We start from the raw sequence: 239,634 nt of genomic DNA, 5'->3' as shown, positions 1-239,634 counted from the left end.
CTCATTCTCCACCTTTCCAGCACATACCTTTAATAATGGGGAAGGCTTCACTTGCCAATTTTCTGAATGCCCTACATCTGTTAAGCATGGGAACCCTGCTAGTAGCAAACATTAGCAGTGCAACTTATTGTTAGGAGAGCAGTGAACTCTTCCCTAAAACAAGGACAGAATAAAGTCTGCTCGTGTGCTTTTTAGCAGCAGCTGGGTGCACAAAGGTTGCAAGTGAGGGTTTTCACACCATGGATTTTAGCACTGGGTGGTGGAGGCAGGGGAGAGAGAAGCTTTCCCTGTTACTAAATTCTGTATGTTGGGCTGCTGTCTTTAATGTGAAAATTCTCTGTTGACGCATGGAGCGACTGGTCCAAGCTTGATCACCCCATCCTATCAAGGGGAGTGAGGGAAGTAGGTTGGTCATTATTCTCTCTCATTTTAAGGACTGATCTCCCCACTTTTTTATTAATTGATTTGCCCTAAGTAAAGAGAACTAACTTTGCACATCTTCTCAGTGTGGAATACAGCTTAAAGACCAATCATTTCCCACAACTTTTCTCCTGATCCTCAATACCCTTACTCGGAAGCAGATTCCCTGTGATAAATGAGGCTGATGTCCTAGCAATGTCAAAGAGGTTGTACGTAACAAAAGAAGGAAAAAAATCTGTCCATTCCCATCCCATCTCAAATGCAGCATTGAGGATAATGCTTTCTGATGCAAATAGGCTTGCCTGCATCGTTAATTTTAGGCTGTTGAGTAGCTAACGACTTTTATTAATGGATTCAAAAGCAAAGATGTAGTGAACTGTTTTAAACCTGATAACTAATTATCCCTTTTGAGCATGAATGCATAGATAGTGAAAACTGTTGCATAGCTGGAAGCAAACATGCATCGGGAGGGGGGGTGGAGCAAGGGTGTGTCAGTTGGGGGCTCCTATAGGAGAGGCAAATGATTGGTGGAAGGGGCTGGGTTCAAAGGCTGCTCTTTGGTGTATTTATTATTAACAGTGAAATCCTATGCATTCCTTCCCAGATGTAAGCTCCACTGGCTTAAAGGGAAATTATTTCCAGGTATTTATGTATAGGATTGCTGCTGTCAGTCAGAATGGTCAGTACTGAGTTAAATGGACAAATAGCTTGCCATGTTATAAGGCAGTTTCCTACAATACCATTGCAGAGCCCAAGATTTTCAGGGATTTGAATTGCAACCCTTGTATACATCACAGAATTCTGGAGCAATGCTTGTACAATTCTGATCAAAGGGTGCTGATGAAATTCAGTTTTTAAGTCCATAGGTTTAAGCATTTCATGTGCTACTTAATTAAAGGATAGCTTTTTCTACTGTGGCCCAAAATCTAGGTAACGCCTGTCTTGCTAATAATTTCCCTTGTTCCTAATGGGTGATCCTAGGCAGGGGTAGGCAACCTAAGGCCCATGGGCCGGATGCAGCCCAATCGCCTTCTCAATCCGGCCCGTGGACGGTCCAGGAATCAGCGTGTTTTTACATGAGTAGAATGTGTCCTTTTATTTAAAATGCATCTCTGGGTTATTTGTGGGGCATAGAAATTCATTCATTATTATTTTTTCAAAATATGGTCCGGCCCACCACATGGTCTGAGGGACAGTGGACCGTCCCATGGCTGAAAAAGGTTGCTGACCCCTGATCTGGGGCCAGGATGCCTTAAGGGCAGGCTTACACCCCATGAACATTCCCTGTTACCTGCATAAGATTTTGAGGCCCTGCTCCAGATTTCCTCGCTGTCTGATTTGTAGTGGATGACAATCCAGGACATGGCCTTATTGGTGGTGATGCCTAGATTATGGAACATATAGTTTTATGATATCACACCTTGACCAGTGTGATCAGCAGTGTGCATAGCTGCAGCAGAGAAGGCCATCAAGAGCATTAGAGTCTAGTTGTTAGCCTTTTCACAGTTGACAGTTATGAAAACTCCTTGCCCATACAGTTTGGTGTAAGGTGTTTATTGTCTCAAGACACAATACAAGTCAAACACACTATACACATATGCTGAAGAGATACTGGTGCATCATGAACTATTACTAAGTACGATTCTCTGATCTTAGAGGTTGAACTGTAGACATCCAAATATACAGAGAGATCCACTCACTTAATCCAAACTCCTCACTTCTAACTGCTTGATGAATGCAGTCTTGGCTTTATAAGCATGCACACACATTCTTTTGGAGAAAGTGAGGGTGGATAGATAATGCCAGAGGCCAGTAGCCTTGAGCTGTTTCTAATAGCCCACCACAGCTGGCATTCTTCCCTGAACAGAATTCAGATGTGGGGATAAGGCAACTTCTGGCAATGTTCCTGAGTAATTAAAAAAAGGGAAGAATTGACTTATCTATTAAAAAAAATTCCACCTTCCAGACCTAGCAGTTAGTGCAATTTCGCCCACATTTCCAAATTACACCAATGTGTAATTACCACCTTCCAAAGGAGGCTCACACAACTCCCTCACTAATGGGGTTCAGATGACAAGTTAGACCCTGCTATTTGGGGGGGGGGCATTTCAGATGGTGGGAAATAAACTCTTCCTTTTTATGTCCTCATTCAGCCCTGTGATTTCTACTACTGTTCATGCTGTGACTGCATTGTTTGATCCTGTTTTAATATAGTTTGGTTGTTATATTGTAGTTAAGAGGCCTTGCAACATCAGCTTGGATGGAAGGTGGAATCTTTTTATTTTTTATTTTATAGATAAGTCAATTCTTCCCTTTATTTAATTACTGAGGAGCATTGCCAGAAGGTGCCAAACTAGGGTAGTAAAGTTCCTCAACTAGTAGATGGTGCAGTGTGAGAGGGGGATGCAAGCTTAATTTATCACAAAAAAAGTCAATTCAACTTTAATTTCAACTTTGCCACCAATGACTGGCTTACCGTATTTTTCCGTGTATAAGATTAGTTTCCCCCCCTAAAAAATAATATCCAAAATTTGGGGGTGTCTTATACACGCATAGATCTCCCCCCATTTTCTTAAATCGGAGTCCCCCGTCTTATACATGGGGGCATCTTATAGACGAAAAAAATAAAACACGGTAATTGTAGCATTTTTCCCATTCCCTGTTTTTCTGAAGTGCTAATATGGAAGGGATGGGAGGAACAGTATCAGTAGCTACCACTGGGAAGTCAGTTCTAAGAGCACCAGATTCCTGGAGATGATGTAGGATTTTGTGTAGAAGCAGCATCATGGGCCATATGGGGAGACCCACGAGGGACCTGGAAAGAACACTGACTCTTCATATTTGACACCTGTTCATTGCACCAGTAGCTGAAATTCAGTGTGGATCCACAGCACTATTTGTCAGTTTCCATGTGTCTTTTGTGGTTAGCCCTGTTGGGCATTGATATGCTGCCAGATACTGTGAATTGCTCAAAATGCCTATGGCATGAATTCAAACTGTGGGCCAACATTAATCCAGCTAGCTGACTGCTCACCTGGTCTCCTGTAACCTGGGCATATATTGTGTTGGATGAACAATTCACCAAACCGGGATGCAATCTTCAAATGCTGGCAAAATAAATTCCCCAACCCCCAATAAAAGATAATTTGAGGAGTGTATTGCTGAGAACATCAAATTTATTTAAATACAGAAGCAGGAAATTAGCCAGGGAATTGGTTAAATGCCAAAGATGTTAAAGGTTTAGCAAAGGAGGCATGGGAAATTGCAGAAAGGTTTAATTGTTTGCATCTCTATTCACTATGGAATATTTAATTATGTAGTTACATATTTATTAGTTCAGTTTTATAACTCTTCCTTCCTTCCCAAAGGGGGCCTAGGGTGGCTCATAATAGTAAATTTACATTAAAGTGTTTTAAAACAATACTGTAACATATTTCAGTCAACAGTTAACATCAGCTTTATAAGAACTTCATAAAACTCTTTGGCCTGGATTAACAATAAGTCTACATGCTTGCTGAATGTAGCTAAAGAGAGGGATCCCTTGGGAGGGAATTCCATAGCCAGGATGCTGCCACTGAGAGTGCCTTGTTTTAGGTCCTATGAGTAGAATCTCTTCCACAGCTTACAAATTTCAAGAGGTCTCAATGTATTGATGAAAATGCCAAGTACTTGTTTCCCAAGTCATGTGAGGTTATATTATCTGCTGCTAGTACAGTGGTACCTCGGGTTACAGACGCTTCAGGTTACAGACACTTCAGGTTACAGACTCCGCTAACCCAGAAATAGTACCTCGGGTTAAGAACTATGCTTCAGGATGAGAACAGAAATCACACAGCGGCAGCAGCGGGAGGCCCCATTAGCTAAAGTGGTGCTTCAGGTTATGAACAGTTTCAGGTTAAGAACGGACCTCCGGAATGAAATAAGTTCTTAACCTGAGGTATCACTGTACTGATGTTTTGAATTGGTCCCAGTAACTCACAAATAGCCAGTGGTGTGGCTTAAGGAAAAGAGATAATAGGATATTCTCTTGTTACACCATAAAAGGTAAAGGTAAAGGACCCCTGGACAGTTAAGTCCAGTCAAAGGCGACTATGGAGTGTGGCACTCATCTCACTTTCAGGCCGAGGAAGCCAGCATTTGTCCACAGACAGCTTTCCGGGTCATGTGGCCAGCATGATGAAACTGCTTCTGGTGCAATGGGACACCACGATAGAAACCAGAACACATGGAAACACCATTTACTTTCCCTCCGCAGTGCTATCTATTTATCTACTGCCACTGGTGTGTTTTCGAACTGCTAGGTTGGCAGAAGCAATGGGAGCTCACCGTTGTGCTGATTCAAACCACCAACTTTCTGATCAGCAAGACCAAGGGGCTCAGTGGTTTAGACCACAGTGCCACCCGTTCCCTCTTACACCATAAATTAATCTAGCAGTGGTATTCTATATCACTGGTAACTTTTGGACTGCCTTCAAGGATAGCCCCGTGTAAAAGGCGCTGCAGTCTTCTATCCAGGAGATTATTAGATCATGGATCACTGAAAACAAGCTCTCATTCAAGGAATTGCTGTAGCTGGTGACCCAACCAGAGCTGTTCAGTACTTAACATCTGAAACACTGTTATGAGGAATAATGTCTGAAGGTTTAATTGACAAGAAAGGGATTCAGGAGTGAGCAAGGAAATCACCTTTTTCCTGTTCCAGGTGAACTGTAGAAAGTGTTATTCAAGTTTAATGTTTAATAATTATGTTTTGTAACATACAGATGGAGTGGTTAAGCTTTGACCCTCCAGGTATAGTTGGATTCCCTACTATCACCATTCCTGACCATTGACTGTGTTGGCTGGGGCTAATGGGAGTTGGGATCTCTGGAGAAGGCTGGATCTGGAGTTTAGCCATGTCTGATACAGGAGAGCAAACCTTAATGTAAGTATTAGCATGCTTTCTTCCAACTCTATGATTCTATTAACCCCTTACCCCTTTCAAATCTCTTTGAGAAAGTAGCAAGTGAAGAACAGGAAACAGAGGCCAAGCAGAGTTTCATAAATATAGGGAAATAAGAGGGGGGGGGGGTTCCCAAAGATAAATTTGGGGACTGTTGCTATTTGAGATTCATAAATGCTCTTGAGTTAGGAGTGAGCAGCCAGGATGGGATTTGTAATCCAAAGCATCTGAAAGGAACCATTGATCTTCAGCTGGTGGAGAGGGACTCACTACTAGCTTGCAGTCTGATCCGGGATGGGTTGTGATAGCAGCAGTCAGACATACAAATATGTGGTTCAAAAAAATAAGATATGGGTCCCCAAATGCATGTTTGGGTTAAAACTAGATCCTAGTTTTCAAAACCTTGAAGACTAGTGTTCCAAGCCTCACTTTGGAGACACACGCAAACCTGCATGCCCATTCCTGTGTGGAATGTAATCATTATTTTACTATTTTAGATTACCATTTTAAATAGTACCCCCCAATCTCTCATTCTGTACTGAATTGCGGGCCTCTTGCATCTATCTCTTCAGTATAGTGGTGTAAGTGTGAATGACAAGACTAATAATCTCAGCCCCGCTCTTCCTGGGCCCAGTAGCAGGTGTCCCAATACTTTCACTGAATGCCACCTTCCCCCCCCCAAAAAAAAATTATCAACAATCTTCCTTCAACAATGATTTATTATTGGCATAATTTGCCTTGGTACAATGAGCCAGCGAACATATTTCTGCACCCGGGTGACAGCCAGTTGATGGCTCTCCAGGCTCCTGTTTTATTTAGTGTTGAACCTCATATGATTTGGTTACATTTCTTCCCCCCTCCCGCTTCTCCCTCCGCCCCCCACCTCCCATCCTCCCCACCCAACCTTTTCTCATTTTGTTTTGTTTTGTATGAGTGTGTGTTTCGCATAACCCTGGGCCGGCTGACAGCGCTTGTAAAAACCAGAAGTCGATCTTGCCGTGGCTTTTCACCATTAATCAAGCTGCCTGGAATTGGAAAGTAACACTGACAGGCTTTTATCTTGGAGAGAAGGAGGATGGCAGATGTATTTTATGGTGGATGAGCCTTCACAGCTTCTATTAGGCTGGGACTTCAGTGGTACAAGGTGGTGGTTTGAAAGAAAGGTGGGGGGGGGGGGAGACAGAGAGAGAGAGAAAGAGAGAGAGATGGGAAGAAGGGACGTGGCGGTTTGGAAAGGGGGACGTGTGGTGGGGGAGACCAGCCGGGAGAAGCAGGGAGAGGCCTATAGATAAATAGATCCGTCAGTCAGGCGATGTGAAGGTCTCTAGGCGGCCAGCCATTGTAGGTGACAGAAAAGGCAATCAAAGACAAAACAAATCAAAAGGTACATCTTATCAGCAGCAGGCCAGCTGGACTTCCACAGCACTCACAGGCCCTGCGGAGGGCAGGAGAAATTAATCGTGCTGTCGAGGCCAGAGAAATTGTCGCCGCTGAAGGTCCAAGTTCAGGCAAGCAGAGGTGGCCAACATTAAAGGAGAAAGAGAAGCGGGGGTGGTGGTGGTGGTGGGTGTTGTGGGGGAAGAGGAGAGAGAGAAAGCAAGCGGTGCTGTCCCACCAGCTCCCTCCTTCCTCTCCCACCCCCCTCCACCGGCCGCCTCGCTCTCCTGACAAGTGCATTCATCGTGAGATGATAGCTGGGCACCTATGATTGGTACCTTTAATAATATAGCCCTCGCTCAGCTGTCACCCTGAAAGAACAATTTTTCCTCCCGCTTTCCTCGATGCAAAGATACATTCATAATGAGAAGTGTGACAGAAAGTGGGAGCGCAGGGAGCCAGGGAAAGTTTGGAAGAGCATTAATCAAAAAGTGAAGCCGGGGGTGATGGCGGCTGCCGGGAACGACAGTGCCATCAATATGGGGTTTGTGGATGGTGTGCGGACCTTTGGGTTGAAACTTCCTGTTACGTTTGAGCCACCTCAAAGTGAGGATGCTCTCACAGTGGGGGAGGAGTGACTTTCTCCTTCCTTCCTTCTTTCCTTCCTTCCATCCATCCCACAGAAACATCAACTTTGGAAACTTTATTTCTCTTCTTTGCCAAGAGGCTGTGATCAGAGCCATACTTGGTGAGCTAAAGCTTATGCTTTCATCTCATTGTAAAATCACAGAAACTCAATGTGTACCATTGGACTATGAGCATAATCTAATCCTTACAGCTACCCTTTTCTCCATTTTCCTGTTTCATGGGGGCAAGGAGTGTCCTCCAGGAAAGGTGTCTTCTATCCCCAGAGTCTCCATTTTCTTAATCCAAAGCTTTCCAAACTTTTCATGTTGGTGACACACTTTTTAGACATGCATCATTCTGCGATGCAGTAATTCAGTTTTACTAGCAAACTGAAGGTTAAACTAAGCCCTTTCCAGCCCCAAGAGGAGTGCGGGGAGTGTTCGTGCAACACACTGACACGCTAACATGTCATGACACACAGTTTGGAAAGCTCTGTCTTAATCCCTTCTTGCTTCACCCCTTCCATAAATGTTGGTTCAGAAGTTATGGGGCAACTTGTAAGGTAACCCTTTATCACTTCATTCCCATGGGAATGAGTGCAATGTTGGGTGCGCAGATCCATAGGCAAGAGTACTTCATCCTCGCAGTGACATTATGACAAATGCAGGTTGTGCAGTGTTATTCTTACTGTTGGGGTTTGCCTCAAATATTGCCATTATATTTTCCTTGCTCTGTTAAACTGAATCAGAATCCAGGCAGTATTATGCACGTTATGATCCTATTGGTTTAAATGGCAGAGTTAAGCACATTCTTAGCTGGCTCCCATAGAAATACATGGAGCTTAGAGCATAATCTTTGCATGTTTATATGTGTTTGTGTTTATAGTAGGACATGGGACATGCTCCCATATAAATGTGCATAAGATTGCAGTTTAACTTTGCTTGGTACGCGTACTTAACATTTCTTCTACAGTGCTACTGTCTCTATTATGGATCCAGTGAAATAGTCTCTAAATCTTAGGTAAAGGTAAAGGTACCCCTGCCCATGTGGGCCAGTCGTGTCCGACTCTAGGGTTGTGCGCTCATCTCACCCAAGAGGCCGGGAGCCAGCGCTGTCCGCAGACACTTCTGGGTCACGTGGCCAGCATGACGAAGCTGCTCTGGCGAGCCAGCACCAGCGCAGCACACGGAAACGCCGTTTACCTTCCCGCTATTAAGCGGTACCTATTTATCTACTTGCACCCGGAGGTGCTTTTGAACTGCTAGGTGGGCAGGAGCTGGGACCAAAAGATGGGAGCTCACCCCGCTGCGGGGATTCGAACCGCCGACCATACAATCGGCAAGTCCTAGGCACTGAGGTTTTACCCACAGCGCCACCCGCGTCCCCTTTCTAAATCTTAAACTACAATAAAATGGTTAATTTTTAAAGTGCCACAGAATTCTGATTTTTGCCACAACAGACTAATACTGTTCCTTTTCTGGAACAGACCAAGAGTGACATTGTCATTTTCCATTTGCCATATATATTCTTTCATAGATTAGTGCTGAACTAAGAGGTTGTATTGTGTCATCTGACACATCAGCCTGTTTTTTTGTTGGCTGGTGTATCCAGGATTACCTTAATGTATTTAGAATTTTCTGCTGCCTTCATTCCACTCTTGAAGTACTGAGATCTTGTGGAGATATTTACATGCAATATCAGTGATAGGAAGATCACATTCCTGCAGCCTCAGATTACTATGGAGAGAATGACATATGTCCACATGACTCGTATGCTTTGTGGATGTAATGTTTGCTATTCAAATTATTATCTAGAAAGAGCTCAAGACTGACTCACATAATGTTAAGCAGGAACTAGTAAAGCTGCTTTCATATATTAATGCTTAAGAGAGTGAGCAAGCTTGGTCTATAGCTTGGTTCTACCATGTCAGAGCATTTTCTGATCAGCTGTAGCTCAGTAGTAAACCCTGGAGAGTTGTTGCCAGTCATTGCAGCAGACCCTCCAAGCGTTGCTATTTTCCAGGGATGTCCCTGATTTAGAGAAGCTGTCCCGGTTTCTGATTCTATCCCAGAATGTCCCACTTTTCCTTAGGACAGGGGTCAGCAAACTTTTTCAGCAGGGGGCCGGACTATATTTTGAACGGGAAAAAAGAATGAATTCCTAAGCCCCACAAATAACCCAGAGATGCATTTTAAATAAAAGCACACATTCTACTCATGTAAAAACTTGCTGATTCCTAGACCGTCCGCGGGCCGGATTTAGAAGGCGATTGGACTGCATCCAGCCCCTGGGCCTTAGTTTGCCTACCCATGCCTTAGGATGTCCCTATTTTCATTGGGAAAATGTTGCAGGGTATGGAGTTATCCAACCCGCGATCCGTCTGAAGGCAATCCTGCATAGGGAAGTTTTTTAAAATGTTTAATGTTTTATTATGTTTTTATATATGTTGGAAGCTGCCCAGAGTGGCTGGGGCAACCCAATAAGATATGTGGGGCATAAATAGTAAAATTATCATTATGGAATGGGACGTCCCTGTTTTCATTGGAGAAATGTTGGAGAGTATGGTCCACATATAGAATATCTGTCTCTTGTTTTATAATAACTCATTAGGAATAGAGGAAGGCGGAGGGGAGAGTCACACCCCCTCAAAAAATGCACCCTGGCCCCCCACGCTACTCCACTGTCTGTGCACACAATGGAACTTCTTCCTCACCTGCCCCCTCAAAACCAGCTTTTCCCAAACTTGTGTTCTGAAAAGCCATGGGCCTCATTGGAAATTTATCAGGGGATTCTTCACTGGTGAGATCTGTACTGGTAGACAAGTTATATTGAAATAAAGTTTTCTCACCACTACTGATTTTCCCCTGAGTGGGCAGCTCTAGAAGACAATTGGACCACTGCCCATTTACTGGAGGCAACGGTTGAGCTCAACAGGACCTGGCAGTGCTCTGAGCAGGGCACACAGTACATGCCCCACAATCTTTTGCAATGTGCAGGAATTTTGTGGCTGATGAGAAGGTATAAAAGTAGTTGCTGAAGGTTGAAAATTTTGAAAACCACTGCTTAAAAATTGAACAGAAGACTGACAGTGTGCTTTGCCCTCCTTCCATTCCCCACCAAAACACCTTTGCAATGTAAGAAGCGATAAATAAATACACAGCCAAGATACCTAAATGGACATGTTTGCAGGACCTTTTCATCTTCCGGTCACTGCCCTATAATACTGTACTTTCTCAAAAGAAATACAGTGTCAGAATCCTCTAGTTGTTGCTGTTTCTTGGATAGCTTTCCATAAGTATCTTCCAAGCACCAGCAACTTTCCATCTGTAAAATGGAAACGTGTGTGTGTGTGTGTGTGTGTGTTTGTGTGTGTGAAATGATGAACAAGATAAGGAAATGTTATTGCTTCAGCCTCAGGCCGAGAATCCAATTAAACAATGATGTTCTCAGTCCCTGGCTTCTGGTGTTCACGTCCCCAGTTTTCCTAACGGACTTGGAGTTTATGCTGTGGGTAATGACAAATCATCAATCACCCTCATAAGCTGACACTGAGAGGGCCCTGGCAACATCAGAATCTAGTGTTATTTCAGTATGTAACACAGGTTTGTATTTTTAAAGGCTGAAAATTAAGTAGGGCTGATATGGTCTACATTTGGCTGCCCAGTGCTGTTACTGTGGCATGACTAAAGGTGATAAAAGAGGGTGCTGATCTCCAAAGCAGTAAAGCTCTTGCTGGTTACCTGTCACATCCTTGTATGCACCTGAGTTAAATTCCTAACGTTTACATACAAACTGCTAATCCTGTCCCAATAAGCCTCTTTCTGCCTTGAACCATCACCACAAGACAAGCTTTCCTTATTAGGGAGGGATTTAACGGCCACCCCAATCCAATTAGTCCAGTAGAGGGGGCTGGATGCCATAGTCCTTTGCCCCAATCCGAGGAAGTGACACGTGTGAGTAATGAAAGGGCGGACAGAACAAAGTTTGCTTTCTGATTTTTCCACAAATCCTACTGCTGAAGAAACAAGCCGATCCATTTAAACAGCTACTAGTCTCTTCAGCAGGAGTAGGAAAAATAGAAGCAAACACAGGAAAACACACGGCTCCAGTTTAATGCAGCGTTCTTTCTCCACTTGTTGCACTGTGTGGATCCCAGCTTATATTAGGGATTGATACAAAACGCCTCAGCTTTCTGACCCCTTTCCTCTTCAAAGTGCCCTCCCCAAGGAGAAACCAGAAGAGTCTTTCTTTTAAAATCAAATTTATTACTTTAAAAAAAGAAGAAAAAAAGCTTTTACCATTCTGGCATCACAATAAAGAAGGCTGCATGGGACAGTTTGGTGCAGTATTTAAAAAATAGGATTTTTTAAAATAACCAAACATCTGTGTGTGTGTGTGTGTGTGTGTGTGTGTGTGTAAGGGGAGACAACTCCCCCTCTAAATGTGTTAGCCCTGGCATATGGTATTGTTTCCTAACTCTAACTGTTCCCTGTCTTGCAGACATCTCTGGTTCTCTTTATTGTACAACATGTCTTAGGGATGATGCATAAGGTGGGTCAGTCTGGTCTGCACATACACACACCTGTGGTGCTGTGGTCTAAACCAGAGTCTCTTGGGCTTGTTGATCAGGTCAGTGGTTCAAATCCACGTGAGGGGGTGAGCTCCTGTTGCTCTGCCTCAGCTTCTGCCAACCTAGCAGTTTGAAAGCACACCAGTGCAAGTGGATAAATAGGTACCACTGTGGAGGGAAGGTAAAGGGTGTTTCAGTGCGCTCTGGCACTCGTCACAGTCCTCCGTGCACCAGTAGCAGTTTAGTCATGCTGGCCACATGACCCGGAAAGCTGTCTGTGGACAAACAGTGGCTCCCTTGGCCTGAAGTGAGATGAGCACCGCACCCCAGCCACCTTTGACTGGACTTAAGTATCCAGGGGTCCTTTACCTTTTTGCCTTACCTTACTGCACCAAAAAAGGCAGGGCACAAATTGAGCAAGTGAAACAAAATCCTACCTGGGTGCAGTAGAATGCATTTGACCATGGTGGCCAGTGTTCATTGGGATTGATAGGGCAGAAGGCAGAGAGTTCAACAAGGTGGAGTCACAGCCAATGATAGGCAGAGCCAACTAGTGCAAGTATTGCCACCATCCTCCTCCTTACTGAGCTATTACGGAGACAGCTCTGGGACTAAGGAAGAGGATGCTGGGCGCCAGTGCCACTCCCTAGACTGGATGAGAAGGCAGGTGGGAGTGGACTGGCTGAAGGCAGACCAAGGTTGGTGCCCCATTTGTCCTAATGAACCAGCCTCCACTGTGTTTAGATGATTATTATCCAAACAGCCAGCTTTACAAACTCCACTGAACACAATAGGTGTGGATTCCAAAAGTGCCTTCAAGTGATCAGAAAGGCACTTCTGCTTGTATTTGGGGAGGTCCTGAATTTCTGCCAGTAAAATGTCCCAGTCTGTGCCAATCTGGGTTTGTTTTTTTGTGTGTTTCTGTGCTAGGAGTCTGCAAGAGGAAGTGTTCTTTGCTCACAGAGGTTGGGATCCAAACCAGTGTGTGAATACTGTCTAAAAGATAAATCAAACCTGTCACAAATTTTTGTCCCTGCTATGCTTAAATGCAGGATCGGATTTGGATAGCAGAGCCGAATTTTGAACAATTTAATTTTGCATATTAATATATAATATTGCAAACCTTTTATGGTAACCTGCACTTTTGTTGTAGCTTCTCTCTCTCTCTCTCGGTAAGGCTGAAACACTTCTTCTGCATTTTTAACCTTTGGAAGAATGAGAGTGACCTGAAGTGCCTCGAAAAGCTTTTACATTAACAAAAACATCAAGCATGGGGAGAATGCAATTTCAGCACTTCATATTGATATGGATGCAATCATCCTTCAAGCTGCTTTGCCAGTGCACACTGTGCCATTTGCATAGGGGGCACGTACACTGGATTTATGTGTAGTCACTTCCTTAGGGCCGTATCCCAGTAATGACGAGACCCGCAACCTGAAGGGAAATCACCACTGCTGAGCTTATAATATTCAACTGGTTCCTGCAGCTCCCATCCACCCCGGGTTTAATATTAGAACTATTTTTCACACCGAAACTGAAATAGTACAAAATATGGGCCTGCTGTAATTGTTGTTAGATTATGTGTCACCCTGATAAGATGTAACAAATATTTTCCTACCCTGCAGGGCCCGTTTCTCTGTGGTTAATGGATGGCGAAACTTCTCATAGTCTGCAGGCAATCAGTCGTAAAAACTTCGCTCTGAAGATTAATGCAATAAGTGCAGCACTTCTGGAAAATGGGCAGAGCTGAATTAAAATAATGCAGTTATTTTTTTCCAGATTTAATAAGAAACCTTAAGCAACCGAGATGGGATTTCCCCCTCTGCTAGATCATCATGTCCTCCATATATAAGAACACTCTTATTTCGATTGATTTTAAAGGAGAATTACAGCTATAGTGCGTGGTGCTGTTATTCTTTCAATTGAACTGTTTATCAGTTATATGACGGCCATTTTCATGGGCAAAGCTTTGACACCAGTAATTCTGATGGGAATCACTTAATAGACCAGATAAACATTCAGGTACAATTTAGCATTCAATGGTTGCTGTTGTTTTAATCCTTTATATTACAGCTTGGTTGGTTTTCCTGGATTTTTAAAAAATACCTGCTTTTTATGAAGCATGGTGCCTGTCTCTTTGCAAACTGTTCCACAGTAAAATAAAATATACGGAATGGAATCAAACAGAGGCGAAATCTGATGCCACCATCTAGCCCTTGTGCTGCCTTCTCAAAGCTGGCTAAGTGAAGTGCTGGGCTTTGGGAAGGAGGCATGAGTACGGTTGCCACATGTCCAGGATTTCTCAGGCATATCTGGAATACTGCAGTTGGCAGCAGTGTAGAAAATAGGAAAAATGTCTGGGAAAATCCGGACATATGGAAGCCCATGTCGGCAGTGCTGCTTTTGCCGATTTCCCATAAAAATAGATCAAGAACGGCTAATTTTGCTCAACAACTTTTCTGTCCCAATTTTCAGTTTGAAATATGGCACCCCTAGGTGTGAGACTTTGGCAGGGTCCTAGATCCCTCACACCTCCTTCCCAAACCCAGTGCCTCTTTACCCGTCTTTGGGAAAGCAGCACAAGGGCTGCAGGGGGGGAAGGGTGTTGTCAAATGTTGCTGAGGGCTGCCGAGAAAGGCTTTGAGGGCTGCATGGTATACAAATTTAATTACTACTACTACTGCTGCTGCTAATGCTGAACAGCCCTGCTCTAGCACAAAAATCTCCGCTTGCACAATGGAACTTCCCTCTCTCCTCACAAGGGTCAGAGGGAGATCCCAGGTGCTCATTGTACATGTTTGCAGGTTCTGTATTTAACAACTTTGCTATACAAGAAAACACATGCTTGTTTCCAGGCCAGTTCAAGGTACTTACATTTAAAGCCCTAAATGGCTCAGGCCCAGACCTTCTAAAATAATCTCTCCTCTAATTGCATTTATATAATTGTTTGGATTTTTACGTTGTGTAGATAGATAACATTTGTGTTGTATTTTGTAAACCACTTTGTTTTCTGCTGAGAGGTGTTATATAAATTAAATACACAAAGAAACAAAGACCACTCTACCTGCTCCCTAAGATCCGATTATGAATTTCAAATACGTTACTTGTGTGTGTGGTCCAACAAGCAAATGAAATCTGATTTATAAATGACTCACATTTCTGACTGATGCAGAAAGGGAAACTTATATGACCTTTTTTTCTTAAGAAAAATTAATCCTTATCATTTTATGGGGAAGGAGCAGGTGATGTTCAAGTCCCTCTCTTCGTACTGTACTTAGATATACAAGTGACTTGTGCATGTACTTTTTGTTTTAGGACGCATGAAAAGTTTTGAGAAAAGTACTTTGCTCTGGGAATCTCCATGTACCATGAATAATTATGGTGAATCAGTTCAACTTCTCAGGCAGGGGTATTCCTTTTAAAAAGCAGTAAAATAGATCACAATAGTATCATAAGTGACAAATTTACAGGAAACCCCACCATACCCAGAAGCAGATGATTTACATAAGAGTTGTTCAGAACAAACAGACTTCAATACACTGCAGTTTTTCTGGCGAGGATTTTTTTTACTGCAGTTTATTTTCACTATCATTCATTACAAATTTGATCTGCTGCCATTTAGCTTTAGCTGCATGAGGAAGGATCAGGGGCAGATGACTTGATCATAAGAAACCATTAGAGCTGTATGACAAATGAAAGGGGGATAGCCAATGGTGATTGTCCTCTGCCTGTAGGAAATCCATCAGCAGAATGAGGCAATTTTTAGCTATTGCCATAAAAATCCTATACTCCCTCTTATATCTGCTCTGGAGAGTCCCTCAACCTTTTGCTGAAGTTTTATAGGGGGCATGGAGTGCTGCAAAGGGAAGGAGAGATTGCCAAAAATCCCACTTTGTTCCATCTGGGAACACTCACCATTGGATACTGGTTGTTATATTTTTGCTATAAAGAATGCATTAGGTTCTCAAAGGGCTTAGCTGGCAAAGCCTGATTAGAAGCACTGCTAGTTGCATCAGAAAAGTCTACACAGACCTAGGTTTGGTACATTCAGCAGCAGCACACACTTCACAGAGGCTTCCATTCTTTTGTTTAGAATGAACTGTGTGTGTCATAAACTTCACAATTTTGTTACATTCAAAATAGTAAACTGGAAGTTCAGTTTTAATTTGGGTTTGCATACATCATACCAATCATTATTGTTGTGAAGGTTAGCCTAGTGAAAGACACACAAAGCAACAACTATGGAGAAGAAAGTGTAGTGTGTGTAAGAATTCTTCCGTTTCCATCAGTGCCAAGGTTTTTGAAGTTATTGGCTATAATCCAACGTGGGCTTGGGCGTAAATGTGTTTTGCAAACTGTTGCTTGCAATCATGTTAGAAAACAACAATTTGAGTGAAAAGTTGGTATGAAACACATTGTATAAACTTCATGGAGCGGTATTAGATCTCTAAAGGAATTTTGGGTTGCAGCGACTAAACATGGCCCACTAGTGCAAGGCCCCTCACGCTATCTGCACTCTGTAAGCATCATTCTGTGATGCTGCTGGTCTCTACTCAAGTCACACTGAGAAGGAGCAGGGGTTAGAATTAAAGGCCTATTTGTTCCCCACCAACTCTAATTCCAGACAGACATACTCAGTGCTTGTTGCAAGACTGGACACCAGAGTGTTTACTCTTTCTAGACAAGATCAGTCTTTTAAATAGCTGTCCAGGAGGCAATCTACCCCATCACACCTCCACTTGCCCTGCTCTTCCTCCCCTGGTGCTACCGTACTTGAACTGTAGGTCCTGGAAACAGTCACCCATGCGTCTGCCATATTCCTGTAATTAATACAGCACAGATATTTAAGACTATACATGCAGGTGTATTTCCTCTTACACGGGGAGGTACATGTACAGTTTGTCGCCTGGGAGAGTGACAAACTGTGCTACATCCAAGTTTGGTTATTCAGCAATTTAACTTGGAGAATTTGGCCCACCTCTCCAAAACCAAGCAAAAGCCTAGAATCCAAGTGAATGCACCTTCAAGTTTTCATTCCTGAGAACAGCATCACTTTTACTGGGTTATCCATCCTCTGTTGACAAGGTTTGAGGGACACTCCAAAACACCATTAGTCTGTCAAACTTAAAACATTTTAAAAACAAGTTCACATTTATTTTTAAACAAAACCAACAATGAAAATAAATTGTCTTTTCTAAGCAACTTAGCAATCAAATCTAGAAGAGGAATATAAGGGTATGCCAGCCTGCATCCATTTCATATAGGCACTCAATATATGAAACAAGAAGACACCACAGACATCGAGATGATTTCATTCCCTCTCGGTGAACTAAGAACAAAGGAAATGCTTCTTCTTGCTACAAAACAGTATTGTGATATTTAAGAACTTTTCAGTTCCAGTGAAAGTTAAAACCTGGAGAATGTTAAAAGAGGCTCTGAGGACTAGAAAGGCTAACAAACTTCTTCACTTCATGTATTTCTCCTGTTGATCCGCCAGTATTTTTGCCGAGGATTTGGCATCATAGAAGAGTTCATTTATTTCTTCAACTTGTTCCTTTTCTATGCTGTCTTTCCCATTTATCTTGGCTAGCAGATTGGCTGGGGTGAGTAACTGCACAGCATACCTATGGCCAAATAATAAGAGCATGTGTCAAATTAACATGCCAGCTACAAAGTAGAACAGAGAAAACTCCTCAGAAGAGACACTTACAGAAATATTCCACAGGGTGAATAAATGAACCTAGCTTCCAGAAATGTCCAATGCACCTTATAGCTGAGGAAATTAAACATTTAAGCCAAGAGCCGAAGAGGCACTTAAAGCACACCCACCAACTTGACTCTTCCCACTTTGAGCAGTGATGCCACCTCCCATACCAGATGAAAAAACATGAAGAATTTCAAAAGCTATTTGTGATGTGGAAATGAGGCTGTGGTTTGAGAAACACAACTTCATAATTCCTCGAGTTGCATGGAAATGAATGCAGTTCTTTAGACCCTGGTCCCCTCCCCCAGTGACATTCGCAATAGTACTAGAATCTATTTTCAGGACTCCTCATTGCCTTGCAAGGAAGTTGTAAAAAGAATCTGCCGGCCACACTTTGCACATGAATCTATTCTATTATATATCCTGCTAGGATTGTTACAGAACTCTATTGCAATGGCTATTTTCATGTGGTCTGGAACTTACTAACTCTTGCAAAAATGTCACTAGCCTTGAAAGTGGGTAGAATCAATTTTGCCAGCCATCAATGGGTGGCTGCAAAAGACACTGGGCTCCCATGTCCAAAATTACTGAATGTATCAACCTGCAAAAATGGCAAGGAGCAGTCAAACAGTTTAATAGTAATATGCAGTCCATTAAAATGACCAATCATTATCATACAACTATTAATTTCTGCAAAGGATTTTCACTACTATAATTTAGCTTGTCTGTAAGTTATGTATATGCAAGTATTTCTTAGGTTAATAATAAAGAGGAACCACCTTTGAATGAAATTGAATGTCATGAATAAAAGTGGATTATGCAATACTGATGGAACTCTGAGCTTCATCATTCAAGCAAATTAGTATTTCACCAGAAATCCACAATGGCCTGCTGGTTACCCCCTAGCTACCTGTTTCTGCCCATCTTCATACCATTTCCAAAACCAGTCATTATCTGACATTTATAGTCAACATGCTTACCTTAATGTTGTTTTGGTGCCTATTTCTCCAAGATGATTCAATGCCTCCTCACTAATATTAATACTCTCTGTCTGGGCACGAAGCTTTATGATCTAAAGCAGAAAAATATATATAACACAGTTTGGACTTTAAAAAATGCATTTCTTAAAACTGTGTACACACCTTAGCATCACATGCAAACCATATACAGTATTAAAACATAGTTTAAACACGGGCTGGTTTATTTTAACATCTGCTTTCACTGCATCCAATTTAGAACTGCGACACGGTCAGGGATCCTTTCAGGTTGCAAATGGAATAATATTTTGGGGCATTCCTCAAGAACCTTTGTAACTCCTAAACTATGAGAATGATATGGAATACACATATAGTGACCTATAGAATCACAGATCATCAGTACCCCACCTGGAATAAATCTTCAGAACAATTTGCTTGGAAAGTCTCAACTGTCCTTTAGTTGCTCAAATGCATGCCAGACATTTTAGCCCCTTGACAAATAAGATGGTAAAATAAATAAATAAGTAAGTTTTTCTGCAAGGTTCACCTACTCCCACAAAACCTCTCAGATAAATCTAATCTATCAAGAACAGTCTCCAGCTTGTACCAGTTTGAAGATCTTTGTAAAGTTGAAGAAGAAGATATCACCAATAAGCCTGAGCACATAGAGCTGTAACAAAAGTGGCACCAGGCTCCCTGCAGTCCGTATTACCAGCTGAGTGATAAGGGGCAGACTGGATAATGATGTTGTGTTGTAGTGTTGAGATAACTCTGGAACTGCGAGTCTCATATAATACAGGTATTTTTCACTTTGGCAGCTTTGTAAACAAGATATCAAGAAGCACTCGTTTAAATTAAAGCCATAAAAATGCACCAAGGGAATCAGAGTGCGGAAGAGGGGGAAGGGGGATGAGCACAGAATTGGGGCTTCACGTACTAGGCAGCTAGTTTAAGGAACATTAGAATTTGAAGTTGCTCTTGGGAGTGTTCAAATTTGACCAAAATATTAAGGCTAATACTTCATTTTGTTTATTAAAATATTTAGACTGCACTTCATACAAAACTACCAGATGGTGTTCAACAAAATTTACAAAAAAAAACCACCCATAAAAACAATAAGGAATAATCATAAAATGACTCGTTAATCTTAAATACTTTAAATCATACTGAACAGTGACATAAATAAAAGTCTTCCACCTGCTAGAAATGTATTCCACAGCAGGGGACTGGCAACACTAAATGCCTGACTTCCAGCTGAAGCTAGTCAGGCTTCTGAAACACAAGGAGACAATTAACAGTGCTCCTACAGAAAAATGTAAATTTACAAGTATAATGTATATGTAATATTATGTAAACATTTTGTATATGTATTGAGATATCAATAAATCAATAAAGAAAAAGAAAAAGAAAAACAGTGCTCTTATAAATGGTCTCAGTCATCAAATTTGAATATAAGTACATCAGACAAATCCCCCCACCAACATGGAGTTTCTAGCTGATATTCAACTTGGCTGTGATCCGAAGAACTGTGTGCCCAAGTTGGCTTTCGAGTTGTGTCCCTTGATCAGCAACCCACAATGTATCATGTCAAGTCGTAAAAATGGCTGATGATTAGGTACTGGGTCAGGATAAATCAGAAGTCCTCTGAATGTGCACAGGCCCTTGAATGAACCTGAACTAAAATCTCTCTTTGGCTCCCAACCCTTAAACCACTGCAACCCAGATAAAGACTAAACCTGAATATAATTTTTAAAGGCCTGTGTAATACTTTCTTCTTTGGAAAAACAGATAAAGAATACACAATCCAGTAAATCATCTCTGTAGCCAGTTTATGGGGTGCCATAGTCAACCCAGAATATGTAAAGCACTCTAAGGCTACATGCAAGAATCAAATACCTATTTGGATTATTGAGTCACACCATATCACATTCCCTACTTGCAAGGTAGTGTTCTTTGTGCAGGTACATCTATGTCAAAATAGGAGAAATGTCTGGAATGCAGGTGGTCCCTACAGTATGCACACAGTCTTCTGGTGGTATGCATGCAAATCTTACTTTGGTGGGGACAGGGACAAAGAGGCATTTTTCAACTGGTAAGCACCTAGAGGAATGCATAGAAATGCATTCTTGGAACTGGTCATTCCCCATCTCAGCTGCAAAGAGCTGGTCACAGAGAGGCATGCCAAAGGATCCTTGAAACCAGGGGAGGGCAACCTTTGGTTCTCCAAACGAGGTGGGACTCCAGCCAAAGGTCAGGGCTGATGGGAGTTGAGAGTATAATAACATCTGAAGGCACACAGGTTACCCACTGCTGCTGTGAACTATAAGGGTGGAAAGCCCCACTTGCAGGCTGTGTGCAGGGAGAAGAGGTGTAACTGCTCTTGGAAAACCCCAAGCCCCATTTCCTCCTCTCCATAGGGTCATTTAAAACTGGGGGGGAACAGAACTCTTTAGCAGGGTCAGGTGAGGAAGCACCTGAGGAAGAGGGGAAGCTCAAGGGAGAAAGAAAGAATCCTATTCTGTGCCCTGCCTTTCCTCATCCGCTGCGGACAATGTTTATTTTATTTTATTTATTGAATTTATATACCGCCCTATACCCAGAGGTCTCAGGGTGGTTCATAGAATAAAATCAAAATATAAAAAAACAGAAAATAGATAATCAAAATAAAAACGACAACCCAATAACCTCCCCAATAAAACCCACATTTTAGAAGGTCATAGGATGTCAATCAAATCAACCAAATGCCTGGTTAAAAAGGAACGGTTTTTGCCTTGTGCCTAAAGGTGTATAAAGAAAGTGCCAGGTGAACTTCCTGGGGAGAGCATTCCACAGACAGGAAGCCACTACAGAGAAGGGCCATTCTCATGTTGCCATCCTCCAGACCTCTCAAGGAGGAGGCACATGAAGAAGGGCCTGAGAAGATGATCTCTGGGTCCAGGATGGTTCATATGGAAAGAGGCAGTCCTTGAGGTATTGCAGTCCTGAGCCATTTAAGGCATTATAGGTCAAAACCAGCACTTTGAATTGGGCCCAGAAATCTTTACACAATTGCAGAAGGGAAATGTTTAACTCATCTGTTAAAACACATCACTAAGCAAATCTAAACCCTGTCCAAATAAGATGCAAAAGAGGGGCAAACTGCAGCATATAATTAATTAAAAGCGGATAAGGAACCAAGGGTCATCTAGTCCAACCCCCTGCAATACAGGAATCACAACTAAAGAAACCCCAAAAGACAGCCATCCAATCTCTGCTTAAAAACCTCCAACGAAGGAGAGTCCACCAACTCTTGTGGGAGTCTGTTCCACTGTTGAACAGCTCTTACTTTCAGAAAGTTATTCCTAATGTTCAGTATCAAACACTACCAAGGGGTTGATTGAGCAGAATCAACAGGGTAGCACTCTATGATAAAGGTCAATAACTAGGATGGACCAAGGCTGTTTCAGTGCCATACCCAGGTCTGAAGCCAGGCAGAAATTGGTCTAGATAATCCCTTTCACCCAGGCACAGCTGCAGTTGGCCACTCTCAATTACTTTGTCCAACGTTAATATTATAATACATAGTATTATGCTAATATTGAAATGAAAACCTCATTGTACAGCTGTATCCTCTAGCCACCTTTGCTGTAATCTATATCAAGGTGCTACAGCTATCCTGTCAGGTACACAAAAACATCCCAAGTATCAATACCACGGCATGTTTTGAAAGAAGGCACCACACAAAAGCTTCCTCATGCCAAAGGAAATGAGCCTTTGCTGGTACGTTTATATTCAATAAATGCCTCTGCTTCACCTTGGCACTTATCCAGCAGCAGAGACTATTATCTGGTGACAATGCTTTCCGCCATTGACACTATCTCCTAAATAATACAAAGAATTGACATGATAAACCGTAATGGCTCCTGTATGGTGTCAGCCCACAGCACTGAGACACTAATGAGGGGGGATCTTTGACAAGATGCCTCATAATGGCACCCAAGGATTATAATCAATGCTCCTTGCACCAAGATGAGTCCTGCTGCTTACTGGACTGTTGCTCTAGCCAATCACTGAAAAAATCTCGTCTAGATCAACTATAAAATGGATCCAAGAATACAGTAAGCAAATCACTGATGGAATACGAACCCCAGGAGTTTACAAATCCACATACTTCAAATACTAACATGGAGTGGTTTCATTTCAAACTGAGCAAATATTGAAAAAAAATTAAGATCTGGAATTAAGAAACACAAAAAATGTAAGCGGGACCGCCCTTTCAAGCGAAGTGTAATGAAGATCTGTTCCCATCACATTTCTATTATGATGAATTAAAAAATCAGTTCACATGGAGATAAATATGGAGACTGGAACAGTCTTCATACTTATTGGCATTTTTAAAGCACTTTTCCTGTTGACTTATGGGTTGTTTTTAAACAGATCTTTTTGTGGGCTGTTTATTTACCCATTATTGGAGAGCTGTTCTGATTTTATCAGAAGTTGCAGGTTTTTACTTTTGTTGCGAACCATTTCTGGTGATGTCTGAATAGAAAAGAACGCAGCAGACATTTAAAAATAAAATTAAATAAAACATAATAATAATAATAATAATAATAATAATAATAATATCTTAAAGAGGAAACCATAGCCTTCATAGTTTCAAAGCCAGAAACCTGCAGGATGAATTCCTACTTGGATGAAATTTTCCTTCTGGAAAGGGCCATGTATATTACTATATTAAATATTTTTCACATTATTGTAAGCCACTCAGAGAACTTTGTTATCAGCCAGCATATAAATATTGTTTAAAAAAATTATAGGACCCAAAAACTTTCTAAAAAACAAATCCTGCAAACGAGTCATGTTATAGGTAAGAAGCCAGTACTGTTTCCCACTCCGCACCACTGGCTGAGGTTCTAGAGAGGGACCTTTGCTGCCTGCCCCGCAAGATATTACATAGGAAAGAGAGTTACCTGCTTCATTTCTTGTGGCGTGTATAACATGGTTCTAATTATCATCACCCTATCCAGAAGATCCAGAGGTATCCCATGAGGAGAGATTATATCTTCTGTACCTCTGCAAGGATATAAAGAAAAGTTCAGGTTTATATTTAATTATCACCTTAATAGGGTTGCTGGTGGGAAGCTTTTCTTCTAACATTCAAAGCAACACACTAAGAAATTACATTGGTTGGTGATGGCTTACGTTGCACTGTCCTAAGAGGCAGACTTTGACATACCTCTCCTGAAGAGTGGCTTGTATTCTACGTAAATGAGCTAGGCAATAGAAAATCTGGATTCAAGAATAAGCTTGATGAAACTCACAAGGTACCTTAATTTGCACTCTTAGTGCAAATGCTGTGAAGTATTTGACTGATGAACAGTCCTGCCTTCCACTCCCACCAATATATTGTACCTATGTAAAACAAGAAAATGACTTTGCCCTTTTAAAATGTTTTTTTTGGGGGGGGGAGGTTATTGGGTTGCTGTTTTTATTTTGATTATTTATTTTGTGGTTTTATATTTTGATTTTGTTCTGTGAACCACCCTGAGACCTCCAGGTGTAGGGCGGTATATAAATTCAATAAATAACCAATAATAATAACAACAATATCTTCTGTTCTCCATTAGAGGGCACTCCAGTTTCATCTAAAAATATTTCTTATTCAGGCAATTACTAGAAAATCATGATCCTACTCAGTTGTGGTATATGAGGAGCAGAGGGGAGGGAGGAGCAGAGCATAGGACTAGAATGTTAATCTACCCCCCCCCCCCCACATAATAGCGGCTTCCATTTCTAATAATAGAATCATGAACTCAAAATTCTTTCAACACAACATGAAAGACCACTGATACAATTTTAGTCCTGGTTCATAGGAAACTTCTGTCTACAAGAAGGTGCTTTCACTGCACGGGGCCAAAGTATCTTTTGCAAAAGCCGAGGAAAGATTGGGTGTGATACAAATTGTAAGGAGGAAGACAGGCTAAGAGTCTACCGATAACACTGTGAGCTGATGAGGAGAAATCACCCAACAATTACCAGAAGCAGACTGTTCTTTAACTTTGAGAGGTTCACTTTTAAAAACTCTTCTACTGTTACCTGGCCTAAGGAGAAACATATTGACAAGATGACTGGAGGTGTTTATGGTGTGGTAGGCCTTAATTCCAAGTATCTGGAGACAACACTACTTCACAGTAATTTAAGTTTATTAAAAATCTATAGCATGCAGAGCCTAAAGTGCAAGTAAGGCAAGAGAAAAAAAGTGGACTGGGTCTCTTCTCCACTAAGATAAGAGAATGGATCTGGGCATGTTCTTTTCTCTACCATCCTCAACCCTTTTGTCCAAATGTACTGCCTAATATTCTGATTTGTGGATATTAAATCCCTTCCCCAAGCATCTTAAAAGTGGTTGGCTAAGTGGTTTAAAACAGAAAATAAATAGTACATATTCATAAATTCACTTGCTTTCCTGCACCCTCCCCTCGCCCCCAATAGTTGCTCAATTAAGGGAATGGGATGGGAAACTGGGGCGGGGGGCACACTACAGTGGGACAAGAAAATTGGCAGAATTTGCCTTGTGGAAGAATCTTTCCACTTGCACAAGACACTTTTGGATCTAAGCCAATGTCTTTTGCACACAGGTTGCAGAGCAGGTGCCCAAGCTTGTATAAAATGTTGGTGGGCAGCAAAGAATGTGGACATTCAAGAAAAAGCCCGCACTTAATTCTTAGAGGTCCCTTATACACTGGCAGGGCCTCCCTCTTCAGCAAATATCGGTGTGTGTGAATCATGCAATAGTGGAAGGCTTTACAGACACATGGACTAATGCTGCTTTGAAATACCTTTTCTAAGCATTGGTCTCTCAGAGGTATTTTCTGTCCTATATGTATATGCAAGTGTGAGAGATGCATTTCCCATCCCAATCGAGTGCCAGAAGGGGCAAGTCCCACCATTTGACATGTTTTCTGTGGCAAATTGCTAGCAGTAGAGGAAAGAGAAGGTAACAACCCTCAATGCCTGAGAAATCGTCATTTTAATTATTTTTTCAATTTATATCAAGACAAGCACAATTTATTCCATTGTCACTGTTTTACACAATGTGGATTTTGTTAGCTGCCTAAGAAACGGTGAGATATGTATTTAATAAGTGAAATAAACCAAGTTTCAGAAAAAAATGCTGTAGGCAGACTAAGAAGTGACACAAGAAGTAGACAACAGTAATGAATAGGGATGAATCTTTGATGAGTACAAGTAGTCTTGTAGTAAAGGCAGAAATAGCAGTAATACCTGAAAGCCACCAGTCTGGCATTTAGCTGTTAACAGTATACAAGATGGGATCCAGCTAAACTATAAAAAGGGAAAGCAGGTAGTGGCATTGCTATTATTATTTCTAAAGCACCAAATGCTTTTTTAAGTGCTGGAGCAAAAAATCAATAAACAAAAGCCATTGCCCACCCGAAATCTAATGAACATGCTACAAAAAGAAACAGAAAGGGAATATTTAAACAAGACATTTATTTCTTTTTATTAAGGAAATGACATTGCATAATTCTTTTTATTCAAGTGCAATATGTAAACTTGTTCACAGCAAAGCAGCGCAGCTCAAAGCCGTTTGGAGATACAAAACCTAGTCCAAATTATTAAAAGAAGACAGATCACCTCTGAGGGTGATGCTGCCATTATAAAAAGAAATCTGACTGTACGGGATGAAAGATGAGCAAGTGCAAAGACTGCCAACAGATGAAGCAGTATAGGCGGATAGCTACAGTGCTAAGGAAAAAAAAAGATATGAAGAAGCGGTATTTGAAACATCATGGGGAAGACAAGCAAAGCAACTGTAAAGGAACAGATCTAGGGATGAGCACAGGGGGAGAAAAAAAAAATTAAGATCCTGAAAAACCTGACTCTAAAGAAACTTACTAATTCTTGGTCATCGCAGTGTGAAGGTTTTTCCTGCAGTGAAGCCCTTAAGCAGCCCTGCAGCAACAGATATGGTTGTGACCCATCAAGATGATTATCACAGGTGTATCAGCACCACGGATAAAATGCTCCCAAAGATCATAGCTCTTTGTGCTGAAGCAGCTAACACTGAGGCTTATGGGAAGAAGAGAACCATGCAGGACTAAGCTTTAAGCACTGTACCTGATTACACAGTTCCCCCGGTTGGAAGCAAAGATGACAATCGGAGCAATAGAAGATTCCAGCGCTCGGTGCAAATATGTGAAGCACTCAATATCCAGCATGTGAACCTCGTCCACAAAGAGAACTCCGGGGACTAACTCAGCAATGCCTTGATCAATGTATTTATTCACCACCTTGTTGATCTCTCCTCGAAGCTTGTCTAAGGGAAAGATAAAGGTTAACAACCTGATTTATTTATAATGAAAGCTCCAAGACAACTTACAATAAAAGAGCGGCCCCTTTTTCACCAACTTATTAGTATCCTTTTCTGAACTGATGCACACACAAAAATCTTATGCATAAGGAAATTTAAATTAAATTAAACTCCTTTAAAATGGATGAGGCTGAGACAATGGTTTTGCATAATTATGGATTCAAGTCAATCATTACTCAACTGCTTATTTTGGATGGAAACCAAAATGGCTTTTTGACTAATGGCTTTTTCACATTCAATATTTGTAAATATTGCTGTTTTGTCACAAGATTGCACCAGGTTTTTTTTTTAAAAAACAACAAATAAATGAAAATTGGTAAATACAGTACAAGCCCTTATTCTAAATTTAGCGAGTCAGACAACTTTGTTCATCTAGCTCAGTCTACAATGTAAACAATACACTGTCTTGCAATGACTCTCCATGGCTTCAGATAGGGGTTTTCCAGTTCCAGCTGGAGATGCTAGGGATTCAATCTCAGATCTTTTGCACGCCCATTATTTGTTATCTGCCAAAACTCCAGGATTCTACTTTTTTGTGCTATCCATCCATGCATACATTCAGTAAGGTGAATTCTCATCCTTGCAGTTTGTGGAAAACATCAAGAAAGGCTGTATAACTTCTGAGTAAATGACTAATGACTGATATTTTCAGGATTTGATAATGTTTTCAAAATGCTGGATGCTGAATGTAGGGCACATGCTACACTGCTCAACTATACAAAATTGTAGGTCAATAAATGTAAAACATACTATGACTAAAGCTTGTTTAAAGAGTATAAGAGTGGAGTAACAGCTGATGCATTGATGCCTGTTCTGCTGGTGCCCCATTTGAGGAAAGGAAGCAACACCACCAGATTCTGATCAATACTCAACCAGATGCCCTATGTAGCACTTCTCAAGTGTTACACATGAGTAGTCACTGAACTGCTGGAACACAATATTCCGAAACCCATTCAACTTTAGCAGCACTGTGTAATGCACATCACGCTTCCTGTATATTCCAACTATCCTTCCTTCTGCCTTGCTGAAAGCTTAAGGATGCAATACTATACACCCAAGTCTCACCATGTTCAGTGGGACTCACTTCCATATAAGCATAGGGGTCAGGCTGAAAGTGAGACAACTATCGTACCTGTGATTTCAGTTTTCTTAGGCTTCATCAACTGTCCCATCATGGAGAGGATATCCTGCCCACCCTAGAGAAAACGAATTTGAAAATTAAGGTTGTATCTTTTTTTGTTACTGTACAGTAAAAGCTATGAAAATTTAATTTGGTCAAACTAAAAATAAAGGGTTGAATTCAAGGTAGCATTAAGCAACTCTCCTCCCCTGACATAACCTGTTGTGGGCAGATCTGCAGAAGGCACAGAGCACCTATAGAGGGATGGAGCAGGGAATCCTGCTGCTCTAGTGCTAATTTTGCACTATTAAGTTGAATATGGCCCATAATTCTTATTTCAGTTTTTTAAAACAACATTGAAGTTTCTAATATCAGACAACTACTTTATAAATTCACCACTTTTGCATTCTAAGCATAGTGCATTAGTATATATATATCTGTTAAGCCTCATTCTTTATGTGCACTTTGGAACATGATGATGCCATTTTATTCAGGTCTCAGTAAATTTCGCAATGTTTCAGAACAATAAAATTACTCAAGGAAAATGCATGTATGGAAATTATATCAGTTACAAACATGTTTTTATAATCCTCTGCTAGCTGAGAACTTGGAATTTTGTTTTCCTTCGCTATATAATTTAAAAAATCTTACATACATTGTTAAACAAGAAAATGCTTGTTTTAGTTTTATACAGTATATTCTGTAATATTTCAGCTTGGGAAGTTGATGGTCTTTAAAATTATTTTTTAAATGTTTTTAAAAGTCTTAGAAATAAGTATTGTTAACATTAAGAATTAGGAGGTATTTCAGCCAGCCAGAAATAATCACACCCGGGAAAACAAATCCTTTGGATTAATTTCATGCTATGTACCAGCTATATGAATTAACACTACAGCATGTAGTCACCATTATTTGGCTAGCATAGCAGCCCTTCCTCAGGACCATGTATATATTATATACTCAATGTGGAGATATCAGTTCATACAATTGGCATTTCTCCACAACACCCAGGAGCCTCATTTTATTTTGATGAGGCCACTTATTTTAAAATAAAGATGAATATGTTTGTGTGGATATGCTGACAATATGTTATTGTGAGCATAGATGACATTATCCAAGTGAAGACTGCAATAATCAAGCTTGCATCAACATAGCCTTGTTTAACCCTCAGAACTGACTCGCTGCAATTGGAGAGAGAGATTAATCTGTTTGCAGCTGCAAACACAAAAAGCCTTCACTGTAACACAGTGGGGACTTTAAGAACTTACCTAACATAGTGGAGCATTCATACAGAACTTCTCTAAGCTAAGAGACAAATTGAAAGGGCCATACAGTGGTACCACGGGTTACAGACGCTTCAGGTTACAGCTAACCGCTAACCCAGAAATAGTACCTCGCATTAAGAACTTTGCTTCAGGATGAGAACAGAAATCGCGCGGCGACAGGAGGCCCCATTAGCTAAAGTGGTACCTCAGGTTAAGAACAGTTTCAGGTTAAGAACGGACCTCCAGAACAAATTAAGTTCTTAACCCAAGGTACCACTGTATACTGAGGGGAGCTGACAGTACAAATTCTCATAAAAGCAACTTAATCTGTCCATGGGCATTTAACAAAAACTGGATAGATCCATTAGATAGTTCCAAAATGTATCTAGACACCCTGAGTGTAAAGCAGATTAGTTTTAACAATGTGTCAAATACCACACACAGAAAATGCTTTTGCCAAAGGTTTTAGGAGTTCTCTATATTCCACGTCTCTGCATGACAGGTATCAGCTTGAGTCATTGATCCCTGGCAGAGTTGCAATATTGACTTTCCTGCTACATGTGTGCCTTAATGACTTTTCAAGTATTCACTTTTCAAAACCATGTAATTTGAGTTTAAAAAACGACAAAAATGTTTTCTGGCTTCTTGTTATTAGAACCAGTAAAAGAACAAAAAAATCTAGACCTGTCATTGACCCTCTATCTCATGGAATATGTTTACATTTTAGTTAAACTATCATATAATTTACCTGTAGGTTCAAAAAGCCTCACTGTACTAAAATACGTATACAGTTTAGGATGCAGTAGAAATTACTGGTAAAAGGCAGTGAATATTATTAGCACCAAAAATGTTTTCCATTTTCTTCATTGACCTACATGCAATAACCACCCTCACTAATTCCCCCAAAACAAGGTTGGTGGTTTTTAAAACTTGCAAATATTGGTAGTCAAAAACTTTTGGAGACGGCTGCAAATAACCCACAGTTCTACTGGTAGATCCTGATCCCTGTTTTAAATGAGTTTGTGTGTTTCAGGAAAGCCTGGCTTACTCCATACTGCAGCAACAAGGAAAAATAATGGATAGAACTGTGACAGTACTCCTTGACCCCAGGTGCCGGCACACTCAAAAGGGAGGCAAAGATCTACTGTTAGATTTTTAGTGGATTGGTCCAGATTTCTTCCGAGGAAAATTCCACTCCAATTCTTGCTGATAGAATTCCTTTCCCCTGCAATCCTATACGCCCCCTGAAAATCTGCTCCGGAGGATTGTGGGAGAGCCTCTGTAACAGCGTGGGGGATGGTACGGAGGGTTGCAGAGGGGAATCCACTGTTTCTTCCCTTCTTTCCTTAGTGGGAGCCTTTGCAGGATTGCTGCCTATCCTGCAAAAGCACGACTTCCTTCTCTTCACAAATCTGAAAGTCTGGATGCTTCTGTCAGTATAGTTGAATACCTGAGGTCTAGCATTGGCCACATCCAAGTCATGAAGAGTTACATCCTGGATAATCTCTTTCTTCTTGTGCACATCACCTTTCGGCAAAGGAACATACTCTTCAGCCTCAAGGTCAAACTCTGTCGCATAGGTGTCACACCTGCCTTGCCTCTGCGAAGAGGAATTTGGAAATCACATACACTATATTTATAATTAATGTTATTGCCAATATTGAGAATGACATACAGCTGATAAACAAAGGTCTTGTTTTACAGTGACAACACCAACAGGCTTCGTCTGACAGTTTTGAAAATGCCATGCTTGTCCTTGGAAAACGAACGACTGATCAACCTATGAAATCGTACTGAAAGCACCTGGTATTTTCTCCATTCTTTTGAAAGAGCGAAACTCTTGCTAAAGGACAAATCCAGCAGATTAGCTGGAGATTGGAGAAAACTGTCCTAGACTTCTTGGGACATAGATGATTTATTGTATGATACAAAATATTATGCTCATCCATTAAACACCAAGTATCTCCCTAAACTACATTTTAAATCAGATACGAAGAACATGCTAACTAATGCAGTATTCCCTTCTAGATGCATATATCTTATGGCAAGAACACCAGGAAGATAAAAGATTAAAGGCTCTATGCATTTCTTTTTAGTACGACTAGTTATTTCAGGTCTTCTCTCTTCACTTATATATCATATATGAACACGAACACACACAAGCATGAAGTTAAATATTAAAATGAATAAGAAAACATTTAATAATCATAATCATAGTAATAATTTATTACTTATACCCCACCCATTTGACTGGGTTGTGCCAGCCACTCTGGGCAACTGTAACCAGAGCTCTCAAACCAGTTGACCTTACTTGTGAATCAAATGATTCCCCTTTAGAGGTGGCATTTATTTCATGAATGATCCCCTTCAAAACAAAAAACACCTCTCTCCTTTCCTGAGGAAAACCACAGCTATCCTAGAAGGGATTGATAAGGTTTTTGGGACACAGACTTTTGACAAAAAGTTGGAAAATCCTGAACCAATACTATGTCAGAGGTTCAACTGTTGTCTTTGCTTTACCTTGACAGCGCCACTGTTTGCTTCAATGTAAATCACATCACCAGCTTCTACTCTTTCCTTCTGCAGACTTTCAAAGATGCTGGGGTCCAACTACAGAGACAATAAATAGAGACCAACTATATTAAGACGCAACTACAAAGAAAGAGGTTCCAGTAGAAGTGTGTTAGCTTTTATTTCTTCATATTTATTTTTCTGGGCAGCTTTCATGAGCAGAGTTCCGGCTAGCAGAACTTGTCTTAGTCTGCAGCCCACCCCATTCAGCTGAGTTCCTGACAGTACAGGGGGCTGCTGTGAGGAGGACAGGTATGAAAGCCAGCTTGAACCAGCCCTGGTAAACACTTAATTCTGGACTCAACGCAATGTGTGAGACAGATTTCCAGTTTTTGCTTTTCAATGATAACAATTTGCAATTTGGTACTGTCGCATTAGGGACGTGGGTGGTGCTGTGGGTTAAACCACAGAGCCTAGGACTTGCCGATCAGAAGGTCGGTGGTTCGAATCCCCATGACAGGGTGAGCTCCCGTTCCTCGGTCCCTGCTCCTGCCAACCTAGCAGTTTGAAAGCATGTCAAAGTGCAAGTAGATAAATAGGTACCACACTGGTGGGAAGGTAAACGGCGTTTCCGTGCGCTGCTCTGGTTCTCCAGAAGCGGCTTAGTCATGCTGGCCACGTGAACCGGAAGCTGTACGCCGGCTCCCTCAGCCAATAAAGCGAGATGAGCGCCGCAACCCCAGAGTCGGTCACGACTAGACCTAATGGTCAGGGGTCCCTTTACCTTTACTGTCGCATTCATTAAAATAGTTACGTTTTACAGTAATTCCAGTTTCACTGAAACTCAGCATACATTCCTATCTGTACTGGTAACATATCAATCAACTGAATTAGTTCTAACAGTGCAATCCTATTCAGAAGTAAGACCCATTGAGCTTTGTAGGACTTACTTCCAGGGAAGTATCACAGAAGTGTTGAAGATCCTGCATTCTGCCAGATGTTACTGGATTCCAAACTCTCAACAGCCCCAGTCAGTCTGGCCAGTGATTAGGAAAGACAGGAGTTGTAGTTCAACAACATCTGGAGGGCCACAGGCTTGTCACTCCTGGTGTATAGTATTGCACCCTAAGTGCTTTACAAATGGTTCTGGACCCAGACAGCTTACAAGGCAAATAACGCTTAGCTTCAGCAGAACTGCATCACCTATCTCCAAATCATTCTTGGAAGCAGGAGTGGGCAATATCTATCAATTTATGTGGTGAAGTGGCAAATAACCTAGAGGACCTATCATGCGGTGAAACAGAAATAGCAAAATAAATAAATTCTATTGCTTAAAAAGTACCTTTAGTCAACTGTTCTCCTGCCCCTTTTACTGACATGAGGAAGTGCTAAGACGCTGAGAAATGTGTGAGAGATAAGACCCCACCTACCTTGAGCTGTTTAGTTCCTTTTGCGGTTTTGAGTCCGATAATCACATGACTAATGGTTTTGCCATATCCTCCCATGGGATTCTCAGTCTCACATGGAGTTAATTCTGTGACTTCACCTTCATAAACTTCCTTGGTTTCTTTAATCCTCAAGCCTGTAAAATATTGATTATATAAGCTATAAAAATAATTGCCATTTATAATGGACTGCTCTTGATATTTGCCACCTGAACTCATCTTTGCCATCTCCAATACCATCAGGAAATATTTATGTAAAACCCAATAAATTTAGTAGCACTGAAACAAAAGATGAAGAAGGGCCATTTGTTACTCTACCACTTAAACGAAAACTATGTCATGAAAGAGAAAAAACCCATTACAGATTCTAGAGTTATAACCAGTAATACATATTTATCAAATAGGACATTAAAAAGACTGACAGTTTGGTTGAAAAGAACTGCTAAGTAGTTCTTATAATTGCCACCTAGAATCTGACTCTGAAAAGGCGTAAACATTAAACGTTATTATTTACTAGTGGAAAATTGTCTGTTTTGTAAACTCACTAGTAACAATGAATGAATGCCAACTGCAAATAAAATTAAGCAAGTTTGTAGTTTCAAAGTCCTTAGCTTTGTTTACTAAAATACATGGGATAAGCTTGCTAAATTAGATCAATCTACAGAGAATAAATTTTCTGATGCAAATAAAATTTTGCAAATTACCCAAATTCATATAGCAACATTTTCTGTAAACTCACATGACTATGGTGCACATGTGAAGACCTCCCTCAGGCTTTCAGATTCTGGGAAAGCTTTCCCCATCTACAACTGTCAAGACCCCCTTCCAGACGTTCATTCTATATGCATGAATGTTGGTGGAGGAGTGCACAGCTTTGAGGACTGGGCTATTTGTCACAACCCCACTCCCTTGCCTTGGTGTTGCTCAACAGAGGAGTAACGAATGACCAAATAAGGCTATACTCATAACCCTTTGGCACTCATTTCAGAGTCTACTGGAATGTCTCTGCTATTGCAACCCTAGAAATATCCTTTTGAGAATTCTTAATTTGAGAAAGAAAATCTGGATGATTGGACAAGAATTAGAACATGTTTCCATTAAGCAGAGTAGGCAGTTACCAGTTCTGAAATATGTCTGGATTGTTATAGGTATTAATGGAGAGAAAACCATTTCTCAGAGGAATGTTTTAATAACTTGGGTTAGATAAAATTCAACAGATGGGAGGAGAAGAATTTCTATCTTTCACTAACACCAAATACTTATTTAGAAGCATCTTCATGCTGACATCCAGGGAATGTGGAGCACCAACAATGTGGCTGGCTGTTAAATTATTGCTATCTCTAAGAATGACAACATGGATGACACAGGTTTCAACTGCTGGTTCAAGTTTCCAAATCTGACAGGGAACTTCATCACATCAAGGAAATATTGCAGACTGCGCCCTCTCCATCTCTCGGCTCTCTCCCCCTCGACCCTGCCAATTTAACAGTAACTTAAAGAGCACAGATGATTGAGAGTCTCTTTCTTACAGAAATCAATGGGCCACTTTTTTCAGTTGCAAGAACTGATGGAAATGTTTCTTCACCTTAATGCCATTCAATACTAAGATGAAGTCTGTGGTAAATCATGATACAGAGCCCTGGGGAATTAATGGATGTTGGACGCAGTAATAGAAACAATTAGGGTATCTTTAAGCAATCCAAAGGTCTGTAAAGGGATAGTTCTATCAGCTGTCAACAGTAAGTAAACTAGGAAGATTTTAGATGCTTAATGTTTTGCTTGCAAATCCAACTCTTCCTCTTGACAAACTGAAACAATTCAATTGATAAATCCACAAGTACTAAAGAGAAAATTAACCTAATTGAAAAGCTACTCATCTTGTTAGCTACAAATACCTTCCTCTATTTTGTCCAGCATTATGCAATGAGAATGCAGAAAGGCAGAGTATCACTCTTGCACTGTTTGTAACTGAATCAAGAGTCAACTAAAATGCCATAATGAAGAAAGCATTTATAGAGCTTATGCAAATATGCTAGCAAGAGATTCAGTAATTCTGCAGTAATATTAAAAACTGAAGCAAGATATGATTTATTAATCAAAACAAATGATAACATATATGTTATACGTTCAACTGAACAAAAAAAATATAACCTTGCACTGATAACTTAGTTTCTTGTTTCAAGGTACGTACCAATTGCTCTTCTGAAATTTTCCATCAAGACCTCTGTCTTCTTTATTTCAGTAGAGTAAACTTCACTTCCAACCATAGGGCAAAAGGGAACCTTACTACCCAACTCCTGAGCAATAGCCAAAGCCAAAGCAGTCTATGAAAATAAAAAGTCAAAAGACTGAGCAATTATATATTATACTGAAATCTCAAAATTTCAGAGAATTTAAAGAAATTAGACAGCCTATCAGGTTTTAAACTTAAATTTCAGTAGGCCTACACTGAGTAGGATTAACTTTGGATACAACCTAATGTTCTTGTAAGTGGAATATTGCTTAAAGGATCTTCCCACTGGAGGAGGCAGAGGGGAGACCATTTTTAACATTTCCTCATTTTCTGCCCCGTGCAAAGCAACTCCATGAGGGAATGTTCCAGAATAGTGGAGTATTGGAGGATGCAGGGAGGCCATTTTAACAGGACCATATTTATCAAAATAGGCTAAGGAGGCTCTTGCCTAAAGATCATGATTTCACAATGTAGTGCTAGAATAGTCTACTATTTTTTCCAGAGAGATTTACCAGTTAAATAAATCCTTCTCTAGTCTGGGGCTAGATTTCTATAATATGGTGCTGGTTTTAATGATGATGGAAAGGGGGGGGGGGATTAATCTGCTGAGATATGCAGCAATTTTCAAATGTTCCATGAGGGTGGAACAAGTTTAAGAACTACTGGTTTAAAGCTTTTTAGTAATTTGTTAGTTCTAGCATGGCTCCTAAAGGCTTCTTAGAAATGTGTACAGAATTGCTGCCTAAATAAGTATCAGTAAGTATCAAATAACTAACTACTGTTAAAAGGTTGCATATTCACATAATCTTTCACCTAGGACAAGCATACTAGTTTATTTAAATATCTCCATTAGGTGCCATCTTTAGACACCAGGAAAAATGTTTCTCTTGAACCAGGCATTTGGCGGATTAACATTCTATGGCCTTTTAAATATGTGTGTGTGTGGGGGGAGGATTTATCGGTTTGTTTTGCTTTTGTTTTTTAATGTATTCTGTGTTTTCATTTTTATGGTATGAATTGCCCTGTGTCCTTCGGTTGAAGGGTGACATACAAATTTAATAACTATAATACTCCTACAATACAAGGATCAAATGTTCTGCAGTAGTTCAGTTCTCCTCCCATTCCACTGACCAAATGAGTTTAGAAGGTCTGATGCCTATGTGTGTACCGTACTCTTTGCTATACTCTTGTTGACACCTGCTGAAAACATTTGTTAGGCAAGCCCTTAAAGGCATATAAAAGTTACATGTGCTTTATTTCTTTTTAGCTGCTGTTTATTTTAATGATCTTTTGAATATCTTAATTTTTGTGATATTGTTAATATTTTATTATTTATTGTTAATAATAATTATAAATAATATTGTTTATTATTTTATTTCTGTAAACCAATTGAAGATTATTATTATTTTTACAAACAATCAGCACATAAATTCTGTAAAATAAAGTATGTATAAGCACAAATGTACAAGCTACTGGGAAGTAAAAGGTAAGGGAAAGGACCCCTGGACGGTTAAGTCTAGTCAAAGGCAACTATGGGGTGCGGCGCTCATCTTGCTTCAGGCCAGGGGAGCCAGCATTTGACACAAGCATGTGACCTAAGACATACCTTTCCAGTTCCAGGAGGTCCTGCCAATAGCACAGCTCTGCCAGCCATCTTCTTGCTTCTGATCAATTCTACAATAACACCGCAAGCCTAAAACATTAAAATACTAGGGTTATAGATACTGGAGGGTTTGGGGTTTGTTTGTCTTTTGCTTTTTAAAGTCCTCGTTGAGATTAGGAACAGAAGGCATTTGCAATAGCATAGGACACCTATCATTTCACAAATACAACAGCTATATATAATCTTCTGGCTTGTTTGAGTAAATCTACTCAATATCTTGCACAATCACCAGTTTAAAATGATGAAAGTGAGGGATTTGGCCAAGATCTCCCACCAAGCTTGTATTGGCAGAAGAAAAATGAGAACTTCCGAGTGCTCTTCTTTTTAGAAAGTTTCTTATTAACAGCTCACCTGATGTTGAAATGGCTAGTTTGCAGACTGGTGGAACGTTCAATGTACTAACACTAATTTTAAAATGTAGGCATGTCCACTCAGAAGGGCCACTGTGTTCAGTGGGGTTCACTGTTTCAGATTATATCTTTATATATATGTCTCTGAATTCAATACAAACCAAAGAAATATGAACTCTGAAAAGGCCTTGTTTTTAATACAGTTCTAAGCTAAGCACCAAATTTTAGGAAGCTGATGAAAGGTGTGCAGCAAGGCTGCAGATGCAGCTATGGCTTTGATGCTCCCTAAAGCCCAGCCAGTCAGATTTGCCCCTAATAATGACAACATGGAGAAGCATGTACACCACCTTGAGTTCCTTGAAGGGTGGAATAGACGTGTAAGAACAAACAAACACAAATAAGCTACATCTCCAATGATACACCATGCATTTCTGATGCTATGTCTATCTGACAAGCAACTGCTCAGTTTGATCTCACTTAAGACCCAAAATTAATATCCTTGAACTGAAGCAGATTTAGGTTAAGCATACAGCAGAGATTCCAAGCTCTGTATGAAGATCCCCTTCCTAGAATAGCCACTTACCGTATTTTTCGCCCTATAGGACGCACCGTCCCATAAGGCGCACCTAGTTTTTTGGGGGGGAAATAAAGGGGAAAAAAAATTTTCCCCCCCAGGCGCGGGGCTGGGGCGGGGGAGGCCCGAGCTTCCCCCGACCCCAGCCCCCAAACAGGCAGCTCTCTGCAAGCCGTGGGAGCCCAGCGCTGGCTCCCGCTGCTTGCGGAGAGGTCCGCGAAGCCTGGACGTGCTGATCTCAGCGCGCGCAGGCTTCGGCATGCAGGCAACTCTCCACAAGCAGCAGGAGCGCTCCCGCTGCTTGCGGAGAGGTCCGCGAAGCCTGGAGAGCGAGAGGGGTCGGTGCGCACCGACCCCTCTCGCTCTCCAGGCTTCAGTGAAAGCCTGCATTCGCCCCATAGGACGCACACACATTTCCCCTTCATTTCTGGAGGGCAAAAAGTGCTTCCTATAGGGCGAAAAATACGGTACTTCATAGTTTATGACAAAGTTACACAAGGCAGGTATATAGGATGCCTAGCATTTGGTTGAACCTAATCTGATTTTTTGCAGGGTGGATGGGGAGGGTGAAACTTGTGACCCTGCATATGTTGTTGGCCTCCAATTTGGGTCAGGCAGAGGGCCTTCTCGGTAGTGGCACCCGCCCTGTGGAACGCCCTTCCACCAGATGTCGTAGAGAAAAATAACTACCAAACTTTTAGAAGACATCTGAAGGCAGCCCTATTTAGGGAAGCTTCTAATGTTTAATAGGTTACTGTATTTTAGTGTTCTGTTGGAAGCCGCCCAGAGTGGCTGGGGAAACCCAGCCAGATGGGTGGGGTATAAATAATAATAATAATAATTATTATCATTATCAGCACCAGCCACAGCATGATGTGCGCAGTAGCCCATGAACATTCAGGGGTCTCTCCGTGGCTTAGATGAACTCTCCTAAAGCGATTTTTTTGGGGGTGGGGGCCACTCCTAACTTTCAATCTGCTTGACCACGCTCGTCTCAAACCACAACTTATTTCATGGCTTGAAACGGAACAAGAAGCGAAGGTGGATCCCCACTCCTTATGGCTCTCTTTCGGCTGCCGCCTTCCCCCCTCAGAGGTTCCGCAGCTGCACCAGCGCCTCCTTAGGGAGACGACGGGCCCAGGGGGCTCCTGCCCGGCGCCTCCGAGTCGAAGAGCCCGAGGAGAGGACAGGCCGTGACGCGGCCGGACGGGGCACCGCCGTGGCCGTGGCGCCCCGCCAGCGCCGCCCTCACCTCCCGCGCGTTCTCCTGCCCGACCAGCCCGGCCGCCGCCGGCTTGGCTGCCCCGCTGTCGTCCAGCCCCAGGCCCTTGACATGGCTGTGCGCGGCGATGCGCTGCGTCTTCGACGTGCTCTTCACTTCCTCGATCTTCATCCCGCCGCTGGCGACCAGAAGCAAAGGAGGCCCCGGGAAACTCAGCCCGCCGCCTTCTCCTCCTCCTCCTTCTTCTTACCGGCCGCACACGCAGTTAACATGCGGCACCCGCGCGTTACCAAGGTTCCCGGCGCTCTGCCGCCTCGTCCTTGCCCCCGTTCAAATAACTGGATAACGGGAGCGAGCTCTCGCTTGCCATTGGGCAAATCTGCTGTCAATCAGAGGTCGTAGTTTTCTCCCCCCCTTTAGGCACCGCACAGACAATTCAGTTTAGTGCACCTTCGAAGACGCTCCGGTTTCACCCGGCAGTTGTAGAAATAGAGTACCGGCAGAGAAGGGTTGCAGCTGGGAAAGAGCCCCCGGAATTTTTGTATGGCTCGTTGTTATTTTCTGGCATTTTAGCAATGCAGTATTACTGCTGATCAGTATGTGATCTTCGGGTGCAGGGCGGTATATCAATCTAATAAATGATAATAACATCATCATAAAAAGGATATCATTAGTATTTACAGGGCAGAGTCCTTTTCCTTTGGAGTTAAAGCTACAGGAGCGAAGAAACAACGAGGATTGTATTGTGCGCCCTTTCTTCATGGACGTCGGGATGTTGTTCCTCACAACAACACTGAGAGAGGTTGGGCTGACAGATGGTGGCATCCTAAGCCATCCTTAATAGCTGAGCAATTAACCTGAGTTTTCCACACTTAAGCCTCAACTTTGTAATCACTCCACTACACTGCGTCTCAGTCTGATACCAGATCTCTAATCATTAAAAATATCATCCACACACAAAGGAGTGTCCTTTTGATATTCCGGACTCGTTCACAATGTCTTTCCATTTGACTACTGCAATTCTTTATGTGTGAGGCCTTCAAGCGAATTTGACTCAAAAAGTTAGAAATTCAGAAAGTGGAGGAACTATTTTCTTTTGCAAGTCACTTATTAATATTTCATTCCAGAATATCCCTTTTATTATTTATATGTTCATTATTACTTTATTGCATGTATGATAGAGACAGTCAGGTCTTTAAAAAACAAACAAACTGATCAAGGGTTTTTTTTTTTTTTTAAATGATATTTATTAAAGTTTCTAATAAAAACAGAACACAGTAAAAGAAAAAAAAAGAAAAATACACAATACAAAAATGCACAATACAAAATACAGAAAAAACAAAACAAAAGAAGAAACATTAAAAACAATACCACCTTTTCATCACCACTTTTGAATTTACTTATTTTCTGGACCTCCTCGTACCTCCCTCTTTTGTATTCCAGTTCATTTTGTTTGTCCAGCAATTTCTTTCCCTCTTTTTTAATCCCAATCCTTAATCTTAATATGGTATAACATTAAATTCTTATCTATTAATAACCAATTTTCCATTCTTTTAACCTTTTTATGCCTAATCCTTAATCTTAGTCTATATATAACTTTAACGCCTGTACAGCTAGAAACCACTTAATTTCAATCCATCATCACTCTAACATTCTTTGATTTTGCAATGTTTCTGTAAATAATCTTTAAATTTCTTCCAATCTTCTTCCACCGACTCTTCTGCCTGGTCACGGATTCTACCAGTCATTTCCGCCAGTTCCATATAGTCCATCAGTTTCATCTGCCATTCCTCCAGTGTGGGTAGCTCTTGTGTCTTCCAATACTTTGCGATGAGTATTCTTGCTGCTGTTGTTGCGTACATAAAGAAAGTTCTATCCTTTTTTAACACCGATTGGCCGACTATGCCCAAGAGAAAGGCCTCTGGTTTCTTCAAGAAGGTATATTTAAATACCTTTTTTAATTCATTATATATCATTTCCCAGAAAGCCTTAATCTTTGGGCACGTCCACCAAAGGTGAAAAAATGTACCTTCAGTTTCTTTACATTTCCCACATTTATTATCGGGCAAATGGTAAATTTTTGCAAGCTTGACTGGGGTTATGTACCACCTGTATATCATTTTCATAATATTCTCTCTTAAGGCATTACATGCCGTAAATTTCATACCTGTGGTCCACAACTGCTCCCAGTCAGCAAACATAATGTTATGACCAACGTCTTGTGCCCATTTAATCATAACAGATTTCACCGTTTCATCCTGAGTGTTCCATTTCAACAGCAAGTTATACATCTTTGACAAGTTCTTAGTTTTGGGTTCTAACAGTTCAGTTTCTAATTTTGATTTTTCCACCTGGAAGCCAATTTTCTTGTCCAAATTAAATGCCTCCATTATCTGAAAATAATGAAGCCAGTCTCGCACTTTGTTTTTTAGTTTTTCAAAACTCTGCAATTTCAGTCTATCTCCATCTTGTTCCAAAATTTCCCAATATTTCGGCCATTTGACCTCCATATTGACAAACTGATCAAGGGTTTTAAATGCAACTCAAGAAAAAGAAAAGGGATCACTCAAGCAAACTAAAGCCTGGCAGAAAGACAATCCCCACTTTGTAGGATTCCACTGCCTTCAGTAGTCTTACCACCTTTTCTGAGGCATATACGGATTTCTTAGGACTGTTTCAGAGTTTATGTTGGGACTCGGAGCACACAGCAGTAGAACTTGGATCAATAGCTCTACCTGTGAATGCATTTGCCCAAGATAGTATCTGAACTAGCCCTTCCTACAGTCCTCTTTATATGTAGTCATGGAAAAAAGAAAGTGGCATCATAAAACCAAATGTAGCAGAAAATGGTATGAAACTGGTGCAACAAATAATTATTTCTTATGGCACTATTAGGTGAATCCCATTTTGGAAAACTTATGAGATATGTTGGAATGCATTGAGTTGTAATAAATTAGATAATTTTGAATGCACTTGTAGTTGCTAGTCTAGTTTATGGTCCTCTTTGGACATGTAAAGAAATACAGTGGTACCTCGGGTTACAGACACTTCAGGTTACAGACTCTGCTAACCCAGAAATAGTATCTCGGGTTAAGAACTTTGCTTCAGGATGAGAACAGAAATTGTGCGGCGACGGTGTGGCGGCAGCGGGAGGCCCCATTAGCTAAAGTGGTGTCTCAGGTTAAGAACAGTTTCAGGTTAAGAACGGACCTCCAGAACGAATTAAGTTCTTAACCCGAGGTACCACTGTACCTGTGAAGAAGAATGGTTGAAAAAATTGTGAGACATTGCTATAAATCTTCAAATGCATTTGAATGAGTTAATGAAATATGTTGCTCCAGAAGATCAAAAGGACATAACTTGGACAAGTGCTTAAAATGGTCAAAGACTAAATACATTTTAAAAAATAAATGGACCATGCCGTGCAATACTATAAAAGGTAAAGGGACCCCTGACCATTAGGTCCAGTTGTGACCGACTCTGGGGTTGCGGCTCTCATCTCGCTTTATTGGCCGAGGGAGCCGGCGTACAGCTTCCGGGTCATGTGGCCAGCATAACTAAGCCGCTTCTGGCGAACCAGAGCAGCGCACAGAAACACCGTTTACCTTCCCGCCGGAGCGGTACCTATTTATCTACTTGCACTTTGACGTGCTTTCGAACTGCTAGATTGGCAGGAGCAGGGACTGAGCAACGGGAGCTCACCCGGTCACGGGGATTCAAACTGCCGACCTTCTGATCGGCAAGTCCTAGGCTCTGTGGTTTAACCCACAGCGCCACCCATGTCCCTGTGCAATACTATATTTACTAATTAATCTTACAAACTTGTTTATTTAACTACATATAAAGAGGACTGTAGGAAGGGCTAGTTCAGATACTATCTTGGGCAAATGCATTCACAGATAAACAAACTTGTTTATCTAACATGGATCCATGTAAAGGGCTGTATGGATCACAGGTTCACAGTATGAACCTATGCATGTGTACTGCTTTTCAGTTCTATGGAAATTACTCTCATGTAAGTATATAGGATTGCAGTTCCATATTGCTTGCACTTTCCTAAACAAAACTGGTTTATCCAGTGTGTCAATGATAAGTCCATTTTATAGCGATGATTTCTTCATGTTACTGCTATCACATACCCTCCAACATTTCTCTGATGAAAATAGGGACGTCCTTTTCCATAATTAGAATAATAATTTTACTATTTATAGCAAATTTCCCGAGCCACTCTGGGCAGCTTCCAACATATATAAGAACATAATAAAACATTAAACATTAAAATATCTTCCCAATACAAGGCTGCCTTGAGATGGCTCGGTGGTTGGATACCTCCATACCTTCCAACATTTCTCCAGTGAAAATAGGGACATCTTACCTTACGCTTCAATATTTCTCTGATGAAAATAGGGACATCCCAAGGAAGAAAGGGACATTCAAATCAGAAACTGGAACGGCTTCTATAAATATGGGACTGTCCCTGGAAAATAGGGACACTTGGAGGTTCTGCTATCAATAATATTGTTTCAGACCACACAAGTTATTGTTCATTTGCAAAGTGAAGCTTTGAACAGCTTATTCAAGGACCAAAAAGAACTAAAATATAATTAAAATAACCAACACTCCCTGCCTCGAGACATCCATTGTGTGCTATTTTTGGTGTCTGCTTAAAACTTTTTTACTTAGGCAAGCCTTTCCAGATGTGTATTTATTTCATAAAATAAAATGTATTTAATAAAATTAGAAGTTAGATGCTTTATTTCTTTTTAGCTACTGCCAATTTGATACATCTTTGAATGTTTTAGATACCTGTTTTTAAATTTATCAATAATATTAATGTTTTCTTTTATATTTTTGTAAACTGCTCAGAGGCTTTTACAATCGAATTATAACTTTTTTTTGTTAAATAAAACTAACACTGATGTCTGATGCAAGTTAGCATATGTAGTTATAATACACCATCATAAAAAATACTGAAGCCTAATACTCTCCTTGCTCTTGACTGAGTATACCATTTATACTGAAGAGAAACCACGGAGGAAAGTAGGATTAGTTTAGAAGGCAAACATAAAACCATTTCTCTGCATTGTCAACACGTTATTAAGAAAGGGCTTTTTTGTTTCTTTACTTAAAGCATTTAGGTATAACTCAATATTCCACTAACCAGAAAAATAATACGACTATGAAAATTTGAGCTATTGGTCTTCAGGTTTAATCAACTAACTTTGCCAACTTCTCGTATGCTATTTTCTGTTCGTACCAACCCATGGGGTGGAGGGGAAGGAAAAGTTGTCTGAACAGCCAGTCTGCTTTTTAGCACAGACGTCATGTGATACCCAAGGAGGGAGCTGGAGACTTCAGAGTAGTTTTTTTTTAAATAGACTAAACGTTTGAGATTACAGGACGTAGCCTAGTTTCACATAAGCTTCCAAATTTCAGTGGGACATGCTGAACCCTGAAATTGTCAAATAGTATATTATTTTTGGAGAGAGGAAAATGTGCAAGTCTGTGAATGACCTTTACATTTTTAACCCATCCCAAAGGTCTGACTTCCTGCCCTTGCTCCCATGAGGTTTTGTAAACTCTAGCAATTAATAGCAACATTTTGTGAAGGAGCAGTTTAATGTATAGAAAAGGAAATTGGAGCAATGGGTGTTACATCTAATTAACAAAAGAGGGGGAAAATGTTTTTGTGCCCTCTTCTGTTTCTTTATTTATGAAGTGCAAAGGGTTGTATTTTTGTAACCTTGCCAATAGCAAGTTGGGGGTTATTCCCCACCCCACATGCAGGGCTATCTTTCCTGGAGGTCCAGGAAAATGAACTGGAATGTTCCCAGTCTTCTTAAAATAGGAATGTTGTATACAAGATACATATATCTTTACTTCCAATTCAGCAACAACAATAACAGTACAAAAAAGGTACATTATCAATTTAATTTATTCACATTTACTAACTGCCTTAAGTTCCAGTTTAATTTTTTGAATTCAGAATGCACTTTTCATGTTCATGGGCCCTTATACTATTGATACAATTGTGCATTTGTTTCATTTTAGCAATGTTCACCAGAGTTTCAGACAAACAAAGTTTTCCAAACCTTACAGAAAATAAATCATAGGCCCCTGGGCCAAACCACAGGGGCCTGCCTTTTCCCAAACACAGGGTAGTATAGGTCCCAGGATATGGTCTGAAGGTACATGAACCAACTATTTTTCTGGAGCTAAACAGCGCCTAAGTCAGCAACTGCCTAGGATGCACATGTACACCACCTTGGCTTCCACGGTGGAAGACTGCATATAAATGCAAGAAAATGTAAAAATAAATACATAAAGTCCCCTTAGTTGGTAATTATTTGGCTTACTTGCCAACAAATGAAAGGTTGTGAATTCATACAAATCCACTGAAGTAAAGAACTGAGGTAACAAACCTCTTATTTTCCTTTAGGTTGGCTTCTTTACCACTACTGAGCTGTTAATTTAGATATTGGCATTTTATGGATTGTTTTTCCTAGCAGTTGTTTTATGATTACTGAATTTCTTACAAATGCATGTAGCTATCCATATCTATCATCTATCTACCTATCTATCTATCTACCTATCATCTATCTATCTATCTGCAAATGTAAACAGGGGCCTATGTTCATAGGAAGGAGTACTGTTTTTGTGTTGAAGCTCGATATGCACTTAGTGGGAATTGAATGTGGTATTAAAGTTTCTAGGACAGCTAGTGGCCTAATGATTGGATAGAGGAAGGGGAGCCACTCTAGGAAGCATGGCAAGCAGCAGCCACTCTTCAGCTCATTGCAACGTGGAAAACCCTTCTACGAAGCAGAAAAGATAGACTACAGCATGAGCCACCTTTTTCAAACATAACAAAATAAGGTAAGCAGCAGGCTGCCCCTGCCCAGCATGCATGCATACGCACAGTGTGGAAGAAACCCTGCCTTTTCCCTAACCTTTCTTAAAAACTTTTATAGAGGTTGGCACAGACCTCTATAAAAAGCCTTTCAAGAACAGTTATGGCCTCCATGATCTCTCTCCTCTCCTACCATCTGTAGCCTCTTCCTTTGGACCCCACACATCAGTCCCCACATAACAGCACTGTCATTATGCACGACAGCTGGGAACTCCTAACTATGCCTAATACAGTGGTACCTCAGATTACATACGCTTCAGGTTACATACGCTTCAGGTTACAGACTCCGCTAACCCAGAAATAGTACCTCAGGTTAAGAACTTTGCTTCAGGATGAGAACAGAAATCGTGCTCCGACCGCGCGGCAGCAGCAGGAGGCCCCATTAGCTAAAGTGGTGCTTCAGGTTAAGAACGGACCTCCGGAACGAATTAAGTACTTAACCCGAGGTACCACTGTATACTCTTTTAATGCAAGCATTGCATCCTTTCTGGTTTGTGCTCTGGTAAGAGCACTGTATTTTCTGCCTTGTTCCATCACAGTAAACGGAATAGCCCCCTCTAGCATTGCATGTGCAAAGTTGTTCAAGGTGAACAGCAGGTGCGAGAGTTGTTGCGGACTTCAGAACTGCTGGGTCTGTGAGGAGGAAGAAATACATACTTTGTTTTATCAACAGTTTTTTATTTTACTGAACTTTCTAAAATGATGCAAAAGCCTAGTCAAACGATACAAACTAAATCAAGATGTGTTCTATGCATACAATCAAGTGGGAGATGGGGAAGGCGGGGGAATGGCTAGATCTATACGAGTCCACGCATCAGGGAAATTCTCATCTTTCCTAGGTTTAAAGAATGTCACCTTCTTATATGCCACCAACTGAGGGGAATAAAGGAAACATACACACACACATTCTTAACTAGGGGAGGAATGCTTCCTCCCTCCATAGTTCTCTCCTATATACACACACAACACTAGGGCTGGATTTAGGTTTGATGAGGCCCTAAGCTACTGAAGTTAATGGGGCCCTTTATATGTCCAGCTGTCCTCTGACAACAACAAATTGTCGCTGTTTTTTGTGTTGAATATATGCTATATGGTAATTTATGGACCTAATAGGTATCTAAAGCCATTTGCACATAACAAAGTATGTATTAAATCATGCAGAATGTAGGCACCCTATGTATAGAAATGCGCAAACCAGTGATATTTTAGTGAGCAGGCTAGCAGGTGAGGCCCATTACTTACATCAGAGGAGCCTACACAACACAAAACACTGTTGCTGGTTTTATTTACAGTATGTAGATTTTATTTGTTTTTTATCTTATATTTTGGAAATATACATTCAGGTTTTTCTTCCTTCTTTTGGGTCCCCCAAGAGAGTGGGGCCCTAAGCTATAGCTTGTTCAGTTTATACATAAATCCGGCACACACACACACACACGCACTTAAGCATTACCCGGCTGTTTGCTCCAGTCTCCCTAACAGCGTGGGCAATCCCAGTGGGCAGCTTTGAGGCGCCCTTCTGGCCCCGCTAAATCTTCCTTGTGCAGATCCCCAAAATTTGGCTTGTTCCTCTCAAGACATTTCCCCACAGACGCCTCTCTCCCCGCTTGGGGTCTCCCCCTCGCCGCCCACCCCTCGCCCCTCCTGCATTTCCCACTAGCATTTCCAGGCAAGGTGTGGGTCACCTTCATTCAGGCACAGACAGCGGGAGGGGAGGGAGGGGCTTAGCAACGCCCCCGGCCGGGGAAACACAAAGGCCGGTTCGTTTTGCCGCGCGCAGAGAAAGAGGGAAAACTGTCTCCGCAATAACTTCTTTGCTCCCTCTCCCCTGCATCAAGCTCCATCTCCAAGACAGGGCGGGGGCGGGGCAGGGAGGAAGGAGGAGGCTTTGCTCTGGAGGACACCCTATTTCCCCCTCCCTTTCCTCCAATTTCCTTACTCTCTAGGAATCCGTCTCTTTCTCTTCTTTTAACCCTCTCTGAGCCAAAAGCGGCGAACTCTCGCTGCCGCTTACTTTCCAAGCAAGCGGGCGGGTGCATTCGCAAGGATACCGGAAGCGGAGGCAACGCGGGGCGGAAGAGGAGTGAGAAGCCTGCAGGGGGCGTGGGCTGGGGCGGGTGGTTGAGAGAGTAGATTAGGGCAAGGGAAAGCAAACCGCAGGAGCGTGGCCGGTAAGCGAATTTAGGGCTGTATTTGTTTGTGTGTGTTGTATGTGTGCCTTAACTTCGGATTTTCCCAGGGATCAGGGGAAGCCGAATTGACTGTAAAAAAAAAAAAAAAGCCAAAACAGAAAACCATGAGGTTGGATGCTGCATCAGGAAAACGTCACGTGGAGGACACCCACAAAACTGAGGCTCAGGCAGCCTCCAGTGCACAGTCAATGCACACGAAAGCCCCGGGTGGATAAGCCCCATGGGAGTCCCTTTCTGCACCGCAAGGGCGGGAGGGGGGGAGGAGACATGAATCATTGTAACGAGTGAAAGAAAAACCAGCCCCCTTTTTTACCTGAATGGTGGGTGAAGGGTGGCGGGAGAGAAAGTAGCAAGGGTCTCTCCCCGCCTCCCGAGCCCTGACAGTGCACCTGAGGACGGCACTTCCCAGTCTGGTGCCCAGCATTCCCCCCCCCCCCCATTCCAGCCATAATGATGATGATGATGATGATGATAATAATAATAATTTATTATTTATACCCAGCCCATCCGGCTGGGTTTCCCCAGCTAGCATTTTTGACTGAAGTTTCATTTTATAGATTTAATTGATTCTTTTTTATTTTATCTTTGTAAACCGCTTAGAGACTATTGTAGTTAAGCGGTGTGCAAGTTGTTTAATTTAAATAAATAAGAAACTTAGGAAGCCACCTTAGCCTGACACTGTGTGCACACTCTTGTTTCCTTCTGCTCCAGTGCACCCACACCACTGGTGTTTGAAGACGTCTGTACATGTGACATCAACCACACAATCCTTATCCTGCAGTTTCTTGGAAAATAATTTCCAGCTTCCACCTGGTTTTAAAGTGTAAACTGCAATTGTTTTGCGGTTAAGCACTTGCAGACCGCTGTTGCACAGGTGCGGATAACAGTGCATGCGCACATGACAACCTCATGAATAGGAGTTGAGGGGTTGCTTTATGAAAAAGACAATGGTGCATTGGGTGAAGACATCCCTGCCCCCTCTCTGCTGTGTAGAACACCATGCAAATGTGACTTGAAGTGCAGCAGGGGGAAAGGAACTCGCTGCATTTTAGCCACTAATGTGTACACAGCCTAGATCAGACCATAAGTCCATCTAGCTCAGTATTATCTATTCAGACTGCCAGCAACTCTCCACAGTTTCTGACAGGTGACATTCCCAGCCCTACCTGGAGATGCCAGAGACTGAACCTGAGGATAAAAAGATGCTCCACCACTGAACTATGGCCCTTCCTCTAACTCCAAATGGTTTGTGCTGCAGTCCCCGTCATCCTTGGCCATGCATTCTTGGGCTGTTGGGAAAGGCCAGTCTAGGTCTATGTTGTGTGCATAGTAATGTGGCATTTCATTTTAGAATATGGAGAGAATGTAAGGTAATTTGTACAGCTGGGTGACATTGGGGAACTGCTTTGTATTCAGGATGCTTATAGCAGAGTGAAGCAGAACTTCCTACTCATTCCCACAGCTCACCCACCACTTTTTAAAATTAGTGTTTCTTTTACAGTTTCCTGCAATTGGAACAGTCCCAACCTGGCCTGTGTTGTCACAGGGGTGGTGTTGCAAGCAGGACCGCCTTGAAAGAGAAAAGAACTGCTTTCAAGACATCCATGGCCTGTGCAGCTGCTATTCCCCCTGCCCCAAAGCCCAACACCTCTCATCGACTGAATATAAATGTTGGTGTCCTGGGCCACATCGACAGTGGCAAGACTGCTCTTGCGCGGGCCCTTAGCACTGTTGGGTCCACTGCTGCCTTTGACAGAGCCCCGCAGAGCCGAGCTCGGGGAATCACCCTGGACTTGGGCTTCTCCTGCCTCTGTACAGAGTTGCCTCCACACCTGGGAACCGAGCCTGGCGAGCTCCAACTGACCCTGGTGGATTGCCCAGGACATGCCTCCCTTATTCGCACCATTATTGGAGGTAAGAGGCAGACAGAGGCAAAACTGCAGGGGTGGGTGGGTTGCCTGCCTGTGCTCTGCAAAGACTGTATACTGATTTATTGATTCTGGTAGAGGACTGGTCCCCCTCAGCTCAAAGCTCCCTGTCATTCCACCACTTACAGAGACAGAGTGAGTGAGTGAGCAAGCAAGCAAGCAAGCAGAGGCAATCATTTGCATTTCTTCTTTCTGGTTGCTTGGCAGGACCTGCAATAACAAACCTTCCTCGTCAAATGGTTGGAGGAAGTTGCTGTGCTGTTGTTTTTGCAGGAGCCGTTTTGCCCTCGTGATGTTATGGTGGAGAGGGTTGAATGTGTGGCTTGCTTGCATGCCTGTGCAAGGAAGGTAAATTGGGCACGGGTGGGAGGAATAGGCTTTCCTCCCCAATGTGCTTCTGTTAGTGCAAAAAGTTGCCCTCCACCACACACTTGGTAGTCAAATTGGCATGTGAGGTTCTTACTACGTGTAAAAGTGAAGCACAATTCTTTCTTTTTCAAAAATAGAGCATAGATGATGGCTGGCTGTGGATGATAAGAACAAAAAGCAATTGCATTTAAAATAATTTTAAACTTAAATGTTTAATGTACTTGTATAGTTCCTTTCCTTGTACAAAATAGTGTTTTGTGACTGACAGCAAAGGAAATTGTGCCTGAAAGCTCTCCAGTTACGATTGTGAGTGTATGTTTTTCCAATTCATTCTGTTTGGCAGGTTTTAAGATGCACAGTTTAGGGTAGTATGAAAAATGTCCTGGAAGTGAATTTGGCTGCATTTCCCACATTCGTTATTTGCAAGGTGCCCTGCTAAAGGCAGAGGGAAGAAATAAAGATAAATTGTTCTGGGATTGTGGCCTTGATCCAGCAATTTTCTTTCATTCATTCATTCATTCTGCATAAAGTGACTAGTAAAGGTAAGATATTGTTCTGCCTAGGAATTAATATTGTCTAGAGAAGCACTCCTCAGTGTTTCACCTTTGAAGAATTGTATTTGTTGTTGTGTCTGGCCTTCTTCATGGTGGCACCCTGGTTTTGGACCTCCATGCTCCTTGATGCTCATCTGGCTCCTCTGTTGTAGCACTTTCGTTGCCAGCTAAAAACACGGATGATTCAGTCAAGTGTTCAGCCCTTTTCTGAAATTTACTCATCTGTGAGGGGTGATGTATGATGTGGTTTTATGTATTGATCTTTAGGGGTTTTTCTGCTACCCAATCTGCTATTCTGGCAAGAGAGCAGGATGCAAATAAATAAAAATATAAGCTCATAGCATATAAGCAGTCTTGTGGCACCTCAGTAAAATGACATCTACTTTGATCACAGACACAGGTGGAGCAACCAGAGAGTTTAAAAATTATATTTCCATGCATATACAGGTTCTGGATGTTTGTTTGTTTGTTTCATTTATTAGTGGCTTGCCGTGAAAAATCCTGAAGCAATTTAACAATAAAAATATCAACAATAAAAGTTTATTTAAAATACAGACTTGGATAAAAATCTTCACTTAAAAGGCTTGTTGGGAAAGGAAAGTCTTCAATTGCTTCTGGAAAGATAATAGAGATGGCACCTGTTTAAAAATTATATTTCCATTTCAGTCCTGGTTCTGAATGACACGATCTGTTTTGCAATCTGTATATCAAAGCTGATCAGTGTTGTGAAACATTTTTGATAGGCACTTCGTCAAATGCAGATTGCTGTTACTTCATTGGTGGAAAAAGGCCTGCTTAAATGCAGATGCCCGTAATCTGATGTGCCTTATAGAGAAATAGCTTGTTTGGTTTTCAGCGGGATGTCAAGATTGTTTATTTTGCATATAGAACTAAAGGTTCTTGGTTTTAAAAGGTTTTTGTGTATAGGTGTTCAATCACATTCTCACGCAAGTTGGTTGAATTGTATGGATGCTTCTCAGGGTGGCAGTTTCTTTGCTTGAAGTTTTAAACTAAAATTATATCCGATAAAGTAATGTTGTGTCAAGATAGTTTTGCTAAATGAATTTTGTATAGCAGGATCAATCCTATTATGCTGGGCAATATCTGACCTTGTAGGTACTTTGCAAGAGAACACACTAAAACTTAAGGATAAAACTTTTATGTTTTAATAAATGCAGAATATTTGAACAGTAACAAAACAGAAGAGGAATGGAAGATGGAAGTCATATTTCATTCTCTGTGCTTACATTTTTCTTAGAGACTTTGCCCTTGAAAACAAAGCATATCATGTTTTAAATCAAAATAATTTTTTACCTACATGCTAGGAATAGAGAATGCTACAGATCGTTCCACCCCTGACATTTCTAAAAGGTTGGGCGGTAAGATTAAGTTGGTAGTCAAGGTTGGATTTAAATGGTGGGTTTGGACTCCAGTTTCTTCCTCACTGCATGTCTATCAAAGTTTTTATTATTATTTTTAAGATACACTTTAAATGGCCAGTGCTAAAGTGTATTGCAAGACCAGGCATGACTGTCAAGGTAAGGTGTTCTAGCCAGTCCCGTTTTCATAATTATTCTGTACATTCTTGCAAAATGTCTGCATCTCTCCAATTAGGTGCTGAGCAGTTTCTGCTAGAGTTCAGTGATAGGGGAAGCCTGCTGAGAGGTTATACAAGTTAATCTTTCAGAGGAAATCCAATCCCCATATTTTATTTTAAGGCCACTCTGCGTAGCAAAGTAGTTTAACAAGTAGCAGATTTTTTACTTGCTGATAGTTAATTTCATGCCCTACAAAGGGTCAGCGCACTAATAAAGGAGAACATGATTACTTCACCTTACCCTTTCTTCCCTCCTGCTCCCCACACACAGAGCACTGCCTGCGGAACTGTTTGTTTTAGGTTAAACTGTTTTTAAGATGCCCGTTGTTTTTGCTGACTTTGTATTAGCCGAGAGAGCTTCTGCAAGAGCAGATCAAGAATATATATTGCCTTTTGTTCTTCATGGAAGTACGAAAGCCGGAATAGACTTGCAGTGTTTTAATTCGAAAGCTCCTGCTTGATCCAGATTGTCTAAACCTGTGGGAGGAACGGAGACGAACTTGTAGTTTTGTAATTCCTTACACTTGTCTGAACCTTTGACCTTTTTACTTTTGACCGGAGCTTCATTGTCACCATTTGTCCCTGCAGCTCGTTTCAAAGACGGCTGCCTACAAGTGTCTGTTTCCACTTTGCTGCTGTGTTCTTTTAAGGAAGGGTATTAATTCATACCTGATACATTGAAGGGCCAAGACTTTTGAACTCTTGCAAGGGCTGGCGGGGAGGAGGAGAAGCTGAATACAGCAAAAGTGGATTTTGCTGATGCAAATAACTACTGTTAAAGTCATGGAAGATCAAGAAAATTGTGGAGTTATTACTGCTGCCTTAATTTTTTTCTCTTATTTAGATTATTTGTAAGATTACCGTAGTAGGCTTCCTGGTTCTATATAAATACTTGCGTTCACCTATTGAGCTGTCCTTCCTAATAAAACCATTCTTGGCCTACATATCCAGTCATTTATAATTAGGGTGTTAGAAATGATGGAATCGTCCCCCTCACTCCTACAGAGAAGGGCAACAGCTTATTGAAGATCTCGTTCTTCTTCTGTAGTTAGCATCATGATGAAAATGGCCCATCTTAGGCTCCTTTTTTGCATTTTCAGCATAGGCTAAATTTCTACAGGCTACTGGAACTGTAAAATACGTCTCATGGAGAAGGACCATAGCTCAGTGATTGAGCATCTGCCTTGCAGCCTTGCATGCAAAAGGATCAGAGGTGGGAAGAGCTACTACCTGAAACCCTGGAGAATAACAGCCAATCAGAATAGACAGTATTATGCTAGATAGATCAATGGTCCAAATCAGCAGAAGGCAGCATATCTATTGTCATCTGTGGAAAACGTCTGTGTCAAGAAATGGGCTAGTGAAATACAGTGGTACCTGGGGTTACATACGCTTCAGGTTACATACGCTTCCGGTTACAGACTCCGCTAACCCAGAAATATTACCTCAGGTTAAGAACTTTGCTTCAGGATGAGAACAGAAATTGTGCAGCGGCAGCGGGAGGCCCCATTAGCTAAAGTGGTGCTTCAGGTTAAGAACAGTTTCAGGTTAAGAACAGACCTCCAGAACGAATTAAGTTCTTAACCTGAGGTACCACTGTATTACCTTTGAAAACAAAATGGAAAAAATCATTTTAAAAAGGTCTGAAATTCTGCTAATGTGCCATTTGACATTTTCAAGGCGTTTATTTGAAACAAGCTCAGTGTGCTTCTGATTGGAGGCAGATCCATGTAGAGAACTGTTGGAAAAAAGAGAAATAAACATGTGCATTCCTCTGTAGGACCAAACTAGTTGTTAGGCAGCAAACACAGGACTTGAAAATGGAGTCACTGTTTATTTCCTGAAAAACAGTGTATAAGGAGTGTGATTTTTCAGGTGAGTGATGGCATGTGTCCTTAATTCCCTGTGCCTTCTGCTTTTGCCTTCCATGTACCCCTTTCCCAAATTTAGTTGTTCTCAATTCACTCTTTGTCATCTAAAATTGAGGAGACTGCAGAGGGAATGTGACAGGCAAGGACATGGTCAAGCACCCTACTTGCCAATTTTCTCTGTGGAAATCATAACCCACTCCAGCTCGTGTTTTCTGCCAGTCGCTTAGTTCAGTCCTTTTTGCAATGAAACACCTCTTCAAGAGTGCAGTCCTAAATGCATTTACAGGGGAGTAAGCCCCAGTGAATGAACAGCAGTGAAACCTGTTTCTGAGTAATCACACATAGGCTTGTTCTGCTCTGTTGCAATCTTGTGCAGACACACTTTTGAGTAAGCAGGCTGTAAAATGCATTTCCCATTTATCAACACTTTGGTTGGGCCAGAGTTTCTGTTTTGCGTTTTGTCTGTTTTTAACTTGTAATACATATTCCTTGATGCCTAAAACAAAAATGGATGAATATATAGAAATCTACTGTTGGCACTACGCATTTACCTTTAAAAAGCATACAAAATCCCTCTGCTCAATATGCTAGTGCACAAGAGGGCAGTGTTTGCTTGCAAAGTAGGATCTTTAGGATAGATGTGTAGGGTAACAGGTCACTGAATTAGAATTGGGAGAAAATAAAATGAAGGGCTGCATAGCTTGAAGTTCAAACTCTAATTCCGGTTCTCCTTTTCAGTGACCCCCACCTCCCTTACTTGATTTAAAACAAAAAGTGGAGGACACTCTGTCTGATGAATTTCCTCCTTAAAGTATGCTGTTAACCTTGTCTGGAGTCCAGGCACCTCTCTTTTCATGGGAGAAAGAATCATGTCTTATGCTTCATTATGTAAATACTAGGTAGTGTGACTACTAAGTCACCTCTAAGTCTACTAAGTCACACTCAGAGAAGACTAATTGAAATCAGTCAACCTAAGGTAGTCATTACTAACTTAATTCCATTGATTTGAATATGTCCATTCTGCATATGATATAGTAGTTGGATACTACCCATCACTGTTGTGGTGTAAAATATTTGTTAGTTAGGAAAATAAATCGGTTGCTCTTCTTTCACTTGCAGATAAGGGGTCAATATGTTTAATATATGTTTATCTGAGGGTTTAGTATATGTAATATCTGATTTGTGAAATTAGTGCATTGCAGCATTTAGTACAGTACTGTTACATGCATTGATGTGTTAGGGAACATCCCCTTATAGTTATAGCAGAAATAAACAAAAGAGAGATAATTAAACACCATAACTCCCAACTGTCTTCTGACTCTCTGCATCCCCTCATATTGCATTTTTGGTTCTAAGGCCTTCAAGTAAGCTAGCAGCGGCAGAATTTAGGAGTGGCATGATGACTGTAGTGTAAAATATCCTTGGACTTCTTACATGTTAAAACCATGAGGGGGAAGGAGGGGGAGAAAACTGGAAGATATATAAATTCACAAGTAGTAATGGCCCCACTCTATTCAGTTTAAGAAGGATATTGATGCACTGAGACCCATCCAGAGGAAGACAACAAAAAGGATGAGGGTTTAGGAGATCAAATCCTTTGAGGAAATATTGAAGGAGTTCTGTATGTTTAGCTTGGAAAAGAGATGATTGGGAGGTGATATGATAGCCATCTTCAAATACATAGACAGCTTTGAGGATCTTTCTTGCAATCAAGTGGTATATCAGTTTTATGAAATGAATAAAATAAATATGTGAAGGACTGTCATATGAATCAAATTTGTTTTCTCTTGATGCTCCAGGGCGTAAGACTCAATACAGTGGTACCTCAGGGTAAGAACTTAATTCATTCTGGAGGTCCGTTCTTAACCTGAAACTGTTCTTAACCTGAGGTACCACCTTAGCTAATGGGGCCTCCCACTGCTGCCACACCGCTGCCGCGCAATTTTTGTTCTCATCCTGAAGCAAAGTTCTTAACCCGAGGTACTATTTCTGGGTTAGTGGAGTCTGTAACCTGAAGCATCTGTAACCTGAAGCGTATGTTACCCAATGTACCACTGTAACAACAACAACAACAACCAGTTTCAAAATACAAGAAAGGGTTTAAAAATATTTATTTATTTTCATTACCTGCGTGAAATCTCTCTGGGTGGCAAATAATAATAAGATAATAATAATAATAATAATAGAATATAAAATTTTAGCTACAACAAAAAAGAGCACACCGAACACCCCCTGTTTAAAAACTGAGAGACCCATACTACATGAGTCTTACAAATGGTCTGGGTAAGCAGAAATTTCTCCCCGGTGCTGAAAAGACCATACTGTGCTGTCAGACACATATCTAGAGCATGGCCTCTGAAGCAAATCTTAATACAGTGGTACTTCGAGTTACAAATGCCTCAGGTTACAGATGCTTCAGGTTACAAACTCCGCTAACCTGGAAGAGTTACCTCGAGTTGAGAACTTTGCCCCAGGATGAGAACGGAAATTGTGTGCCGGCAGCGCAGTAGCAGCAAGAGGCCCCATTAGCGAAAGCACGCCTCTAGTTAAGAACAGTTTCAGGTTAAGAACGGACCTCCGGAACGAATTAAGTTCGTAACTAGAGGTACCACTGTATTTGGGTAGGTAAATATGGAGAAGGCCAAACTATGGGAAGAACTTCCTGACGGTATGGGTTTTAAAAATAGGAGAATGGACTGCCTTGAAAGTTGTTGGACTCTCCTTCAGTAGACATTTCTAAGCAATGGCTGGATGATGGCCTCTGAGGTAAGCTGTGGCCGCAAATTTCCTGCATCAGCAGGGAGACAGATTATATGACCTTTGAGATCTTTTCCAACTCTATGATTCTGCATTTGTTGGTGAAGACATATTGTCTGCCTGACTACAGTGTCTTAAAATGGCTATTCCAGAAGGCCCCCTAGTTAGATTCATTAAGTTAGTTTGTGCCAAGTGCAAAGCATATCAGAATGCACTAAGATGTTGCTTATATATTCCAATAGCTTTTTAAGTACAAACTGAGTATGTGTTTAATATAGTATACCTCCAGAATTCTGTCTAATATAGTAGTAATTATTGTTATTCTACCCCCCCCCCATTACAGATAATTCTAACAGGATCTAGGGATATACTTTTCTTAAACAGAGTTTTCTAGGCAGAGATCCAGTTTTTTTGGCCTGTTCTTATGTAGACGGCATTCCATAATCTGGATTATTTGTTGCTCCTTTTTTTACATTTATTCCAGATTGCCTACATTCTTGTTTCCAAGAGACCTCCATTTTGAGACAGCCATGAGCAAGCCAGGGAGAGGAGAATCAAACCTTCTCAGTGATAATTTTCAGTTGGCTTCTTGCATGTATAGTGTACCTTGGGTTGCATCCTATAATGGAGAAAATTGAGTGAGATTCCTGCAATGAAAAACAAGAACAGCCCAGAGGATAGATATGATGGGAAAGATATTGTATATTCTGTGAGAAAATGTTTTCTGTGCTGTCTGTAAATTTCAGACTAAATAGCCATTCTGAAGTGCCGCTTTTCTAAACAGTTTGCTTCCGTAAGCATTACAGGCAGAGTAAATACCAATAATTCCCGTTCCCCGTGTTCTTATCTGCACTTCTACCAAAATGTTCTCGCGCAGCCTATCTAATCTTTTCAAGTGAACATCAAATGATTAGTGTCGGGTCCCAATTTGAATTATGATTTCTGTTTCAAGCCCAAGCTGATTAGTTCTGTGTTAGATTGTGATTATCAGCATTACCAGTATCTGGCGTGGCTGCAGCCCACCATAAGCTTATTTGTGTGTTTGTGTGCAAGTGTAATACAAACAGGCGCATGCCTATGACTATTAGAAGAGTTTGGTTAGAAACTACTGTTCGGAGGTATTTTACTATTACTGTAATATGAATTTTTGCAGATGGTGACTGATGTGAACTACAGGCTTTCAATCTTAGTAGGATTAGCACATCTCTTCAGCCTGCTTTCCGAAACACCCCCCCTCCCTGCGCATTGATAGTTTATTAGGTGCAAGCCTTTAATTTGGTCTTCTTCTTCTTGGGGAAGCTGGAAAACGGAATCTTCTAAAGGATAATCTTATCTGTGATGCCCCAAAGAAGAAGTTTTTATTCCTGCATCTGCTTTCAGGTTATTCTTTTCTCTGGCTTTAATGAGACATCCTTTGATCTCCGGTCCCCTAATCTAGAGTAAGAAATAGGCAATATTATTGAACCACCTTTTGCTGATGAAAGCACATGCAGGCTTTGGTGTTGCTTTTATACGTTCGCTTGGAAGTAAGCTTCGTGAAGAACTGTTCCGTGGTAGCGTGGTTAGCATTGTACTCCTTGTCAGGCAGAAATGAAAAGCAGATGCCATTGGTTTATTTTGCTTTGCTTACAGATGGCAACCAAATAGGCAGTTCTGTTTTTCTAGAAAAAAGAGGTGCTGGAACTCACTACAAACACCTCCCTCCTTCTCTTAGAATGGCAATGTTTCCCACCTGAGAGTTGCCGGAACTTCAGCAAATTCGGACTGGAAAAGAAATCCCTGCTCATAGGCTTTGTAAAGCTTTCTATTCCAGGCTTGTAAACAGTTCCTTCTTTGGTTGCATGAATACAGAAAGAATCTTCTTTCATAAGAAGGAAAGAAGAAGGAGGCAGCCGCAGCCCAGCAGGTGACAGGGTTGGAAGCTTTTGTAAACTACAAAACAATCCTTCCACACCCTGCTTTCAGTTAACCTGTGACACGCTGATGACTTGCATGAACCTGTGCAGACAGATGGATTTTTTTTTTACTGTTGTGGACTTTATTGGAAGGTTGTTTTGGTATCTTCTACATGAACATATGTGAAGACTTATGTTGTGTCTGCACATGAGCTTTGGGAAGCATGTGCATGAAAGAGCCTATTTTTTGTCGCTGTCACTGTTTTTGTTCTTTAAGTGTACTTTCGCTAAACAAAGTCCACCCCTTATTTCCATGGTGGTGCTGCGGACAGCATTGTATTTCACTGGACAAGAAAGTCTTCAGAAGTAAGGAAAGACTGCTTTGGAACAAAAGAAAGAAATTGTGCTGTGTCCGGGCATGTATGTCATTTACAAGTGGGAGCACTACAGATTCCTTATATTTGACAGCTGTTTTCTAAAGACAAAGCATAGTCTCTAGCTGACCAATGTTGTCATTGGGTCTTCCCCACCCCCATCCTCAGAGCAATTTTATCTCTATTGAGAGACCTCTAAACCCATTGGCAGGTCCATGGCTTGTGATTAAATCTCATGCTTGGGCGAAATTCTAATGAGGGTAATTGTTTCCTCTTTTCAAGTCTGTGGTCCGCTCATCAAAGACCAATACGGAAATTATGCATTTCTGTTGTAAAGCGGGAGGTCACAATTACCTGAACCTGTGGTTGACTTTGGAGGATTCTGAGTGGTGTTCGGGCAGCGGTTATCCACTCTGACATTCTAGTATGTGAAATGATTTAAAGCGTGGCTTTTAAACAGGCAAATAACTACCGCTGGTATGCCTCAATCTGCTATGGCATTTGCTTGCTGCTGTTGTAGCATCTTGACTACTGTTGGAGAAGGGCCATGATGACTATGCATGGTTTGGTTTCAGTATAACCAAGGGTGGAATAGTGAACAAGGGTTTACATCACAGGGTTGGGCTTCTGGAGGAGTTTGTACCTACGTGTTGGTCTATGAATTAATACAGTAGGAGCAAAAGTGTGGAATAATACTGTGAATGACTGTTGAGCTTCTGTTGCATTTGGGTCCCCTGCATTTGGGTCCCCTGTATACAATGACTTCCATAGTACTAGTGGTTTGATAGTGTTATATTTTGCAGAAGCGCATCTTGTGGCACTGGATATAGAGAGGAAATGTATGGATGAAACAACCTAGTATGCTTTTCCAGAACCCAAAATTGATTTAGATGGTGTGTCCAAGCCAGCAGTTTTAGTGCATTTTGTTTCATTATGTGGTATTTCTCTCTGCGTTTCTGCCAGATTTGCAGGGGGGTGGGGCTTACAAGAAGTTAAAATTTCAACAAAGCAAATACATTAATGCAAGTATTAAACCATTACAACGTATAAAAGAAACACAATGTGGCATAACAGAAATGCAGAGAAAGTTTAGGAACTTGGGAACATAATAAGGCCTTTGTAGGGACACGGGTGGCGCTGTGGGTTAAACCACAGAGCCTAGGACTTGCCGATCAGAAGGTCGGCGGTTCGAATCCCTGCATCGAGGTGAGCTCCCGTTGCTCAGTCCCAGCTCCTGCCAACCTAGCAGTTTGAAAGCATGTCAAAGTGCAAGTAGATAAATAGGCACCGGTGGGAAGGTAAACGGGTAAACGGCGTTTCCGTGCGCTGCTCTGGTTCGCCAGAAGTGGCTTAGTCATGCCGGCCACAGGACCCAGAAGCTGTACGCCGGCTCCCTCGGCCAATAAAGCGAGATGAGCACCACAACCCCAGAGTCGGTCACGACTGGACCTAATGGTCAGGGGTCCCTTTACCTTTACCTAGGTCATTGATTGGATACCATTGTCCAATAGTACTCTTTCCCTGGGGCCCAGGCCTCAGGTAACGGTCGCACCTGAAGAAGGAACGTGGTCGAACATTTTAGTTCATGAGCAGGTAAATGTGAAGGCAAGTGGTTCTTAGGGATCCCAGTCCCAAGCTCTGAAGGGCTTTAAAGGTTGAAATTAGTACTTTGAAATGAGCCTTGAATAAACTGGAGCCAGCAGAGTTAATGAAGCACAGATATAATGTGGTCATAGCGTCCAATTACAGCTATCTTTCTTTCCACCATTAACGTTTGCACACTTTAGTTGGTAGAGCATGAGGCTCTTAATCTCAGGGTTTGAGCCCCACCTTAGGCAAAAGATTCCTGTATTGCCTAGCGGCGCGCGCAGTTTGATCCATCTTTTAGATTTAGGGGAGCTAGTCTCAAACGTTTGTTGGGGGAGACCTAGGTTTTTTGTGGGGGGAGTTATTTGTCCTGTCTTCACGCTTTTTATGATGGAGGACCGCTGTAGCCACCCCCAACGACACGTTCTCAAGATGGAGGGGGAGGGAACAGCTGCAGTCGCCTGCGGTTCCTGCGCAATGTTTGCCATCTTGCCAAAGGTTGCAGGCAGCTTTACCTGCAGCAATTGCATGTTGATTGCCCTCTTAAAAGATAAAGTCCAGCAACTGGAGGAACGTGTAGCTACGCTCCAAAGAATTAGAGAGCTGGAGCTCCTCTTGGAAGCAACAGAGCACACCGTCTCCACCAAGGAGAAGACAGGGGACTCCCCTGAGAAGGAGGCTAGTTCACCAACACAGGAGCCAGATATATGGAGAAACGTGACTCAAAAAAGTAGGAGGCCCAGGGTTCGCTCTGATTGTTTAGAAATACACAATCGCTTTGAGGTCCTCTCCCCTAGCATGGAAGACGAAGAGCAGACTCCATTTGAGGATCTCTCCCTCATTACAGTCGATCAGGTATATGAAGACGAGCAGCAAAGTCAGTCATCAGGTAATGTGCAGGCGACCTTGGAACGGACAGCTCACGGAAGAACCCCAACCAAACCTAAGAGGAGGCGTGTAGTGGTGATAGGGGATTCCCTACTGAGGGGAACAGAAGCAGTGATCTGTGGGCCTGACAAGATGTCTCGGGAAGTGTGCTGTCTCCCCGGGGCTAAGATCCAAGATGTAACTGAACGACTGCAAGGAATCATAAAACCCACTGACAAATACCCCTTCCTCTTGGTTCATGTGGGAACCAATGACACTGCAAGCAATAGCCTCCAGAAGATCAAAAGAGACTACGAGGCTCTGGGCAGGAAATTGAAGCAATTAAATGCACAAATTGTCATCTCATCTGTCCTCCCAGTTGAACGACGTGGCCCAGGGAGAGAGGGGAAAATAGTGGAAGTGAACAGCTGGCTTCGCAAATGGTGTAAACAGGAACGGTTTGGATTCTTAGATCACGGACCGCAGTTTCTTGAAGATGCACTTCTGGCAAGCGATGGGCTGCACCTCACAACGGTTGGGAGAAATGTTTTTGCCAAAAATCTCAGAAACCTCATCAGGAGGGCTTTAAACTGACTAATGTGGGGGAGGGAGACAGTGCTCCTGAAGGTAGGAGTCTATCAATTGATGAAGATGATCATCCAAATGTCATAGACCAAATGGAGCAAACAGCACACAGACCTAGTGGTGGGAGGAAAAAATCCTTAAATAAGAGACATGGGGGAATGATTAATGGACTTCAATGTCTGTACACTAATGCGCAAAGCATGGGAAATAAACAAGATGAGCTTGAGCTCTTGGTACAGCAAACTAAATATGACATAATAGGCATCACTGAAACCTGGTGGGATAAGTCCCACGATTGGAATGTAATAATGGGGGGATACAATCTATTTCAGAGAAACAGACCAGTCAAGAAAGGAGGAGGAGTGGCGTTAAATGTCAGGGATGTGTATACCTGTGAAGAGATCCAAGATTTAGAACCTCAAAGCCAAAGTGAGAGCATTTGGGTCAAAATTAAGGGAGAGAAGAATAACAGTGACCTCATTGTGGGAGTTTACTATAGATCCCCAAGCCAAACGGAGGACATAGATGATGCCTTCCTGGAACAGATGGCCAAGCATGCAAAAGGAAGGGAGATAGTAGTAATGGGGGACTTCAACTACCCGGATATTTGTTGGATGTCAAACTCAGCCAAGAGCATAAGGTCAAACAGATTCCTCACTGGCCTTGCAGACAACTTCATTGTCCAGAAAGTGGGAGAAGCAACAAGAGGAACAGCCATTTTAGATCTGGTCCTAACCAATGTTGATGACCTGGTTAGTGGGGTAGAAGTGGAAGGATCATTAGGCGCGAGTGATCATGCTCTTCTGAAGTTTACTATACAGCGGAAAGGAGCAGCCAAGCATACTAGGACTCAATTTCTTGACTTTAAGAAAGCCGACTTCATAAAACTTAGGGAAGTGCTAGGTGAGATCCCATGGACAGTAATACTAAAAGGAAAGGGAGTTCATGATGGCTGGGAGTTTGTTAAGAGGGAGATAGTAAAAGCACAACGTCAGGCAATACCAATGAGACGGAAACATGGAAGGTGCCTAAAGAAGCCAGGGTGGCTATCTAAAGAACTTTTAACTGAGTTAAGATTAAAAAAGGATGTGTACAAAAAATGGAAAAGGGGGGAAACCACCAAAGAGGAATTCAAACAAATAGCCAGCACGTGTAGACACAAAGTCAGAAAAGCTAAAGCACAGAATGAACTCAGGCTTGCTAGAGAGGTTAAAAGCAACAAAAAAGGCTTTTATGGGTATGTCCGTAGCAAAAGGAAGAACAAAGAAACAGTGGGGTCACTCAGAGGAGAAGATGGTGAAATGCAAACAGGGGACACAGAAAGGGCTGAACTCCTCAATGCCTTCTTTGCCTCAGTCTTCTCCGATAAAGAAAACAATGCCCGACCTGAAGAATTTGGAGCAAATGATTCAGCAAAGGAAACACAGCCCAGAATAACTAAGGAGATAGTACAAGAATACTTGGCTAGTTTAGATGTATTCAAGTCTCCAGGGCCAGATGAACTGCATCCAAGAGTATTAAAAGAACTGGCAGATGTGATCTCAGAACCACTGGCAGTCATCTTTGAGAATTCCTGGAGAACAGGCGACGTCCCGGCAGACTGGAGGAGGGCAAATGTTGTCCCTATTTTCAAAAAGGGGAAAAGAGAGGACCCAAATAATTACCGCCCAGTCAGTCTGACATCAATACCAGGGAAGATTCTGGAGCAGATTATTAAGCAAACAGTCTGTGAGCACCTAGAAAGGAATGCTGTGATCACCAATAGTCAGCATGGATTTCTGAAAAATAAGTCATGTCAGACTAACCTGATCTCGTTTTTTGACAGAATTACAAGCCTGGTAGATGAAGGGAACGCAGTGGATGTAGCCTACCTTGATTTCAGCAAGGCATTTGACAAGGTGCCTCATGATATTCTTGTAAAGAAGCTGGTAAAATGTGGTCTTGACTATGCTACCACTCAGTGGATTTGTAACTGGCTGACTGACCGAACCCAAAGGGTTCTCATCAATGGTTCCTCTTCATCCTGGAGAAGAGTGACTAGTGGGGTGCCACAGGGTTCTGTCTTGGGCCCGGTCTTATTCAACATCTTTATCAACCACTTGGATGATGGACTCAAGGGCATCCTGATCAAATTTGCAGATGACACCAAATTGGGAGGGGTGGCTAACACCCCAGAGGACAGGATCACACTTCAAAATGACCTTGACAGATTAGAGAACTGGGCCAAAACAAACAAGATGAATTTTAACAGGGAGAAATGTAAAGTATTGCACTTGGGCAAAAAAAATGAGAGGCACAAATACAAGATGGGTGACACCTGGCTTGAGAGCAGTACATGTGAAAAGGATCTAGGAGTCTTGGTTGACCACAAACTTGACATGAGCCAACAGTGTGACGCGGCAGCTAAAAAAGCCAATGCAATTCTGGGCTGCATCAATAGGAGTATAGCATCTAGATCAAGGGAAGTAATAGTGCCACTGTATTCTGCTCTGGTCAGACCTCACCTGGAGTACTGTGTCCAGTTCTGGGCACTACAGTTCAAGAAGGACACTGACAAACTGGAACGTGTCCAGAGGAGGGCAACCAAAATGGTCAAAGGCCTGGAAACGATGCCTTATGAGGAACGGCTAAGGGAGCTGGGCATGTTTAGCCTGGAGAAGAGGAGGTTAAGGGGTGATATGATAGCCATGTTCAAATATATAAAAGGATGTCACATAGAGGAGGGAGAAAGGTTGTTTTCTGCTGCTCCAGAGAAGCGGACACGGAGCAATGGATCCAAACTACAAGAAAGAAGATTCCACCTAAACATTAGGAAGAACTTCCTGACAGTAAGAGCTGTTCGACAGTGGAATTTGCTGCCAAGGAGTGTGGTGGAGTCTCCTTCTTTGGAGGTCTTTAAGCAGAGGCTTGACAACCATATGTCAGGAGTGCTCTGATGGTGTTTCCTGCTTGGCAGGGGGTTGGACTCAATGGCCCTTGTGGTCTCTTCCAACTCTATGATTCTATGATTCTATGCAGGGAGTTGGAAGAGATGACCCTTCCATCTCTACAGTTCTGTGATTCCATGATTTTGCATACTTCAAATGCTTTCTCCTTATCAGTTCACAGACTTGGATTTCTTACTTTTTTAAAACTTTAATTCGCATAGATTCACTGCTTACAAAACAAAACAAAAACAAAAGCTCTAATAATGGAAGATATGGTATCTCCGTAGTGATGAATACAGTATTATGTGGGGAAGAAAACAAACTGGAGCATGAAGATTGCTGTGGAAATTAGCTGCTTGTGGCATAGAGTGTCCGTCTCCTCAGTTGCAGTCAGGTTATGAAAGAAACCCTTCTAGTTGGATACTACTTAAGAAGCAGTGATAACACTCTAAAGTCATGTGTCCTACTGAAGTATCATAGGAGGAGTAACCGACTTGGATTCCTGCATTCTTTTCCCCCTTGTGCTTCCTGAAAAGCCTCTCCAGAAGTTGGGGAATTATCCTGAGCTGCAGTGGGAAGGAGGAATCACCCAAAGTTGGGTGGAGGCAGCATGTGCAAGCAGAGCTTTCCTCATGCAAGGTGCTTCCAGCCAATTTTGGATGCTTCCCCTCTCGCCTGCATTGGTCTGTGCTCTATCCCATTCTGTTCAGAAGGTCCTCTGACCTTCTGGAGAGGCATTTCATTGGTGATGGGGATCACAGAGGGTTTATTCTTTGCAAATATAAGACATTTTTAACATCTGGGGGAGGGGGCTCCTATGGGTCAAAATCTAACCATGCATGCCCACTGGAAAAGAAGGCATTGTGCACTTAGCTCCACTTTAATCTCAGGGCCATGGGTTTGAGCCCCCACCTTGGGCTCCCCACTTTTAGCTCCACCTTGGACCATGGCTATAATAAAGTGTCTACAGCAATTCTCTAGGTTGAAGCAGTACTTAAGGGAAATGCAATATCTGCCAAAAGCAGCATGTAGTCAGTCAAAGCAGCATACAATTAAATCAGCAATAGAAAGGTTGTATGTACTGTGCAGCTTTTGGAAAACTTGGAAATGGGGTTAAAAACCAGACATTTGGAAGCGGTGATGTGAACATCATAAAAACAAATTTTCAGAAATAACTTCTCTCCAGTTTCGTGCAGACAAAGGTGGTTTCCTATGCAACAACTGATATGAAGAAGTTTGCATGTGCAATCCTCTGGTGAGGATTGCACATAAAAGTAAAAGTAAAAAAGTAAAAAAACCCACACACACCAGAGTTTTAATTGCCTCTGGACTTTTATATCCTTGACCACCCATGCTGCGCTATTTTGTTATACTAATTAGCTCTGCCCTGTTAAGGCAATGGGAGATGTTAGAGCTCTTGGCTTTCACAGGAGGCGCATTCCAATTTTCACGAAAAGGTTTTGAATGATACTTTTATCTTGTCATGCATGCTGTGTCTGCCAATTTGATCTTATGAGAGGACTAGGTGCAATCCAGAAACTCCTCACTTGGCAGAATGTCCATGAAAGGCGTTGGGATTGTTCCATATTAAACAGTTTGTTGATTGCGGCTTTAGATCTTTATTAATTGAATTCCAAACGATGAGTTTGAATTGAAATTTCCCTTCAGGAAGGGAAAGAGAGTACATTGGTAGCACTAACACAATGAAATAATCCATATTTTGAGTCCCATTCTTGGTATTTTGGAAGATACTTTCCATTTGAAATCATGCCACTTTGATGTCTCTAGATGTTTCTTGCTTCTATTTATATTACAAAATAATCAACCCACATTTAATTGTGTCAAAATTGCTGGTTAAATAGGTTCTTCCTCTTGAATTTGTTATTCCCTTCCATAATATTTCAGTTCCTTTTCTTCTAAGTATATGGGTTGTACAAGATCACCAGATGCTGCAGCTGAATCATAGATTTGTAGAGTTGGAAAGGGACCACAAGGGTCATCTAGTCCAACCTCCTGCAATGCAGGAATCTTTTGCCCTTTTTTCACTTGTGTAGGGCAACTCCACATGTGCCCTATGATATAAATAATCAGCTGTGCTGCCATGGCTGAATCTGCATAGGATTGGCAGTTGATCACGGCCAAGATTTGTACACTTACATGCCCCAAACTGAATAACTTTACATATAGACTGGAAGGTTCTGCAAGATTAAGTGAAATACGCTTCATAATGGACTCATTTAAATGGTCTAAAATGTACTATACAAGCTATGCTGCTAAGTTAGAAACCTTACAAGAATAATTACAAAGCTCTTAAGGCATTCTTAGTTTTGAAAAGGGTTATGAATTTTTCTTTATAGGATGCCTTGTGGAAGGGGTTGAGGAGAGGGGGTGTTATTGGTTTGTGTTTTTTGTGTTCTTGTTTTTATAATGCGTTTTGTGTTTTAGACTGTATTTTTATGTTGTGAACTGCCCTGAGATCTACAGATTAAGAGTGGTATATAAATCTAATATTAATAATTATTATAATAATTTGCTGTACAGTGTGTCTGTAAGTTGCTCAACCTTTCCTCATTCAATCCAGATCAGATAATGATTTAATTGTAACTATGCTACTGTAAAGATTTGGCATCTTTATCCTATTTTTCTTGTATATGCAATTTTCAGTGCATTTTCTTAACTCTACAAATATGTTATAGGAGGCTTAGAGAAGCAAACAGGCTTTTTGATGAGGAGAACAAATGGCAGGCGTCTATTCAGCATGATTGCAAGAAGACTGCAAGTGCAAGTTTGCATAGGATTTCCTGAATGCTTTTGTAATGCTGTCATAGTAGTTAAGCAATAAGAAAATATAGCAATTAATTGTTCTTAGTTCTTGGTTCATAAGTTTATTGTTCTGGCCAAAGGCCATGACAAACTTGTAGCAATAATAATAAAAAAAATTGTACAGAACATCCATCCATAATACAAGCCAACATCCATGATGTAAGAGAGAGAAGATGTCAGAGACACCAACAAGCTTAAATCTAGCTTGATTTCAGATTAAACATCCATATCACCAAAACAGCTTACAGCGATTTTATCTAACTCATTTTGTAATTACTATTATAACTACTGAAGTACTTGAACTTGATGCTGATATGGAACAAAAAAGGTGCAATATAATACAAGGACTGGTAAACAACTTTCTCTGATGTAATATTTGACTATAATAAAAGTTACCACAATTCCTAATCAATTTTGGGAACTGTAATTTTACCCTTCTTTGATGGAGCCCCAGGGGGTTCTATAGCTTCAGCAAGGTTGTTGCATCATGTGCCTTCAGCCCATGCCCTGGCCCTATAGGCTTGAACTAGAGGTCTTCTTCAAGTATTTGGCCGAAGTGACATTTTTCATATGATTTTTCTAAAGACATTTTCTTGCCTGCCCATCACACAAGGGTGTGGTATCCCTCACTCTTTGGCATAGTAGGGAGTGATGCACACAGATAGAAAATAAGCTAAGTATGTAATTGAAAAGCCACCCGAATTCTTCCAAAAACGTGGAAGTTGTGTAGCGAAACCAGCCTTTCGGTATAAGGCATTTCAGGGAATCTTGAAGTATATGTGTATGATATATTGTACAGTGGTACCTTGAGTTACAAATGCTTCAGGTTACAAACACTTCGGGTTACAAACTTCGCTAACCCGGAAGTAGTACCTCGGGTTGCAAACTTTGTCCCAGGATGAGAACGGAAATCGAGCAGTGGCGGCGTAGCAGCAGTGGGAGGCCCCATTTGCAAAAGTGTGCCTCAGGTTAAGAACAGTTTTGGGTTAAGAACAGACCTCTGGAACGAATTAAGTTCATAACCCGAGGTACCACTGTATGTTGCTTAAGTGATATCCTGCTAAGTATGCCCTATAGATTTGGGTGCATATCCCAATGTCCATTGCTTGACACAGAATTTTGGAACCTTTGTTTGAACCAGCAGGGCAGTTTTGTTGTGACTCCCAGGAGGCAATGGCCTCAGTTCTCAGTAAGTTTTATTTTATTTTGATAGAGGGGCAGGAAATATATATTTTTGTTATAGTTTTTGGATGTGAATGAGTAAAATCTGTTTGAGTTGTTCCTCATAAAGAGCCTCAAATATACCGGTACCCATTATAGAATAGAACAAAGTGTTCAGTGAATGGGAAATATGAGACACTGGTTAAGGGAGAATGTGATTAAAGGAGTAGTGTTTGCAAAACTAATTTAAGTAAATTTTAGGGGTCAAGCAGAGCATAGCAGTGTATAAAAAGTAACTGATGTCAGTTCAGCTGAAATGCCACATAAGGCTTTGCCATAGAGCGGTTTGCAGTAACCAGCTTGATGAAATCTTGAAAGTTGGTAGTAGAGTAAAGCACATTGATGTCAAATGCCAGTTTGCCCTGCAGCAGGAAAAATAATTAACAGATTAATTTTCCAAAAATAAATGTATTCATGGGCACACTTTTTTCCTCCTCCATATGGAAATGAGACTGCATGCTTCTTGAGAGTCTCTCAGCTGTTACATCTTTTGCCCTCTGTGCTTTTATGTACCAAAAACTTGAGCTTAAGCAACTGCTTGTTTCTACATATCCAAGCTCATTTGGTGGTTTCAGCATTTCATTAAAAGCGATCAGTACTCTTTAATTAAACATAATTTTATCTTAGCAAAGCATTTGCTGTTAGGGGCTGTTGTTGGTTTATTGAATTTGGCCCACGCTTAGCTATTTCAGCAGGTTTCCTTGTCTGAAAACAATTAATATTCAACGATGTTCGAGTGAGTTGAGGAAGCAGGAATGTTGCTCCATCAGTATTTTTTCCCCCATTTACTTGTCCCTTTTGGAAGGTAGTCAGAGATTCCAGTGGAAGCTTCCAAAGAGCCAAGGTCTTTAACCAATTCTGTTAGCATATCAACCTGGCTGACTGAGATGTTTAAAGGTCTTTGGATGATCATAATCATATTAATATTTATTAAACCACAACTCCAGTTACCCTGTTGTGATCAGTGTTTGATCAAGGGTGTAATCCAGATGGAGTCAGGTGTCCCTGTCTCATTGAAACTGAAGAATACAGGCACTTGTGCCCTGTAGATTTCAGATATTTATGTATTTTACTTTATGATTATATTTAATGATGTTTTAATGTTTTTATTGTACACCCCATGAATTTTTAAAATGAGCTGGTGGTTTAGAATTTTTCATTTATTTATAAGAATAATGTAACTCCTGGACTGTACTTTGACCAGCTTTAAGAGTAGTAAAAAAACTCTATTTTTTAATGTAGATTTTGTAGGATTCAGAAGTACCAGGTTGTTTGAGCTGCCTATGGGAACTGACTGCTTAGAGCTCCTTGGAGGAATGAAGCAAGATTTGAATGAGCAGAGGACATAAGCTACAGAAGAGGGTTAGAGAGAAGTTAAATGGGCAGTTTGTTGGGAGAGACTTGGCTTAAAATGAATGCACCCCTTGACCATGCATAGAACCCTTCACATCTCATAGAATCATAGAATCATAGAGTTGGAAGAGACCACAAGGGCCATCGAGTCCAACCCCCTGCCAAGCAGGAAACACCATCAGAGCACTCCTGACATATGGTTGTCAAGCCTCTGCTTAAAGACCTCCAAAGAAGGAGACTCCACCACACTCCTTGGCAGCAAATTCCTTTTTTTTTTTTTTTAAAGCAATTTATTAGGTTTTACAATAAAAATAAACATAATAAGCAATATAACATTGATCTTAACATATTTTCACATTTTCTTTGGACTTCCTCACATCTCCCGCTCCCACTTTCATCGTTGTAACATTTTGTCAGCAATTTATCATCTTATTTAAATTCTTATATCCCTTCTATATTTCATAATCTTATAATTCTCAGAAGGAGCTAAATTTCACAGTCTTACTTATTTTCTTAAAAACTTCTAAATTTAGTGGTGCTCAGTTATTTTGATCTAGCATCTTATTTAGCATTCACTCAAATTACAATACTTTTGTAAATAGTTCTTAAATTTCTTCCAGTCCTCCTCAATCCTCTCTTCTCCCAGGTCACGGATTCTGCCGGTCATTTCAGCCAGTTCCATGTAGTCTATCAGTTGTATCTGCCATTCTTCCAGTGTGGGTAGATCTTGAGTTTTCCAATGTTTTGCGAGAAGTATCCTTGCTGTTGTTGTTGCATACATAAAAAATGTCTGGTCCTTCTTTGCCACCCCTTGGCCGACAATACCCAAAAGGAAAGCCTCTGGTTTCTTAGTGAAGGTATATTTAAATACCTTTTTCAGTTCATTATAAATCATTTCCCAGAACGCCTTCACTTTAGGGCAAGTCCACCAGAGGTGGAAGAACGTTCCCTCACACTCTTTGCATTTCCAACACTTATTATCAGACAGGTGGTAAATTTTGGCAAGTTTGACTGGGGTCATATACCATCTATAAATCATTTTCATTACATTTTCTTTCAGAGCGTTACATGCAGTAAATTTCAATCCATTACTCCACAGCCTCTCCCAGTCCTCAAACATGATATTGTGCCCAATGTCCTGTGCCCACCTTATCATAGCCGATTTAACCGTTTCGTCTTGTGTATTCCATTTCAACAGCAAGTTATACATCCTTGAAAGTACCTTAATCTTTGGTTCTAGCAATTCTGTTTCTAATTTCGATTTCTCCACCTGGAACCCTAGTTTCTTATCATTTTTAAAAACTTCTTTAATCTGAGCGTAATGTAACCAATCTCGCACTTTGTCTTTCATTTTCTCCAAACTCTGCAATTTCCAATTGTCTCCATCCTTTTCTAGTATTTCCCAATATTTTGGCCATTTAGCCTCCATATTGGGTCTTTTTCGGGCCTTGGCTTCCAAAGGTGAAAGCCACCTTGGTGTTTTATTTTCCAGCAAGTCTTTATATTTTGTCCAGACATTAAACAATGATTTTCTGACAATATGGTTCTTAAAGGCCTTATTTGCTTTAACCTTGTCATACCATAAATATGCATGCCATCCAAAGGCATTGTTAAACCCTTCCAAATCTAACACATCAGTGTCTTCAAGAAGTAGCCAGTCTTTTAGCCAGCAGAACGCTGCGGCTTCATAATACAACTTTAAGTCTGGCAGGGCAAAGCCCCCTCTTTGTTTTGCATCGGTTAAAATCTTAAACTTAATTCTGGGCTTTTTGCCCTGCTTGGCAGCAAATTCCACTGTCGAACAGCTCTTGCTGTCAGGAAGTTCTTCCTAATGTTTAGGTGGAATCTTCTTTCTTGTAGTTTGGATCCATTGCTCCGTGTCCGCTTCTCTGGAGCAGCAGAAAACAACCTTTCTCCCTCCTCTATGTGACATCCTTTTATATATTTGAACATGGCTATCATATCACCCCTTAACCTCCTCTTCTCCAGGCTAAACATGCCCAGCTCCCTTAGCCGTTCCTCATAAGGCATCGTTTCCAGGCCTTTGACCATTTTGGTTGCCCTCCTCTGGACACGTTCCAGTTTGTCAGTGTCCTTCTTGAACTGTAGTGCCCAGAACTGGACACAGTACTCCAGGTGAGGTCTGACCAGAGCAGAATACAGTGGCACTATTACTTCCCTTGATCTAGATGCTATACTCCTATTGATGCAGCCCAGAATTGCATTGGCTTTTTTAGCTGCCGTGTCACACTGTTGGCTTATGTCAAGTTTGTGGTCAACCAAGACTCCTAGATCCTTTTCACATGTACTGCTCTCAAGCCAGGTGTCCCCCATCTTGTATTTGTGCCTCTCATTTTTTTTGCCCAAGTGCAATACTTTACATTTCTCCCTGTTAAAATTCATCTTGTTTGTTTTAGCCCAGTTCTCTAATCTGTCAAGGTCGTTTTGAAGTGTGATCCTGTCCTCTGGGGTGTTAGCCACCCCTCCCAATTTGGTGTCATCTGCAAATTTGATCAGGATGCCCTTGAGTCCATCATCCAAGTCGTTGATAAAGATGTTGAATAAGACCGGGCCCAAGACAGAACGAAAGCTGGTGAACAATTGATGAAGTCTTCCATTAACTATAGTTCCCTGTTCCATTCAAACTGGGAAACTATGGCTTAGAGCTTTGGAACAAGTCAGGATGTTAAAGCATAGTTTGAAGTAGGCATAATGTTCTGGTATAATCTGCAGCAGTTAAGTTTCCTGGTTTGGATAAAACAAGAAACAATAGTTGATGGAACACTTTCTGGCATGTTGGCTCATTCCATGGAGGAAGGAATGATGGAGTTGTATGTACTGCGAAAAGGCTCACCCATATTTTGGCTTATTAAGCTGGGATGTGGCTGTTCAAACATTCCTAGAATATCTGCAGCAGTTTTCAAAACTAGCTAGTTGTTGTGGCTCACAAATCAAGGAATATTTGGAACCATAATTATGTGAAGCTGCTATGGATCTCTTAACAAAGATTTCTCAGGCTATGTATGCATTTGTGACTTAAAATGTAGCAAGGTTAATAGACCTTCGGCCTTTTATTTATGTTTATGTGGTCTGTACTTCCTTAGCATATGAAGGCAGGCACTAGGGTTTGTTTATGTAACTAGTTACTGTATTTCGTTATGCTTCTGTTTATTGCTTTATTTTTCCTCCTTTATAAAGCGTATTGGATCGTTCACCTCTCATATATTGTTCAATTGTTCCCCTTGTTCTTCCACTTGCTCGTTGCTGTACACACCAGAGAAGGAGTGGAGATGGTTTTACCTGAAGCCCATTAACAGCTTGGTTTCCCTGCCCCAGGTGGTGCTGTGGTCCAAACCACTGAGCCTCTTGGGCAGGGGTCAGCAAACTTTTTCACTAGGGGGCCAGTTCACTGTCCTTCAGCCCTTGTGGGGAGCCGGACTATATTTTTTGGGGGAAATTAACAAATTCCTATGCCCCACAAATAACCCAGAGATGCATTTTAAATAAAAGCACACATTCTACTCATGTAAAAACATGCTGATTCCCGGACCATCCGTGGGCCGGATTTAGAAGGCGATTGGGTCGGATCCGGCCCCTGTGCCTTAGTTTGCCTACCCATGCTCTTGGGCTTGCCAATCAGAAGGTCAGCAGTTCGAATCCCTGCGATGGGGTGAGCTCCCATTCCTCTGTCCCAGCTCCTGCCAGCCTAGCAGTTAGAAAGCATGCCAGTGCAAGTAGATAAATATGTACCGCTGTGGCGGGAAGGTAAAGGTATTTCCACACGCTCTGGCTGCCATCTCGCCAGAAGTGGTTTAGTCATGCTCGCCACATGACCTGGAAAGCTGTCTGTGGACAAATGCCGGATCCCTCGGCCTGGAAACGAGATGAGCACCGCAACCCCAGAGTCGCCTTTGACTGGACTTAACCGTCCAGGGGTCCTTTACCTTTACCTTCCCTGCCCCTGTAACCTCCCATACTCCTATTCATGAAGCTGCCATCTGCATGTGCACAATGACTGTCTTAGATGTATAGCTTAACGCAGAATGAATGTGACTTAGGTTTTCCTTTCAGATTGAAGCTGTTTTGAGGGGAAGAACACCAAACAGTGCAGTATTTCTTAAGAAACTGCAGTGGTGCCCCGCAAGACGAATGCCTTGCAAGACGAAAAACTCGCTAGACGAAAGAGTTTTCCGTTTTTTGAGTCGTTCCGCAAGACGAATTTCCCTATGGGCTTGCTTCGCAAGATGAAACGTCTTGCGAGTTCTTGCGAGTTTGTTTCCTTTTTCTTAAAGCCGCTAAGCTGCTAAGCCGTTAATAGCCGCTAAGCCGTTAATAGCCGCTAAGCCGCTAATAGCCGCTAATAGCCGCTAATAGCCGCTAAGCCGCTAATAGCCGTGCTTCGCAAGACGAAAAAACCGCAAGATGAAGAGACTCGCGGAACGGATTAATTTCGTCTTGCGAGGCACCACTGTACAGGATAAATCTGTAATAGTGGATAACGTGTGTATACTGTACATGGATTCAAAGGCATCAGTGGGAGCACCCTGGAGCCAGTGTAAAAGGTAACGTGTACAGAGCCATAGTATTCTCACAATAGTAAACTTGCCAGAGTTCTGGGAGAAGCCATTATTATTAATCCTATTTTAGAGCCATTTTAGAAGATGGACGCAATCCATTCAAAAATTCTCCTGCTTAAACCCTGTTATAAAGAGGCACGTGCTGCTACCTTCCGTGCAAGGTATGGCAGGCTGCTTTTGTGCAGCTGACTCGCAGGTAGAACTGCCAGTACAATTTTCTAAGTGTTTGGTCTGAACATGTGAGAATGCAGAAGCAGGCCTGAGTTTTCTCCCTTCTAGTAACCAGGTTATGCCAAATCTGAGCTGTGGGTAAGAGCGTGTGCAAGCAAGAGCTCACCCGAAATGGCACAAAAAGAAAATGTATTTTCCAACTAACCTTACAGCTGATAATACAAACAGTTTGGGACTTGTTGGAGCGCACGTGAACAAGCAGCAACATGAGCAGAGACAAAGACATTGGGGAAATTTATTATTTCTATCTCCGGAGTGTCAGGAGAGGGTCTGTCCAGCAGAGAAAGGGACTCAGCCAGTCTTGTGGAAATTTGCTCTACTCGAGACACCTGAAATTTGTTACAAACGCAGAGAGGATTTGGCAGTTAATACTTGCCAACAAACCAGTGAGGTGGTACAAGAAGCATGAATGGGAACAGTCTCCTTGTTGGTTCCTGTCTGATGTGGTAACACCATCTTCTGTATTAAGAGAGAATGTTTGGGGTGTGTCTTGTTCACTTATCTTCAATGGTGTAGAAAGTTCCTGGGGTGAAAGTAGGATAAATAAATAACAAATAAAATTACTTAAAGGATCAGTAGGGTTACAGCTGGTTCTTTGGCTGCAAACTGTATTTCAGCAAATCACATCCTTTGTGGTAGAGATGTAGATTACATAGGATGAAGGGTCTTTGCATGATTCAGAGTAGTGAATAAGCTCTGGGATTTAGTAGATGCTTCAGCCAAGATGCTTCTGAAGTGTCAGTGAGTTTGAAGGGTGGTCAGTTAAGCTGTTAATTTCATGGCATGTGCCCTTTGCAAGTGTGGGTCTAAGCTAGTAAAATAAACAAATAAATAAATCCATGTCCCTTTTAGGGTTGTAGTAAAGCATTTCCATGCACCCTCAGTTTGCTTCCATCACAGCACAGAAATAACTTCAGAATCATTTTCTAACTGAAAATTAAATTGATTTAAATTGGCTCTGTATGTATGTCCTCCAATCTCTGACAAAGGAAAATTGGTATGTTTATTTTATGCAAACTTGGGTTTTGTGCTAGTGCTGGTGAGCAAGCACAATGAATGTAACCTTTTTTATAAAGTTGTGCTAGGCTCCAGCTAGCGGAACTCCTTAGCTGAGTCCAGCCCATCGGCTGCAAACCTCACACAAATGTGTCGTGAATACGATTCACATGAATTTTATTTTCTTCTTTTGAATCTTTGTGTCCTCTATTTTCTATTTCAAGGAGACAATTTGATTCAAATTTTTCATCTGGCTCACAAGTTCAATTGCTTTCTTTCTAATTTGGATATTTTCATTTGGTAAAGCACAAGCTGCTAAGTAAATCAATGGTTGTGGAGTTTGTTGTGCTTTGTTCAGAGCAAGTGTTGGTTGCTTAAAATAGCCGGTTGTCTTTTATGTTGCATATATTTAAGTACTAAAATTCTAAAGAATACAATTTTGTACAGAAAAAGTGTTTTATAGCATGTTACTTTCTTGCTTATCTAGGATTCTTAATTTGGCTGTTTACTGTTTCCCATCAAATAACTTGAATGATGCTAGCATTCTTCAGAGCCAAGTCACATGAGCTAGGCAAAACAATGTATGTCCTGAATAGACTCTCTGTGTGCACGCACGCGTGCGCATAAACACAAACAAGTTTTTTCAGTTCCCTAGAGATATTGCCACTCTCTGTTTCAGAATCCAAATTTAGATTTGGAGGAGGCAGCAAAAGCAGAAATTGATTATGAAACGAAAGTTGTTGTATAAAGTGGGATATGAGAGAGTTGTTAAGTGGAGGGAATGATCTTGTGGCGCAAGAAATTCTCATCATTGCATTTGAGTTTGTGTGACATTTTAGGTTGGGCTGCCTTATAGAACGGAACAGAACAGAATAATGGAGCAAAATATTAAAAACCCACTTGTTATGCAGCAGATATGCAGTGGATGCTTAAAATCCACAAAATACTGGTAAACAATTATTTTAATACTTCTTTGTTCAGTATTATGATTTCTGATACAGGCATTACTGCCTGAAGTGTCTCATGCTTGAAACAGAACTTTCTCATCTCCTTTTCAGCCCAGGAAAAACGGGGGGAAAGGAGTTCTTATGGCTTTACCTTGCAGCCCCTTTGCTTCCAGCATTTGAAACCTGAAACGGTAAATTAGACTGGCAAAAACATTGGAAATATGAAAATATTATCTCTTGTCACAGAAGACAAACTACTTTGTTAACATATGAAACTTTTCTAACATGAGCAGTGCCTTTCACATCTGTCTAGAAAAATGTTTGTACAAATATTAAATATTCAAAATTGAGATTTCTTTGCATATCTGCTGGAAATGGGCTTTAATAGCTTTTAATACATAGGAGCCTCTTAGGTAGCACACATGTTCTCCTTGACTATTGTGGCCTTTGTAACTTACTCATTAATTAAATACAGCACAATATTTCCCCTCCATACAATTCTCCCTCCAAGAGAGAAAGTAGATTTGACTCATAAGGAAGAGTTTGAAAAATTCTGATTACCTGTTCTTCTACAAATTTGATCCTAGCCTCTTAATATGTTTAGGAGGAACAAGCTTCCTATTCCTAATCCTGACAGGCCATTGGAACACGAGAAAATCTGGACACAAAAGTTGTTGAGCTTTATTTTATTTTATTTTATTTTATTTGCAACATTTTGCAGAAAATCAGCAAAATCTACACTGCCGACATGGGTTGCCATACACCCAGATTTTCTCAGTAATTTACAGCCAGACACTGCTAACAACGACCGAATCCTGGCTATGTCTGGGAAATTTCGGACGTACGGCAACCCTATATTAGAACTATAGCAGGTAGCAAACAAGGAACAGTTGTGAATTGGGGAAATTACGGTGAAATCAGTAGCTCTTTTCCTTATTGTGAAATAGTCTTGATGAGTTCCCGGGTCCTCATTGGTCTCCCAACCTGAGCTAATGGAGGTGGTCTTGGACTTTGTGTTCAAGACACTCAAGAAGATGTTTCCAGAGGATCTCAACATCCATACTGAGATCAACAGATCCAGCCTAAAGCATGGCAGTAAAGCTGGCAAAGAACCATTTTTTTCCTAAGCTACCGTTGTACCCTCATACTGTCATCCAGTTCAACTTCTCTAACTGGTTTTGGAACTTTCTGTTTCTAACCAGAGATCTGGTGGGTAGATAGACAAAAAGAAAGGGACTTTGGTTGCTACCTGGCTATGCTTTTGGGTTGGCTCTGGATCAGGGTGGGGCCATCCCCCACACTACCTGTCCATGTCTTGAAGTCATTAGCCAAGGTCCTTTTGAGTCAACCTTCCCACCACTCCCGGACCTGTTCTTCCCCCGCCCCCAGCCCCTTGCCACCGCTCCTGCAACTGTTCTGGGGGCTGGGGTCGGGGGGAGCTCGGGCTTCCCCAGCCCCACGGCTAAAAACAAATCCCGCTCGCTGCCTTGGCTTCTGCCAAACCCGTGCGCAACCTCTCTAGCCGGGAGAGGTTGCGCGCGGCTAAAAACAAAGCCTAGACAGCGAGCGGGATCCATCTCGCTCGCTGTCTTGGCTTCTTTGCTCTTTGGGGCTGGGGGTGGGAATAAGATTTTTTTTCTTGAATTCCCTCCCTAAAAACTAGGTCCGCCTTATGGTCCGGTGCGCCTTATGGAGCGAAAAATACGGTATATAGTTCTGTAAATATACTGCTTTGCATTTTTAATTTAATTCATGCTGCAGAGTTGTGCTCCTCTGTTGTTTTTAAAGTGGCTTTTTTTACTTCGTTTTGGCCCTGTATCTTATTTGCTGTATATTTAATTGTAATTATGATTATTTTAACCTTTTTTTATCTTGCATGTCACCCAGTGAACCTCTGTTTTAGGGTGACCTATAAATATTTATTATTCATTCCAGCTGTGAAACAATGTTAAAGTGTGGAGAAAGACTGGTCTATTTGAAAGCTGTCAGATGCTTCCAGATTTTGTTTAAACTGACCTATTATTTTAATTTAACCATATTTAGGTCACATCCCTCCCTTGCCTGAGAGGTGTCTTGAAGATCAGTGGTACTGTTGAATTAAAAGAAAAGAGTCCTAAATGAACTTCTTTTTACAAATGAATCACATTTTCATTGCTTCCTGCCAGCTCCTTTACTTTCTCCTAATATAATGAAAGTTATAGAACTTGCTGATCTGCTGAGAAAGTGAAGGAAGGTCTAAATTCACATTTTTAATGCTTTCCAGCTCGTTTTCTTTCATGCGATTGTACCAGGCATTTAGCAAAGAATTTGTCTTAAGCAGTATAGGGCCCCTTCCCTTGTCCTTCCATTTTTTCACCTTGGAAGCTTAGTTCCCTTCTGTGAGTTCTACCTGCAGCTTTGAGATCCATTTTCCTTCCATCTCGAAGCAGTAGATGGGAAAGGATGAGCTTCCCAAAAGGAATAGAAGTCCTACGAGAGAGAAAATGTATGAGAGTAGCAGAAAATTATTGCAAGCAAGAGAATTAGGGCTGTTGAGAGATAAAAGATGTTTTAAATCAATTAACTGTGTGGCTTTTAAATGTTCTGTAATATATAAATTTTAATTTATTGAACCTGAATGAAGATACCTTTTTGAAGAGTCTGAAGGAAGGTGAAAATTCCCCTTCAGCCTGGGAGGAAATAAAAGCTTCCCCTCACTGTTGGAAGGAAATGCTCTCTCTTCATATCTCTTCTCTCATCAAATTTAGGGATATGGAATATTTCCAATTATAATAATACACCAGAGGCAAAAGTAGGTTCAGAAATGTACAGGTCCAAAGCCTCTCACTACTGTGAAAAAGTGTTGGCTTTAAAAGGCATGTTGACATATTTTAAACTGAGCACTGCCTGTGGTTTTCTGTGGTAGGAAGAAAGCCACCATGGCTTCTCATCGTATTTGTCCTCTTCTTTCAAGGAATCCATGATCCAGCCAGGATGCAAGGAGTCTTGTGTAGAAGCAGGATGCATTCCTGTGCACAAGTCAGAGGGGGCTAAAGTCCCCCTTGTACCACAAGGGTTGTTCTGGAAGAACTTCCCATCTCTAGGAACAGTTTTCATGGGGGGTGTCAGGGAAAGCCCTGATCCCCAAGGCTGTGTGTTTGTGGAACACCACGCATGGCCTATTCGATCCTAGCCCTTATATCTTCCCTCTGTATCATGTGGGCTTCTCTCCTTCGCCGCCATTTTCTTTCTTTCTTTCTTTCCAGAAATTCATTTTTTCTTTCCCCCTTTTGTTTCCAGCCTCAGTTACATAACTCAGTTAGTAACTAATCCAGAATGCGGCAGCTAGACTGGTGACTGGGAGCGGCTGCCGAGACCACATAACACCGGTCTTAAAAGACCTACATTGGCTCCCAATACGTTTCCGAGCACAATTCAAAGTGTTGGTGCTGACCTTTAAAGCCCTAAACGGCCTCGGTCCAGTATATCTAAAGGAGCGTCTCCACCCCCATCGTTCTACCCGGACACTGAGGTCCAGCACCGAGGGCCTTCTGGCAGTTCCCTCACTGTGAGAAGCCAAGTTACAGGGAACCAGGCAGAGGGCCTTCTCAGTAGTGGCGCCCTCCCTGTGGAACGCCCTCCCACCAGATGTCAAAGAGAACAACAACTACCAGACTTTTAGAAGACATCTGAAGGCGGCCCTGTTTAGGGAGGCTTTTAATGTTTGATGTAGTACAGTATTTTAATTTTTTTTTTGGAAGCCACCAGAGTAGTACAGTATTTTAATATTTTTTTTGGAAGCCACCAGAGTGGCTGGGGAAGCCCAGCCAGATGGGCGGGGTATAAATAAATTATTATTATTATTATTATTATTATGTAACACTCACCAACCCTGCCCGTTATATCCTCTGCTGGTTAGACTCAAGTAATAGGCCTATTCTTCTCACAGCTTAAAGGTAAAGGTAAAGGGACCCCTGACCATTAGGTCCAGTCGCAAACGACTCTGGGGTTGCGGCACTTATCTCGCTTTATTGGCTGTAGGAGCCGGCGTACAGCTTCTGGGTCATGTGGCCAGCATGACAAAGCCGCTTCTGGCGAACCAGAGCAGCGCATGGAAACGCCGTTTACCTTCCCGCCGGAGCGGTACCTATTTATCTACTTGCACTTTGACGTGCTTTCGAACTGCTAGGTTGGCAGGAGCAGGGACCAAACAACGGGAGCTCACCCCGATGCGGGGATTCGAACCGCCGACTTTCTGATCAGCAAGTCCTAGGCTCTGTGGTTTAACCCACAGCGCCACCATTGTCACCTCTCACAGCTTAGACCCACGTAATTGAACAGTTTCCCTCCAGAAGTAGATAGGAGTGGGCAGGAGCTCTGGAGATTGGCTGGGGTTTGGAGGGCATTGCTTGCCTTTCTTTGCTTTATTTTACATTCACCGAATTGACAAAGAGGAGGAAAAGGAGGAAGGTAGAAGCACAACATCTCAGTGTTTTGGAGTCATGCAGTGCAGAGAGAAGGGTGATATCAGATTAGAGAGTTAGCATGTTGGAAATAATTATGGTATGCATGGAAAACAATGCCAAATTAGAATTGGAATTTTACAACTGTGTAAGCATTGTTCTGAAGAATATAAATGCAGTACAATTTCACCATAATGTTCAGTATGGATGTGGGTTTTTCTGATACCATGTTTCCGTAGAGCATAACTTATAGCAGAAGTGGACAGAAGGTAGTTTAGGCTCTATTAGTTGATTTCTGGATGATTTTGCAGTATGTTGGATTCTGACTCTCAATTGTTTAACAATAGCAGCAAAAAGAAGACCCCCTCCCAAAAAAATGTAAGCTGTTAGAATTCCTGATCTGTAGTAACTCTGATGTAAATTTGCATTTGTACATGCATGTCATGCAGCGCTTGACATGGAGTGCCGCAAAGAACTGACTCTTGAGCCACCTTTTTGCATCTGGCTTTACTCCCATCTCTCTTAAGCCACTATTTTGCATCTGATTCTGGTTGATGGACCTTTGTGTGCTAATAAAAAAACAAAGAACATCCCAGAAACCTCACATAGACAGCCTTGTATTTAAGCACTCAGCTGATAACCACAGGTAACAAGGAACTGCATGAAGGCAAATGAGAAGACTAGTGGAGGGAGAGATGGATGCCTAGCAGGTTACCAAAGGAGAGAATAAACAAGTGGGTTGCCAAAGGAAGGAAGCCCTCATCTTGACACCAGCATAGAAATGCCCATCACCAGTCCCCAACAGGCCAGGAATTTTGCAGACTGAGAACTTACGTATCTGGTTGTAGGAAAGCCTTTATTTCCTAGCACAAGAGTTTCACAACATATAGGATGAAAAATAAGCAAGTGGGAGGGGGAAAAAAGCGCATTGGTCCCATGTTGCCTTTTTAAATCTTTGCTGTGCCAAACTCTCCAGATTTGCAATCCGTTTTGTGAATTGGCTCTTCTCCCCCTTGGCATTGAGAGCAAGCCATTTTTATAGCTGTCGTCTAAACCACAGAGCCTAGGGCTTGCCGATCAGAAGGTCGGTGGTTCGACTCCCCGTGACGGGGTGAGCTCCCATTGCTCGGTCCCTGCTCCTGCCAACCTAGCATTTCAAAAGCACCTCAAAGTGCAAGTAGATAAATAGGTACTGCTCCGACGGGAAGGTAAACGGCGTTTCTGTGTGCTGCTCTGGTTTGCCAGAAGCGGCTTAGTCATGCTGGCCACATGACCCGGAAGCTGTACACTGGCTCCCTCGGCCAGTAAAGCGAGATAAGTGCCGCAACCCCAGAGTCGTTCGCGACTAGACCTAACGGTCAGGGGTCCCTTTACCTTTACCTATCTTACTGAGCAAGAGTTCCTTCCCATAGAATCCAGAAATCCCATTGACTTGTGACTATGGCAGTCTTCTCTGCCAAGACCATGGTTTGAATTGTCTCAATATTGTTTTCTCCACATACATGGGAACACCTTCCATTTGCATAGGCCCAAAGTTTCCACTTAGTAAAGTAGCAAAAGTTCAGATTGCCAGCTTGCACGTTCCGATCTGGTTCTCTTCATATGTATGAGGACTTTTATGAAAGTAGCAAAAAGTCCAGACTGCCTGCATCACAGGTCCAGCTTGATGGTCTTCAGCCTTCCTGTAATCACGACCCCCAAAATAAACTTAATTCATAATTCTGGAATGTGGTTTCCAGGCGACTACTAAAGCTTTTTTGTTGTTGTTCTTGAGAAGTAACTAAAAGTTCAAAATTCAATATCTTCTAGCAAAAACTAAGCTTCAGACAAGGTTACAGTATAGAATTTTTAAGGTTTGATGCATGTTTTTAACAGCATTATTTGTAAATATATAATAAAAACATTATACATAAATAAGCGGGATGCGGGTGGTGCTGTGGTCTAAATCACCAGGCCTTTTCGGTTTGCCGGTTGTAAGATTGGCAGTTTGAATCTGTGTGATGGGGTGAGCTCCCATTGCTTTGTCCCAGCTTTTGCCAACCTAGTAGTTTGAAAGCATACCAGTGTGACTAGATAAATAGGTACCGCTGTGGCAGGAAGGTAAACGGCATTCCCATGCACTCTGGCACTCGTCACAGTTTCCTGTTGCACCAGAAGTGGTTTACTCATGTTGGCCACATGACCCAGAAAGCTGTCTGTGGAAAAATGCTGACTCCCTCAGCCTGAAAGCAGAGATGAGCACCATAGCTCATATTCAAATTTGACTGGACTTAACCATCCAGGGGTTCTTTACCTTTACATAAATAAGCATTAATGGCTCTAACAAACACCAACTTCTTAGGTTGCCAAATACACAAGGTGGCCCTAGTGTGTCCTCTTTTTTTAGGGTTGTCAGTTTACATAAACAGTGTTTCAAGATACAATATGTGTTTTAACTGTGACAAGAAGACACTTTTGTTTCAGAACAGTGCAGTTCCTTAATTGTTTTTTCTTGCAAATGTTGTTACTTGGGCCAAAGTAAATCTATACTTTGGCATTGTGCAATTCTTTTAAAAACTTTAAACAGCCATGGGGGTAGAAGGCTGATGAAAATTAGAAATGTAGTGGGGGGGGGGATTAATTCCCTTTCTTACATATTGAAATTAAATGACACCCCCTCCCATGACAGTGGCCAATGGCAGCTTCCTTCCTGTACTAAATAGCAGTTTACAAGGGGATATCTTTTCATTGGGACACCTTCCACATGTGCTGCGTCAGGAAGATTTTGGGCATCACATGACATGACAGTGTCAAACAAAGATGTGCTTTCCTAAGCCCAAATTCCCAGCATGTTTGTGCTCCTGTCTCAGCAATGCCTACGCTGCCTTGGCCATGTCCACAGAATGGAAGATAGAAGGATCTCCAAGGATGTGCTTTATGGGGCACTGGCACCAGGCCAACTTGCTGACCAACTCTATGTTACAAAAAATGTCTGAAAACGTGACATGAAGGCTGACAACATTGACCCCACCATGTGGAAATGTCTTGCTGATGACCACAGTGCCTGGAGACAGTCAGGTTGTATATCCACAGCAAGGACCAGAGGAGGAATGACTGCAGAGAGAAGAAACACCATGGTGCTTCTGTAACAGCACAACCAGACGCCATCATCTGCCCCAGCTGCAACAGAACATGTCTGTCCCATATCAGTCTCTCCAGACGCATCAGATGATGTTGCTTTCCAACAATTTGACTTCACCCCCAAAGGTGCCTTCCTCCATTGTCTCCTGAGACAGACAGATGCCAACCAACTAACAGTAGGAAATCTCTGCATTTCCTGTAACATATAGTTTGGCCCTTAGGGTTAGAGTGGGTGCAGTGCTTCCTCCCCTCCCCTCTCCAGCACTAATTTCTTCCCATTTCACCTTAGCCAGGGCTCACTGTTCTCACTATTTGCTTGTGTTGGAAGCGAAGCTTGAGATGAGGGATCCTAAGGCTGGCTCCAGAGCACTTAACCATTATCTCTCAATATCTGCAGTGGTTCTTGGAGTACGCCCTCCCTGGGTAGAATCAATTTGATTAATTTTCCTTTGCTCCAACATCTAATCTAATCAGCTCTTATCAAGTTAGAGCAATTATTATGGGCTCTTTTCATCATAGACCAGCTTTCCACAGTATAGCTGTGGGTGGTTCATTCTGCAAGTTAGTAGTGCCCCTTGGCTTCTTGGTAAGTTGCCAGGGGAGCCTATGGGCTAATTGTAGTGCCTCATTGGTAGAAACTGTTGACCATTTATCCTGCCTGCTGACAATCGCCTGCCTGCTAGACTAATTCTTGTAGCCTTGATTTGGAATGCATGTCTAATGTGTTCCACTCGGACCTTCAGTCTTGTTCCATAATGTTACGTTTAATGGACTGTTTCAAAACTTTCATGTACAATTTGGTTGTACAAGGTAAATTACCACCCTGGTCACATTTTCCTAAGAGTAAGAAACAACAGAGTATAGATCTAACCCTCCTCCTCTCCCTGACTTTTACTGGTTTGCCCTTGGGCTGTTTTGGAGACAGCATGGCTTTGGTCTTGGGGAGCAACATTTCCACTGTTTTAACCTTTTGAAGATTGCTGTTTTGATGTTGGTATTAATTTTGGAATGTCATTCCTAACTATGAACCTTTGGGTTTGTTGCTAAGTGGAGGAGAGAGAGGACGGACGCTGTCATTATATAGATAAGGATAGCTCAAGCTGGCTCACCGTGCTTGTACACAGCAATATCCTGTGCCAGGCAGACATGGCAATAAGTCATGTTGTGCCGCCCTTTCTCCTATTCCAAAAGGTTGCCACAAAATGTTAGATTCCAAAAGTTCCACTGATGCATCTGTTGCTGAAATGCTTTTAAGGTTTTTGCACTGAAATCATGAACGTTCACCGCCTCATGCATAGCATCTGGTGGTGTTGGCTTCGCTGGCATTGCAATACAGATCCATGCTGCTCTTTAAACTTAACATCCTGTATTGGCTCATAAAACCTCACAGAATAATTTTTGCAGGTGTAGTCATATGTTTGTACAATTTTTCAAATACTTGTTCAGTAGTGTTTTTCCATGCATTTTTCTCTTTCCTACGACTTCTCTGCAAAGCACTCCTCTTTATCTTTTAATAGGATGCCTCAAATGCAAGAAATTGTTAAATTTAAAATGTGTTTACTAATGCCTAATTGTGAAATAATAATGACAACAATAAAATCTGAACTGTGGCATCATGCTTGTTTTCTACTTTTGTAACCCTCCCCCCAAAAAAGGGTTATTTTTTGTTTCAGGGTTCTCAAACATTACTTAAACCCAGCTTCCTTCCTTTGGGTTCAGCCCCTTCCTCCCCCGAGTCCCCAAGCTTTTCCCTTTTAAAATTAATTATGAAAACATTTTGAGGTCTAGACTTTGCATTTTCTGCTTTCCAGGTTTAGTTCTGCATTTTTCTCTACTGCTAAGCAAACCATTTTTTTTGGGGGGGGGGGGGGTTCCTCAGCTGATCCAGCCCTAAAAAAAGTAAAAGCAAGGCCACAGATAAACCTTTGAGCAACACAATATGAATTTAACTTTGTTTTAAACTGATGAAAATGATTTCAAATAGGATCTCAGGAACCTGATTGTTCCTAATAAAATCTAAGTCATAACGCTCTGTATTAAATAAATTATTATTAAAATACACTCATCAAAAATATAGTGGATTGCATGCTATACTGCACAGACAGAAGTACATAAAAATGTGTACATGGCAATACATTTTATGCTTTAGGACACAAATGGATCTGAATGCTCCTTAATTTGTGTTACCGGTAAGTTGTTGATGCTTTGAGTAGTTTTTCCCCTTCACGGAGTTTTCTCCAGTTTCATGAAAGGATCAGAGTTGGGAGAGACAGAAGAGGTAGCTTGGTGATTCCTACCTGACTTGCATCATTAAACATTACAGGAGGGGAAATTAAGGCATAGAGTTGAAGTCTGTTTTTTTTTTTTTTTGTAAATCTTACTTTTGATGGCAAGGCAGCCCTGTCGCCAGTGAGTCCTGCTTTCGTAGACTCTCCCCCCTTCTGTAAAACAATGAACACATTCAGGCACAACTCATGTTTTCAGTTATTAAAAAACAGAGCCGTCTGTCTCTGCCTGTGACTTTAATCTTTAAGCCTTTATTCCCTGTACCCCACCCCCTCTTTCTTCCCCCAACCTTTTGTTTGTGAAGTACAGAGCTACAGGATATGTGGGCCCAGAGTTGTTGTTTTTTTAATGTATTGTACATTCTCTATGTGAGTACAGATGTTTATAACCCGGAGTGATGTTATTCCAGTGTTGGAGATGGTGGGAAGCTAACAAACACATTACTGGCGTCGCCTCTAAGCAGTGTTTTTGGCTTTTCATTCTTATTTAAAAGGTTTGTGAGAACTTTATGGATTGATTAACAGTTTCTTGAGACTGTTCACTTGAAGAAGCCATTTGTTTTAAAGGTTAGCAGGCTCTATGAGTAAGAACGTTAACTTTCTGCATTGTAAATAAAGGTAGCAGGTACATGTAGCTGCACATAGGCCACACACTTTTTAAGGGTTGCGCTTTCAAGGTTGAACATTTACAATGCAGCTAAATGGAAAATTATTATTTCTATATTGCAGTTTCTGAGCATCCACAGTGCAGATTTTGTATTCGAGAACATATATTTCCCTAGTTAATCTGTTAATTGCTGTGTGGAATGTGGTTAATATCTCCTTGACATTGTTTGAGAAGGAGACACTCACATTTTCTAGTCAGCATCATCATTTTGCAAACCTTTTCTCCTCAGTTTTATTGAATATCTATCTATCTATCTATCTATCTATCATCTAGTAAGTAAGTAAGTAAGTAAGTAAGTAAGTTTTTATTTATACCCTGCCCTCCCCGGTCAAGACAGGGCTCAGGGCGGCTAACATCAAATATAAAATACGTTAAAACACAATCAAACAATTGATTAAAATACAGCTTAAAAATTAGAATCAGGATAAAATTTAATGACTATCATCTATCATCTATCTATAATCTCCTTTGGAGGCTGTGCACTCCTCCTTTCCTGCATTGCCACACAATAAACCATATTTTAATTGAAATAATGGGGAATAGAAGTATGAGTAGCAAAGGTTCTCTTTTCACACTTTCTGCAGATCTCAAGTTGTGTCTTGGTAACCAGCTCATCTTTGATGCTGGTTAGTGGGTCCTGAGTTGTCTGATGTGGGTTGACTTATAACAGAGAAGGCCATATTCTTCTATAGCGTCTCACATCCATCTTTGGACCTAAGTCTTTTCAAATTCTCTGCAACGTTCTCTTTTGTTAGCTTGCTGCATCTACATAAACCCTGTTGTTACTTTTAGACCAGGGATGTCCAACAGGTCGATCGTGATCTATTGGTAGATCCCTGTGAGGTTTTGGCAGATCGCTCCGCTAAAACTGACTCCTGCCATGCCCCCACACCCCGCCCTCCAATGTTGTATGATCTCTGGAAGGGAAGACGGAACTTTCTCTGTGCTGCTGTTTTGATCCATAGCGATTTTCGTGAGTGACTTTACCCCTTTGTCCCTTGCTTTTAACCCCCCCAAAAACGGAATCCCCCCCCCAAGCTTTTTGTAAATCCCTAAAAAAAGTTCAACAACTTTGAGCTGAACCCCCAAAAACGGGGGTAGATCACTGCCAGTTTTTAATTCTGAAAGTAGACCACAGTCTCTTGAGAGTTGGCCACCCCTGTTTTAGACCATCCACTCATTACATAGGTTGTCATCGCCTTGGTCTTTTTAAAATTGTAGGGTCTCCACACTAGTACTGCTTTATTCCTCTCAAGTCATCTCTTGCCACGTGCCCTTCACATGTCCATTTTAACTTTGCAGTTTTAATTGTGATAAAATACTATTTGTGGTCTTGTGAGGCATTTGCTTTTAAGTGTTAGCTGTTCAGGGCAGGCGATTTCCCCTTTCTGGTCCATCTAGGATATATTCACTAAATGGAGTTCGCCCTATTTTCCTGTACACACTTATTAGAAAACTTCACATAAATGTGATGTAAATTAAGACAATACATTTAATAAAATTAGTTTTTTCTAACCTATTTACATTTCAGAACTCTTTTTTTAAAAAAAAGTTTCACTGAGTCACAGATGCCATTTATGGTCAGCTGTGTAAGGCCCAAGGTTAAATGCTAAGTTACAGTTAATTTTCCAAAGCATTGCATGAGCACATATGGTCTTGATACCAAAACAAAATACCTCCCAACAAGAGGACTGAAGCTTGAACTAATCACACTTCTGCTGAATATTCAGAACCAACTCAACAGGCCATAGGATAATCCTAAATTGCTCTGGATATGACACATTCTCTGTTTGAGAAAGCATGTGTTTGCACTGTTTTTAGTTTGTGTGCCCTGCACAGGTGGCATTTAAAAAAGGGTTTTGGAGTACCTCAGTGATGATACAAGTGGGAAAGTAGGCAGCTGGATATAAAGATAAATTGATTAGAATTCATCTTGAAACACACCCTGTGGCATAGAGTGCATGTGGATGTGATTAACATGTTAGCCCCATTCCCTCCATTTCCATTAACATAATGGAAACTGGCAGAAGTAAATGCCCAATATATGCTTCTGACCCCTAGTCAGCCACCAGTGAATTGCCTTTTCTGCATCTTCTTCAGTTTAAACTGTTTGGGACAAATTTTGTTACTTTCCTCTTCATGAGGACCTGCATTGCTATTTTAGAAAACATTTTACACCCTTAACACATTGATCCTCAGCAGATTCACTTGCAAGCAAGTCCCATTGATTTTGGCATGGCTTAGTTTGAGCACTGTATGTTTAGAAGTGCAACTTGAATCTCATTTATATATTTCTAAATTCCTGAATTGATTCCAGTCTTTAAACCAGGCTTCCTCAACCTCGGCCCTCCAGATGTTTTTGGCCTACAACTCCCATGATCCCTAGCAGGACCAGTGGTCAGCGATGATGGGAATTGTAGTCTCAAAACATCTGGAGGGCCAAGTTTGAGGAAGCCTGCTTTAAACCTTGGAATAAGGTGTAGTTTCTCTGTTGGATCCATAATGAAAGGACTATTCACCTAAGATATTTTAAGTCTATACCTGTAAGTGTAGGATATGAGCATATCAGATGTGCATATTGTACTTCTCAGGACGACAGGATCGGATGCTTTGGTAGTCAGACATGTGTTAGACTGTGTAATATGTGAAAATGGCCCAAAGATAGAAAAAGAAAATAGATATGGGTCAATTTATGTTTGTGAAATAGAGACATATGTTTTGTTTTGGAGGCTTGAATTTGCTAGAAATGAATTGCCATTGTGTTTTTGCACCTGGTAGGTATAAATCAGCCAGCTACATGACTTTAGTCCTCTTCTTCCATGCCCTTGGGCTCATATGCTCCTCATTCACCTCTTTACTTTAGGTACAGTTGCAAAAAGACATTATGGCCATAAATCCAGGCCTCATGCATGCGATACTAAACAATGGTTTAGCATTACGTACAACATACCCACTGTTTTGGTATTGCTTTCCTATAGCATTCCTATAACATTTTCTATACTTGAGTTTGGAGTAAGAGTATAAAATTGACATGATTCAGGTAGTCACTTCTATAGCCTCGACATCTTACCCAACAGAGCTAAAATTCTATAATTGCAGTTTCATTAAAGTTGTCCAGTCCTGTTTCAAAACCTTATTTGTTTTGCCATGTGATGTTTATTATTTCCCTTAAGTAACTGAAAATGAGGTCCTTTATTGCTTCAGTGGGAGAGAGGGTGGTGACCAAACAGGACTCAAGAGGCTAAAATATATTTAGAAAGATTTATTTTAAATAGTCTAGTGAATTCATTTCCATTTGTGAAAGATTTGAGCATAATAATATCAAACAGTAATCAACAATTCATTATTGATGAATGAATATTTGGGGAGAAAAAAACAGTATATGCAGGTGAAGATTATATGAAAAAAGGATATGAATATGCAACTTAACTCCACTGGGCTAGTAATATTTGAGAAAGGAGAATATATGGGCTTGAACGTTGATGGGAGCAGAGATTAAAGAGCCATTGGGGCAGTGAGATCACATAACATCCCCACCCACAAGTGTATTTTAACACCTATTGCTTAGAGGTTATTTTGTTCAAACAACAACAGTGGTCTGATTGAAAGCATTGCTTTAGGATAGGTTTTCAGTGAGTTTTCAGTTAGGAAATTTAGTTAATGTTCATGTACATTTGCTATTTAATTTTGCACTATCAATTTTGATTGGCTGCTACATTTTTGTTAAGGCCATTTGCATTGAGTTCTAGCAATGATTTCAGGTCTGCAGTCTTGGGAATGGGTTATTTTGTTACAGCTGTTTTTACAGTTGTTTCAGCTTCCACTCTTGTTTTTAACCTTCTTCTGTTTACCCCCTTCCACAAATTTCCATACTGCTATGAGACGAATGGTGTGCAATTGAGGTACTTGGGGTTTTCATGGAGTTAAGTTCAAGTGAGTGTAAAAAGCCCACTACATCCAGATAGCATTGACAAGCCTTGATTAAAGTTCTAGTTATAACTCCAGTTTTGATGAAAACTAATTATTTTTTCCCTATGGAAAGAGGAAATGCTGTGATTTGTTCTGCATACTTCGACTCATGTTTCTTTTTTCTACCCATAAAAAGTCATGTGAAAAATCAATCTTGCTGCATATGCTTATTCTAGTGGATTTAAATTTCTTTTAATAATAATTTAAATGATAACTTCTTTGGGAGAATCTACTGTATATTTTGAAAAGTGGTTTGTCTGTCTGTCCATCTCTATAAGTTTGGCTGTCACTTGAGATACTGTCACCAAACTCAGCATGATGGTTCCTGAGGTGGGGACAGCAATCATTGTTAACAATGGTCCACTGCTCACCATTTTGAATAAAGATGGCAGATCAAAAGTTGTAGTCTAGCAATATCTCGATGGCCGCAGATTCCCCATTTCTGCTCTGAAATCAGGGAACCCCTTCCCCTTCTGTTACTGAACATACCACTATGTGTTACAGTATTCCAAAGAGGGAGTTCTTCGTCACTCTTAACGTCCTGAATCCTTGGCCTACCTGGCAGCAATTCCTGCTAGCATATACAGTATGCTAAGTCCAAAGTTCACCAGTCAGGAAACACGGTCCAGGGGTCAGTCCACATAAGCAAAATCCGAAGTCTAATGGACAGGAAAGGTAAGCCATGTTCAAAGTCCAGCAGTCAGGAAATACAGCCTAGAATCAACCCTGAAGCACAGTCCCATAGCCGAGTATCCTAGCTGAAGTCTATCAACATAGGCAGTTGAGCAGATCCAGCACCTCAGCTCTGCTTCCCAGAGCGTACTTCCTGCTTCTCCCTACACCTCAGAGTCTGCCTTGTTCATAGAGACGGAGGCCTCTCCCGTTCTGATGAGGAGTACTCCTCTTCTGGTCCCTGCGTTCTGACCCCCATCCTCTTGCTGTCCTGTGTCATCCCATGTGAACTTTCCGCGACCCCAACCTCTGCTCTTCCATCCCCAGCTTGCCCTGGTGCCCAGTCATGGCTGCATCCCTCACTGGGATCCTCCTCCTTGTTGTCCTGCCAGTTTGTGACACTTAAGGACCAGTGCAAAGCCCTGTCATTTTGGTAGGTGGGATGCATGTGAAGGGAAAGCCTCCATCTTGAGTGATTCTGTCACTAAGTGCAGCACTTCTGCTGTGCCCTTAGGAGTGAATGGGAGCCATTCACTTATATATGAGAAATGAGAAGTTTGCACTGAGTGGCACTTTTCGCTTGGGGACAGTAACTGCAGCCCAAGATACCACAGCATGCTGCCCCCAGAAGGTGGCTCACGAGAGAATGTGATCGTTGGCCTGAAAAAGATTCCCCATCCCTGATTTAGGGCTTTACAAGAGTGTTGGCCAGGAAAGCTACGGAAAACTACTGTGCCTTGTTGTAACGTTAGGACTCAATGTAACTTCTGGCTATCTAGAAGCACGGCAATTTTCTATTCAAGGGTTTCTCTAATCAAATATCTTGACTCCTGCGGTGATCGGTGTTGGGTTTTTGTAGGAAGCAACACAGAAATTAAGGAGTGACTGATTCCCTGATGTTCACCCCTGACATCCGGCCACCAGGGTTTAGTGACACCTTCCATATGGAACAGCATGCCTCAAAATACTTATGGGATGCTGGAACCACATTGGGAGTTCCTGTTTCTTTTCAAAATGTTGTCTGTCCAAAGCTCTGGTATCTGGTTTTGATACATGATTTGCATTCGTTTACAGAGGGTTTTTTCATGTATAGTTCATGCACTCTTGGCCCCCTCCCTTTAGTGTGGGATTTTGAAGGTTTGCATATCCTGGAAAAATCTTCCTTGTTCACCCCATCAGCTCCCCAAAGGTACCTACAAAAATCCTGTATGGCTTGTAGTATCTCCCATGGTGTTACTATATATGAAACAGAATAATTTACGTACTTCTGAATGGGGATTTGGAGCAAAAAAAAAAAAAAAAGTTAAGAGAGGGTGGCGGGGGAAGTTTCGTATGCGCTGCATGAAACAGACAATATTTCCTGAAACAGGAGATATTAACCTCAAAGAATTTAAAATAAAATATTTATTTTATGATTTTTTTTTTTAAAAAAACTTTAGTATAGAAGGAGAAAAGAGTAGAATAGTCAGTCTTTTTATCCTAAGTGCAGATGAAATTGATTAAACCTTTTAAAACTCGCCTCAGTCCACCCGGTTTATTAATTGAAGAATTTCCTCTTTCCCCAGAATGGGAAGTGCATATTAAAACAGCTTTGCCCCCGAATAGCAGTGATACTTGAGAACAGCACATTTTCTCTTCTGTGCTAGAGGAAATCCTAACATGGTAAAAAGCCATATATATTTTAAAATACATTCAAGGAAATGCTATTTCATTTTCTTGTAAAGCATGAAATCAAATTATAGCCCATGGCCCACAATTATTTTATTTCTACATTTTAAATTCCATTTTCTGCCATTTGCAGTGCCTGTGAAGAGGGGTTGTGCTGTTTGTGCAAAGAGAACTAAAGAGATTACCTAAACAAAAACAAAAAGAGAACACAGCAGTAGCTTAAATAGGCAAGTAGTCAGAATGTTGTGCTTATGTTCAATCCTCCTGTGACATGTGAAACCTTTTAACTCATTCTCACTTGGACCCTCTTCCCTTTTCCTCTACTCGCTCAATTTTTATTGTGTTTGGAGATCAAGGCATGTACAGTTTTTGATATTGATAGATACTGATGGAGCAGTCTGATCATGTGCCAAGCTCAAGGCACCTCTTTTAGTTTTCATTTTTAGGGGGCAAAAGTTCATATGCTTTGAAATGAGTAGCTGGAAATTCATCTTTGGTGTTTGCATGCACTTATAAAAACACCTGGACATACAACACATGCCTGGAGTATTGTAGTCTCACTGTTCTAGTTGTGTGCAGCAAGCCTATTAAAAATAAAGCAACAATTCTTTCGATTCCAAGAAATGGAAGGGGAGGTCTATAAGTGATCCGGTCTTGACATTTGTAGCTCACCTAATTGAATTATTGTACCTGAGTTCCTATTATATATTTGGGCTATAAAAACAAAAACATATTATATTTCCTGTTTAGGTATCCTTTTATATAGGGTACCAGTTCTACTGGAAAGACACATGATTGGTTCTGTCCATGTGGGTTAAATATTTATTATTATTATTATTATTATTATTATTATTATTATTATTATTTACCACCTGCCCTTTACTCTAAGTTCCCAGGGCAGGTCACAACTGTTTTAACTATTAAAACAGTTTAAAACAAATTACAATCACAAGAATAGAGTGGGTCTTAGAAATATAAAGGACAGGGTAAAGAGATGCATCTTCAACATACAATGAGAGCTGTATAGTGAAGGTTCCAGGTGTACCTCTGGGAGGAGAGAATTGCACAACTTATGAGCTGCTACAGAGAATACCTTCTCCTGGGCCACCACCAATGCAAGATTCTTAGCACAGTGGATCTACCAAGAGGGCATCTTAGAGCTCTGCAATGGGAGAACCCATAGAAAAGTATCTTTCACAAGCCCTTTCCAGACATTATAGGGCAGTGTTAATCTGCAGAGGGTGGGGGGCATGGGGATGAACATTGCTGTAATGGCTTACCTGTGGCCCTCCAGATGTGATGGGATTCCACCTTCCATCACTCAGTCCCAGGCTGCCATGGACTGTGGCAGAGTGTTTTAGCCCATATGAAGGGGTTGCATGTTAGCTGTCTTGTTTTCTGCTGTTTTAGAGTCCCAGGATAGGCCAGTCTGATGCTGAGGCAGTCACTGATAGGGCAGAGCTCACACTCCAAAGGCAAGGCAAGTCTGGTTGTCTGTTCAAATCTGGTGAACAAGCCAAGGATGATGCTGCTGGATCTCAATCAGAGTTCTAAGGAAAGGCAAAAGACAGTACGCTTTTGGCCAGTGATGGCTAGGACTGCTGAATTGCCAATGTTGGGAAAGATTTTCTGTAATATACATTTCACTTCTCTGATTATGTCTTGTGACCTCACTCTAGTGAGTTGATAGGTTTTTGTTTTTAGACTGCAGATGCATTCCAGGGTGAGCATATGTTTGTATTTATGTATTTATACGCGTTAGGGCTGCGATGGGCAACCTTTTTTGGGTCAGGGGCTGCATTTGGTTTGCAGGACCTGCTGAGGGCTGGGGGCCAGCAGGGCTGGGATCAGAGCAATGTTCAGAGCCACCTCGTTAATGTAAGAAATAACAATAGCTTATATCACAGTGAATCCTAAAGCTATAGTCATCTATTTGTGTGGGTGGATGGTGTGCAGTCATGAAATAGCTGTTCATTGCCATTTCTAGAAGGTGTAATAGGACTGGCAGCACTCTCTTATATTGGAGAAGAAGCTAGAGGAGACTGGGCTGCAACAGCCCATACACTAGACGATAGTGTGCTGCTGCCTCCTATTTGGAAAGAAATCTACAAAGTATGCTTAATGTCTGTCTGCAGTGGTTTTAAGTTTGGAAAAAAGCCTGCTCTTTCCACCTTATTGATATATAGAATATATGGAGATGTGTGTTGTAGAGATCCCAGCCTCTGGTTGTTTGTTTTAAACTATAAAATACCCTCAACTCAAAAACTGTAGCTGAATCTGCATTTTGAGATCTTTTGGTCTAGCTTTCCTGGGAAATCGCTCATAGGTTGGAAATTTCCCCCCTCCTCCCATAGATTCATAATGTTTTTTGTTTCTAGAAGATTTTCCCAATTTGTAATTGGTTCTATCTGATCATGGCTGGTGTATCCACAGTAGATTGTAATCGTTTTCTTGTTCAGTGATGCTTTCATGTATGCAGATCAGTCTTCTGCGTGTCTGCTTCATTCAGATTCATTTTGAGTCCCACTTGTCTGCCTTTGGTGGTTTCTGAAGAACTTTCTCATCTCTCAGATCACTTTTTATCTATATGGAACAATATCCTCTGAAAAACTGAAACAGTTCGGTTACTCTTTTTATTCCTTTTCCCCACAGTGTCTTTGGAAGATGTTCTCTCAGCAAATTGTGCAGGTTTATGGTGAGATAGCATCGGCTTGTTTTATTCCTGTCATTGTTTCTGATGTCCCTACCGCTGCGGCTGTGATAGTGTTTTCTTACCTGAATTAAAAGCCTTCTGTTCATGAGATTATATGCATAACAGTGCGGTGTTATATAGGTTCATCTTCATATTCTCCTTTGTTGTTTAAGTCCTTAATACCTGCGGGAAATCTCAGATATCTTTGTAAGCTTTTATTGTCATAAATATGGTTTGGCAGTGAGTTCTTTGCCCACTTATTTCATGTTAGGAGTTCATAAAATGTTACTTCGTAGGAACCCCCTCCTCTATACGCAAGCTCCCCCCCCCCCACTGCACTCTCCCCGGAATGTCAGCCTTTAAGTGAACTCCATTGTCTTTCTTGACAGGCGTGGGGGAATTGCTACGTACCTATGAAATCTGGAATAGAAAAAAAATGGGCCCGGTTCCCCATGCTTGGCTTATGCCATAATAAATTTGCTAGTCTTTACAGTGGCACAATACTTTTTGTTGTTGCTGGAGACTAAGAGGCTACCCCTTTGTAAACTGATCCTTTAGCTTTTTTTCTTTAAATCTAAGAAAAGTAGGGTCAGTAAATAATACCTATCAAAAAGTTTGTCTGATACTTCCAGAAATGTTTGCCTTCCCCTACATACATTTAGGAAAGAAGTTCCATATTTGTGGGGCATCCCCTGCTTCTTCCAGTGTCACAACTTTCCATTCCTGGCGTGCAGCAGGAAGGATATGCTTGGTCTGATTCAGAGATTGGCAGTTTCCCATGACATTTTCCACCCTCTTAGGCTTGTGGAGATGTTCATAATACAGTTGAGCTAGAATAACGTAAGCTTCTAATATTGCAAATTTCCTATACAAAAGCAAGCCCTGTGTAGGAATTTTGTAATGGCTGAAACCACCCTTGGTCTGTAGCGGTGTTGAGGGGGAAATCAGGATGTTATGCAGTGTTCATGCCTCAATGCTTCTGCCTTAATTCCTTTCAGCCATGCTGGTCAAGATCCAATTTACATTGATGCAGGAATTATAGCTAGCACTATTCATTGTTTACGAAACACCTCAGCATTTCAGATTGTTTAGCAGTCACTGTTTCAGGTAAAGTGGTTCTTCTTTTACATGTTGGAAACAAAAGCTGAGAGATAGTGACAGCTAAAACTATACAAATTAGTTCAGGATTCACTTAGGCCTGATGTTGGCAGTTTACAGATCCAATGTGGTTTGGTTTTTGTGAAATTCACATTACAACACATCGGTTTTATGGAATGATTTGATTAATTTTATCTGATAAATCAAAATGCCTCAGTTCTTAAGGGCTTCAATTTTGAGGAGATTTCGGTTGAAAACAATGTTATAGTTGTAAGCTTGCTATGGTATAATCAGCAACAGTTTTATCTCTCGAAAAAAACAACGTACAGTGGTACCTCTGGATACGAACGGGATCCGTTTGCATCCTGGAGCGAATGCAACCCGCATCTGTGCGTGCGCGGGTCACGATTCACCGCTTCTGTGCATGCGGATGACATCATTTTGACAGTCTGTGCATGCGCAAGCGGCGAAACCCAGAAGTAACGTGTTCCATTACTTCCGGGCTGCCGTGGAGCACAACCCGAAAAAGCTCAACCTGAAGCAACTTCAACCCAAGTTATGACTGTATACCCACTGTATGCCAAAGCATATGCTGTTGTATCAGGCATTACTTGGACATTGCTACAATTAACAGGCAGCTGAATTCTAAGTTTAATGTAATTCATTAATGACATTAAAGTAACATAAAATACACCACAACATTACAAATAATGAATACTAGGTACTCTGAAAAAACATTTTAAAAGCACCCAAAATATGTAATTCATTTTTGCAACGCTTGAGTATGCAGAATGGTGTATAATAATTTTCTTTAACCTCATAGCCCTGTGAACTAGGTAAATGTTGCTGTTCCCATTTTAGAGAAGGGCAAGTTTCTCCTGCAGTCACAGGTTGAAGTGAAACATTATCTTACTGCTTAAAATTACCGGTAATGCACCCTCAGTTTATGTAGATTTCTAGCATTTAAATAAGGACAGCTTTTAATGATTAGCCAAAGAGTGGTTTCACATTTTTACCTGCTGAAGTTACTTGTTTTCTCATGAGTTAGTAAATAATGCACTGTGACCCATACGTCTGCTTGAATCACTGCATTGTATGCCCCAAAGATAATTGGAAAACATGGTGTCAGCCTGTTAAATGCACACGTGAAGCCATCCGAATGTTTGATAAGATGGAAATAGTGCTTCATTGCTTTGATTTTGTTTCACCAGTAAAAGATGGTCAGATACATTATGCTGATTGTGTATCTTGCCCTTGTGGTCCTCAGCTTTGATTACTAGTGTGCTGCATTTTAATGCACTTTTAAGCTGAATTTTTTGAGCTCATGGACATTCTAAATGAGTGTGTATGGATATGGATAGCTGATTATATCAGGGAAATAAAGTAAGCCAAGAAAAAGCAAGCAAGATCTTAAATTCTGATGGTAAAGAAGAAACCGAAAGAAAAACAGTTATGGTAAATCACGTGTCTTGGCCATAACCTTTTTTAGCACAACCTGTTTTAGCATAAATTTTAAAAAGTTGTTGTTAAGGATACAGTGGTACCTCGGGTTAAGTACTTAATTCATTCTGGAGGTCCGTTCTTAACCTGAAGACCACTTTAGCTAATGGGGCCTCCTGCTGCCGCTGCGCTGCCGGAGCACGATTTCTGTTCTCATCCTGAAGCAAAGTTCATAACCTGAGGTACTATTTCTGGGTTAGCGGAGTCTGTAACCTGAAGCGTATGAAACCTGAAGCATATGTAACCCGAGGTACCACTGTATTATTGTTAAGACAAGTGAAACTGTCTGAAACTGCTGTTAAAATGCTTTATAATTCAATCCATATCATATAAAGCAGCACACCTTTTGAATAAGGCTATGACACATAACTACATCGTGCCAGTTCAGAGGTGCATATCTTAAGCCAAGATGTAAATGAGTGTTGTGACTTAAGCACTGAGTGAACAGATGAAGGGGGGAAACCCGATAGGAGGCCATACATTTCCAAAATCTCCATAACTGAGGGCCATGGCCAGTGTTTGGTCCCTGGTGAAGAATACACATATTTTGACACAGCCCTATTAAGTTTGGTGGCTGGAGGCATTGGAAGGAGGAGGTTTGAAGTAGCCTTAGACAAGGGATCATAAGAACCATCTTATTTAGTTTGCTCTTGTGCATTTCTAGTCTCATTAGGTGGGGAAAGCAAGAGTTGTGCTCCTTGGCCTTCCGCTTCTGACAGCCCACCATCCTGACAGCCCACCTCTGCAGCCCTCAGTGTGCTTGAACTGAACTTATGCTGTGGTGAGACTGTTCTACCCATGTTGGTTCTCCAGTTAGGGATCTAAATTATTTGGGGAGCCACCATAAGTATAGCAAGTCCCTCGGAGCAGAAGTTCAGTCTGGACTTGTGGGGGCTGCAGGGACATGCTGTTGGGATTATGATGGAGGGACGGGGACAGCAAGCAAGGGCCCCCTGCTCTGTGAACATCTGGAAATTATTGAATTGGGTAAACAGCTGATGCACACTCCCGACTCCATATTATTGCTCCTATTGCCACCCTTTTAAGTTCAATCTAATAGGGAGTTTTTCATGGTGAGAAGAATTTGACAGTGGTGTTTTAGCTGTTGTGGAGCGTGGATTGCTTTTTTTAAAAGTTTAAATTGTTCAGTTAAAATTATGTTGGGTCAGTACGGTTCTGAAATGAGATGAGATATGTTGTATTTTTTTTTATTTGATACTCTGTGGAGCAAAATTAAATTTTGATTTCTATTTTCTTTGTTTAATTATATTCTGCCCTAGTGTTATAATCATTTAAATATCTAGAAAATGTAGAATGTTCACTGTGGAATTTTATCTAAGCCACCTGTTTTCTTTGGTTATAACAAATATGGGTGATATTTGCACTCACACTTTTACCGTCTTGATCTTTAGACACTGATTCCATATTTTTTTATTTCAGGGGCTCAGATAATTGACCTGATGATGCTCGTGATAGACGTAACAAAAGGGATGCAGACTCAGTCAGCAGAGTGCTTGGTGATTGGGCAAATTGCATGTCAGAAAATGATTGTGGTTTTGAACAAAATAGACCTTATTCCAGAAAGTAAACGACAAGCTGCTGTTGAGAAGATGTCGAAGAAAATGCAGAAGACCTTGGAAAATACTAGGTATGTAACTGAGTGAGCCAGGTATGTACATGAAAGAAAGAGTCAGAATGAGCCATGTTCTATAAAGAAAATCCCTAAATCAAAGCTATCCAGGGTAGTAGCCACAGCTCAAGGGATCATGTATGAACATGTTCTGTAGATCTCTGTGTAGTTTTCACATGCTTTCTATGGAAATGATTGAGAGCTATCCCACAGATGAAAAATGCCCTTTAATGACTTGATCAGAATGAAATCTCCTGCTTTGAAGGCTTAGTTAACACTTTTTATTTTCATACTTTGGAAAAGAGCTTGCAAGTGTGTACATATCCAGCCATAAGGTGTAGTATTGTGTTTGGTTTTGCATGGGTGTTAAATTGTCACTTATTTTATATGTCTAGTTACAGAGACAGGTTAGTTTGCTATATTCCTGGCCTGCTGCTCTATTAGTGCCTTTAGCATCTGCATCTAGAGATACAACTTCATTTTTCTGTGAAATATCTACAGAGCCACTGTCCAGCGGCAAGTTGTTTATGAAGGGAGCTGCTGTTGTTGAGGTCATGGTTGCAAGTGGGTACATAGAGTGGATTTCCCCCTCACAAGGTCACAACATAGAAAGATTGCAAAGCAAAGCCTAGGAACCTTCATTCTTCACCTGCTATGTTCCTTCCCCTTCTTAAGTTCCGAGAGTTTCAGCAGAAATAAATAGGGTATGCATTTTGAATACTGAATGTTTAACAAGTACAAGAGGACAAAATAAGTCGTCCAAACTAGGTTGCATAAACCACCTTATGTCTTACTCTGATTGCAGGATAGTGTCTTTTTGTTCCACCAAACAATCTGAAACATCTTACTGTTTTATCAGTCTCTCTGTTCATCTTTGCCCTGTTTCCTTTTCATCAGTACACCATAAAGGTCACTGAGTTAAATTTCTATTTGCAGATTTGATAGAGACAAAATCCCATCAGTTTAAACTGTCCTTCAAGGTAGTTGCTGGAGGGCAAACAAATGTAAATAAGCTGCGATTTTTGTGTGTGTCAACCTGTTTTATAGTTTGATTCCTCTTTATTTTGTTATTCTTTGGTAAGTAAATACTTTCATATTTGCTCTGAGCTATCTTAAAATTTCAAAGCTCTAATTTCTCATTGACCTCAAATGCATGGTAAAGAATTTTATAGTTCTGGCTGTTTGTAAAATCAGTCAGGTAATATAATATCAGTGGCTTCAGTATTGGGTAAGAATGTAATTTCAGTAATAAGGTCCATGAGACTGCAACAACTGAGCAGAATTATTATTTTACAACAACACCAACTGAAGGATTTCCTGAAATGTTATTTACTTGCTAGAAAGTTTGGTTTACAGTACATCTGTGATGCATCTGTTATGTTTGAACATACTGGCAACAGATGTTCAGCTGAGGGGAATATTCAGGTGAGTTGTACTTGTGAAACCAAATACTTATACTTGAGTTTATCCTTTCTCTATAATGTTGTCCCCGGAAAATGAAAAGGATTTTCTAGCTTTTACTTGAGTTGATATTACTGCTACTACTTGACACTGGGTTAAATATGCAACCTTGTTATAAATCAAGAGAAAATGACCACTGTAGAGGTCAACACCCTTCAACACCCAGAGAGACTGAGGATTCTGACTGTAGGGTTGACAAAAGCTGGAAATATATAGCAAGGATATAAATGTCATATTAAAAATCCTCTCACCCTCTTCTCTGTTAAACCTTTGTAGCCCTTTGAACCTCATAATTTCTCAGAAGCCATTTCACCAGGCCTTCTGGCATATCTTGGAAGTTAAAGTGCAAGTGTGTTCTACAAAAAAAAAGAGCTCATAAATTAGAATGCTTGATCTTCCTTCCTCCATTATTAAAATTCAGGGTCATGCAGTCTCATATTTTTCAGGTGATCTCTGTCTTTGTGATTAGGAATATGATTGTTTCCATCACCAAACCAACAGTTGGCCAGCAGGAATTTCTGAAACACTCCTGATTCTTAGTACGTAAGCCAGCAGCACCACGGCTTATTGGAGTGATGTAGTTGTGCATAGTCCTGCTGCTCACACTGGTCAGGATGGAAGCTTAGGAGAGTGTGCCTCCCTGCCTCTACCTACCAAGTTTAGTGCAACGATCCTGTGTTGCATAAGTGTTACCAGAACCTGTTAGTTTAAGAACCTTGGAGTTTATACTAGCCGACTAGCTTCCACCATGCTCCAATAAAGGTGGATGCAATAACAGTAGCTGTATCAAAAGCTTAACAGTTTGCTTAGAAAGCTCCATGTCTCATCCCCAATTCCCACAGCCATTATCTCTCCTACCTCCTTTAAGTGACTTGTGAAGGAGTAAGGGCAAAACCTTTGTTGGGCTGGTTTTCATTTTCCTAAAAAATTTTTTATTTGTGCATTATGTTAAAACACTTTAGCAAGCTGCCACATTTTTCTCTAGGGTGTAACAGATTGTCTTATTTATAGATTATAATGTAAGGATTTTTTCCAGGACCGATTGGATGCTTTTGTTTGGGGAACATGCCTATTCCTCTGAAGTTTGTGGATAAGCCCCCTTGCATGAGACACTCAGATTAGTTTTTAGTAAATTTATCTTGACCTCTTAGCCACACTTCTAGTACTCCTTGTAGTGATTCTGCTCTCTGCTGGAACTAGCCCATTAAAGATGCTTAGATGTGAAGGCTGGATTAGATACTGCAGGAAGTTAGACTAGCTGCCCTTTTGCCCTGCAGTTTTGTGGTTCTTATAGTTGCCAGTTTTGGCTCTTTGAGTGAGCTGCATATATTTCTACACAAAGGGCTCCTTTCTCATTCCTTTTGAATGCATGTAGGCTCTAATGAATGTATGGGGGCTGCGGATGAATGCAGAGAGGCACTTAAGGACTTCCAGTGAGTTGAACGGATTATTTGCTAAAATATTAGTGATACAATCCATGCTAACAGAGAGGCATAGCATCAAGCCAGATTCATATCATGCAGAGGACAGAAATAGGAATTGCATTCTCCTTGGCAACCGGTAGGCGACTTCATTACTGTGTACCATGAATTGTAAAGCTGGAAAGAAAGTGATGGCATTCACTCAAAGTCTCCTTGCACTGAAGCAGGATCTTCTAAATCTATATACATCTTAGACCAGGGGACGTCTAGCATTTTGACACTAGGGGTGAGAACATTTTTCACACAGGGAGCTTTTCAAGCCCCTGTAGCACTGCAACGTGGAAAGCTGCACCTGCTGAAACCGCTTTTAGGTCAATGCAAATAGTACAGTAGCCCTAATATTCAAAGTTTGGTCTTTCCTGATTTGATGGTGGGCCAGTTTGATGGTGGGCCAGTAGTTTTTCTGAACCAGTGTTTCTGCTGCTTACTGTAATGGCGCAAGGCAGGGAGGTGGCAAGGTCAGGACTGTGTTGCTGCATTGGTGGGTGTGCTGGATTGGCTGTGTCCCTATATATATTTCATTTTACAACAAACAACAAACTCTTAAAAATCAAGTTATTACATATTTCATATTTCGACTCCCTTCCCCCTCTTTCTGTGGTTCCTTATATTTATAGTATTTTTCCTCCATTTCCAAATTAAACCGATTTATTATTTAACACATATAATCAATAGTTGTTTAATATCACTGCACATATTTACATTAATCCAGCTAATGCCCTAATCTCTTTGCAATATTTTTGTAAACATTCAATAAACGATTTCCACTCTATATTAAAAACATTGCAGTCTTGATTTCTTATTCTTCCAGTCAGCTTTGTTATCTCTGCATAGTCCAATAGTTTCTGTTGTCATTCCTCTTTTGCCAGGACATTTTCTTCCTTCCATCTTTGGGAAAAATAAGATTTGAGTGGCCATGGTTGCATACATAAATTGATTTTTATATTGTTTAAGTATCTCTGGTCCCATAATTCCCCAAAGAAAAGCCTTCGGTTTCTTCATAAAAGTTGTGTCCCTGTACCATCCTGGTCTGTGGCAGCGTGTCAGGAGGGCGGCTATGTCTCACTATCTCACCACACTGGCCTCTCATGGTCTTATGGGCACAAGCTGCAGCATCCCTTGGACTCGCTCTCCCTGCTTTTTAGGTACCCGAGTTCTTCATTACCTCAAACTTTGAGGGACTTTGGTAACTTCAAAGTCCAGTTAGTGAACAAAGCACAGTTTGATCCTGGCTTGTCTGAGCTAACTACAATTTAAACTGACAAGAGGTCCCTGATTTCAGATGTAACATGGAGCTCTGGTTAATTTAACATAGAATGTGGAAGCTTTCAATCTGCTGTTCTTGTGAGTGAATGTGTGTGTTTGTGGTGGAGGGAGAGCTCATGAGCTTGCATCTTACTGCAGCTTCTGCATATAATATTAAACTGTGTCTAGATTGGCCCCATATCTGTAGATGTGGGCCTCAAATATAAGCGGCACCCCTTCCTCCAGTTTTGTGATAAGTTTGGCTGACTGGTTTATTTATTTCTGTAGCACGTCTAGCATTCCAAATGCTTCACAGTGCTTACTGTATTCTTAAAAATCCCACAAGTGTTAAATTCTCCGTTGCTTCTGTTACAGATTCAGGAGCCAAGAGATTGCGATAGGTCCAAGAGTTTATCCACTAGTGACCAGTAATTTGAACCCAGTCCTTCTAGGTCCAAGACTGCATGTCTGCAAACTCTATCTGTCAAACCCACTTTTCTTAGTGCAGATCCTGTCTATCCAATATGTCACGTCTACTTGTGTGAACGTTGATACCTCGTAGGAAGTGGAGGACAGGGGAGACATCTGAAAATCTCAGGGGGAAATGGAAATTCTCACCTCGGTTGGCCACATTTGAGGCACAAGATTAAAGCTAGCCATGTAATACTGCACCCCTTCCCCACTTCTTCTCCTCTTCCTACTCACCCTGATATATGTTTGGTGGCTCTTGTATAACTTAATATGTTTTTATAGAGTGGAACTGTAGTCTTCTTCATTTTCCAGTGTTTTAGCAAAGGTATTACTGTGAGAAGCAGGTGTTCTGATGCCACTAAAACTGGTTACAGGGGGGGAAAGTTTGTTCCCAAGGTATGCTATATGTTAATACATTTGTAAGAGCAATATGTCATGTTTTCAGCCCTTGCCTCTGAAAAAAAACACACACCAAGGCACCTAATTCAACATTAATTTATATGTATTAGGAGAGATTGCCCAAATGTATTTGGATAAAAATAATTGAATTTCCAAAAAGCTTTATGGTTAATCGCTCGAATTCTCAGTACACATTTTTATCGTCCTTTGTCCCTGGGAACCTTAGGCTTATGGCACATAAACAGAGAAAATACCTTGTATACAGGATTAGTGTTAGATAACTTCAGTGGAAGGGCAATACACTTGGGCTGTGATCCCAGTGGAGCCTGCACTGGAGCAGCTTTGAGAATCAAACTTCCCATGAACATTCTTGCTTTGTCAAAAAGTTCCCTTCCCCCAGGAACTTGCCCCTTTGAGATGAAAATCTAAGGCTTTGGAGCCTGAAAACAAAAAAGGCAAGGGACAGGCCTTTGACTCAGAAACTTCTTGCCAGTATTTGTTATGTGGCTGAAGTTGAATGCTTGCTAGAACTGAGCATTTACTGTATTTGTAACATTTTCCTGCCCCCACTTTTTATGGCAGAAAATGAGCTATTATCATTCTGTTTACTTAGGTTTTTGTCTTAAGAAGGAAAAAAGCCTTCTTTTTAAAAGTGCCAATAGTATTTGTGAGGCAAAATCTGATCGCAGGTGGAGAAGATACGTGGCAGAGGATTCAGCATCCTGAGAATGTCAGCTTTCGATTTTTAAATTCCTTCAATTGCTGATTTCAAGTTCTTCATTATATAGGCGAGTCTTATATAAATATTGCTGATTCTTGCTGAGAACCCTAAGCTGTCTGAAAGAGAAGCCATAGCAGAGCACAGACCATGTATTTTGTGTTTAGGAAGCCCAGCTCCAGTTTCTAGATTCTCTGGTTCCATACTCAGCTAGCAGGAGATGTAAAAGTTGTCTGTCTGAGACCCTGAAGAGTCAACCTGCGTTGATGATATCGTCTGAAACTTGGCTACTCCTAATTTATTACTTTCCTAGAAAGTAAGAAAGAGAAGGCAGAACGCATACAAAGACACACACTATAGCCTTGAAAAGTTCATCACTGAATATACCATGATTCCATTTGCAGGTGGAAGTGTACTGTTGCGTGATTTGCTTCCTGTTGAGTTGGCACCACTGAAAAATCAGGAAAGTGTTGTGGTTTTCCTGGTGAAAGCAGGCGGGCAGGACACATTTGCCTTGGAGTTTATGGGGCTGCTCCCTGGAACAGAACCAATGCAGTAGGATGAGGCTGGGTCAAATTAATTTTTCCCTTAGTTTCTTTGGACCAGTCCTTGGACTTGACTGGGTCATTAGCCTATACGCCAAAAATGTAAAATGTCCTTATTTAGGCACTTGCTTGGGAAATTGAGGAGGAAGGTCTGGATTGGTTAGGTGCCACTCAAACTGTATTTGGTCTAGTTATGCTTTTTTAGTTTTTTAAACATTAATTGGTTTCAGGGAATATTCAACATGTTTGTTTATATGAAATCATCGCTGGGCAGTAGGGTGTTATTACTGGAATTTTATAGTGTAGTTTATTTTCTTCTCTGAGCCACTTAGGAATGGAGTGGTCTTGAAATCTATTTTTAAAAAGAGAAGAAAAAGAAGGAGTGACTTGTCTCTGAGGTGGAATTCTCTTTTCTCAGGTTCCATGGGTGCCCTATAGTTGCCACTGCAGCAAAGCCTGGCGGACCAGAAGCTCCAGAAACAGTGACGCCGACAGGGGTTTCTGAACTAATTGAGGTATGTGTCTTGGAAATGTTGTCAGTCTGGGCATGCTACAAATCCTTGTGTCTGAAGGATAGTGTGAAATGATTTAATTGGAGGGGTGTATCTGAAGCAGTCCCTCACCAATAGAATTAGGGAATATAATTCTCTCTTAAGAATACAAGCACGGCTTGGTGGGATGAGTGAGAGGGCCTTCTCAGCTGCTGCACCCAGATTAAGAGTCACTTTGCCCTGTGAAGTGCCACTGGCCTCCTCCCTTCCTACTTCTCCTTCTCCTTCTCCTCCTCTCCTTCCTCTCTGCTGGTTAGTAAAGATCTTTTTATTCTGGCTGGATTTTTATGAGCTAGACAAGGTTTCAATGACCCCCCCCCTTTAGCTGCTGATTTTGTAATTATTTGGCACTATTTTTATGAACCTATCATTTTATAATCAGTAAGCTCCGCTGAAGTGCGTTTACACTAGAATAATAATAATAATAATTATATATTATTATTAATATATAAATAAATGTCCTGATAAATAAATGACAGAATGACGGAAACCCCAATGTTTTTCAAGTCCCAATGTTTGTCAAGTCCCATAGCCCTCTTCAAACAAAGTGGGACTGTGTTGGCTGGTTCTATCCCAACTTAGATCCGCTGTGGGAAAAGCCCTGGTGGCTATATTTGAACGCAAACACATGAAAAGGTGCTCTACACGCATGTAGGGGCTTCTGTGTGATTAAGGTCTGAACACATAAGGGTTTATGTGACACAACCTTGTGTGTACTGGACCCCTCCACTCTCCCTTGCATATGGAAGGTACTGTCAAGGGCTCAATATTGTGTGGTTTTTTAAAAATGTGCTTACTAATATTTGGAAAAACTGTCATGTTTGAATCCAAAAACTGATATTTCATCAAGGAGGAGATGGCTTTGTTTGTTTGTTTGTTTGTTTGTTTGTTTGTCTGTTAGCAAAGGCTGCAATCCTATTCATACCTTTGGTGAGAAGTCCCTTGTACTCAGCAGAACTTCCTTTTGAAGTTCTGGGTAGACACACATAGGATTTCACTGTTCAAAGTAAACATTGTAGAACTAAACTTTGAGTACTTAATAAATAAACTGAATTTTAAAACTCTTTAAAAACCAAGTTAGAAGCTACTTTATCCTAAGTCACTGCTCTATTTCTGTGACTGGTTTCCATCTTCTTCATGGTGGAAATGCCATGACTTAACTGGGTGGTCTCATGCATGTTAACTGTGTTTTGCCACAAAGTCATTCCCTGTCCTCCACGCTTCAACCATTATTTCATGATTGTCATATATGCTTGCTGATCTAGCTGTGTAAATTGTATATGTTTTCTTTGTGTATGTGTGAGAAATGGCTAGGGGTATATTCTCACAGTTTAAGGTGCCCAAATTCGCCACATGGTTTCCTCCTCTTGAAAGGCAGAAATGTAGACACAGACTTGAGATGGTGCAGATAAATTTCATTAGTTTATTCAGAGGGTTCCAGTGCAGAAAAAGACAATGCAGAGTTTTCCATGTTTCTGGCAGCAGTTTGTTTATTTATTTAAATATATTTTTTGTCCTGGTATGGTCTGCATGAGTCAGCTTTCAAATTACCACTACAATTGTATGCATAAGCTTGCAGGTATCTACCTATCAGCTTGGAGAATATCAATGACAAAATATCCTTAATTGATTAGCATGTTTTTGAGAAAAAAATGTGCATATTCCAGGTTGACCAAGCTACCTTTAAAGTAAACCATTTAGAAAGTTGGGAAGCATCTTTCCTAACTGTCTCTATTTGTCCTCTATGTAGCAGCATCTAAGTTCAGTAGTTTTCCTAAAAATGTGTCCTAAATTCTCGACCTGTAAATTTACCACCCAGGATAGTAACTTTAAAAAGAAGAGCTGTTCAGAAGGCAGTAATATATTGTCCACTTGATGCAACCATGAACTTAAAGATAACTTTGATTATAACAGAAAATGTGTGAGTTTACAATATATTTTTTCAATAAATCATGGTTGGTTATTTATTGTGACAAACTAAAATTGAAATTGGTGGTGCCTAAGACTGCCCCAAGGAATGATTTTATTTAAAATGTATAGGGCTCGGTTGTGCACTTGGAGGTTTCCTCCACCCCCATTTTTTAAGGACTACAATCATGATCTATGCATGGATCGTGGGACAAGTGCAATGGATTCATTGTGTAGTCTCCAGCAAGTCACTATTTCTTGGCCTCAGTTTACCATCCATGAAATGGAAATTCTAATGTCCCACATTTCACAGAGTAGTTAGTAGCCAAATGAGGTAAAAGCGCATTAAGTTACAGATGGGGAGTATGATGCATTTAGAAACATATGTGAGGTAGGAGGGAAATTGTGAGCTTTGACCTAGATCTCCAATTACAATAATATTAGAATGCCCAGATGAAATTTAGTGTGAGCCCTCCTGCATACTATAGATGCGTGCACCTGGATTTAAATCCCTTTGCAATCCCTTTCAACAGAGAGCCCTCCACCTTGCTTACTTGGCTCTGGATGCCTTCATGAGATCTTGAATGGTACTGCGAGATTTTCTGAAGGCCTTGTGAGACCTTCCCAGAACCCAGTAAGCAAGCCTGAGAGCTCAAAAGCTCTTTCTGCACCAGGAAAGCCAGGCATGGAAAGAGCTTTTAAGATTCCTGACTTGCACAAGCTTAATTTGTGTGATATCAGCTGGCCAGCCACCAAATGCATACAGCAAGTTGCGATCCTGCTGTAGTCACAAATTGTCCAAGGCAAAGAGAGGAGTGGATACAGGGATTTTTGAACTTTTCATGTGTGCAGCTCTTGAGAACAGGTCGGGGTATATGCATCCAGGGGACACAAGCAGTTGCTCTTCACTGTAGCGCAGCTGTGTCTGCGTTGCCTTATGGCAGGATCTTTGTCCCTGGCATTGTTTGCTAACCAAGCTGATTGTGCTGCGCCAAGTTCTTAAGGCAGAAAACTGAACTAAGCGTGCATATTCTGGGTAGCATACCCAGTTCATTTGATGTTGGCCTGCTCCAACCTTGCTGCAGGACACCTGGAATCAGAAAAAGTATATAATGGTTAAATCAGTCCTCCTCATGTTTCCTCCGTTCATGCGCGATATGACGGCTCACCAACCTATAGTGCTTCTTTTTGTATTGTGTTTAGGTCCTGAAGTCAGAGGCTTACCTACCCACAAGAGACCCATCAGGATCTTTCCTCATGGCCGTAGATCACTGCTTCTCCATTAAGGGCCAAGGCACTGTGATGACGGGAACCATTCTTTCAGGCTGTGTCAGCAATGGAGACAACGTGGAGATTCCTGCCCTCAAGGTGAGTGTATCATTTCTACCTCTAACATCTCTATAAAAGGGAATGAGAAAAACACGCAGAAGGTAAGACTGTGCTTGCTTCTCCCTCGCTTCCCGTCTCTCCATATATTTCCTAACTTACCTAGCCAACCTGTGTTGGTTTGCTTCTTGGGAATGTAACAAACCCTTTGGGAAAAACTGTATAGCACCATGCAGCGCTTAACATGGTATTGTTAAATGGAATCACGAATAATGTAATTTGCAAGGGAAATGAAAGCCGCAGGCTGGCTTCTTAAAAGGGGGAGGCACCAGAAACAAGGATATGGGAAACAGTTCAGGCAGCCAAATGGGGCAAAATCTTTGCCTGATCGTAGCAGCAGACAGAAGTGAGAAGAGAACAAATTCAGGGCATGTTTGTAGTCAAGAACATTAGGTGAACATTTTAAAATCTGCTTTCAGCGAGATTATGTGCCTGAGGACTGTGGGTTCAGTCCTTATTGGAGACATTATTTAGAAAGACACAGGAAATCACTGGGGAAAATATTTTGACAGGGGAATCAGACAACTTTAATATTCTGCCTGCTTCAGAAAAGGAGGAGACTATAAGAAAAGTGTATGGCACTGGGAAAGTGAAGAGTTAGCTGTTGCAATAAAATGTTATATGGCTTCAGCCTGTGAACAAAAGATGAACCAAAGCAGAGTAATTATTTTTCCATATATTTCCAACTGGAAATGTATATGAGCAGCTATTAGCATGGTAAAAAATGTAACATCATATCCTTTGAATGTTCAAATGTCATGGACATGGAACAAATGTATATCCTAAAACTGAACTTAAGTGTTTCCATTTATTCAGATGTAAATCTGCTTAGAATGTCACCCTTTGCAATCCAATCCTAAGCATGTTTCCTCAAAGGTGAGTCCCACTCTGTTGTAAGGGATTTACTCCCATTTTAGTGAGGATACGATTGCAGCCTTGGACCCATTGGAGATCAGCTTAGTATCCATTCCTTCCTTCATATGTCCTGAATGTTACAGATATCTCCGTTTTTGCTTTCCACCACCTCTCTCTGATTATTCTCTCTCAATCTGAATAATCTGACATTTCGAAAACTGTCTGAAAAAACCTAGTAGTCCCCTTTCTAACTTTGGAAGGTTTAGCACTGTCAGTGAATGTGAATCATGTACTGGCATTTTTATTGCTAGACAAGAAGAGAGTCATGGCTACAAAACAAGCAAAATGACTATCTTCTTTCCATTAGGGTGGAATGGAACATCAAATGTGAGACACAATAAATGAATGATAAATGGGGCTTTTCAGATATTGGGTTGAAAATCTTGTACCGTAAACCATTTGATTCTGAAATGCAGTTTTTCAGATAACCCTTTAAATATTTGTCATAATGAAAACGTTGTTTCATTAGTCTTCATTTTTGCCTAAAACTAGTAAGACTATATGGAAAAGAAGGACAGCATGGCTTGTAATGTGAAGAATGGATAAGATCAAACAGATGAGAGAGGTGTGTGTACAGTGAAACTCGGAAAATTAGAATATTGTGGAAAAGTTCATTTATTTCAGTAATTCAACTTAAAAGGTGAAACTAATATATGAGATAGACTCATGACATACAAAGTGAGATATGTCAAGCCTTTATTTGTTATAATTGTGATGATTATGGGGTACAGTTGTTTCAATCAACATGCTATAATAGAAAAGGGAATTCAAATCCTAGAGTTAAATAAAGAGATAGAAAGGCACAAGAACACCGGGGAAAAATCAAGACATCATTTCTTCATTATTAGGCAAGGTTCACTTTTATTGGGTTTGACAGCACCATTAAAAATCGAGTTGTTGTTTTGAAAAAAGGTTACATTATTGTTAGTAGTACTGATAGTAGTATTTTGCTTGTTGGCTATGTCTGTTCCTTAATTCAGGAGAGGGGAATCTGTGACCCTCTAGCTGAACTACAACTCCCATCATCCTTGACCATTAGCCATGTTGGCTGGGACTGATGGGAGTTGGGGTCCAGCAAAAGCTGGAGGTCCACAGGTTTCCCACCCCTGTTTTAGTTATGTAGAATATAATTTTAGTTAGATGTTCAGCATGCATCCAGCACTTTAGGTTTTTAGATAAGTGTGAAACCTCAATGTAAGACATGATTACATTGGGTTTCTCACGTATGCTGTGTGGAGTGCTAGGCTTGGATACCTGTGAGAGGTTATTCCGTTCACAGGTCTACAAAGTAACAGAGGAGGCAGATTTTATAACACACTCTGGATCATGACACTCCTTGACCTTTCTTTGCCCTGACCCTTTGCTAACTGAGATTGACAGCTGGTGCCCACTGGGCATTGGGGACATTGCAAAACAGCTGCTTTCCAAATTCAAGGAACCCTCCCAGCAAATAAAGTGGCATCTCGTACCTATTCTGCTAATAGACTTCGACATCTGTGACCGCTTGAACTTGCACAAAGGAGGGACAGAGCAATTAAAAATAAACAGTGACATTCTCGAACGCCCATACTTTCTGATTGAGGTTGAGAACGCCAGCAGCACACAGATTCCTTTACACTGTTGCCTATGTAAATTGCCATCTGGGGTTGATTATTGGAACTGCAACAAGAGAAGTGTGTGTGTGTGTGTGTGTGTGTGTGTGTGTGTGTTGGCTAAAATGTTTGACGCAGCAAACCATTCTCCAATGAGGCCATTTAATACTATTTGCTCAACAGTACTTGAAATCCATCTTGAAGAGCATGAGCCTAGGATTTGTGCTTTGAAAATGTGGTGGTAACACATTTCTGACTGGCCTTTGGGATTACCTTAATGATAATTAAGGTATTTAATTTGCCACATATCCAACTTAATAAACTGGAGGAGCATACATGATGTGACACAACTGCTGTCTTTTTAATAATAAAGTTTTGGAATGAGGATATCGAATATTGTGTTCCCTCCCCCTTTCTTGAGTCGTGGCAAAAAGAAAGAATTTGCCCATTACTCCAGTCATTTAAAAAACTTGGGAGCAAACTCCTAAGCAGAAAACTGAGTTGTCATCATTATCTTTATTTTATAGGCTAGGAAGCAATGTTGTTACAGGAAGCTGCTGTAAAGGTAGATTTGTATGCCTTCAACCGGATTAGTTGAAAGCTATGTTTTCTCTCTTTCTCACTCCTGTACAGCCCAGTAGGCAATCTGTTGGTGACCCTTCTAGCACTTTCTAGGACACATCATAGAATCATAGAATTGTAGAGTTAGAAGGGAACCTGAGGATCTTCTACTGTAGTTCAATCCCTTGTGATGCAGGAATCTCAACTAAAACATCCATGGCAGATGGCTATCCAACCTCTGCTTAAAAACCTCCAAGGAAGGAGAGTCCACCTTCCCAGGGACTCTGCTCCACTCTTGAACAGCTCTTTCTGTCAGAAGGTTCATCCTGACGTTTCTTTTGCCGTGGCCGATAGATGGGACTTTATTTTCACAGCATTGTCTTGCTGTCTGTGCTGTTGCTACTTCTCATAAGAAAGAAGTGGTTAAAGCAGGATAATGGATGCAAGAAGTAAAGAATGGCAGCACTAGATAGTACAAAAGCAAAACTGACAGGTGAATCTTTGAACACATTGAGTTTGTGGGAGGGGGTTATTGGTTTGTTTCTGTTTTTATTATGTGTTTGTGTTCTCATTTTATATTTTTATGTTGTGAACTGCCCTGTGATCTTTGGATGAAGGGCGATATACAGATTTAATAAATAGCAACAACAACAATTGATGCCTATGAATTGCCCGCGGTTGCTGTTTATATTCTTGGCTTGATAAAACATGCCAAAGCACAGTCTATATAGAATTGATTTTATGGATGACCTACAATGCTGCTGCTTGCATAACAGCACTTCTGCCTGTCTTCCCTTCCTCCCCCCATGCACCCCTAAAATATGTTCTGGAAGCCTGGATCAGATTTTGGGGCACACCAGCAGGGTATAGGCAGAGAAAATTATGCCCAGTTGCACACATGGAAATCTGTTGTGCATTTACTCAATCATTGTTGGATGACACCTATATAGATGTTATACCACAACAGAAAATGAGAGAAATAATTTATAACCCATGTAATACAGTAGTTTTAGAAACATCGAATTCCAGCACTAAAACGGTTTTCCTGACCTGGAAGGAACAACTTCCTTTTATTACATATTAACTCAATAAGCTGCTCAGGTAAAGGAGACAAAACCAAACTGTGTCTTTGAAGTATCTGTAGGCAAGGTCTTGTCACTGCTGCAACCATTTGAACTGAGTCAGGAAACTAATTGGTAGCTACTACAGTTGGGCCGGAATTGATGTACGGTAGTATGTTCAGACCCTGATGTTGGGAAAGATTGAGGGCACAAGGAGAAGGGGACGACAGAGGACGAGATGGTTGGACAGTGTTCTCGAAGCTACAAACATGAGTCTGACCAAACTGTGGGAGACAGTGGAAGACAGGAGTGCCTGGCGTGCTCTGGTCCATGGGGTCACGAAGAGTCGGACACGACTAAACGACTAAACAACAACAAGTATGTTCAGACCTTCTGGTCCCAGTTAATAATCTAGCTGCTGAATTCTTCACTGGCTGTACTTTCAGAACTGTCTTCAAAGGAAACCCCATGTATAATGGAGCTGAATGTATACACTAGTGGCCAAAATGGTAGAAACCTTTTGGGAAAAGTGTATTTTCAAGGTTTGACGGCTCTTAAAAACCTTTTTTTTGGGGGGGGGGAGCAATAGCATAAAATTATATATCAGTGGAAAGATAATTTAATGAAGAATGTAATGCAACAAAGTTTGTTCAGTTATCTGTATTCTATCAAAAGTTACAGCCAAATAACAATAAAAAGGAAGCACAACTTGCTTAGGTTGATATGCAGTAGCTTTCCTTCATTTGAATGTAGCCAATGAGCACGAGTGTTTAGAGAGCCAATCAGGTGTCATACTGTTTTGGGAATGATCCATTCAGGTCACAGTAGGATTCAGCTATTGGTGTTACAGTAACTCAGTGCTGCTGAGGCCACTTGTACCTCCAGTGACAGTAGTGGATTCAGAAGGACCCCCAAGCTGCTCACCTGCTCCTTTAGTAGGGAGTGCAACTCCTTCCTGATCAGGTCGATTCCTTAATATTTATTCCTTTTGTCAGGATATGTAGAGATTTCTGTTGAAATATGTGGTATATAAATTAAATAAACATGTAAGAGGATGGGAGGAACAAAGGTTGTGGATGGGCGCATAATGTAACCAGCTTAGAGCTGGGGGCAGGGTGAGTCCGTAGAGACCTTAAGTACTGCTTTCATGCTTAAAGCACACACTTTAAGAAGGTATGCTATGACCTTAAGAGAAATAAGCCCACCTTAAGTGCCAAGTTGTTGGGGTTTTTTTATAAAAAAGTTATTAAATAATTAGAGTAGTTGTGGGAAGTACGGTAGTCTTCACTGGTAAGAGTGAAACAAATGTTGGAAAGCCGACTTATGTGTGGAGCTCAAAACATTAATTCCAAGAGAATAAAGACTTTTCTTAAGTCCAAGAATTATACTAATTACCACAGATTTATGTACTATAGTTGTATAATAATGATAACAACAACAACAATAAATTCAGAACCACACGTTAGTGAGGGTTGCAGCTCATAGCAGCTGTTTGCAAATTACAATCAAGTGGCTTGGAAAAGCAGTCATGACCCTCTGTGTCCCCTTCTCCTCAACTTTAACTAAAAAAAATCCATTAGGATTCTGACTTCTTAGTTCCCGTGCAAGATCGCTCCCTTTTAAAAGAACATTTGTCCAGAATTACTTTGGTCTTGGACATAAGCCTGTTAATGAGGCTGAAGGAGGGAAACCCACTATAGTCAATTTTATGATAGTTTTATTTTGGTTTGCCTTAATCTGTACCATTTTCATAGTGCACCACACACACACACACACACAACTATGAGCAAATCCAGTCAGGCTTGCAGTTATGATGCACTGGAGGCTGTTCAAACTTAATGACAAACATATTCCAGTTCAGAGATGTGCCCATCCTGGCAACCTAATACAACATGTCTGTGCCAATGTGTTTACTTTCCTCCTGGCAAACAGTCAGTGTGTGACTCTGTTCCTACAGAATGGTTGGCATGCAATGTCCTAGGCACTTACTTGTTGGTGCAACAGATCTGAAGATACGGCTATAAGTAAAACTTTTTTTTTTTTTAAAGGGGGGGGGATCTGGAGCTCCCTTTGTTGCAAGTGTTTAAAGAATAAGATCGCAGCATGCCAAGAACTTCTCTTGCACAGGCCCCGTTGAAATGAACATGTTTCCCGAGATCGTGGTTATGCTCTTGCGCCACTCCCATTTGTTTCAGTAAGGTTTGTTCTGTTCCTTGTGTATTGTGCTCTGTGAGTTTTTCAGATCTCTTGTTTGTGGAAAGTTCATTGGAAGGTTCTGATGCAAGTAGCTCTTTAGAAGCTTCTTTTTATTTTACCCTCATTATTTTGGTATATTTTTCAGCCATTGTTTTGTTGAAATGCTGTGAAGTGGAAGCCAGCTCATCAGATCTATTGGGTGGAAGAAACTAATGGATGAACAGGAGAGCTTAACATCTAGGGAAGAGTAAATTTCACACCTAGTTAAAATTATGAATACACTTTTAAGTAATTGTTGGTTCATTTCCTTTAATTGCCTCTCAATTTCTGGGTTGAGGTGATCAGATTAGGCCGGGCACATTCTTTACATAAGCAAAGCATGCAAGACTTGGCAGGTGATTGGACATAATTTCTTTTCCAGATGAAGATGGTATTCCTTATCTTGGTTTGCGTGACATGCTAAGTCAAGGCTTGGCTTAGCGAAACCGTGTTGAGTGAGTGTGCTCCCAGAGACAAGCTCTCTTTGCTCTCCCCTGGTCCCTTTTTTTTGCTTCTAAACTACATTAAGCCGAGGTTTGCCTTAGCATATTGTCCTTACCAGGGCTTATGGTTAAGCTTTCTTCTCACTAACCATAAGCTGTATACAACCTTGTGTACAACTCCTGAGCCAGACCTTAGGGGTGAAGCAAAGTGGTTGCAAGCCTGCCTTCAGGAGCTCACTGGCCTCTCCTGGTATAAGTTGTAGCTTTATGTCCCATCATTCAGAGACCAGAGAATTCACCTACGACTTTCCACAACCACGTGACTCACTTTTCCCTTAGCGCCGATTAAAACCTTCTGTGTTAATTAAATCATTGATCACTGTTAAAATAATAATCAAGATAGGAAATATATTGTATAACAATACCTGCCTCATCTTGACTTACAACGAAGTGCCCTGCATTTGTGCTGCGTGTGAGATATAAATGAGCATAAAACGAAATTGAGATTAGCGCTTTGAGCTTTGGGGAAAAGTCGTATCGTTTGTGACTGTTGTGTCCAGCATCTGAACCTTGTAAGTCAGGTACAGCATTTCTTTTCCCATGGATAGTTATGTCTAAGGGGTGCCCTTGCCTAATTAATGTGATTTAGGAGCGGGGCTGGTTTGAAGGATGTGTTTCACTCAGGGCCAGGTTCAGGTATGGAACGGGAGAGCTACATAATACACATACAGATAGTTTGTTTCTTTTTCTTGGTCAGAGGAGAAGGAAAGAAAGAAAGCCAGAGGGAGCACTGCCAAGCTGAGCACCACTAATATGAACCATACGTTGCATCTCCTGTGCTTGTGTATTTAATGTGATCCTTTCAAGCAGGAGAGTGGCCTGGTCACTGCTGTTTTATTAACTCTTCATATGGTAAATTTGAAAACAACTGCGTGTCTTAATTCCAGAGTTTTTGCCTGCTTTTAGCTGCAGTCTGCTTCATAAAACGAGTGTGGAGAATCCTTTTTAAAGCAGCTTGATGGCCAGGCTGTCATTAATAATAGTGGACCATTCTCAAGAACATGCATGTTTTCCTCTTGGGGTTCACACACAGTTTTTCCTAACAGATTTAGATGCCTCCCCTCCCACATATCCATTAGCAAATAGTTGGGTCCTGTTACAGCAAACTGCAAGGAAAGTGATCCTAATTGCAAAGAAGTTTGGATTGGAGGTGGCACTTTTATTTGTTTCATGCACAAGTAGGAGCAGTGTGCAGTCAGAGAGGCTTCCAAAATTCTCTCCTGCCAAATTTATCTTTGATTTAACAGTTCCAATTTTATTATCCCTGTTTAGGAAGTGGCACTACTGTGCTTAGTCTCCACCATTCTTTGGGAATTGATATCTGGAATTTGAAAAGATTGTTGCCCATCCATTGCATGCCCTTCTGTTCTTTTCTCTTTGCTTTGCATTTGGTTAAGCACAAGTAACCGGGCATTTATTTATTTATTATTTTTAAAGTGTGTTCCCCTTCCCCCGAGCATGTGCTCTTGCACAATATTGCACCGGCATTCCTTTTAATTGATTGAAAGATCCCAATGCCTTAGTTTCTGTATTAGTTCAGATTCTAATGACCAACATTCACTGTTATTTTAAAGGTGCAAACACAGCTCATTTTTTAAATAGGAAGCATTTGGGTGAATCATTCCATTCTAAATTCCGTTCTACCTTTCCGTTCTACCCATTCCGTTCTACCTCTGCTGTCCGGAGATGATATGGCTCTGAATACCAGTTTGTGGGACTCACAGAAGAGCAGAGTGCTGTTGCTTGTAGACTTCCTACAAGCTTGCCACTGTGTGAACAGGGAGCTGGGCTAGATGGGTCATGGTTTGATCATATGCTTTTTTGTTTTTTATATAAAAAAAGACGATTCCAGCGCTGGAGTGAGGAGTGACTTCATTGCAGTTAATCTTCCCTTATGTGGTCCCCCAGGCCTTGGCCAGTTAGTGGTGGTTGGACGTGACCCAGTGCCTCTCTTCCTAACACTACCCTATTCCTAGATTTGCAGCATCACGCAGGGCATAAGTCTCCCGGATAGGAGTTTCCAAGGCTCATCCCAAAACCTATATGTAGTGGAAGGACTGCGAGGCTTGTGAAGTATTAATGAAGGGGGCTTCTGAGCATGTGCATTAATTAGAGGAAAATGTGCAGAAGATGTTTGTCCTTGAGCTCCAGGACTTCTACTTAAAAACTAAACACTAGAGAAGGAGGGGGCACTGAGACAGAGTCTCAGAAAGCAAGTTCTTCACTGTGGGAAAAGTTTGATTTCATTCAGGGATTTTACATCTCTGATTAGAAGTCTTACAGTATCATGGAGAGTCATAGACCACTCTTTTATCAATATGTATGCAAACTTTTGGTATCACCAGAGATTTGCAATCATTTGAGAATTTTATATCTATTGGTTTCAAAGGCCTACTCTCAAATGTGTATAATATTCTGACCTAGATGAGCAGAAATCCAAAGCTTTCCCAAATAATAGCTTTAAATACAGAAACATCTGAACTGTTGACTGCGTACTAAAGAAATCATAGGCTGCAACTCCCTGTGAGAGGAGGCCATAGTTGGCACAATGAGATTATAACATTATATAGGATTGTGCTGTTGGTTGATCATATTAGTTTTAGTCAATAACTGACGATTGAAGCACAAACCCCCCTTTTACTGTTTTTTTTTTTTGTCCATGCATGTGTTGTAACATCTTAAAGGCATTCCTTCCTATATGAGAGAAAATGGGCAATGCCTTTTTTAAGAGGGCCCTTGTCATCTGCAGTTTTTTGCATTTTAGCAACATTGGTTAAAATAATTTCGTGGCCAGTTAAATGTGGTGCCTAATTAACTAGCAGACAGCTTTTAAAAACTGATGGAATTTGCACCCCAAATTACAGAAAAAGCACCAGCTATAAATAAAATCTGTAATTACTATTCCAGTGTGTGTGTGTGTGTGTGTGTGTGTGTGTGTGTTTGTGTGTGTGTGTGTCTGTGTGTGTGAACACAAGGATCCAAAGAGTGAGTTAGGGGCGTGGGAATATCCAGTAGTAGTTTTGAAGGGGGGTGGATTAATACCAGGCCTCTGTTCTATAGCACAATGTATTATTGAAAGCTTTTTAATAGCAGTTTTTCATGCGGCATGGAAGAACCATTGTTCAAAAAACTTCTTGCGTACAGACAAGTTATTACATGGTTGTGATAGATGCTGGTGCCGTAACTCTTCCAAAGTTGATGTTTATTCAGTGCATTAAGATATGGCTATATATGGTGGGTTAATGCAACAACGAATATGGTTTGAGGTTGTGTCTAATGCTGGTAACATTCAGGATTGAAATTATGGACCCCAAGTTACTCATCTCCATTAATTTAATTGTGTCTACTCTTGAGTAGCACCAGCATTAGATACAACCCTTGGAAATTACTGTTACTTCTCTAGTTGCATTATGGTTATAGCTGAAATGAATACTGGCAAATTTTCTAATTTTGATAGTGAATTTGAGTAATTTTGAATTAAAAATTTAACTTTTGATTTTGTGAAATGTTAACCTGAAAATTAGAGTGTGAATGCTTTAACTAATTAGCATCTCTTGATTGTTTGATAGGCTTCAAATGTGAACTTGCATGAGCTGTCAACTGTCAAATTATTATTCTGTTTTAACAAACTAGAATAATAATTATTGATACACCTTTGCATATCAGTTATCAGCTGTAGGTTATCCAATATTAAAACCAAATACTAGTGGGGCTCAAATACAGACATAAATTCTCCAGGTTATTTGAACATGCAGAGAATGTGTGGAGATTTATTATCATAATTTGCAATTATTATTTTTTTAGGGAAAATCATTATATGATCATATAAAAGCACATTTAAAGTTTATGTGAATCACATATTTTGGAGCAATATCAAAAGGAAGGAAGAAAAGAAATTAAATTCCACATTTTATCAGTAAAAAAGTGATAAGTTTGTAAACAATGTCTTCATTTTGTTCTAGTGCTTTAGTGTACAACACAAAGCCTGTCGTTCTAGTCTTTGGGTAATCTTTATTCAACATTTTGCAGAAAGACAAGTAAACCATGAACACTTGGTATAGATAGTGTTAATATTCAATAAATACGGATAAAAGATTGAAGAGCAGACACATATCCAATACTTGGCAGTGAAGAAGACCATTCTCTCTTATTGGTTTTTACCTCTGCAATTTTTTTTTGGCCACATCTGGTTTGTTCCATGTTACCTGCTGGGTTACCAGGCTAAGGTTAATTAAGTTGTCCCTTTGAAGCCCTTCTGCTGTGCAGTAGTACACTCTTTGGAAGAGGTGGGGCAGACTGTTTCAGTAAATGTTTGCCCCTTGAGAACTATAATCTGTTGGTTTGGTTTGGTTTGGTTTGGTTTGAACTGAAGCTGAGACATGAAGTTATCTAGTGAAACTTTCAATCAAGACTCATTGATGTTCTGCTAATGGAACAATACTTGGATGATTTGAAATAGCATATTATGTATTGAGAGCATTGAATAAATGGTAGCAAACCATTTTAGTATACTTCTTTCTTAGTCCAGTAACATGGTTTGCTACCAGTTTGTTCCATGCCCCTAAACTCTAACCTGCAAAAGTATTTGCATTTGACTAGGATGTCAGGTTCACATCCTAGTATCACTATAATATCCAGGCCCCAACCAAAGATCATAGCTAGCACTTGGAATTGTGCTTGGAAGTGGACTGGTGGAAGTCAGTGAAGATAAAGGAATATTGTATTTCTGAGCACAATTCAAAGTGTTGGTGCTGACCTTTAAGGCCCTAAATGGCCTTGGCCCATTATACCTGAAGGAGCTTCTCCACTCCCATCATTCAGCCCGGACACTGAAATCCAGCTCCGAGGGCCTTCTGGCGGTTCCCTCATTACCAGAAGCAAGGTTACAGGGAACCAGGCAGAGGGCCTTCTCGGTAGTGGCGCCCGCTCTGTGGAACACTCTCCCACCAGATGTCAAGGAAACAAACAACTATCTGACTTTTAGAAGACATCTGAAGGCAGCCTTGTTTAGGGAAGTTTTTAATGTTTGATGTTTTATCATGTTTTTAATCTGTTGGGAGCCTCCCAGAGTGGCTGGGGAGGCCCAGCCAGATGGGTGGGGTATAAGTAACATATTATTATTATTATTATTATTATTATTATTATTATTAAAGGTGCATGCTCCATAAAAAGGCCCAGCCATAAATCTCCTTAGCCCATGCTATTTTTCAGGGGGTGCTCAAGAGTATGCAGTACCAGCACCTCTTTTTTGTTGTTAAAAAGTGTGGCACTTACTGTAACAATTTCATGGTGAGTACTGGCACCTAGTTTTCTAAAAAGAAGCTCTGCCCTTAGCTCCTGTGTTTTGCACCACTGATGGTGAGTGATGGCAGCCTAGCCCAGTGGACAGTGTGGGATCCATCAGTGGCCCCCTAAACCCACTGCAGACAGACATAGCAATGGTTATTAGGTGTGATAGCTAAATGAAGACCTCATGCTCAGGAGCATGTGTGCGTGAGTACCATTATCTGTGAGGGAGGGGCAGCACTGGGGGATGCCACTTTTGGAAATAGCGGAATAATTTTTGATCTAATTTAGTGTGACATTTCTTATAATCCCACATAACAGAGAAGACAGCAAATGCAGGTTTGCAGTGAGGTGCTCACTTGGTTGTCTGTGGGGAGTAAGAATTGTGTGAAGGTCAGCATGTGATGTGGAAGCCAGTTCTCTGTTCTAGCTGAATTTCTGTCTCTTTATGGATACAAGTCAGCTAAGGTCAGGGCATGGCTCACTTACAGGTCCTAGCCACCAGTTGAAAACCAGGAGTCTTTTTTTTCCATCAGAGGCCTGCTTCTAATTTTATTTATTCCACAGAGATTTGTTTTGTAAGTGCTTTGGAAAAAATAATAATACCGTGATGGTCACATGATCATTTCATAAAGTCATTTTAAAGGTGTGAAACCATGAAGTTGCTTGAGTTTATACCTTCATTGCAGCTTCCTTCAGTTAAGGTTTGTTTATACAAGCAGCTATTATGAGATAACCAGCTATTAACTCATTTCAATCTGGTGTTTTGTTCAGTGATTAAGGGGTTATTTAGAGATAACCTAGTCAATCACTAAATAACCCTTTAATCAACTTAAAAACCAGCAGAAAGAGGAGAGTATAAATATACAGTATAAGAGAGCAAAAATATGAGAAGTTATAACGTGAGCTTATGTAAGCTAACAAAAGAAGTTTACATTGAATTCCATAGCAAAAATGGAAGCTAGTTAAAGGAAGAATCAAGAGAAATATTAATAAGATGAGATGAAGAATTCAAATTCAAATACAACAGTTAGGTAGACCCCATAAAAGGAGATTGCAAGAATCAACTCTTGGTAGTGTAAGAGAATTGAGCAATATTTTTGTGGTATCAAAAGGAATGGCAGCTTGGTGAATGTTTACCAGTTGGTAATGACTAAGATTTAACTGTAATTTCAGTCAAAGAGAGTTTCCAAATTATGAACTTGTGATGAACTTGTGAAGAGAGGACAAATAGGAAGGGTCAGAAAGAGAACTATGAGGGACAAATCAAAAGTTAAGTTTATATGATTTAAAAAAACCTGAAGGGTTCTGCAAAGATACAGTTGTAAAACAGGTGGATATATTAAGTAATGAAAAAGACAAGCCTGTGCTGGAGAGATACAGTTGTAGATTATAGGCATTAAAATAATTGACATTAAACTAACAAAGAGTGGGAGGCAAAGGAAGAAAACAAAAAAGGGCAAGAACAGAATCTATTGGAACGCCATTCCAAGAGACATCATTAACAGAAACAATAAAATAACATATTTTGTTTTATATGGCTCTGCCATCAGTAGATCTCCATTTTTATTTCCCAGCTCTGTTGACTCTGAAGCTTCTTAATTCAATTTAGGATTAGTCTTTTATTTCTTGCCTTGTGGTAGGTCTCATTGTAAAATGTGAACAACACTGATCCTCCTTGACAACTTGGTATGTGATTTAAGTATTTTAATATTGGTGAGATGCACCGATACTAAAGAAATAATAACTTTTATGGTTGTGTCGTAAAACATGTCTGCATTTTGTTTTGTTGCAATATTTTTTACTTTGGAAAAGGGCACTAAAGAGAAATTGGAAGAGAAATAGTTTTATGTTTCAACGTTGTTACTACTTCCGAACATTTTCCACAGTATTAAAATCTTACTCAGATTGCTGTACAAATAGGAGGAGAATTTCCCCACCCCGCTCCAAAGTCAGTCTGTTTTAAAGTGAATTGCAGAAATATGAACCTAAAAGCGATAGTTTTATCACACCGACCCCTCACAATCAGCTACGTACCGGATTACTTTGTCTAAATCTCTGTTAAAATAGGAGTAGTGTGCTACAAGCACATGATTGAATAAAGTGCCTGCAGTTCAGATTGCACCAAATGATTCAAAACATAGTAGGCAAAATTTGGAAGAGAACTGCAAGCCCCACCTTCCCTTTCCACCACTCCAACATTTGGGAGCTTGTCCTTTTCTATCAGTATCCTCACTTGTTCCTGGTGCCGCAAAGGATGTAGTGGTGGAGGGAGAACACTTTTGATGGAGGGGACCCCCCCCCCTTTGTAACAGTAGGTAACAACCAGAAATGCCCACCCTCAAAAAATTATTCTTTAATTTTTCATGTGGTTTCTGTGCTCTGTGTTTTTGGAGTCTGGGAATTTAAATCTCTAATAGGAAATTGTTTTAAAATTCCAACAAAAAACTTCTTTTGGGTGGCCAGGGCAATGACACCAGTGGCTTTAGGGTGAACAGGCCTATGTTCTCTATCATCAGTTATCTTTTCTGATGCACATGCAGGGAGCAGGTGGCACCCCGACTTGGATTTTGAAAAATTGATGCTGCAGTACTGAAATAAAGTAAGCTACAACAGATTATTTAAAAATACATTTTTGGAGTTCTCGCACAAATTTGCCTTAGATTTTTTAAAAAAAGTTTTGTTAGAAACAGATCTTTCATTAGGAGTGAAATACTGGAATTGATTTAAGTGGTGGCCTCGTGTGTCTGTATTGAAATAACGGGGGAAATAGACATTTGTAAGTTATGAAGTGCAGCCGTGTAAATAGCTGGCCTGAGCATCATGTGACTCAGCCAGGGTGGTCAGATGAACTACGGGGAACCCACAGAAGCACCATGCTGTCAGAATAAAGGTATATAAAAAGGGGGGATTCGTATGTTGAATAAAAACTTGGGCCAGGGAGGAGCTCTTGTCCTGGCTATTGTGATTGAGCTGCCATGCAGAGACCCTGTGGTGCACAGCTGCATAAGAAAGTGAGGAGATTTTTAAGCTAAGCATATCTTTGGGTGCAAGCAACACCTTTGGGGGTTGGCTAATCTCCAGTATTATTGCTGTTCTTCAACATGTCAGAGGAATTCACTTCACAGTAAAGTGATACAGAGGCTTCTCTGTGGAGGCACCCCAACTGCTTCTGGAAGTATGTTTGTCACCCACATTGACACTTTCAGGCATCAACTGACGATTCATTGGAACACGAATGGGATCTGGAATCCTATATTAGTAATTTTTGTCTGTGTTATGTATTACCTATTTTTTGGTACGAAGCTTTATATGTCTCAATTTATTGTTTTGCAGTTGGTTGCATTTTGTTGTTGTTGTTGTTTAGTCGTTTAGTCGTGTCCGACTCTTCGTGACCCCATGGACTAGAGCACGCCAGGCACTCCTGTCTTCCACTACTCATGCTGGTAGCTTCGAGAACACTGTCCAACTATCTCGTCCTCTGTCGTCCCCTTCTCCTTGTGCCCCCCATCTTTCCCAACATCAGGGTCTTTTCCAGAGAGTCTTCTCTTCTCATGAGGTGGCCAAAGTATTGGAGCCTCAGCTTCACGATCTGTCCTTCCAGTGAGCACTCAGGGCTGATTTCCTTAAGAATGGATAGGTTTGATCTTCTTGCAGTCCATGGGACTCTCAAGAGTCTCCTCCAGCACCATAATTCAAAAGCATCAATTCTTCGGCGATCAGCCTTCTTTATGGTCCAGCTCTCACTTCCATACCACTATATATTTCCATTTTTAATGAACCATGGCTTATTATTAATGAACCACTGTGTCTGAGTGAATCACTCCCAATTTACTCCTCCCCACTTGTCATGAGATGTTCACCCTAAACCAAGTAACATGGTTTGTTTCTCCACGGCGTGAGTGGGGAGGGGGGAAATGGGTGCAATAACCTGTTGCACAGTAGATGGTGGTTATTAGTAGCTTATGATGTGGAAACCTGGCCTTTGTTAAAGCAACAAGTAGTATCACAAAATCCTATTGGTTTAACCTTCCCTTATTACTATTAAAAATTGTTTTAATCTTGCTTCAATTAAAAAGCAAGCAATAGATGCAAGAACCAGGATCAAAGTACAGTTTTCTTACCTGAACATTTTAGAGTAGTCTTTCTCTAAAAGTGCTTTTCAGAGGCTTCAAATTATTTTATTCTGATGGTTTAGGTTGTCCCCCCCCCCCCCCGGGAGGTGGACTTGATTGTTTAAATTTTGATAATCACTAAATGACTTGAAAAATTAGGATTTCAGAGGCTAATAATGTTTTCAACCCCTGTCAATTATTTTTAACATTAAAAGTCAGCAGATGGAGCCAAAGACTTGTAGAAAAATTACTGGCGCTTGAATGTATATTAAATTGCAAAGTACTTTCCTTTCTGCTAAGTGCTTGTGCAACAGCTCCAGTGCAACAACTTTAAAAAATGGGGGGGGGGTCCCCCAGTAACTCTTTCAAACATCCTTAACTCACCTTACTGAACGTATACTGAATTCCATTGTGCCAATTTAGTCCTTTGAGTTCCTAGCAAACTGGCAAGGAATAAAGTTGCAGCTGAAGATGTTTTTTCCAACTGACTTAAAAAAATAACTTCACCAATGAATTACTGTATATTAGAAACAAATTCTATAGTTAGATTTCAAATGATTTATCGTTTTGCATAACATACCTCATAGGTATCAGCTGGGTGTCTGTGTGAGTTCACTGCCAGTTGTCATTATGACGTCAGTTCATGATAGAGAGCAGAAAAGTGTTACTCACTCTTTTTATCCTTATGAGATAGATACTCTGCAACACTGGAGTACTGCAGCTTCTTTAGGACATTTGAGGGCCCCCATTCCCATCACAGTCAAAAGGAAAAGCATAGCTATACCCTAAGGATCAGGAAACCAATTGGCTCTTCATCGGTGTAAAACTTTATAGAAATTTATTACTGTACTAATTTAGGGCTTGTCCACACTTCGCTTGTTCCGCACCTAGGAAGCATGGGTCCAAGAGGTTTTCTGCTTGTCCCATGCTTTCTTGGCATGGATCCAAGTGGTTTTCCATTTGCCCTGCTGCTTTCCCTGGGAAAACTTGCTCCTTACTGCTGAATAGGACCAAACGTAAATCTGCGGAAAAGCCGTTTGCTCTGATTCAGTGGTAAAGAGAGGGTTTCCCCAGGGGAAGGGTCAAGCAGAAGCGCAGACGAGCCCTTAGTGGGTGTTAATAGTTAATCACAGATCAACTGAAATAAAATCCTTTGATTTCCGCACTCTGGCATTACACTTTACTATAACATGTGAAAGAACGGCCAAAACATGTTGGTTGGTCACATCCCTTGCATCCATTCAGTGTTTACTAACTTCCTTTGGATTTGTAAATAGTAGCAAGCAACGCAACACAGCAAACAAGGTTGATGGAGGACGCTTTTGCGTGTTGGGTTTTTACCATTTTCAGGATGAAAAATGATCTCTGTTACTTTTGGCATTCCCTCTGATTTTATACTGCGTGGACTGGACAGAGAATGTTTGAGTAACATTACATAGCTCTATTCTGCCTGAAGCAAGGAAATTTGAATTTTTTTATGGCTCTTTGTAGCTACATCTTTTTTAAGCTGTTTTTTTTAGCCCATCCCCTCTTCAGGGACTTGGAAGCATACAACAATAAATTTAAAATGTGTGCACGTGTGAAACCTGTATTTTCCAAGCTTGTTCCTGGCTACTTCCCCAAATTGAAGTTTGATTCACGTGTGAGAAGAGGCAATAGAATGTGCAAAGACCAACATTCTGTCCCATACATTTATTGTTTTGGCCCGATTTCCTCTTCACCTTCACAATTAGTAGTGTGGGAACCAATTCTGTACGCTGTAATCCCATTTAAATAATGAGACCACATGAGTGGGTCAAATGGATTGATCTTTCCCATTCACACCCCCATAAAGAATTTCCATTTTTTTTAAAAAGAAGATGCTCATGTGATTGCTATTGCCTAGGTGGTTGCATTTTATACATTTCCACCCACTAAGGTGTAGGGTCGTAATACAGAGTCAGCTCTCATGCTGCGGGCTGTATAGGAACGGTGGGGTGGGTGGGCTGACTTTTGTGCTCTGGCCTCTATTATGTGATGAACTTTATGCACCAAGTCCTGACCTTTAGAAGCAAAACATCTCACTTTTTCTAGTAATCAGTGTGTGGGCTGCACGTGTACCAAATTTCAAACTTGTAAATGTTGTGGAAATACCTTGATCATTTTGTGCTGCACACCATGATCCCTCATTCATAATGATATATGTCTTATTTTCTAGTAATCGGTGTGTTTAGGACCCTGTGAAATCCCTTTTCCCCCTCCAGAGTGTGTGGAAATGCATTAACTGTTCGCCAGGGTAATTTTTAGACCCCAGTTTCGATGAAGAGCCTATGCTCATTTTTCTAATAATCAGGACATCTTGGACTACGCATGTTGTGAAAGTTCACGTCTCTCTATTTCTCCCATGTGGAATTGCAAGTATGTACATCATTAGAGATGATTTTGCAAATTGTTGAACCCTAATGTTCTGAGGCACATGACAACATGAAGCTCCCTTGTGTTGAATCAGATCATAGGCCCATATATCCCATTACTATTTTATCCTGATTTCAAGCAGCAATCTTTTCCAGGTTTGCTTAAGCCGTGTCCTCTATCACTGTTCTATAGCACAGGGATGGCTCTCCAGTTGTTGTTAGACTGCAAACCCCTTCACCCCAGACCATGGGACATGGTGAAGGTTTCCCAATATAGCTCAGTTCTTGGCAGTTGAGAAATAGCGGGATAATCATCATAGTGTGGTGTTTTTTCAAGGTGGATTTTATGGTTTGGCCTTAGACGTATTGTGTAGACCTCCATGTTACTATGTAAAACCAGAAAATAAACACGTTTCAAGAGAAGAAATTCAGAAAATGGTTTGGATCCTAAGGTGCACTTTTTCTCACATAAGGTGGACCTTCCCAATTTCTGATTCTCCCTTCCTGCTGTGGCTCCTGCTTTGTTATCTGGAGGTTCCCTTGACCCTTAGAGTTGCTTTTTAGGTGGTGCAAAGTGTATGATAAGGAGGGTGGGCAGGTAATCCCAGTTCTGCAAATGAAGTTCTACTTCCACTGCTCTGAAGGCAAAAATGTTTGCTCTTAAGAGTGAAGGCAATGGCTTGTTGCCTCTTTTGTTTGGCCTAAGAGATGCTACTATTTAGCAAGTCTAATTACTCAGCATTATGCCACCCTCCCAGTTCACTGTCTGAAAAGGAAGATTGCAGTCAGAATAATTCACCCTGTTGACTGATCCTCCTCTTAAGAAGAGCCCTGTTGGATCAGGTCAAAGGCCCATCTAGTCCAAAATATGGCCACCACAGCTAGTAGCCATTAATCACCATACCTTCTATGAATTTGTCAAATTGGTAGGATACCTCCATGACCACAGTTGCATAAAATGTGTATGACCAAAATAGTGTTGAGATGCCTGCATAAAGGCCTCCAAAAGGTATAAAAAATCTAGGGGTAAAGAATGTGCTCTTGTGCCTCCCACCCTCCAACCTAGCTGGTTAGTGGACAAGATAGCACTGCTTTCTTTTGGACTTTTGGCTACTTTGGACTATTCTTTGCTCTATGGGCATATAGTGATTTTCATGCAGTATGCTTTTGTCATGTTTCTGAAAGCCCTGTTCCTTAGCTGGGAGGTCTCCACTGTTGCAGATCTGTAGAGTAACCTTCATGGTAAATGTTACGATTTAATGACTTCATGTAGCTCAGGTGTATATTGCTTCACCAGTGTTCATGTCTGTCACCTCATGCTCAGGCCATTTGTAGAAATCTGCATGGCCCACAAATAGCAAGGGCCACTGCTAAACAAGATTTGCTCTAGAAATGATTATGAGTTTTAAACTATAATATTCATTTTATATTAATAATTCTGTAATTGATTTAAAAATGCTTGAATCTTAAAATAAAAAATGTCCCAAGGTTGTGGGAGAGATCTCTTACTTACTAGGTTAAAGGCACATGTCTTTGTTAGATGGCCTGCCCAAAGATATTGATGCTAATGTGGCTGAGTTATGAGGTTAATTTTGTGCCTGTTAGCCATATGGAATTGATTGTCTGCACAAAACAGAAATACACACATTCCTAGCTTCAGTTATTCTGAAATGCTCTCTTGCTATAGCATAAAAAAGGAGGGAAGTGCTTTGAAATGGGAAGGTTGGAAACAGGCCATTGATTTATTGTATTTCAATACTAGCAACCTGTTGAGCCTCACATAATGATAAATTGCTGAAACAGGTTGACATGTAGTAGCCAAGCATTGTTACTTGCACCTGATGCACACTTTTAACACAGCTCCCCACCCCAAATGCCTCATAAATTTGAAAATATATAAACAGGATTTAATTAGTGTCCTTTTAACTACTTTTACCTCCTTTTGCTTAAGCTCCTTATTTGGTTGAGTAATCTATCTTTATAGGCAGACATGGCAATATGCGTGTACATATATGTATGTATGATTGTATATTCATTCATTCATATGTATGCATGTATGTATGTCAGGGAGTGGGTGGAAGCCATTCCATCAAGCTTCAGAGCAGGGAAACAGGCTTTGCTGAGAGAGCAGGTGGCTTTACCTTTCTCTCAGTCTTTATCTAACTACATCCAGTACCATCAGGCTATCTAAGCTGTTTGCATCCCAGCAGGTCATTATAAGAATGATAACTTTAAGGCAGGGGTCACCAATCTTTTTGGACTATTAGGCACATTTTGAGTGCTGGGAGTGCAAAACACAAAATGGCTGCCATGTGGAAAATGACATGTAACAAAATTAAAGAGAGAACCACCCCCGGCAACCTTAAGCTTATCATGATAAGTCTGTTATGTCCTGCTGGTCATGATTATGGAGGTCTCTGTGACTCTTGCGCTCTCTCACTCTCTTTTAAAAAAGAAAGAAGAAAAGAAAGCTCAGAGTCTGGAGCATGTGTCCAGGGCCACTACTGGAAGGCTTCATGGGCACTAGGTTGGGAGCCCATTACTTTAAGTAACAGTACCTGAATTTGTTTTTTTTCATCCTCCCAATCAGAATAAAATTGGGAGGGTTTATGTTGTTTAGACTGAAAGCCAGAGGGCAAGGACAGCTTTTTAAAATGGATATGTAAGCCACTCAGGGAGTATTTTCAACTGAAGAGGGAGGTAAAATTATTTAAATAAATTATAATTATGTATGAATGACGAAAATCCTGTGCCCCCTAGAGTAGGCTGTAGCAACCCAGCTGGATGGTAAGTCTATAAGTAAATTGTTGTTGTTTAGGCTCTGTTCTTTATCCATGCATTCAGTGTCAGCTCTTTTAGGTACTCTGGAGATGGCAGACCAGAAGTGGTCGCTCCCCTTCCCAGCAAACAGTGGTGACCAACCTACTGAGAAGCTAGTGTAGCGAGTTGCTTCTGCCTTAGGCCTATCTCATTTCCTTATACATGTTCTGGGGCCTGTAAATCCTATCAGTGTCACTGTCCCCCACTGGCCATTGGGATCTCAGTATCCCTGATTATTATCCCTTGCTTGTTCATTGCTCTTGCTGCCCAGTCTGCTGCCACACTCTGTTGATTCCTCTTGCTTGTGCATTGAAAATGCCCACAGAAATTAGTACCTCCGGTACAGGTAGTTCTGGAAAGAGCATATCACATAAGGAGGTTGTCCCTCAGATACTTTCTCTTTTGCTATTCGAGAGGAGGGCATTGATTCTTCTGATCCAAAGTTGCTTCTAATTGGCTACAGTAAATTTCACGAGATAGGGATACCCAATAGAGATGCAGGGAAATAAATTTGCATAAGCATCCTCAAGCATGATCCCCTATTGTTGCCTAAGGAGAATGGGCTTGTCGTTTAGGCCTGCCCCCACTCCCTGGACACCTAGGTAAAGATTTTCTCTGCTTTTGTTGCCAAGTGACCTCGTTAAGAATGCTGAAGTTAAAAACAACAACACCAGAGCTGCAAAAATGTAAATGGAAGAATTTGCGTTTTTTCCTGATGATAGCTTAAAGGTTTAGGCATGTAGGTGATATATTAAAAGATAATTCTTTAGAGCTAATCATCTAGCATTTAAATGCTGCTGCAGTAACAGGGACAGAATGTAATAAGGAGGCTGAACTGTTTATTTTACTATTCAGGCTAATTTTAAACTTGGACAGCTTTTATTCTGCAAGTTTAATGAGTCTCCATGTTTATTATGTATAATACAGTCTTATGTACAAAGAAACCTCAATGCTGATTCAAGACAAAATATCATAGCAGGTTTACTTCAGTGAGTTGAGAAAAAGCCTTATGCAAACAAACAAGATTTTGTGTTTGTGTTTTTTTTAAAAAACACCAAGCAGTTTTCTGTTGTTAGGTGAGCCTTTATTATCTCACAGGCTATATTGCACTACATTTAAGTGTGGGTGGCTAGGTGTGGGAATTCATACTTGAGTTGTCATAAAGTTTGGTCAACACCTCATGAACTTTTTATTTCAAGTTAATACCAGCTACTGTGATCAGTAAATGGACCTCAGCTTTTACATATGTTAGTTACACCATAAGTGTAAGGTCAGGCAATAACAAGGGGGTAGCCTGAGGTGTAAATGGTTAGAATATTATTTGGTGGAATTCCTTGGTTCAGATATAGGAACAACAGAAGCTGCCTAAGAACATACGAACAGCCTGCTCTATCAGGCCAACGGCCCATCTAGTCCAGCATCATGTTCTTGCAGTGACCAAGGAGCAGAACATGAGCTAGGGTTGCCATATTTCAAAAAGTAAAAACCAGAGCCCTCATAGTCAACAAAAGAGTGGCGAAAGCTGTACTGGGATGCAATCTCAAAAATGATAGAATGATCTCGATACGAATCCAAGGCAGACCTTTTAACATCACAGTAATCCAAGTTTATGCACCAACTACTGGTGCTGAAGAAACTGAAATTGACCAATTCTATGAAGACTTACAAGACCTTATAGAAGTGACACCAAAGAAGGATGTTCTTCTCATTATAGGGGATTGGAATGCTAAAGTAGGGAATCAAGAGATAAAAGGAACAACTGGCAAGTTTGGCCTTGGAGATCAAAACGAAGCAGGGCAAAGGCTAATAGAGTTCTGTCAAGAGAACAAACTGGTCATCACAAACACACTTTTCCAACAACACAAGAGACGACTCTACACATGGACATCACCAGATGGGCAACATCGAAATCAGATTGATTATATCCTCTGCAGCCAAAGATGGAGAAGCTCTATACAGTCAGCAAAAACAAGACCTGGAGCTGACTGTGGCTCAGATCATCAGCTTCTTATAGCAAAATTCAAGCTTAAACTGAAGAAAGTAGGAAAAACCACTGGGCCGGTAAGATACAATCTAAACCAAATCCCTTATGAATACACAGTGGAAGTGAGGAACAGGTTTAAGGATTTAGATTTGCTGGACAGAGTGCCTGAAGAACTATGGGTGGAGGCTCGCAACATTATACAGGAGGCAGCAACTAAAACCATCCCAATGAAAAAGAAATTCAAGAAAGCAAAGTGGCTGTCCAACAAGGCCTTACAAATAGCAGGGGAGAGAAGGCAAGCAAAATGCGAGGGAGATAGTGAAAGATACAGGAAATTGAATGCAGGTTTCCAAAGAATAGCAAGGAGAGACAAGAAGGCCTTCTTAAACGAGCAATGCAAAGAAATAGAGGAAAACAACAGAATGGGAAGAACCAGAGATCTGTTCAAGAAAATCGGAAATATGAAAGGAACATTTCATACAAAGATTACCATAATAAAGGACAAAAGTGGTAAGGACCTAACAGAAGCAGAAGACATCAAGAAGAGGTGGCAAGAATACACAGAGGAATTATACCAGAAAGATATGGATGTCTCGTACACCCCAGGTAGTGTGGTTGCTGACCTTGAGCCAGACATCCTGGAGAGTGAAGTCAAATGGGCCTTAGAAAGCACTGCAAATAACAAGGCCAGTGGAAGTGATGATATTCCAGCTGAACTATTTAAAATTTTAAAAGATGATGCTGCTAAGGTGCTACACTCAATATGCCAGCAAGTTTGGAAAACTCAGCAGTGGCCAGAGGATTGGAGAAGATCAGTCTACATCCCAATCCCAAAGAAGGGCAGTGCCAAAGAATGCTCCAACTACCGCACAATTGCACTCATTTCACACGCTAGCAAGGCTATGCTTAAAATTCTACAAGGAAAGCTCAAGCAGTATGTGGACCGAGAACTCCCAGAAGTGCAAGCTGGATTTAGAAGAGGCAGAGGAACCAGAGACCAAATTGCAAACATGTGCTGGATTATGGAAAGCAAGAGAGTTCCAGAAAGACATCTACTTCTGCTTCATTGACTATGCAAAAGCCTTTGACTGTGTCGACCACAGCAAACTATGGCAAGTTCTTAAAGAAATGGGAGTGCCTGATCACCTCATCTGTCTCCTGAGAAATCTCTATGTGGGACAAGAAGCTACAGTTAGAACTGGATATGGAACAACTGATTGGTTCAAAATTGGGAAAGGAGTACGGCAGGGCTGTATATTATCTCCCTGCTTATTTAACTTATATGCAGAATTCATCATGCGAAAGGCTGGGCTGGATGAATCCGAAGCCGGAATTAAGATAGCCGGAAGAAATACCAACAACCTCAGATATGCAGATGACACAACCTTGATGGCAGAAAGTGAGGAGGAATTAAAGAACCTTTTATTGAGGGTGAAAGAGGAGAGTGCAAAATATGGTCTGAAGCTCAACATCAAAAAAACAAAGATCATGGCCACTGGTCCCATCACCTCCTGGCAAATAGAAGCGGAAGAAATGGAGGCAGTAAGAGATTTCACTTTCTTGGGCTCCATGATCACTGCAGATGGTGACAGCAGTCACGAAATTAAAAGACGCCTGCTTCTTGGGAGAAAAGCAATGACAAACCTAGACAGCATCTTAAAAAGTAGAGACATCACCTTGCCAACAAAGGTCCGTATAGTAAAAGCTATGGTTTTCCCAGTAGTGATGTATGGAAGTGAGAGCTGGACCATAAAGAAGGCTGATCACCGAAGAATTGATGCTTTTGAATTATGGTGCTGGAGGAGACTCTTGAGAGTCCCATGGACTGCAAGAAGATCAAACATATCCATTCTTAAGGAAATCAGCCCTGAGTGCTCACTGGAAGGACAGATCGTGAACCTGAGGCTCCAATACTTTGGCCACCTCATGAGAAGAGAAGACTCCCTGGAAAAGACCCTGATGTTGGGAAAGATGGAGGGCACAAGGAGAAGGGGACGACAGAGGATGAGATGGTTGGACAGTGTTCTTGAAGCTACCAGCATGAATTTGATCAAACTGCGGGAGGCAGTGGAGGACAGAAGTGCCTGGTCCATGGGGTCACGAAGAGTCAGACACGACTAAACGACTAAACAACAACAACAACAAAAACCAGAGCAGAACCATCAGGGTAAGGTAGAGGATCCCTGGACCCAGTCGAATTCAACTATGGGGTGTGGCGCTCATCTCTACTTTGAGGCTGAGGGATTCGGCGTTTCCCCTCAAACGGCTTTTCCAGGTATTGTGATTAAACCACTTCTGGCACAACAAAACACTGTGACGGAAGTCAGAGCACACGCAAACACGTTTAGCTTCCCGCCACAGTGATACCTACTTGCACTGGTATACTTTCGAACTTCTGCCTAATACTGAATCTTTGGCCCATCTAGCTCAGAATTGTCTACTATACTGACTGGAAGCTGCTCTCCAAGGTTTCCCATCCTTGGGAATTGGTCCAAGGCAGATGCCGTAGCACCCCTTCTCTGAATACTAGTTATACTGTAGTTTCTTGGGTATAATTTGGTACCAGTCACACTTGCTGTCCAATTTCAAGTTGGACATGGATTCGTAATTGGGCTACAGTTTTATTTTATGACTAGGCCACCAACCAGTCCCTCTTTGCTCAGGTTTATATAGCGGTACCTCGGGTTACAGACGCTTCAGGTTACAGACTCCGCTAACCCAGAAATAGTACCTTGGATTAAGAACTTTGCTTCAGGATGAGAACAGAAATTGTGCGGCGGCGGCGCGGCGGCATAAGAGGACCCATTAGCTAAAGTGGTACCTCAGGTTAAGAACAGTTTCAGGTTAAGAACAGACCTCCAGAACAAATTAAGTTCTTAACCTGAGGTACTACTGTATTTATAAATCAAGGGGAGAATATAACAGGAAAAGGAAGTGCTTGGTGTATGGAAGCTTCTGCCAGCCGAGAACCTTCTTGGTGTTCATGGTGGCTTTCATTTTCTTGCTGCATTTTTAAAAATTCAAATTGATATACATTCAGTGGGTTTCCTTTTTTTTTTATTGCATGAGACAAAGGGAGAAATACTATTAATTTGGTTAAAGGATATCTTCCCTTCTGTCACATTGTAATTAAAAGCAAAACACCCATCAGCAGGAGAGAATCTTTTGGTTAATAGGCGTTCATAATATTTCAGTGCAGAATTAGTGGTTCCCCCCGCCCCTAGGAGCTGCATTTAATTCCTATCATTCTGTCTTGGGTTCAGAATGGAATATTTCTTTTGAGAGAGATTTAATTAGTGGTATGATGAGAAACCCAAGCAAAGGTTTTGTTTTGAGGTGGAGGAGATGAAGTCTAGAGAGCTTGCCAATTCCCCCATCTTCATTACTATGAAAGAGGTAAACAGACAGCAATATACTTCCTTATAGGTTAGTGTCTCTTTACTTTACATCCCCATTGCCAGTGTTAGGGAGTTCTGAGTAGTTCGTTTAATCTCTTTTGAAGAAAAGGTTAAATTTATATGCTAAGATCAGACCTTCCCTATAACTCATACAACTCATCCTGTTAAATGTTTTAATATATGGCACCACTGTTTCATTAAACAACATCCAGGACTAATTAGTTCAGCAACGATGCCTTGGAACAAAAGCCCTTGATTTAGTTTAACTTTATAAGTTAGGATTCTTTTGATCTGCAAGAACACATCTGGGCTCTTTAAGAAAGTAGAAAGAAAAATATTAAATGTTTATTAAGACTGCTGGTGAGGGTTTTCGAATGACAGTAACCCTTTGGTACCAGGATGTTATTTGAAGACAAAAAAGGGGGGTAAATTCTATATATTACACAAGTCATGACATCCTGCTTCATTATGGTAAATACTTTTTTTTGTTACTGAATTAATATATTGGATTGAAGCTTTTACTTTCCTATTTTCTACCGTTCTTGACAGATTTTTTTTTTGTCTTAGCGTATTTTTTTTCTTTTAGTATTTTTCCCCGCAGGTGAGGATATTTGTATAACGTTAACCATGTTGTCCTTCCTGTTTCATGTATGTCATTTATTTAGGCTTGCATGATCATATTTATATCATTTATATCATTACTACTTTATAAAGCAGCACAAATGCTACATCTCCCCCCCCCCCAATTGCTCAGATATTGGATTTAAAACAACAACAACATCTCTCTATCATTTCTTTCCAGAATTTCAAAATGGCAGATTCACAGCCATTTTGTGAATCTGATGCCTAGGACCAAAGCCTACTTGTTTCTTTCAAAAGTTAACTGCTAGTATTTTATACTTTGGAAGAGAATAGCATATAGTATTTTTGGTTTAGTTATTATAATTTGGCTAATTTTAAGATTACCTCATCTAACAACTGACTTGACCTTTTTTGGCCAAAGGTTTAAGAACCCGCTTAAGAATGGGTCCTGTGTTCCATTCACAGCATATCAAAAAACAGTTGATATGTCATTTCATATATTAATCACTGCTAGATTTAAAAGTTATCAACATCTGCATCTGCTTAATTTGTCATTATTTTCATAGCTAAAGCTCACAGTTTTCTATTTTATTAAATTTCAAGCAAAAATTGCCAACGGTAAATATAAAAAATTTACACCACTTAACAAAACCAACAAAACTCCTTTAGAATTACTTGTCTTTAGCCCTTTCTTTCCAATGACTCTTTTTAATGGGGTATATTTCAGTTTTTAATACTGGTGTCACAAATGAGGAAAGGCAGAGTTTTGCTTACGAGAAAGAAATGGATACAAGAAAACTGTATCTCCTGCTGTCCCCATACCTCTCCAGTAGAAGTGAAAACACCTAGCAATATTATTTTTCAGTATTGATTTTATTTTAAATGCTGTTTTCCGTTCTCTGTATATCTTTGTAGGGAGGCAGTGTTTGCAGTCATTGTTGTTTTATTTTTAATTGATCCTTTAACTGCAAGGTTATGAACTAATTGTGACCTCTACACTCCACTCTTAATTGCTTCTGACCTACTCTGTTAAGTAAAAAGAAATAACCTAACAGAAGGGTAACCGGATCACTGCTGCCACACCAAGGAAACAGGCAAGCGTTGGGATGCTCTTTAATCTCTCTATCCACACAGCTCTCATTTTAATTTGCAAAATTGAACCCAGATCGAGAGCAGTAAAGCCTGAATACGGTAAATATTCATGCCTCAGTGATCTAGAGTAGCTCCATTACATTTCAGAGATTGGGAGAATTACCTTTTGGATTATGTATATTCATGGGCTGATTTTTATTTGAGATATAATATTACTCACATTGGGCTACATGTCACACATTCTACCAAAACCAGCCTCCTGACAAAGCTCCAAATGTTGCTTACACATAAAAAGTTTTACTTCTCTAGCCTATAGTTTCCCTTCTTTTATGCTTTTCAGCAACTAGTAATAAACAAAAATATCCTGTTTTGGGGGTGGGGGGAAATTTACCCTCTGGAAGGTCTTCTCTATAAACCTTTCAGCCCTCTGTTTACTCTGATGTAGTATTTTGTGGACCACTTTGAAGTCTCTGGATGAAAGTGTTCCTATTGTTCTAAACCCAAGTCTAGAGTTAAAACAGAGGAATTCGGTTTATTTCATTGGAAGAATGAATTTTCCCACATGTAATTTTACAACCTGGTTTTTCCCTTGTGTATGGATGAGGTCGTTAGGAAGAAACAAAAATATGTGGCTTGAAAGCAGTTTTGATAACTTAAGGTTTACTTGATATTAAATGTTAATCTTATTTATAATGCATATACTATAGAAGAACAGATTGAGTTTCCCCTTCTCTGCATCTGCTTGGTGAAATGTTAACTTAGTATATACATTGACATGGATGGACATGGCTCATTAGATATTTTAGCCAGCATGTTCTGTCAAAAGGATTGGGATTTTCCACATATGTGCATATATTTGTGGCTCTAAGATGTTCTTATCAACATTTTACCATTTTCCTTGTATATAGTAATAGGTACATATAAATAATATGCACTTGGTCTAAAATAGGAGGGAAAATAGCCAGCCTGTATGCTGCTGTGTGGTCCATCAGTTATCCCACTTCTGACACAGTTGCGGACAGCCAGGGCACGATCAAAGAAGTAGAACTCCCTCAGCTATTTGATGTGAGGGGATTATACTGACAGTCATGTAGTGATTCACTGAAGAATATCAGAACCTTTCAACCTTCATGTTTCCCAACTGACTGCAAAGGCAGATGTTTCTTGGTTCAAACTAAATCATGATTATGATTATTGCTAGAAATTGTTCAAGTTTTTGAGGAGGACTCAACAGACGCTGTTTTTGTTTTTGTTGAGGTGTTGCTTTTTCTGTTGTATTTTTATTGTCCTGTTATATAAATTTCTGAATCAACATTCCTGTACTAGTTTTCATCAAATTAAGTTGTGGGGAGCATTACCACCAATGACTGTGTTCATTTTTCTCAAAAACAATTCGAATTACGTTACTTGCAAATGTGGGAAATTTCATGTTGGGTACATACTTGGTCTAGAAATTAATTATCAGAGATGCTATGATCAAGCCTTTCAGGTATGATTAAATGAAAACTAGATCACAAAAGCACATGCCATAAGAAATATATATATATATATTTATTTCAAATATATCCTCATTGGGTCTGAACTTGCGGTGACTGACCAGGAATGAGGCCTTAGGGTCATAATGGTTAACTTCTTTGTTGTACCCATCTCTGATATTTCTTCTTGAAACCAGGATCTTGAGTTATTGGCTCCAGGATGCCAATGCAGCTTGTGTAGAGATCAAACTCTTCTCACAAAGCAGATGTTGCTTGTTCGGTGGACCATAAGCAAACAACAAAATTCAAAGGATTAACTACACTGGATACCTAGGTGAAAGGCATCTTCTAGTTTAATATTTACGTCTTTCTTGTTAATGATATTTTCCCATTCTTCTCTTGCATGGTTTCCCCAAACTGCTTCTCTGCCTCATGACAATTTGCACCATAATGGGTGACATTTTCTTTGGAAAAATGAAGTTTCTCATTTCTCTACCTTAGGGCTTCTTGTTGAAAATTTAGCTCTGTGTCCTCATTCTCCAGTACATCATCTCCCGCTGAGGCCCTCAGAATGGATGTACACCCATCATTGCTATATAACTATCAAGCAGCTATGCTTTTCTGAGAGAGTGGGCTTTTGTGTGGTATCCATTAGAGATTTTGTGCCCTCCATTATGTAGAGAAATAGCTGGGGGGGAGGTCAGTGTCCCAAAGACCTGAGTCTGACCAGGCACAAGTTTCCACTTTGGTTGGATGGCTAATATGTGGCAGAAAATGCTTCCCACTTCAGGGCAGCCCAGAGTGCTGCTCAACATCATCTTCATACAGTATGAAAGAAGTGTGTAGTACATATTTTTAAAATAATTTTTATTAAATTTTTTGCACATAAAATACAATAAAAGTTAAGCTAAAAGAAGTAAAAGTAAATGCAAAGCCCTCTATCACAATTGTATCATACCCCTTAATCCACACATGAAAAAAGGAATCCTCCCTGGTCCCACCTAGGAGCGTCCCTCTCTTTTCCCAACCTCTCACCCTGGGAGATTCTCTCTACCCTGCCTTTCACACAGGGTCCTTTGTCTCCCGTCTTATCACCTTCCTGTGTGTATCTTCATTAATCCAAAATAAGGAACTGAAAGAAGCATGATACATCTATAACTCAAATAATTTGACATAATTCTCAGTTTGAAACAAGTGGTCATCCATTTCCTCTTGTTGAATAAGTGTCACCATACGTATATGCTTTGAAGACAATGATATTTTGGGGAGGGTGAGGGTGAGATTCAGAGTCACTCCGTCAGTGACGTACTTTGAACATGGCCTTTGGTATGAACATGATATCCTCTGCCAATAAGCCTTTTGTGCTGTGCCAAGTCCTTCTCCTACTCATCTAGTGAAACAGGAAAGAGAGAGGGGGATATGTATGTGCCAAAACATCTGGAATGCCTAGTTGTTTGTATAAAACAGGCATGGTATCTTTTTTGGCTTTGGTACTTTGGTTGTGATTTTCCCAGAATCCTCCAGAGTAGTGGATAGGTTCAATCTTAAACTTAAGATGTAACATCCTACTAAGATGTATGGCACACTTGATGCATCTCTCAGAGCTAATGGTCTGTGCTGTCACCAGAGCCAAGAAGATAATGCCATGCCAGTAACTCTCTTGTCAAATTTACAATCTTTTATTCATGACCATGAAAGCGGGAATTTATTTTAAAACAGAAGGTCACTGAATTTTGTCTTTGGAGGCTGGTGCTCTGGAGACCTCCAGGGCAACACTCTCTCTCGCGCGCGCGCTCTCTCTCTCTCTCTCTATAGAGAGAGAGAGAGAGCGCACGCTGGCATTAAACATACCTTTTATAGTGTATTAATGTTATATGTCAATGCAAGATTGAATTAGTGATCTGAACAATGCTCAGGGGTGCTGATATAACTCCTCACCCTTTCAGCAGCCCCTACTGCTGAAGAACAAAGCTGCAGTTCCATTTTTTTGGCAGTGAGCAAACAACCAAAAATTGGGCTGTATTTTCATTTCCCCCAAAATATGTCCACACCATTTTTCTGTCCTATGAGTATAATTTAAATCTCGCTTAAATATAGGGCCATCCTCTCATTTTAATAGAGGTGGTATGTGCATTATGTTAATGCACCAATTAAAGTTAGCTAACATATTTTAAACTGTTTGATTACTAACTACCTTAACTATGTGTTCCAATCTGCTTTTTATTTTATTTTTTAAATTTTCCATTTCATAATTTACTAGTTTGCTGAATTTGCTGTGATTCCAGTTATTATCAGAAGGGCTAGGTTGCCTTTATCTCTTTTGTATCAGTAAGATGCAGTGACAGCACTGGAGGTAGAAGGATGCTTGGGCTCTTATCTAAAAAAGCTAAGAGCTATGGCATATGGAGTACCGATAACTTAATGAAAGTTGGATAAATAAAGGAAAAGAAGCTTCATTGTATCAGGAGAAAAAGCCATTAGTGGAGTTTTTGTATGCTGTTTTCTATTAGTTAAACTGCTTTGAAAATCTTAGTGGGCTTTTCCTTTGGTCTTCAAATAACAGGTTCTTTTCTTATATTGAACACATTTGTTTATCTTAAGGGCCTGAACAGTTTGGGTGCTTTTAATTTATCTCTCCTTTTGCATTTTTTTATCTGTGTATGAACACATGGACTTCCCCAGTCCTTCTCCTCCTCCACCAAAGCCATTTCACAAGCCTCTACATCATACTTAGAAATATTAATGTGATCATCCAGATAAAAATATTGAACATTCTTTCCTGATTTATTTTCAGGCATTACAAGTTGCCACCCCTCTAGTTAAATATGAAGCTGCTTTAAGCAGATTTTTCAACATTGGGAAGTGTTTGTTTGTTGATGAGCTTGAAGTTGCTAGATGAAGTTCCATTTCTTTCCGTGTGCCTACCCAAAATGCATAAAATAGGTATGCCATTTTTATGTTAAAAATAATTTTTTGGATGGCATGAAACAAAGAGCTCTAGTGTGGAGGCAAGAGTCTATGTTGAACCAAATCTGTGACATCTGTGTGCTTTTAGAAAGATCTGAAAACTCCTTTTATAAGGGAGGGCTCAGGCAAGACTGCTGAAGCATGGAAAAGAGAACGCTCACATTCTTTTCCACACTTTCAGGGACTTGTGAATCACCACTACAGCAGTAGTCATATTGGGAGCATAAATTATCTCCTCACAGAGTGAGATGTGCACATTATTTCTTTGCATAAAACACTGTAAGCCGTCTTTCTCCATTTCACGGGTTGGTTTGTGTGTGTGTGTGTGTGTGTGTGTGTGTGTACGCATGACTGACAGAATTTGTAATACAGATGTATGAAATATCAGTCTACACAGAACCATTCTACAAATAAAAATGAAGCAGAAGATTTTAGATTTCAGGTGAGCAGTGATAGCCTTCTTTAAAAACTAAGACAGCAGAGAGAGAACCCATTAAGAACCTTTCTTTCTGATGTGCTGGTTTCCTACTTCCAGGGAGTAATGTGGAGAAGCATTAAAAATGTGATGGTTCTACATGCAGTGGTACATTCCATTCTACTGCTATTTGTAGACCCACCAACAACACTTCTTGTGGAACAGCAAGATTTGGTTTTCTTGATAGACTTTTGCTTTTGAATTTGTACCTGGTTGTTTTCAGTTCATCAACTAAATCATGAAGTAGAACCGTTTATTTCATGTCCATTGATTTAAGCAGAACTACTCTGATTAATGTTGGAAATAATCCTACATGCCCCACATTATCCGAAGTTTGTGGCTTGCACACATATACAGATTTGGAACTTGCTATCTGACTTTTAAATGTATTGAGTTCTTTGACGGAAGTATCTCTCCAGAGTGACACAGCTGATAACCTGCAAGCTTTCTGAGAAAGGAAGAAGTGCTGTGTTGAGTTGTATTTAAACAATACATTGGTTCCACAATCTGAAACTGTATATTGAACGCACAGAGTTCATCTAAGAATATTAAGACGCTGAAGATCTTTCTGCATCTGTTCAGATGACTGAAAGAGACAGTGGCAGGCACACGTGGCTAATGAATAAACTGGGGGGGAAATATCTTCTTAAAGGATAAATATAAGAACAAAAATAAATGCAGTGAAAAAAGAAACCATATTAAACTGAACTGGTTTGCCCTCATCAGGCTGAACCAACGTTTATCTTTTTGAAAAGCCTATTTTAGTCTTGATTTTTCCAGCCTTAGAAGTTTCTGAAGAAGAATAACTGATACAACTCTAAGCTTATTAGCATCACTCCAGACTCCATACTGTTTACATTTTTCTCATGTAACATGGATAAGAGAAAATGGACTATATCCATAAACAGTGGGCATAGCCCTGACATCACTAGTCCATACTTGTGCTTATTGTTTTCAAATTGCTGAAAATTAGAGCTTGCTTTTCATAAATCTCACAGTTGTAAAAAATATTTTAGTGGAAGGATTTATGGAAGAGTACTGAAATATTAGGTCAGAAATATAAAGAACTGGAGTAAATGGGAATTATATCTATAGAATGGAGTAAAAAAAATGTTTTTCCTCATTTTCTATGTCATAAGAGTGTCATGTGTGTTTCTTAAATGCATGTGTGTTTCTTTATGCATGGTGTTAATGCACTGATGGTTATATTTCATTACAGTGGTGCCTCGCAAGACGAAATTAATTCGTTCCGCAAGTCTCTTCGTCTTGTGAGTTTTTCGTCTTGCGATGCACGGTTTCCCATAGGAATGCATTGAAAATCAATTAATGCGTTCCTAGGGAAACCGCCTTCAGACCAGGTCCGGGGACAGTCTGTCCCCGGACCTCTTCTGAAGGCTGGGGGGGGGGGGACAAGGGCTTTTCTTCCCACCCCCAGCATTTTAAAAAACCCCGGGACAGCGGAGGACTTCTCCGCTGTCCGGGCGATCTTAAAATGCTGGCGGGCAGCATTTTAAAATCGCCCAGGGACAGCGGAGGACTTCTCCGCTGTCCGGGGCGATTTAAAAGCCCCTGGGAAGGCGGGCAGGGGGGACAAAGACTTTCGCCCCCCGCCCGCCTTCAGAAGGTGTTCCCGCCCCCCGCCCCGCTTCGGAGCAGCGTTCCGAAGCGGGGCGGCTGGGGCAGGTGTTCCCGCCCCCCCGCCCCGCTTCGGAACAGCGTTCCGAAGTGGGGCGGCTGGGGCAGGTGTTCCCGCCCCCCCGCCCCGCTTCGGAGCACCGGGAGAAGCGATCTCCCCGCAGCCCCTTGCTTCAAAAGAGGTCCGGGGGCAGCGGGGAAGAAGCGCTGCGCTTCCCGCTGCCCCCGGACCTCTTTTGAAGCAAGGGGCTGCGGGGAGATCGCTGTCCCCGGACCTCTTTTGAAGCAAGGGGCGGTGGGGAGAAGCGATCTCCCCGCAGCCCCTTGCTTCAAAAGAGGTCCGGGGGCAGCGGGAAGCGCTTCCCGCTGTCCCCGGACCTGGGGCTGCGGGGAGAAGATCGCTTCTCCCCGCCGCCCCTTGCTTCAAAAGAGAAGACCCGCTGTCCCCGGGGCAAGCTTCGTTTTGCGAAGCAAGCCCATAGGGAAATTCGTCTTGCGAGGCAACTCGAAAACGAAAAAACCTTTCGTTTTGCGAGTTTTTCGTCTCGCGAGGCGTTCGTCTTGCGGGGTACCACTGTAAGTGAAAATATTAAGCACGTTATCTGAGACATGCTCATGCTTCTCATCATCAAATATAAGAGGAACACTTTTTTACCAACAGAAAAAGAAGCGTATTTCAGAGGTTGACAGCAAGTAATTCGCTAGCCACCCTCTCAAAAACTGAAGAAGCAAATGTGCAGGTACCTTCTGAGAATTGGAAGGGCCTGCTCCCTTTCACTCCAGTAGGTTAGACAGCCAGCTTTCCGGCTTGCTTCACGGTTTTCTTTCATGCTTTTTCTAGCACTGGAAGGCATTTTTATTTTGGGGGGAAGCAGTGGCATTGTAGGGGATCTCTATCCCCCCTTTTCTAGTCCTGCCTTTTTTCTAGCTGTGGTGTGCATTCTGATGGGGGAGAAGAAGCAGCTTCATCTGCTTGCTCCCTAGGCTCTCTTCCCATTATTTATTACATTTTGATTTTGAGGAGGGGTGGAAAGACAAAGGGGATACCTTCCCCATTTGCCTTGAGGCTTGTTTTATTGCTTTTTCTTTCCCTTTATTTTAAAAAATATTTATATTTTATCACAGTAACATCCTCCAGGCAGCTCAGTGTGGCACCCATGATTCTTTTCCTCCCCATTATATCCTCACAGCAATCCTATGGGGGAGACAGAGTGACTTGGCCAAAATTGGCCAGATAATTTCATGACTGAGTGGGAATTTAATCCTGTTCTCCCAGGTCAACCAGTCAGTTGATGCTCTGTTATATAGGAATACCAGTATTCTCAATTTTGTGTTAAGCCTCATGGCAGCCATTTTGTGTCAAGCCAGGCCCTCTTGTGGTAGCCATTTTGGGACTGGTGGCCATGACATCCTCTCAAAATTCCAAATGTGCCCCTGGACCCCAAAAGGTTGCTAACTACTGCCTAGTCTAATTTGTAGAACTGCAGCAAATTCATATACGAGAATAAAAGGAAAGTAGAAAGAGAAGGTCAGCATTTTTATTATTTTTGTATTATAAGATTGCTACTGTGTAGCTTAGTTGTACTTCTCAAAAACAAATCAGTGCCTTATTTATGCAGATACATACTGATCTGCTAATTCCTTTCAGCTACTATAAAAGTTACCAAATTCAAAAGAATGATTCTTAGTATTATTTTCTAGTACAAAAGATAGACAAAGCTTTAAAAAGTAATCCTTAGAGGAAGCATTCATTTAGATAATTTAGAGGGTAGATTTTTCTTGTAATTACTATGTATCTCTACTAAAGAGCAGTGTTTTAATGTCTGGAAATAACTCTACTGAAGAGTGGGTTTTTGTTTTTTCTAAAGACCCAGAAAAGTGGATATAAATGTTTTTAATTAATAAAATGCTTTATTAATAAATAAATCATATGAATATGACTATTTTTCTTATCCTTTGCTCCCATAAATAGGTGACAAAGAAGGTCAAGTCCATGCAGATGTTTCATACTCCAGTTAACTATGCCATGCAGGGTGACAGGGTAGGAATCTGTGTGACTCAGTTTGATCCAAAGCTGTTGGAAAGAGGTCTGATCTGTACACCTGAATCTCTCCAGACTATTCATGCTGCTATCATCTCTTTAAAGAAAATCCCGTATTTCCGAGGCACTCTTCAGACCAAGGCAAAGTTTCATATCACAGTTGGCCATGAAACTGTTATGGGAAGAGTTATGTTCTTCAGCCCAGCTCCTAATGACTTCACCAAAGAACCCCTGGAGGATGATTTTGATTTTGGAAAAGAATATCTTTATCAGGAGGAATATCTTTCCAAAGACTCAAAGTCCTCAGAAGAAAACAAGGAGAATGACTGCACTGAAGAAAGACAGCTCCCAAAACAACAGTGGGCCTTACTTGAGTTTGAGAAGCCAGTTACCTGCCCTAAACTGTGTCTTGTGATTGGCTCAAAGCTGGATACCGATATTCACGCAAACACTTGCAGGTTGGCGTTCCATGGAGTGCTCCTCCAAGGGATGGAAGACAAAAATTATGCAGAGACATGTCTCCCAAAGCTTAAAGTTTACAAGCTGAAACATAAGGAAGGACAAGTGGAACGGGTAAGCTTGTTTGATTTAATTTGAGGATCACCTGAGATTACTGGGCAGTAGAAGAGTTAATATAGTAAAAAAAAGTTAGAGGGGAACACAAGAGAAGGGGGATTTGACAGCTGAAATGCTGGTATGCAATAGTAGGGAGAGCAGCAAAAACCTGGAGCCAATGGCGTGGTAATAGGGAAAAAACAACTGGAACTAAGATGACAGAGTCATGGTCTTTGTTGAAGCCTGTGGCAATTAAAAATAGGACTGGAGGGTATCTGTTCATGAAATTTCTCCAGAAGCCTGGGGTAGCCCTGGATAGCAGAGAGAATGTTGCTCTCTCTGCTGCTAACACTTGACTTCCCTTTTGCCCTAATGTACGACGCGGGTGGCGCTGTGGGTAAAAGCCTCAGCGCCTAGGACTTGCCGATCGAAAGGTTGGCGGTTCGAATCCCCGCGGCGGGGTGCGCTCCCATCGCTCGGTCCCAGTGCCTGCTGTTCGCTGTCCCAGCGAACCTAGCAGTTCGAAAGCACCCCCGGGTGCAAGTAGATAAATAGGAACCGCTTACCAGCGGGAAGGTAAACGGTGTTCCGTGTGCTGCGCTGGCTCACCAGATGCAGCTTGTCACACTGGCCACGTGACCCGGAAGTGTCTGCGGACAGCGCTGGCCCCCGGCCTCTAGAGTGAGATGAGCGCACAACCGTAGAGTCTGTCAAGACTGGCCCGTACGGGCAGGGGTACCTTTACCTTTACCTTACGGTTTTCATACCAAGAGGAATCATGGAGACATGCTTATATAGGGCTGGTGATGCTAAATTGTTTTCACAATTTTTCATTTATTTCTGTTTAGTTCGGGGCTTCCTACTTGGATAGGTTTTTTCTTTTCTTATTTTAAAGAAAGCTGCAGCTTAATGTCTGGTCCCAGTTGTCGGGGGGGGGGGCGGAGTGTGAACAAATGGGTGGTGAAATCATTCATTGCTTTAAAGAAAAGTCCAGACTCTGGTTTAATAGAAATACTGATTCAGATGGCCCCACCCTGCTGCCGATGAATGTCGGGAGATTAGAATAACTAAATTTACAGTGTCTATTCTTGGCACTGATTGAGGAAAAGGGCATTCTCATTGTCAAGGAAGGAAGAGGGTGGCTGCCCTCCCCCTCTCAATGCTCTAGGGAGGCACTAAATAATAATGCCATGAGGAATACTTTCACCTTAAAAGCATTGTAGGGAACAGGCTGGGAATGAAGGAAAGACTGCTGTCTTTAGCTTGCCAGTTTCATGGGAGTCTGTTCCTGAAACACATTATAGTGATTTTTTGTGGTGTTCCATCTCCCCTCCCCCCAAGAAAACACACTATGGTCAATTAATATAGCTGGGGTTGATCCTGTTCTCCTTCCTTGCTGCAGAATTTGGTATGAACTCCTCTTGTTTTAATGGCCAGTTCACCTTGAATAAATTCAAATCAGGCTATTATATATTGTTCTAATTATAATTAGATTAATACATTGCTCTCATTGCTCCATCAAAGTCTGCTCTGCTTTTTTGAGAAATAGTGGCTATTATGCATTTGTGAGTTGTTTTCTTTGCTCAGGTCAGCCAAATATCATGGCTTCAGTAACTTGTTATTAGGTAGCAGTAAAGAATTAGCACTTAAGTTTTTACTACAGGACTTAGCTGTTCTATCGCTGCCACCCTTCAGCAAAATCTCCTACTTCTCACAGACCTATAGATCAGATGCCTTCAGTTAGTCAGTCTAGGGACTGCATGCTTTGGGAGAAGTACACCTTTGTGAGCACACTGTATCCACAAAGCAGACAATTGCCGCTCTTTTTAAGAATCAAATGAAAGAGACCCTGTGTCATGCTTACAAGCTACCAGTTTTCTACAATTACTGGTATAGCCTAGTGGTTAAGACTGGCTCTTTTTACCTGCAGAATATGAAAGTGGATATGAAAGAGCCATGCAGTTGGTCCCACCTATGAGGTTCTTTCTTACAGACCCATGCAAATTGTGCTGTGGTTTTCACACAGTGGGAAGTATATGTGTGTGTGCTTGAAGAGACATTGTGGCCCATGTGTCAGTAAGCTCTTTGAAAGCTCCCAGTTCAAATATTACATCAGTCTCGAGCTCTCTAGGTTGTTTTAGACAAGTCACTGTTTCTCAGCCTCTGCACCCTCTCCACATCTACACTATGGGAATACAGTGGTACCTCGGGTTAGGAACTTAATTCGTTCTGGAGGTCAGTTCTTAACCTAAAACTGTTCTTAACCTGAGGTACCACTTTAGCTAATGGGGCCTCCCGCTGCCACCGTGCAATTTCTGTTCTCATCCTGAAGCAAAGTTCTTAACTTTCTGGACTAACAGAGTCTGTAACCTGAAGCTTCTGTAACCCGAGGTACCACTGTAATAATAATGACTCGTTTATTTAATACATTTATATTTTGCTTTCCTTACAGCATGGAACTCAACTTAGTTGAGCTACTACGATTACTGAGATATTGACCTGGTTCACATGGCATGATAAGCTAAGCTATGACTTAGCAAGACTGCACAGTCTCCCAGAGAGGAGCTTACAGCCACTTTGTTCCTCCCACCCAAGCTAAACCATGGTTTGGCTTTGTGTGCCATCTGCTCAGAGACTTGTGGTTAAACTCCTCTCCTCACTGACCATAAGCTTGGCTTAGCTCTAACGACCACCTAAAGTGTGTGTGTGTGGCTGTAGAAAACATGATGTCCCTAACTTTGTCCATATGTTGAGAAGTATGAATCTAATCATCTGAGGAAATGCCATCTGATTGGCCCAATGGGGTAAAAAGTCTCCTGCTCCAAGTTCAAAAAGTGAAAGGTGATCCATAGATTTGTGCTGTGACTTCTTGGTGCGTCTGTTGTGTAAATGTTTTGCATAACCAAGATTAGATCCTGAAATGTTGTTGCTTTGCCTGTGGCAAGGGATACTTGTAAATGAGTAACTCTGCTACAGTAGGAAGGGAAGGCGGGTGGAGGGGAAGCCCTCTACCATGTTTGCAAAGCACAAGCTGCACCGCTTGTTGTTATTTTGGACTTGTTTAGTGAAAATAAACATATACCTCAAGGAGAACAGTTCCTTGCTGAAACCATACACAAAGCCCTTTGGTATGTGAAGATTTACTGGAAGATTATTGGCCAACAAGGCTTCATGAACAGGTATTTTAACAGGGTAGCTTGGTTACGACCAAGTTTCTGTTTTATTTTTTAACCACAAATACTTGGAAGCCTGCATGTGGATCATCATGTGTGGTAACTGCTCGCACATCTTTTGCATTGTGTGGATACAGAATAAGAATCCGCAACCCTACTATAGTCTTGCTTATACTGTACCTACTTTCTGAAGCACATTGCTATCATACACCTCTCTATAATCAGAGGGTTGTCTGCAACTAAGTTCTACTCAAAGTAGAACTACTGAAATTAATTGGCCCAGTACTGCTACTGGATACCCATTGAACTTCTCTGTTTCTAATTAAAAGGCAAAGTGTTAGGATTTTAACAAGGGCAACACAAAAATTCCTTGTAGGGCCTGTGTTGGCCATTGTACTTGAGGTGCAATATCGGTGCCTTAGTTCTTCCTTAGTTTTGCCATTTAAATTCTGTTATATATGTATGATGCTGTGTGATATCAGTGTTTGGCAGTAAACGGAACTGCCTAGCAGAACCTGCTTTTACCACAATTAATGTTTTAGCTGCTTTGAAGTCTGAACATGGGTTTGCTTGGTTGTGCTTGGCTGCTGATGGCATGCTAAATGTGATAATAACACCGCAATGAGGGCACTCAGTGGATAAAAATGCACAATGCTTTCACAGGTTAAAATCCGCAGTAAAATAGGAGCATAAGAGATGTATTTATTTTTTGGCTGCTGTTCTGTTTGCGATTGAGCAATTTTGTGAAGCTTAGGAATGTGGAGATAATGGTGTTCTCATTTGAAATACTATTCATGTTTAAAAGTGAAGAAGATGAAAAAAAAGGATGAACTTTAGTGGCAGAAGGTTGAAGGATATGGTAATTTACAAAATACGGATCAACATGGTTTGGTTAATTGGTCACAACATTTTCCAGTGAAGGCAGTTCTAAGGAAAGAATAAATATTTTACTTTTAAAATAACAGTAAATATACTTGCTTTGGCTGATGAGGCAGAATTTGGCAGGGCTTCCTAATAGAAATTGTCTATGGCCATTGCTTTGGATATTGTTAGATTAAACCATACAGTATAAACGTTTTGGCTTGCACAGGAGTTTGAACAGTCATTAATTTTTTTTAAAGTTGTGTTAGAGTCACTTACTGAGTATCTGTTTTTGTTAGTGATGTTGAGGCTGATAAGGGCATAATGAGAATGTAGGAGAGATGGTGAGTTGCACATGATTGTATGAGTTTAAAAGCAGGTTTATATGCTTAGATTTGTAACATAATCTAGCTCTAGCCCTATTCAAGTGTTCTCAAAATCCAGAGATACAGCACATGGTGAGGGGAGCCATGAGGACAAGTGTTCAGGCTCTGCCCCACCACCTTCTGTGAGTTTGAGGGTGGTTATTTGAAGTGGGTCACTTGCTTCTACTTTTGGAGGCCCATGTGATGTTGGGCCCTGATTTCCAGAGTTCTCCATCACGTGGGGAACTTCCTTGAGTGCAGGAGCCTCTTGCTGCAGATAATCGTTCTGCAGTTTGGAGAGGGTGATGGGCACAGAGCCAGTGTTCTCATCTCCTTCTGTCATTTGTTGTGCATTTCCCTGTGTATTTGTGAATGCCCAGAATGCCTGAAAATGGCTTCTGTTGTCTTGTCAGTTCTAGTTGGGCATCTGATTGCTGATTCTCAGTGTTTAATGCTTTAGACAAAAAGAAAAAAGAAAAAAAGAAAAGCTCATCCTCATGGTTTTGTATCTTATTTTCTCTGTGTAATAGCAAATATATAAATCTTATTGCTAAATGTTTAGAACCTGGGCTTTGCAGCCTTTCCCACCCAACATTCCCCACCCAACATTCCCACAATCTTTTGTTGACTTCTTTAATGCAGTTTCCCCCCCTTCAAAATATGTAATTTTAAAACTTTTTTTTTTTTGTCTCAGTGTTCTTGGCTTGAGTGCCATTTTTATTTCAACATTGTTGAACTATAAAGCAACCTGTGTTGTTGTTACTGAACTGATTTAAATGATTTCTTTTTGGTGGCCACTTCTAGCTGATCTGGGCTGTAGTGCTACTAAAACACTGTAGGAGATACTGCCTAGTAAGATTTCATGGATTGGATAGGCTTATAGAATTAGCAGAATCAATCTAAGCTTGTTTTGTTTTCTGTTTGTTTCTACTATAGATAATGGTTACGGTTCTGCATCTTATTGGTGTTATCACATAATTCTACAACTGGAAGGAACCAAAATGTAATCAAGTCCAACTCCTTGACTTGAGGCCAGTGATAGGGGGTTGTAAAAAGAAAGGAAAAATAAGAGAACTTTCTGGAAAATTTGCAGATTGGGGTAATTTGCAAGGGGTAATTTTATATCAGAAAATGCTCAACTTGTTTAAGGCTCTCTGTGCAGCTAGCCCCACACCTACAAAGCTTTAGTGCTTCTGTTGTGAACTTGCTATGACACTAGTTTTTGTACTCCATTCAGACTCATACTAGTCCTGAATGTGAGCATTGTATATTCCTATATAGTGCCCAGGCTTGAGACTATCTGCCCCAAACTCTCCTTCACAGCACTGTGGACATGAAGGTTCAGGGCCAGCTGCTAGCTCCAAGTTTGAACATTTTAATGCAGAGGAGGCAGGGACTTTAACATATTTAATGATTTTGTGTGTGAGAAAGAAATATGTAATGACACCTTCCTCAAATCAAATTTATTTCCCTACATTAAACCCTTGGTTGAAGTGGCAGACCATTTTCCTTCCCTTTGACCAAATGGTTACCCATCCTGCCTTGTGCCTGTACTTTCTCTTTGCTCTAATGCTGCTAGGACTGTACAGTGTGTATTTGCTGTCCTCAGTCTTACTGTTTTGAATCCCCTTCTAGGATTATTTATTCTACAATCCTGGAGATTCCTTGACTACCCAGAAACCCAGCTAATAATGGGAGTCCAATCAATGAGAAGAAGGTGACCCTGCACAGCATGAGGATTGTCACATTTTCATGAAACCTTCAGAGATGGATAGTTAGAGCAATTATTGCTATACCTAGAGAGGAAGGGGGAGAATTGGAAAGCTACTAATGAGTTCCTGTCAGGCAGAAATTAACCAAAGAACAAATACCATTTTGTATATTTAGAGGGTCTATACTTGCAACATCAAGCAATGATGCGAGGAGGTTTTGTGAAAAGACAGACAGGCTTTGTACAGGCCTCCATTACATTCATGTGCTATATTCCAGTTATGAAAGTCATCCCAACAAGTCTCAGTTGTAGCTATAAAGTCACATTTCTCTTCCTGTATTAGATGTTCAAGCTCATCTTATTTCCCATACTCTGCACATTAGTGAATAGACATCAAAAACCTTGAGTTTCTGTTCAACTGCAATATTAATGTGGGGTTTGTAAGGCAACACCACAGTTTCCTCAGTTTCTCCTGTAGTACCAAGTCCCCATCTTTATGTGCTTATCTTTGGGCTATTTTCTCCACCACCACAGGATTTAGTTTTTATGTTCTCTTGATCAAGTTCACTGTGCTTCTTCCAAGATCATTTCCCCCCATCCTCATCAGGAGTGGCCTATCTGCCAGTAGTCCATTAAGGAAGCTTAGACATGGTCTCAGAAACTGAGCCTCTCTCGCTGACACCATCTACATAAGACATTCTAGGGAAGTATTTTTCTCTCTGTATGTAGTTCTCTGCATTTACACAGGAAAAATTAGATACTAAGGTCCTTCAACTTCCTGCCTTTTGCTGCCTAATCAGATGGGATACTGTCCTAGTTGTGCCTGATGGTGTCATTTGTTCCCACATGGATGAACAAGAAGGGATAAAGATCAGTAGGCATGACAAACCACTTGTCCAGCCCATCCTAGATCCAGGCACTATGGGATCAGCATTCTCCAAAGTTAACAGATCTGATCAGCACACAGTCACACCCTTACTTCTTAGTAGGGAGTCCGCAACCTTTGTCCTTCTCTTCATGCAGGTGGCAATTGAGCTGCCTCTGTTCCCGAAGCTTTGAGACTCTTCATTCCCACTTGGTGCAGCCTGCTTCAGACATTCTCCATCGGGCTTCTTAGAGCCTCTCTCATTGAAAAGATTTTGAAAACAGTACATTAGTTCCAGTGGTTCAGAATGTTCCTGCTTCTAACAGTCACTCTGGTTCATGCACTTCCCCTGTTTGCTACAGTTCTCATTTTCTTCCCTGAGACTCTTCCTGCTTTTGTCCTTGCCATAGTGCCCCCTGTATCCTTATCTCCTCTAATGAGGCAGTGAGCAAACTTGTTCCTCCAGTCCTTTTACTTTCTTTTCCAAAAGAGCATTTAGCTTACTGTTAGCACACAAGCCTTGATGTAGAAGCTTTCCTCCTACACTCTTCTAGGTACTGCTAGGATAAGGAGATTGGAAGGTTTTGCTTCCATTTTCAGTTAACCCAACTGTGGTTAATCCTAACTATTCATTATTGAAACAAGATAACTTCATACATAATAGTTTGAAGTTGGCTTGTTTCAGTAAAACATAGTTAAAACCAGGCATCCCCAAACTCTGCCCTCCAGATGTTTTGGGACTACAACTCCTATCATCCCTGACCACTGGTCCTGTTAGCTAGGGATGATGGGAGTCCCAAAACACTAGAGGGCCGAGTTTGCCTATGCCTGGTTAAAACTAACCCAGTTTGTGTCCAGTTTTAGAAATAATTCTTAATTGTGGTTAGTTGAAAATGGAAGCAAAAGCTTCCAATCTCATGGCCATTGTGGAGGGGGCTGATGATCCCAAGGCTCATTCGTGTAAATGCTGAACCATAATTAGTTTTATATCTGAATGAGGCCTATGTATGCTTCAGTAGTCAATGAACTGAAGTTAATAAGTGAAAAATAGTTGTTGGGTTGACATCACTATTCCCCAACACCTTTATTAACCTTAACTGTCCTAGCTTTGTAAAGTAAACACTGCCAGATTGAATCCTCCTTAACATATACCTGACCTGTGCTCTATGGAACAGTTCGTTATTTAGATTATTTCTAGAGGATCTTTTTATCCCCAACTTTTCTCCCCCCCCCCCCTTCATTCCTTATTCTAGTTCTCTTTCCCCACCTATTGTTTTATGTCTCCCTATGTTCCTGGAAAACTGGTGCCTGTTAATTTCCAAATATGAGCAATAATGTATTTCAGAGACTGAATCTGACTGTAATTTGCATTATTCTAAAATTAGAATAGACTTTCTGGTGTCTCTGAGGAGGAGGAGGTACTGTTTATGTATTCTCTCCCCCACCCCCACCCCGTCGATAGAATTCAACCACGAGTTTGTGCTGGATGTCATCACGCAAAACGTAGCTACAGCATTGCAAACATAATACCGCAATGCAAATAATATTTAAATCAAAGGATTTTAAAACTGTGTACTCTGTATTAAAGCTTGTGTGTGTAAGGGAGAGGGAGAGGGACTGACTCTTCACCTATGTTAATACAGTACTATTTGTTTTTTTTCTTTCTGCAAACACAAAAGCCAAGGGGGAGGGAATATTTCATAAAAATCAATGCTATTGTGTCCTCTGGTCTAAGCCATAAAACAAGAGCAACAGAAACATTCCCTTTGAACTTGAAATCCCTTTCTAAGCTGCTGATCTAACCTAAGCAAGAGAGGGAGAATTTACTAGTCAGAAACATTTGTTCTTTTTTCCCTTTCCCTTTTCTTTTTTTTTAACTCCTTAAGTGAGTTTGATGCTGCACCTCTGCCCATAAATTAAAAAAATATTATTGTAATGTAGGTCAGTGAACTGAAGCGCCACTGTACACCATGGAGGATTAAAGTCAGAAAGGCAACCCTCTTCCACTCCCACTAGGTCATATGACAATATAAACAAGAAATGCAAGGAGCCTTCAGCTTTTTCTTGACCTAATCCTTTGTTTATGCAGCACTTAAACTGACTTTTGGGGTCGTCTCTGTCTGGCATTAAAGCCCTTAAGCTTTTTGAAGTTTCCCTGAAGTTAATAAAATTAGTCTGCCTTCACGGCGAGGCCCCTGTCTGCTGCCTCAAAAGAAGAGTATGTATCCGTTGTTGTCTTTGCAGCTCTAGGTTTTTAAACTTCACATTTTATAACCAGAAAGAAACTGGAGGAGAGTCTGAGGAGAGACCCAAAGCCCAAAAGGCTGCTCAGCTAATGGGCAAAGTGATTGCCATAGTAGATGTTCTGAGAACTCAGAGGAGATTATGGCTCTATCCAGTGATTGGCGCTAAATTGCTGGTGCAGTAATAAAGAGTTGGATTTCAGTGGAAGCAAATAATAGGCTTTTCTAAAACATTTTGTAAGAAGGAGAGGGCAGCATAAAAATAAAGACAGTTTCAACACAACAGTTTTTTACATTCGAAAAAAATGCTATTTTTTGAAAGTTCAAGTTCTTATGCTGCTACATGCCAGTAAACAATTGGTGGCCATATACTGAAGCTTTCCAAACAAAGAAAGAAATTTCTGTATTTCCTTAAGCAAACATAATATTGCATTAAATTGATACAGGTCAATATTAATTTTAGATTAGGTGTGATTTGTAAGACAAAATTAAGAATGAGCAATGTTTATCATCTTACTAGCAGTACAGGTGAGCAAACTGAGTTTTGGTCCATGCGTATGCATTTATTAGGGACACGGGTGGAGTTGTGGGTTAAACCACAGAGCCTAGGACTTGCTGATCAGAAGGTCGGCGGTTCGAATCCCCGCGACGGGGTGAGCTTCTGTTGCTCAGTCCCTGCTCCTGCCAACCTAGCAGTTCGAAAGCACATCAAAGTGCAAGTAGATAAATAGGTACCGCTCTGGCGGGAAGGTAAACGGCGTTTCGGTGCACTGCTCTGGTTTGCCAGAAGCGGCTTAGTCATGCTGGCCACATGACCCGGAAGCTGTACACCGGCTCCCTCGGCCAATAAAGTGAGATGAGCACCGCAACCCCAGAGTCAGTCACGACTGGACCTAATGGTCAGGGGTCCCTTTACCTTTACCTATGCATTTATTTAGACCATACTCTGGTCAAGGTGTTTCCTAGTGCTCTAATTCTGGAAATGAAAAATTTCATTTTACTTCATTTTACTTATGTTATAACTTAATTCCCCTACCCCAATCCCATTTTGCCGGCTGTTTTTAGCTGCCTGTTTTCATGTAGCCTCATGTTGTGTACTGATTTTATATACAGTATATATTACTATTTTTAAATGTTGTTAGTTGCTTTTAGGACTGATGCTCAAAAGGTAAGATATAAATGGGGGGAAATAAGTAATGGCACAATCCAGTTGTCCTTTGCATCTTCACCTCCTTCCTTTCCCTCTCCTTGAGTAACCCCCTCATGCCTGGAGAGCAGTGCTCACTGGACAGCAATGCATGCCTAAGGCCAGATAGTTTGGACCCTAAATAAAATAAATAATAAGCTTTCAAAACCAGCCACTCCTGAAAAAGCTTCTCAGGTTCAACTCCTATACTTTCCACAAACCATATTGCATTTGCTTTTTTACTATGGCAATATTCTGAATACACAATTTTTATCATCCAGATTAGTTGTGAGAAGAATTCTGTGCAGCTGAAAATCCTGTGTCTCCTGAATTTAAAATATTACTCTTGGTCCACCTAAAAAGGTCTGTCTGTATTGCTCTGTATTTCTTACTTTGTGGGATCTGTGCGACACAAAATTACAATATTGACTTGAAGAGAAATCATGGTAGCTTGCCATTCAGTAAAGCAGCATTTTCTTACTTCCTTTCATGTCAAGACTCTAGTTATGACACTGAGGCACAGTGACTTCAGGGGTTAGTATCATCCAAAGATATTCACACCTTGGGGATTAGGCTCACTTCGTTGCACCTTTGCTTTGCCAGTGCCCCAGGGAGCATCGTTTATCTTTCCCTGTGCAACAAGCTTGCTGCCTCTTGTACCTGATTGCTTAATTATGAATCCAAAGTTGGAATGGTGACTTCCACTGGTTTAATCATCTTTAAATTAAAATTAAATACAGCTACTTTAAGACTCTGAGTTTAACAAACTGACATGATTACATACTCCTTGCAAAGATGAATTTTTAAAAGTTTAAAAGATTGCAAACTTAATCCGTTCCGGAAGTCCATTCTTAAACCAAAGCCTTCTTAAACCAAGGTGTGCTTTCCCATAGCAGCGGGGGATTCAAGTTCACAAACCAAAACACCTACTTCCAGATTTGCAGCGTTCTTAATCCAAGTTGTTCATAAACTAAGCTGTTCTTAAACCAAGATACCACTGTATTGTCATATTGGAAGCATGTTTCCTTATATGAACAGGCAAAAGAATCTGCTGAAAGGAAGGTGGTAAGGAGTTGAAAGGTGGTAGACATGTCAGTAGGAGTAATGCCAGGAGCCTGAGAACTGGTGCATTTGGGTGCATTTAGAAGCAGATATAACGTGGTACATAACATATTAGAAACCTGGAGCCAAGGAAATGACTGCTTAACACAAATATACACAAATCAGATGCACAAATATTGGTGGGGGGGGGGGGACACACATGGCTTGACTGTAGTACTTGTGAGAAGGATTTAAGGAAGGACCACAAACTTAACATGAGCCAACAGTGTGATGCAATTCTAGGCTGCACCAACAGAAGTATAGTGTCCATATTAAAGCAATTAATAGTACTACCCTGTTCTGCCTTGGTTCAACCTCACCTTGCAGTTATTTCTCCAGTTATGGGCACCACCAGTGCTTTTTTCCCTGGGGGTATGCCGGGGTACGCATACCCTAAACATTTTGGGAATCTTCGTACTTTTGTCAATTTGCTGTATTTATTTTTCTTGATTTGAACTATAAAATGGTGATTTTTGAAGTAAAAATGAGAGTACCCCTAAACATTTTTTTTAGAAAAAAAAAGCACTGGGCACCACAGTTTAAGAAGGATTTTGACAAGCGGGAACATGTGCAGAGGAGGGCAGCCAAGATGATAAAGGATCTGGAAATCAAGCCTTATGAGTGACAGTTGGGGGAGTTGTATATGTTTAGCCTGGAGAAGAGAAGACCAAGAGGGTGATATAGAGTCATCTTCAAATATCTGAAGGGTTGTCACATGAAGGCTGGAGCAAGCTTGTTTTATGCTGCTCCAGAGGAGAGGACCTGAGCAATGGATTCAAATAACAAGAAAGGAGATTCTGACAAAATACGCTGAAGAACTTTCTGATGGTAAGAGCTGTTTGGCAGTGGAACAGACTATATTGGAAGGTGGTGGACTCTCCTTCATTGAAGGTTTTTAAACAGAGGTTGGATGGCCATCTGTCAGAGATTCTTTAGCTGTGATTCCTACATTGCAGGGGGTTGGCAATACAGTATCTTTTAAAATCTTTTTTTTAAACCAAGAACTTAGATTTTGTGTTTGTGTGTTTGTTTGTTTTTTATAGTTCTGTGATGATTACAGTGTGATTGGTCGTTCACTGTTTAAAAAAGAGACCAACATCCAAATTTTTGTGGGGCTGAAGGTCAAGCTGTCTACAGGAGAGGAAGGTTTAATAGAAGGTGGCTTTGGACAGAGTGGAAAGTTTAAAATCCGCATTCCAGGTAAGTGTTTATCTTGCTGCATGCACACATTTAGTAAAAGTTTTTCTAACATCCTCAAAAATCTTGGGGAGCCCATTATTATATGCATTCAGAGAGCTTGATAGCACACAAGTGGGAGGTATTGTGAAATTGGCTCATTGTGGGAGACTGTTATTAGGACTGAGCCAAAAGAAAGACACTTCATCTGAATACAGTCATGTGAAAAATGTCCCCTTTCAGTGAACAGGGGCAAAAAGTCTTTGCACCACAGCAGCCCATGCTCTTCCCACCAGATACCCATTCAAAGTGTTAGCAATGAGATGCGAAAGCATTGCCCGTGCTCAAAATTGGTCTCAGATAGCCAAATCTGACTTAGTTGTGTGATGCTGTGGCATCAATGCACTTACTATGTGACCCTGATTGACTGGGGACAATTTTAAAAAGCTGACATTTGATGGAGGTGTTTTATTTTATTTTACCCAAATGTTTTTTCTTCACACTTAAAATATTTCTGGTTTGCCTGTAGTTTAGCTTTGATTGTTATTGTTATTAATTGGAAACATATAACATTTTAGAAACATGAAAACAAGATAGTTGCTAGTCTTGCCGTGAAAGGACCTTCTGGCATACATAGCAGCTTGTCATGGGTTATGACACGTAGTACAAACAGAAATCAAAAGCCTCTTTTCTTCTTTACCACAGAAAGGTCACTTAAGGTACTTCACTACCACTTCCTAACCCAGGTGAAGAGCACTCAGGAAAGCCTTTTCAAGAGGATTTGCCAAGAGCAGAAGATACTACTTTTGTAGCACAAGGTTTTCCTAACCTTTCCAAATAACCCTTCTGTTTAAGACTAATTTCCAGTGCTAGTAATGTTACACTAAGGCACTTGGATTTCATATTGAGCTTGTAGATACCTCCCCCGCCCCCACCAGCCTACACTATTTATATAATGAGCAGAGTAAATATTTATTGTAGGTTCAAACAGAAAAAAGAGCATGAAAAAGTAAGCAAGTTCAAAATAAAAGGCAGCATGCAGTCACTCCTCAGGGTTTACCATGGAAGACTAAATTGCTGTTTGGATAGTCACAAAATGTGCACATTCCTCTCAATGCAGCAAAGTACCACGAGTTTTGAACAGAGTTCCCTTCTGGCTCTTTCAGTACCATATTCTAGGCAACTCCCTGGCCTCAAAACATGATCCCTCCCCACCATATTAAAGATCAGATATGCTCACCCTTCCTACTTTTTACATGCAGTACTCCACAAGAAATTTGTTAGTCAATATGCTGGTCCTTCACTGCCATTTGGCAGTTAAGAAACCTTGGTTACAGCTAGTAGTTAGTGAGGAGAGATCTTAGCCATGAGTCCAGGACCAAACGCTGGCCTAGTTCAATATGGCAAAAAGGACCAAGGAAGAGCAAAGTGGCTGTGCATTCATCTCTAGGAGCCTGCAGGTTTGCCTTAGCATGCCATGCAAAACAGACCCGTGAGATGCATACAGTGGTGCCTCGCAAGACGAAATTAATTCGTTCCGCGAGTTTTGTCGTCTTGCGATTTTTTTCGTCTTGCGAAGCACGGTGTCGGGAAAGTTTTGGAAAAGCTTCAAAAATCACCAAAGTCTTTAGAAACCTCAAAAAAGGCTACCACACCGCGTTCTATGAGTTGCTCCTCGAAGTCAAGTCGCAACTGTATTAACGGTGTTAAGAAAAAGGAAACAAACTTGCAAGACGTTTCCGTCTTGCGAAGCAAGCCCATAGCGAAAATCGTCTTGCGAAGCAGCTCAAAAAACAAAAAACCCTTTCGTCTAGCGAGTTTTTTGTCTTGCGAGGCATTCGTCTTGCGAGGTACCACTGTACAGCCCTTTGAGGAAAATCAGCACCCGTACCCATTGGGGGACAAGTCTTTTAGATTCATATCATATAGATTTTTTTAAATTAATATGCAAAACTGAAAGGAATTTGGAAGAAGGATATTCGAGTTCAGCCTTTCCCTGGGAAGTTTAGAAAGGAGATGGTTCTCAGCCTGATAAGCTCAAATCATCCTTTATTAGCTAGTTAAGTTTGGAGCAGGGGCCCAGTTTTTTTCTTGCCAGTTTCTACTGTTTTTCAAAGTATTTATTAGGAAAATTTGGAGAACTATACCTGGAAATGAGAACAAATGCATTATTAATATTCTAATAAAAATTACTGAAATACATTTTTCAAATTGGTAATAGTTTTGAACTGATATGAAATTAAACAAAACAAAATGAGAGTCTCAACCAGAGTGGATTACATAACTGCAGTTTATATATATCATAAACTTTAACTACAATGCAATGTGATTTCTATTGATGTAACAATTTTAAAATTTGTTCTAAACTGTGCTTAATTTGATTTTCTTGGAGAGAGAAAAACAGGTTTCCCCCCATGACTAATGTTAATTTTAGCTTGTTTTTTGTTTGTGGACCACAGTGTTTTAATTATTCTGAATAATTACAGTATATAACTGTCAGGGGTCCTTTACCTTTACCTTTTTATGTCTTTAAGATACTGATTATGAAATGTGATGTACAACCTTCTTTCGCATTCTTAATCCAAAGATCTAAGAAATGGGTGTGACAAATAAGTTTGCAAACCCATGCAAAATATTTGTGAATGCTTCTAATGTGGCTCTTCAATATTTATTTCTATTGGATTCAAAGGGGTGTGTTTCAGGCTGGTCTTTGAGCATAAGACTTTGAGGATTCAGCAGATAATAACCTGGTTTCAGAGGCTCTGGAACCAAGCAGAAAGTACTGTATTTTTCGCTCTATAAGACGCACCAGACCACTGGACGCACCTAGTTTTTGGAGGAGGAAAACAAGAAAAAAAATATTCTGAATCTCAGAAGCCAGAACAGCAAGAGGGATCACTGCGCAGTGAAAGCAGCAATCCCTCTTGCTGTTCTGGCTTCTGTGATAGCTGCGCAGCCTGCATTCACTCCATAAGAAGCACACACATTTCCCCTTACTTTTTAGGAGGGAAAAAGTGAGTCTTATAGAGCAAAAAATACGGTACTTCTGCTTGCATAAAGCAGGGCCCTGATTTTCACCGATACCCACCCACTGTATCCTGTGCCACATCTTGTGGTGTTCTGGTGGGTGTCCCACTCTTGGGAACAACTAGCGTAGTTGTGTAGGGAATATTTGTCAAAAATTGAGGGGAAGAAAAAAAAGTTGATTAGCGATGAAGCATCTCATTGACAGGACAAAGTTTGCAGTGCCCAGCTGTGGTACACATGGCAATCTGTTCCCCAGCCTAATCTCTTTCATATATCAGAATGGTTTCCTCATTTTGGGGGGTGGGGAGCTGAGACTGAGAATGAATTCCAACCAACAGTATGTTGTTAGCTGACTTGAGGATAAAGCTGTTTGCTTACACAAATAGTCTACTTGCATGAGCAGTGTACTGTAGGATCCATGAACTCATGCAAGGTCAATAACTTTCTTTCCATGAAAACAAAATCAGCAAGTTCCAAGTTTTTGTTTTCATAGAAAGGGAGCCGCAAAATGTTGTGAGATCACAGTGTCAAGTTACACTACTCACGAGCAGCCCCCCCCCCAGTCAGCTGACAGCATAGCAGCAGAACTGATTCAGAGTGACATGTCCCATGGCTGTGTTGACATTTGAGCCAAAGTCTGTTCCTGACACTCCATCCATAGCCATTCTGCTTACTATATATTTCTGAAGGATACAGTTTTTCTTTTCTTTTTTTAACTCTACAAAAATGATAACTACAAGAGAACATTAATATTAATCCAAAAATATTTTGCTTGGAAAAAGAAGTCAGCTGTTCTTCACTTTTTCCGATGAGCTGCCCTCTTCTCCTTCCATGCAGTCAGGAGAGTGAAGTTTTTAAATAAGCTATGAAACCATGGTGTATAAAGCTGGCTTGTTTAACTAACCATAGTTTTTTTGTGTTTTAAACCACAATCTCTGGTTTGCATGCAGTGGCAAGCCAGGTTTCATAGAAAGTGAAACTAAACTCTGCCAAAGTCATCATCCTGGCCTTGTGAGAAGAGGAAAGGTGAGCATGTGAGTCCGAGGCTCACAGTGTGCATTTCTGTTTATGCATGTGGCATCAAACATAGGTTTAGACTTATCTGCAAGTGGGCTGTTTGTGTTTGTCTGGGCAGGGGAAGAATCCCAATTACTGGCACTACACAGTTTCCACGTAGCTTGTGGGTTTCGACTGTAAACTCTCTGGGTTGTATCCAGTGTTGGTCCTACTAAAAGTAGAACCGCTGACATTCATAGATGTAAGTAATTTAGGTCTGTTTATTTCAGTAGCTGTACTCTGAGTTGAATTCAGATTGCACCCCCACCCAGCCAAAAGAATACTAGGAACTGTAGTTCACCCCTCACAGACCTATAGTTCCCAGCACTCTTAACAAACTACAGTTCCCAGAATTGTTGATGTGTGTGTGCTTTATTTGTTATTTAAACATATCATGTATAAACAGCCTTAGTTGGATACAGCCCTATGTCTCAAAGCACCCTAACTTATACAAGAAACCTCATCATAGTTTGGTGCACATGGGCTTGGATTATATTGGCAGCTGTTGACCTGTTTAGTAGATTCTTGGCTATAGTTACTAATTTTCAAATAAAATAAAGATTTATGTTTTATTTGATGTCAGAAAGCCTGTATCATATGGGAGCTGGCGAGTTCTCATCCCAAATGAATTCTTGCCACCATGTGGGGACCAAGCAGCACAAGCTGTGATTACCTCCACATGCACCAAGCTTCTGGAGTCTGTAGAATATTATAGTATTTTAGGACTTCATTCTGAACAAAGCTAAAGACACGATTCCTTCTCACAGGTGCTAAGATCTCATTTTGGTAACAATGTCCAGTGCTGCAGAACAAATCAAATCAAGATTTACAGAATTGCTTGTTCCTTTTCTCATTCACTGAATACTTTCTGGTATGGATCATGATGGAATTTGGCAAGTTATAACAGAATATTGTAGCAAGCAGTCTCTCCACTCACCATCTAGTCTGAAACAGACTTCAATCTTTGCCACCCATAAATGCAGGGGTAGTGACTTAAACAAGGCTGTCTTACAGAACCAAAACTGCACACTCTGGAGAAAATAAAAGCAGGACTAGAAAATTGCTAGATGTTTCTGTTTCTTTAAGAGCTACCAACATTTCATTGTGGAGAAGGGTAGTAGATATGACGTTGCTTAAGTCAAATATAGTTCACATTCCATTGTTAGGTCAGTGTTGCTTTTTTAATATGTCTGTATCCTGTTTGTGGTTTTTTTAAAAGAGTTTTTTTTTAAAGTTTAGCTGGTTGAATTCCCCTCTTCTGTTCCTCTCCCCATACATATTATTCTACCTCTTGTTCTCTTTCATAAAAGTTCCTTTCATAGAGGCTTACTCATATAACTTTTTAAAGAAACAATGTAATTAATTTTTTGAAGATTCCTTAAACAGCATGCATATGAAACTCTCCCACTCCTCATGAGAACAAATGAGAAGTTTAAATAGTTGAGGGATGACTTCAAGCTGAAAGACATAATAGTTTCTTTAAAGGAGGAGAAAAACAAAGAAAAAAGAAAAGCACCCAATTTTTGAGTCCAGTTGAAATTGTTGTAGAAAAGAAAGGCTCAAGAAATGAAAGAAACTGTTGCAGTACATTTGGTGCAAGTGAATTGATTGCACAAAAAGAATACATACTCTATTTGGTAGCCAATTTTACTGTATTAGGGAATCAATTGTTAAATAACAGATAATAGTAGAACTGCGTTTGCTTTGACTTTATGTATACATTTACCTGGACGTTAGTACCACTGAACTCAGTGGGGTTTACTTTGAGTATACATGTATAGGCTTATACTTTAAGACTCTTAGGGGACTGATGTGTTTTTGCAGTTGTGTTCTACTTCATGTCATTGACACAACAATAGTGCATTAGTGTTGGATTTATTCTGGATGTCCACAAGTCATTCTGCTTTATTAGTTCTTCTCTGGTGCTTGCCCATGTTAGCACATTATTGCTTTCCAGAAGAGCACTCTTGCACTACAGCTCAACAAAAGTAGGAGAACCCACCTGGAACATTTGTGGTATGAAAAAGTGCAGGATTTCAGCAGGAAGCTATGGAACATGAATCAATTAGAAACAAAGGAGCATGTCCATCCCCTAACTTTTGCAAGTGGGATTGCATGTAACTGCCTTGATACCATCAGAAGCACAAATTATAAATGTGCAATGAAAAGGATTTTTGGAGGGACCTTAACTTGCCTTTAGAAGGTCCCACCCTCTAGATTGAAAATAATAGCTGTGTTGGTGGCAGCTTTTGACGGGAGCTTAAAATCAATAGGGAAACCATGCAGATTGGGGGGTTGCAAAGGAGAGTCTTTGGTACCATGCTTCTTCCCTATGGCACCTCCTGTCTTTTGATCCTTCTCTCCTCTTAAGATCAAATCTCCTCATAGATGTTTCCAAAATGTGAAGGAACTCAGAAAAGCACAAGAAAATGTATTAAAGGGGCTAAAGGTAATTGATTTGCTATTGAAAGAAAAAATAAAATCTTTCTGTATGTGAGAAAGTATGTCATGATAAATTGTACAGAATGATAATTAAGCATGATTATGTACGCAAGAGATGTTGATGCACTGTATAGGATTCCCCAAGAAAGTATGGCATAGCCCAATCCTATCCACATTTAACTGGAAGTAAGTTACTGACTTACAGTGGAATCCTAAAAAAGTCTGCTCAGATGTAAGTTCTATTGAATTCAGTAGAGCTTTCTTCCAGGTGAGTGGGGTTAGAACTGCAGCCTTACTCCCAAGTACATGTGCATAACATTGCACCTTTAGAAGAAGACTAAGTGTGAAGAAGAGCAACACATTGTTTCATAGCAGATGCTTATTAGATCAAGATTTGACCTTGTGCCTGGAGTGTGTGCATCTCCTGACAGCTTTTCCCCTTGCTGCTCTGGTAAGGTGTGTGCATAAAGGAATCATGTAAGCAGAATCAATGACAAGTTTTGTTCCCACATCCCACATCTACCCAGCTGGGGTATGGGGTTAATACCCACATTATTGTCTCTTCTTACACTGCTCCTTCTTGTGTACGTGAACAGAGTAGAATGGGTAGAAGCTCTCTACCAGTAAACACAAATTGTCACGAAATGTTGACGGCCAGGCCAGGGTCAATTCCATTTCATTTCTGTTACTATATCAATGACTATTAGCATTTGCTACAGAATAAATGCATTCTGGTTTGCTTTGATACATTTTGATAGTATTGAGTTGCATTTATATGAAGTTGATTTTTGGCAGTGTGTGTTTGGTTTGAATACAGTAGGTAATTCCCAGACTTTCAGGCTGCTTCCCATTCTCCTGACTTGGACCTAATCAGGTTACTGCTAGGAAAAGATTTGTACTTCCTGTTGCTGTATGGCACTTTCCCCAACAATTCTTATTTCAATGCTTTCTGAATTGAATAGCAAAAGATTGTGATACATATGTGTTGTTTAAAAGCAGCAGCATTTTCCAGTTTTCCAAAAGAAGCCATTTATAGCCAGCATATTCATAACCATAGCCAAGTGGAAATATTAGCTGTTTCCATTATACAAATCTATGGTGTGACCACGCTTGAAATACTGTGTACAGTTCTGGTCGTCTCACCTCCAGAAAGGATATTGTAGCTGAAAAGGTTTCAGAAAAGGGCAAACAAAATGATCAAGGGGATGGAGCAGCTACTCCATGACGAAAGGTATCTGAGGCTTTTTAATTTAGAGAAAAAGTGACCAAGAGGTGATACAATAGAGGGGTATAAATTCATGCAGGGTGTGGTGAAAATGGATGGAGATAAGCTTTTCTCTCATAATACTAGAACTTGGGAACATCCAATGAAGCAGAATGTTGGAAGTTTCAGAACAAACAAAATGGAGTACTACTTCACATAGAGCATAGTTAAACTATGGAATTTCCTCCCACAAAAGTCATCAACTTTGATGTCTTTTAAAAAGGATCAGGCAAATTAATGGAAGATAAGGATATCAATAGTTACCATCCATGTCAGCTGTGTTTCAGAGGCAGTATGCAAGTTACTGGGAATGACAGGTGTGAAGAGTGCTCTGGCACTGCGCTCCTTTTAGGCTTTCCATAGGCATCTGGTTAATCACTGTAAGAACAAAGTGCTGGACTACATGGACCTTTAGCTGCTCTTGTGACAAACTTGCTTGTAAACATGACTATTCTTCATGGTACATTTTCTATTATTTTCCATTACTTCGTTCTGCTTCCATTATCATTGTTGTTTCATTCTGTCTTTAAAATGTTAGAATGCTTTCTTCTTTTCTTTTTATAATTGAGAAAAAAATGTTGTGATTACTCTCAGTGGCAATAAAATGGCATTGTTTCTTTGCAAATTATTGATCTGAAGTGCAAATTAACATTTCTCATTTGTATAGTCTTGAGATAGAGTTATATTTGGGGGGGGGACCTTAATCTTAATGCTTATAGAATCCTAAAATACAGATTTCAAATTTCGGTACAAAGCAACAAGCATTGACAAATCCTAGAGATTTATCACTGGAAATTCAGCTAACTTAAACTCTGTTGACATTTTAGGAAGTATTGTATGTATCTGTATATAGTTCTGAGTCAGCTTTTCTTTGCCCTTATTGTGAACTACAGCTAAAACTATATCCAGTTTTAAAAACAGCATTGAAATGGAATATGCACCCAACTTTCCCCAAGACTTCTTAGAAAGGATACCTGGTTTGCAAAAGATACCTGGTTTGCATTCATTTAGTCTACAGTGGCCTGTCCTCCTCTGACTTCTGAAAGACAGTATATTAATAAACTGACTCTAGATGGAGTGAGATTTAAAGCAAGAGTGGTAAACTATGTATCCAATGGGAACTATGATCCCCAATGGGAAAAGATACTCAGAGCACCATTTGCTGCAGGAGATGCCCATTTGCCGCTGCCGCTGCCTACTATTGTGGAACTGCTTTCCTGTGGAGCTTCAGTGGGAATGAGTCCTTCTTTCTTTCAGATGTGTTCTGAAAACTGCACTATTCAGACATTATACCTACTGATCTTTTGTTGAGCTTTTTGATTATTTTTATGGATATTTATAGACTGATTTTATTGTATTTTATATGCCATAAGCTGCCTTGTTATATTTCAATGGAAGAGTGGATTGTAACTTTTCAGATAAGTAAATAAAAATGTGCTGCATCGTTCAGAGCAATCAGCAGGAGCGCTAGAACAGCCTGATTAATTTTGGAGCGATGCAGCAAGTTTTTGTCCATCTCTAAAACTGACCATCTTAGGGTTTTGGTTTTTTAGTGTATTATTTTTTTAAAAAAAAAACTTAAGTAAGAACACTTAATAGAATGTTTAATCTCAGTATGGATCAGGTTATAGAAAGAACGCATTTCAAACACATTCAGAAACACTTATTATCTGGAAAGGCAGTTATGGGGGGATGAAAGGAGGCTGTGTGCTGACATTTAGAGCCCATGTGCGTGCATTTACATGCATGCGCACTAGAGTCAAGATGCATCCTGTCCCCCACTCAGAAAGTTAACATCTAAAAACCTAGGAGAAGGGGCTTGAGAAGAAGAAGAAGAAGAAGAAGAAGAAGAAGAAGAAGAAGAAAGTTTGGACTTGATATCCTGCCTTTCACTCCCCTTAAGGAGTCTCAAAGCGGCTAAAAATCTCCTTTCCCTTCCTCCCCCACAGCAAACACTCTGTGAGGTGAGTGAGGCTGAGAGACTTCAGAGAAGTGTGACTAACCCAAGATCACCCAGCAGCTGCATGTGGAGGAGCGGGGATGCAAACCCGGTTCACTAGATTACAAGTCCACCACTCCACCACGTGTAGAACTCTAGTGCCCTCTGTACTAGCTAACAAATATAAAAAGGCACCCCAGTCTTGTCCCCCAAAAGCAAAGTTGAGACAAAATGGGAACAGTTTTTTCCTAGGGGTTAGCAACAGAAAATAGAACAAGTTGCAAGGGCTGACTGTCACTCAAGGCCCAACCTTTAATGATCCATTCCTTCCCTGCCATATTTATTTGGCACAAAACTTGGACAGTTAGACTGATGTGGTGGGGTTGAGGAGAGAGAAAACAAGGGGAGAAGAAGCATGTCCAAGTTGGACAGATATGGATGAAAGAGGCTTTACTAGGATTTTTAATTAATTGTGTTATTGTAGTGTTGCCAAATCAATGGTAATGGGCAAGTAGATTTTTATATCAATTGCTAATTGCATATGGTGGCTTGGGAGGTCAGTGAGACTGTGGAATTTTAGTGGATACAAATAGAAACAAGATAGCTTGGTTTTCCAGAGATGAGTTGATATGTGCAAGAAATCCATTACAGAACATTTTTATCACTCAGTATGCTTCCTTTTTAGGGAGATCCTGCTGTTTGCATTCCTTTGATTATGTTGCATTAAAACAGGATTATCTTGGTGTTTTGGCCATATGGTATTTAGGTGGGTTTCTTTGCATCATGCCTCCCCACCTCTTAGAAAGAAAACAAGAGCCACTAGCCACAAGGCTTGCTGGGTTGCATTTTTTTCATATCTGACGTTGCTGAGCAGGAGGATTTAATCCAAGAGGTGAATGCAAAAGCCCAAAGGCAAACAACAACAACAAAGTTTTATTTAAAAACTGGAGATTCACTCTGCTTGTTCTTTCATAGGCTCTCTTTCCCTACCCTCTAAAATAAGCAAAAAAAAAATGAAAACCCTTAAGGGGGTACTTCAAGCATAAATCTTTCTTCCCACTTTGTAAAAATTGGCTGCGGTGACATGGACAGAAGCTGATGGAGGCAGGTTGACAGGGAAGTAGCATTTTCCTTTATGCTCCTTTATATTGAGAGGATTAAACTGTGGCAGTATAAAAGTATTGATGACCACAAGGAGGAGGTGGGTGATATTGATTACAGAGGCACTGACCAGAAGAAAACCTTGCCCACCTTTTAAGTGACCCGTAGATAATCTTTGAAACTGCATGTCACAATAGGGTAATCTGTTGTCTTGACTTCTAGTTGGGTCAGAACTGAGATTTATACGGTTTGCTTTTCACCAACAGATGTAAAATGGAGTGCTTCTGTTCTGGCACACCCCAGTTGCCCGTGCTAATCTATGAAAGGCAGAAACTGTGAGCAGGATGTTTACCTGCAATCAGTATAATCCTGGCACAAACTGCTTTCCCTCATTGTTTCCTCTTTTCAACCTCTTGTTCTGCTATCCCTCACTTGCTTCTTGCATGCAGCCTTTGTCTGGGTTGCTTATGTATAGCGTGTACCTTCTCTCTGTCAGTCGGTTCTTTGCCCTTCTCTCAATTTCCCCATCCTCTCTTGATTCATATTGACGCCTGGTTCTTATACACTCTTGAATCCGCAACCTGAACATGCAGTGGATCTTGGACTCAAGATTTCTGACCCAGCTGGCCTTAGATCACAGTACTGATGAGATGTCATTTGAGTTGAGTCTTTTGAGTTGTCCTTGATCATTGGCTGCCATTCATCGAGTGTGGCCTTGCCCTCTTCCAAGTCCCTGCTGACATGTTTGGCTGATGAAGTTTCACAGCAATATGCCTTTCTTGTACAGTGGTACCTTGGGTTACATACACTTCAGGTTACATACTCTGCTAACCCAGAAATACTACCTCGGGTTAAGAACTTTGCTTCAGGATGAGAACAGAAATCGTGCTCCGGCGGTGCGGCGGCAGCAGGAAGCCCCATTAGCTAAAGTGCTTCAGGTTAAGAACAGTTTCAGGTTAAGAACCGACCTCCGGAACGAATTAAGTACTTAACCTGAGGTACCACTGTACATATTTCTAGGCTCGCTCCCCCCCCCCCAAAAAACCTTTTCTTAGTGGCCAGTCACATTTTACTTGTTAAAACCCCATGTGTCTATAGAGAGGCAGCATAGACTGTCCACAGCTGCTATAAATAATTTTCTCCCTCAGCACCAAGCCAAACTGTTTTATCTTAAAGCAAAAGCCTTCATGAAGAAGTGTATGATAATGGTGCATACTCCTTAATAAAGTAAAAATTTTGTTCAGAAGCTTTATCCATTTAGCAGGTTTCTGCAGGTAACAGCTCAGTGAATTTATTTCACCATGCAACATGGTTGAGTTGCCTGCGTAAAACTAGCAAAAAAGAGTAGAAGCATTTAAGCCTCTAAAGCTCATCTGAATTCAGTGCTGAACAGAAATGCTTTCTTCTCTTGAAAAAATGTTGCTGGATAGGAAGTAGTGCCTAATAGTTATTGCTTGTCTTCTGTCTGCCTGTATATACCCTTTAATCTTACACTACACACTACCCTCGTTATTCCTAGATTCTTCCTATTCCTAGATTTGTGCAGTTTTTTTACATCTGATGTTTCCATGATTGGTCAATTGCTGCTAGCAAAAAATTAGGCAGTTAATATTTGTGGTGGGGGAAGCTTAATTTCATTTATGGAGTACTCAGTGCAGATAACACTACATGCTATAAAGCAGATTGTATAACATCATCGCTCTGGTACAACCAGTGCTTCTTATTGATTACATTTATATACTACCCGTCCTTATTCCAATAATAAGTATATTTAGGGAGAAATGAGGGCCATGGGATATTCCTTGTTTGGGCTTCATCATTGTTGGACATGATTTCTGAAAGTGAGATGGAATCCTTTCTGATTCAATATTTACGTATGACTGTACACTTAGTGGGTTTGTGTCCATATTTGATAATTCTGTAGTGCTTACATTATCAGTGAAGTTTGGGTATGTGTTGCAGATTCTCTGCTGCTTTTCATTCGCTACAAAGGTAAGAGTGGCTTGGAATGGGGTAAGGTGAAAGCCCTATCTGTGAACAATCTAGGATAGAGTTCTGTAGTCCATCCCTACCAAAGGATTCTAATTGGCGCTGTCTGAGCCAGTCTTAATGCAATTTAGTTATCATCAAGCAGAAGGGTTTTATTTATGGAACAGGCCCCTCCAGAACTTCCTCCGACCTTTGAGAAACTGTGAATATGAGAGAGTTGTTTGAGCAGGCATGCCGGGCTGGTGTATGCATTTCTTTAATAAGGCAGGGATTGATGTCTCTTGCAGTGCAGGGGTTAGGTAAACAACAGGCCCTTGGTTCAGTGCTTTCCATGTTCAACTGCTTGTTTATATGGATCTCAAAAGGTTAGGTTAGCCTTCTTGACATCTCGAGGGAGCCTTCTTAGCCACGGTGTAACTCTCAAGACATAGCATCCCTTCTTAGGGGAGGCATCGTCCAAATGGAAATCTCTGGCTACGGATCATATTGATGGTATTGAATTTAGTGTTCAGAAGTGCTCATTTAAAAATGTGTTTTTAAACATCTGGACCTGAACTTTTTAACTGTTCCATCCTTTATGTAATTTACTTGTTAGCAATCTCCACTGTATTCAGTGGGGTTATACCTGGGGAGTGTACATAACCTTGCAACCTATAGTCTTTCCTTGTGATTTTCCCCTCCCGCAATGCAGTTTCTGTGCAGGATCCAGGCACTTTTCTGTAGGTGAAATGTGACAAGTTCTGGTGCAGTCATACACTTCAGATATATTCAACAACAAATGTTACTTAATAATCACTCTCCCTTTGCCCCTGCCTGGTCTCAGTTATGATTTAATTTGCAAACGGTTGTAATTTTCGTATTTGTATCACAACTGTTTGAATATATTTTCTCAGTCTTGTTGGGGATGAATTGTTGCGTTCATTTTAGAAATATTACTGTATTAATTTCAGTCAGATAAATTAGCCTGTAATTTCCTTTCTCGCTCAGAAACATGTAGCATGTTGCTTGTGAAAACTGGTTTTAGTTCAAGAACAAACCTTGTTTCGTGTGTTTGTGCTGGTTGGTGAAAGCACTCTTTATTTTAAATGCCTGCTACACTTCACTAATTAACTTTATATGCATGTGAAAATCCCAAAATGTAATTACTAGAAAATGTTAAATCCCTATCAAAAGCTCCCCTGTGATTTAGAAAATGTGGGTGACCTTTTTGGTTCCATATATAAGGGTTACACTAATGTGAGATATACCACTGAAAATATTTGTGGTTGGCATGAATACCTTCAACTGAAATAAATGTCAACCTCAGCCATCAAGGGTAGATAGTGTCAAGTTGGACAACATGACCCCAAGCAACTACAATCCCTTCTATGCGTTGATGTCTTCTTCTAGCCCCATGACTGGTTGAAGCAGTGCATACAGCATGGATGTTGTGGTTGACTGAATGGCTGTAGTAGTGTATGGCTAGGTTAAGTAGCTGCTTGCTCCATGCCCACCTCAAGCCAGGCCCAGCCTAGTTTTGAAGGAGGCTGTTTTCTCATGTTGATTAGGGTGTATTGTGTGCTTTTGTCCCCCTTAAATAACTTGTGCAGTCTCACTTAAATGTTGCGTTTTGCATTTAATCAATATTAATATGATAACGGGGATGAAACAACTGAAGCGAGCTCAAGGAGATTATCTTTCCTTATCCGAGTGCATCCATTAGCTAGGAATTATAGGTTTCTATTAAATGAAAATGACAGATGGGCATTTGGAGGTGGCTGTGGGAGGGAGGACGAAAGAGTGAGAGGAACGGGAGAGTGCAGGGTGAAAGTTGAAGTTTAGAAAATCTCTATAAAAATGAAAACAAACCATCCATCTTGATAGTTGGCATTTTACCCTCCTGGTGCACTTTTGTGATGCTCTTCTGATTCTTATTGAGAACATTATGCTGAAATTTAATCCAGGGGAGCCCAGAGGTTATACCACTGTGCTTTCCTAGAAATAAGCGAGAGCGTCAGGGCAAGGATTTGCCATTGACTAGAAAAGTTAGTCTTGTTCCCTTGACAGAAGTAGTGCCCTGAATATTTGGGGGGGAAGCAGAGGGAGGGATGTATATGAAAGAAACAATCTCCATTGAAGCATTTCAGACTATTATTAAACAATAAATCAAATAAACCTCCCCATCTAGGAACTGCTGCAACAATGTTAATAGCTAGGGCTAGAAACCAAGACAATAATACTATAAATAATTGTAGATGGTGAAGATAGTGGAGAGAAAATAACATAATTAAAATAATTTTACAAGATGGGCAGTTCACTGAGATGGATGGTGTAACACAATATGTTAAAAATATCTGTTGTTTAATGCAAACATGACATTGTTGATGGGAAGCATCTGTCTTGTCAGCAAACCGCTACAAATTACCCTTGCTATAGTTTCTGCACTGGAAGGATCTTTCATTCCTTTCAAGGAATAAGGAATTGTGTTCATGCCATACTATGGAACTGAAGAGTAGACCAAATTCACACAACTGGTTGGACCTTTTTAATGGTAACTGTTGGAAAGGGAGGGGGAGGGAGTTTGTGCATGTCTTGGGGGGCATGTTTGGAAATTATGGATTAATTAAACAAATTGAACTTGACCCTTATTTGCTACTTGGGAAAAACTTTTGTGGCAAGTGATGGAAGCTTGGTTTGGTGGATCACTTAAAAATGAAAGCTGACAATGTGTTGGAAATATTCATTTATGACTTAAGGCAGTGAGGAATGGAGATTGGTACGAATGGAGTGTGGTAACCAAAGTATTATGGCTATTCCACTGTTACACTAAGTTGGTTGAAGGGGAAGAGCATGATAGGGAGGATAACACAAGCACTCTTAACTCATAGAGGCTCCCTTCTTGATTTAGAACCCTGAACTTATTTGTGAATGATGTTGGTTGCATTTTTATTGTTTTTATGTAAACCATACAGAGATATTTATTACAAGGAATGGTTGAAAACATGCATGAATACATACATACATAAGACTACAGTTCCTATCATAACAGACTGGCCATGCTATCTGGGGCCAATTAGACTTTTAGTTTAAAACATTTTAGGAAACAGCATTGGCCACCGCTGATTTAATACAAGAAATGGCTTTTTAAAAAGAGTGTGGTCACATATTCCCCACCACTGGTACAGAGGGTTTTAAAAGTAAGCACCAGCATTGTGCCTGCAAATGGGCTGGGAGGACATGATACACCAGTAGCTATTATCATTATTAATTAATATAATAGTTTAGCATTTCTGCTGTTTCTAAGAAGTCTTCCATGGCAGCTTCACATATACGCATTGCCATAATCTAATCTGAAGGTTGCCAGGCCATGGATAACTGAGGCTAAACTATCTCCATCCCGAAGGAGTTGCAGCTGGTTGACCAGCCTAAGCTGGTGAAAGGCACTTTGTGTCACATAGATTAGCCTGGGCATCCAGTCTGTGAACTTGATCCTTTAGGGGAAGTGCAACCTCATCCAGAACAGATTGAACAGCAGCTCCTCAGGCAGACAAATCACCTGCCACCAACACCTTCAGCTTGTCAGGGTTGAGTTTCACTTTATTGGCTCCCATTCAGCCTCTCACTGAAACCTGGCACTGATCCAGCACTCCCATGACTTTTGCCCTTTGCATTAATTATTAGTTATTTTATTCTTCCGCTGCAGATTTTGCTTGTTTCTCTCCTTCAGAAGTTGTTTTCGTAGAACATTGCTAGTGACAAAAAAATAATGATATTGGTGACCAAAAGAGTCACACCTAATAACTTTGTGAAATAGGTTTATTTTCCTACAGAAGTATTCAAACAGCCAGGGAGCCATCCTAGCTCCTAGCCAGGAAAGCAAAGCTAAACTGAGTTGATGGAGCCACCAGTGCACTCAGTATCCTGCCCCTCACACCAGCTGGGGTGGAAGATGTATGTTGGGTGGGTGGCTATGTCCCCTTTTTTTTCAAGTTACAGGGCAAGTCCTGTTTACACAAGTGGAAGTCTACTGCACAAGCCGGATATTACCACTGGATGCCACCCAAAGTGCTTTTCCATCTAGGATGCATTTATCCCCGTTTACTACATCAAATTTTGATCATGTTATCTGATTGTAGTTTCTTGTTAACCGTGTACCCTTCCATTAAATGCAGAATTTTAAACCTTATTTTTCATTTCAATAGTTTACTATTTTGGCACTGTCAACAGAGAAATTACTCAGCAACAGATGTAATCACTATGGACTCAAGTGCAACTAATAGTTCAGCTTTAGACTCGCAAAATTACAGGTGCAACACGAATTTTACTTCAATGTGTGCTTATACTAATATAATTCCAGTAATTACAAATTTGAGAGAGGACAATATGATTTAATCTGGTCATACATAAGTGGTTGGACTAACAGGCAAACTCAATTGTCCAAGCCACTAAATATACTCCAGGGGCACATATTTACATTCAGATTTGAGCAAAAGCCAGGAATTAAACTAGGATTCTGTTTTTTCAAGGTGATACCAAACAGTGATAATTATCAAACAACTGCATGTTTTTGAGCATTGGAAGATGCAGGTGTATTGAAAACGGAGATTTTATTATTATTTTTACAAATCACAGACATTCATGCCTGGTTGACCTTTGAACTAAAATTATTTTTATATGTACTTGAAATTTGACATTTCTCAAACATTAATGTGTTAGAAACATAATTATAAATCTGTCAATCTAATGATTGTTTTTGGGGGGGTGGGGATGTTGCTAATCAAGCTTCATTTTTGTGTTAGGGATATGGGAATGGTAGACAGGAATTCATGCTCTGGAAGCACAAACAGAAGCAAATCAATGAACAAGTATGGCTCTAGGGGAGAAAACGTTCTATACATCTTGTTCTAACATAATTGGCCTTCTGTAGCAGGCATGGAGGCCTCACAAAGAGGGCAGGAGCGCACAGGCTGCCTGTGATTTGACTTAAAAGTTTGTTATGACCCTAAGCTATGTTCATGTTTGACAGCACATAACAAAAGCATATTTGATGTAACGTTAAACTTTCAAATCCCCCGCCAAGAAAATGAACAAAATGTTCCTTTAAAATATTGTCAAATGCGAAAATCAAGCAGCATCAGCAGGGACATGATCCATGCTAACTTTAGACAGCCGTAGCAACATCACAGGGAAGCATTCTGCTTTTCTCATGCATTTTTAGTTTTATTTATACAACGAAAACAGGATGCTTACTTGGGGGTAAAAGGGTCTATAGAGTGTGGTGTACTGTACTGTTAGGAAAACCGCTGCTGTAGAAAATGAGTAGCTTGTCATCATGATAGAGATGTATAAAATCATACATGGTGCGGAGAAATGGAAAAGGGTCTTCTCCCCTTTTCATTACACTAGACTTGGGACCATCCAATGAAACTGAATGTTGAAATTTGCTCTCACAAGATGTAGTGTTGGTTGCTTACTTGGATGACTTTAAAAGAGGGTTAGTCAAATTCATGGAGGATGGGGCTTCTAACATCTACCAGACATGATGGCTATGGTCTACCGCCAGTGTTCGAAACTGAGATATGAAAGCTAGGAGCTAAATGGCACCTTAAACCTAGGTTATGGGCGCAACAACAGAATGTCTAGGCATGCTTTTTTATAATAAGAATACAAAGCTGAAAATGAATGAGCCAGCTCCACATGCCAAGAGCAGAACACCTGTGTGGTATGTTATTGCTACTCCCGTTTTTATGGCTATGCAACTAATGCTAGGAGATAGGCATTTGCCCAAAGGCATCTAATGGACTCATGCAACTATACTTACATTGTCCCTTGCGTTTGGAAAAACAATGTGAGTCGGGATTTCTGTTGAAGCATAGGCACAATTGGCATTTCTGGATTCTTCCCTGGGCAGACTGTACACAGTCCACCGCAGTTGCTTTGGCATGTGGACCCCTTAAACATTTTTCAGTATTTGTATCTTGCTATTGGTCCGTATCACAGCTGGAACTAATACTCATGATACGTTGGAGAAAAATACTGGCACTGCTAACAAGAAGAAATGTGTTGACTTGGCTGCTATCAGGGTAGGGCCATACAAGTTGCCTTCTGAAATTAGGTCAGTCGGACAGCTGGATTTCTCAGAAGTGCTGCCAGCATAGCTGTTCTCTAAAGGCAGGACGGTGTAGCAGCCCTTCCATTTCCATCCACTATCGATGGTAAAGCAACAGTCTTCTGTTTAAAAGCAGCTCCAACTTTGTGAACTCTTGCAGAAGAGGCAGAAGTAAAACATTTCCTTTAGAAATTTCTCGCTCTGAGCTAAGATATCCACAATCGTTGTAATCAGTAACTTCCTTTTGTATGGCTGGGACTTTTGAAGAACGAGACTTGCATTTTTTGGCATCAGTCAAGTAGTCTGGTCTTCATAGACTTGCCTTCTGTAGTGTCTTTGTGTTGAATGCTCTCCCTGAGGCACCAGCTAGTGTGTTAATTCCCATTTCTTCAGCTGCTGATGTATGGGCTGTTTTGTTAAACAACTTTTCTCTCTGTACAATTTTGCTTCTCTAATGTCTGTTTATTTTATTTGGTTTGCGTGCTGTATCCGAAGTCATGTTCTCTTTAATTTGTTCTTGGGACACTAAAATATCACGTTACTATGTGCATGACTGAAATGTTTCAAACTTAACAAAAAATGATGTGCTTATTTAATTTGTTGATTTAAAAAAATAGAAACAGTAACATGCAATTTGTTAATTTATTTATTTCATTTATCTACAACATTTGTAGTCTGCCATATAACAAAAAGTTCTCAGGCTGGCTCGTAACATAAAATAATATTTAGTAAATGTTCAGTAATTGACTGTGTGTATATTGTTTTTATGTGTTGGAAGCTGACTTGTGAGGGCTTAGCTCTAAAAGATGGCTTGAAAAGATCTCAAATAAAACAAGCTAAGTTCATTAAAAATAAAATGGAAAAATCAGTAAAATGCACAAAGAAAGTGTAAAGCACAGAGAAGGCAGAATAAAATGGTAAAACTAAAACAGAATTAAATGCTATAACAGATTTTAAATCCAAGAGAAAATAAATAGCCATTTGTCTGGAACTTAAAATATCACAATGTGGGGGAGAAGAGGTGCTCTCCTTAATAGCTACCCATTGCACATCACCTGGCAGGGGCACTCAAGAGTACAGTGGTACCTCAGGTTAGGAACTTAATTCGTTCTGGAGGTCAGTTCTTAACCTGAAACTGTTCTTAACCCGGGGTACCACTTTAGCTAATGGGGCCTCCCGCTGCCACCGCACAATTTCTGTTCTCATCCTGAAGCAAAGTTCTTAACCCCAGGTACTATTTCTGGGTTAGTGGAATCTGTAACTTGAAGCATCTGTAACCTGAAGTGTATGTAACCCGAGGTACCACTGTAATCCTTCAATATTGTTTTACCATTATTTTCTATTGCTTGTGATAGTCTTTCATGCTTCTTTCACACAATAAGTAGATAGCTGTTAGGTTTGGTGGTATAATAAAGCTTCTAACACAAGTAATTCCTTATATATAAATTGGTATCAAAATTGCATGATTTGTCTGTACTATAATAATTAAAAGCCCTGGCTTGCCCAAATTTTGGGGCTTCTGACAGTGAATAGTAAGATAAATATGTTAAACAAAGTTAAGAAATGCTGTGCTGTACATTTGGCTGAAATATTTTTAGATTGTAGACACTCTATTCTGGAGCTCTATCAATGTTATGTTCTGTACAGTACCCTCATTTACACATACAAACCATGGTGTAGTGCAAATGAGGAAATTGCAACCACTTTGCTCCTCCCACAGTCATTTGATGCTGCATCGAGATAAGCCAAGCCATGGTTTGGCTTAGCACAGGGGTCAGCAAACTTTTTCAGCAGGGGGCCTCCACTGTCCCTCATACCTTGTGGGGGGCTGGACTATATTTTTTGGGGGGGGGATGATGCAAGAACACCACGAGCCCCGGTGGCTGCTTACCTGTGTCTTGTGAGTGGCAGGGGCTGGCGGCAGTGGAGGGACGATGAGCGGCGTGTGAAAGGGCTCTGGAGAGGGGCTGCTTAAAATAGTGGCCGCTTGAGCTCTGCTCAGCCCCCTTCCTCCTCTAGGCAGGTTGGGGAGAAGCCAGGAGAAGGGAGGGAGGGGGTGCTGCCACCGCCATGTGAGGGAGAGGGAAAGAACACACATGCTGGCGATCCATGCTGCGATTCCTGGGCCGTCCACAGGCTGGATCCAGAAGGCAGTTGGGCCTGATCCGGCCCACATTGGTTGCAGCTTGTGGTTTGTCTGGAGAAAACTAAAACAAAAGCCCAGGTATGGAAACCAAAGCTTAAACCATTGCCTGGTACAGTGAAGCTGCAAAATGATCAAGGAAGAGTAAAGCAAGCATGTTCTCTTTAAGAGCTTGCAGGTTTGTTCAGTCGCAGTGAAGGTTTGGTTTAGTACATGAAGTCTGCAGCTTACACACATTATGCACTTAGAATTTTTAGAAATAAAATAAAAAGGGGGCAGGTGTTTGGGGGAAAGGTTTTTGTCAATTGCAACCGCTATTTCACCCAATTTGTTTTGACTATACACAATTTTGGCAATCCCGGGAGTGTAACCCCAGCATAAGTTGCAGTCTTACTGTATTACATGTGAACCACACCAGTACTTGGTCCACTGTTTAGTTCACCTGTTGATGCAGGAATACATAAAAGGCATGATGGTGGTATTATAATAATAGTTTGTATGGAACTCCATATCAGTAGCATTTACATTTACTGGACCTTGCAGAATCGGATGCTAATTCTGTTGTTATCACATTTACATGGGGAATATTTATGTTACTCTAGTTTAATAGGCTGTGGAACTGTGATATATTTGCTAAAAAGATAAATGTTCTAACTATCATCTTCTTCAGCTGCTAGTTAAGTTTAGCTATTTAGGAAGAGAGAGAATATCTCTGCTTGATCATCTGAAGAAAAAAGAAATTCAGATTTTACTAACACCAGGAAGCAAAGGCCTGTTACAGATCAAGAGTACCACAGCCAGAGATAATTGTTTAAATAAACAAAAAATATTCCTTTGGCTGCCCTTTGTCTTCTCAGGTGACATGCAAATGAATACAAATTCTAGCATGTTGCTGAATTTTAAAACACAGCCTTTCATTTATTAACTGGCTGAATGTGCATACTTGCCAGCCACATGCTGTACTGTGTGTCAGATGTATCTTAGACCCCATATGCATATTATTGCTCTTGTAAACATAAAGAATATCCTATATGCTTCCTTTGCATGCAGATTTTCTGTCTTGGGACTGTGTTTCCTCATCTTGTGTGGCATGTTGTATACTTCCAAGTGCACATCCACATCCTAAAGCCTTTCAGGTCAAAAAGTGAGGCTAAACTTTTGAACCCAGCTGCTTCCAAATTAAGTGCATGTGCCGGGACCACCGGAGCTGGGGGTTACTGTATTTCAGGAAAGTGCCAGACACCAACACCCACACACTTGTAACTGTGCAGAAGATGACAACTACTTCTTCTAGAGCCTGAGGGATGACACTTTTGAAAATACACTGTCTTTTTTGCCCTTTTCTTGTCACTAGAAAGGACGAGTGGCAGTTCAGTGACTTCTCCCTTCGTTATGGAAATGGGACTGATACAGTAATCAGGATGCTACATATGGAGCTTTTTAAATTACTGCTCTTCACTCTTTTGTTAGCCTTCATTATTCCTGAAGATTTTTTAAGTCATAAAAATGACATTTTTAATATGCAGAATTAAAAAAATGCTCTTACCTTTTAAACCAGTTATCTTCGTTTCTGCTCTAGGTATTTTAATTGAAGATTAACTACTGTTAAAGAGTATACAAATTTAGGTAGTGTATATTTGAAATATTAAAATAGGCCTCAATAAAAGGTGAGAATAGGGTAGCCTGCCTATTCTAATTTAAAATTGCTGAGCACATTCACGTACAAAGAAGTCAGCAAGCTGATCTTCAGGTTCTATGGCTACACAGCTTTTTTCCCCCACTGATGAAATTAACTAAAAGTAACTTTCCCACCAACAACTTCAATATGCTCACTAAATGTTGTAATGAAGTAGGCAACACTCCTATCCATAACGCTGAATCCTCTAACTTTTGCTTAATGTCATAAATGGTGAACCTCTTTTCACAGAAAGGAAACTCTTTTCATAGAAATGTAGAAAATTCATTGTATTGTAATGTGAACACTGAAAACCCATGAAGTAAATCCAGTCTGCAGAAATGCACTAGTAGACCACCCATTCATTTATGTCTTTTTACCTGTTAAAGAAGGTTTTTAGCCTTAGGCACCTTTCTCCCACCTGACTTGAAGACAGAGCAGAAATGGATGAACGTGTACAGGCTGGACTGGCCACTTTCGCTTATCCTGAAATGGCAATGTTGTGGGTCTTTCAGAGCACACTTGGCCAACTATTCTGCAGCCAGCATGTTGGCTCTGGTCAGGGTTGAAGGGACTTCGCTCCTTATTCCTGTGCTCTGTCCTAAATTGACTCTAAACCCAGACTTGATGTGAACTGCTGCAACGTGAACTACTTTGAGGATGGGAGTGTAACTCAGTGGCAATGGATGTACTTTTTATTCAAAAGGTCAAAGATCATCATCACCTTCATTTTATTTGTATGCCGGCTTTCCACAGTTAAAAACAATGCTCAAGGCAGCTTACAACATGACAAGATTTACATACTTACAGAAGTCATAAACAATAAATAAACCACATCAAAAAAATACACAACCAAATGGAAAACAATTTCCATGTAAATCAAAATCTAAAACGAAGAATACAGCATTAATAACACAGTTTAAAATGACATAGGTAAAAAATAAGAGCAATTTTTAAAAACCAACAAAAAACACTGGAGCCCTCTACCTAGCAGCGGCAGCGGCAGCAGTCCTTTATGGAGCCCGTCAGGCCCCGTCCTAGACCAGGTGGTGAGTGGCAGATCAATATGTGGCATCTCCATGAAGGGCTGGAAATGACTCTTGTCTGAGATCCTCCATTTGACCGAAGGGAAAACCTCAATAATATTGTATTTTATCGCAATTTTCCAACAAGAATTGTCCTTGAAGAAGAAGAAGAAATTCCAAAAAAAATTTATAACCACACAAAAACTTTTTGAGAGCACTTTGAAACCTTTCCCCTCTTTTGGTTTCTTGCTTCATGTGTCTCCCCACTACTGTAACCCCCCCCCCCCCCCCGCTAGTCAGTGTAAATGAATCAATGGTCTGACATGGTACAACATACCTTCCTACACAGTCTCATAAATTATTGTTAAATATTATTGCTATACAATATACTTTCAGTTCTGGGGGACTTGTGCATTGGCAGGGCTTAGTGAAGTGTACTTGTAATGTGCTTTCACACAGAACTAACCCAAGAATAAAAATTCAGGGCGATACTTGTACTGTATATTTGATAAATCAAAAGAATACGAAAGTACTTGTTTGGGGCTGAATAAAATTAAATGCTATTCTACACAGTTGGGGAGTGTGTATGAGCATTCCAACCACGTGGGTGTGTTCAATGATACAGGTTTTCCCCACTCAGTCAAAACCCTGAGATGAGGAAGGATCCTAACTGGGTGGGAAAGGCCTTTGCAATTTGCCCTACCTATGTGGTTGCCCAGTTCTCACACAGTTGGGGAACATACCACTATAGTAACCTAATTGTAGTTTGGTCTCTTTTATCCAATCCTGCCATACCACTTGGATTTCAGCCGATACTTGTTCTATTGAAATCCAGGTAGTTAGCTGCCCAATGCTAAGACTTAGTTTTCCAGCTATAATGCTTTGGGAACAAACATGCTGAGTCCTGTGCTAGTGCAACATGGCAGCAAACATATAATTCTAGCATTGCAGGCAGATATGTTACTGTAAAGGTTTAATATTGAAGACCAAACGGTCTTAAATCTAAGCACTCAGGCTAAAATGATCTGTAGAGTAAGAGTATTAAGTCAGAATAGAATGAGTAAGCAGATTTACTCTTGGGTTTGACATGTCTGCTATTCCCAGTCAGAATGTACTTGAGTGATAAGAAGCTGCATCAAAAGGTCCAAATACTCTGTGCTTCAACACCTTGATGTACAGACATCTGTCGCTGAACTGTTGTACGTTTCCATAACAGTGTCACGAACTATTGGAATCAGCCTGTAGGTTTTTCCTACTGCAAATATATCTTGACCACCTTGCTACCTTAACTAACTACTACCTCTCTCTGTGCATACTTAAACATAGGAATGTTATAATTGAGTTGAATAAAGTGGCTGCTAAGGGCAAAATCTCTATCAGTTATCTGCTTTCCTATCTTTTTAAAAATACATTTTCTTTCACAGGAAGGTAGAGAAATGGGACCAGATTTGTGGGTAGCAAATTTCCCCTTTTTCCGATGGATTAGCAACAGCTCTCAGAATTACTTCATAGATTTCCGGAGCAGAGGAGGCTACAGCTGATCAGTTATTCTTTCAACTTGTATGTATGAACAGAGGAACAACAAACCTAGAAAGAAGAGGGAAGGGAGATAAAATTAAAGTGCAGATATTATTCTCCCTCTTCTAAGAAATGTTTTTGATTGATTTGTGAAGTAGAAAAAAAAGATGGGCTGTCAAGTGAATAACAGTTGCTATGTGAATGCAAAATAATTAGTTTGGTTTAAATGAAGATTCAAATCAGATGCCTTCATTTCACCTCTACCTTCTCCCCTGCCATTCAAAGAAGAGTTCTGAAATACATGAATTAGCCCTTCTTCCTTCCTCCTGCCCCATATCCCCTAGTTTGGGTTGCCTAAAGACAAAATTATGATCACCTAAAGACATTCTATATAACCATTGGTTTAGGCTTGAATTGTACTTAATGACAGGAACTAATAGATTAGAGCTAGTGGACATGATATCAAAAACTCCTTACCTTTTACAAACAATATGTTCATCCAATCCATCCTCCCCCTTCTTCCGAGCTGCCTGGGATTGGGCTGCCAGGTTTCAGAGTTTGACCCAAAGTTTCAAGCTCCATCTTCCTTTTCACAGTCTAAAGGCGAAGGAGTTAGGTCTTGAAGTAAAGAGTTGAAAGAAAATGGGCAAACTCTTTTCTCACTGGGGCCATTCCCTTATTCTAAAATTAAAATCTCTCACTTTTTACCATGTCAGTCCCGTTCCGTCCCCCGTCCCCCCGTCTTGCTATATATCTCTTTATATTTCCTTGTAGAGTTGGTGCACCATGGTCGCTAAGAGATTGAGTGACAAATCAAGTGTCTCAGGTACAAGTTTTGCCCCTGCCATGAACTCACTAGAAGGCAGAGCACTGTCAGTTTCATCTCCCCATTAGCAACATGTGGGTTATAATGTTGACCTACCTTACAGGGCTGCTGTAAAGACTGCAACATGAAAATACTTCAATACTCACTCTTCATCATCATTATTTTTCCCTTTGGGGAAGAGGCAGGCATAAAGGAGGACAATAATTCTGCATTGTAGATCAGCTAGAGGCTAACATTCCCAAGTACATCCAGGTTCTACCATCTGTTGTCAGAGGCACTCTGGCTGATCTCGTGATTTCTAAAGACCGCAACTGAGCCCTGGAACAGTGAGGAATTTCACTGGACTTGTGATTGAGGTTCCTAGGGTCATCCTTCAGCCTGAAGGAAACTCTGTCCCCTTCTTTCTCCTTTGCTCTGCAAGGCACCAGGATTTAAATTCCTGGAGACTTCTTTATTCGGATTTATCCTCTTCTCTCAGAGGTTTCTGCTCTAAAAATAAGTTGCGCTTCCCCAAAGAGCCTTGAGTAGCATACATGGATATTCCCACCAGGCCCAGTTTTGCTTGCGTTCAGTGGTAGAAAATGTATTATGTGTCTTCACAGCAATCACCTTTGGTCCCACCAATGCAAAGGTGGGGAACCTGTCACTCTCCAGATGTTGCTGGATTACAGTTCATATTGTTTCTGGATGGGGCTGCATGGAATTGGAGCCCCAACAACATCTGGAGGGCTACAGGTTCCCCAGCTGTAGATAAATTGTAGAGTTGGAAAGTACCATGAGGGCCATCTAGTCCAACCCTCTGCAGTGCAGGGACCTTTAATCCAACATGGGGCTTGAATTCACAGCCCTGAGACTAAGTCTCATGCTCCACCGACTGAGCTATGGCTCTGTAGCTCCCACTACCAGATTCTAATCTTCCATCCATCCTTCCTGTCTGCCTGCTACTTTGCTGCTACTTCACATTATTATTTCCATTGTTTGCAACAACTAACCCCCCCCCCCCTATTTATCTCCTCTAAGCTACTGGCATTTTACCTAATCCTCCTGGCCCTAACAGTCTGTCCTGAGGAGGGTCATCTGTGCTGCCAGGTTTGTGTTTTATTCACCTTTAACTTCCATGGAAAAAAAGCTGTTATCACTGAGCTGAGACATCACAAGACCCAGCAGTTAGCAGCCACCAGCAGCTGGAAGGATGGGATGAGAGCATTACACGAACATCTAAGACTCTCCGCCTCCACCATCCCGTAACTGACAGCATCAGCTTCTCTATGTTCTGCCAGGCTCTAACAGCCTGGAGTATTTGGTGAAACTTCTTTCATCATGTAGAAAAGATCGAACTGTACATCTCTCTGTGGTTTTATTTAAAGGTTCAGCAATTGGCTTTAATTAAAAATGCATAGAAGGAATAAACTACCCAAGCAGGCAATGGCAAGAGGAACTTGAAATGCAAGGAAGAAAATGAATGGAATTAGACAGTGGGCTACAAACACCCCCACCTCCACCAAATATATGCACATGCAGTATCTTGTAATGAATTTCCATCACAAGCCAATATTGGCTGAAAAACTGGGCATAAATATAATTAATCTATTGTTGTGGGGTAGTGAAAATATAAAGTTGCCTTGTTAGAAAATAATAAAAAATTCTTGTTTGATCAGCGGACAGCCTATCCAATCCAGCGTTCCCTCCCCAGTATAGTTCAGCTAGATTGCTTTTAGGATATTCTCAAGCAGGGTTTGATAGGGATTCAACCCCAATCCATTGTTTGATGCTATGTTCAGTAGCAAACATGAGCCTCATGCCCATGCACTTTCTTTTCCACCTTTCTTCTCTTCCTAGTTTATGAGAAACTATAGCTTGCTGTTTCATCCTAACTGGTTCTTGGCTTGTCGATCGGAAGGTTGGCAGTTCGAATCCCCATGACGGGGTGAGCTCCCGTTGCTCTGTCCCAACTCCTGTCAACCTAGCACTTGGAAAGCACGCCAGTGCGAGTAGATAAATAGGTACTACTGCCGCGGTACCTACCTAACAGCATTTCCGTGTGCTCTGGTTTCCGTCATGGTGTCCCATTGTGCCAGAAGCAGTTTCATCATGCTGGCCACATGACCTGGAAAGCTGTCTCTGGACAAGCATTGGCTCCCTCAGCCTGAAAGTGAGATGAGTGCCGCAACCCCATATTCGCCTTTGACTGGACTTAACCGTCCAGGGGTCCTTTACCTTTTACCTTTGGGCAAACCACAGTTTGCCTTCATACCTGAACATCAATACCTTCTTTGATTCTGATTTGTGACTGAATTACCCTGTCCTCAAATCGCAGTTGGCAGAATTCTGATGCAACAGCAAATTAGCAAACAGCAAATTTAACTGGGAAAGCCTTGCTAGGAAAAGGATGGGACTCCTTTCCCCCTACTGGTGTATTGTGGTTTCTCCTTCACAACATCCCTCCAGCATAGGGAGGAAAGAGGTTGGGAATGTTGCAGTGTCTGGTACTTGGATCTAGGACAATTGTCAAAAATTGAACATACCAATTAAGGCTTAAGTGCCTGCTCTATGCAAATGGGGTAATGATTTCCCAAGAGCTGCATTTTGTGAAGAAAAGCAGCTTCTGATTATTTTGAACAGAGAAGCAACGGGCTATAGGTGTGCTTCACCCTCTCCTGTCTGGTTTTCCACTCCAGATCCCCCCTTATCTCTCCCCCCCCCCGACAGCTGGCAGGTATCAACGTCTATGTAAGAGGTATGTTGTTGTTTATAGGTAAAGGTAAAGGTACCCCTAACCATTAGGTCCAGTCGTGTCCGACTCTGGGGTTGCGGCGCTCATCTCGCTTTATTGGCCGAGGGAGCCGGCGTACAGCTTCCGGGTCATGTGGCCAGCATGACTAAGACGCTTCTGGCGAACCAGAGCAGCGCACGGAAACGCCGTTTACCTTCCCGCAGGAGCAGTACCTATTTATCTATTTGTACTTTGACGTGCTTTGGAACTGCTGGGTTGGCAGGAGGTTGTTGTTTATACAGATCCCTAAATAGAGGGAAAGCAGTGAAGGAGGGGTGGGGATTTGGGGTGGGAAAGGTTTAAGCATCTTACACAATCCTGCTGCTTCTCTGCTCAAAATTACTTCCTCCTGAAACTTTCAGGGTTTCTTTACACTTGCTGGCATGTAGCTTAGTTTGCCCCTCACTTGGACACACACACACACACACACACACACACACACACACTGTGCATGGTCTATCATTTTGGAAAAAGGACATAAACAATCTGATACCTTTTTATACTATTAGAATGGAAGGGGGGAATGAATGTATCTTTAAGGATTCCAGCAATTAAAAGCACGCTGTTGGGTTTGGCTCAACCTACAAGATATAAATAGGGCACTATGTTATGGAAACTTCAGAAGTTTTAAAAGTCCATTTTAGGAATAGAAACAAGGCGCAATAGGACTTATTGTGAGGGGTACACTAGCAAATTGTCAGGCTGCTTCAGCGTGCAACAAAAGATTCCTGATCTCTTTATAGTAGAAAGTTATAGGGAAGGAATTCATAGGATATTTAGACTGAAAACTTTGTAGTGTTTAATGTGTTCTTGTGGCATACTTCATTCATCCTTTCCCAATACCTTATTTGTCATGTAATAATTAGTTTAAACTTTCATCTACTTCTGTGGATCAAGACATTTTCATGTAACTTCAGGATTTGTGTGTGTGTGTGTGTGTGTGTGTGTGTGTTTGTGTGTGTTTTCAATCTTTCTTCAAAATACTGGTTGTGTTTGTTATATAACAAAAAAGCACCCATGAATATATTATAATTTCAATTTTCATGGTGTGTGAAAGATTTCTGCACTAGGTCTTTATTGTTTTTGAAGAATTCCTCACCCTAGTTAAGAAGCTTAATATAAATTAAAGAAGGTATTAAGGAACATTAAGACATCAAAATGTGGAGCGTTCTTTTCCTTTCGATTGCTCCAAATGCAAACAAGTTGAATAAAATGCAATCAAAGGGCCTGTTTGGAGAACATTGAGTGGCTTTATAGCTGTGTTGTGGAGAACCTCTGGTAAGAGCACAATTCAAATAAAAAGGCCTTTCTTTCCTCTTCCTAATTCTCTTTGTTGTGGTGACAACAGAGTACAAGTCTGATAAAAATTTAATCACCTTATCTTTTTAAAGCAAATTGCATATTTGTTTACACACAATATACATAACATATAAAAAGAAAAGGCTGCTATCCAGCCTTCTCCTCCCCCCTTCTCCTAATCGCATTAAAGGCCCTTGCCTAGAAGTGTAAAAAAATAATAATAATATAAAAATTAAATGTTCTTTATTCCGGAGTCCCATTGTTCAGGATTGCTTTAAAACGGCAGCCCAGGGGAAGATGAATATCGCCCAACTTAAACCCTGAACCAGCTCCAAGCAGCAGATGCCTCCAGATAAGTCTGCAGAGTTGGGCCAGCTTAACCGGCTTCTGTGGTGCCTACTCTGCATCAAGAGTTTCAAGCAAGGTGGTAGGATTACCAGCCCACAAATTTAGCCCTTTGATTGGGAGTTGCTTTGTAACAAATTGGCTTTTGATCCTGTGTCAGATCTGCCAGCCTGAATCTCCCCCCCCCCCAAAAAAAAACACACACTGTATGCATTTCTTGAAAGCTGGTGTTGTAAGAGCTTTTGTACTGTTTCCCTCCCCTCTGCCTTTTTATTACACTTCCCTGATGACAGTTTAGCCCTTTGCACTGTTGAATTGGTCTCACCTTAATGGAGAACAGAGGAACACCTTGCTGTAAGTCTCTATGGTGTTTGGGTCAACTTTGAAGGCAATGCTGACAAGCAACTGCTGCTGTGTAACTGGGATGTGCTTGGAAGGGACGAGAGTATTCATTAGATATTATCCGATTCCCCACCCCCCATTAGACAGAGACAGTTGTGCGCCTGTTTCATTATAGGTTACTCCAGCTAATAGCTGTGTACAACTACTATGTGTTGGGGCTCAACAACAAGGCAAATTGGGGTGATTCTACTTTTCTGTACACTGTGTTTTTCTCTGTTTCTCTCATCTAGGACCATAGGCTTCATAAGAAGTGAGGCTATGTAAATCCTGCCTACAGAGCTCTAGATAGGTTTTTGGTTTTTGTTACAGCAGAGCAGTGGAAAATTTGTTTTTTTAACTAAAAGCTTAATTTAATTCTTTTTTTTAAAAGAGTCTACTCCTCTGCTTGGAAAAAGCACTCCACGGGTAGTATTAAGGGCAGCTTCACCTTATGATGGCTATTGGAAAATGTCCCTCACAACACCAGAAAAGACTCCTGTGAACCTGCTATTTAAAAAAATGTACAAACTATATGGATTCTGGAGCTTTAGTTGGTCTATTACAGATTTTGCCTTAATACAGATCAGGGAGGAAAGTGTATCCCTTTTGCTTCTCCACAAAAGCCCCTGGACCTGTTTGTCTGTAATTTGAGAGGCTTGATTCACCCTGGAGTAGTCCCTGTGCCTACAGATTTAATCTGTTTCTGCCAAATGGGGGAAAGTTATAGTCATAATTAGATTCTCAATAAAAGTGAATGGGGAGCACAGAACTTTACTTCATACAAAACAGCTCAGAACCCAAATTGCATATCAAAGTGGACAGAGTACAGAGTAAGTCAGAAACAGATCAGAATTTTTTTTTAAAAAAAACAAACCACAGTTACAAGCATTGGCCATTGCTTCCTTAGAATACCATATTTTTCGCACCATAGGGCGCACCAGACCATAGGGCGCACCCAGTTTTTAGGGGGGGAAATCAAGAAAAAAAATATTTCCCCCCCCCCAGCCCCAAAGAGCAGCGTACAGGCTGCGCACAACCTCTCCCTGCCGGAGGGGTTGAGCGGGGCTATGGCACAAGCCAAGGCAGCAAGCAGGATGGATCCCGCTCACTGTTTTGGCTTCCTCTTTAGCCCCGCGCAACCTCTCCTTGCCAGGAGATGCTGCGCAGGGCTAAAGAATCCATAGCCCCGTGCAGCCCCTCCTTGCCGGAGGGGTTGCGCGCAGCTATGGAGGAAGCCAAGGCAGCGAGCGGGATGGATCCCGCTCACTGTTTTGGCTTCCCCTTTAGCCCCGTGCAGCCTCTCCTTGCCGGAGGGGTTGCGCGCAGCTATGGAGCAAGCCAAGGCAGGGGGCGGGATGGATCCCGCTCGCTGTTTTGGCTTCCCCTTTAGCCCCGTGCAGCCTCTCCTTGCCGGAGGGGTTGCGCGCAGCTATGGAGCAAGCCAAGGCAGGGGGCGGGATGGATCCCGCTCGCTGTTTTGGCTTCCCCTTTAGCCCCGTGCAGCCTCTCCCGGGAGGGAGAGGCTGCGTGGGGCTAAAGAATCCAATAGCCCCGTGCAGCCTCTCCTTGCCGGGAGACGCTGCGCAGGGCTTTCCTGGCTTTACTGGGAGGTGGGGGGATTCTGAGCACGTTTCTCCCTTGCGTTCTGAGTTCGAGTGTCTTCAAAGCCCATGACACCTTTGGTAAAGGCTGTTCTCCAACTGGAGCGCTCGCAGGCCAGTGTTTCCCAGTTGTCAGTGTTTATAATACATTTTTTTAGATTTGCATTGAGACAGTCTTTAAACCTCTTTTGTTGACCCCCAGCATTATGCTTTCCATTTTTAAGTTCGGAATAGAGTAGTTGCTTTGGAAGACGATCATCAGGCATCCGCACAACATGACCAGTCCAACGAAGTTGATGTTGAAGAATCATTGCTTGAACACTGTTGATCTTTGCTTCTTCCAGTACACTGATATTAGTTCGCCTGTCTTCCCAAGTGATGTGTAAAAAATTTCGGAGCCACCGTTGATTATCCCTTTCCACACTGTAGAGTGCAAATATTGGCCAATTGTCACCATTGGCAATAGAAAACGTTCACTGGAACTTTCACTTTCCATTTGTCTCATAGTGTTTTCCGAGAATGAATTTTCATACATTAGTAAGGGATTCCTGTAAGCAATTTTCTATTTGCCCCCCAAAGTTGTTTTTTTATATATATATAAAAGAACTGTAGATTCACTGTATAAAAGACAAATAGTATAGCTTTGAGGTCCCATCATTGTTTCACTATCAACATTTTTCTTGCTAATCTATCTTTTTTGACAAAAATATGCCAAAGACAGAGGTGATAGTTGATCTTAAATAAAAGAAAAAAATAAAGCCAACCCAAGGTCACCCTTGCTTTTAACTGCAGCCCCCCGATCAGCAAGCAGGCACTGAAGAGTGGCAACAAATGCACGCCATCCCTGAGATAATGGAAACTAATTATGTCTGATAAAGCCTAACCTCTTTAAAAACTTTCCATTGTTGTTCCCCACCAGGATTACATGGAGCACTTGGGATGCGTCCTAATGTTTCATCTAACAGTGAACTAGAGACCCTGATTTATCTAGTGCTGGACTCTTAATGAACAGGAAGACTGTGAGCCAGAGATCCCATGTTGTTCTGTTCTTTGCACATGCTTGTAATACCACCTGTTCTACGTGCTTAGCTTCTTCTAACCCACCAAGGTCTCTGCTCTGAAGACTTTTTAATGCCAAGGACAGGCAAGCAGCTAATGCAAGGTCATTGGGGCCTATGCAAGCCAGCTCTGTTGTTTTGTCTTCCCATCTTTCCTAGGATTGCTAAATTCTTCTCCTAATAAGCTGGATATCAGCCACACCGTTTTTTTGAGCTCAGCCAGTAGGTAGCATCTGGGCTCAATAGCTTTGCAAGTTAAACACTTTATATTAGTTGCATACTTGAGATTTGATAATTGCACAGTATGCTTCAAAATCATTGTTTTGACATGCATTATTCTATTTCATCTGTTCCATTGAATGGTGATGTTCTACATTTTAAGAAACTGGATCATTTTTTCCCTGCATGCTTTACTTTTTTAAAGTGGGTACAGGTGAAGAAGTGCATACTTCAGCGCTTTTTACAGGTGTGGGCAATGGCTTTAGATTCTTTGATCTATTACATCTATTAATGTTTGATGCCTCACTGTATTTTTATATTATGTTGGAAGCTGCTCAGCTTGGCTGAGGCATATTAGTACATGGGGTATATTATTATTATTATTATTATTATTATTATTATTATTATTATTATTATTAATTACAGTGTGCCCAAATAATTGTGAAACTAAGCAGAATTACAGTGGTATTTTTCAAAAATATTTTCTCTCTAACTCTATAGGCCTATGTTGTGCCTTTTACTTTAGTCCCAGTTTATATACCCAGGAAAATCAAAAGGTATGCAGTTTCCTATACTAGCTGCAGGGAAGAAGTTATGTATTCAAATGAAAGCTTCCCAATGGCTAAAGAATCCCCTCTTCACTTAGAAAATTCGCATGTCATTTTTTATATATAAAAAAACCATCCTTTCCCTTGTCTTGAGACTTTGGACAGAGAAAGAGGTGGTATGCCAAGCAGGAGTCTTCTTATTGTTTGTAAACTTTTTAACGTTCTCCCCTCCGTCTTTACCTTTGTAAACCTTGAAATCTAAGCTCTGTTACTGTGCAGTATATGAAAGTAAGGGATTGAACCAAAGTTGCCACCTTTAATTGAAGAAGATAATAATAGTATACCATCTACAGCTGAGGCTGTTGAAAACTACTCTTCCCAAAGACTTCCTCTTCTGTTATGGGAACTTCTGAACTGACCTCTCTGAACTGTTTAGTGTTGTAATTATTTAAACATAGTAGCTGCCTTTCAATTACACAGGAAAATTAGATGGCAATTGAAATTGTGTCAAGGGTGCCTGGGGACTTGTTACAGTACAAATTATCCTAAACTGTTTAGCAAAGCCTTGTTCCCACTGTAAGGGTTTAGGGAAAAGAAGGGCCCTTCTTTGAAAGTCTGGCTCTGCACATGAAAGTGACGCCAGCAATTGGAAGCAATTTGTGGAATTGTTTGATTACATTAATTATGGCACCAGCAAACAGTGCTTGGGAAACAGTTGTGTTTTCTTGCATTCTTTCTTGATTGCTAGCACTGAAAGCCAAGATACAAATGTGCCTTTAAGGACTGCTGGAGAGTTCTATTGTGTAGAATTGGCACTGAGCATGAAAGAGTTGTATCCCTTCTTGATGTGAGGATTTTCCAAACACAGCTTTGGCCAGAATTTACCTAAGCTGTTCCCCTGCTCTCAGACAGCTTCTGTCTTTTTCATCAAGAGAGAGAACTCTTTCTGTAATAACCAGAAGCACAGAAAAAATTCTGTTCTAGCAGTGCAGTTGAAGCAAGAATTTGTACAAGAGGATTTTGCATCCTTAAAGCCACCACAAATATAAACAGCTGTGCTTTGCGTCCTAGTGAAATGCTTCAAGGGGGGAAATTGTGTGTGTTTCTAGTGCACCACGAATCTAGGAGTTGGTGGGCAACTAAATATTTTCATTACTTTATTTTCATCACCGCCCCCCTCCTTTCCTCAGCATTAGAGATGCTGCTGAAGTTCTCCTGAACCAGGCTCAGAAGAACTTTGGGGGCTCCTTAAAACCTGCCTCAAAGGAGAGGCAAGCTTTACAAATCCCTAAATTCTCCAATTCATATTGAAATCCGAGCAGGAGAAGAATAACTGGCTTCTTTGTCTGACAAACGCTTTGCATAGCCAGGCAAAAGATCTTTGCCAGCTAGGGATCATCCAGCCTAGCTTCAGAGACTCCCTGCAGAGAGGGAGAATCAGGTATAGGAAATTCTATACACACTCGGAAGTAACTCCTACTGTGATTATAGAAATTACTTCAATATAGATGCCCATAGGATGGCAACTTTAGTTACTGGAAAGCATAAGGATACTAAATAGTAATAAATATCCACTATCCTGGTGAAGAACGGCAACTCTATCCACAACAAAAAGAATGTATTAATCTTTCTCTTCTCTCTCCCCTGCCTTGCAGCCCCAAATCAGCTATTCCCAAAAACACTTCAGGGAGCTTCACCTGAGACAGGACAAAACTGAAGTGGAAGGTGTAGTGCAACTCTGACCTCAGCCCCACTTTACGACTCCCCAGTGTCTCTTACACCCCATCATGTTCAGGTGGAGAAGCCAAGATCCCAGTACACAAGCTGAGGAAAGACTACTGCCTAATACCCCTTCTCCCAATCGTCCCAAGGTGTTAAGTAGCTTTGTTTGAAGTGAGTGGCAGTCCTGCTATTGGTTGGGCTGCCCTAACCCTAGATGACAGATATGTGAGTGGTAGCAAGCAGTGGGAGAGAAAAATAGAACAGGACAGCCCTTCCCACTGGGCAACCCACCCTGCAGGGGTGGCACTAGAGCAAAGTGGTGCAGTCCAACACCATAGGTTTCGTTGATATGGCTTCTACCACAATAACGGAAGCCTTCTTGGCGCCTGCCCTGTAGAACACCCTCCCATCAGATGTCAAGGAAATAAACAACTATCTGACTTTTAGAAGACATCTGAAGGCAGCCCTGTTTAGGGAAGTTTGTAATGTTTGATGTTGTCACTTTTTTATTATTAATATTCTGTTGGGAGCTGCCCAGAGTAGCTGGGAAAACCCAGCCAGGTGGATAGGGTATAAATAAAAAAAAGTTGTTGTTATTACAGAGGCAAATAATTATTGGGGTTGTACTCAGCTAACTTGAATACAAAGTAGACTTATCAAAAGTCATGGACCTACTTTAGTCATGGCCATTATTGCCAACTGGTGAACTCTGAGCAACTATTAGTTGTATGCAACCCTTGATTTCTCTTCCAGCAACCCTTTGCACCTTGAGTGATATTCTTATATGCTACCATTTTCAAATGTTGCTTTCATAAACTCACCCAAAAGTCGTATACTTCTTTTACTTCTCATTGTTTTTGTTGTCGGCATGCACTGTCATATTTGTCAAAGCCAGATGATTCCTTTGGTTCAGTTACTGCCCGTTTAGCATTCCATTTGTCAGGTTGTTTGTAATGTGATAATCCTGTTGAATGTTGAGCTACTGGAATGAGAGCTGGTATGCATAATCAGGGCACAATTCTGTATTTCAAGTTTAAATGATATTTGGAATAAAGCCAATGTGCACATTCAGGATAGCTTCTTGCAGTTAAGAATGAGCCCCAACTTGACCGTCTCCCGCACCACACCTGTTCAAAAGGGGCCAAGGAGGATGTGCAAAGCAGCCTAGCTGATTCATCAGAAATAATGTTGGTGGGCACTTTCTGGACAACATGCTGTGTTTCAAGAATGAAACCAAGATCAGCTGGTGCGCTTGTTTTCAAAGTGCCCGGCAAGGTGTAGAAGACAATTCAATATTATATTGTCCTTGAACAATCAAAATGAAAGTAAATGTACCCTTGATGCCAAATTTCAACTATAAATCTCAGTTCAACCCCTGTGCCCTGTTTAAAACTCTGCTCTGCTAATTTTACATATATCTAGTCAGGGCCTGTGCTTTTCTCAATGAGAAGCTTATTTTGAGCATGATCTTCCCACCCCACTGGTCACCTGGTGGTTGGCAACCCCCACCGCACCGTTACCCCCACTCTTCATGGGTGCATCACTTGAACACAAGCGGAGTGAGGACAGTACTTCTTGCCCTCATTTTAGGGAGAAATCCTGGGAGAAATGGCAGTGATTTGCCAGAGTAAGACCTGATAGTGCTGGTTTCAAGGACCCCCCCCCCCCCCGCACACACTTTGAACCAAAAGTTCTCGTATGAGAATTTCCCCTCAGTCTAGCAACTGCTGTGTATAAATGCCCCAAATTCAGTTCTTGGGATAGCCTTATATGTATAATAACAACTTCTTATTTGTGATTTATCTCCATAACTAAAATGTTTTGAATACTCTGGAAAAAAGAGGACATGAATCTGAGGTAAAAAGATATCAAGTCATTAGAAGTAGGTTTCATGTGAATAGCAGGGTCCAGATACATCGTTTGTATACATAGAGCAGTAATACACACACACACACACACACACACACACACACACACACACAGAATCTCTCAGGCTGGGAATGATAGTAGTAGCTCCCATTTTTATCCGTATTCATAATCTTAACAAGAAGGCAGATGGAAAAAAATCACTCTCCTCTGCTCAGGAGAAGTTCAGGCTAAATCCTGATTCTGAGAGAGCAACGCCTTTCTTAGAATGAGTTTGGAAATTCTTCAGGGAAGATAAAAATATTGCATTATATGCTTGGACCTTCCTCATTCATGGATGGGCAGGGGTATAAAAACTGAATTGGGTTTAGAGATTGTGAAATATAACATCTGAATTGAGCCTATTTGAATCAGAATAGAATATCAATTGAAATTTTCAGTTCTTCAGAATATTTGCAGCATTCAAATGAGGTCCGTATGCAGCGTTGTAACTGTTGATGCTAAAACTGGCTGAGGCTTCTAAACATCTAAGGTGATGCTGAGTTATTTGTGTTGCTATGCTCAGATAGCAGTACTACATGATTCTCCTTTCCCTCTTGTTGCAATTACAGGTAGGAGTTTTCAGCCACTTGACTACACTTTCCCCACCTGACCCCTTTCTGGGGTATAGGAGGAAACTTCCCACCTAGGATTCCAGTTGCAAGGATTCCAGTTCTCAATTTAATCAGCTCCTATAGGGCTGACTTACTCATTCCTGACTGGACAGAGGGTTAAGGTTGTTAGGGTTCATTTTAAGGAAATCCTGTAACTGTGAAAAATGGCTGTGAATAATCCATTGTAAATGAGGACTCTTTCTAACCCTTCTTTTTGGATTTGTTCAGTTTTCTCTCTCCCTTAGGGAGAGAGAGAGGGGGAGAAAGAGGCATGAAAGTCTTTTTTCTCCCATTTGAAAGCAGTGCCTTTGCCTCCCATAATTATTACTTCCAGTATCAAAATTGTTTTATTAATGAGTTTTATGCTCCTCAGTCAGTTTCCTGTCACATATGAATGCAGATGGGAAGCAAGAAGCTGCTGTTGGCAGAGTTCTTCCAGCCAGAGTGTACAAAGGAAGTTAATTGGGCATCCCACTTACAATAGTGAGGGATGGCAACATTCCTCGCGAACCTCCAATAAGTAACATGACTCTGAATTCCAGAAAGGAGTCAGATAATGCCTTGTGTAGATGCTGGCAGCAAATCAAGAATAGGCTTTAGAGTTTCTTGACACTGGTGAGCATGTCTAAACTAGAGAGAGCAATGGGCACATTACGGCGACAATAGCCCCAATGCAAAGTGGTGCTAAGCAGTTAGCGTAAAGAGGGCTCTGCTGTTCAGCCGATTACCATGGTGTGATATGAAGGCCTAAGTCCTGTCTCTGCAAGACTGCAGGGTCTGTGTAGGGATTATGATAAGCCTGTTTCTCTTACTGCCATTGATATAACTAAGGGCAGGGAGACAGGGCTGTCTGAATAGGCATCATGTCAATTGTATGTTGCACAGCCCCTAGCACAGTGTTGATGGTGTTAAATATTACTGCTGTTGTGAAGTAGCCCTCAGAAACAATAGAATGGCTTCCAGCTGCAGGGATATACATATAACTAAATACTGTGGTGTGCCTGTGTAGATTAGCCACACATTGGTCTGATTCAGGTGTAACAGTCAACCATGGTTTCCCACTGTATGAGTGACCCACATGCTCCTCTTCCCCTCATCTTTCACACACCAGAGGAGCCTGAAAACACCCACTTCTGGTTTTAAACCAGCCATAGTTCCTGTAGTGTCCAAACTAAGGGAAATGTGGTTTGTTTAAATTACTATAAGTGAGAACAAGCCAGGATCTGAAACCACAGTTTGAAGTTGGCTTGCTCTCATTAAATGTAATTCCGACAGACTACTATTCCCTGAGTTTGAATATCACCGGGATTAGTTGTGCCTGAACCAGGACTTGATAGATTAGTTTAGATGCTGCTGTCTACATCATCCATTTTGTACTAACTTTCCATAATAGGTATGAAGGAAGCATGGCTAATGACCAGTTTAATAATCTGACTATAAGGTTGTAGAATCTCCTCTTATGGATATTTTCAGGTCGAGCAGGCAAGTAGTAGTTAAGACTTACCCTAAGACAGGTTATTTTAAGAGAAAAGGAGAGCAAACTATCTTTGGACTGGTTCTGTGATTCCTTGATGAACCAGAAGTGCTGGATCTAGTGCTTTTTGTGTGTATGATTGCAGTTGTGCATTGGGCTTTCAAGAGAGACATTTAAAACATGACGTTTCCACTGGTATTACATGGGTGTCAGTTCCCTCCCTTTGAATTTTTGTGTGCTGGGTATGCACCTTGTATCTCTCCATGCTGTAGGTGTCTACAATCCAGTATACACTGTATGCTGATGCTGAAATATTTGTGATATACCAACGCTAACAGTGTTCATTGAGTTTTTCAACCTATTTGCTTGGAGATCATTTGACATAAAAGGGGCTCTTGAAATGGGGCTCTTGATGGGTAGTTTGAATCTGTGTTTGAGTGCAACTGTCATCACATTAGAAACTGGCACTTTTCATTTTCTGATACTTAATACGGTCAGTGCACAGACTTCTCTTTGTGGGTTTGGAGCTCAGCTGTATAAATTTATCCTCTCTCTCCCTCTCTTTCTCTCTCTGCAAAAGCTCAGTCCTTACATATATTATGGCACCTGTTCACAATATTCTGATTAGCTAGTGGCTTGGCTGTTATCCCCCTTCTCAACCTAGGCAGGCACAGAAAAGATATTGGATTGTCTTACTTCTCCTCCCAGTAAGTAGAGGTCAACTTTCTACAATTTTTCCACAAACTCAGCGTTTTTTGTTTGTTCAACCTTTAAAAGGGGAGGGGGAAATCCTTTCCTTTAAAAGCTTGGCTGATATAAAGCACCAAGTGGGACAGGAAAGAGAGGTGAAAGATAGGGCTTCATAAGGAGTCATGGTCAGTTTAGGAAACATGTATGGCATCCCAGGAAGCTGTAGGGAAGCCAGTGTTAGGATGGAAGGAGAGAGGTTGTCTTAGGAAACTGATAAACTGAAGCTGGAAAACATGGATAAAACACTGGAGATATTGATGAGTGGAAATCAGATATTAATGAACAGCCTTTCTATCCAATGAATGGGAAGGAATTACTCATTTCAGGGTGGATATTCTAACTCCTTCCTCCTCCCTCCCCATCCCTCATTCCCCAGCCCACAATGGGTTGATTCAGATGGAAACTGTCTTCACAAGGCCTGCACAATTTGTGACCTGCCAAGCTGAGCATAGCTAATCAGCCATGTCTTGCAGCTTGCCAGGGGCTCATTAAACCTCCAGTTTCTGCTGCCTGTCTAGAATCCCTGAAACAGAGGTGTTGTCGAGCACTTGACAAGTCTTCATAATACATACCTTGTATGTTGCATTTGTCTTGGAGGGGAATGGGTCACAAGTTGGGCAGTCATGCCTTTTTTTAGCACAGCTGAGCGACTGGGACTGGGGTCGCAATGTAATGTACTCCCTCTGCTCTCCAGAATGAATTACCCCTCCGCCACCTTAATGCATTTAATGCATATCCTGGTTTCAAATCTTGGTGAAGGTTCACTATGGGTTCCTCAGATATGATTAAAAGTGATGAGAGATGCTGCAAGGGAGGGAGTATATCCTGAGTATATTCTCAACCTCTTGAACGATGGGTAAAAAGAGGACCAGTATTTTATCTGAATTGTCTCAATAGCCTGGTTGGCATGGCATAACAAGCCAAACTATGGCTTGCTGGATCCACACAAACATGGGGGCTCCTGGATAGGTGTTTGCAGCCACTTTGCTGCTCCCTAATAATTTTTGTTCTGAAGTAAGCCAAGGTTTGGCTTACTGTGTTGTGTGATTCAGGCCCCTGAAGCTTAACCAGGATGGAAGTGGAGAAAAGTTTTTTTATGTATAAAATGAAGTAATGAGAGATATAATGAATGCTGTCTGCAGAAAGAGAATCAAATGGTACTTAGTCTCCAAATAAAAATTACATCCTAATGGGTGGAACAGAATAAATGTTCCATATGGGAACATATGGGAGCCACTGACCTCTGATTATACCCTTTCAGGGTTTGTTCTGTGAATGGAAATAAGAGTTCGCCAGTTCTTTATGACAGCAGAAAAGTGGGGTTCAACTTCTCCCCCTTTTCAGCATTGTTTAGTTAATTCATGAATACAGAACATTACCATGAGAAGATTTGGAGGTAATAAAACTGTTTTGCCTAGGCAAATCATATATATGACCCTCATAGGCAGATGCTGAATTAGGGACAAAACGACCCCGTCCAGTAAAGCATCAAGGGAATTTAGAGGCCCAGTTTTAGTAGCCCTTGGGTTCTTCTGGCTAGTCCTGATTAGGGAGATACAAAATATCAAGCGCTAGATGATGGAAGAGAAGAATTATTAAAAACAACCTCTGCCATTTTTTTGCAGTTGATTCCCTGAAGAAATAAAAGCCTATGTTTTGTTGTGTGTAATTTGAATACCAAATTACTCTGGTTGCATATGTTTATATTCAGTTGCACACTCGTGCTGAAGATGAAAATTTGCATTGCAATTATAAAAATCTGGGCTACAATTTATTTTCAGAAAAGAGTTAAAGGAACCAAAGCTGTATGTTAGGAAAGTGTTGTGCAACTTGAACAGCAGTGATGAAACTTCTCCCCCTGTATCATGAATAGCCAACTTGGTGCCCTCCATATGGTACAGGCTATGGCTCCCATCGGTCCTGACCACTGGCTGAAACGGATGGTAGTTGGAGTTAAGCAGTATCTGTGGGGCCCCACTTTGGCATTGCCTGCCCTAGCTTAGAATTCCTCCAGCACCACAGGGTTTCTATTTCACATTTAAAGCTGCAAAGATAACACCTTAATAGGCTGTGAAATAGATACTAACCAGGATCCTACGAGTAGGGTGGCTCCTTCCTCCCACCTTCAGAGCAAAAATGGTATTTGCCACAAAGGAGCCGGCCATGTTTGCCTCTCTTTTTTCAACATGGCAGGAAGCAAGAGGAGCATTACAAATTGTGAGTGATGTGCTGTAGAGGGCATAAGAATTACTCCTAGAAAGGAGCACACAAGAACGTGATGCAGGAGTTGTGTGTCTGCTGTTACAACCTGCAGCTCAGAGCTGTGATGTGGTTTCATGTTGGTGCAAAGCTTAGGCACCACCACCTTGAGGGAAAGCAGTGAAGCATAAGCAAGCAGAAGCTACTCAAGTGTGGTGATAGGTTAAGAGCTATGGTGTTTATATTGCTAACGCTGTACAGGTTAGTCTGCTGTATAATAATATATATGCCAATAGAACCGAAATCACCTTATGCATTTTGAGGCAAAATGGGTGGGGAAGAATTTGCTATGCTTCCTGCTATCTACCATGCCCATTAATAATATTAGTATATGTAGGTATTTCCGAGCAATGTGGGCTAGTTGCCTGGTAGAACTTTGCAGCTAAATTCTCTTTCTTTCTTTTTTTCTTTCTTTCTCACATAGACCTTTTCAATTTAAGCCATTAGCAAGTTGGCAAAATAAAGTAATTGTCCAAGAGAGGAAGGGAGAGAAATCTATTAACATTTGCTACAAATCCGAGTAGTACAGGCAGCACTTAATTAATGGAACAGATTTCTCACTATGTATTCAAGCTTACATAGTCATTGTTCAGAAGAGATTAGACCCTTAATGTAAGTAAGTTAAACTAGACCTCAATCTAAAAATATCCGTCATTTCAGCTATTAAGGGGCTGATGTCTTCTTCGGTGAAGGATATATTTTCCTTCATTTCCTTGGTCTTGTAAAATGTAAAGTATGCATTGTGTGTAATGTGAGAAATCCAGCAAGGTAGATGAAACCTAGATTGTACCTCCCCGCCTGTCTGCTTGAGCTTTCCCTCTTTGTGCTGCTCGGTGTCACAGAGCCTCTTCAGCCCATAGACCTCCTGGCACCAGAGTGGGGGGGAAACTACCACATGCCATTTGTCAGGGTATGATGCCAGCAGCCACCTAATCTGTTTGCAGAATAAGGGTCATGGAATCTGATTAAGTAATTTAGATACCTAGCAGTAATACCTGAGCGGCTTTTGGCCGGAAGCCTGTGATTTCACTTGCTCTCGCGAGCTACCCTATTTCTTCCACCTCCCCTGCTTTAAAATGCCTTGGAGGTAATTGCCTACCTGAATAGGTGTGGAAGCTTGCTATGGAGTGCTCTTTCCCCACATATTTCCACCATCACCACCACACATACCCTGTTTCTCCATAATATGGTGTGGAGCACATTTGTGAAGCTTACTTTACTAGACTGTGAGGCGTGAAGGCTGCTCCCTGCAAGGCCCTTTCCACCTGGCCCAGGGGGCGGGGCCCACACTCACCTAGCCCTACTGAAAAGGCTCCTCATGAGGCCAGAGAAACATTGCCTGGCTATTGTTTTATTGATTTAATAGGCTGTACACTGTTTTATTAAAAATATAAAGCGGTACAGAAATTTTAAAAATAAATAGACATCTTCTTTCCGCCTTGTGCACTTCTGCTCTGCTCACTCTTCCTCATGTAAAACAAAGTTGACTGGATGTTTAGATTTTTATCCCTCCTGTCCTGCATCTGTTGCATAGGGAGGAATTCAATGTTAAGCTCTTTTTCTTGTTCTGTCAGCGCAAGCATTTCTCCTGACCCTCCAGAGCAGAATTAGGGGAGATGGAGGAGAAGGGTGGGGGGAGCCCTGTTGCACTGGTGAGAGCCCTTGCACTCTCTTCCACTAGCATGCAGAATCAAGGCCATAGACTCCGACTCTACTTTACTGTCTGATTCACATAGCCTGGGGCTTGGGTGCCTTAAGGCCTGTCTTGAGCATATGAGCTTATTGGAGTCAACAGGCTTTGTTGCCTCTGCTATTTTTGCAGCTTAGCCACAGTAGGACTTTTACAATCGCCGTTCCATGCCTCTAGGACTACTTTCCAGCAGGGATTAAAGTCTGGTTTGAATGCCACATAAAACCATAATTTAAAACAAACAAACTATGGTTTAGCACACAGCTGAAAAATGTCCATTCTGTTTCTACCCCATTCTGCCATGCTGTCAGGAAGGAATCCAAAGTCCAGTTTATTGGGATATTTGAGCCCAAGCTCATGGTTTGTTCATGTCCAATTAGACAAATCATAAGCACATGTGTGGATATGGTGACAAGCAAGACCCTGGCTTGTTTCTCAACAGAGCTGGGGAGGAGTGGAAGAAGAACTTTCTGTAAGATTTTTATTTTTAAGTTGATTAAAGTCTTCTGTGGTGGTCTAAGTTTGATTAGTGAGCTTTTTTATGTTGTTGGTTTAACTGTGTCTGTTTCATTGCTATAATTTATTTTTAGTTCCTGGCAAAGCAGTATATAAATATTTTTCAAAGTATTGCACAACATAGGGCAGCTCCAGACATTTCACATCATAAGCTATTGTTCAGTATGCATCAGTTTTACACCAGTATTTCTACTTAATGTAGATGGCACACCTCTGTGGATACACACTTTTAAATAACTACAGGGACGGATTTGAGAACTCTGACTCAGTCAGAGTTCCCAGACAAGTAAACACAGGTATGGGGGGGGGGGGGATGCCTATAAATACTTAAAGTTTTGGCACGTAGAAGCCCCTCCTGAGAAAGCTCTTTTTAAATGAATAGGAGACATTCAAGAACACATCATCACCTTTTCTTTACAAACTAGGAACTATGAAGTATTTATTCTTCTAATTACAAAAAAATTCACTGTTAGGTAACACAGTTCCACAGTGAGGACTAGCTTCTTTTTCCTGATTTTTCTTTCTCTTCCAAACAGACAACTGCTTAAATTATTAGTCACCATTGGGAAGCCGTTTTTAATCATCCAGATTAAGAGGTCAAGCTCCTGGTATGCATAGTCACACAGACCATTGAACAAGGGATTGGGGCAGGAATCAAATTTAGTTTGTGAGTTATATTAGATTCACTTGGTTAATGGTTGCTTCCAAAAACTGTGTTTTATAAGCCATGAATAGTAGTCAAGTTTTACTCAGAGTAGACTCATTGAAATGAATGAACATGACTAAATTAGGTCTGTTGATTTCAGTGGGTGGGATTCACCTAACCAGTTCCATCAGCGGAATCCCTTTCAAAGGACTTCTGCTTTCTCAACGGGACATCCCCCCACTTTCCTCAATGTGGGATCATTGGAAATATCTCCCGTTTATACCTAAAAATGTAACATGTGAAGAAGTCCACATAAATCATGCTTCCTAGCTGACTTGAAATACTGTAATTTTGGAAAACAATTTTTTAAAAGAGGTACTTTTCCAGACCATGCTTACTATCTTACAGTTCTACACATTATACTTATTGTAGGCTCAACAAGAAGGCACTGGCAATCACAGCTCTCTAGTGAATGAATCCAGATGATATGTGGTTAGTACATTTAAACTTAAGTTTTAGATATTGTTGTTCATCCTGTTTCTCCTCAAAGGAGCTTGAGACAGCATTCAGGTGAATACATTTTTAAAAAAAGCAATGCTGAGTAGCCCTCCAATCATGTTTCCACATAACTTAACAACTGCTTCAGGATTTATAAATTAATACTAACAGGTGGGAAATTGTGTTCACATGACTATGTTTCAGTCAGGTAATCCACGAGGCAGCTTTCTGCCATGCCATGCCTGGAATAAAATGGCCATAAGTACTGAAAAGAGAAAAGTTAATGGACTTCTAGCCTTACTACTGTAGCTTCTGCCTTCCTTTAGGCCGCTGCAGCATGCTGCACCTGCCACATGGTGGATATATCTGCCTGACAAGTATGAAAGAAAGAAAGAAAAAATATTTCCGGTGCTGAATCGCCACAATCAGCTGTGAATGGCCATTTAGTTTGTCTGCAGTGGAACAGATCACCTGTGCTTGTAGACGTCCTGTCTCCAGTAAATCATAAGCATCTCAATCTTTTTGTCGAGCCACGATATGAGAATCTGTCTCTGAATTTCAGTATGAGGGGAGAGAAGCTGATTAAGTGTTTGAGATAAGGTTATGTGACACTGCAGGTTAGAAATACCTGAGCTGAAATTGGCTCATTGCCCAAGAACTACGTTTTCGGAATATTCAGCTGGGTGGCACTGAATATGCTTGTAAGGAGAGTTCTCTTATCCCACTTCAAGAAATAAAAGACCTCAGACTCAAGGGCAGGCCCTGGACACCACTTATTCTCTCTTGCTCTGCTGCTTTGATTACAATGAGACTACCTGTATATCTCTTTAAAAGTCTCCAATGTGACAAGTTAAAATAAAGACTTCAGAAGGGTATTTGTGTTCCTACTCATAATATCTGAACACTTACTCACCAGTAAAGTGTTAAAACTTACAAAATACATTCTTCCCTTTAAAATGAGTGTATAAAAACGACAAGGATAATAATTCATATTGTGTTTCTGGAAAAACTCTGGATTATGTAGTGATACACTTTGGCATATACAGAATCACAGTTATAAATTCACCCTCTCATGTGTGGTTATGGGCAAATGGTGGCAACTGTATTTTCTTGCTGAATTATAACTCGTATACCAATTTTGACCGTGTACCCATTTCCTGAAGTAGTCTAAAATGGAAGCAGGCAATTGTATTAGTTTTCTTTCTTTCACTTTTCATCAAATGTATTAAAATATGGAACTGTTTGTCTTTAAAATATTAGGGGATCTAATGCTGCCACTTCAAACTGCTCACTTGATGGAGTAATCTTTCACCAAAGACATTTGTACACTTGGAAAACTAGTGTTTTAGCCTAGGCTTTGTCTCTGACATCCCAGACTTGTTTATTTGTTTGTATTTGGAAACAGGAGTTTTGTTTTATCACGTCCCCAACACAGATTTGCCACCTCATCTGCTGTTTGTGAGTTTTAGGCCTTCAGATGGTGAAGACAGTGATTCTGAAAGAGGCTAGAGTGTATAAATGGACCTTCATGTGCAACATAGCTGACCTGTTTTCAGGAGATTTATTTATTTATTCTGTTAGTCAATGAAGATCTGAAATGAGGTGATAGAATTGCCAATTCTCCCAGATTTCCTGGACTGCTGTTCCTACTTTGGAATCCTGCGGGGATGATCTCACGTTCAAACTACTTTGAGATTGACATTAATAATTTTGAAATGTTTGCCCAGAGGTTTTTCCTTTTTTAAATACGTATCTTTATTCTTTTCAGATGGGGTGAGGCCAGAAACAAAGGCACTTCTGACTGCCACCTCTAAGAAGAAGCCCAAGGCAGGGAAGGGAGATACAGGAAAAGAGGATGAAAGCAGCAAGGTTGACTCAGTCCAGCCTGTTCATATCACTCTTCTCTTTAAAAGATACGTCTTTGATGCACAGAAGAAAATGATTCAGTCTTGAGAAACATTCGAGGTGTCCTTTAAAGGCTGAACACCAAAAGGCATTTCCCATGGACTCTAGACCATTCTTATTGGCCTTACAGATGCTTTAGATATTTCTGGCTTTGCTGTTCCAATCTGCTGTGCTGCAGGTAGATGGCACCTGTTGAAACTATTAATTCACAGCTAATGCAAATACTTCTGTATCATTTGTATTTTATATATTAATTTGAACTTTCTGATGCTTTGTGATTGTCTGTAAATTGAACCCATAAGTGAAATTTCACCACCCTGACTTGATGGAAAGGCAAAGTGTAAACACTGTGCATGTTGAAACTAAATTGGATGTTTAAATTCTTTTATGTTTAATAATCCAAATGCGCTGTTTGTAAGGCAGGGATTATTTTGTAAATGAGGTTTGTATCTTGAGTACCATTTATAACTGGCTTCAGTGTCAGAACATCCTCAGGGATGTACATAATTTCATGGTATACGTTGTTAACCTTTTCTGTTTAATGCTTTGGTATAATACTTATACACAAGCTTTCTGAATCTGCTGGTTAATGTTTTCCTTGGAAAGCTGAGAAAATAAGCAACTCTGAGCTACTCTTAAGAAAGTTCTGCTGAATGTGAATGCTGCTAATCATCTCCAAAAGCAACTTAATTGTGATTACCAAAGTGTCAAGTTGTGAGAATAAATATTTTAAGTGGCTTGAGGTGAGCAGTTGTTTTATTTAAATATAAAGAGAATAAATTGTACTTTTGAGGTTTTTAACTCAGTCATTTGGTTCCACATCCTCCTCTTTTCCCCTAAGTATTTAGACAGAATCTTGAGCATAGGACACAAAACCTGCATTTTGTGTGACCTCTATGCAGTGTTTTTTTCTCTCTAAAAAATGTTTAGGGGTACTCTCATTTTGACTCAAGAAAATTAAATACAGTAAATGGACAAAAGTCCAAAGATTCACAAAATATTTAGGGTATGCATACCCCTGCATCCACCCAGAAAAAAAGCACTGCCTCTATGTATGTTGGCAACAGGGGAGGGATAGGTCATCCTGACGGTGATGTGGAGAGTGAATAGAAACATACTGAAATTTCAGTCACAAATTGGGATTGCCGGGTCAGTGTAGTGTCAGTGCTGTAGCTGTAGCTGTAAGAAAGTTCTGTAAATTTCTTAGGCCAATTTTTTTCCAAGCGAATGTGTTCTGTTGCTGTTTGTTTGTTTGTTTGTTACAGTTGTTGTTGTTGTTGTTGTTGTTTGTTATAAGTTCAGAGCCAATTTTGCTTTAGATGAAGTATGTGCATAACCAATTTCCGAGTGATGTGTGACAAGTCTTGTGAAAGTCAGTTGCCACTCTGACTATGTTAAGATTTTTGGGAGCGAGCGTTTAAAGGAACTGCACATTTAGAACTAGCACTGGAACACCTCTCATCCATTGTCAATATTTCTTTATCATTCTATTGTTTTTATTCATTGATTGTATTGCTATGGGAAAAGAAAAGCCAATAGAATATTAAAGAGGGGGGAAAAACAATTTTAAAAAGAGCTAGTACTGGAACAAAATAATGGTCTGCAGGCAGACAACATTTCCTTGGTAGATTTTTTTGGGAGATGTTAGTGAACCATATGTGGAGTACGGCAGCAGAGAAAGAAAGAAAAGAGGGGGGAAGCACCCACTTCTCAGAAAATTAATTATTTTTCTGTTGTTGTTTAATATAGCTCTTTAAAAGTATTGTGTGGCATTTTACAAAATACGAGAGGACCCAGCCCCTATCCTGGCAAGTTTACATTCTGAAATTTAACTCAGGGAGATAATGGAGGGAGGTAAGAGAGAATATTTCAGTTATATATGCTTAGGCTTAGTACAACGTAATGATCTGTGTCAAAATCTGCTGGCTTAATATTGCCATTGCTTGCCATTTTATTATTTCTAATCACCACAGTGCTGATTCTAAGCATTCTGACCTTAATAATCAATAGAACTTGTTTGGCAATAAATACATTTACAATGCCTGAAACAATTATGTTTCTGAAAAATTAGGACAGTGGGTTTTTGCTACTGACTTTTAGATCCTTTCCAATAGGGAAACAATTGTTTTGACATATTCTGGTGTATTTTTGGCAGTAGTGATGAACTCTAAAAGAAAAAAAATGCTAATAAACATTGAGGACATTTCCTACTATATAGCCTTGCAACATGGCACATTTGGTGTCTAACCTAGTTTGGTCAGTGCTCCTTTAAATCAAAACTGAGTAAAGTGCTGTGTGGAGTGATCTTGAGCGATTTCTGCTGAGTGAGTGAGTCCCAGCCAAAGCTTTAGCACATCCCTTAGGATTATGGGGTATGCTTTCAGCATAATCCGTGAGGAATTAGGCAGGCGAATTCAGTTATTACTTAGTATGACTTGTGCTACCAGACCCATTGAGGGGAAAAAATTTATCTTTGTAGAAGAAAAATTGCACTTTCTCTTCTTGTCAGAGTCCTTCATAGCATACTTGCTATATGCTGCTGTGGATGGTCTTGGTATAGTAACACAGATGTGTGCAGTTCTTATGCACAGTTATAGTACCATCTCAACCCTCTGGATCCATGGTGGTTGTGGTTTTTTTTTCCATTTTATGTTTCGATGACATGGTCTTCATTAATAATAACAATAGCTAGTATTTATATTGCACTTTTCTTGCATATCTCAACAATTGCAAAATTGTTACTTTTTCTGCATCTTACAGATATAAAGGGCTGGGACAATAATGGCTTGCTTGAAGCCACCCAGGGAGCTTACAATTTGGGACTAGGATCAGCAAGACTCAGGTTCAAATTTCCCCACAGCCATGAAGCCCAAAGGGTAATCTGAAGCCAGCCTCCATCTCTCAGTCTAACTGAGCTCAGTGTTGAACTGAGGATAAAGTGGGTGAGCAAAGAATTTTGTGCATCAACCTTTTGGAGAGAGACAAGTAAAATTTCTAACACATAAATGGATGAGCCGAATTTGAACCCTTGACACCCAGCTTACGCTCATTGTCAGTGCCCTGCATCAGTTCTCTGTGCAATACATCTAGTGGTCCCTGGTGTTTCATCAAAGCAAACCTTCCCACAACATTGTCTTATGCGAAACAGGGTCCTGGCAGATGAAACACCAAGGAAACAGCCCATTAAGATTAGGGTGTGTGTGTTCTGATTTGTTCCCCAACTTCACCAGCCAATCATTCTCTTTCCCTTCTTTTATCTCCCTCCCATGATAAAAGAAAAGCTGAACAAAAAATTAGGGAGAAGTATAGGCTGTTAGAGATGGACCCTCCCTCCCCCAAAAAACAACAACCACCTCCTTGACTCCTTCCAGACATTCCCATTCTTTTGATGTGGCTTGATATAGATTCACAGGAAGTGCTAATTCCAGGTCAGGAGTTCATGTCGAAAACTGTCAGGGAGAAGACTAGACTTGAATTTTTTTCTGCTCCATCAGTTTTTAATATGCAGGCAGATTTTAAGTATCTTTCTTCCATGTGCAGTTCTGAAGTGGTGTAGTCCCAACTTCTGTGCGGAATGTAGCACGTAGAATGAAGCTTTGCATAGGTTCTCAATCACAACAAAACAGGAGCTCAGAAGTGTGGACAACATGCTCGACTGAATTCTTATTATTAGCATTATCATTTTTTATTACATTTGTTAGTCGCTTTATCTTTCCCAAGGCAACTGAAGTGATTGTGAATGTAAACATGGTCAATCATGGTTAATATAGTGGTACCTCTGGTTACGAACTTAATTCGTTCCGGAGGTCCGTTCTTAACCTGAAACTGTTCTTAACCTGAGGTACCACTTTAGCTAATGGGGCCTCCCGCTGCCGCCGTGCTATTTTTGTTCTCATCCGGGGCAAAGTTCTTAACCCAAGGTATTACTTCTGGGTTAGCGGAGTCTGTAACCCAAAGTTTTTGTAACCCAAGGTGTTTGTAACCCGAGGTACCACTGTATAGATTGGTTTCTTGCCATTCTATAGTTTGTGGTTCAGCAAAGCTGCCATTTATAGGACAATGAATGCCAACCATCTCTCTCTTGAACATTTATTCTATTTCTCTGTATTCTTTTTTTCCTGTCAAGGAGATGTAGGCGGCTTCCGGAGGGTCACTATTTTCAGGTGGGATTCAATCGCATACAAGCAGATTCAGGTTGTGCAATCAGAGTTTACTTACAGCTCTTGCCCAACAAACCCGCTTCTCCCCAAACTGGATGCTTTGTGATAAAGAAAGTGACAGGAAAATGCACTGGAAAGTGTGGGATAAAATTTGCTTGGTGCAATATGGCCTAACTTCACAAACAAATCAGAACGAATGCTCAATAAATAGCAGGCATCACCTCATCTCTCCCCACAAACAAATTAGGTTGAATGCTCAAGAAACAGGTTGTCTGGAAGCAACCATAGTCTGTAATCAACTGTGCGACTTTGCCGTTTAGAAAACAATTGGAAGCGAAGTACCTGTGCCCATGTTTAGAGTCCACTTTTTGCACCATTGTGCAAACATCTGGAATAGGGGCAGAGCATCTAGATCAGCCTTTCTCAACCTGTGGGTCCCCAGATGTGGAGCTACAATTCCCATCACCCCTAGCTAGCAAGGCCAGAGCTCAGTTATTATGGGAGTTGTAGTCCAACAACATCTGGGGACCCACAGGTTGAGAACCGCTGATCTAGATGAACTTAAGTCTTTTAGCTCTCTTTCTCTCTCACACACACATACGCCATAGAAAGAGTTCTAAGACTCCTGGTGTACTTCCGTTTAGCTTGAAAAATATCCTAATGTTCTCAAATTCTAATTCTATATTAAACCTCTGACTGAGGGTTATTCTGTATGTCCCTCCACCTTGCCTGCCACTATGAACTTACTCATAAAGGACAGAAAGCTAATAACTGCTTCCCCCGCCCTCCCCTTCTAGTTAATTCTGAAAGGAAAACAGAAGTGCACCCAGGAACTTTGATTATAATGTACTATTACCACTGATCTCTGGCTACTGTCCTGAGGCTGTTGGATACACATTCAGAAAATGAGTGAAATGGTGGAACCAAATGATTACAGGAAAATCAAAGCTTTTAAAGACATTTGTAGGATGAACAGATGTTCAAACGTTCTTTTATTTGGGCTCCAGACAGACGCAGCTGAGATTTTGCTTTCATCCTGGTAATCGGTGCATTATGGTGTAATTTGTAAAAATGGCATTAAAAATATTAACAGGGTCATATTGTGATCTACTGACTCTGTATCATTAAGCCGTGAAGCTCAAGAATGGCAGCAGGGAAAACGAGTTAAATGTTGTGGAACATGCTGTACTGCTAGCATATTTTGCAGGAGACAATGCTTCATAATTACTGCAAAAGTAAAAGGTTTGAAAGAGAGATTGAGAAAAGGCACAAAACGCAAGATTCATGCTAATGCACAGGACTTGGTGCATCCTGGTTTGAGTGGGAGAGTTGGGTTTGTGTGGGGGAACCATACGTGAAGTTGTTTTCAGGAGAGGACAGTTTTTCAACAGCTTCTCCCCTCTGCTGGAATTTATTTCACCTTAATTCAGGGTTTGAGCCTATGGAGCTCAATTGCTGCTTGAACATGATCACAGTAATGATTATTATAAATTTACATTTGAGTTGCTCTTCTGTTTGCAACAATCAAAGTGATTTGCAATAAACGAAACCAGAGCTTAATAACACAGATGGAAATGCTCTTTATTTTGTCACAGTTAAATCAGTTAACACTGAGACTGAAAAGAAATCCAAGTTGTCCTAATTGCAGGAATTTATGACAAATTCCATAAGTATAAAATTATAACACCAGAGCCTTTACCAAGTTGCTTCCACACCAGAGACCTCTATAGCTGCTGAGGCATTTGTTTTCCTTTTCCATAATTGTCTAGAAGTGGAATTAATATAGAGGTTCCCTACAAACACTTAATAGAGCACTATTATCCAGCAGTGCCCTTCCTTATAGCCAATATTATTCTCTGTTGTTAACTCACAAATAAGTTCCATTCAGCAAAAGTCCTTTCTGGTGTTAATTGAAAGCTTCCTGTGTTCAGTTTCAGCTTGTTTTTGTTGCTTTCCTGCTTAGCATGGCTGTAAGATTAGTGATTAAATGCCCCCTATTTAGCCCCCTTCTGTTCTTCACTGCAAGAGGGATCTTAAATTACTAGTTTTTCCCATTATTTCCCCTATTTTCTTTCCGTTGTAGTAACTAACTAGATAGAAGCTGTAATTTTTACACCTTCCATGGGAAACATATGCAATTCCATGGGAAACTTAATACAATAACTGATAACTAAACTTGCTGTGAAACTGACCTGCTGTTGCTTTAAACCATGATTTCTTGTTCATGTGGCACAGCAAACTAGAATTTGTGGAAGGTAAGGCTAAACTCTGGTGAAATCCTCCCAGCCTCTCTGAAGGAAGAGTGCACATGCCTGATGTTTGGTTTAGGCTGCTTCCTGCTCTTACAGGTAGCACTGACTAAACCATGGTTAGTGGAGGGGTGATGAACTACCTTTTTGTTTGGTGCTTTTGAGAAGAGCTATAAAAATGTCTGTCTTGTTCTATGTTCTATAATTTGGTCAACATGATAAAATATATCAAAAGGAAGGAAGAATGCGAAGAATACTGGTTGTACACAGTGGGTTTAAACCAACTCACCTGGCCTCTCCCTGACACAGTTTTTCTATGGTTTTGTAAATAAGCAGAACAGAAAACATAGCAAAGCTTTTGTTTGTGTGTACATTGAATTGAATAAATGCACATGCAGTACTTTAAAAAGAAGATGAAGAGCTATCTGGAAGCATGGGTAAGACAGTATGAATGTCAAACGCATCACAAAGGTTGGACCTGGGTCACAGGCAAGAGGTGCTGAGATCTGGACTTCAGCTACAGAGGGGGAAACACAGAATCCTGATTTGTTTATGTGTTTATATGCATCCTTAGGGTATTTTAACCATGACGCCCAATGCACTTTTGAGCCACACCAGTGTGAAATCAGTTTCAAGAGGCTCATTGCCAGAGTAGTCCTCTTCCCCCATGAACTTTCATTTCTCTAGAGAAAACCACTCCAATATTTCAGTAACCCGAAGTTTAAGGATCTGCAAGTATCAGGATGTGTCTCTTTGCTATTGCCACCAACCAAAGCTATCGTGCTTTCTGAACATTTTATTTTTTAAAGCCCATTTATCCTGTTGTCAATTATTACATTTTCATGGAGTTCCCATATCACCCACAGTTTAGAGTAATGGGATGTTTTATTTTGGCAATAACTGTTGGGATACTGCCAGGGAGACAGAGTCCATCATGACCCCACGTCGTCTCCGTTGCGATCCATCGACCTCCCGTAGACACGCAGTATCATTCAATTAGCGACACGAGCTTCCAGAAATAGCTTGCCACATTCCAGAGCTGGTGCACGCTCTTATCAGCAGATAATGCACAGCGAAAGATGCGCTCAGGAGAGCATATTTACAACTTTATTCAGGGTTGGTCAGACTGCTTGCTTCAGTGTCTCAGACACAGAGAGAGAAACGAAAGCATAGACACAACAGAAACATCCTGCGAACAGGAAATACGCAGGCTGTGACACAAACATTCTGCTCCCTTTTAAGGTGGAACGGAAATATCCTAACATCAACTCCATTTTGGGGGCTTGAGCTGTACAAGTGGGGGCTGTGAATGTAAAACCACAGTTAATATTTGTCTCATTAGATCAGAAGCCACGTCCTGGGGATTAGACTGTGTAATGCACCTATTCATCTCTGAGGGAAATGGAGTCCACATCATCATGTCAATATTCCTCTATTTGGTTCCTTCTTTATCTCTCTCAATACAATTAGAAAACAGTGAAGAGTTTATTTTAAAAGAATGAGAAAATAATTAAACTCCCTAGGTAATAATAATTCAGTGCACTAGAAACTTTAGTTGTTGTATTTTGTCTCTAGAAGGTGAGTTCTGTGCTATTTGCATAAAATGCCTTGCATGCAAGACAGAAGAATGAATATTTCAGATCATAAAGCAAGTGATGGCAGCTGTTCTTTCTATTAACCACATTGCCTATTGCTCCTGGAACATTCCTGTAGGGGTATGCAGTGAAACTTGAGGTAAATTCCAGAAACCTGAGGTAGTTGTTCATTAATATTTGAGAATTTTGAAGTTAAAGTGTGTTGTTCCACTTTGTTCCACTTTGTCCCTCAAACTAAGGGCCACGTTGTTTTTACATGGTGGTGTTATGGTAAGCTTCCCAGATTTTTAGATTGTTGTGTGCGGTGGTCAGTCTTGTGAGGCCTCCAACACAGCTAGAGATCATGGCTGAAGGAAAACTTTGAAAAGGTGTATTGAATCCTGAACACAATAATGGAATTTGGTAAATAGCAAGTGTTGCTGGCTTCTCTGCCATGTCAAAATGATTGTATTGAATCAGTCCTAATGTATTTCAGAGACTTTGGAAGCTCTATGCCAGGGTTGGGGAACTTTGGCCCAGAGGCCAAATACAGCCCTCTCTAGTTGACCTTGGGGACACTCCCCCTCCCCAGCCACACCTCTCACTGGCATTCCTTTGCACCTTCCTTGAGTGTTGTTGCTTGGCTGGGATGTATTAATGAACTCTCATAATGTCTCTTGCTTGCCTGGATTGAGAAGAGACAGGGATGTGTGCTTGTGTGTAGAAAATCTACTGTGCAAAGGTGCAATTTACAGTTGTTGCCCTACTCACTTTTGCCTCCGACCTACCACCAGTATGTGGCCCTCAGAAGGTTGTCCAGAAGCGGCTGTAGCCCTCAGGCAGGAGTAGGTTCCTCACTCCAGCTCTCCCAAAATGAAGGCACTTACACCTCCCATGAAGTCTTGAGTGAACCACTAGAGAGCAACATATGAGAAGCAGGGCAAGAGTGAGGGGACTGTGGGTGCTGTGTTTTCAGTGCTTGAATTTCACACACAGCTTCAGATTGTCTAACACACAAACACACAAAATGGTGTGCAATTTTAGGTTTAACATTCACACAGCAAGCACATGTCAAATTGATAGTTAGTTGATGAAAGGTGTAGGAAACCTTGTACTTCCTAGAAAGTGTTGACAGATTATTATTTTTACCGTTTACATCTGATCAAAATGTCTGAGCAAATGGGAGAACAGTACAGTTCTCACCATCTGGCAAAAACCATACTCAGACATTTCTCCTCATTGTTTGAAGGGGTAGAACAGATCTGTGCTTGCTGGCCCCTCTCACCCTGTCACGGCCCTTCTGCCGGGCCCTACATGTTGGTTGGAGAACATCTGAAGTGGGGCTCCTGCTCTTTGCATCTAGATTCTCTGTGTGATTTTGAAGCCTACATAAACAGGGTTCTAAATCACCCGAGGAGCCTACACATATAGAGGAGGCTTCCTGCTTTGGATTTCTCCTCCCTTGTGCGTGGAGAGCAGTGGGGCCTGGCAATGGAGGCATTAATGTAGGTGAAAGCCCAGCAAATGCATCCCCGCTCTTTCCTTCATGCGATTCTAATCACAAAAGGGAGACGACTTCAGTGGGCCACAGTCTTACAGATAACTGTCTCCCTATGAAATTATGTACATGTCATGCTAAGTTACTGCCTTGAAAGGACATCCTGAGGGCAGGATGCCTGGTATCCTGGTTCCTATTCCTGTTTGATTTGATGGGTTGGCAGAGTTGTCCACAAGCAGCTTGAGAGACGGGGCTTTCTGAGCTACCTTGCACCCTAACAAAAGAGATTTGTTCGGAGAGTGCTATTTGTCTCATGTTACTGAAATGGGTTACAAGGGGTGGGAGGCACAATAGCTTTGTCCGGAATCATTTACTTCAAATGCTAACACAGCATGCTCTTTGAAAAAGCAACAAAACCTTCTTCAGTTGGTACATAAAGCCTGCTAATTTACAGCATTAGTTTTGCCGGCTAGTTCTGTTTCTTTAATTAGGAATTTTAATTAGTACATGCTGCGTATTAAGATGTCGGAGCTGTTACTGGCAGTTCAGCATGCAGAAGGATCATCTGTCTCTCCAGGGCTACTACATGGCAGGGATTAGCTGTGCACCCTTCTACCTGCGGGTGTCTTTCACTCCCTCTGCCAGATCATCAGCAGCGTTACTCTGAATAATGCAAACGTGCCTAATCAGCTCTTGCGGGTTTCAGGTTGGAAACAGTAGGGTCCTTTTATTTTCTGTTTCAGGATAATAATAAAAAAATAGAACAAGGGTTAACACACATAGAATGGAAATTGTGTGTAAACAGTTACGAATGTGCATGTTCGTATAAAGTCATGGAGACTGTGCACATATTGAATACAAGGAATTTGTACATTGCCCAGTCTATATGCATCCTATGTACAGGATATATATATATATATATATATATATATATATATATATGCATACACATACACATACACATACGTGTGTGTGTGTGTGTGTGTCTGTCCATAAATAAAATAATATACAGTAGTACCTCGTGTTACAGACGCTTCAGGTTACAGACTCCGCTAACCCGGAAATAGTGCCTCGGGTTAAGAACTTTGCTTTAGGATGAGAACAGAAATTGTGTGGTGGCAGCAGCAGGAGGCCCCATTAGCTAAAGTAGTACCTCAGGTTAAGAACAGTTTCAGGTTAAGAATGGACATCCGGAACGAATTAAGTTCTTAACCTGAGGTACCACTGTATTCTAAAGCAGGGATTCCCAAACTTGGGTCTCCAACTGTTGTTGGACTACAACTCCCATCATCCCTAGTTGACAAGACCAGTGATCAGGGATGATGGGAACTGTAGTCCAACAACAGCTGGAGACCCAAGTTTGGGAAACTCTGTCCTAAAGACACCGCAGTCTCTACTGACCTTCGTTCCAAGTAAACCAATCACTTCGTCAGCACTGGAACTGCTGGAGCCTCTCACCGCTCGGAGATTGGGGTGCATACAACAATAGTTTAGCTGCTCTGGGAGTCTTTGGGGTTTAAAGTGCTGGTTATTACCATTTAAACCTTAACCTAGCCTGGACGTAAAATGATCAGACCTGTGGGCATGCAAAATGGGGCCTTTTTCAGTGGTACCCAGCAAACTATGGAACTTCCGGCAGAGATTAGGCTGGCTCCATCTCCAGGATCCTTTACGAAGGCTCTCAAAACCTTCCTCTTCACCTTGGCTTTAATGGAGGGCTCCCTGGATATTTCCTGTGAATCGTGGCTTATTATTTAATGGTAGTGTATCTTGTATTGTGCACTTTTTTATTGCTAGGTGGAGCTGGTACTTATTGGAGCTTGCAAGCTGCTTTGTGAAGGAAGTTCCTCAAAAAAGCTGGGTATTTAAACATACAAAATAACTGGAACAATGGTCTTGGGAAACCAGAATAGAAGGAAACTCTAGACGCAGCAGGCTGAGGTCAAATCTGTGCATTCCCTATTATTTATGTTATTAATTTAAAATAGTTACTTGTAGAGAAGAAATCGAGATATTGGTATATGATGAGGATATTTATTTATGGTAAGGGAAAACGCAGTATTTAGAAATCTGCTTCAGATTTTTCTAGCTGCAGTCCTAAAATATCAGAATCTGGAGGCGCTCCCACCCAAGTTTTGCTTGGTTTCTGTCTCCACAAACAAGAAGTAACTCCAGCAGGCATGGAAGACTGTGCTAGGCCCCACAATGAGTACTTGTTGATTAATCAGGTTAATAACTCCAGTTGTTTTAGTAAAACCGTACTCTACTCAGATCACTTGCCTGAATTTTCTTAGGTGCCTGAAGAATCATAATAAGTGTATTTGGTGGAACATTTCTCTAAAATATTTCTTAATATCTGCATCCCGCCCCAATCACACCATAGAGTAGGGGGAGAGGAGTTGTTTTGCTTCCCCAGCCTCAAGCCCCTACGTTTTCAGTAATGTTCAACATGTAAGACATATTTGTTTGCACAGGAGTCAAATTCCCCAGCTTATTTAATGTGTAAAAATTCCCATGGGGTAGCCATGTTAGGCTGTAGACGCTAGGTCACTGGCACCTTAAAGACTTTAGATATTTATTATAGCACAAGCTTGTGTGGACTCAAAAGCGACATCTTGATGGAGAAGATTGTAAGTGGGCAACTGAATGGCAATGGGATGCAAAAACTATAATAGAATCATTAAATTGTAGAGTTGGAAGGGACCCTGAGGGTAATGTAGTCCAACCTCCTGCAATGCAGGAATCTCAACTAAAGCACCCATGACAGATGGATGTGAATTAGAGCTTAATTTTTTTTGTTGAATAGGCACCTGGGCTTGAGCATCTCTTCCACATTGTGTTAATATTTTAAATGCCAGTCAACCTATCACTGTATGTTCTGTATATAATCTCACCTCAAGGTCATGTGATACCCAAATAATCCCAGCAGAACATTCTACCTAGGCCCTGGAAAATGGCCATTAGTTATGCTTACTGCCCTTGTTCAGATTTATATACCGTAGATAGATTATACATCCAAAAGAGCTGGAAAATGTATATTTCCAGTTGTGCAAGCAGGAATTAGCCTCACTGTATTTTACACGTAAACTAACAAATGAGGGGAGAATCTGAGCAGCCTCTGGGGACTGGGGTTTGTTTGCCACTGGGCTACTCTATCTCCAACTGGCATCGGCGGAAACCTGAGTGCGCCATTAATGCTCTGCAGCCTCTATTTGCTGAGGCACTTTGTGAACAGAGCCAGCTTGTTCTGCAGACTGACGTCCCTTTATCTTCTCTGTCCAACCATCCCCTCCCCCTTTCGCAACGGGGCAAATGATGACACTGGAAAATAAAAGCCTTGAAACTTGGGCTCCTGATTGGTATCCTGCACCTGTTGCGCTGGTGACGAAAGGGTCTGTGGGCTTGCTTCGTACTAGAGGAGTGTGCAAATACATGCCAAGGGCCTAGCGAAAGGGTCTGCAGTTACTGAGGGAAAACAGGTTTCTTCAGTGGCGACTGCTAACAAACTATTGCAGGAAAAACAACAAGGAGCCTTGTGCCGCCTTAAAAAAACTAACAAATGTATTATGGCCCCTGCTTTTGTGGACTTGAGCCCACTTTGTCAGGTGCCTGTAGTGAAATCTTACCTGGCAGATACAGAAAGGAGAAAATTGTAAGGTATATGAATGGCAACAAAATGCAAAGATAAAAAAAATAAAAATGACAATCAGTGGGAGGAATTCACCACCCACGTGCTTCTGATTGTTCTGTTAGTGCAAGCATTTCTGCTTGCCAGATGGAACAGACCCCCTCCTTCTCCCCCTGTGCACAGGTGTGGGGGGTTCCACTGATCCTCCAGTGTGGATTAGGGGGAGGAGAGGGGGGAAGCCCCCATTGTGCTAACAGGAGTCCTGGCGCTGGCTTCTGCTACTGCACCAGGTCTGTGGAGTCTGGGGCAGTGATCATTAGAGCTTTAATTTTTGTTGAATGGTTGCACCTCTTAACCATAGAAAGTTAGTGATATTTGTAATTGTTGGTTCAGCATTCGGCAGTGCAGATGCTGTCAAACTGGGAGCTGTAAGTTAGGACAGAACTTTGGTCTTGAAGCAGAAAGAGCAGAGTTCAAATTCCCACAACTGTGAAACTCACTGCATGATCTTGGGCCAGTCTAATCACTCTTACATTGGCATGTTCGTTGCCCTGAGCTCATGAGAAGAAAACCAGGGAATAAATGGAACAAGAAAGTGCTTGACTTGCGGAAGTAAACATCAGTGAAATCATTTGGTTATAGACACTGCTTTTGGTTTTCAGTCCTCCAGTACCAATGAAGTTAAGCCAGATCCTCCTCTTCCTTTCTGATCATGGTAACAAATCCGGAAGCTTATTACTGTTCCTCATTTTTCCCTGTCATTAACATTTGTTCTTAATGCATGCCACCGCTTTAGCTTTTTGAAGCTATTTTGAACATAAAGTTGTATAGTCCTGATACTGCGATGCCTACGAGAAACTTAATCAGAGAGGAGTCTAGTACGGTATTACACCTTGCTCTGCTCTGTGTGCTTTGCCTTCTTCCCCTTCATGCTGAGGTGCTTTCAAGCAAATGACAACTGCCAATGAAAACTTAAAGGATACTTGGTATATTAGACCCATGCTGTGCTTGCTATCAAAATTGCTTCTGTGTAGTTTGGGCTCCATGCAACTGCTATATCACACAACAGCTGCAGATCACCTGACTTGCTATCTGAATTTGGTCAGATGCCATTATCAGTGGCCTCCAAGAAGGCAAGCCACACAAACAGGATGAATCCAAGTGGTTAGCCCCTTTCATATAGTATGGCAGGTGTGGGGTGGCCCTGTTGTGTGGGTGCAAGCTTTGGTGGGAATCTCACCACTACCATATTATATGGGGAAGTCCAGAGAGGCATGTCTGGGACACTTCAGAAAGCTCTGGAGAAACTCAACTTCTTATTTGATTCCCATGGCTAAGATATAGCTTTATGATGTACTCATGAGCATTGCTGGTCATGTCTGAGCCTAGATGGCTTTCATACCTACTAAGCATTATACAATAAACCCCATCAAGCCCAATGAAGTACACCTTAAGATAAGATAAATTTGTGTATGTTTTAATACGAGAATGCATAGGAATCTGTGAACTTGGGGAGATTTTATTCGGAGATCAGTTTAGCTGAAAAGACAAGGATCACGATCATGAGGCATGAACCTTCTATGCATACCATTTTACGTGTTGGGGCTCCTCCAGACCTAAAGAAGAATGTGTGGAGGTCAGGCATATGTGGTCCTGCTCCTATGAAAAGGGCTATGGTTTAGGAAATTGACATGGAAGGATAGAAGGGGTCTTCTTGGCCTTATAAGATCTTTTTGGCTAATGCAATAATTTCCTATTTTTTCTGCCGGCCCCCTGCCTTCCCCTCCTTGTTCTGTGCAGAGCCTTGGTTACCTCCTGGCTTGTGTCTTTAGAGGTGTCTATGCAGTGAAAGTCCAATGATGGGAACATTAGAAAGGATTTGGCAGCCCAGCAATCCCTTTAGTTCAAAATTCTCTGGCATGCTTATTGCACATTGCCTGCCAGGTAAGTGGATCATCTGTCCTTTTTTGGCCTAAGCTGCTTCTGTTACTTTGTGTGGTTGTCATTCTTAAGCTATGAAAAATAGCATGAACTATTCCACAATGGAATTTTCATTGTCCCATTTCCAAGGCCTGTTGGGAGTTTCTCCTGAATCGTTATATTCATCACCTATTATTTCCAGGCTGAATTCTCCTTGTCCACCCCCACCGCTGCAGGTCTCCAATCCACTCATCCTCCTCTCGTCAGTTTGTGAAAGTAGCAAATAAAAACAGAGTAAAAGTGGTATAGGACTATGATTCTTCCTCATCTCCCATCTATCTATTTATCTTCTGGTAGTGAGTGACATGAACATAAGCATTCAGCAAAGGCCTGACATATACAGTTCAAACATTCTGTCATTATCTGGACATAAATATCCCATTGAAAAATAAACACCTGGCATACACACACTTATATAGAATTTTACTGCTTTCACATCTGTGTGGTATATTTTTCCAAAATGCTGCAGTTCTTCTTTTATTCCTTTCCTCGTCTATAAAACCTGGAGTGCTACTCCTATAGTGTATGGTAAATTCTTGGCTTAACAATGATTCGGGTGCCTATATATGTGTGCTTTTTCATCTACTTGGCCGCTGATCACCTCTTTCTGAAAACCCTAAAAATGCTATTATTAAGATTTTCTGTCGTACCTGGAGATGCCAGGGATTGGACGTGGGACCTTCTGCATGCAAAGTGAGCAATGGCCGTTCTTGCACACATTGCACACAGATGAAAGCCAAGGGGCATGTGCAGCTTAAACTGAGCCTCTCCGTAACACCCATAACATCTAGTTGCATCGTCATGAATTAGTGGAAAAGCACAGTACACACATGTAATGCTGCCTGCCTTCTCTGTGAGGAGAAGCCATGCTGTCTGCAAAGCCATTTCTGAGGAGAAGGAAAAAACCTGTGGAAAGCAAATGATTGGCAGTAGCCCTTTAGATTTCTGTTGTTAATGCACCAGTAATAAGATAAGCCTTATCTTTAAATGTTCATGGAATCGAGACTTTGATGGAAACAGGCTTTTGGGTTAATATATTTTTGATAGATAAAGCAGAATAAAATGGAGAGAGCAGGAAAGCCTACTGTATCTGGGGAAATGCACAATTTTTTTTTTTTTAAAAAAACCACCAGACCCTCTCTACCCAGTGTGGTGTGTGGTTAATATATGTATATAAATTGTTTGCTTCTCTGTGCCTTTGCAGTGTCTGTGCCTTGTAATGAGTGGCAGTCATCCAAGATAAAATCTCTCTCCCTATGCCATTGAAGATGACAAATGCCATCATCTGTTGCACTGCTGCTGCTGAAGTCCAGTAAGGGCTGGGGTTTCCTCCAATTGCTAGTAGTCAGGAGGGAGAAGGGGTGTGCAGTGGACACTTGGATTTCTCAACTGTTGAGTGTTCGTTTAGCATGGAAGGGACCTGATGCCACTAGAACACCAGCCCACCATCTGATCTGTTTAGCATACCAGCCACAACCTAGTCACAAGGTGTCCAGCATAGTAGCCCCACCTTTCAGCAGCAGCCAGAATTGGAATCATACAATCGTGTTGGAAGGGACCCCAGGTGTCATTGAGTCCAACCCCTTGAAATGCAGGAATCTCAGCTAAAGCATCCAAGACAGATGGCCATCCAACCTCTGCTTAAAAATCTCCAATGAAGGAGAGTCCACCACTGTTCCACTGTCTGTTCCACTGTCAAACAGCTCTTACTGTCAGAAAGTTTTTCCTGGTGTTCAGCTGGAATCTCCTTTCTTGTAACTCAAAGCCATTGGTTTGAGTCCTACCCTCCAGAGGAGGAGAAAACAAGCTTGCTCCATCTTCCATATGATAGCCCTTGAGATATTTGAAGATAGCCAGATTCTCCTGAGGAACTAGCCTTTTTCATGCCAGGGACATTCTGTAATGCCTGCTTCATGAGAAGGGCAATGCACTGGGCAGGAATTTATGGGAGAGTGACGAGTGTTAGTCTTGAGGCTCAATAATTAATTGCCCTTGTTAAGGCTCTTCATTCCTCAGCAGGAAGGCAGAACCTAGGAGGAGTTTGATCTGACATGGATCTGGGGACTCAGTTGCTGGTGGGACTCCACTGGAACAAGTCATGATCTGTCCAGGGTACTGAAGCATCCATCTCTTACTCTTCTCCTATTAAGAGTTCTAGTGGTGGTGGTGTTGTTAAGATACGCACTCCATCTCTGTTTGCTTACCACTTGGACATTACTCCAGTAACTGCTGGATCTGCTTCTTCTAAGGATCTCCATTGGCTCTGCCTTGTCAGGGTTTTTTTTTATTAAAACATGGGATTGGTTTGCAAAGGTTGTTTGTTATAGGAGATATATCTTCAAGAAATAGGCTGTGGAAATTGTACAGTGCAAATCTTGGATGTGCACCTGAAGACTTGTATGTCTCCTGTAAGACATTCTTGTTGGTGAAATGTAGGTAAAATTCATAATCATGATTTTGACTCTTGCAGCAGTAAAGACATAAAGTGCTAGGCATGGATCTTAGCTTTTGCAAGGTATGGGAAGGGAAACCCCAAACTAAATTCTGTAAGATCACCTGAAGCAGAATACATTATTTTGCAGGAGGGATTCAGTCACATACTGGCAAATTGAGGTTTGTAACATTATTGCAGATTAAAGCACTCTGGTGCAACAACCCCGCTTCAAACAACCCCAGACTTTTGTAGTAAGGAATGTGATGGAAAAATGCACTAGAACATGTGGAATAGGGATGGATGGATGGATGGATGGATGCATGGAAAGTTGTGTTAAAGCACATAAAGCATTTAAAAACCATATTGTTAGGAAAGCATTGTTAAATGTCTGGATAAGATATAAGGACTTACTTGAAAATAAAACCCCAAGGTGGTTGTCACCGATGGAAGCAAAGGCTCAGAAAAAGCTCAATATGGAGGCCAAATGGCCGAAATATTGGGAAATTTTGGAACAAGAAGGAGACAAATTGAAATTGCAGAGTTTTGAGAAATTAAAAGATAAAGTGCGAGACTGGCTTCATTATTATCAGATAATGGAGGCATACAATTTGGACAAGAAAATTGGCTTCCAGGTGGAAAAATCAAAAATAGAAACAGAACTGTTAGAACCCAAAACTAAGATTTTGTCAAAGATGTATAACTTGCTGTTGAAATGGAATACTCAGGATGAAACGGTGAAATCTGCTATGATTAAATGGGCACAAGATGTTGGACATAACATTATGTTTGCTGACTGGGAACAGTTGTGGACTACAGGTATGAAATTTACGGCATGTAATGCCCTAAGAGAGAATATTATGAAAATGATATACAGGTGGTACATGACACCAGTCAAGCTTGCAAAAATCTATCATTTGCCCGATAATAAATGTTGGAAATGTAAGGAAAACGAAGGTACATTCTTTCACCTTTGGTGGACGTGCCCAAAGATTAAGGCTTTCTGGGAGATGATCTATAATGAAATGAAAAAGGTATTTAAATATACCTTTCTAAAGAAACCAGAGGCCTTTCTGTTGGGCATAGTCGGCCAATTGGTGCCAAAGAAGGATAGGACTTTCTTTATGTATGCCACAACAGCAGCAAGAATACTTATTGCAAAGTATTGGAAGACACAAGATCTACCCACCTTGGAAGAATGGCAGATGAAGGTGATGGACTATTTGGAACTGGCAGAAATGACTGGCAGAATCCGAGACCAGGGAGAAGAGTCGGTGGAAGAAGATTGGAAAAAGTTTAAAGACTATTTACAGAAATATTGTAAAATTAATGAATGTTAGAATGATGTTGGATAGAAACTAAGTGGTCTCTAGCTGTAATGTTACAAGGGAATATGAAAAAATGGACTATTAATAGGTAAAAATCTAATGTTACAACACTTTAAGATTGAAGATTAGGATAAACAAAGAGGGGAGGGATTTGCTGAACTAACAAACTGAACTGGAATACAGAAAAGGGAGGTGCGAGGAGGTCCGGGAAATAAGCAAATGAAAGATAAGTGATTGAAAGACTGAATTGTTTTTAACTATTTTTATTTTGTATTTTTCTTTTTTCTTTTTTTTATTGTGTAATATTTTGAAAATCTTAATAAATATCTTTTTTTTTTAAAAAAAAGGAAAGTTGTGTAATATCCACACAAGCAAATCATGATGAGTGTTCAATAAACAGAGAACGTTGAATAATCTCAATGCAAGCTTTATGCAAACAAATCAGGATGAATGCTCAGAAGGTCATCTGGAGTCATGGTTAAAATGTTTGATTTAATAAGCCAATGACCTTTCATTTTCCTGAACACAGTTTTTGTCATCAGGAGCTTGGGGCACTTCTGTGTTAGCATTAGGTGCTGGGTCTTAATTGAAAAATAGCACTATGGTAGAAGGGCAGTGCACAGCAACGAGGGCAGCTGAGGGGAAGGCTTGCACAGCAGCTTCCTGACTTCCTCAGAACTGTGATGGAGAAAAGCAGCTAAGACCCTTTTAAGTAAACCACCTTTTTCTAGATAACTACTCCTGTGCTAGCATTGTAAGGGAAATAAACAACCTGCAAGGAAAAAATATATTAAGAACATGGTACAGCTGGGGAGGACATTTGTCACTTGTCATAATCCCAGGCACTGCCCAATAGTGATCCTGCCTCAGCTCACATTCATCACATTTTTCATTTCCCCTGAAACTCAACATTTCCTGTTGCACAAGAGTCAATCTAATTTTACTCATCAGCCATACTATCGATTCAAGGAGATGGATCTATCAGTTGCTTTACTGTTCTCTCTTACAAGTTAAATAATTCCAGGACTCAAGTTCATTCAGAATGGCAGAACATCAGAATCTGAGCTGATAACCCACGCACCCACCTCAAGGTCAAGCAATCAGGGGTCTGGTCAATAAAACCGATGGTGTTTTTAGTTCTTTATTATTGGAACTAACCTGTGACAACATGGGTGCTATCTAGTAGAGGGGCACGCTTACATTGCTGTAGAGCACTTAGAACATACACTTCCCATTTTGCATGACTGTAACAAGTACTTAGGTCTCTTTATGACTGAATTATGAATGTTGCACTCCTTTTTGCTAGTCTCTCTAGGCTGTAGGCACATGTTTCAAAATGGGTCTGTTTGGGGCCACTTCATACATGCTTGCTCATTATCAACTGTAGCATCAAGTGATGACTTGAGTGTGTGAATGAGTCATTGTACGTCAAATAACATAAAAAAAGCTTTTGTAGCAACCTCCAAGCACAATGTTTTTTGTTGGAGTCTGTTCACACACTCATCTGAGTAACCAACTGTTGCACTGGCATTCATCAACCAACCAGGCCATGGTTTCAAAGTATTCTGACTTCACCACTTCTAAGCCATTTTTCAGATTCATATCTTGGAAACCTCCTATAATAAGAACAAAAGAAAAGCCCTGTTGGGTCAAACCAAAGGCCCATCTAGTTCAGCATCCTGTTCTCACAGTGGCCAATCAGATGCCTTTGGGAATTCTTCAGACAGGACATGATGACCACCAACTTGGATGGCTTTAAAAGAGAATTAGCCTTATTCTCCATGAATTTGTCTATTACTGGCATGATGATTATATTCTGCCCCCATTCTCTGAGGTAATCTGCCTCGGAAGACCAGCATGGAAACACGTCATCATGTTAAACCGCTGCACAATGATATACCAAGAGATCTGAATCTCCCCTTGATTATATGCAGGACAAAGGACATTGAGAAGGTGTGCATGATGGCACACCATCTCATGCTACCAGTGTTCTGTTTTTAAAATGAGCCATGCAAATTTATATTGAAGACCTGTCTGTCTACCCACAGTCCATCTTCCTCTCACTCTGTATCAGGAACAGATAGGTAGCCGTGTTGGTCTGCCATAGTCAAAACAAAAAAATTCCTTCCAGTAGCACCTTAAAGACCAACTAAGTTAGTTCTTGGTATGAGCTTTCGTGTGCAAGCACACTTCTTCAGATACACGCCTGTATCAGAATGCCTGTATCAGGAAGTGACGAATATCCAGCAACATTAGTTCTGTTATTGTACAGTGGCTGCTGGAAGGGAAGATGTGCTGCTGTTTGACCGTTTGTCTGGGGGCTATTAGTAGTTATCCCAGGCAAGCAGAAAAATGGCCAAGTGCACCTCCCTGAAATAGGTTGTGTGGTTATTTCATGGGGAAATAAAACCATCTAGCATGGTTTCCTTGATTTTATGCTATGGGTGTTTGGGACATATGCTGTACCTCAGAAGCATTTGACGTCCTAGCATTCCCCTTTCTGGTGCTGCCATTGCCTTTCTCTGCTGCCAAGCCCACTGGGACTGGGAGCCCCATCCTTGACCTTGAAGACACAGGGCACACCTGTCAGGATGCTTTTGGCAGCTGCGGCTCATTCCCAGGAAGGCAGTGAGATAGAGAAACAGCAAACTTTTTCAGTTCTGTTTATTAATATAATTTACAGAGACGAATTCAAGATGCACCAATTCAATGCCTAACGTTGGCCAGAGTGACGCTCCACCCCACTTCTCCATTACTTCCCTATTCATCTGACTCCTCCTCCTGCCTCTGATGGTGGCTGGTATGCGACAGTTGCTTCTGAACTCTCTGTTCTGCTATTCTCAGCAAACGCCTGGTTTGGGGGAGGGTATGGGTTCTGGGGTACTCTCCAGAGACAGCGTCTCATTCAGCCGGTGCTGAGGCTCTGCCTGCTAAATGCTACCCACTTCCTCCTCCTCCTCTCCCATTATTTCCCAACTTTTGCCCTCATCTCCCTCCCTCCCTGTGCCAAACCACTCCTAGAGGTCTGTGCTATCTGCCCCTTCCTCCTCTCTAGGCAACCCCTGGGGTGGCGGTCTCCACCATTCTTCTTCATCTGCCCAGTCCCTGACAGCACCACTTGGTTTAGGAGGCCAGAGTGAACAAGCCAACACGGGGCCGTCCTGCAGTTGTGCGTGTGTATACGCAGGTTATGCGCAACTGGATCAGGGAGCCACCTAGTCCTTCCCATCTCACCTTCCGCTGATATGCCCAGTGGCTACCCAAACCCACTTGAGCACTTTATCTTGCGCTCACTGCTGCTGCTTTCTTTCTTTATAGGCCTCAGGTCCCGATTGCTTTCCCAACAGCCCCCTTGCACTAGGTAGAGCCAGGCAAGAAAAGCGAGCGAGCGAGAACGAGCAACTGCGGCAGAAAGTGATTAAAAAGAATAATTAGCATTTGCCCTCGATAAATGAGCAAAGGCATTAATTAGACTGATTTACTCTTGGCTTTTTCTCTCCTCCCCCCTTCTCTCCTCCCCCCATTTCCACTTGCAGTATCCCCCCTCCCCTTCTTTATCAAATGGCAGCCTGTGACTGCCCCTTTGGTACGTTTTCATCAGCTTTCAGTGGTTGTCAGAGCTTAACACCCTCCTTTCCTGGAGCCCAGGCAGTCTGCTGGTGCTAATGGATATGGAATGCAGCCAGAGCTGATAGCTGCTAGATCTCCACTGGCTTACAGGTGTTTCCATCCTTGCTGCCATATTATCTGCCACTGTGTTCCCTTCTTTCCCTTCTCCTCCTCTTTTCTTTCATTCCCTTTCTTCTTCCCCTCACCCCCTTCTTCTCGCAGCCTTCCAGAAGTAATTACCTTTTTTTTTTTTTTTACCCTGGCAGTTTTCTCCTCTCCTTCCCCCCCACCCCTTTTTTCCAATTTTGTTTTATTTTATTTTGTGCGATGTCCCGGTGATCAAATCAAAATTTTTTTGGCATGGTGACAAGCAGCGATGCTGCTGCTGTTGCCTGTTTGAATGTAATTACTAGGATGAAAGGGAGAATTTTAATTAAGATAATTCCCCCCCCCCAACACACACACACACAAACCTATTTTTGTCCCTGTATTACAGTGAAGAACAGTGGGCTGCATTTTTTTTTTTTTTTTTGGTTATTTATTACTTAGGGATATTTGCATTATATCACATTATTTTCCAGTCCAAATGGAGGCAGAATCAAGGGGGTATGAAATTTTATTTCTGGACTTGCAAATGTGGGCTTAAATGCTTCACCGATGCAACTTGGGGAAAAGGTGCAGATTTGTTAAATGGACACTTTGCTCTCTAAATATTGTGGGTGAAGCCAGTTGGAAGCACCCATGCTCCATTTTCCTCTAGCTTTCTCAAGTATTTCTGTCTGAATGTGAAAAAGGTAGCTGTAGGCAGTAGGGATGGAAGGCCCTGTCAGTTTCAGTTCTCTCGGTTTCCTGTTTCCCCAGTCTTAAATTTGGTTCTCGACATTTTGCAACCATTTGTTGATTTACAGAAATTCACAAAATTTGTCAGCACTTTCATACAAATTTCTCCTAATAAACATATATTTATATACAGTTTTGACAAATGTACACATTTTTGCAAACAATTTCCTAACATAATTTTTGGTGTCATTCTTGCCAGTGTGTTCTTTCTATTTATGCCCCTAATATATGATTTTTTGTAAAGGTTGTTAGGCGAAGCAGCAAAATTCTTAAAAGGGCAAATTTCAAAAGATGGCTGTGTTTCAGTTTGCATATCATTTTGGAAAGTGCAAATTTGGTGGATTTAGCTTCAAATCAGACCTGAATCAAACTTCATGCTTAACCCCAGCAGATAGTGCTGATTAGCCAGTGCCTATGATATCGCCATTACATAACAGTCTCTGTGGCAATTTTGCAACTGTGTTTTTTTTATTAAAAAAAAGATATATGGATGGAATAAGAGGAGATGATAGTGCATAAAGACTTAGTAATACTTGAAACAGTCAAAGCAGAAGTCCTCCAATGCTGGAACATATCAAAGACACTCACTGCAAATGCCTTCATGGTTGGAATGCGGCAGTTGACTTTACATGAGAAACTTAAAAAGATAAAGGTAAAGGACCCCGACAGTTAAATCCAGTTGCAGATGACTCTGGGGTTGCGGCACTCATCTCGCTTTACAGGCTGAGGGAGCTGGCGTTTGTCCGCAGACAGTTTTTCTGGGTCATGTGGCCAGCATGACTAAGCCGCTTCTGGTGCAACGGAGCACCAAAACCAGAGCAATGCACGGAAACACCGTTTACCTTCCTGCCAGAGCGGTACCTATTTATCTACTTGCACTTTTTGGCGTGCTTTTGAACTGCTAGTTTGGCAGGAGCTGGGACTGAGCAACGGGATTCGAGCGTTGTGGGGATTCGAACCGCCAACCTTCTGGTCGGCAAGCCCAAGAGGCTCAGTGGTTTAGACCACAGCACCACCCGCATCCCTGTGAGAAACTTACTCATTTGTTATAGAGCTAGCAAAGGGTGTGTTATAGGTAAGGGGTCCTATGGGATTGTGCCTCCCAGCCACCATATTTGTTTCTGGACTGATCTATTCCCACAGCTGAGGGAGGGACCATAGGTTTCAAAGTCAGTATTACACTGTAACTTGGAGTGATGACGTGAGTGTGAAGAAACTGTATTCTTCAGTGTACAGTGTTTGGACTTAGTTATTTTTTAAAATTCTAATCTCGATTTTGATTTGCATAGATCAAGAAACAATTAACTTTTTAAAAAGACTTTAGAATTTGCTTTTATAGGATATGGTGGTGGCAAACAACTTAGATGGCTTTAAAAAAGGGATTAGACAAATCCACAGATGGACTATGGGAGTTTTAGTCTAGCAACATAACGTCAATCCTGGCCCAGCTGCACTGGCTGCCGATTAGTTTCTGGGCCCAGTCCAAGTGCTGGTCTTGACCTATAAAGCCTTACGTGGCTCAGGACTGCAATACTTCAAGGACCACCTCTCCCCATATGAACCAATCCAGACCCTGCAATCATCATCTGAGACCCTTCTTAGTGTCCCCCTTCATGAGAGGTCTGGAATGTGACAACACGAGAACAGGCCTTTTCTGCGGTGGCTCCCCATTTATGGAATGCTCTCCCCAGTGCTATTTTTTTTAGAAGAAGAGGTACTAGAACTCACCATGGATGCCTCTGTTGTTCTTCTATAATGACAATGGTGCCCACATGGGAGCTGCTGGGAACTGAGGTCTGGCAGAAAAAAAGCCCTGGCTCTCCCCAGGAAGGCTCGCCTGGCACCTTCACTACATATATTTAGGCATGAGGCAAAAACATTTCTCTCCTCCCCGGCCTTTGGCTAATTAAACAATCTATGGCGTTTCAAACTGTGTGGTGTGGTGTGGGTGGTGTTATTGTTTCTGTTTGTTATTATGGTATGTGTGCTTTCATGCATCCCTGTGATCTTCAGATGAAGGATGGTGTAGAAATTTAATAAATATTAATAGCAATATCTGAAGGGCTGCAGGTTTCCCAGTCCCTGCCATGGGGATACAGAGGGCCACTGTGTGAAATAGAATGCTGGCCTAGATAGGCCTTTGATATGATCCAGCAGTATTCTTCTTACATTATGAACATAGGAAGCTGCCTTATACTGAGTCAGGCCACTGGTCCATCTATCTCAATATTGTCTACAGACTGGCTGCAGCTCTCTGGGATTTCAGAGAAATTCTCTCTCAGCCTTACCTGGAGATTCCAGGGATTGAACCTGGGACCTTCTGCGTGTAAAGCAATGTTCTACCACTGAGCTATGGCTCCTCCCAAAACTATGGAAAAGTTTAGGAACCACTAAATCTTTAAAAGCTACTTTGAAGAGTAGATGACACATATACAGTAGTACCTTGGTTTTCGAATCTAATCTGTTCCAGAAGACCGTCCGACTTCTGAAACGTTTGAAAACCAAAGCATGCATTTCCAGAAGCATTTACGTCTGGAAAACTCAGTCCAGAAGCATTAAAAAACTGAAGCAGTTACTTCTGCGTTTTCAGCATTCGAAAGCCGAAACGTTCGACTTCTGAGATGTTCAAAAACTGAGGTACCACTGTATATCACATTTGTAAAACAACAACAGCAGCAATTTAATAATAAGTCTCGCAGGCAGGGAGGGTGCAGAGTCTCATTACAAGGCTTAATTCAGAAGTGCCTGAGACTAAAATTCATGGCTGGACTAGACCAGTGCTATTTTTCTAGAAAAAGAGGTGCCAGAATTCAACATGAACGCCTCCCACGTTCTCTTATAATGGCAATGGCACCCACCTGAGAGGTGCCGGAACTGAGTCCCAGTGAGTTCCGGCTGAAAAAAAGCCCTGCATTGGACATGGTAAACTCCCGTTGAAAAGGATTTGTAAGGAGTCTTCTTGGATTTGCTTGTAATGGCTGGCCACAACTAAAAACAACTTTATATATATATATATATATATATATATATAAAACCACCACTCAGTAATTAAAACCAGACCCAGCTCTGTCCTTGCGCTGTGCAGGCATGCAAGTCTAAAGCATTCGTGACACAAGTTCAGGTCAGGAGGGGAGATGGAGAGAGGATGGGTAGGAGTGACAGCAAGACAGTCTCTCCCGGTTCCACAGTTAGTCTCGTAAACATCTTGGTTATTTCTCTTAACTTTTATTATCCATCCTCCCTTGCGTGCCTCGGAGAGCAGATGGCATGAGTATTAGGAAGCATCTAAATGCAGTTCAGACAAATAGCCTAGGGGAAAGTGTGGTCTGAAAGTCACGAGCTGCATTGCAGAAAGGTTCTGGAGAAGATTCCAGAGTTGGTGCCGCAAGCACAGTGGGGGAATGGATGTAGTTAGGGTGTTCTGCCTGGGTGGCACCACCTGATGCTAGGGCTTTGCTGCAGCAGGGAAGGAAACCTGGGCAGGAGGTCATCATCCTGATCTGGCTGCCCAGCACGTGGTTGATATGAGCCAAATGTTCAGTGGCAATACCCTTTGTTGCCGCTCAATGCAAGAACGTTGCAAAATTAAAGAGTTCTCACCAATAGTATATGTCTCTCCATTCGGGCACCCCATCACTATGGGGCACCCTTGAGTAGCTGCTAGGGATCTAGTGATCCAGCAAATCCCTCTGACAATGTTGGGCAGCACCATTTATATTTTCCATAATGCCTTCGGTGGGAAATTAAAACAGCACCACTTAGCAGTTATTCAGAGTCTTCTGCTTCAAGAGACTTTTGCTGAAGGGGGCAACCAGAAGGCATTTTGCTGAGTTTCTCTCAAACTTGGAGCCATGCTGGCTGGGACTGAGTAGAATTGTAGTTCAAAACACCTGGAGGAAACCAGGTTCTCCTCCACATTGTCTGCACAGTCACTTTTGCACCATGCCTGGGAAAAGCCATGTCTGGATGTACCGTATTTTTCGCTCTATAAGACGCACCAGACCACAAGACACACCTAGTTTTTGGAGTAGGAAAACAAGAAAAAAACTATTCTGAATCTCAGAAGCCAGAACAGCAAGAGGGATCGCTGCGCAGTGAAAGCAGCAATCCCTCTTGCTGTTCTGGCTTCTGGGATAGCTGCGCAGCCTGCATTCGCTCCATAAGACGCACACACATTTCCCCTTACTTTTTAGGAGGGAAAAAGTGAGTCTTATAGAGCAAAAAATATGGTATCTTCCTTGAAGCTAAGCAGGTTAGAAAGATAGAAGAAGTAGTCCAGGTAAGAGGTGTGGAGCCATGCATAAAATGGCAGAGCAGAGTGAATCAGCTTCTCTGTAGCACTCTTGTGCTATTCCCATTCATTTCAATGACATTTGCACAAAAGAATGTCCTTCTGGACTGATGCTGCCTAAAACACCATACATTTGAAGCACATTTCCTCCTCCACCCCAAGAGTCCTGGGAACTGCAGTTTGCTATGGGTGCTGGGAATTGTAACTCTTTGAGGGGTAAACCTTGCTGTGGAGGAGGAAATGTGCTCTAAATGTGTGGTCTGTATGGAGCCTGGGACACATCTGTAGATAGCTTTTCCTCCCTTACTTAGCTACCTTCTCTCTCCCCCACCCCACCCCGTCCCCTGCCTGTGGTAATTGTCTTTATGAAACATATATTTAAAAATAGTTGGGCAGGATCTAAATGATCACCTTTATCTAATTGATTAATGGTAGGATAAGATGCCAAGTTGGCATTGGTCTCAGATCTTTAAGGCCAAGGCTGCATTCCTTAACACATTTCATAGGAAGCAAGTAGGCATTTACTTCTGAGTAAGCATTCTCGGCATCGCTCTTAGAACCTTTTCAGTGCGACACAGTTACCACTTTTGCAATGTACACTTATGAATTTATTTAATGGAAATGATAGATTGCCTTTTGTTCCTTCCGAGAGAGATGGAAATTCTTCCCCATGGGCTGCGGAAGGAGGAACAAGCAACACAGAGCAAACGAGACAGCCATTTTATTTGAATCTATAAGAATAAATTTAGATTCATGAAAGACTCTTTATCAGACTGCAAGTTTGGGGGAAGTGATACATTTTGCTGCTGTGTCAGGTTCTGTTTACTCACTAATCCCATGATTCAGCACAACCCTAAGTTCTGCCAAATATTCAGCCTCTCTTGGAGTCCTGTATGATTCAAAAGTTTGCTTCTAGCATTTTTAGTACAGGGTGATAAAAAAGTTTGCTTTGTTCTTCTTGTTCCTCTTTCCACAGGTTATGTGGAAAGGCAACTTTTAAGATGCGCAGTGAGAAACAAACTTGAGTGAAGGCATCTACGCTGGGTGCAAAAAAACAAAAACTACCCGAGTAAAATACAGTGACCCGATGCATGTTCTCCAAATGTAAATTTTGCCAGGAGAGGCCCTTGGACCAGAAGCAGCGAGCTCTGTATTTAAATGGACAAGGTGGTTTCCTTAATCTTGGTGGGAGGTCAGGCTGTGGACAAACCAATGAGACACAAAGGAAATCTCACAGAGGCCACAGCATTACACTCGAAAGCCCTTGGGGTCTCTCAAGCTAGAGAAGGAAACAGATTTGAGAGCTGGCAGCCATCCACTGCTCCTCGGGGGCACAAAAAAACAAAACCTACCGTCTGTTTAGCAGGAGCATCTTAGCTTAGCATTTGAGGCAGCCTTTGAGAAGGGAAATGGCCGTTTCCTCAGCCCACGAGCTTTGTGTACCTGTGCTGGCTGGGTGGCTGGGGCTGGTGTGCTTGCAAATGGGTGACAGGAACAAATCCCGGCTGTGTTAACGTTTTCTGCACATGTTCACCTTCCTCTGT

The 239,634-nt window shown here is 41.1% G+C and overlaps 2 protein-coding genes and 1 long non-coding RNA gene across 6 annotated transcripts; 2 read left to right on the top strand and 1 right to left on the bottom strand.

Annotated features, from left to right (window-relative positions):
- The first annotated feature begins 962 nt into the window (after positions 1 to 962).
- Positions 963 to 14,989, top strand: LOC308472275. The gene is made up of 2 exons (XR_013983399.1): positions 963 to 5,344; positions 13,562 to 14,989. It is a non-coding gene; the product is annotated as an uncharacterized lncRNA (long non-coding RNA).
- A 2,075-nt stretch (positions 14,990 to 17,064) lies between these two features.
- RUVBL1 (RuvB like AAA ATPase 1) lies at positions 17,065 to 39,703 on the bottom strand. The gene is made up of 11 exons (XM_080996943.1): positions 39,402 to 39,703; positions 37,169 to 37,255; positions 35,521 to 35,653; positions 33,315 to 33,466; positions 31,894 to 31,983; positions 30,824 to 30,973; positions 28,121 to 28,184; positions 26,736 to 26,934; positions 23,567 to 23,669; positions 18,621 to 18,712; positions 17,065 to 17,560 (listed from the first exon to the last, which is right to left on the bottom strand). The coding sequence occupies exons 1-11, from the start codon at positions 39,540 to 39,542 to the stop codon at positions 17,401 to 17,403; spliced, it is 1,371 nt and encodes a 456-aa protein (XP_080853069.1). The 5' UTR covers positions 39,543 to 39,703; the 3' UTR covers positions 17,065 to 17,400.
- Positions 39,704 to 48,338: 8,635 nt separating this feature from the next.
- EEFSEC (eukaryotic elongation factor, selenocysteine-tRNA specific) lies at positions 48,339 to 211,244 on the top strand. Of its 4 annotated transcripts, XM_080996925.1 has the most exons (9): positions 48,339 to 48,452; positions 49,975 to 50,387; positions 101,486 to 101,693; positions 108,414 to 108,510; positions 111,658 to 111,822; positions 148,902 to 149,543; positions 162,074 to 162,230; positions 208,532 to 208,591; positions 210,366 to 210,467. In XM_080996925.1, exons 2-8 carry the CDS (start codon positions 50,078 to 50,080, stop codon positions 208,573 to 208,575), a joined length of 1,623 nt encoding a protein of 540 aa, XP_080853051.1. In that variant the 5' UTR covers positions 48,339 to 48,452; positions 49,975 to 50,077; the 3' UTR covers positions 208,576 to 208,591; positions 210,366 to 210,467. The 4 variants fall into 4 exon arrangements, with proteins under 4 accessions (XP_080853051.1, XP_080853050.1, XP_080853052.1 ...); XM_080996924.1 differs by lacking the exon at positions 208,532 to 208,591 and having other exon boundaries at positions 210,366 to 211,244; XM_080996926.1 differs by lacking the exons at positions 208,532 to 208,591; positions 210,366 to 210,467 and adding an exon at positions 166,184 to 166,259.
- The last annotated feature ends 28,390 nt before the right edge of the window (positions 211,245 to 239,634 follow it).

Source organism: Podarcis pityusensis (assembly GCF_964106645.2).
Source record: "Podarcis pityusensis genome assembly, chromosome: 2".
Classification (NCBI taxonomy): Eukaryota; Metazoa; Chordata; class Lepidosauria; order Squamata; family Lacertidae; genus Podarcis; species Podarcis pityusensis.
The sequence above is the reverse complement of the archived record's forward strand: the minus strand, read 5'-3'. Positions and strand labels throughout refer to the sequence as shown.

Bases quoted from the DNA above. Each gene is read 5' to 3' on its own strand.
- RUVBL1 (XM_080996943.1), bottom strand. From the start codon at position 39,542: ATGAAGATCGAGGAAGTGAAGAGCACGTCGAAGACGCAGCGCATCGCC. The intron at 35,654-37,168 runs GTATGTCTTAGG...TTATTTTCATAG, and splicing joins GACCTCCTGGAACTGGAAAG to ACTGCTTTGGCTTTGGCTAT. The intron at 17,561-18,620 runs GTAAGCATGTTG...ATTTGGCCATAG, and splicing joins GGCACCAAAACAACATTAAG to GTATGCTGTGCAGTTACTCA.
- EEFSEC (XM_080996924.1), top strand. From the start codon at position 50,078: ATGGCCTGTGCAGCTGCTATTCCCCCTGCCCCAAAGCCCAACACCTCT. The intron at 50,388-101,485 runs GTAAGAGGCAGA...TTTTTATTTCAG, and splicing joins TATTCGCACCATTATTGGAG to GGGCTCAGATAATTGACCTG. The intron at 149,544-162,073 runs GTAAGCTTGTTT...TGTTTTTTATAG, and splicing joins AGGAAGGACAAGTGGAACGG to TTCTGTGATGATTACAGTGT.